The sequence below is a fragment of the Rhizophagus irregularis genome, chromosome 3, assembly GCF_026210795.1.
Source record: "Rhizophagus irregularis chromosome 3, complete sequence".
Lineage (NCBI taxonomy): Eukaryota > Fungi > Glomeromycota > Glomeromycetes > Glomerales > Glomeraceae > Rhizophagus > Rhizophagus irregularis.
The window spans coordinates 4,047,348-4,333,658 of NC_089431.1; the positions used below are offsets into that span (position 1 = coordinate 4,047,348).

Consider the following 286,311-nt stretch of genomic DNA (forward strand, 5'->3'; position numbering starts at 1 on the left):
ACAGCAAAGTCTGTCATAATTATAAATATGCCCTAGTTTCCGCTAATCTTACAACTTCCCAAAATTTCCCAACCAAAATCATTTTTTTTATATTAAATATTTTTTTTATTATCATTATTTTCATAATGGCAAATAATTTTACTAGAAAGGCAAATGATTTTACTAGAACCATAGTAAACTATCCTAAAATTCGATTCAAAGACCTAGGCTCTCTTTCATACAAAAATAAAGACACAAACGAATTTAAAATTAAAAGCAATATAATTGCACGTTTTAAAAAGGATGAGGAAAAAGATGTATCCCGTTTATTTCTTGTAGATAAGAATGGAAGGAATTTAAGTGATTCAATAGTGTTAGATTCAGAAAATAACCAAATTAAAGGTAATATTTATCCAGCTGAAACCGGTCCCGTTTCATATAAGATTAACTGGGCTCAAGACTACAGAGTTTTTCTCCAAATTAGTAAAAACAATACATTTATCATGAGAGTGAGAGCAATGAATCCGAAATGGCAAGTTGTTTCAATGTAAGAGTTTCACTCTTACGATTGGTTATTTACCAATTCAAAAATACATTTTACTAACCAAAAATTATTTATTTGTTTAAATATTTTTCTTTTTTGAGAAAATAAATATGAACTAAAATATATTTATTTTCTAATATGATATTAGGTGTATTTATCTTTGGTAATTTCAGCTTATAAATGTAAAAAGGAAAAAGAAACTGTAGCTGTTGGATATTTAAATGAATCATCCGACCAAATTAACCATAAAGAATGGAAAATGAATATGATGTCGAACTTCCAAATTTATAATAAGGTTTTTTATTTATTGTATGTATTATTCAATAAATATAAATATAACTATTTTTAAATGTTAAATGTATTTCCTTTTTTTGCTTTTTTAATTATTAAAGGATATTTAATTGTTAAGTTCTTTATCATTTTCATCTAGTAATACTTTTTTTTTTAGAAAAAGCAATAAATATTTTTTTAAGAAATTCATAAATTTATTTTATAATATTTGTATTTTATGGTGTAGAATTGCAAATATAAATATTGTGCTGCAACATCTGATATAATAGTAATTGAATATTATTTTTATTTTATTTATTAATTATTATTGATGCTTTTATAGATTATGCGTATAACATATACCCAGACCTAAGCATTTATTCTGTAGACTGATATTTTTTATGAATATCGTACATGGGACTAGTAGTGCTTCGATCCGGATGAAATCCGTTATTCAGATTGAATAACAATTTAATCCGGATGAAAACTGTTATTAAACGAAAATCCGGATAAAAAAAATTACTTCAAAAAATCCAATCCTACCATTAAATGCGCAACGTCAAGCACTATCTTACATGCCTTAAATTGTTAAATTCTGTTCATTGGTTTCGTTCGGAAATATTTTAAGTTATCCGAAAACTGGCAATCCGGATGGATCTGACGAAATCCGGTTCAAACTGCGGATTTCATCCGGATTTTTGATTTAATCCGGATCAATCCGGATCAATCCGTACATGGATCAAAGCACTACATGGGACTCTATCATAATCTAAATCCGCCCGTCAATATTTTTATTTTTTCTAAAAAAAATTTTTTATTTGAATTGCATGTTCAGAATTATATATGTTCCAAACTATAAAAAATAGGACTGTAAGTAACGAAGGGTATGCGGCCCAGTAAATAGTTTTTGCATAAATTTATACCAAACGGGCTCATTGGCTCGAAGCTCAAATTTATGCGAAAAATAATCCAAATTTAAGCCGATCTAGAGCCAATTATATATGGATGAGCCATTTGGTACAAAAACTATTTACTGGGCGGATGTGCATACTCCTCGGCCTTCTCTGATTACCTGCCTTCTCACTCTTCTCCTACACAAGAACATCACAACCTTCCTATCTCTCATCTTATATTTATGGATGATTCTACTTTAATTGCCTCCTCTAAAGCTGGCATTGAGGATCGTTTATCTATAACTTATTATATATATATATATATAGGTTTCGGGCTTCCAACTTCTCTGGTATGGAATTCTAAATGGTAAGCTAGTTTTCTTTGGATAGGTTTGAATAAACTTTAAGGGACGTACTAACATTTCTTTTTGTTGTTTTGTAGTTTTATGGTATAACATTTTAGAGGATAAGTATTTTTTTTTTGAAAGGGAGCTCACCATTAGCTTTAGGAAACAAACTAATGTTCCTTTTTTAATTTTTATGATTCTGCTAATTGGTATATCAATTTTTTTAGGGAAAGGTTTCGCTTGAACGTATTTTTAGGTTCTGGGTTTGGATTTAGATTCCGGGCTTTGAACTAGTATCCAGCGTATCCTGAAAAAATGTCTCTAAGGGCGTGTCAAATAAGATTTTTGTTTTTAAGTTCCTTAGGATACTTATGAAAATTGAAAAACGGAGGGATTTGACATACTATGCACTCACGTGGTCTTTTCACTGGCATTATGCCATTAAATGCGGCGTTTTAGCATTAAGAGTGACAAAGTACTATTTGACGAATAATTTATATTATAATAATTTTATTTATATTAATAATGCAAAACCAAATTAAATTTCATAGTAAACATCAGGAAATTTTTTTTATGTAAAAAATATGCAATATTTTGTGCATGAAAAAATTGATTTGCACACTCTGAAATTGCATATTTAATATATATAATGTATTTTCCATACAATATATTGTAAAAAAATGGGTTAATTTTTATATAAATTTGTACAAAGAATTATACATATAATATTGTTAATTATATTGCATAAATTTTAGAAATTTAACTATTTGTGCAATATTGAATACCCTGAAAAATTTGTGATGAAGTTATTATAAAAAAAATATAGTATTTGTACCAATTGCACTTTTTTAGAACTCAGTTGATGATCTATATATTTTAAGATATATAGTATTAGTTTAATAAATAGAAATTTTAAATTTGAAAATTTTAACATATCTTACCTAAGCTGATCAAGTTCATCTGTTGCAATAAACTCAGTCCTTGGTTCCGCTTTAAGAATTAATTTATCCTTCCAAAACAGTCTATAACTACAATCCCATTCTAGGTTAAAAGAATCAACATCTCCAGGACTTATAATTCTTAAAAAACTCGTTAACAAAGGTGAACCAAAATTCATTGAATCTGTGTGTTTTGGAATTTCAAGATATTCATGATTATTATTTATAAAGGATAGAAATGCAGAGGAACTACAATGTTGTCTGAGCTCTATGTGAATATTTTTATTGAATTTAATATAAACTTTCTTATCATCTAAGAAATCGCGGATATATGAACTTTGAAATCGGTACTGATGAAACTGATGCTTTTTAATAATGCTATTACGAATTTTTGCAAAAAACATTTTGATTCTGATCAGTTATAAAAAAGTAAGATTTGGAATGCAAAAAAGTAATAATATAGTTTTTTCAAAATAAATGAGTTAATAATAATGACTCAAAAATGACAATTGTGACTTTAGATTAGATAAAGAAAAAAATTTTTAATCAAATCAATTATCTTACATTATTAGAATGTTTTATTATTTCCTAAAACCAAGAAATACAATCTATAAAATTTCTTTATTATTATAAAACCTGTTTATGTGTTGTATTTATATTGGTTACTAACTAAATACCATCACTAAGTTTTTTATGCGCAGTATATGCACAAAAAAATTACAAAATGTGCACGATTTTGTGTTTATGATAATCGAATTGTGCATCCTCAAAACGCGCTTTAACGAAATAAAAAATTGTAAAATTTTGTTTACAATGTATTTTACATTTTTAAACATTATATTATACATTTATTGTACGATTTTAAGTATTATGTTATATTACTACACATACATTTTTAGAGGATATTACCCTATAAAAAATAAGTGTCCGGAAATTGTCCAGAAATTGTCCGGAAATTGACCTGAAATATTTTTTCATAAAATTTGGCACAAAAAGATGATCAACAGGTGACCATCATTATAATTGCTTTTAACTTAAAGTTTTATATCATAGATATATAGTATTTTTGCCTGCTCAGCAAATTTAATTAGTATGACAAAGAAGGTTATGAATGTCAGTCTTGTGCTTTTTGCATTTTTCTACAAAATTAATTTATCCTTTTTTTGGAAGTAGCGTCCAGAATTTGTCCAGAATTTTTTCATGTCCGGAATTTGTCCAGCTCAAATTATCTGAATTTTTACTATGTCCGGAATTTGTCCAGGTTTATCCGTCCGGAATTTGTCCAAAATTTTATACTGGACAAATTCTGGATATATTCTGGACAAAGTCCGGATATGTCAAAATTTTAGGTATCAAATTTGTAGCAGAAAATAGACATTTTCCGGACAATTTCTGGACATGCCAGATTTATTCTGGACAATTTCCGGACATTTTCGTAGACATTTTCTGGACATTTATTTTTTATAGGGTTACATTGTATTTTTACGTATAATAGCATACATATTACTAACTATTACAAGATATGAATATAATAGGATTGTTGTTGACAACAAAGTCTGTCATGGTTATAAATATGCCCTAGTTTCCGCTAATACAACTTCCCATAAATTAAAACTTCCCAACCAAAATCATTTCTTTATATTAAATATTTTTTTATTATCATTATTTTCATAATGGCAAATAATTTTACTAGAAAGGCTGATTTTACTAGAACCATCATAATAAACGTTCCTAAAGTTCAATTCAAAGACCTAGGTTTTTTTTCATACAAAAATAAAGACACAAACGAATTTAAAATTAGAAGAAATATAATTGCACGTTTTAAAAAGTATGAGGAAAAGATGTATCCCGTTTATTTCTTGTAGATAATAATGGAAGGAATTTAAGTAATTCAATAGTGTTAGACTCAGAAAATAACCAAATTAAAGGTAATAGTATTTATCCAGCTGAAACCGGTCCCGTTTCATATAAGATTAACTGGGCTCAAGACTATAGAGTTCTTTTCATAATTAATAGACACAATTCACTATTCATGAGAGTGAGAGCAATGAATCCGAAACGGCAAGCTGTTTCAAGGTAAGACTTATTAAAGTTTCACTCGTACGATTGGTTATTTACCAATTCAAAAATACATTTTACAATCAAAAATTATTTATTTGTTGAAATATTTTTCTTTTTTGAGAAAAAAAAATTATTTTTTATGAACTAAAATATATTTATTTTCTAATATGATATTAGGAGTACTCTTTTGTAATTTCAGCTTATACATGTAGAAAAAAGGAAAAGAAGCAGTAGCTGTTGGATATTTAAATGAATCATCCGACCAAACTAACGTTATAAAGAATGGAAAATGAATATGATGTCGAACTTCCAAATTTATAATAAGGTTTTTTATTATTCAATAAATATAAATATATCTATTTTTAAATGTTAAATGTATTTCCTTTTTTTGCTCTTTTTACTATTAAAGGATATTTAATTATTAAGTTCTTTATCATTTTATCTAGTAATACTTTTTTTTTTAGAAAAAGAAATTATAATATTTGTATTTATGGTGTAGAATTGCAAATATAAATATTGTGCTGCAACATCTGATGTAGTAATTGAATATTATTTTTATTTTATTTATTAATTATTATTGAAGCTTTTATAGATTATGCGTATAACATATAATAAATAAATAAAATTCAAATATATTGAAAGAAATCTAAAATGCCCGACCCAGACCTAAGCATTTATTCTGTAGACTGATATTTTTTATGAATATCGTACATGTGACTGTATAATCTAAATCCGCCCGTCAGTATTTTTATTTTTTCAAAAAAATTTTTTATTTGAATTATTTGAATTGAATTATATACTGTATGTTCCAAACTATAAAAAATAGGACTGTAAGTAACGAAGGGTATGCGGATGTGCATACTAACTTATTATTATATATATATATAAATTTCGGGCTTCCAGCTTCTGGTATGGAATTCTGAATGGTAAGCTAGTTTTATTTGGATAGGTTTGAATAAACTTTAAGAGACGTACTAACATTTCTTTTTATTGTTTTGTAGTTTTCTGGTATAACATTTTAGAAGATAAGTTTTTTTTTTTTGGAAAGGGAGCTCACCATTAGCTTTAGGAAACAAACTAATGTTCCTTTTTTAATTTTTATGATTCTGCTAATTGGTATATCAATTTTTTTAGGGAAAGGTTTCGCTTGAACGTATTTTTAGGTTCTGGGTTTGGATTTAGATTCCGGGCTTTGAACTATCCAGCGTATCCTGAAAAATGTCTCTAAGGGCGTGTCGAATAAGATTTTTGTTTTTAAGTTCCTTAGGATACTTATGAAAATTGAAAAACGGAGGGATTTGACATACTATGCACTCACGTGGTCTTTTCACTGGCATTATGCCATTAAATGCGGCGTTTTAGCATTAAGAGTGACAAAGTATTTGACGAATAATTTATATTAAAATAATTTTATTTATATTAATAATGAAAGACCAAATTAAATTTCATAGTAAACATCAGGAAATTTTTTTATATGTAAAAAATATGCAATATTTTGTGTATATTTAATATATATAATGTATTTTCCATACAATATATTGTAAAAAAATGGGTTAATTTTTATATAAATTTGTACAAAGAATTATACATATAATATTGTTAATTATATTGCATAAATTTTAGAAATTTAACTATTTGTGCAATATTGAATACCCTGAAAAATTTGTGATGAAGTTATGATAAAAAAAATATAGTATTTGTACCAATTGCACTTTTTTAGAACTCAGTTGATGATATATTTTAAGATATATAGTATTAGTTTAATAAATAGAAATTTTAAATTTGAAAATTTTAACATATCTTACCTAAGCTGATCAAGTTCATCTGTTGCAATAAACTCAGTCCTTGGTTCCGCTTTAAGAATTAATTTATCCTTCCAAAACAGTCTATAACTACAATCCCATTCTAGGTCAAAAGAATCAACATCTCCAAAATTTACAGATTCAATGAATTCTGGTTCACCTTTGTTAACGAGTTGTTTAAGAATTATGTGTTTTGGAATTTCAAGATATTCATGATTATTATTTATAAAGGATAGTAATGCAGAGGAACTACAATGTTGTCTGAGCTCTATGCCTCTATGTGAATATTTTTATTGAATTTAATATAAACTTTCTTATCATCTAAGAAATCGCGGATATAAGAACTTTGAAATCGGTACTGATGAAACTGATGCTTTTTAATAATGCTATTACGAATTTTTGCAAAAAACATTTTGATTCTGATCAGTTATAAAAAAGTAAAATTTAGAATGCAAAAAAGTAATAATATAGTTTTTTAAATAAATGGGCTAATAATAATGACTCAAAATGACTTAAAAAAAATGACAATTTTAGAAAAATCAATTATGTAATTAATTGTGGCTTTAAATTAGATAAAGAAAAAATTTTTTAAATCAAATCATTATCTTACATAATTAGAATATTTTAGTTTTATTATTTCCTAAACCAAGAAATAAACAAACCATAAAATTTCTATATTATTATCAAACCTATCATTGGTTTGTTGTAAGTATTTTTATGGATGTTTATGTGTTGTATTTATATGAGTTAACTAAACTATACAATATCTATATTATCGGGTATCCGGGCTATTCGCCGAAGTCCATTTCACCGAAACCCATTTCGCCGAAGCCATTTCGCCGAAGGGATATTTCACCGAAGGGATATTTCGGCAAAAGGGCGTTTCCCCGAAATATTTATACTAAATACATAAAGAAGTGTTCCTAGAAAAATTTGAATTAGCTGATTTTTATTAAATTTATCTCGTTCGGCTTGTTTATAATATATTGCAGTAATAACCTTTTTTTTACTTACTTTTTCGTGAATAAATATTTTCAGGAAAATAAAAGTTATTTAATTCTTATCAATTAATATCAATTACTTGAATGTTAGTTAAAAATATCCTGGAAAAAAAAATTTCGTTGCGCGATGAATATTTTTGTTTAATGTTAATCGCTACCATTTCGGCGAAATGGATCGGAATTCGTCGAAATGGACGATTCGGTGAAATGGATTCGATAAAATGCACTTTCGGCAAAACGTCCTTTCGGCGAAACGTCCCTTCGGTGAAATATCCCTTCGGTGAAATAGCTTCGCCGAAATGTATTGTAACCATATTATCGTACAGCTAATGCGATTTATTAATAAATAGTAAATATTTTCTTTTATATTTTTTACATATTAAACTATTAAACTTTATCATTTATTGTTTATAATTTACAAAATATAAAGCTATAAATATGTATTATATTAGCAATAATCCTTTAAATTATTTAAAATTTTTTTCTTTTTTACGTAACAATATACAAATTTTAGATATACAAATGTCCGAATGGATATATATTGTTCATTAAATGTCATTATGATACTTATGATACTCAACGTCCCGTCGATGATTACAGATGATGATGTTAGCTTGTTACTGTTATACGATTAAATGCAACAGTTCTTTATATTAATCGATTGTATAAATAAATGAATCAATAGATGTGTATGGCGGTTTGTTGCGTTGACTCAGGGCTATTAACAATGTCTCTTGGGTAATTATAGTATAAAGGTTAATTATATACAAGTGAGTACAATCTCTCCAGCAGATAGAGCTCCTGATGAAAAGTTGTGAGTATAAGCACAAGTGGGTTTATACATGAACTAATTGAACTATACAAGATTCACAATTTAGACATTGTTCAATAAATCTAAGAGAATTTTAAATGTTAATATTAATTCTTAATTTAAATCAACATAAAGAATAATTATATGTTTATTGAAAGAACCCGATTACATAAATGATAATTATTTATAAAAGAGAATAATGATTAAGAGGATTAAAAAAAAGAAAATTTCTTAGTAATTTTGAAATACTTCTAATTCTTCTACAGAAAATTTACTATTACTATTTCTGATCGGTCTATCATAGGAAGCTTTTGTACAAACACTATTATTAAATAGTTTACTTCCGCGTAAAATAAGATCCCCTTCTTCAAATGATAGGCCACAACTACTATGATGAGATATGGTAAAATTTGTATTCCTTACACGACTCAAAATATGATTCTCGACACTTTTATTATCGAAAGAGAATATGAAACTATCGTAAGTAGCGACATAGATACCACCAGTTTTCCATTCAATTGGATTACTATATCCTTCAAGAATTTCGTTACTATTCCTTACTTTAATAATAGTTACGGTGCGAGCTTGATTATTGCAGGCTTTACGAAATTTATTGCTATTAAATGCGTTAAGAGATCCATGAAAAATTAATTTAAATTCATATGAAGCATTTTAAAGATCTAGTAATCCATTAATCCATCTCAAGATTGTTCTAATGTAATAATGTTTGAAACAATATTTGTAATATTAGCTAACCTACTGTAAATATCTGTGGCTCAATATTTGGAATATTACTTGTACTTGTCGACTGAAAATCTTTTCAAATGCCTGAGCTTCGGGTTCAATCTCTTTAGTCTTCTCCGGTTCTGATTGATCAATTTGTTTATGATCGTGATCCAAAAAAAGTTTTACTAAATGTCTCAGATAGAATTTCTCTATAAGGAACTACATTGTCTAAAAATTCTTTTAAACTAAAATTATCGAACTTAATTAAAGAAATACATTGTTGTAAAGTATTTTTAATGTACTAAAATCATTCTCAGTAAAGCTTTCAGGATCAGAAGGAAGTCCTGGATTTTGATCGAGCCCCCATTTAAGAACATGATTCCAAATTTGAACTTCATTCATTTTAAGATTATGATTATTTTGAATAAGAGAAACCAAAATATTTTCCGGAATCGAAGAAAAATTATTTGAATTGAATACTATCTTATCTGGTTTATTTGTTATAAGATCGTTACAATAATTTTGAAGTACTGATAAAGAATTATTATTTTCTAAACTTGTTTGAAATCTATCTATAATAACTAAAAAAATTTGTCTGACGTTTGGATTAGTCTCCGTATAAATAATTTGAATTGTGTAACTTGAAATCCCATGCCATATAGTTAAAACCCGTGACATGACATGCCTCCGCCTGGATCTATTTATGGTCAAAAAACTATTCGATCCGTTCGCATTCCAATCAACTACATGTAATCCAATTTCAGTTAATAAAATTTTACCTTAATCGGAATTTTTTTTAAAATTTTTTTTATTTTTTTTCGATCTTTTTTTTTTAATGAAACGTACAAAACTAAATCATTTCAGTGGGTCTGAACCGAGTCACAAAAAGAAAGTAATGAAACATTACCTTAAAAAAGATTGAAAAAATTTTTTACCCAATTAAGGTTAATCGATTAATTAATCGATTAATTAAATCGGTTAAAAATGCAGAAACAGATACTGTATTTATTTTTTTATTAGTTATATAGATTTATGTAAAAAATATAAAAAAATTTAAATTGATTTATTTAAACAAAACTTTATTAAAAGTGGCTATTTAACATGGATGATAACTAACTAAATGATGATTTTTATGAATATCAATCGTGACTATAGGAATGTTGAAAGTATTGAAGAATTTTTATCTGTGTCGCCAAAGCTTGCATCTCCTACAATTTCTAAAAGGTCGTCATTTTTTGAATCAACAACTAGTAGTCACTAGTCAGCAGCAGCAAACAAAAAATCAAAAGGTATTGCTTAAACATCGCCTTGGCGATCATCGCCTTTACCACTCCTTTACCAGAATTAGGATGGCATTTTGGGCGGAGTTACATTCATATTCTTAATTATTCTGCCCAAGTTCCATCCTAATGCTGGTAAAGGCAGGAGATGTATAGTATTTTTTTATTAAATATTTTACAAAATTTCTCTGTTTTTATTTTTATTTTTAACGATATTTATAAATATTTTTTGTAATTATTTCGGACATTAATTATGTTATGTGATAGTACGCAAAATGTTAATGGCAGGTTAAAATTGTAAAATTTATTATATATTAATCGGCTAATTAACCAATTAATTAACCGATTAATTAATCGATTATTATTCGATTATGGTAGCTGGTTAATCGATTATTAATCGGTTAAGGTTTTTTCGGTCTTCCAACCTCTATTCCGAACTACTTAATTGCCGATCCGTCTAAAATCGGCACTATTTTTCGGGGGGTATCAGGTAATTAATGGTTAAATTTAAGCAAAAATCGCACAATTGTGAGAAAACTACATAATACTAGAGAAAGGAATAGCTCATTATATATAATAAAAATCAAATGATATATGTAAAAAAACCCAAGGAAAAATAATATGCTAAAATAATTATACCTTTATTATTGAAAAAACAACTTTACATTTTACGCGCGTCAGATTCCACTTTTACATGAATTTTGATAACTTTTTATTATATTATTATATTTAAATATCAACAAATGGCTTATAGTAATTATCAACCAACTCCAAATTACTTCCAAATTACTAAAAAAAAAAAGATACTTATTAATTATTTAATTGTCAATTCGTTTAAGATTGACTTTTTTAGCATTATATGTTCGGGCGAAATTTAACGAAATTGCATATCTGGCAATACTGTAATTGAATATTAAATAATAATATTTTTACAAAATCATCAGTGTTACAAAAAAAGGAGTTATATAATCAACAAAAAGAAAACGCAGGGGCCAATATGTGACGTGGGAAGGAAAATTGAGTGGGTTAACACAAAATCGTCTAATGCAGTACAATAAAATGTCTTTCACTAACGCTACGGACAATTAATGATCTAACTATATTAATCATAATCATTTTGATTTGATGAAATATTGTAATTGAAAAATGAGCAGAAATTGAATCATTTTCATAACTATGATATATTCGATAAGAACTTAAATATTATCCAATAGTTAACAGATATTTTTTGAAAGAATACTTATTTATTAAATTACTAATAGGTTTAATTATTGATTATTAATAGCTCAAATAGATTATTAGAGTGGCTTAGTTAAACGTACTACTATTTCAGTAATTAATTATCATTATTGTTAAAAAATTAAAATGGCTTCGTGATGGCTGATCTTGATTTGGGTTTTAAATGAAAATTTTATTTTAATTCATATATGATAATAAATTATTAATTTAATTTGGTAATTATGATAAATAAAAACATCTAATGCATCATCTTATGAAGAAGAACAATTTAAAAAAATTTTATTTTTCTATTGTCAAAATTTTTTTTTTTCATTGTCAAAAAAATCATTTCATTGACAAAAAAAGTTTTCGTAAGAAATTTTTCTCAAATTGATTTATTAAAATATAAATCTTAATATTTAGCAATGTTTACAGTAGTAACAATATGTATATACATATATGTTTATTCATCTCAAATGCAAAATACTGTACAATAATTCCAACGCACCATGATAATCATTTTCATATTTGCAAATTTGAACCAAGTTAAATAATAACAACTTGAAAAAACAGATAAAACTTTGATTAAATTCTTTCAATCATAAAGAATATAAAATGGTCCATGATTTAATCATATCTGGAAATGTGTACCTAGATAGGTAGAGTAACGTACAGTAAAAACATAACATTACTAATTTACGTTACTCCTTTATAATGTAAAGCATAAAACGCAAGGTAAATAACATACATTAGTTCTCTTGATATAAGTCACAGAACTGAACGTGAGTTGGAATAAGCGAAAATAATCATATTTATATGCCTAAAAAAATTTATAATTTTTTGATTTATTGATATACTATAAAATATGTATTTAACAGATATATTTATTCATTTTAATTTACGTTATAATTTATTGGAAAGTTAATATGCAGCCAGTCAATCATTTTCTTTTTTTTTTAAAATTCAGATCGAGAAACTTTAAATTTTTTGGTACGTCGCATAATCAACTAAGTGATCGGACTAATAAATCCTATCAAAAATAACCAAAAAATTTCTTTCGATTGGTTTACAATAATATTGTATTACATAATATTATTTGTTGTACAAAATATTTAACGAAACAAATTGCACTAACGACTAAAAATTTTAAAGTCGTAATGTAAAATAACAAACTAGTTTTCATAAAATTTTTTCACAAAATAAAAAAAAAATTACGTATTGGACATAAAATAAAAAATGTTAAACCTTAATTTATTGCATATAGATTATTAAATATGCGATTATTAATTTCCTGTACTTTTATAATTTTAATAAAATATTCGAATATGCAAGTAATCTTTAATACATAAAAGTTTTTTTTTTTTTGTCATTTTACCATTCGATAAAATTTATTTTCATTTATAACTAACAACTATTATGTATAATAACAAACTGATTATAAAATACAAATTTAAGGATCATTGTACTGTACAAAGAAAATTAACTTGAATAATATTTTGTTTAAAGATTTATTTTTTTTTAAAAAAAAAAAGAATTTATTTTTTGAAATGTTTTTCGTTAATTTTGTTGCTCAAAGCCACACACATTATTGGGAATTCAAAAATTCTAAAATTCGAAAATTGGGTTCAAAAAAAAAACAAATCATGTTGTATTTTAAAACTCCCATATTTAGATATTTTAAAAAATTTTTTTTTTCTCTTTATAGAATAAAAAAATTCGTACTAATTTTATTTGGCATGCTAAACTTTAACACGTGCTCACGGCTGCAGTACAAATTTTCTGGTTATAGGCTTTTTTTAAAAAAACTTATCCATTTTCGAATTAGCGTGATCGGGCGATTTAACCAATCAAACCGATTTATTAATTACTGCTTTTTTATACTACGAAAAAAAACACCATAACAGATAATTATTTTTTTTTTTTTAAAAAAAAAGCAAGAACCATAGACCTATTTTATTTTATCCAAAAATGCTTCTAGAACATTTTATCCTAAAGCATAAGGTAAAAAATATTTTTTTTGTTCCATTTTATTTCTAACTTTTTTTTGGGATGCCTATCAATGTCGCAAATTCTTTTAATATAAGTTTTATTTATTTTTTTTTTTAAAAAAAAAATAATAATTTTAGACAAATATTTTATCCTACAACCAAAACATTTGTTGAATCGTACAATGATTCTATGCTTTGTGTATATCACTGCGGCTGCGAGCACGTGTTGAGAAAAACAGTACTGCGATTAGAAAATTATGAAATAAAAAAAAAGGTAGTACGAATTTTTTGGAGAAAAAAAAACTTAAAAATATTTATTATGTACCAAAATAACAAATCATGTTACACTTTAAAACTTTCATATTGGGATATTTCACCCCAATTTTCGAATTTTAGAATCTTTGAATTCCCAATAAATAATATGTGTGGCTTTGAGATGCAGCAAAAAATAAATAAATAGTAAATAAATAATTTTTTTTAAAAAAAAAATATTATTCAAGTTACTTTTAATTTTCTTTATTTATTCTATTTATTATATATTAACTGTTAAATGATTATATTTACGTAAAAGTCATTAAGTTACAAATAAAAATAAATTTAATCAAATGGAGAAAAAAAACTTTTATGTATGATTATGCAGTTTCATTTTTTGTATATTCGAATTTTAAATTTTTGACTTTAAATTCTTTAAATTAGAAATTAATAATTGCATAATAACAAACTATGTGCAATTTAAAATTTTTTATTTTATGTCCAAATACGTAATTTTTTTCGATCACTTGATTTATGCGACGTACCAAAAAATTTAAAGTTTCTAGAAAATGATTGACTGGCTGCATATTAACTTTCCAATAAATTATAACGTAAATTAAAATGAATAAATATAACTGCTAAATACATATTTCATGATAGTATATCAATAAATCAAAAAACTATTAAATTTTTTTTAAGCAAATAAAAATTTATACGCACGTTATTTTATCATCTAGGTACAATTGCCAGATATGATTAAATTATGGACTATTTTTGTATACTTTATGATTAAAGAATTTAATCAAAGTTCTATCTGTTTTCAAGTCATGAAACACTCCCTAAACTTTGTTCATTATTAAATTTACAAATATGAAAATGATTATCATGACGTGTCGGAATTATTATTTTACATTTGAGATGAATAATAAGCGTATATTGTATTCTGCTGTAAGTATTGCTGAAAACTACCACAAAAGTATTGGACTTAACCCGCCTAGTGACATCATCTTGACTCCCCTTATTGTAAAATATATTGTCATGTTAGTACCACATAGTGAATCAAGAACGACATTTAAACATCATTTTAGAAATCAGCTCGAAGAAAAAAATTTTATTGCTTATTATTTTTTTTGTTATCATATACAAAACAATAAATTTCCTTGATTCAACTCATTATTAAACCTACAGTCCTACAGATTATTTCTCGTCATAAGATGATGCATTAGATGTTTTTTTTTTATCTAACGAATACATTCTTTATTGATTAGATGCTTTTATTTATCATAATCACCGAATTAAATTGAATGGATATGCGGTAAAAACTATTATTATATAGACTAAAATAAAATTTTCATTCAAAGTCAGAATCAAGATCAGCAATCATGAAGCCATTTACACTCTTCTGATTTTTTAACAATAATGATAATAATTATATATATATATTTTTTAATTTCGAAATTGGAAATTCAATCACTAAGCCACTTACATGTGAGAAATCCATTGTTAATTTTACAAACGAGTAAGTATCTGTTAATAAATAAAGTTTTATTATTGAATTAAATACTCTGTCATAATTATAAATATGCCCTAGTTTCCGCTAATCTTGCAATTACAACTTCCCTTCATACTTTTTTTTTTATAGGTATCATAATGTCAACAACCTTGAAAACGTTAGCTAATTTAACTCATAAATTACGATTTAGAGGTTCAATTTCATATAAAAATAAGAAACAAAATGAAATTATCAGGAAATTAGTCATTACTAATAACCTCAAAGCAACTTTTAGAAAAGATAAAGGGAATGTATCCCATTTATTTTTTGTTAACAGAAAGGAAGAAAATATAAAATTACATGATCTAGTAGTGATTAATTCAACGAATGGTACCTTAGTTAAAGGTAATCATTATCCAACTAAGACGGGTCCTTATTCATATAAGATCAACCAGGCTCTAGACTACAGAGTTTACCTTCAAAATAATCACATTTTAAGTCTATCAAGCCAAAACCGGCAAGTAGTTTTTTCAATGTAAGACTTATTAAAGATTCACTCATACGATTGGTTATTTATTAATTCAAAAATACATTTTACTAATTAAAACTATATTTATTTATTAAAAGGCCGGTTGATGTCGATAAAAAAAAATAGGCGGTTAATAAATATTAATCCTAAGTAAAATCATTAACAAGAGTTTGCATATGCAGAATATATCAAGAAATATTGTTCATTGTTTTTTTTTTAAAAAAAATGATATTGTCCAAAAAAAATATATAAGGTACTTGACATTTTAAGATAAGATGATTCCTTTTTTTATCTTAAATAGGTATATAATTTTCTTTTGTTATCATTTTTTGTATTTTTTTTATTTTCTATCATTTTTCTTAAAAAAATATCTCTTGGTCTTTTATTCGATTTTATTTACTGAATTGTTTGTTTACATTTAAATAAACCGGATTAAACTACATATATATTATATACTATACGCCTTTTGTCTAAATAATGATAACAAATAATATATTTAATATATAGACTTTTATAAAAATTGTAATTAATATAAACTAAGATTTAATGTAAAATTATAAAATAATCTATTCAGCTTAATTACTAAAATTTAGATAGTAATAATTATGTAATCAATACTTTGTAATAATAATGAAAAATTGTAGGCCATAATTTCAGCCAGAATTACGAATCATATGACCTTTTAAAATTTTTAATCTTACCGTGAAAATCAAAAAGAAATACAGTAGATATATTACATCTCACGTGATTATTCTTAAGGACAACGATCGTCAGAAGTCACATGTATAAAATAAATACCTCCGAAGCGATGAAAATTTTTCATACATACGTTTTTTTATTTTAGGTATATTTATGGAAGAAAACTTACTTTGGAATAACATGATATTTCTGATATCTTCAAATTTTGGTTACTACGAATTAAGCCTTCAGGAATTGAACAACTATTTACAATCCTTTGTGATAAAAACAATGTTGAATAGAACAAAATTTTAACTTTCTTGGAGTAATAATCTTATATTAAAGAAACCAGAAGATTTATTCAAATCGCTTAATTTCTCTTTAATTTCAGATAATGTTTTGATTTCACTTGTTCAAAATGATAGTCTTCAGATGAGAGAAATTCAGGTCTGGGAACATGTACTTTTGCTCAAAATCCAGAACTTCCTTCTGATCTTATAAATTTTTCAATAATGATTTTAATTTATTAAAAAATACGTTGTAACAATGTATTTCCTTTGTTAGTTTTATAATTTAACTTCTCAAGAGTTTTCTGATAAAGTATTACCTTATAAAAAAATTTTACCAAAAGAATTATACATGGATTTATTAAAAACCTTCTTTAAGCATACATCCTTATAGGCGTTATAGCAAATCAAAACCTCGTAATAATATCTATATTGATACAAAAGTAATTGATTCAAAAATTATCACAATTCAACATTTTGAATTAATTTTAAAATAGATTGATAAATTAAATATTACGGACAATTTAGCTTTTTCAGATGAATTTAAATTAATGCTTCGTGGATCTCGTGATGGGTTTGCGACTAGTAAATTTTATGAAATTTATGATAACCAACCTCGTATTATAACAATTGTTAAAGTAAAAGACAGTGACAAAATTCTTGGAGGATACAATCCAAATAGATAGAGTGCTGTTATTAGTGGTTATGGTAAAACCAGAGAGAGTTTTCTATTCTCCTTTAAAAATTGTGTTAGTATTGATAATTATATTTTAAGTCGTGTAAAGAATGAAAATAATGCTATATGGAATAGTTGCTATTACGGTCCATATTTTGGCAGTTATGACTTTGCTTTATATGGAAACGATTTTTATAATGAAAGTTATTGTAGAAAAAGTGCTTATGAAGACCCAATCAGAAAAACTGAAGATACGTTTTCTATTGAAGAATATAAAGTATTTCAAATTATAAAAAATTAGGGTGTATGTTATATATACAGATGATGATGTTAGCTTGTTACTGTGTACAATTAAATGCAACAGTTCTTTATATTAATCGATTGTATAAATAAATGCATTCTTCACGCAAATATCAATAACAATTTAAACATTATTCAATAATCTAAGAGAATTTAAAATATTAATATTAAATTCTTAATTTATATCAGCATAAAGAATAATTATACGTTTATTGAAAGAACCCGTTTACATAATATAAAAGAGAATAATGATTAAGAGGATTAAAAAAAAGAAAATTTCTTAGTAATTTGAAATACTTCTAATTCTTCTACAGAAAATTTACTATTACTATTTCTGATCGGTCTATCATAGGAAGCTTTTGTACAAACACTATTATTAAATAGTTTATTTCCGCGCAAAATAAGATCCCCTTCTCCAAATGATGGGCCGCGATTACTATTATGAGATATGGCAAAGTTTGTATTCCTTACACGACTCAAAATATGATTCTCGACCCTTTTATTTTTATCAAAAGAGAATATAAAACTATCGTAAGCAGCGGCATGGGTACAACCAGATTTCCATTCAATTGGATTGTATCCTCCAAGAATTTCGTTACTGTCCTTCACTTTTATAATAGTTACAGTGCAAGGTATTCTATCACAGAATTCATGAAATTTCTTGCATTTGAATCCATTAAGAGAACTACGAAAAATTAATTTAAATTCATATGAAGCATTAAGATCTAATCCATTAATCCATCTCAAGATTAATCCAGCATGTTCTAATGTAATAATGTTTGAAACAATATTTGTAATATTGGCTGAATTAAATATCTGCTGTGGTTCAATATTCGGAATATTATTTGCACTTGTCGACTGAGTTTCAATCCTTTCAAACGTCTGAGCTTCGGGTTCAATCTCTTTAATCTCCTCCGGTTCTGGTTGATCAGTTGGTTTATGGTCGTGATCCAAAAAAAGTTTTATTAAATCAATAAATAATGCCTCGGGTAGAATTTCTCTATAAGGAAATACATTTTCTAAAAATTCTTTTGAACTAAAATTATCGAACTTAATTAAAGGAATACATTGTTGTAAAGTATTTTTTAATGTATTAAAATCATCCTCAGAAAAGCTTTCAGGATCAGAAGGAAGTCCTGGATTTTGATCGAGTCCCCATTTAAGAACATGATTCCAAATTTGAACTTCATTCGTTTTAAGATTATTATTTTGAATAAGAGAAATCAAAATATTTTCCGGAATCGAAGAAAAATTATTTGAATTGAATATCTTATCTGGTTTATTTGTTATAAGATCGTTACAATAATTTTGAAGTTCTAATAAGGAATTATTTTCTAAACTTGTTTGAAATATCAAGCTAAAATTTTTTACTATCCAAGATGTATGTTTTCGAATTAAAAAGGATTGTAAATGATTTACTAATTCTTGAAGGTCAAATTCGCTGGCAGCAACCAAGGTTTTAAAGAAAACTGAAAAATCATATTCTTCAGAAAAAAGTTTTCCACCATAAATATATCTAAAAGAAATTATTTTTTTAAAAAAAAAAATTTTTTAGTAATTGTTATAATTTAAAAAATTTAAAATACTTATTTCATTATTTTGAATTCTTATTACCTTAAAATTAATTGAAAAATTTCAGGTAAAACATCTGATAATTTAATATGTGTCAAGGATCCATCACTTTTATTTTTATCAGATAAAATTTTACGAAAATAAGGAGAACGATAACTTAATATATTCATATGAGCACGAAATATTTTTACGTATGGGTCACCACCAACTTCAATTGTTATATTATAAAATTCATCGTCATCTAAAAGTTCAAGCAAATTTTGTGATAATTTTGGTAAAAATTTATTATCATCCATTATTATCTTTTTTTTTTTTAAAGGAAAAAAAAAAATTTATTGTTGGTAATTTATATTTTGTCTTGTGTGACGTGAAACGGATCATCTTACCGCACCGCCCTCGGCTATATGTTTATGGTAACGCAGGTGACATATTATGCAGGTGACAAATAGAGATCAGACACTCAGTCGCTGAGATAAATATCATAAACAGCGCGAACGGGCAGTCACGTGAACGGTGACGGTTAGACATCAAACCTTTCCGAGGGTGGTGTGGTAAGATGATTCCGTGAAACGTAATAGCACATGTAACTACGGATCACGGATATTCAGATTGTACTAAATACGGTTAATCAATTTTTACAATTTGAATCATCTAACCATTTTTAAGAAAAGTTATACTTTTATGGTTGTAAATATTTTTTTTCAAATGATGATGCACATTATTTTATATTGTAGTAAAGTGGGTTGCAATAAAAGGTTGATTAAATACAAATTGAGATTAAAGCATTAATATAAATAATATAAATTATGTTAACTTGTCCATAGCATTTAATATTTTTTGGAAAAAAAAAAAAAAAATATTTCGAAATTAAAAATTTTTCGTCTGGTTTTCGTTATTTAAATCAAAGATTGTGAAAAGTTAAATCTATTTACAGTAAATAAATTTTACAGTACCTAAAAAAAATACTAATTATTATGTATTATCTAAAATAATATTGTAAAATATTGGATAATTTAATATATACTCAAGTTTCATCGAAAGTGAGAAGAATAATAATATAACCTTACGGACACGGAAAGCTTTCGCATAATACAAAAAAAAATAGTTTTAATAATAATAAATTTATAATTTCCTAAATTATATTTGTTAATTTTACACTGAAGTTATATAAGTGATTTGATTATAATTTTACAAACTCCAATTACATATTTTATATGTGCGTATATTATTGAAACCGAGGCAAAAACCTAAATATCCACGTGACTGCCATTATTTTTTTTTTAATATAATAATGACCTATTTGAATTATTGAACTTTATCAAAGTGTATAAAAATATGATTTTTATTTTTTTAGTAAGACTCTTTTTATTATAATCTAATTGTGATTTATTTATTTAAATAGAATGTTGTAGACATGAACCCCGAGATTAATCGAATAATTTCAGAACTTAATGATGTTAATATAACTATTTTTAAATCAATTTTTTTTTTAACAAATTTTGTTTTTTTAACGAATTTTATTTTTTTTAATAAATTTTGTTTTTTCTAAAAAAAAATTTTTTATTTGTAAGTGCCATGTTCCGAACTATATAATATGTTCCAAACTATAAAAATAAAACTGAAACTGAAGGAACGAGGGGTATGCAACTTCTCCAGACAGAACTTTTTATGATGGGATGTGCCGATGTGCATACTAACTTATTATAAAATATATACAAGTTTCGGACTTCCAGCTTCTCTGGTATAGAATTCTGAATGGTAAGCTAGTTTTCTTTGGATAGGTTAGAATAAACTTTAAGAGACGTACTAACATTTCTTTTTATTGTTTCGTAGTTTTCTGGTATAACATTTAGAGGATAGGGTTTTTGGAAGAGAGCTCGCCATTAGCTTTAGGAAACAAACTTTTGTTTCCTTTTTTTTAATTTTTTATGATTCTGCTTTTGACACATTTATAATGTGGTATATCAATTTTTTAGGGGAAGCTTTCGCTTTGAACAACGTATTATTTTTTTATTCGAGAAAACATTTTACTAATATTTACTTTTTACTTTTTGTAGGTTCTGGTTTGGATTTCTGGTAGTAAGTTATGATACTTCTATCCTTCTTTTTAGAAAATGTTCATTAACGTTAATATTTGAGAATCAGTCTTCCGGGCTTTGATCTACCCAGCGTACTTAGCCTAAAAAACGCATTGTTATTAAGTTCCTTAGGATACTTATGAAAATTGAAACGGAGGGGTTTGATACCAGTGAGGGAAAAAAGTCACTCATGTAATTTTTAGTGACATTCTAACTACCCAAAATATTGTACTCACGTGATCTATTTGCTGGCATTATGCCGTTAAATGTGGAGTTTTTGCATTAAGAGTGACAAAGTATTTGACGAATAATATGTGACAAATTATATTATAATAATTTTATTTATATTAATGAAAGACCAATCTTATACTAATTAAATTTCATAGTAAAGTTATTATAAAAAAAATATAGTATTTGTACCAATTGCACTTTTTAGAACTCAGTTGTTGATCTAAATATTATAAGATATATATTAATTTAATAAATAGAAATTTATGTTTTCAAAAATTTGAAAAATTTAACATATTTTACCTAATTTGGTCAAGTTCATCTGTTTCAGTAAACTTCGCAAGCCCTGGGTCCATTTTAAGAATTAATTCATCCTTCCAAAGCAGTCTATAACTATTAAACCAAAATAGGAGAAAAGAATCAACACCTTCATAAATTTCAGATTTAATGAGTTCTGGTTCTTCACTGTTAATGAGTTGTTTAAGAATTATGTGTTTTGGAATCTCAAGATATTCATGATTCTCATTTATAAAGGATAATAATGTAAAGGAACTACAATGTTTTCTGAGCTCTATGTTAATATTTTTATTGAATTTAATATGAAATTTCTTATCATCTAAGAAATCGTGGTAATAAGAACTTTGAAATCGGTATTGATGGAACTGATGCTTTTTAATAATGCTATTACGAATTTTTGCAAAAAACATTTTGATTCTGATCAGTTATGAAAAAGTAAGATTTGGAATGCAAAAAAGTAACAATATAGTTTTTTTAAATAAATGGGCTAATAATAATGACTCGAAAATGACTTAAAAAAAATGATAATTTTAGAAAAATCCAATAAATTATGTAATTAATTGTGGCTTTAAATTAGATAAAGAAAAAATTTTTTTAACCAAATCAATTAATCCTAAAATTTTCTTACATAATTAGAATATTTTATTATTTCCTAAAACCAAGAAATAAACAAACCATAAAATTTTTTATTTATTATAGATGTTTATGTGCTGTATTTATATTGGTTAACTAAATACCGTACAATATCATATTATCGTACAGCTAATGCAGGGCATGCGTCGCTGTATTTATTACATTTTCTTTTATATTCTTATTACCAGAAATTAATTCCACTTGGTAATTATTATATATAGTAGTATTAGTGTATTACATATTAAAAACTATTAAACTTTATCATATACAAATCTATAAGTATACATTATATCAGCAATAATCCTTTAAATATATTTGAATTTTTTTTCTTTTTTACGTAACAGGTAACAATATACAAATTTTAATGTCCAAAAATGGGTATAGTATGTTCATTAAATGTCATTATGATACTTATGATACTCATTTTCAACATCCCGTCGATGATTACAAATTATGTTAGCTTGTTACTGTATACAATTAAAAGCAAAAGTTCTTTATATTAATCGATTTGTATAAATAAATGAATCAATATAGATGTGTATGACGGTTTGCTTATGAGATATCAAGTGCATTCTTCACACAAATATTAATAACAATTTAGACATTATTCAATAATCTAAGAGAATTTAAAATGTTAATATTAAATTCTTAATTTAAATCAACATAAAGAATAACTATATGTTTATTGAAAGAACCCGTTTACATAAATAATAATGATTAAAATGATCAAACAAAGGAAAATTTCTTAGTAATTTGAAATACTTCAAATTCTTCTACAGAAAATTTATCATCACTATTTCTGATCGGTTTATCATATGAAGCTTTTTTGCAAATACTATTTTTAAAACCATCTTTTCCACGCAAAATAAGATCACTCTCTCCAAATGATGGACCGCGACTAGCGTGGTTAGATATGGCAAAATTTGTATCCCTTACACGACTCAAAACATTATGATTCTCGACACTTTTATTTTTATCAAAAGAGAATATAAAACTATCGTAAGCAGCTGTATATTTACCACCAGTTTTCCATTCAATTGGATTATATCCTCCAAGAATTTCGTTACTGCCCCTCACTTTAATAATAGTTACAGTGCGAGCTTGATTTTCGCAGGCTTTACGAAATTTATTGCTATTGTATGCGTTATGAGATCCATGAAAAATTAATTTAAATTCATATGAAGCATTAAGATCTAATCCATTAATCCATCTCAAGATTAATCTAGCATGTTCTAATGTAATAATGTTTGAAACAATATTTGTAATATTGGCTGACCCAAATATCCGTGGTTTAATATTCGGAATATTACTTGTACTTGTCGACTGAGTTTCAATCTTTTCAAATGTCTGAACTTCGGGTTCAATCTCTTTAGTCTCCTCCGGTTCTGGTTGATCAGTTGGTTTATGATCGTGATCCAAAAAAAGTTTTATTAAATCAATAAATAATGCCTCGGGTAGAATTTCTCTATAAGGAAATACATTATCTAAAAATTCTTTTGAACTAAAATTATCGAACTTAATTAAAGGAATACATTGTTGTAAAGTATTTTTTAATGTATTAAAATCATCCTCAGAAAAGCTTTCAGGATCAGAAGGAAGTCCTGGATTTTGATCGAGTCCCCATTTAAGAACATGATTCCAAATTTGAACTTCATTCGTTTTAAGATTATTATTTTGAATAAGAGAAATCAAAATATTTTCCGGAATCGAAGAAAAATTATTTGAATTGAATATCTTATCTGGTTTATTTGTTATAAGATCGTTACAATAATTTTGAAGTTCTAATAAGGAATTATTTTCTAAACTTGTTTGAAATAACAAGCTAAAATTTTTTACTATCCAAGATGTATGTTTTCGAATTAAAAAGGATTGTAAATGATTTACCAATTCTTGAAGGTCAAATTCGCTAGCAGCAACCAAGGTTTTAAAGAAAACTGAAAAATTAGTATATTCATCAGAAAAAAGTTTTCCACCATAAATATACCTAAAAAAAAATTATTTTTTTCAGTAATTGTTATAATTTAAAATACTATTTATTTCATTATTTTGAATTCTTTATTACCTTAAAATTATTTGAAAAATTTCAGGTAAAACATCTGATAATTTAATATGTGTCAAAGTTCCATGACTTTTATTTTTATCAGATAAAATTTTACGAAAATAAGGAGAACGATAATTTAATATATTCATATGAGCACGAAATATTTTTACGTATGGGTCACTACCAACTTCAATTGTTACATCATAAAATTCATCGTCATCTAAAAGTTCAAGCAAATTTTGTGATAATTTTGGTAAAAATTTATTATCATCCATTATACCGTATAAACGGATGATACTTTTTGTTTTTCTTTTTAAAAAAAAAAGAACGAATGCTTTGAATTAAACTTAATTTGTTATTATTTATATTCACATGCCAGTCACATGCGCAGATATGTTATTTATTGGCGTCATGCCGATCGATTATTCGATTACACAATTGCGGCCATTAAGAAATCAGCTTACTTTTTAAATAACGCTTATAATTTTATTTATTTATTATAAATAATAAAATATTGACATAATATATTATAATATATAGTATACAGTAAATGTTTAAAAATATAAAAATATATGAATTATTCAAATATCAAAAAATAATATTTTTTGTTTAAAATGATATTATAAAATTATTAAATTTAAGTTAATTTTATAATTTCAAATACTTCATATTCTTCTATAGAAAATTCTTTTTCAGTTTCTCTGATTGGTTTTTCATAAGAAGTTTGTTTACAATAACTTTGATCATAAAAATCTTTTCCCCACATAACGAGGTCCTCACAAAAGTATGCGGCGGTAGAAGGAGTATTAAGTGTAGGGCATTTTTTATCTATTACCCGACTTAAAATGTAATTAATATTATTTTTATCACATTTAAAAGAGAATATAAAATTATTTTTGATATCCTCATCATCATCATCATCGTCGTCATAATAATAATAATCATCATCATCCTCGTCAGGGTCCCATTTAATCGGATTATATCCTCCAAGGATTTCATTTGTATCCTTTACTTTCATAATTGTTACGGTACGGGGCTGGTCGTCACAGATTTCATGAAATTTATTAGTCGAAAATCCATCGCGAGTTCCACGAAGAATTAATTTGAATTCATATGTAGAATTTTGGTTATTGGAAATATCTTTTCTATCAATCCATTTTGAAATTAAATCAGCTTGCTGGGGTGTAATAATGTTTGAGTCAACCTCTATACAAGTTTTTGATGTACTTTTACGGGTTACCGATTTATAATCACTTGACTCAATATCATTACAAGTTACTGATTTATCATCTGATCCAATACTTTTACAAGTTTCTGGGTCATTACTTAACTCAATTTGGTTACAATTTTCTGAATTTCCATTTGATCCACTTGATTCAATATTTTTGTAGGTTTCTGACTCACTGTTTGACTCAATTTGATTACAAGTTTTTGTCGACTCTATATTTTTGTAGTTTTCTGATTTACTACCACTCGATTCAATATTTTTACATGGTTCCGATTTACCATATGGCTCATTATTATAACAAGTTTCTGATTTAACATAGGTATTTAACAAATTCGTTAATAAATCTTCGGGAAGAATATTTCTATAAGGAAAAACATTATCCATAAACTCTTTAGAAGATAAGCTACAGAACCCAATAAAAGGAATAAATTGTTGTAACGTGTCTTTTAAAGTAACAAAATGGTCCTTTGAAAAGTCTGCAGGATTACAAGGTAGTCCAGGATTTCGAGAAAATCCCCATTTAAGCACATAATTCCATATTTGCATTTGACTCATTTTAAGATTACTATTTTGTATCATTGAAATCAATATTTTTTCTGGAATTGAAGAAAGATCTAACATGTTAAATATCTTATCTGAATCGAATAAACTGGCGCATAACCTTTGTAGTTCTAGGAACGAATCACTTTCAAAACTCGTTCGGCATATTAAATCAAAATTATTTTTTATCCAACTCTCAGTATTTTCAATCAGAAAGAATTGTATATGGGAGATTAATTCCTGTAGATCTAATTTATCGGCAGTAATCAAAATATCAACAATACTTGAAATATCAAATTCCTTTAAAGAAAGAGTTCCTCCATAAATATATCTAAGATAAAAAAAATAAATATTTATAAACATATAAATCTCAATAATAATAATTTATATAATATTTCTTACCTTAAAATTATTTGAAACGTATCAGCTTGAATAGTTGGAATTGAAATGCGTGCAAAATTCTCGTCGTCTTTCTTTTTATTTTTTGATAACAATCTTCTCAAATAGGGAGAACGATAATTTAATATAACCATATGAGCACGGAATGTTTTTGGTTCCCCTAAATTACTTCCAGCTTCAACGTTAACATCACAATATTCATTGTCATTCAAAATTTCAAGTAAACTTTGGGATAATTTTGTTAATAAATTATTATTATCCATCATTATTAAAATTCGGATTTTAGTAAAATTGTAATATTTTTTTTTTTTGGTTTGGAATGCTTGTTGTTCTAACGATGACCTTATGTGTATATATATAAGAAACTAGGTTATTGCGAATAATTGTAGTAATATTTAGTTGATATGAATGTTAATCATTTTTAATTGTTGAATGATTTTAGGCGTTAAAGAAAATTGTTATTGTTAACATTAAATCTTTGTAATTGTTGTTGATCATAATAAAAAAAATATATTTTTTGACTGCGGAACATGAAAGATAGTTGCTAAAAATAGTTTAAATAAAATCAAATGACCTTCTCTTAATATCTCATAATAACACAAATACGTAAGTTCAATTAATATTGGTTGACAAAAGATTTAATCTTAACCATACATGGTTAACGAGATTTATCAACATTCTAAGAATTTCTATACAAGTTGATAGTATAATTAAAAGTTTATAAAAGGTTCTATTACCAAAATCTGCGGACAAAGAGATTTTGAAATTCATTAAATAAATTTATCATGTGGTAATACATGTTCCATGTCATTTCTACTTTATAATTTTTTCTATTTTACTTTATTTTATTATTTTATATTAAAAAGTAATTATTGGTACTAAATCCTTTTATTAGTTTTATCATCACCAAATCACAATAATGTAATCCGTTGCATAAAAGTAAAATAATGAATTCTTTTTTTAATTTGAGATATTTTGTACTCTTTACAAAATATAATTGATAACCTGATTTTATTAACAGTGCTATAAATAAAAAAATCGGATACTCTCCAATAATTTCGTTACTTTCTTATACATTAATAAATAGTTATTGTTCAGTCGATTAGGAATATGCGGGATTTTACTTCCTAATGATCTCAGTTATTGATTGGATGGGGATTGGGGGATACCGGTCTTCGATTTTTCCCCATCCAATAACTATTTATTATGATGCGAATTCCCATATACAGTAAGCAAAATGCTTTATTCAAAAAGATACTTAGTAGCCATAAAAGAATACGTTTTGTGAAGTATAAGTCTGGAAAAAAAATATAAAACCAAAATTTACGATTTTATTAGTTGACGACCACGTGAGTGGACGGAGAAACACTCGTGACCACAAATTATTCAGAAATATATTTTCCTTCGCTTCTCTTCAGACAATTATTTTACACCCATTTGCTAATTATTAGTGCACGTGTTTACATTACATGTTCGATTGCGTATCATCTGAAAAAATTTTTTTGTCATTTTTTCATTACAATTTTTTTTAACAATAGAATTGGAATTTGTTCCATAAATTAAAGTACCTTTTTAATTAATTCATCAAATATCAATGACGAAGTTCCAAAATTTCTGAATATAAATCAATATTTGATTTAATTCTATTTGTAAATTGTATTAAAAAATTCTACTCGTATATTAGAATTTCCGTACAACTTTTCCACCATTCAAAATACTCTGGCACATGACTTTATAATATGATATCATTTAGTACATACGATATACTATAAATATATTTACAGCAAATAACTTCAGTTTATTTTTATTAATTTTGTTAAAAGTACATTATAGGTAAAATTATAGATATTTGTATATACTCGCTATACGCAACTTAGCCCATGATTACTAAAGAAAATAAGCTTTTACCAGTACAATTAAAAAGAAAATAAATATTAAATAAATAAATAATGAAATCTGCCATTACTTCAAATTCATAATAAATTATTTAATAATACAAATTCTGATCTGCGACAGGATACGAATCTTCTACAGCGCTAATAATAGAATTCATTTCAGTCATTTGACCATAAGTTGCATATGCACATCCGTAGGCATCAAATGATTGATCTGGTGAATTGTTCGGATTTCCGACAACAACTGCAATACAGTAATCTGTAGGGAAATTTACTGGCGTCGGAACTTGTACATTTACATTAATCTGTTGTCCACTCGTATCTTGAAAATTTTGAATATAAAGGGGAACTAGGGGAGCTTGGTTAGTATCAGAAAACATAATTACAAGTTGAGTATTTGAGGTAATATCATTATTTAGTGTTCCGGAGATGCTAAAGCTACCAAAGCTTCCAGCAGCGAGAGGGTCAGGTGCAATTGTTACATTAAGTGGAAGTAGTGTTGACGTTTCCGGACATTGATTAAATATAGTAGCTCTTGTATTCACCGTAAAAAGCGTAGTCAATAAAATAATTACAAAAATAAAACTTTGGTTCATGATTCTTTGTGAAGATGACTTAATAAATATTTAAAAGTTTTTTTTTTTAATTGTTGGATAGAATATACTTAATTATCGGATAACAGTTATTTGCCTTTTTATAAGAAAAAAAAAATCCCCCAAAATTCATATTTCTTTTTTAATAAAAAATCGGGATGACCAATTCCTAATTCAATCAGTAAAAGAAAATTTGCGTAAATTTTAAATTAATTAAATTAGTTTGATCATCAACAAATGATCATGTTGTGTCATGATTTTCACGGCTTCCGATAAATGATTATCCTTTAAAATAGCACAAAATTATAACATTAATTCTTACAACATGCGACTTTATAATTCTGTCTAGTTCTTGCTTTTCAATTTCAAAAATGGAAAGTTGTATATTTGAATGTATAATATCCAGTTTTATATTAATTCTAATATGGGTACCATACATCCATGCATCGAAAAAAAATCTAATAAAAGTAAATTCTATATTCATATTCTGAGTCTAATAAAATAATTACCAATTAATATTAAAGCTTAAGATTATTTTAATAACGATATTTATTACATTATTCGAATTTATGAATTTTTTTAACGGGAAAATGAAGAAATACTGTAAATGATAAAACAGATCACGTGTACTACGGGAGTAGTATCAGTAGTACCGCTGTGAAATAATGAAATTTCTAGGAACAATCCAATTTAACGGAATTTGACAAGTTACTAACATTAAATATTCAAATTTCTAGGAAAACACGGGGAAAAATAATTAGCAATACATGTGACTTTTGGACTTCTGACGATCGTTATACCTAAGAGTAATCACGTGAGTGTAATATGTATTTTAAACAGAATTAATTCTGTATTTATAGTATTTTTAATTAAATTTGTCCAATATTTATTTAATATCAAAATTCAAAAGAGGAAAAAAAAAAGAAAAAATGAAATAGAAATAAATATAAAATAAATTTAATAATTTGACAAATCACAATCCGAAAATCCGTCTTCATTTTTTAATTCTTCAGTTAATTCATTTACTTGAAAATTAAAATTGATTTCAGGATTTACATCATTAAGTTCTGAAATTACTTGATTAATCTCAGGTCTTTCATCCGGTTCATTTTTCCAACATTCTATTTAAATAAATAAATCAAAATTAGATTACAATAAAAAAGAGTCTTAAAAAAAATAAAAAATTATAGCCATATTTTTGTACTTACTTTGATAAAGTTCAATAAATTTAACATTTGTGTTTGGAATAGATTTTTCTCGTACACCGTTAAGAATGGCTAAAGTGATAGCAATATAATCTTTTCTCGTTTCAAAATTGAAAGGTGACGAACAACTCGTTAATTGCCAGAATAATACTCCTAGACTATATATGTCTGATTTTTTAGTTAAATTATACGGAATTTCTGGATCAAGTATTTGTGGATCCATATAAGGAATTACGCCGTATGCTTTAGTATCGCAAGCTGATCCTTGTAAACATGAGCGTCCAAAATCAGTTATTTTTATTGTGTGCTGATGTACTAAGATATTATTGGGATGCTAAATAAAGAAATATTTAATATTTATATAAAAATAATTATAAAATAAGTGTCCGCTCGAAAAGTGGTTGATAAATAACTATAAGACTTACAAGATCTCGATGTATAATTTCATTATCATGTAAACATAAGACTCCACTCGCAATTTCTTTAGCAAATTTCAATTGACTTTCCCATTTAATAGTTGTAGCATTTTCCATTAAATATTTTCCTAATGTTCCACTATCCGCATATTCAAGAACAAGCGAATAATTCGTTTCATCTAAAAGAATAAGAAGGTACGTAAGCGCAAATAGCATTATGATATATTTATACATTTTTTTGCATAATTATTTACCTTTTATAATTCCACAGAATTTAATTATATTTGGATGAAAATCAACCATTTTCATTAAATTAATCTAGAAAATGAATAAAGAATTTTGAGTTTGCAAATTTTATAAAATAATAAAAAAATTTGTAATTTGTGCAAACCTCATTTATAATTTCTTTTTCCGTAGAAATCTTGTCAAATTTCTTAATCGCAAATTTTGATTGAGTGTTTTTCCAATACGCAGCATGAACCGAAGCAAACTCTCCAGAACAAATCACAGGAAGAACCTTAAAGTCATGTGATTCATAATTACGACATTCTTCGAGACGCAGCTGTAACAAGGAAGTTTTAATTGTCAAACAAAAAGATACTATTTCTGTACATACTTTTTTCTTTACACAGCACTATTCTTAAATAAGGAAAGGAATAAAGAATATGCTGTGTAAAAAAAAAAACCATTCTAAATTTTCCAAATTTAGATTTCTTGTGTAACTTGTTCGTGGCTTTTTTGACGGAATTTTTAAAATAACCAGGATTTTGATTAATCAGAACGATATCGTAGTATAAGCACACAACGAAATAGGTTTAAAAAGAGAGAAAGGAATTTAAGAAGTTTATTGCTTTTATTTTGGTTTGTTTAGGAAGCTAGAATTTTTTTATTAGTTATTTCGAGAATAATAAGACGCAAAATGCCCTCTTTTCTTTTTACGACTGTTTTTCTTTGTGTTTCGGCTAATAACTGATGCTATTTTGAGTTTTTTATTAGTAGGAGGTGTCTTTAGAGTTTCTCACTTTCTTCTGATTTTTGGAGAAATTCCGTCCTTAGGAGAGAGGAAACCCTTGGGAGAAAGAAAGTGAATATACCAAAATCAAAAGCAGCATGTAGATGAATGTTTATTAGAAATTGGGCTGAAAAATCAGGTTTTTTTTCTATTAGGCGTATGACCAAAAATATCATATCACCTGACTTCAGATTCAGCCAAGGATCACGGGACAAAGATTAATTGTTTTACGAAAACATCAACCAAATATTGATCAACTCCAAATTGATATTCGTTGGATAAGTAAATAGCAGTAATAGCTATTTCACTAGATATCATTGATTATCATGGTGGAACGTATATAATTTTGTTTAATTTAAAATCGAATAGATTTTAGCAACGTTGATATTACAGCTTTAAGAATTGTAATAGAATTTTTTTATTATAATTTGTTTTCCTGTCCCGAGTTTTACGATAATTCTTAAATGCCTAGACCGATCTATAACTTATGAAATGATATATTGCCCTATAAAAAATAAATGTCCAGAAAATGTCTACGAAAATGTCCGGAAATTGTCCAGAATAAATCTGGCATGTCCAGAAATTGTCCGGAAAATGTCTATTTTCTGCTACAAATTTGATACCTAAAATTTTGACATATCCGGACTTTGTCCAGAATATATCCAGAATTTGTCCAGTATAAAATTTTGGACAAATTCCGGACGGATAAACCTGGACAAATTCCGGACATAGTAAAAATTCAGATAATTTGAGCTGGACAAATTCCGGACATGAAAAAATTCTGGACAAATTCTGGACGCTACTTCCAAAAAAAGGATAAATTAATTTTGTAGAAAAATGCAAAAAGCACAAGACTGACATTCATAACCTTCTTTGTCATACTAATTAAATTTGCTGAGCAGGCAAAAATACTATATATCTATGATATAAAACTTTAAGTTAAAAGCAATTATAATGATGGTCACCTGTTGATCATCTTTTTGTGCCAAATTTTATGAAAAAATATTTCAGGTCAATTTCCGGACAAATTCTGGACAAAATGAGTGTCCGGAAACGAGTGTGTTTTCGGAACAATTTCTGGACATGGTACCTGGCATTTTCTGGACATTTTCCGGACAATTATTTAGACAAATTTTCCGGACAATTTCTGGACAATTTCCGGACACTTATTTTTTATAGGGATTAAAGACCAACTTTTTAATGATTATTGCTGTAAGAATTTTTGTTACCGTTCTATTATTACATAATTGGTTTTAACTATCATATAAATGTCATAATTTTGAGTTGTCTTGCAAAGAAATTTCATATTCTCCTTTAATAACTAATATAAATATACTGGTTAGTTGTATGATATTCGAATATTTTATCCGCTGGTTCATAAGAAGTAATATCAGTATAACAATTTTAAAGTTCTCAAAATTCATAGATATGATCCAAATCAAGAATTTAGTTCCGTCCAGCTTTGTTTGTTTAAATCAAAGAAAATTGTAAATGATTAATCAATTAAGTTATGATATCTGCAATATCATAATTCTTCACGATAAATAAACCGTTTACTTCAAACAACTTTTACATAATGGTCCAATAGTACGTAATATTTATTTATCACCAATTATTAAACATCATTATAATTTAATTAAAAAACTAGTAAGTTTTACAGGAACTTTACTAATATACTTTACAGTCGTTACATCTTACGAAAAAAAAAATTCCAAGTTTTGCAAAAATTAAGTTAACTAATTAAATATTATAATTTGAACATGTTTTTCCTTAACTTACACTAATTGTAGTGCGTGTTTTAGGTAACGTTATTTAGTACAAATTCAATTTTGATGGCGATGCCGGACAAAATAGTCGTATAAAGATGAACGAATAAATATATAATTTTCTGTTATTGAGCTTATAATATTAAGATATAAAATGCTATGAAACAATTTCACAATTAAAAGGAGAAAATCAATTCACTTTATTCATTTTTCGAAATTTTGAAAAAACTTAACATACAAAGAAGTAATAAAAATACATTTATAATTAATAAATATTAAATACTAATTATTTTTGTAATTTGGAATACTTCAATTTCTTCTACAGAAAAATTGTCTCCAGTTTCTCTGATTGGTTTTTCATAATCACGTTTTACACAATAACTACTACCAAAAAAATTGTTTCCATACAAAACAAGGTCATCATTACCAAAGTATGGACCATAATTATACTCATTCCATATAGCATAATTTCCATTCACTACACGACTTAAAATATAATTTTCAATACTATCACTATTTTCAAAGGAGAATATAAAACTATCTCTAGTGCTGCCATAACCTCTAGCAGATTTCCATTCAATTGGATTATATCCTCCAAGAATTTTGTCACTATCTTTCACTTTAACGATCGTTATAGTACGAGATTGATTATCACAGATTTCATGAAATTTATTAGCGGAAAACCCATCACGAGATCCACGAAGCATCAATTTGAATTCATACAAAGCAATTAAATCGTCTGTGATATCTAATCTATCAATCCATTTTGAAATTAATTCAACATGTTGAAATGTAATAATTTTTGAATCGATTGTTTCAAAATTATTACGGGGTTTTGATTTACCACTTAGTTTGCTATTAGGATGTAAGTTTAAAAAAGATTTCAATAAATCCATGTATAATTCTTTTGGTAAAATTTTTTTAAAAGGTAATACTTTATCAGAAAACTCTTGAGAAGTTAAATTATAAAATCTAACAAAAGGAATACATTGTTGTAACGTATTTTTTAATAAATTAAAATCATTTTTTGAAAAATTTGTAAGATGAGAAGGAAGTTCGGGATTTTGAGCAAATCCCCATTTAAGTACATGTTCCCAAACCTGAATTTCTTTCATCTGAAGATTATCATTTTGAACAAGCGAAATCAAAACTTTTTCCGGAATTAAAGAGAAATTAAGAGATTTGAATAACTCTACTGGTTTCTTTGATATAAGATTATTACAATATTTTTGAAGTTCCAAGAAAGAATCATTTTCAAAACTTGTTTGATATACCAGATTAAAATTTTGTTCTATCCAGCTTGTTTTGTTTTTAACCAAGAAGGATTGCAAATAGTTGTTCAATTCCTGAAGGCTTAATTCGTTAGCAGTAACCAAAATTTTGAAGATATCAGAAATGTCATATTCTTCCAAAGTAAGTTTTCCTCCATAAATATACCTACGTATGTATGAAAAATTTTAATCGCTCGGTTTACGGTATTTATCTTATAATTTAATTTTTTTCTTACCTTAAAATTATCTGAAAAATTTCAGGTGAAATATTAGGTAATTTGATATGTACCAAAGTTCCATCATTTTTCTTTTTATTTGTTGATAAAATTCTTCGTAAATAAGGAGAACGATAATTTAATATAACCATATGAGCTTTAAATATTTTTACGTTAGGGTCATTACCAACTTCAATAGTAATATCATAATATTCCTCGTCATCCAAAATCTCAAGCAAATGTTGTGATAATTTTGGTAAAAACTCCATTATAAGTGAATTTATTAGAAAAAAAAAAATTTTTTTTTTAATCCTAATTTGTAAAATGTTCAGCCATTATATATTATTTATGGGATCGTCAATTAGTGCGACTAAAAAAATATAAAATTGGAAATAATTCATATTTTCCTGAACAAATATTTTTCTTTTTTTTTACTCAAATCACAATCATTTTTGATGATTATCAATCAATAAATACAAAACAAGGTCAGAATTACCAAATGTTGGATCGCAACTCTGATGATACCATATAGCTCTATTTTCATCCACTACACGACTTAAAACATAATTTTCAGTGATATCACTGCTTTCAAAGGAGAATATAAAAATATGTTTGGTGCTACTATAACCACCACTAACGTATTTCTATTCAATCGGGGCGTATCCTCCAAGAATTTTGTCACTACCTTTCAATTTTACAATTGTTATAGTACGAGGTTGGTTATCACAAATTTCATGAAATTTATTAACGGCAAACCCATCACGAGATCCACGAAGCATCAATTTGAATTCATACAAGGAGGTAAATCGTCTGTGATATCTAATTTACCAATCCATCTTGAAATTAATTCAACATGTTGAAATGTAATAATTTTAGAATCGATTGTTTCAAAATTATTACGAGGTTTAGATTTACCACTTAGTTTGCTATTAGGATGTAAATTTAAAAAGATTTCAATAAATCCATGTATAATTCTTTTGGTAAAATTTTTTAAAAGGTAATACTTTATCAGAAAATTCTTTGGAAGTTACATATAAAATCTAACAAAAGGAATACACTTTTGCAACGTATTTTTTAATAAATTGAAATCATTTTTTGATACTAAATTTGTAGAATCAGAAGCCGAGGAAGTTCGGGATTTTGAGCAAATCCCCATTTAAGTACATGTTCCCAAACATAAGATTATCATTTTGAACAATCGAAATCAAAACTTTTTCCGGAATTAAAGAGAAATTAAGCGATTTGAATATCTTACCTGGTTTCTTTGATATAAGATTACTATTACAGCATGTTTGAAGTTCCAAGAAAGAATCATTTTCAAAACTTGTTTAATATACTAGGTTAAAATTTTGTTCTATCCAACTTGCATTGTTTTTAACCAAAAAGGATTGTAAATAGTTGTTCAATTCTTGAAGGCTTAATTCGTTAGCAGTAACAAAAATTTTGAAGATATCGGAAAATCATATCTTCTAAAGTAAGTTTTCCCCATAAATATATCTAAGATAAAAACGTACGTATGAATAATTTTAATCGCTCGGTTTACGGTATTTATCTTTTAATTTAATTTTTTTCTTACCTTAAAATTATCTGAAAAATTTCAGGTGATATATAGGTAATTTGATATGTAATAAAGTTCCATCATTTTCCTTTTTAAAATTCTTCATGAATAAGGAGAACGATAATTTAATATAACCATATGAGGTTTAAATATTTTTACGTTAGGGTCATTACCAACTAACTTCAATAGTAATATCATAATATTCGTCGTCATCCAAAATCTCAAGAAGATTTTGTGATAATTTTGGTAAAAACTCCATTATAATTTATAAGTGAATTTATTAGAAAAAAATATTTTTTTTTAATCAAATATTCAGCCATTCAGTATATATTATTTGCGGGATCGCTATCTAGTGCACGTGCCAATTACAACTTGGCAGGTTATTAAACTCATAAATTTAGAAAAGCTAATATATATTTTTTTAACTTCAGTTACACATAGTGTGCACGTTTTAGGTAACGCTTAATTGATAGCAGGGAAAATAGTTGTTTGGAGATGAAATGAATTTTCTTTTTTACTCTTCTATGATGCTTACCAACCAATGAATACATTCAATCCACTTAGAATATACGTAATTGAAACATAAAAAAAATGAATCAGCTTCACAATTAAAGAAATGTAATTGGATTCATTTTATTATTTCTCGACATTTTGAAAGGACTTAAATACAAAATATACAAAAGTAACTAAATACATATATAAAATATAACACTAATTTTTTATAATTTGAAATATTTCATATTCTTCAACAGAAAACGTATCTTCAGTTTTTCTGATTTTTTTTTCATAAGTACCTTTTCTACAATAACTTTCATTATAAAAATCGTTTCCATACAAAGCAAAGTCATAACTGCCAAAATATGGACCGTAATAGCAACCATTCCATATGGCGCAATTTTCATTCGCTACACGACTTAAAATATAATTATCAATACTATCACAATTTTCAAAGGAGAATATAAAACTCTCTTTGGTTTTACTATAACCATTAATAACATCACTCCATCCAACTGGATTGTATCCTCCAAGAATTTTGTCACTGTCTTTCACTTTAACAATTATTATAATACGAGGTTGGTTATCGCAGATTTCATGAAATTTACTAGCCGCAAACCCATCACGAGATCCACGAAGCATTAATTTAAATTCATATGAAGAAGCTAAATAGTCCGTAATATTTAATTTATCAATCCATTTTGAAATTAATTCAAAATGTTGAATTGTGATAATTTTTGAATCAATTACTTTTGTATCAATATCGATATTATTACGAGGTTTTGATTTGCTACTTGGTCTACTATAAGGATGTATGCTTAAAAAGGTTTTTAATAAATCCATGTATAATTCCTTTGGTAAAATTTTTTTATAAGGTAATACTTTGTCAGAAAACTCTTGAGAAGTTAAATTATAAAATCTGACAAAAGGAATACATTGTTGTAACGTATTTTTTAATAAATTAAAATCATTTTTTGAAAAATTTGTAGGATCAGAAGGAAGTTCGGGATTTTGAGCAAATCCCCATTTAATTACTTGTTCCCAAACCTGAATTTCTCTCATCTGAAGATTATCATTTTGAACAAGTGAAATCAAAACTTTTTCTGGAATTAAAGAGAAATTAAGCGATTCGAATAAATCTACTGGTTTCTTTGATATAAGATTATTACAATATGCTTGAAGCTCCGAGAAAGAGTCATTTTCAAAACTTGTTTGATATACTAGGTTAAAATTTTGTTCTATCCAGCTTGCATTGTTTTTAATCAAAAAAGATTGTAAATAGTTGTTCAATTCCTGAAGGCTTAATTCGTTAGCAGTAACCAAAATTTTGAAGATATCGGAAATATCATGTCCTTCCAAAGTAAGTTTTCCTCCATAAATATATCTAAAATAAAAAAAACGTATATGTATGAAAAATTTTCATCGCTCGGCTTACGGTATTTATTTTATCGTTATAAATTTTAAATTAATTTTCTTACCTTAAAATTATCTGAAAAATTTCAGGTGAAATATTAGGTAATTTGATATGTACCAAAGTTCCATCATTTGTCTTTTTATTTGTTGACAAAATTCTTTGCAGATAAGGAGAACGATAACTTATTATAACCATATGGGCTTTAAATATTTTTACGTTAGGGTCATTACCAACTTCAATATTAATATCATAATATTCATCGTCATCTAAAATTTCAAGCAAATTTTGTGATAATTTTGGTAAAAATTCCATTATAAATGATTTTTAATATTAAATAAAAAAAAAGAAAAAATTTTTTTTTTCTGATTTGTGAAATGGTTCAACCTTATATATTATTTGCGGGATCGTCAATTAGTGCACGTGCCTATTACGACTTGGAAAAAAAAATGCGAAAACGAAAACTCATAGTTAAATACATAAATTGGGAAAACTTCATATTTTTCCTGAACAGATATTTTTTTTCTCAATATCATAATCATCCGTCTTTGATGATTACCAACCAATAAATTAAGATACCTGTAAAAAAAGTCGATCCGTTTTTATATCCCATTTTTTCTCCGTAAAAGGTTCCGGAATTAATAACCTTATATCACGGAATTTATTGAATTATTTACATATTCCGTAAATGGATCCGTGAAAGGCTCATTTTACGGAGTTTTTACAGAAATAACGAATAAAATTTTTTATAGGGATAATTATGCTATTGATCAGTATTTTATTTTGCAAGGTCGTTGAAATGTAGATCTTATTGCTTATTTATTACGATTTACGACTTTGAAAACGAATTTTATAAAAACTGACGATTAGTTCATAAATTTGTGCACATTTTAAATAACGTTAGTATGTTTGAAGACGAAACGAATTTTTTTTAGCTTCTTCTGTGATGATTATCAATCAATGAATACAATCCACTTTAATTAAAAATATAAAGACTTAACAATTAAAAAAAAAGAGGTTCGCTTATTTATTTCTCAAAATTTTGAAAGAACTTAATACATACAAAGAAGGCGCAAAAAATATATATAATATTCAATAATAATTTTTTATAATTTGAAATACTTCATATTCTTCTACAGCAAATACTTCTCCAGTTTCTTTGATTGGTTTTTCATAATCACTTTTTTTACAATAACTTCCATTATAATAATCGTTCCCATACAGGACAAGATCACTACTACCAAAATATGGACCATAATTATGACCACTCCATATAGCATTATTTTCATTCTTTACACGACTTAAAATATGATTTTCAATACAATCGTTATTTTTAAAGGAAAATAAAAAACTATCTTTAGCGTTGCTATAACCACCAGCAGATTTCCATTCAATTGGATTATATCCTCCAAGAATTTTGTCGCTGCCTTTCACTTTAATAATTGTTATAGTACGAGGTTGGTTATCACAAATTTCATGAAATTTACTAACGGAAAACCCATCACGAGATCCACGAAGCATTAATTTGAATTCATATGAAGAAGATAACTTGTCTGTAATATCTAATTTGTCAGTCCATTTTGAAATTAATTCAAAATGTTGAATTGTAATAATTTCTGAATCGATATAATTACGAAGTTTTGATTTGCCACTTGGCCTACTATTAGGATGTAAATTTAAAAAAGTTTTCAATAAATCTATGTATAATTCCTTTGGTAAAAGTTTCTTATAAGGTAATACTTTAGCTGAAAATTCTTTAGAAGTTAAATTATAAAATCTAATAAGAGGAATACATTGTTGTAACGTATTTTTTAATATATTAAACTCATTTTTTGAAAAGTTTGTAGGATCAGGAGGAAGATCGGGATTTTGAGCAAATCCCCATTTAAGCAACTGCTCCCAAACCTGAATTTCTCTCATCCGAAGATCATCATTTTGAATAATTGAAATCAAAACTTTTTCTGGAATTAAGGAGAAATTAAGCGATTTGAATATCTTATCTGGTTTCTTTGATATAAGATTATTACAATAATTTTGAAGTTCCATGAAAGAATCATTTTCAAAACTTGTTTGATACACCAGGTTAAAATTTTGTTCTATCCAGCTTGCATTATTTTTAATCAAAAAGGATTGTAAATAGTTGTTCAATTCCTGAAGACTCAGTTCGTTAGCAGTAATCAAAATTTTGAAGACATAAGAAGTATCATATTCTTCCACAGGAAGTTTTCCTCCATAAATATACCTAAGATAAAAAAACGTATGTATGAAAAATTTTTATCGTTCAACTTAATTTATCTTACATATAATTAATCTTTTCTTATTTTCTTACCTTAAGATTATCTGAAAAATTTCGGGCGAAATATTGGGTAATTTGACATGCATCAAAGTTCCATCATTTTTTTTTTTATTTGTTGACATAATTTTTCGCAAATAAGGAGAACGATAATTTATTATAACCATATGGGCTTTAAATATTTTTACGTTAGGGTCATTGCCAACTTCGATATTGATGTCATAATATTCTTCGTCATCTAAAATTTCGAGTAAATTTTGTGATAATTTCGGATAAAACTTCATTATACTGATTTTATAGTACTTATAATACAAATAAAAAAGAATAAAAAAAAAGAAGAAAAATTTTTTTTTTTTAATCCTAATTTGTGAAATGTCAATCTTATATAAATTCGCAAAGATCGTCGAACCTGCAGATCTTAGTATATTACTATTAGAAAAAAAGTACGTTAACAAATCTTGGATTCACGCAGTTGGCGCAGCGTACTTCTAAATTTCGGTTGAAAGTATTTTTATAAGATCACATATAACTTTATAGGTTGCGCACAAAGTTTTATGGATAACGTGCGCTTTGTGCGTACTATGTGCGTATAAATTTCCAACATTGCTGACAATTAAACACATAAATTTGTAATAATTCCATATTTTTTTTCTTAATTCTTAACTTACACTGGGTTTGCGCGTCTCACTATCGGTAATATTATTAGTTAATGGCGGTAAAATAGTCGTAATGTTTAATTTGTGATTTATCAGTAAATCATAAAATTTTGATTATTAAAGGCGACGATAATTAGTAACTTAGAATCTACCATTTCAGCAGATAGTAATCTTTTTCTATCGAAACAGACATGAAGTCATTACCATTAAATGCGACATTATGAGACGAACCTTACGAGCTATTTTACCCTTCCATGCAATAACTGACGACGACTCGGCGTGTTATCCTTAAATTTTTAAAATCATTGAATCACGTTTTTTTTTGGAAGGAGAATAGTTAAATAACATATTTCATATTACATATAATCAATATTTTATATTTTGTATTGCCGGAACCGCAGATTCAGACTATAAATTATCTATCTTTGCCAGATTTTTACTCATTTTATGGTGATTATGAATTAACAATTATAATTTGATTACTTTCGCTTAGAATATAGTTAAAACTCATTTATTTGTTAATTAAAATATTAAAAGAGATTATAGAATTATCTATTCGATATTAATTATTCATTCATTGCAAATTTGAAATACTTCATATTCTTCTACGGAAAATACTACTCCAGTTTCTCTGATGTCTTTTTCATAAGTGTATTTTATACAGTAACTCCCATCATAAGAATTGTTTCCACATAAAACAAGGTCGGAATTACCAAAATATGGACCATAATTAGGACCATTCCATATAGCATTATTTTCATTCTTCACACGACTTAAAATATGATCTTCAATACTATCACTATTTTTAAAGGAGAATATAAAACTATCTTTAGCGTTGCTATAACCACCAGCAGATTTCCATTCAATTGGATTATATCCTCCAAGAATTTTGTCACTACCTTTCACTTTAACAATTGCTACAGTGCGAGGTTGGTTATCACATATTTCATGAAATTTACTACCGGAAAACCCATCACGAGATCCACGAAGCATTAATTTGAATTCATATGAAGAAGCTAAATCGTCTGTAACATCTAATTTATCAATCCATTTTGAAATTAATTCAAAATGTTGAATTGTAATAATTTCTGAATCAACATAATTACGAGGTTTTGATTTGCCACTTGCCCTGCTATTAGGATGTAAATCTAGAAAAGTTTTCAATAAATCACTATATAATTCCTTTGATAAAATTTTTTTGTAAGGTAATACTCTATCTGAAAATTCTTTGGAAGTTAAATTATAAAATCTAATAAGAGGAATACATTGTTGTAACGTATTTTTTAATATATTAAAATCATTTTTTGAAAAATTTGTAGGATCAGGAGGAAGGTCGGGATTTTGAGCAAATCCCCAATTAAGTACATGTTCCCAAACCTGAATTTCTTTCATCTGAAGTTCATCATTTTGAAGAACTGCAATCAAAACTTTTTCTGGAATTGAAGGAAAATCATGCGATTTGAATATCTTATCTGGTTTCTTTGATATAAGATTATTACAATATTTTTTAAGTTCCATGAAAGAGTCATTTTCAATACTTGTTTGATATACTAGGTCAAAATTTTGTTCTATCCAGGTTGCATTGTTTTTAACCAAAAAGGATTGTAAATAGTAGTTTAATTCTTGAAGGCTTAATTCGTTAGCAGTAACCAAAACTTTGAAGATATCAGAAATATCATATTCTTCCACAGGAAGTTTTCCTCCATAAATATATCTAAGATAAAAAAACGTATGTATTACTCGCTCAACTTATTTATCTATAATTTAATCTTTTCTCTTACCTTAAGATTATCTGAAAAATTTCGGGTGAAATATTAGGTAATTTGATATGCGTCAAAGTTCTATCATTGTTTTCCTTATTTGTTGACAAAATTCTTCGCAAATAAGGAGAACGATAACTTAATATAACCATATGGGCTTTAAATATTTTTATGTTGGGGTCATTACCAACTTCAATAGTGATGTCATAATATTCTTTATCGTCTAAAATTTCGAGTAAATTTTGTGATAATTTCGGTAAAAACTCCATTATAACTGATTTTATTATATTAACAAAAAAAGAAAAAAAAATTGAATGTTAACCTTATAATTTATAAATATTTGCAAGATCGTCGAACCTGTACAACTTGGAAAAAAAAACCGGTAAAAATATTAAAATATGATATGTAATTTACCGGTTTGTTACACGTATCTATTTCGGTTTATTTACTAAATTTTTTCTTTAGGAGTTTCTCTTGTTTTGTTTTTTTTAAGGAAAACGAAATGGAGCAGTAGGTAGGTGAGATGGAGGTATTTTTTTTGTAGAGATCGTTAGAAGTGTTTCTAACGTTCTTGTTTGTCTTTTTTTAGGGAAAGCGAAACGGAATAAAGGCCCATTTCGGTAAGGATAGTGAGGAGGGTTTTTTGTAAAGAGCGTTAGAAATTGTTTCTAGTGTTCTTATTTTTTTTTTTTTTTTTTTTTTAGGAAAAATTTAATGGAACTTTGGAAATAAAGGACCATTTCAGTAGGTAAGGTTAGGTGAAAGTATTTTTTTGTAAAGAATATTAAAAACATTTCTAACGTCCTTGTTTACTTTTAATTGGGGAAAATGAAACAGAACCATTGGAAATAAAGGCCCATTTTGGTAAGTAAAGTGATAGTGAGGGATTTTTGTTGTAAAGAACGTTAAAACGTTTCTAACGTTCTAACGTTCTTGGTTTCTTTTTTTAGGCCATTTCGGTAAGGTGAGGAGATAGGATATTTTTTTTGTGAAGAACACTAGAATGTTAACGTTTCTTTTTTATGTAAGAATGACTCTTCCTTGAACTTGCATTTAGAATTTGGCATATTGTAATTTATTATTAATGTGTTTTTGTTAAATGACATGTATTAACTCTCTTTTCTTTTATTTTTAACTATATTTCGTCCCCGTATTTGATCTTTGGTATGTATTTGATTTTTGGGTACATCACGTTCTTGATCTTTGAATGTAACATGATCTTTATCTTTGGAGTATTGTGGTTTTGACCTTTGGTGTATATCTGATATTATTTTCTTAATTTTTTTGATGTGCATTGTGTTCTTATTCTTTGGGTATATTATGTATTCTCGATCTTTGTCGTATTATATTCTTGATCTTTGGATGCATCACATTCCTGATATTTGGTATGTCTTTATCTTTAAGTAATTATAATAAAATGTCATAAACAGTGAATGGTTGCTTTAGGGTGGCTTTACACTAATCCTAATCTCTGTTCTTACTATTCAAATAGAGCAGCATTACGCAATGTGTACTATTGTATGGTTTCACTATCTTAAAATAAAAATAAAATGATTTATTTTAACAAGAATGTATTTATAAATTTTCAATAAGTAAGATCCATACGTTGTAAGACCATATAAGAGATGAACAAGTAAAGAAAAAAAAGCTATTTAAATGTATATTGCAAGAAAAAATCAAAATTAAAATAAAAAAACTAGAGACAAGATCCGTCATCCGTTTGAATTTTGTGATTTAAAGTTACAAATGAATGTTTGAAAAAAAAAATTTTGAATAAATATTCTTTGAGAATTGATGTTTTTAGCGTAAAATTTATTTCGATTTATATATAGCAATAGATTCGCTATATACAAATTATACTTTGGATATCGGTTATCCGAATATCCATTGGATATATATATATATATATATATATATAATATATATATATCTAAATCAATTACCGTATTTTGCGGGTCACATTACCCCCCTATGCACAGTACCCTACAAAAAAGAACTCCCATTTTCTACCGATTTTATTATTTAAAATAATTTAATAAATACCTAGGTATTAAGCATGATAAATACCCAATTATTATATAAGTTTTGTACATATCTACTAATAATAAAAACTCACGCAATGGTGGGGGTATAAGGTCAAAACCCCTGAAATCTGTATCATACCCGGGGTACTGTGGCCCTACTACAAATAAATTTTATAATTCTTTGTCATTATAGATAGTCATTGGCTCCATTTAATCTGCGGGTCACTATCTATAAGTCTGAACGATCTTTAAAATTATTAATATCCACTCAAACAACGGATCCAACCTCTAACAAAAACACATGATGTTCTATGATTTTGCCAAGAGATCAGAATTATTCCATTATCATAATAAAAGAATAAAACGGAATTTTTATGAATTTTAATAATTCTATTCAGGCGCCAATCATTATTGCAGATTTTATTGACTTTATCCATCAAAAAATTATTTCCGATTTGCCGTGTTATTAGCACTGCAGCACAATCTAGGTAAGCCCGCATTAAGATGTGAGCGGGCTAAAATTATCAAATATTTCTTACTATAATTAGTAAAATTGACAAAATTTGTCGCGTGTTTTATCCGAAGGACGATGATGATAGAGTCATGCCAAGCCTTAATGCACAATACCATTTATTCTTCCTACAAAAAAAAATCATAAAAATTACATAATATACTGTACAATCCTAATTTCCGTAAATTTGAAATATTTTTTCTTTTAAAACTCTCTCTCTCTTTATTATAAATCGTTATGATAGTTTTATTTTTGTACTTTCACATGTCTACTTCGTTGTGTAGTTTTTTACTAACATCTTAAAAGCTTTTAGTTTAACTAAACATATCATTCAAACATAATAACAACGATCATCAGTACATCCTGTCATTTTTTTTATTTTTCGAATCCTTATGAAATCTGTAAAATTTGAAATATTTCATAATCTTCTACGGAAAATATTTCATTATCTCTGACTCTTCTAGTTTCTCTGATTGGTTTTTCATAATCTCTTTTTTTACAATAACCTTTATCATAAAAACGATTTCCAAACAAGAAAAGGTCCGAATGACCAAATGATGGACCATAATTACAACCATTCCAAATACCGTTCCATATAGCGTTAAATACATCCTCTACACGACTTAAAGCATAATCTTCAATACTATCACTATTTTCAAAGGAGAATATAAAACTATTCTTAGTGGCGCTATAACCACTAACAGAACTCCATTCAACTGGATTATATCCTCCAAGAATTTTGTCACTATCTTTCACTTTAACGATCGTTATAGTACGAGGTTTATTATCACAGATTTCATGAAATTTATTAGCGGCAAACCCATCACGAGATCCACGAAGCATTAATTTGAATTCATATGAAGAAGCTAAATTGTCTGTAATATCCAATTTATCAATCCATTTTGAAATTAATTCAATATGTTGAATTGTAATAATTTTTGAATCGATTAATTCCGGATAATTATCGATATTATTATGAGGCTTTGGCTTTATACCACTTGGTCTGCTATCAGGATGCAAATTTAAAAAAGTTTTCAATAAATCCATATACAATTCCTTTGGTAAAATCTTCTTGTATGGTAATACTTTATCGGAAAATTCTTTAGAAGTTAAATTATAGAATCTAATAAGAGGAATACATTGTTGTAACGTATTTTTTAATATATTAAACTCATTTTTTGAAAAGTTTGTAGGATCAGAAGGAAGTTCGGGATTTTGAGAAAATTCCCATTTAAGTACATGTTCCCAAACCTGAATTTCGCTCATCCGGGAATTATCATTTCGAACAAGTGAAATTAAAACTTTTTCTGGAATTAAAGAGAAATTAAGCGATTTGAATATCTTATCTGGTTTCTTTAATATAAGATTATTACAATATGTTTGAAGCTCCAAGAAAGAATCATTTTCAAAACTTGTTTGATATACCAGATTAAAATTTTGTTCTATCCAGCTTGCTTTGTTTTTAACCAAGAAGGATTGTAAATAGTTGTTCAATTCCCGAAGGCTTAGTTCGCTAGCAGTAACCAAGATATCAGAAATATCATATTCTTCCAAAGTAAGTTCTCCTCCATAAATATACCTAAGATAAAAAAACGTATGTTATGAAAAATTTTTATCGCTCAACTTATTAATTATTATCTTATATAATTTAATCTTTTTTTACCCTTAAAATTATCTGAAAAATTTCAGGTGAAATATTGGGTAATTTGATATGTACCAAAGTTTCATCATTTTTCTTTTTATTTGTTGATAAAATTCTTCGCAAATAAGGAGAACGATAATTCAATATAACCATATGAGCTCTAAATATTTTCACGTTAGGATCATTACCAACTTCAATAGTAATATCATCGTCATCTAAAATTTCAAGTAAATTTTGTGATAATTTTGGATAAAACTTCATTATACTGATTTTTTAATAAAGGCAAAAAAAAGTTACATGTAAAAATTTTTTTTCTAATTTGTGAAGTGTTAACTTATATATTATTTGCGAGATCGTCGAACCTGTGCTCTCAACGCTCCTTTCGCTATCGATTCTCAATCTAATCAAGATATAAGCCATGTGTCTCCCCCAGTCCCCCTGCGAGATCATGAAGATCGAACCAATTAAATTTGATCTCAGCTGACTGCGGTATATCCTAGTTCCTACTTCGTCAATTTATCATGTTGGTCTCCTTTTTCTCTCTCTTCCTATCTAACAAATGATCGTTACCGTATTTCTCCTTTTTGCGTGTGTTCTACAATTTTCCAGCAAGTTCTATTTTGTCTTTTACTTTTCACCGCCGATAATGCTATGTAATGATATTTCATTTACAAATCATTCACCTGATTTTATGTTATCACTCTCATTTTTCATAATAATTCTTCCGTTCTCTTCCTCTTGTATTAAATTTTACCTTCACTTCTCTCTTTCCTTACTCACGACTAAAGGTACTAATTTAGCATACCCGTTTTGTGAGCGCGATTTATAATTTCACGTGTCGTTGTGATAGATAAATTTATATTTATCTCAGCTATCTAGTTTTTTTTTGGTGCCTGATTTCTGAACAGGATAGATTATTTTAATTTTATGCCTGTGTTATTGTTTATGAATCTTTTTATGTACCTATTTTTTCGTCGTATTTCTTTGTATATGTAACACATTTTGATATTAATAAAGTTACAGCATGATAGAGCTGATTTAGAGATGATTAACATACAAATTTGGGAATACTTCCATATTTTTCTTTTTTTCTTAACTTACACCAGGTTTGCGCGTTTTACAATCAGTAACATTAAATTAGTTAGTTGATGATGACTAAATTAGTTGTATGTGAATGAATATTACTTTTCTTCTGATGGAAATTGAATCTACCATTCCAGTGCGATAACTCGCCTTCTATTGATCACAAAAACCCTGTAAAAAATCTGATCCGTGTTTTATCTTTCCATGTTTTTTCCGTGAATGTATCATTTTCATGGAATTTATAGCCTTAAATCATGGAAATTTTCATCTCGCTAACACGGATATCCGTGAATGTATCATTTTCACGGAATTTTTACGGAAGACACGGAGAAATAATGGAAATATTCGGATAAAAATTTTTTATAGGGAAACATGAAATTATTACCATTAGATATGCCGTGAATTTTTTTTTTTGTTAGTAACGCACATTTCTTAATACAAATTACACTACAATAAAGCAAATACAAAGTCACGAAAAAAATTCGAATTATCTACTAACGCTAGTTTAATATACTAGCTGTAGCTAAAGCTACTAATATGAATTTCCAATGAAAAAAATAATAAAAACAAATGGAGAGGATAGTGAAGAGCCTTCTTATGCGGTATGAAGTTTAGCGTTACCGTGTACACTAGATATGCTATGATGAGACAAATTCTGAGCTAAATTTCATCCTTTCACGATCAATGGACGGATGGACGGCAAGTTGTATTTTAATAATCTAAAATTATTAATCACGTTTTTTTTTTAAGTTTAACTTTTCAGCTTTTAGGAAGGAGTCTATAAATTCTTAAAAAATAAAAATTTACTCGACTTATACATTTTAATTATCTGTACTTTGAACTGCCGGAACTGCACATGGGTGGGCTAGGTTAATAATAAAACTATATAATAACTTTTACCAGATTTTAAAAAGCAAAAACAACTCATTTTATTTATTTCTTTAACGTTTTAAAAGAAGTTACAAAACTATCTATATAATATTAATCAATTCTTTGTGATTTGAAATACTTCATAATCTTCTACAGAAAATAATTCTGAAGTTTCCCAGATTAGACTTTTATAAACACCTTTTCTACAATAACTCGCACAAAAATTGTTACCTTCCAAAATAAGGTCATAATTACCAAATGATGGACCGTAATAATGATTATTCCATATAGCATGATTTTCATCCGCTACACGACTTAAAACATAATTTTCATTACTATTTATACTATTTTCAAAGGAGAATATAAAACTCTCATTAGTATTACTATAACCACCAATAGCGGAATTCCATCCAATTGGATTGTATCCTCCAAGAATTTTGTTAATTCCTTTCACTTTAACAACTGTTATAGTACGAGGTTGGTTAACACAAACTTCATGAAATTTATTATTAGATAACCCATCACGAGAACCACTAATCATTAATTTGAAATCGTATGAAGAAGTTAATTTGTCTGTAATTTCTAATTTATCAATCCATTTTAAAATTAATTCAACGTGTCGATTTGTAATTATTTTTGAACCAATATTATTACGAGGTTTTGATTTACCACTTGGATTGCTATTTGGATGTAAATTTAAAAAAGTTTTTAATAAATCCATATATAATTCCTTTGGTAAAATTTTCCTATAAGGTAATACTTTATCAGAAAATTCTTTAGAAGTTAAATTATAGAATCTAATAAAAGGAATACATTGTTGTAATGTATTTTTTAATATATTAAAATCATTTTTTGAAAACTTCGAATAATCAGCAGGAAGTTCAGGATTTTGAGCAAGTCCCCATTTAAGCACGTATTCCCAAACCTGAGTTTCTTTCATTTGAAGATTATCACTTTTGACAAGTGAGATCAAACCTTCTTCTGGAATTGAAGGAAAGCCTAATGAATTAAATATTTTATCCGGTTCTTTGAACATTAGATCATTACAATGATTTTGAAGTTCCGAAAAAGAATCATCTTCAAAACTTGTTCGATATACAAGATTAAAATTTTGTTCCACCCAGTTTGAATTATTTTCAATCAAAATAGATTGTAAGTGATTGATTAATCCTCGAAGTTTAAGTTCACTAGCAGCAACTAGAACGTTAATAATATCTGCTGAATCATTGCATTCTCCAAAAGAAAGTTTTCCCCCATAAATATACCTAAAACAAAATAAAAAATTTATGTGTGAAAAAATTTTACCAATTGCATTATATAATCTATAATTCAAGACTACTTACCTTAAAATTATTTGAAAAATTTCGGGCGAAATATTAGGTAATTTGATATGTTCATCGGATTTCGATTTCTTTTTATCAGTTGATAAAATTTCACGAAAATAAGGAGAACGATAATTTAAAATGAGCGTATGAGCTCGAAACTTTCTTATGTGAGGGTCATTACCAACTTCAATAATAATATCATAATGTTGGTTTTCATCTAAAATTTCGAGTAAATTTTCAGATAATTCTGGTAAAAATTTATTATCAACCATTATAACTGAATTTTCACAATTCAAAAAAAAAAAAAATTTTTTTTAATGAGCGAAAATGTCGACTAATTTGTATAAGGTCAACCCTATATATACGTAATATTTTGTAGATCATTATTGTGATGTTTTAATTGTTGCGGATTTATGATTCTTGAAAAATGATTCGAAATCAAATTATCAAATTTAATAATGATCTCCGGTAAATTTCCCTCATAAAGTAATTTAATTGACAAGTCCGATACGCCCGAGTCGCCCGATACGCCTTCAATATGACATTATTTTCACGTGACGTTAATTATGCATAAAAAAATCAATCATCCCGATTTAGGGTTGTTTAATTGGTAAATTTTAAAGGTTTGTATTAACCATTTTCGGTATAAAGAAAACTTTGTAATACTTAAATAGAGGATAAATCTTATATAGTTAAAAACCCACTTCTATTTTATAATTTAAAAAACTAAAATGAAGATTTATTGTTCGTATGAAGTTTAAAACCTTTGCGTCTATCGATATGAAATGAAGAATATTATTTGCTCACATTTTCGTTTAGAAAAAACGCGATATTTAATTTATATAATATACGTTTTATTTTTGCATGTATGGACGTTTCTAATTTTCAAAGGTACAAGATTTATAAATTTTCGAGAATCATTTTTGGCATTTTATTATTATATATAGATAATTCATAGCGATAATAGTGTAATTAGTGCAATTTAAATACTTAGGCAACTTATTTATGAGTATGATTTTACATTAATAAAATCTTCGTCACATTCGTTTTCATTGTCAAAGTACTCTCATTTACCATCATTCTCCACTGCAACGAAAGATTATTTAAATCGGTTAAGAGAACACCTTCATTTTTATGCAGTAGCAGAAATTCGGTTTTTAATGACAAAAAATGATGTGACGTGGACATTGGGGATGAAATAAAATTGAATCGTGTAACGGAAATAGGTTCAAAGGAATAATATTAAGTTTAATAAATATGAATCCAATTTTCAGTTTCTTTTTCCGCCATTTAAACTAATTATTCTATTGTTTTTAGTGGTGATTTATTTAGCCGATTATTTGAAAACAATGAAAATAAAAATAAAATATTATAGGGTTTATTCTACCCTTTAAAGCAGATTTGTTTTCCGAAAAATTATGGAAATTTTTAACTTTTTTTTTTCTTATTACAAATACTTACTTATAATTACAAGACACGGTATTTTACACTAAGCAAAAGTTGTATTTCGAAAATAACTAATATTTATTTATAAGATATAATAATATATTTTACAAAAAAAAAATACTTTTAAAAGAAATTCCACACTTTTCGATATATAAAAATTGATTTGATATATATATATATAAGTCAAAGATTATTAACCCTAGTGATATACTCTATATTTTATTAAAAGAGAAATTAATTATATGCATTGTTTAGAATGAAAAGACAAAATAAATTATTTACCGTTAATATGAGGTTGATTAAAATTTACGTTAAATATCAAGTTCAAATTCTTTCGTAAGGTAATCTAAGGAAAATATAAATTTCATTAATTTATATATTAAAATAATTTCATTTCACAATTTTATAATACCATTATTATTATTATCTTTAACTACTAAGCTTTCTTCGAACTTTCTTGTATCTTTAAAAGAAATAATGATAATTAATAATAATAGCAATAGATATTTAATAATAAAAATAAAAATAATAAAATGTATCTATATAATTAAAAAAGTTAAATAACCAATAAAAAAAAGGTAAACTTTAATATAAAAAATTTCTAACCTAATTCTAAATTAATGGATCGACTCTTTAAAGACATTGCGGAATAAATCATGTTACTTAAAGGCCTACTCTTATAAATGGCACCTGGATTATTTTTTACAAGTTCAATATCTGATGATTCTATAATTTTGGTTGGAATTTTTTTATTGGAATTTATTTCTTCATTTCTCCACATTTCTCGAATTTTTGAAAATGTAATATCAGCTGATGGTCTTTTCTCGGGATCGGAATGCCAACATTCTTTCATTAATTCAATATAACCTTCGGGTGCATTTGTTACAATTGGTGGGCGTAAACCATCGCATATGTCAAAAATAAGACATGTATCGTGATCTTCATCCCAAAAAGGTTTTCTACCTGTCATAAATTCCCACATAAGCATTCCATAACTGTATATATCTGAAGCTTCAGTATATTTTTGTCCTTGAAAAATCTCATGAGCCATATAAGGAATAATACCATAACTTTCATTATCATCTCCAGATTCAGTTACAGATTTACTAATTCCTAAATCACCTATATATGTGTGGTAATGATCGTTACAACCTTTTTTTAAAAGAATATTTCCACTATGCAAATCTCTGTGAATGATTTTGCATCCGTGCATGCCTCGAAGTCCGAATATTATTTGTCGTAAGATAGACAACTTACTTTTCCAGCAGATTTTGTAATAATCATTCTTAAGACAAGTTGACAAATCACCACAATCATAATATGGCATAATCATTATTAAATCTTTGGTAACATAATCTTGGGTGATTCCGAAATATTCACCAATATAAAGTATTGAAGAAAGCTTATAAAATATTTTGAGCTAATTAAAAAAAACTTGAACTCAGTTTATTTATCCTACATGAACATTTATTAATCAATATAAAAAACAAGGTTCAATTACCGTACCTCATTCAATTCCTTGGATGTAATGTTTTTAGAATTTTTAAGTTTTTTGAGAACTACTGTTTCATCACGCCGACGAACAATATTATCAATATTACTAGTATGCCAATCAGTCGAACCACCAACCCAAGTTGCTTTATAAACTTTGCTAAATCCTCCCTCAGCAATAAATTCTATAATTTTGAATTGATCGTAGGGAACGAACTTCAAATTTCTATATGAACAATTTGTTTGTGTGTATGTGATAAAATCGTCTATAACTGTGTTTCCACTTTGTTGAGGTTTAATTATAATTCTTGTTTTGTAACACACGTGACAGATCTGATGATTTTCATCTATTCTTCTTCTATTACATTGATTACATTTCTTATATAACTTTCTTATGTTAACTGTAGTTCGTATTGGTTGACTTAAAGGTATATTAAGTGCAATTTTACGTTTATATTTTGTCGATTTACTCGATTGTTCCATCATACATTAATTTATTTTGAAAAAAGTCAATTTGTTAGTTTGAGACATTTAAGAATTATGTTCAATTTATAAATGATAAAATTATATGAATTCTGTGCCGCAATTCCTTATAGAAACTTCTAATCGGAAATTGATAACTAATCTAGAACTGTATCTTGGAATAAATTCTTTCAAAGAATTCTTTCTATAAAAGTACATGCGATTGCACGATAATTTGATAAGATCATCAATGTAAATTTACGACGACGACAAAAAAACCTCATGACATTTTTGTAACACTACAAAAAAATAAGGTTACAAAAAAACTTTTTTTTATAGACAAACAAAATCGTATTAAGATATATGAAATTATCAAATTTATTAATTAATCCTTTATTAGTTAAAAAGATAAAACAAAAAAATATTGGCTTACATAATTTCCATGGAATTTCCATAGAATTCCGTAAATCTATCTATGAATAATAAACTGGTCATTGTAAAAATATTTAAATGATAATGATAATTACGATTAAATGATGGATTGATTATGCTTATAATAAATTATTTATATAAGTTTATTTTATGAAGAGAAATATTATTATTTAATACGTGATATTGATAAAAGCCAAAAGAGGTCGCGATATTTTTACTTGATAAAAAAAATTAGTGGAATAATAAATGATTACAAGACAAACTGGATATATTAGCCTAAATAATTGATACATACAAAATTTATTAATTAAGTTACAAGCAATTGACTATCTACATAAAAAAAAGCTTTATAATTTATTGTATCAGAACATTTATTTATTTAAATGCCCAAAACCTGCCCATTTTATTACTGTTAATAATCGTTCTTGGAAGTTAAGTTCAACTTCTAAGATATGATTGATTCCATAATTTCCATTGTTATCATACTTTTTTAATCTTTTTAATCTTATCAGTGTTTTGAAATTGAAGTCACGTGATCACTCCTTCACTCCTTCCAAAACTATATACGCCATAAAGACTATGAAATTACTAAAATAAATCCGTATCAATATTTTGATAATTTAACTATATTTGTTACGTAGCATATGTTATCTGTTATTGACACAATAAAAAGATTGCGCCTAGAACAATTGATATTGTTTCGGTTAGTTCATTTACCACTTTTCATTCAATGGCTATTATTTTCTCAAAAAACAAACACAACCTACTGATGAAAATCAGAATGAAGAATCATCATTCCGAAGCGCCAAAAAAAAAAAAGGAATTAAAATTCCGTCAAAAGCAGGTTTGAGTTTTTAATTTCTCAAACAGGAGAAAACTTTTAGAACTGCTGCTAACATATAAAAGTAAACAAATTTTTGTGATACCGAGACTTCCATTCTCAAGTAAGACGAAAGCAAAGGAAAATTTAATCCATAACAACCAATGAATATCCGACTTTTTGACCCATAAAATTTTTGGGTTTTTTCGGTCAAACGTGTTTCACCAATGGAATGGTTTTATTTTGCATATGACCGAAAAATGCAACCGAGTAATCCACATTATTTATGTAGTTGTAATTATATTTAGAAAATTATCTATTTTGGGAAATCGGAAACCATTAAAGCATTTAATAGTAAAAAAATATTGGTTAAAGTGGTACAGAAAAATATCGAACACTGAAAAGAGTAAAATCGAAAAAGAAAGGAAGCAAGTATAGCTTGTTCAAAAAGAAAATTGGAAGGAAGAAAGAAAGGAAGAAAATTAGGGGGTGTATGACCATACAACAAATAATCCTATCGCTCGTCAATTATGTTTGCGAGATGCAGCTGTCATAATAATTCCTACTACGCAAAAAAAAATTTTTGTTTTAAAAGCTTTTTCCTCGGTAAAATTAGATTCTACAATTACAATTAAGTTTTAATGTGCCGACGTTCCTAATTTTAAGATTAATATATTAAATGAGAGTTAAATTGAATAAAAATGTAATGGTTAAATATTTTATCTGATTTTTTGGATATAAGATTATACACTAATTTTGTATTACTTAGTATAATATTATTAATATAACAATTTGATATAGATTTATTATCAATTCATTCCTTAAGCATATCAGTAGTACAATAAAAAATTTTGTAACAAAATCACAATAATAAAATCTTTATTGTTCGTTCATGATGACGTAATTATGGTGATTCCGTTTTTGATCAAAGATTTTGATTAAGGAAGTTAAAAATATTACCATGAAACTGTTAACTGCTCAATATTAAGTTCTTTTGTGTTTAGCCAATCAAAAAAATGATATTTTATATTATACTATCTTAAGATTTAGAAGTTTATTTTGGTATATTCAATCTATAAGGAAGCGAATGCACTTGTTTATCTATGGGACTATGGGGAGGATAGTGTCTGTTAAGCATTTCCGACCTCCTTATATCATTAAAACTTATCATATAGGCGGTTATAATATTTGCTATAAGGTCAGTGGCACGGTATCTTACAAAATTTCCACCCACGTGACTCCTTTAAACAATAAAAAAAATATATTTTTGAGTGTAGAATATTGTTACAAAGCTATAGTTAATTTTTTTATTTACAATAGACGCGATTTTTTGTAGATGTTGCAATATTAATTTGAATATTTTAGCTAAATGAAGCAAGGTTTGAGCGCTTTTAACGAGTATGTATAATTGTATATTATCTTTGTGAAAATATTGCCATTTTTAAAGAAATTACTGGGTTGTATTCTTTTTTTTTTATTTTTAATGCAATAGTATGATAAACAACATTGATTACGTTAATTGATTGTGATAATAGAAAAGCAATAATAGTTATAATACTGTAAGACCAAACCAATTTTGATAACAATTTCGAATCAAAAATAAAGTATTTATAAATAAAATAAAGTAACCTATAAATATAATAATAATAATCTATTTTCAAAAAAACAACTTGCTTATAATAAATTTTATTAATAAATAACTTATTAATTAGTCATCTTAAAAAAGAAAAAATAAATAATTTTGTAACATTCTCTAAAATATTTAAACTTCCAAAGTCACAAACATATTTTGATATGATTAATAATCGAATTGTATGAAATTTTTAGAAGATTAAAATTATGCGTAGCACTTATAAAATTTTATTGGCAAAATTTTCATATAATACTTTTTCATACATATAATCATTTATTAAAAAACAAAGTATCGCCCCACCCTTGAGACAACTGCAACGAATAATTTATAAAAACTATAAATAAGAAAATTAATAGAAAATTGAATTTCGTAATTTATACGGTTGATTCGTGTTAAATTAAAATATTAATGGTAGTAAAAATTTGAAATTTTACAAATGTGAATTATTAATGTTTTTTTTTTATTAAAAAAAAAAATTTATATAGGGCATTGTCATGTCATATATTTTGTGTAACGTACAGTATATACAAGTTAGGATGATAATATAATCAATGAACTTATTTTTGTAATATAAAAAAAATCACTTGAAACATAAAGAACATATTATTAAATCGACTCGTTTATTAACCAAAAAATAACAAAACGTTTTCTTTTTTTGCCATATTACTAAAACTATTATAGTCCTTTTATTTCTCAATATCACGTTATTCACGTCCATTTTTAATTCAAAATTCAGAACCCTCTTACTATTGATAAATGAACCATACCCTAAATAAAACGCGAAAATATCCCTAAAAAAAAAAATCAGATAACCTTTGTAAATAAAGAAAATTCATAAAAAGCATATCATGATATCATACGTGCATATGGGTTACTCAAAATTCCTGTGTACGCGTTTTCTCACATTTAATATGATTCGAGATTTCCTATGAATACTTCTACAAATCTAAAAATTCCCATGTGTTCATAATTATTATAATCTTAGAATTCAATTTCTAGTTATAGAACTGGTTTATAAAAAATATTATTACATTGTAAAGATTTTCATCAAATCAAGTAAAAGAAGACAGAAACGAGAAAGATTACTTTCAAAGCTAAACAAATTTATTTAATTGTTTTATTATCTTAAATTCTCGTACTATCTTAAAATTAATTTCATCAAAATTTTTGTGACATACTAAATTATGCGTTTATTAATGCTAAATGTCACATAATACAGTCAGACCTACATAATTGCACACCCCTTGGGACCATATGCATAATTTTCAAAATAGTGCATTTAAAGAGGGTGTGCATTTATAGAGGTAAAATAATTAGAGATCATATAAGCTTGGGACCGAATCAGAGGGTGCATTTAGAGAGGGTATACATAGTGGGTGCAATTATGGAGAGTGCAATTATAGAGGTCTGACTGTAAATGTTAAATAAACGGTACATTTTGTTGAAATAGGCGCAGATTTATCCGCTTCGGCTTGCCATAAAACCAGAGGCTCGTATAAATATATGTAAATAAAATTTAATAAATCATTGAATGGCATCACAGATTGTGTAATAAAACTTTAATAAATCGTTAATAAATTGTATAGTCTTCATAACGACGTCATAACCACATTGTAGACGCGTATAGAATACATATTAATTATGTTATAACAACATTTTACAAAAAACTTACCTCTAAATTTCAAATAATGCCATTCTTAGAAAAAGAAAAGAACATAGTATGCTAAAAAATCCGATATCAGGACATTTCACCGAAGCCATTTCGCCGAAGGGATGTTTCGCCAAAGGGACGTTTCGCCGAAGCCATTTCACAGAATTCCATTTCGCCGAATGGACATTTCACCGAAACATTATTTATTGCATTTGTTTATTTTATTGTTTTTATACTAAATATCATACAATTATTTACACCTATTAAGCCACTTTCGGTCATCAATTAGCAAATCATTAAAGTGATATTAGAAGAAAAGACACTTAAAATAAAGAGAATTTTTTATTTAAACGTTTATTTAATTTTATTTCTATCGCAAAAATAGATGACGTGGCAAAAGAATGTAAAATAGAAACTAAAGAATAAAGATATTAAAGTACTCAATCAAGAATCGATGATATTATTCAACGTCTAAGTTTTATTTTATACACTTGTCATTTGTATATTCGGGTGTAAATCAGAATATTTATAAAGGTTCCTGATGTAATTTAATAAATAAATAAATAAATAAAAAATTCATTGCGCGATTAATATTTTTATAAAAGTGATAATTTCTATCATTTCTATCATATTCTGCGAAATGGCTTCGGCGAAATGTACCGTAACCAATGTTGGTTGACAGCTGACGCGCTTCATCTGTATCGCAAAATCAAGTCTTCCATAGTAAACACTTTTTTTTTTTTATTAATGAAATCATTTTTATTTTATAAATAACTTATTTATCACAATTTAAAATTATATCTATTATGAAAATTTTATACCTAATCGATTATATGTAATAAACTTTACTTGAAAAATATAATAGAAATGTACTAACAATATAATCTATTATAACGCAATAAAAAAACTATCTAGTAAAACAATATAATATAAAATAATATAACACAATAAAAATAATAAAAATAATTAATCATATAAAAATTAATGAAAACGTTACAAGAAACGTATTAATCAACATGTTGCTGCGGTCGTACGGTTTGTGAAGAATATTATCAGTATCGCGACATTTTTATTATGAAGGACGCGTAAACCAGTATAAAAAATTTTTACGCGACGACAATTAACTATGTTGATTATATTGTGATGGAAAAACCTTTTTGTATCTTGTACAATACTTTCATGATATATATGGGTTTATTGATATTTCTATTACATAATTCATAAAAACAAATTTGTACAACAAAAAAACATATAAAACGACCTTACTTTCCCCCTCTTTTCATTATTTTATTGAAATTGTTAAACTCGTTATTTAATTATGGACAACAGAGAAAAGGGTATGATATTTAATATCTTTTGTTGTTCGCTGTCCCTTATATGGCATGCAGTCCCCTTCCCCTCACTCTTTCTACCGAAAGTGGGGTTTCTTTGTTAAAGGACTACTGGCTCCAAAAGAAGAGTTGGTTACGTATCTACCTTTATGACAAACAAAGAAACTTGTCCATGAGTGGGGTGCCTTCATAACCTGTGTATGACACAGCCTAGGACCGATGATATCTCCTATCAAATAGTTCAGTCAGTAGAACAGTCTTTACCCAAATCTCAATATGCGTTGTATGATAACAACGAAGGGTTTGTATTGGTTAATATCTTGTATTGTTTAATATGCATGCAATTAAATCTCTTTTTTTTTGTAATAGCTTTTATATTGTTAAAATGCATACGCCTGGAGTACAACAAAAGGAGCAAGTGCAAATTGATGTCTCCTACGATGACCGAACTATTACCATTATTGCGGAAAGTTCATATTTGAAGATAATGATTTCACAGTAATTGAAACTAATCTTCAAACAAAATTTAAAGTCGATATTGTCTTTCCAAGGATGTAAGTTATAACATTTAATTTTACACTTTCTGGTTATTGAATCAATTTTTATTTAATATTCGTGCTTTCAATACGGATCATCCTATTAGGGTTAATGTTGAGCATGTCGTTACAACGGCCATGTTTAATATTAAGCCCAATAAAAGAAAACTACAAATAATTTAAATAATTTAAAAATGCAATTTTCATATTTTAATTCATTCTTTATTAAAATATAAATAAATATCTATGATATTTTTTTAAAATATACATAATAAAATAAAGTTATTCTTTAGCAAATCCTATATATTATTTGCCGCATTTCAAATTTCGGATCAGCAAGCTATTTTTAAAAAATGCTGAGCAAGCTATTATTCTGTGTCAGATAACCATAATTCATTTTTCTTAAAGAAAAAAGAAAAAAGTCTCGGAGCTGTAGGAAAGGAGATTATTATAAATACAATGTATAATTCAGTTAATATAAATTATAGTTAACGTAAATTTTAATGTATTATAGTTTTAGATTAGGTACATTGTTATATGCATTTGTATTTTAACAAGTGTATATCGCCAAGTCAATTTATTATGTTCTTGATGTTTAACAAATAAATAAATAAATAAATAATAATAATAATAAAGTAAAAGTGTCCCGGAGCTCGTGAGCTGACTCATAGCTCGAGCAAGCTCGAACAATATGTCTGACTCGCGAGCTGGACCGGCTCGTGCGGAGCACTAAATAAGAGGTAAAAAAGTTATTAGAAATTTATAAAAAATTCTTGGATAATATCGGGAAATGTAGAAACCATTTGATAATTGATATAATCTTCAAATAAAGATGTACTTGGACGCAAATAATTCCTTTACTTTATAACTAAGTCAATCATACAAATCACTTTATATAATGAGAATTAATAATAAAGTCTTAAAACATTAAAATTTCCACTGATTATTGGAATAACGTTAATAAGTTCAATAAATTATATTTAGTTTCTTAAATATATATGATAAAGAGAAATATTGAAAAAAAGATACAAAAAAAATTTAATACATGTTTTAAATAAAAAAAAAAGCCGAAATATAAATATACTATGATATAATTTAAGCTACAAATAATAAATAAATTTGTCATAATACTTGATAATATTTAATCAATTGTTAATAGTGACAATATTCATGTTTAAAAGAAAAATTACTTCTATAAATTTTGGGTATCAATATCGAAATCATTTTCCTTGGAAATATATTCTACATTTGAATTAAAAGAAATTAGGTTTAAAGATTTTTCATTTACAGTATATATAAAAGTATGTTTACGCACCATTATTATTAAAATTTATATCAATATCTAAGTTGATCTCTTCTGTAAAGTAATCTAAATACATATAAACAAATTTATTATTAAATTAAATCACGAATTTGATATATTTTTATGAAAACATAATTACCTTCATTTTCATACAATTTTTCTTTTTTAATACTTCGACCTAAATAATTAGTAAACAATGACTTAAACTAAAGTTTTAATTAAAGTTGCTTGTCGAAATTAGTGAATTTCGTCATGTCGAAATTGTTGAAATTATTTTTACCATTTCGGCAATGACCTTTTTATTTTCGGCAAGCAACTTTAGTTTTAATCAATTAAATTGACTAATTTCATACCTTCATCATTATTTTCAATTAAATTATCCTCAAACTTCCTTTTTAATTTTTCTAAACTAATAGATTGACTTCTTGAACTCCTTAAAGACATTGCAGAATTAATCATGCTACTTAAAGGTCTACTTTTATAAATGGCACCCGGATTATTTGTTGTTGCAGGTCCAATATCTAACGATTCAATAATTCCAGTTGGATTGTTTTTCTGGAAATTTTCTGTTTCATTTAGATGCATATTTCGAATTTTTTCATGTAAATCAGCAGCTACTGGTCTTTTCTCCGGATCAGAATGCCAGCATTCTTTCATTAATTCAATATATCCATCAGGTGCATTTGTGACAATTGGTGGTCGTAAACCATCACAAATATCAATAATAAGATATGTATCATGATTTCGATCCCAAAAAGGTCTTCTACCTGTCATAATCTCCCACATAATCATTCCAAAACTATATATATCTGAAGCTTTTGTATATTTTTGTCCTTGAAAAATCTCTGGTGCCATATAAGGAATAATACCATAATTTTCATTATCATCTGTAGATTCAGTTGCAGATTTACTTATTCCCAGATCACCTATTATTGTATCTTCAATAATAAAATAATTGCTTTGATCATTAAAAAAGATATTTCCACTATGAAAATCCCTGTGGATAATTTTTAATTTATGCATTTGTTTAAGTCCATATGCTATATCCTTTAATTTCGATAGCTTCGTATACCAGCTAATATTAAAAAAATCTTTAGTCATGTAATGTATCAAATCACCTGAATCATAATACGGCATGATAATCATGATATCTTGAGAATTAGGATCTTGAGTAACTCCAAAATATCTGCCAATAAAAATTCCATAACTTTTTTTATAAATATCATAAAATACCTTGAGCTAAAATGAAAATAGTTTATTAATTTATTAATATCATTAATGGATTAAAACAGCATATTATGTACTGTACCTCATTCAACTCCTTAGATGTGATGTTTTTAGAATCATTAATTTTTTTGAGGACAACTGTATAATTTTTGAAACGAAAACCTTCTTTGTTATTATAAGTATTAACTGGGCCATCAATCCAAGTAGCTTTATAAATTTTACTAAAACCTCCTTCGGCAATAAATTTTATATTTATGAATTGTTCATAAGGGACATATTCCATTTTCCCACGTTTATTAACAAGATTAATCTGTGTATATCTGATAAAATCATCAATAATTCGATTTCCACTTGAGCCGTATTTATATGCCACCTTTACATTGTAACAAACGTGACAAATCTGATGACTTTCATCTAAAGGTTTCCTTCTTTTATTACATTCGGGACATTTACTTTTTTTGTATTTTGATTTAACAATGGATTGCGTTGGTTGAATTAAAGATGTATTATTCGATAATGAAAAGTCAATTTTATTTTTATAGTTTGTTGGTTGTTCCATATTTTTTTTTTATAAAAAAAAATTAGCTTTTAATTTGAGTTAAGTAAAACTGCTGTCTAATATATACATTTTTAAATTTAATAATTAAACAAGGAATTCTTTTTTTCGGATTCTGTGCACATTTTCTAGAAGTTTTTAATGGAAATACAACTTTCTAGAAATGTTTGTGAGAAATCTGTGATATGCAGAGAATTCTATAGTCATACATGTGTGGTACAGCTGTTTAACGTTATATTTTTAGAAGTATTCTGCAGTAAGTTAATCATTGTAAACACGTGAAACATATGGCAATTTGGGATTATGAAAATAAAAAACGTGCTTCACATAATATTAATTCATAATAGGAACAAGTTATGACGTAATTAAAGATTGAGAAAGCTAAAAACGTCCATTTAAAAGTAAGTCAAGGACTTATTCTGATTTTTCCAAGTTATTGATAAAAGATTAACAAGCAACGAAACAGGAATAAAAACTTGAAGGTACTACAAAAAGCACATATATTGTTTTAATAAAAATGAGAATTGTTGTTAAATGATTCGATTATTATGTTTTACTAGAATTTATTTTTGTACTTAAATTTTGATAAAATTATTTGTTAATTTATTTTGATCGAATGTGATAAATTATCAAACTAAAGTATAATTATTTTTTTAAAATAAAAAAAAAAAATTTTTTTATTTCAATTTAACGATTTTATATCAAGTATTAAATTAAATAAATTAAATAGAGAGAATTTATTGGAAATAAAAGGTCAACCCAAATTAGAAATTCTTCATTTATTACTAAATGTTTTATAGATCGTTATAGTTAATAAAATTACTGTTTCCACGCCTTACTAGTGGAATTCTTTTTCTAAACTTTTAAATGAACTTTATATTGAAGATAGAAATTTAGAAAGTAAAAATATTATACGTTAAAATATTTATAGTGAGCGAGTAGAAAAAGTTTTACTGATTAAAATCAAAAGATAAGAGCAGGATTTTTAAATAAAGAATTTAGTTAGTTTAAATTATATGCAAATATTATATAAATGAGTAGTAATAAATAACTTATAATGACTTTTACCAATATTTTTTACATTTAGCATTATTGTTAATTAACTTTACATTCATCAATATATTAAGAATTATTGAATATTAAATAAACTATTTGTACATGGTTATAAATTAGTTGATATTTCACTAAATTGGTTACGGATATTTTTTCGTGTAATAACTGGTTTTATGTTTAACATTTACTAGATATTTATTCTACGTTTTATTATTATTTTTTTAAAAAAAATGATTCATATGCAATAAAGAATTTTTTTGGTACCATAATTCACTTTTCAAATAATAATAGCACATAGGAAATTTATGACAAAATTATCACATCAATTACATTTTCTTCGTGATTTAAGTCTATAACAGTGACAACGTGTTCAAGTTCTGTACAAGATAACGAAAGATAAGTAAAATTTTATTAATGGAATAAAATTTTTACGCTTATAATAAAAAAAAAATTTAAATTTTATTTGAATTAATACGAATTCATTAATTTATTTTAAAATCACTTGAACCCGCTAATGATTACATTTTTATCATTATACACCTTTGTTTTTGTTTATCTGAACTTTAAATAACTTAAATGCCATAACATTATTTTTTTAAAATTATGAATATGTTAGGAAAAAAAACAACAATAATAATAATAACATGAAAAGGGATTAAAAAGTGAACTAAATTTTAATTCAAAAATTTACGTGCTTATTTCGTTAAAAAAGGTAATTACGTCAGTGTTTCCGTTTATTTTGCAAATTCAGCCAATAATTTCCTTCGAGAACATACTATGAAGAATATCGGTATCACTAGATTAATTTCTCCAGATCCCATTCTTCGTCGTCGTCGTCATCACTATTATAACTACGGGTAATAGTTGGAAGTGTAGAATAATCTATAAAATGGTATTTAATTAATAAATATGATGAAAAAAATCAAATAATTATAACTTAAATTTACCTGAGATAATTTCATGAATATTATCGTTAAAAGAAAATTTTTTAATTTGAAATACTTCATAATCTTCTATAGAAAATTTATCAGCAGATTGTCTGATTTGTTTTTCATAAGATAATTTTTTACAATAATTAGCATAATTTTCAAAAGAATGTTCATAACCTCCATATATTACAAGATCTCCGTTACCAAATGATGGACCGTAACGAGAATAATAATTAATAGCTTGCTTTTCATTTTGTACTCGACTTAAAATATAATCATCTTTATTAATAAAAGAGAATATAAAACTATCTTTAGAATGACCAAAGCAAAATTCAGTTTTCCATTCAATTGGATTATAACCTCCAAGAATTTCTTTGCTATCTTTCACTTTAATAACTGTTATAGTACGAAATTTATTATCACAAATTTCATGAAAATTTTCTGAAGTAAAACCATCACGAGATCCACGTAAAATTAAGTTGAATTCATATAAATTTTTCATCCTATCCGTAATTTCTAATTTATCAATCCATTTTGATATTAATTCAATATGTTTAATTGTAATAATTTTTGAATCAAAATTATTTAAACAATATCTTTTAATTCTTTTAAAATCTGTTGGTTTATAATCATTATTCAAAAAATATTTTAATAAATCTATATATAATTCCTCTGGTAAAACTTCTCTATAAGGAAGTACATTATCCAAAAATTCTTTTGGTGATAAATTAGTGAATTTAATAAAAGAAACACAATCTTTTAAGGTATCCTTTAATACATTGAAATCTTCCTTTGAAAATTTTGTTATATCTGAAGGAATTTCTGAATTACGAGAAATTCCCCATTTAATAATATGTTTCCAAATTTTAACTACACTTATTTTAAAATTTTCATGTCGAATAAGAGATATTAAGTATTTTTCTGAAATCGATGATAAATTTAATAATTTGAACGTTTTATCTGGATTTTTGGATAATAATTTAACACAATATTTTTGAAGTTCAGGAAATGAATCATTCTCAAAACTTGTTTTAAATACCAAATTAAAATTTTGTTCCATCCAGTTTACATTACTATTAATCAAAAAGGATTGTAATAGGGGAACTAATTCTTGAAGACCTAATTCATTTACTGCAATCAAAACTTTAATGACATTTGAAGTATCATTATTTTCCAATGCAAGTTTTCCGCCATAAATATATCTAAAAAAAAAAAGTTTGCAAAAAATTAAAAAATGTTTCTTTCATAAAATTTTTCCTAATAAAATAATTAATTTACCTTAAGATTATTTCAAAAATTTCAGGTAAAATATTTGGTAATTTAATATGCGTCAAATTTTCATCTTCACTTTTTCTTTTATTGGCTAACAAAATTCTTCGTAAATAAGGAGAACGACAACTTAAAATAACCATATGAGCACGAAATATTTTTACGTCAGGGTCATTTCCGACTTCAATTGCAATATCATAATATTCATCATTATCAAGAGTATTAAGTAAACTTTGGGATAATAAACTTGATAAATTTGATAAAAATTCAAAAGAAGGCATTTTTTTTAAAAGATTAATTTTTTTTTTTGAAAAAAAAAAAATTTTCGCATGTACAACATTTTTTTTTGGCCAATAAGTTTGGTCATCAATTATTATGTAAACATCATAAGATCATCGTGTAACAACTGTAACATGTAGTGCATGTAGATCATGTGAATTTCTGATCATCATATTCATCATATAAATTTAGTTAACAATCGCCAACATCGTTATTAAAAATTTATCGTTGAATATTCATATTGGTGAATGTTAAATTAAATACGAAGCTACTAAATTTTTAAGATTGTAGTTCTTTAATTATGGAAATATGTATATTAATCCCATTTCTTTTCTAATAATAATATTTTCTATTTTTAAAATCATTCATTATCAGTTATGATAGGAAAGTAAAAAATTGCAAAATTATATTCATTTTAGAATTTCAGTTGGACGTGATTACAATACAGCGCTTAATAGTAAGGGTTTTATTTTTTTATATTTAATTATATGAAATTTGAAATGAACAAAACGAACAGCACATTTTATTTTATATTTTGAATTGACCATAAGGGATAAACTCCATTTTCCTTTTTTTGATACATAATTAATTTGTGTAAATTTTATAAATAATTTTGTTTCCACTTGGTTTAAAATTTTTTTTTTTTTTGATTTGTAACACAGGCGACAAATCTGTTGATTTTTAATTGTTTTTCTTTTATTACATTCGTTACATTTCTTATATGTTTTGTTTTTCTGTTTAACTGCGGTTTGCATTGGTTGACTTAAAGACATATTATCTGATATTAAAACGTTACCTTTTTTATAACCTTCATGTTACATAATTTTTTTGAAATAAAAATTAGATTATTTTTAGACATTTGTGTCATTCATTTTATAAATATATTTTCAGTAAGTAAAAACTGTATAAATTCTATATAATTCCTCATAGAAGTTTCTAATGAAAAAAGTTAATGCCTCATCTAAAAATGTCCTTTGAAAAATGAATTTTTGACAGAATTCCTTCAAAGAATGCTCACATGTACTCCCATTATACAATATGTAGTACAAAGATAATGTGCGTGTGGCGTAATACGGTTTCGAATATTAACAATATATGAAATTCTTTTTATAAACGAGCAATTATTGTTCGTTTAAAGATGTTGCATGTGAAATATCAAATTTTTAATTAACCTTTATTAAGATGATAATTTCAGCTTTACGCCATGTTTGTCGCTTGTTTTAGTAAAAGTGATAAAGTGAAGTTGTTTATGAAAACTGCGTTAAATAATTTCTGTAGATCTCTTCTACGTAGAATTCTTGGAATTCTATGGAGATTATGCATTATATTAATCCGTATATAAGAGCTCCTTGCTTTATTAATTTTATCATAAAAAAAGTATATATGACGTAAATAAAATAAAAATATTGCAATTGTCTACATAGTAATTATTATTTTACCTTTTACAGTAATATTCAAAAGTTAACTAATTTCATTGTGTAAACGAACTTCATTAATATTATTAATTTATTTTGAGTTTGTTTATAATGAGCGGCTGTGTAAAAATCACGATTGGCTGCAACAAGTTTTTTTTCTTTGTCGTTTTTAGAAAGATTACAATCACCATTAAACTTTTATTATTTCTATTATTTCTTTTGGCGTTTTTGGCTGATCATGTTCTTGATACTTTCAGTTAACATTAAATGAGTTAAATAAATAAAAATCCAATGATTTTATATTTTTTTTGGATATAAAATCATCTTAAAATTCGTTTGATAAGTTCACTCAGTTTACATTATTTTCGATAAAAGTGAGTTGTAAATTCTAAAGGATTAAATTCACTGGTCAAAACCAAGATTTTACGATATACTGTATATCTTTAATTATTTATAAATAAAAATTAATTGCAATTAAAACTCTTATACTTCTTGATTATACAATAAAATACTAGTTACATAACAAGTTTTACAGTATCTGTAACATTTATCTATGACTAATATTTAACTATTAAGAATCTCTACCCTTTATAGTACAGTAGAATAAAATAAAGTGAACAAGTTTACAAAAAAAAAATCTATAAAATCTATATCTGATATACAGTAAAAAATAAAAATTCAAGGATTATTAAAATCGATATCAAGTTCAAATTTCAGAGTGACATAATCTATATTCAATTAAAAAATAAATGTTTATGACGTATAAAAGCATTGCTAAGATATTATTAAAAGCACAAATAAACTATTTACCTTTATCATGAGGTTTATTAGATTGATTAAAATTCACATTAATATCAAATTCAATTTCGTTCGTAAGATATTCTAAAGAAACATAAATTATAAATTTTAGTTAAAATTATAAATGGAATTCGTTAATTAATAATAATTATTTACCATTAATTACATTTTCACATAATTTTTCCTTTTTAATACATTGACCTATAAAGTTTTGATTTATTAGAAGTTTGTATAGTTAATTACAAAATAAAACAATAAAATTTAATATTAATAATACCATCGTCATTATTATCTGTAACTAGATCTTCAAACTTTCTTTTACCTTTTAAAGAAATAATAATTATTAATAGTAATATAAATAAACAAAATTAAATAATTTATAATAAAAGTAAATATTAAAGTATCATAAATTGTTTACCAGATCCTAAATTAATAGACAGACTTCTCGAACTCCTTAAAGACATTGCAGAATTAATCATACCACTTAAAGGTCTACTCTTATAAATGGCATCTGGATTATTTTTTGGTACAGGTCCAATATCTGATGATTCTATAATTTTAGTTGGTTCGCTATAAAAGTGATGCTTTAGCATATATTCATTATCTGCCGATTTATTAATTCTTTCACATACATCGGTAGCTGTTGGTCTTTTCTGGATTAAAATCCCAACATTCTTTCATTAATTTAATATACCCTTTAGGTGCATTTGTAACAATTGGTGGTCTTAATCCATCAAAGATTTCGATAATTAACTCTGCATCATGATTTCGATCCCAAAAAGGTCTTCTACCTGTCATAAACTCCCACATAATCATTCCGAAACTACATATATCTGAAGCTTTTGAATATTTTTGTCCTTGAAAAATCTCTGGTGCCATATAAGGAATAATACCATAATTCTCATTATTATCTGTAGATTCAGTTGCAGATCTACTTATCCCCAAATCACCTATATACGCAAAATTATATTCAAAAAAGATATTTCCACTATGTAAATCTCTGTGAATAAGATCTAAATTATGAAGATTTTTAAGTCCTACTATTAAGCTACTTAAATTATCCAACTTTATTTCCCAATCAATACGATAAAAGTCACTACTTAAGTAGCGTATCAAATCGCCTGATTTATAATAGGTCATAATAATCATAATGTCTTTGGTAATAGGATCTTGAGTAATTCCAAAGTATCGAGCAATATTATATTTTTCTAGCACATTGCGATTTGAATAAATCTGATAAAATACCTTGAGCTAAATAAAAATAATTAATTTAATATATTCATTATTCATTATGTTTTAGATTTAAAATATCACATGTACTATACTATACCTCATTCAGTTCCTTAGATGTAATGTTTTTAGAATTATTAAGTTTTTTGAGAACAACAGTATAATTGTTATTTCGAAAAATATTCCAACCATCGGGTTCATTCTCATACCAATTATTAATCGGACCATTAACCCAAGTAGCTTTATAAATTTTACTAAATCCTCCACTAGCAATGAATTCTATATTTTTGAATTGATCATAAGGAACAAACTCCATTTTACCCGCCATACCATTACTATCACTTTGAGTATACCTAATAAAATCGTCAATATCTTTGTTTCCACTTTTTTTAGGCTTAAGTATTGTCTTTATATTGTAACAAATGTAACAAAGTTGGTGACTTTCATCTAAAATTCTTCTTTTCTTATTACATTCACTACATTTCTTATATTTATATAGCTTTTTTTTGTTAACTTTGGTTTGTTTTTGCTGACTTGAGGACATGTTGTCTGATAATAAAGATTCAATTTTATGTTTATAATTTAGATTTTTTTTTTTTTTTTGAAAAAAAAATTGGATTATTTTTATTTTTTGAGGCACTTAAGAATGATGTCCCATTTATAAATGTATTTTGAGTAATGAATTCTACACATAATTTCTCGTAGAATTTTCTAACGGAAAAAGGTAGTAACTATCATAATCACATAATTCTCATAGAATTTTCTAGCAGAAAAAATTTTAATGACTAACCTGAAACGTGTATTAAAGAATTCTCTCATGCACAAGGTTTGTCCTTAATAATATTTTGTAATGAGTTTTTTTTTCGTGAAACAATTGTTTGTTCATTTAAAGAAGTTGCAGTAAAAATATCAATTTTTCTTAGAGTAACTAACGCCATGCTTATCACTCGTTATAGTTAAAGTGTTAAGGTGAAGTTATCATTCTTGCTTTAATGTGTCTTATAACATGTGATTTCTTCTGATAATTGTAGATCTCTTCTATATGGAAACTATGGAAACTCAGAAAAATCCACTACACCTTGGGAAATCTTGGAAAGGATGAGTTCGATAAAAAACTTCTTGTTAGACAAATTTTACTAGAAAAGTATGTATAAAATAAAATACAATAATATAATAATAATACCTTAATAATCATTGTATATGTAATTACATTTGGAACTGCGTGTAGTGTTTGGATCCGAAGCGGTTTTATCCGGTTTTTATCCGGTATCCGTTTCGGTTAATTCAGGATGGAACTATCAGAATTACCAATTTTTTGATTCATAATATATTAAATATTCTGGTCGAAATTATAGTCTATTCAGAGCTGAGATTTAAAATCTTTTTTCGGCAATAATCTCATTTAAAATATTTAAGATTTTATCCGGATCAAAACACTAACTGCGTGTGTCTTATAGCGATTTCTCCTGATAATTTGTAGATCACTTCTATATGGAAATTCATTCTGAGTTCAGTCCTTGTTAAATATTAAGTAATTTATCAAAAATTTTTGTACAGATCAACCTTATTTCGTAAAAAATTTGATCGACCATGGGCGTAATTATTTCAGATAATACGGCATTAAGGCGGCGAAATGATGAAATATATTGCATCAAATTTCTGTTCGATGATTCATATGAAAATAATATTACACTGGTATGCCGAATTGGGTGTAATGTGCCGTAATATTTGGCTTGAACCTAGTAACTCAATAAGCACGAATAAATAACAGATGATTACAACTATTATATTAAAATATTCTGCGTAAAAAAAAAGCTATTATTATGTTTTTTTTCTTTTTTTGATAAACCAGGTTTAACTCTTTTTTTGAGTGACTTTATCACAAATTTATTTGCACGGTATAACTGATATACTTCTTATATTATATAGACTGAACATAATCCATTTAATTTTTTTTATCATTTATTATTATTGAAAATACCTAATGATTTCTATAAAATTTTAGTATCGATAAAAGAAAGTACTAATAATAATTCTTTCTAAACCGAAATTTTTTTTTATTATTTTTAAATGAATTCAAAAAAATAAATAATGTTGATGATAAAAAATTCTCTCCTTGCCTTTTTCTTGATAAATAAAAAAATGAAAATTATGCCAACTTCGATACTTGTTAAAAGTTTACGAAAAAAAAAAATATTTCAGAATTTTTAAGATAAAAATTTTTTAAAAATAAAATGTTCATTTGCTACTATTAATAAAATGTATTAATAATAAATACATTTATTTACAAAAAATAAATTGATGATTAAAAATTTCTTAATATTACATGATTACAATTCCCTTTTGATTAAAAACTGGATATAGTAAAATTTTTTATTCATTTATTCAATTTGTTAATAAATTTTTTAAAAATATACTTCTTTTATGGATCTTAAAAATATTAAAAAATTAAATCACTAAATTTTTCTTCAATTATAGACTTTTAATTTCAATTTTATTATTAAAGTCATAAACGTTCTTAAAAAAGGGATTTTCTCAAAATAATCTAAAACGTCTCCCTATCAATTTATTAGATTTAAAATTATTCGATTTCGAAAGAATCTAAAGAATCTATGAATAAATTATTAATTAAAAATTTATTCATTCTTAATTGACTAGAATTTAATATCGTCGTATTTTAATTCATTATTAACAATTTGTTGCAAGAAAGTATAGAATATTTCAAAAAATAAATAAATGAACAAATGATAAACATAAAATTGACTTTTTACTATCGAATAATATAACTACGGTTAAATTCTAGAATTTCCGGCTCCTCTAATAAAGGAACTTGCAGTCGGCTCGTGCTACTTAAAAGAAACTAATATAATACTTTGAATGCGTACTTTCTTGTCAAATTGATATCTATTAATGGCCTATTATAGGATATTCTCTTTGCTTACACTTGGATTAGGGACGCAATTTTAGTTTTATCAGTTAGATAGCTCAATCCCATAGAGTACCTCTTGATTGACACCCACTAAGAATGCATCTCTTTGGTCAAAAAAGAAAGACATAAAAAATGCGAATGTAATAAAATAAGAAAATCTTTTTGAAGGTCATCAGATTTGTCATACGTGTTATAAATCAAAAACAGTTTTTAAATCAAGTGGAAACAATGTTATTAAGGTTATTGATGATTTTATTAAATATACAAAGACTAATCAAAATTATTGTTATTTAAATAATTTTAAAGCTAGTACGTTCAATAATGCCAAAACCATTTTATAATTACTTTTTTTTTACTTTCATACTTCACATTTAATTTCCTTACCTTCCATTTCTAATCGACTGTTCTTTTTTTTTAAAAAAAAAATAAATAAATAAAATATCTAATGACATACGAATAATATAGTACCTTATCATTGCTAGCCTTTTTTGAAAAGCTAGATTTAGTAATGGCAAGTTTATGTTGTCGGTTGTCCTATATTTTTATGTTGACAAATAAAACATTTAATTTTACATATAATAATTATTATTATTTTCATGATTTTTTATTAATTAATAAAATTATCAGTGTAGAAGAAAGAATAATAAACGAAAAACTTTAATAGTAATATCTTAGTATCGGCATCATCTAAAATCTTAAGTAAATTTTGCGATAATTTTAGTAAAAACTCTAAATAAAAACATTTTTGTGAAATTTCAACTTTATATGAATGGATATTAGTACGACTTGAAAATAAAATTTGTTTTACAAAAAGCCAAAGTTGATGATTGGCCTTTATGAATTGGTAAAAATAATAAAATAAAGAATGTAGTTTAATGTTGCTAAAGCACTAGTTATAAATGTAATAATAAATGTAATTACTAGATAAAATCATAAAACTAGTATTATTTTCAAAGTAATATTAAATTTATTACAAAATAATCAATATGCAAATATATTACAGAATAGAATAGTAATTTCGTATTATTTATGTTTCAGTTATTTTATTGAATAATATTTGTAATATATTTCAAAATAATCTATCTAATTAAAAAAATTTTGTCATATTTAGATTACCCTGTAAAAATAATTTGAATTGTGTAACATTGAAAAGTGTGATATTCTTGCGTTCGATCTATTTCGTATTTATCATATAATAATTAACTGACTACGATAACCAATCTTTAAACTAATACATTTCGGATTTTTTATTATGATGGATTAATACTAACAAAAAAAAGAAAAAGTATAATTTTTCTTATTAATTGCATTTATTTGCGGTCATTTCCGCTCTCTTAGTTACCACGAACCATTTCTATAATAATAATTTTTTTTTATTTTTCAGTTTTTACCGTAAAAACCGAAACTACCTTTTTAGTCTTTTCTTTTATTAATTTTTTTATCCCTCTTTTTATCATTATTGTTTCTTTTGATTAACTTAACCATTTTTTTTTAGGAGATTTTTTTTTAATCGGAATTTATCAAAATTTTTGGAATTTTTTTTTAACCCAAAAAAATATAGTTTATTCTTTTTTTTGGTTTGGGTCAATACTATAGAACTATGTCCTACGGCTTTTCGATGTTTTAGTGAGATTTTTTAGTCAATGATATTGTTTCTGACTAATAAATTCGTGTGAAAATTTTTTTTTAGTGTGAACTTTTTTTTTGTTTATTGAGATTTTTTTTTCGATTTAGTGAGAACTTTTTAGATTGATTTTTTCAATATTATTTCCGACTAATAAATTTGTGAAAATTTTTTAGTGAGATTGTTTTTAATTATACAGATATTTTGTAATTAAATCTATAATAAATTTTTTGATAAATCTATATAACTAAAAAAAACTTTATAACTAAAAAAATTTGTCTGACGTCTGGATTAGTCTCTGCATAAATAATTTGAATTGTGTAACTTGAAATCCCATGCCATATAATTAAAACCCGTGACATGCCTATACCTGATCTATTTATCCGTGTACATTCAATTTTTTTTTTAAATTTGAAGAAAAAAAAAAACTCTTTCCCCTTTCCATTTTTTCACATAGAAATCCGCAGTTAAATACTGTTTTTTCATTTACACCCCTTTTACGTTTTTAACGTTCGAGAAGAAAGAAGACCACTGGGTGGCTTCTTATGGAAAGGTTCTTCTCCTTATCACCCGACCTTTGAAAGAAGTTTTTATTATATTCTCACCTCATTTTTATATAAAATATATTAAAATATGGTTTTTACTTCTCATAAACCTATCCCCTTGGGAAAATTTTCTTTCAACGTCTCATTCCATAAATTTCACGTGACTAGACCCAAACGGGCTGGATGTAACAAGATTTACGAAATCAGAAGATCAAAAAGTTTCTTTTTTGAGTTAGTTGATCCCTCAACAAACACCAATGATATTCATCTTAAAATACACACAAATGATTATCACATGAATTCTACCCCTATTAGCTACTCTTCCACCTGTAGCTTTCCTAATCTGAAATTTCAGATTAGTAAGATGTTACAACATTTTTTTTCCCATCAAAAAGTTATTCCACGTTCCATCCAAAAGAAATATTTTAATCTTATTCGTTCAAATTTACTCGATAGATATTTTCTTGTCAAATCACGTGCTGATAAAGTCGCACAAAGAAATTCCCGAACAAAAACTTTCTTTAATTTTTCTTATAAACGTTATCGTTTTTATTTCGGTATTTTTACACCATGTAATTTTCTCACCAGTGATAATTCTGGAACTAACCACACACAGATGTGTTGTGTCCCTTCCCCTTTCATTATGTCTTATAATAGACGCGCTTGCATCTCCCATCATAAAAATTTAGACATTTTTCAGAACATCAAAAAACCCCTTCCGTTATCAACTAATAACGTAAATAATAAATGGCTTCACGCAACCCTTACTTATAAACAATGGCATCAAAATGTCAGAAAACACGTTTACTCAAATCGCCTAGGAATTTCCTACGATGTTTCATACTTAGCTAATGGACGCAATGTCCTTCGTACGAACAAGAACTTTCGTATGTACCGTAAACGATTCGACAATTTTCTTTCACATCACTCCGACAGTAGTAAAAGGAGTAAAAGACAAAAATCCCGTTTTCAACGGGCATGTAGATCAGTTTTCCACGATCGTGGTAATAACGATAAATTCAACAGATATGCGGATACTCTTAAAGAAAAGCTTCACCGAGCTAAACATCAGTGTTTCCTATTTTTACCTTCACAATATATCAAAAAATCTGTACATCATTTAAAATATTATAAAAGACCATCCCCCCGAGATGAGAAACATTACAATTTTCCTATACCCGTTGGTTTAACCGAACCTTTAGATGCTAAGGCCGTTCTCGCCGAGGATCTTGAACCACCCCCTCGACCATATCCAGGGAACGATTCAATTAGTACTTCAAATTCTCACCTATCTGCCACCACCTCACAACCCATTCTCCTCAAAGAAGAGAATACTTGGCATGATAAGTTGGGCATCTGGATTCCTAACGACCTCTTCCCTTATGTTACTGAAGAACCTGTTTATATTTCTAATAGACAGGCCAAAATTAAAGGTCAACAATATGAACCAGGATGTATATACTGGTTAAATGGTATTAGAAAACGTAAAGAAGCTCACGAATTAGCTGTACGATTACAAAAAGAACGAGAAGCTTGGGATGTTAACCGCCTTGCTCATGAAGAAGAACTCGCAAATAGAGCTAAGCTCTGGTGCACCTCCTCAAACCGTGTAGAATATCGTGAAAACATGTGTAAAGATCTCACTGAATTTCAAGATCACTTTCACAAGAAAATTACCAAATTGACTGAACGCCGTTCCGTTCTACATAACAGACTTACACAAAAAAAAAATGTTTACAAAACTAACAAACAATTGCTCCAACTAGAGCAAGAATTGGGTCTATTCAATATCGAATATTTTTCAGTCATGGATGACCGCGAGTCCCATTACCGTTACAAAGGACACACTTCAGATGACGCTAAACAACTCGAACTCAGACCACACAAACGTCTCCCTATCCCAAATACAGATAGGCACATTACTGAGGTCAAAAAATTGAGACTAGATATACTGTCTCCAGAAGACTCTAAAGTCTTCGTTTTCCCTTAACTCCTTTCGTATACAACTATCAGCTTATAAATTTTTTATATATATTTTTTTTAGTGGCACGCTGATAGTTATAGACTTACACTCCTTCGCCACTTAATTATCATAAACTAGTATTTTATTACATCTTTTTTTTTTTGGGTAACCCCCACGTACAAATTTTATACCAATGTACAACAACTAGAATAGTGTGAACCATTCCACCTATTACAGTATTTACAGGTGGCGGTCTTGAATGACCGAAAGAAAAATACGGATCTCTTCTTTGTTCTTAGATTAGATTGTGCTAAAGCCTTTTCTTTGGTCCATTGGGATGTGATGTCGTGTTAGGGACTCCTCCGGGTTTGTTAAAGGTACCAGAGTGGCGCTGTCCTCGGGCGGTTTGATTATAGCTTAGTATTAGATAGCGTTCGACTTTTGTTTTATCTTTTGTTCTTGTCTATCTTTCTGTAATCTTGTTCACGTGGTTTATAAAAATAAAAAATAAAATAAAATAATTTTTTTTTTAAATTTTTCGTTTTTTTATTTTCACACTAAAAAAAATTTTTCTCCCTTTCTTTCGGTTTAGTTTTTTTTTCAAACCGAAAAATTTGTTTTTTCTTATTCTTTTCCCGTTTAGGTTTAATTTTTTTTCCCAAACTGAAAAATACCAGAATTTTTTTCTGTTCTTCAGATTCCTTTTTTTTCGCAAATTTCCCTTTTTTTTGAACTGATTTCTTTCTTTATCCTTTTTCTCTCCCCCAAATTTATTTTTAAATTTTTTTTTTCCGTCTTTCAATTTTTTTTAAAAAAATCAATAACAACAATGTAGAAAGATGATTAAGATTTTCAATTAAATTGAACGCTGGATAAATAGTTTGATTTTCAAGTTTAATTAATTAAAGAAATTGTTGATTTGATAATAGCTAAATAATCACCAGATTTTTGAATAATAATTTTAATTCAAATAGTTTAGTTAAATTAATAATTTATCGAATAAAATGAGTATCAAAAGAATAATAATAAAATGAAATGAACAGATCTCTAATACATTTAATTGTTCAAATATTTTTCCTAAGTTGATTATAAGTTTAAAATTGACGTAATATAAAATAATAAGAATTAATTAATTAATTAATAAAATATTTGTAGTATTTTCATAATATTAAAATTTTTTCAAAAATACTTCTAAAAAATTAATCAATTTTTATTGATAATTATTTTTTCACAATTTCTAATTAATCCGAATTTCACTCTAGTAGTACACTCAAACATAAAATCATTAATATAAATAGCTACATTATTCTAAAAATAATTTATTATTTATATCATTCTAATATTATAAATATAATTTAATACATATTTTTTGTTACCTAATTGTTACCATATTAAATTCCTAATTATAAACAAAAAACTTCTTTAATTTACTTAGTATTACATTACAATACTAAATCTTTCTATTTAAAAAACTCATTGGTCCCGGTGCGAAGCAACGGGTGACAACTAGTATATATATATATATATATATTAAAACCATAAAACAGGTCAGATTTATATATGTGAATCGGTGACATGCAAATAGAGACCACGTAAAATAAATATGATGAAAAGCGTTTACCTTAACAGAAACAATTATCTTGAAAAATTGCTTGCAGTAAAAAACATATTTCTTGTGTATAGTACAAACTAAATATATATATTAGTACTTAATACTTAAAAAAATTTAATGTGAAAAAATAATGATTGCACTTTATTAAATATAACGGTAACTCTACATATTCGCATTCAAAATAAAATAAAAAGTAAATAATAATCTATATAATATAATAAAAAAATTCATGTCGATCTTCTAACGTTTAGATTAGCCTGTATAAATCATCTTTGAATTGTGTAATGCATGATTCATCTGCGCCTAACAGTACTACTAATTATATACTAGCAGTTACCCGTTGCTTCGCACTGGGACTAATGAGTTTGTTTAAATAGGCCAAGAACAATTTGGTATTACAGTCAAACCTTTATATAATGATATGTCGGGACATATATGAAATTTTTAGAAAATATCATTATATCAATGGTATACCGATATTTATATGTCCTCACATATAGTGGGAAAATAAAATTTTATCGGTATATCAAGTTTTTAATAGTATATCGATATATCGAATATCGGTATATCGAGGTTAGACTGTATAATGTAATACTAAGTAAATTAAAAATGGTTACAGTTTTTTGATTAGTAGAATGATATAAATTATATTTAGAATGATATAATTATAGTGCATTAGAGTAATTAGTAAATATCTGACATGAATACTTATGAAAAGAGTACATAGTTATAATAAGTATTTGTAATCAATAAATGGGCTAATTAATTTTTTTAATTTCAGTAATAAAATAGCAATGATTAGCAATTTGTATTAATGCTATAATTTACTGATTAATGAATTTTAACCATAATAATATAGATCAAATATTTCAGGAGCAGACAGACCACCCATTACACAATTCAAATTATTTATACAAGATAATCTAAATGTTACAGAATTTTTTTAATTATATAGATGAACAGTATTTATGTATTTATGATATTAATTTAACTTACTTTAATATGTGCTATATAATGAAAAAATTATATGATATATCATATGAAACAGAGATCAAAAATACAGATAAATAAACATTATATCATTATACAATTTTAAAATTTTTTATATGACTAATCTAAATATGACCCATTTTTTTTAAATAATAGATAAAAGGGTTTAAAATTTGAATGCACCTGCACCCACTCACGTGACATGATTTTAAAATTTTATTGGTGATAATCAATCTATTTTTTATTTTTTACTTTGTTTAGGAACGTTTTTTAATTACTCTTTTTTTGTAGGAATACCCTGAAGATGAAATGGACCCCTAAAAATAAAAGGTGTGTTTTTTTCAATTTTTTTTCCCATTCATTTCGTTCAAGAACAACGTTCCTAACATTCTTTCGTAATTTTTTTTTTATAGGAACACTCCCTGGAGACTCTTAAAGACAAAAGGTAAAATTCTTTTTCATTTATATTTGTTAATTTCGTTTAAGAACATTCCTAACATTCTTCAATAATTTTTTTTTATAGGAACACCTCCTGGTGACTCTTGGAGATGAAAGGTAAGTTTTCTTTTTTTGTTTCTTTTATTAATTTCATTTAAGAACATTTCCTAACATTCTTTGAATAATTTTTTTTATAGGAACGCCCCTGGTGACTCTTGGAGGCGAAAAGTAAGTTTCTTTTCGTTTCTTTTGTTAATTTCATTCAACTAAGGATGTTCCTAACATTCTTTCAATAATTTTTTTTGTAGGAACGTCCCCTAGATGAAAGATAAGTTTTCTTTTTTCGTCTCTTTTGTTAATTCCATTTAAGAATGTTTCTAATGTTCTTTCAATAATTTTTTTTTATAGGAACGCCCCTGGTGACTCTTGGAGACGAAAAGTAAGTTTCTTTTGTTTCTTTTGTTAATTTCATTCAAGGACGTTCCTAACGTTCTTTCAATAATTTTTTTTGTAGGAACATCCCCTAGATGAAAGATAAGTTTTATTTTTTCGTCTCTTTTGTTAATTCCGTTTAAGAATGTTTCCAATATTCTTTCAATAATTTTTTTTATAGAAATGTCTCCTGGAAACTCTTGGAGACGAAAAGTAAATTTCTTTTCATTTCTTTTGTTAATTTCATTCAAGAATGTTCTATTAATGTTCTTTTAATAATTTTTTTATAGGAATGCCTCCCAGAGACTCTTGGAGACAAAAGATTTTTTGTTTTCTTTTGCTAATTTTGTTTAAGAATGTTTCCTAACATTCTTTTGATGGTTTTATAGGAACACCACCTGGAGATGAAATGGACTCCTGGAAACAATTAATAAATTTTAACAACAGAAAAAGGTAATAGAAAACAATAAGACTTATATAGTTATATCAGTTTATTAACTGTTTCAAAAAAAAACTTTAAAAAAGCCTTTTCATTTAAAAAAATTAAATAATGAATAAGATTATTTGATGAATAAATAAACGATAACACTGATCAGCCAATCAAATTTAAAATACAATAAATCACGTGATAGGGTGCAGTGTGCGTTCAAGGTATTATTTTTATTTTTATTTTAAGATGATTTGATCAGCAAATGCTAATTACTAAAGTATAAAAAAAATAATTTTAGTTCCCTATTACTGGCGTTTTGCTAATACTAATTAGTATTAATCTCACTTTTTTAATCAATTAATATTTATCTCATTTGTTATTTTTTCAGTACAATTATTATTATTTGGTTAAATTGAAGTTTACAGATTTTTGCGAGATTATATATTTTTTTTTAGTTGATTTAAAATTTTTCTTATACTTTTTTTCATTATAACATATAGAAAAAATTTTTGTAAATATATTTATTCAAAATAATCTTATTTAATGAAGCAAATATTAAAATTTAAGCCTCACATTTTCGATTTTAAAGAAAAAATCACTGTATTTATTTTTAATGAAGTGATACAAATAAAAAAACAATAACAATAAATAAAAAAGTTAAGTAAATTACAATGATCAAGAAGAAAGATGCTAATAAAAATGAAGTAACAATGGAGTAATGGAAAGTAATAGAAGAAGAAAGGGAGTAAAAAAGAGTAATGAGAAATGATAGGAAACAAAAAGGAAAAATAGGACATGATGGATGATGAAAAAGAGTGATGAGAGATGAAAAGAAGTAATGGGAAGATAAAGAGGAGTGATGAGAGACGAAAAGGAGACGAAGAGAGTGATTGGAGACAAAAAGGAGTGATGGGAAACGAAGAGGAGTGGTGAGAGATGAAAAGGAGCGATGAGAGACAAAAAGAAATGATAGGAAGTAAACAGGAGGAAAAAAGAAATAATGGAAAATGAAAAGATGTAATAGAAAATAATGGGAGACGAATAATGAGAAGTAATATGAGGTGAAAAATAATGAGACTTTACTTTGAATCAATGTCAATTTCCAGTATGTGTTACATTCTCAATAACAATTAATAAATCACAAGGGCAAACTCTGAGCAGGGTTGGTGTTTACCTACCTGAACCTGTCTTTACACATGAGCAATTATATGTTAAGGTTTTTATAGATAATGGTGAGAACTGCAAGACAAGAAACATTGAATACTGTGAAATATTTCATTCTATAAATAGATTTCACATTTAAAAATAACATTTTGTATGTATAACAATATTTCATATGTAATATTTTATATATAACATTCATACACAATTCACTTTTATTAGTATAAATATGTAAATTATATAAATTTATTAGATTATTTTTATCATACTGTAAATAATATTATTAAAATACTAAGCCTATTTCTAAAATATAGCCATACCATTGTTACTTTTCTTGACAAGTTTTATCCCCGGCGCAGCGCGACGGGTTACACCTAATAATATAATAAAAAAATACATGTCGATCTTCTAACGTTTAGATTAAGTCTGTATAAATAATCTTGAATTGTGTAGCATGATTCAGTGCCTGATTTAAACTTAAAAGTTAAGGCCATTTATTTGATCGGCAAACAACTAGATTTTTTTAACTTAGCTAATTTTTATCGGTTAAACAAAATTTTATTGCGAAGATATTTTTAAAAAATTTTTTTTTGCAAACATATTTATTCAAAATAATCTTATTAAATGAAATTTTTTAAAATTTAAGTCCCACATTTTCGATTTTAAAGAAAAAAATCACTGTATTTATTTTTAATAAAGTGATACAATAAAAAAAACAATAACAATAAATAAAAAAGATAAGTAAATGAATTAATCAAAAAGAAAGATACTAATAAAAAAAATGAAATAACAATGGAGTAATGGAAAGTAATAGAAGAAAGGGAGTAAAAAAGAGTAATGAGAAGTGATAGGAAACAAAAAGGAAAAATAGGACATGATGGATGATGAAAAAGAGTGATGGCAGACGAAAAGGAGTGATGGGAAGATGAAGAGGAGTGATGGGAGACGAAAAGGAGTGATGAGGGACGAAGAGGAGTGATGTTGATGAAGAGGAGTGATGGGAGACGAAAAGGAATGATGAAAGATAAAGAGGAGTGATGAGAGACGAAAAGAAGTAATGGAAATGAAAAGAAGTGATTGAGAGACAAAAAAAATGATGGGAAGTAAATAGGAAAGAAAATGAAATAATGGAAAATGAAGATGTAATAGAAAATAATGGGAGACAAATAATGAGAAGTAGTATAAAGTGAAAAATGATGAGAGACAAAAATAAAAAAGTGATCATGAGGAAACAAAGTAAAAAATAAACCATAAAGTAAACAAAAAATGAAGTTAGTAAGAAATGAAATATAAGATAAAAACGAAATAAAAAAAATAAAAAAAATAAAAAAAATACCTTTATTAATTGTAGAACTGAAAGAACTAAAATATCTGAAAAAAAATAAAATAAATTAGTGAAAAACGAAATATAAAACAGAAACAAAATAAAAAATAAAAAAATGAGTAAGAAACGAAATGTAAAGTGAAAAACAACTGAACCTTACTGGAAGAACTAAAGGACCTAAAAATGATGAAATAGAATTAAATATGTAAATTATATAAATTATATAAATTTATTAGTCTAACCTTACCATATTGTAAATATTTATTATCAAAAAATACTAAGAAGTTTTATCCCCGGCGCAGCGCGACGGGTTACAACTAGTTTATAATAAAAAAAAATAAATAGTAGTGCAAAATCCACATTGTCGAATAAATATAAAGTAAAATAAACAACCGAAAAATTTAATATGCTAGTAAAAGTTATGCAATCTAAATAAAATTTAGTACAAAGTAATTTCAGGCAAATATTAAGTTGTTTGTAAAATTTGAACACATATTATTATGCCAATTGAAGTTAATATTATAGTAATGTGAAAAAAAAGAATAAATAATGATCGATAAAAAATGATCGTCATTCCGCGAATACACATGCTGCGAGTACTGATACTGCTTCTTCTTCTGAAATTCCTATTATTGCTGTGTTGATTGAAGATACGCCTGTCATATTAATCATAAAAAAAGATTTAATAGTCTTCAGAAATATATGATCTGTGATATCTAAAAGTTTTCACTCACCTTCAACTTGAGCTGCTACCCCCATCTCGTTTGCTATCATTTCTATAGTGACCACTAGAGTGAGAAACAAAAATAAAATATTATATATATATATATACCTATTTAACTATATCTAAAAGCAAATTTTTTTGGTAAAATTCAAAATTGTTGACGCACCTATTGGTTGTCCTCCAACTCTAACTACGAATATAACGAATCATAATTTAGTCTTAAATCACAGTACATTTGAATTACATATTCTAAACATCATAGTAAAATAATTTTTTTACCTCCGTATCTAAGCGCATTCGCTATTTTGTCTGATAACCTATACACTGCATTCGAAGATAATTTATCCATACTTCTAAAAATGGCTTGCTCAATTTTTACTGGATCGAACGCTTTAAGAGCATCAGTGAGTCCTATGTCTTTAAACCGCCAACCAGAGTTCCTTCCTGTCCTAAAAGTTTTCAAGGCATTTCCGTACAATTGTTTTAAGCCAGAAAATGTCTCAGCACCTACCACATACTGTGGAATCTGTATTTCCATATAAGGGCCGATTACATCCCAATCTCTCTGATACATGAGAATGTCTTTAAAAATTTTCGGAATTGAATAAGATTCTGCTGTGGTTAAGAAACCCAGGGTTAATGTGAGAACTAGCATAAGGGTAAATACACGCATGACTGATGGTGTTCTAGATAACAAAATAGATAGTATTTCTGTCACAATTCGCAAATAAACAGAGAGACTAAAGTAAAGAAGTTAACTTTGCATTTCAAAAATTTCAAAATTAGAGATTATTTTATACATATCCTCAAGAAATTAACCATGGGAATCTATATCAAATTAAGTTCTAAGTATCATACTCAATAAAAAGTAAATGAGTTAGCGAAGGGCATCATACACATGCAACACACGCGCAAAAATTAAAGAAAAGAAAATAAAATGAAAAAAAAAAATTATATACAAAATGAGCTTTTCATTTCAATTTCTATTAAATTATCACAACCAATTCATGACAGCTGATCCGGTATGGAAGAATTTATTTAAAAAGAATTTATTTTAAAACAACCCTTTCTAAATATCCCGTACCGTATTGTAATGATAGGTCGATCATTGATCGATCAAGTATCCGAATACGTCTTTTTCTGTTTCTTCGAATGGTAAAATTGTCAGGAGATCGATCAATTAAGGTAAATAACCGGTCAAGACATCTGTACCCAGAAAAGATCGATAGGAGAAAAATGAAACCGTATCGAGAAATTCATCCAGAAATTCGAACCTATGGATGTGTCCGCTTTCAATGAAGTTAATAAAACTTGTTCGTCAGGTTACCTGATATTTCGCAAGAAAAAAATAAAAAAGCTGATCCTACGAAGTAAGTCAAAGAAGGCGTAAAATGGGCTTGGACGGATAAAGAAGTAGATGACGCCAATGAATGGGGAGTCAAGCCGGAGCAATAACTATGGGACAAGTATAGAAGAGAGAGAAAAAGTTAGCTCAAGTAAGGGTAAGGATAGTAATAAGTAGGGTTAGCGGAATTTCTAGATAAATACGCAGTGTAATTAGTTAGTTATTTGTATGATGTTAGGCTAGGTTTAGATAGTTTCGTAGCAGTATAAAAGTAAAATCTTGGGAAAATTTTATCATAAACCTATTCCCGTTACGGCACGATTTCCCGACATTCATTATCCCGACGATAAGTATCCAAAAAGACAAAATCCCGACATGACATTTTCCTGAATTCAATTTATGAAAATATTAGCTTTGGTTTTGGGTATATAGTATTTAACAGTAATACATTATAAACCGCAATTTTAAAATTTTTTAAATTAGTTTTATTGATAATAAAATATTGTTAATAGCTGCTTTATTAATTGAATTTTAATTTTATTAAAGGTATAAATTAAGCAGTCCCTTTTTTACTATGAGGTGCTTAATTTTGGGTACTTTTAGATAAATTATTAAATTGTCTTCTATTAGCACGAATTGTCAATATAAAAATAATTTAATGATCGTCCAATGATTGTCTAACATTACATGAATTAAATATGGACATCATCACGAAACTAATCTCATTTTTAAAACTCTAGTTCACACAAAATGCCGTCACAAAAACGTAAAAAGGCAAAAGCTGTTAAACTAAAAAAATGTTGTTAAATATAATAAAACTGTCAAATATAGTCGTAATTCATATACAATTGAGCAAAAGAGACAGGTCGTTACCTATGCTCTGAAAAATGGAAGAAATGAAGCGGCAAGGCACTTTGGTCTCGATAGTGGTATGGTTTGTCATTGGGTAGAAGCAAGTATGAGCTGGGTAACTGAACTGAATCAAAACAGCAAGCGAGTTGGTTCTGGGTAAACTGCTTTTTACCTTAAAGCTGAAAAAAAACTATATGATTGGATTATTGAGCAAAGAAAGCAGGGATTAGGTGTTACCTATACAATTGCATGAGTTAAAATGATGGAAATTTTGAAAGAACCTGATATAATAAGCCTCTATAAAGATTTGGCAAAAGATTTTAAGACATCAAATCGTTGGATGTTTGCATTTATGAGAAGATTTGAACTTTCTCAGCGACAACGTACTAAAATCTCACAAAAACTTCCTTTACAAACTAATGAATTATTAAGAAAATTTCATCAATTTATTATCCAGCTTAGAACAGAAAAATCCTTTGAGTTATCCAACATTTTCAATATGGATGAAACCCCTGTTTGGTTTGATATGGTGGGGAACTTTACTATTGATCAAACAGGGGAAAAGACAATCTATATCCGCGGAACTGGCAATGGAAAAAACTGATTCACAGTTGTTTTAACATGTGCCGCGTGTATGATTTTATTATTTTTAATGATTTTTGTAAAGTTTATATTTAAAATTACCAATTTTTACTTTTTTTATTATAGATGGATCAAAGTTCCCACCAATTTACATCTTTAAAGGAAAGAAATTACCAAATAATGAATGTGATCTAATTCCGTCTAGTGTCATTGTTTGGTTTCAACAAAATAGATGGATGGATACCAATCTGATGATAGAATACGTTAATTATATCAATAAGTTAAAAACTAGTAACAATGAATCAATGATGATGGTATATGATTCTTTTAGAGGGCATTTAGAAGAAACAGTTAAAAAAAAATTTTGTGAAAGTGGCATTGATTTAGCGATTATTCCGGGTGGTTTAACCAGTATTTGCCAACCTCTAGATTTTGCTATTAATAAACCATTTAAGAACAATCTCCGTAAAGAATGGCATCTTTGGATGGCAAATGGTGGTGCTGGTGAAACTGCTGCTAGAAATTTGCGATGTGCTAGGTTAAGTGATGTTTGTGGATGGGTAAAGAGATCATGGGAACAAATTTCAAATGAAATGATTATCCAATCCTTTAAAACATGTAAAATATCAAATTCTTTAGATGAAGATATTGATGATTTTGATGAAATTATTCAAAACTCTGATAAAGAAAATGAAGAGGGGCTTGAAATAGAAATGTGCGATCTACAAGCTAGGTAATTTTAAATACCTAATTCTAATTGTTCTTATCTATTATATTAACTGCAACTTTTTATTATATTTTACAGATATAAAGATATAACTTTAGAAGATGATCCTTCTTTTGAAATTGAACTAAATCATGCTATGTATGGCAATAGCAAATTCATTAATTTTGATGAAAATCAGTGGCTTGGAATTTAAATAATAATGTGTAGCATCGAATTGTCTTTTATTGTAAATTCAAAATTTTATTAATAAATTCATTGCAATTTAGTAGAATTTAATAAATATTAATCTAATTATACAAAATTTAATGATAAAAGTTAACATTAAATTTATACTGCTTATTTTCGGGTACTATACAAAATGGGGGTGCTTATTTTTGGGTACTGCTTAATTTTGGAACAGTACGGTAAGACAGATATTGCATAAATAAAATTTTCTGATTTTTTTTTAAATGATACCAATAGATCATTATAGACCTTACAGAAATTTTTTTAAATTTTTTTTTCTAATAATAGGTATAATACATATTGTATAAATAAAATTTTTCTTAACAAAATCTTTCAGAATTTTTTTTTTAAAATTTTTTTCTAATTGTAACAATAGATCGATATACATAAGACAGAACCATATGTTTTGTCACAAGGTATTTGGAAAATATTAGAACTATTCAGATTTCCACAATATCTAAGATGGATTTTCCATGTGGATTTTATGTGAAAAAAATTTTCTGATGTTCTAAAAACATGCCAAGCTTCCCATGGAAATGATCTCTTGTTAAAGAAAAAAATCTTTATAAAATAAAATTCACCAATACTGCAATACATTTTTTATTATAAAAATTTACTAATAAAAAAAAAATATTTTACCAATAAAATTTTTTGTTAAAATTTTCAAAACTCTTCAGACAAAAAAAATCTTATTAAAACTTCTAATAAAATTTTTTATAAAAAAAAAATCTTTTATATTTAAAAAAAAAATTTTTTTTAACAAAATTCTTTACCAAAAGATTCTCTAATAAAAATTTTTACATAAAAAAAATAAATATTTTGCTTATTTTAGCAAACTGTTTATACTTTAAGAAAATTAAAAAATACTATATAAATATTAAAATTAAAAATTGAATAAAAAAAATAAAATTAAAAAATCTAAATTAAAATGCTATAGTAAAATATATAAAAGGTTATATATGCAAATTTTTATTATAACATTTTATTTTATAATCTTAAATTCTTTTAATTTCTTATTAAAGAAAAATCTTTATAAAAATAAAATTCACCAACACATTTTTTATTATAAAAATTTACTAATAAAAAAATATTTTACCAATAGAATTTTTTGTGATAAAAATCTCATTAAAACTTTAATAAAATTTTTTATATGAAAAAAATCTTATATTAAAAAAAAAATTTTCCAATAAAATTCTTTACCAAAAAATTTTTTTATAAAAGTTTATATATAAAAATAAATGCTTTGCCTATCTTAACAAACTATTTACATTTTAAAAAAAATTAAAAAAACTATATAAATATTAAAATTAAAAATTGGATAAAAAAAAAAATAAAATTAAAAAAGTCTAAAATTAAAGATCAAAAATAACTCTAGTAAAATATATAAAAGGTTATATATGCAAAATTTTATTATAATATTTCTATTTTCAAATTCTTTTAAAGAAAAAAATCTTTATAAATAAAATTCACCAACACATTTTTTATTATAAAACTTTACTAATAAAAAAATATTTTACCAATAAAATTTTCTATAAAAAACTTTCAAAACTTTTCAAATAAAAAATCCCATTAATATTTCTAATAAAATTTTCCAACAAAATTCTTTACCAAAAAATTCTCTAATAAAAGTTTCTATATAAAAAAAAATAAATGCTTTGTTTATCTTAGCAAACTAATTGCATTTTAAAAAAATTAAAAAATAAGAAATATTAAAATTAAAATTGAATAAAAAAATAAATTACGAAATCTAAAATTAAAGATTAAAAATAAAATTAATAAAATATATATATAAAAGGTTATACAGTCAAACCTTGATATAGCGAATCCTTGATATAGTGAATTTTTCAGACAACTATAATAAATTTCCCCTCGCTATAATGAATTAACCAATTAAATCTCTTAAAATCTTCACTATAGTCTTATAGCGAAGTTGAGGTCTGGACCCTAGGGTTCGTTATAACAAGGGTTGACTGTATATGCAAAATTTTATTATAACATTTTATTTTATACCTCAAATTCTTTAATTTCTTATTAAAAGAAAAAAATCTTTATAAAATTTTTTTATTATAAAACTTTACTATTAAAAAAAATATTTTATCAATAAATTTTCTGTTAAAAACTTTCAAAACAAAAAAAATCCCATTAAAACTTCTAATAAAATTTTTTATAAAAAAAAAAATCTTTTATTAAAAAAAAAAATTTTTTCAACAAAATTCTTTACCTACCTTAGCAAACTGTTTGTACTTTAGCATTAAATACTTTGCCTATCGGTAAACTGCTTGCACTTTAGTGTTAAATGCTTTGCCCACCTTAGTAAACTGTTCGCACTTTAATGTTAAATTCTTTGCCTTTTGGCAAATTGTTTGCACTTTATAGCATTAAATGCTTTGCCTACCTTAGAAAACTGTTCACACTTTAATATTAAATGCTTTGCCTATTGGCAAACTGTTTGCACTTTAGAATTAAATGCTTTGCCTACCTTAGCAAATTGTTTGCACTTTAACATTAAATGCTTTGCCTATTGGCAAACTGTTTGCACTTTATAACATTAAGTGCTTTACCCACCTTAGCAAACTGTTTGCACTTTAACATTAAATGCTTTGCCTATTGGCAAACTGTTTGCACTTTAGTGTTAAATGCTTTGCCCAACTTAGTAAACTGTTTGCACTTTAACATTAAATGCTTTGCCTATTGGCAAACTGTTTGCACTTTAATGTTAAATCTTTGCCCATCTTAGCAAACTATTCACACTTTAATGTTAAATACTTTGCCTATTGGCAAACTTTGTGTAACATAATTTTAAAGTTAAACTGTTTGACGATATTGGCAAAAGAATTTGACTGTAAGGTCAAATAGTTTGACGATAACAGCAAATCATTTGAACTTCGCAGTTAATCTTGACCGTCAAACAGTTTCAGTTAACTCTCAACGTCAAACTTCTGTCCAGCCTGGCATTCCATAGATTTTTATCATAGGTGATGATTTTTATCACGTACATGATGATGACTCATCATGCTTTTGTCAAGCCATATAAAGTGAGATTTCTGATAATTGTAGATCTCTTCTATATGGAAATCTCAATGTGTAGTGGATTTTTCTGAATTAGGATAAAAGGCTCCTAGTTAAATAAGTAATTTATCAAAAAATTTTTGTACAAATCAACCTTATTTCGAAAAAATTTGATCGAGCATACATTTGGCGAATAAATCACAGATGAGGCGCAGCGATTACAACTATTATATTATTATATTAAAATATTCTGCGTAAAAAAAAGCTATTTTATTTATTTTATTATCTTTTTGATTAAATCAGGTTTAACTCTTTTTAAGAGGATGTAACTTTGTCGCTTTGAGTGACTTTATCGCAAATTTAATTGCACGGTATAACTGATATACTTCTCATATACATAATCCATTTAATTTTTTTATTATTGGAAATACCTAATGTTTTTTATAAAATTTTAATATCAATAAAAGAAAGTACTAATAATGATCCTTTCTAAACCGAATTTTTTTTTATTATTTTTGAAATGAATTCAAAAAAATAATTATTTTTGATAATAAAAAATTGCGTATTATCTCTCCTTCCTCTTTCTTTAATTTTATTAATAATTAAAAAAATGAAAAATTATGACAACTTTGATATTTGCTAAAGTTTACGAAAAAAAAATATTTCAAAATTTTTAGGATAAAAATTTTTTAAAAAATAATATGTTCTAAATACATTAATTTACAAAAATAAATTGGATTAAAAATTTCTAAATATCACATGATTAATAAAATTTTTTATTCATTTATTCAATTTGTTAATAAATTTGCAATTATAGACTTTTAATTTCAATTATTATTAAAGTTTAAAATAGGGATTTCCTCAAAATAATCTAAAACGTCTCTCTATCAATTTATTAGATTTAAAAATTATTCGATTTCGAAAGAATCTAAAGAATCTATGAATAAATTATTAATTAATATTTTACTCATTATCTTATTGCTTACTTACATAATATATTGTTAATTTTGTTTAGTTGATTGTTTTAATATCTGATATCATTGTGTTAGATTTGTGAAACTTTTATTAAATTTACGTTGTACAGCGCATTAAATATCGAAATTTCTTTTGAAAATGAATTCTAGCCATTTTAAGTATTAAAATAATCAAATTTTTGATAAAATGATGTAAACATCCATGTTGGATTAGTTGCTGGAAACATTAGAATCTTCTCTTTGCCTACACTTGGATTAGGGACGCAATTTTAGTTTTATCAGTTGGATAGCTCAATCCCATAGAATACCACTTGATTGACACCCACTAACAATGCGTCTTTGTGGTCAAAAAAGAAAGACATAAAAAAAATGCAACTGTAATAAAATAAGAAAACCTTTTGAAGGTCATCAGATTCGTCATACGTGTTATAAATCAAAAACAGTTTTTAAATCAAGTGGTTTTTTTTTAGGGGATTTTTTTTTTTAATCGGAATTTATCAAAATTTTTAGTTAACCCAAAAAAATATAGTTTATTCTTTTTTTTTGGTTTGGATCAAGACTATAGAACTAGTATGTCCTACGGCTTTTTCGATGTTTTAGTGAGATTTTTTTTAGTCAATGAAATTTTTTTTTTAGTGAGAATTTTTTGAACTTTTTTTTGTTTATTGAGATTTCTTTTTCGATTTAGTGAGAACTTTTTTGTTTATGAGATTGATTTTTTCAATATTATTTCCGACTAATAAATTTGTGAAAATTTTTTAATGAGATTGTTTTTAATTATACAGATATTTTGTAATTAAATCTATAATAAATTTTTTGATAAATCTATATAACTAAAAAAAACTATATAACTAAAAAAATTTGTCTGACGTTTGGATTAGTCTCTGCATAAATAATTTGAATTGTGTAACTTGAAATCCCATGCCATATAATTAAAACCCGGGACATGCCTCTACCTGATCTATTTATCCGTGTACATTCCAATTTCAGTTAATGAAATTTTACCTTAATCGGAATTTTTTTTTTTAAATTTTTCGTTTTTTTATTTTCACACTAAAAAAAATTTTTCTCCCTTTCTTCTTTCGGTTTAGTTTTTTTTTCAAACCGAAAAATTTGTTTTTGAAAAATACCAGAATTTTTTTCGGTACATTTTTTTTCAGTTTTCTTTTTTTTCGAAAATTTCCCTTTTTTTGAACTGATTTCTTTCTTTATCCTTTTTCTTTCCCCCAAATTTATTTTTAATTTTTTTTTTCCGTCTTTCAATTTTTTTTAAAAAAATCAATAACATGTAGAAAGATGATTAAGATTTTCAATTAAATTGAACGCTGGATAAATAGTTTGATTTTCAAGTTTAATTAATTAAAGAAATTGTTGATTTGATAATAGCTAAATAATCACCAGATTTTTGAATAAAAATTTTAATTCAAATAGTTTAATTAAATTAATAATTTATCGAATAAAATGAGTATCAAAAGAATAATAATAAAATGAAATGAACAGATCTCTAATACATTTAATTGTTCAAATATTTTTCCTAAGTTGATTATAAGTTTAAAATTGACGTAATATAAAATAATAAGAATTAATTAATTAATTAATAAAATATTTGTAGTATTTTCATAATATTAAAATTTTTTCAAAAATACTTCTAAAAAATTAATCAATTTTTATTGATAATTATTTTTTCACAATTTCTAATTAATCCGAATTTCACTCTACACTCAAACATAAAATCATCAATATAAATAGCTAAATTATTCTAAAAATACTAATTTATTATTTATATCATTCTAATATTATAAATATAATTTAATACATATTTTTTGTTACCTAATTGTTACCATATTAAATTCATAATTATAAACAAAAAACTTCTTTAATTTACTTAGTATTTTACATTATAATACTAAATCTTTCTATTTAAAAAACACATTGGCCCCGGTGCGAAGCAACGGGTGACAACTAGTATATATATATATATATATTAAAACCATAAAACAGGTCAGATTTATATATGTGAATCGGTGACATGCAAATAGAGCTCACGTAAAATAAATATGATGAAAAGCGTTTACCTTAAAAGAAACAATTATCTTAAAAAATTGCTTGCGGTAAAAAACATATTTCTTGTGTATAGTACAAACTAAATATATATATTAGTACTTAATACTTAAAAATTTAATGTGAAAAAATAATGATTGCACTTTATTAAATATTACGGTAACAAAAGAAAAAGTACATATTCGCATTCAAAATAAAATAAAAATAAATAATAATTTATAATATAAAAAAATAAATAGTAGTGCAAAAGCCACATTGTCGAATAAATATAAAGTAAAATAAACAACCGAAAAATTTAATATGCTAGTAAAAGTTATGCAATCTGAATAAAATTAGTACAAAGTAATTTCAGGCAAATATTAAGTTGTTTGTAAAATTTGAACACATATTATTATGCCAATTGAAGTTAATATTATAGTAATGTGAAAAAAAAGAATAAATAATGATCGATAAAAATTGATCGTCATTCCGCGATTACAAATGCTGCGAGTACTGATACTGCTTCTTCTTCTGAAATTCCTATTATTGCTGTGTCGATTGCAGATACGCCTGTCATATTAATCATAAAAAAAGATTTAATAGTCTTCAGAAATATATGATCTGTGATATCTAAAAGTTTTCACTCACCTTCAACTTGAGCTGTTACCCCCATCTCGTATGCTATCATTTCTATAGTAACCTCTAGAGTGAGAAGAAAAAATAAAAAATTATATATATATATATACCTATTTAACTATATCTAAAAGCAAATTTTTTTGGTAAAATTCAAAATTGATGACGCACCTACTGGTTTTCCTCCAACTCTAACTACGAATATAACGAATCATAATTTAGTCTTAAATCACAGTACATTTGAATTACAAATTCTAAACATCATAGTAAAATAATATTTTTACCTCCGTATCTAAGCGCATTATCTATTTTGTCTGATAACCTATACACTGCATTCGTAGACAATTTATCCAAATTTCTAAAAACGGCTTGCTCAATTTTTGCTATATCGAACGTTCTAAGAGCATCAGCGAGACCTATGTTTTTAAACCGCCAACCATAGCTCATTCCTGTCCTAAAAGTTTTCAAGGCATTTCCGTACAATTGTTTTAAGCCAGAAAATGTCTCAGCACCTTTCACATACTGTGGAATCTGTTTTTCCATAAAAGGGCCGATTTTATCCCATTGTCTCTGATACATGAGAACGTTTTTAAAAATTTTCGGAATTGCATAAGATTCTGCTGTGGTTAAGAAACCCAGGGTTAATGTGAGAACTAGCATAAGGGTAAAGACACGCATGACTGATGGTGTTCTAGATAACAAAATAGATAGTATTTCTGTCACAATTCGCAAATAAACAGAGGTATTCAAAGAGTCTAAAGTAAGGAAGTTAACTTTGCATTTCAAAAATTTCAAAATTAGAGATTATTTTATACATATCCTCAAGAAATTAACCATGGGAATCTATATCAAATTAAGTTCTAAGTATCATACTCAATGAAAAGTAAATGAGTTAGCGAAGGGCATCATACACATGCAACACACGCGCAAAAATTAAAGAAAAGAAAATAAAATGAAAAAAAAAAATTATACACAAAATGAGCTTTTCTTTTCAATTTCTATTAAATTATCACAACCAATTCATGACAGCTGATCTGGCATGGAAGAATTTATTTAAAAAGAATTTATTTTAAAACAACCCTTTCTAAATATCCCGTACCGTATTGTAATGATAGGTCGATCATTGATCGATCAAGTATCCGAATACGTCTTTTTCTGTTTCTTCGAATGGTAAAATTGTCAGGAGATCGATCAATTAAGGTAAATAACCGGTCAAAACATCTGTACCCAGAAAAGATCGATAGGAGAAAAATGAAACCGTATCGAGAAATTCATCCAGAAATTCGAACCTATTGATGTGTCCGCTTTCAATGAAGTTAATAAAACTTGTTCGTCAGGTTACCTGATATTTCGCAAGAAAAAAATAAAAAAGCTGATCCTACGAAGTAAGTCAAAGAAAGCGTAAAATGGGCTTGGACGGATAAAGAAGTAGATGACGCCAATGAATGGGGAGTCAAGCCGGAGCAATAACTATGGGACAAGTATAGAAGAGAGAGAAAAAGTTAGCTCAAGTAAGGGTAAGGATAGTGATAAGTAGGGTTAGCGGAATTTCTAGATAAATACGCAGTGTAATTAGTTAGTTATTTGTATGATGTTAGGTTAAGTTTAGATAGTTTCGTAGCAGTATAAAAGTTAAAATCTTGGGAAAATTTTATCATAAACCTATTCCGGTTACGGCCCGATTTCCCGACATTCATTATCCCGACGATAAATATCCAAAAAGACAAAATCCCGACATGACATTTTCCTGAATTCAATTTATGAAAATGTTAGCTTTGGTTGGGTATATAGTATTTAACAATAATACATTATAAACCGCAAATTTAAAAATTTTTTAAATTAGTTTTATTGATAATAAAATATTGTTAATAGCTGCTTTATTAATTGAATTTTAATTTTATTAAAGGTATAAACTAATAAAAATAAAAATAAATTACATAATTTTAGTTTAATATGTTTAATATGTGAAATCGTAATTGTGTTTAAAAAAAAAACAATTGTTTCAATTAAGATAAAATACGTGATAAAATTGACTTTAATAAAAAAATTAAGAAAGTATTACGCAAAAAGTAAATTAAATAAATATAATAAAATAAAATAAAAATTCATTTTTATTTTTATTTTTTTTTTTTGCAGTTAAATCAAGTATTTTTGTGAATCATTTTTCGTAATTTGATTTCGGGAAAATGTCATGATTTTGTCTTCGGGATATTTATCGTCGGGATAATGTCATGTCGGGAAAATATATTATTCGGGAAAATGTCCATTCGGGATTTGTCTGAAAAAGTTACGTCGCAAGGAAAATGAATGTCGGGAAATCGTTCCGTAATTCTTTTCGGTCTTTTCGGTTATTGCTTTTTCCTTTTCGGACCTCTAATTAACGATCCAGTATGGAACTAATGGAAGAAAGTATATTTTAAAATTAAAAACCAGTATGGTATATTTTAAAAAGAATTTATTTAAAAATTCTTATTTTAAAAGTAAAAAAGAGTTTTCAAAAATCATTCTTTTTTACTCTAAAAATCTAAAAATCACAAGTTTCACAAAATCTTTTGTTTCATATTTCACATGTTCACATATTTTAAAATGAAGATAGAGAAAAAGTATATCCGATAATGAAAAGGACTCGCCTTTTTTCGAAAATGCATGAACATATTCAAACATGCTCCTGCCAAGAGTTTTTTTTTTGCATGAAATTTAATAAGAGAGTTTTCAAAACTCATTCTTTCTTAAGCTAAACTGTAAATCATTTTTCATATTTCACATGTTCTTTGAAACGATGATAGTGGAAGGTGAAAAGTATTCATTATTTTAAATTATTAAGAAAGAATTTTACGAAGTTGATCGATTTTTAATGATCGGTCTTAAAAAAAAATATATAAATAAATGTATAATTGTAAGCCCATATTTTTATAACCTAATAAACCCAATAATAACATAAAGATGATGAAGTCAAATAAATACTTTGTTTTCGTAATATCCTTATCTCTTATGTTTAACGTAGCTTCCGCTCTACAAGTAACCTATGATTGTAACAACGATACTTCTGCTAAGCTTACAAATGCTCAATGGAGTTTTGATTCTAACAATTTGCCAGTTATTACCACCACCTTCCAAGGACCAGATCCTGTCCAGGCCATCGATAGTTTCAAAATTTCCCCTCCGAATGATTTCAGTTTAGAACATGCCTATTATATATACGTCGTTGATCCTATCTTCATGAACGGTTATGGTAGTGATATGTTTAATGGTACAAAGAGTACGTATGTTGGAAGCAATCCACATACCATGCAAATACCTTATAATCCTCGCAACCTTCCACCATCTGGAACAATGGTCATGATCTCATCAACAGTCTATCACGGCTGTCATCGCGATAATGAAGATAGTGAAATATCGTGCAAAATATGTGTGTGGGGACTATTTCGTTATGTTCCATAATTATTTCAATGTGCATTTTTCTTAGAAATGATTTTGACTAATAAGTTATAAGTGTACTACGTGCTAAACATTAATATTGAATCAATAACATGTTTAATTTATTAAAGTAATATAGTTAAATTTTTATAACAAATGTATTTTCGCATTTTTTATTTTTATTTTTATTTTTATTATAAAATAATAAAATAATAGCATTATTATTTTTTTTTGAAATTCTATTATTATATTCAATAAACCTAAGAGAAATTTCGAGAAAGAATTTTTCATTGAAAATTTAACTTCTCTAGTGTTACACGACATGATATTTAAAAAGTGATTTTTTAACTTTAAAATCCACCTAAGGTTTTCACTCCAAAGATAATCTAGGATATATAGTTTTAATTTATGTATACAATGTTTTTCATTATAGTAGAACATATAAATATAAATTTAAATTTAAAAACGATGTCAAAAAGCTAAAAAAAAAAAATTTACATTTTAATTGACATAAAGGGGACGGCTGGAAAACACTAGTTGGATCAGCGTTATCGTATAATACATATATTACGTAATTTATTTATTTATTTTATGTGACATATATTACGTAATATCGTCTTATTATAGCACCCCAGGTAAGATATCCTGATCACATGTATGTAGACCATTTCCCTTTATGAAAATCTTATTAAAAAAAACGGGTATTACAGAATAAAAAAAGGATTTATTAAAAAAAATTTTTTTTTTAAGTACGTTCAAATTCACATTCTTAAAATTTTATTTTCATAAATTTTCTATCGTTTTGCTTCAAAGATGAATTCTGTGTGTGATGAAAGTTAATTATGTGAAATTCTGTGATTTGGCCAGAATTATGCAAGGTCGAACATCGATTCACAAAATTTGGCCAAACTTAATGTCGGCCAGCATTATGATGATTGCATATCGCGAAAATTATGTGAAATTCTGGGAAACACAGAAAATCATCGTCCCTGGCCCCCTAAAATATTACGTAATATATGTCGGCCCTTATCATAATTCATAAATGATTGATATTTTGTGTGACATGCGTTATCCATAATACATTAATACAAGTATTACAAAATTTCCCCCGTTATACCAGATTTTCATATCACGTTAACGAATTTTCTTATAACGTTATAAAAGTGAGTAGACTACTGCGTTATTTTTATGATTATCTATCTTTAATCTAACACAGCCACTACTACTTTTCTTATAAGGTTAAGCAGATAGTGGCTGAAACAGCAAAGAATTTTTACATTTTACTCGATAATTCAATAAAAGACCTTTATGCTTTAGGGAAATTCAAAAAAATTCACAAACTCGAAAAATTAAAAATCCAGAAACAATAAAACCAAAAGGTATGATTTGTTTCAAATAAATATTTTAACAATTTTTATTTTTAATTGATAATCAAGGATACGTTTCAAAAAAAAAAGAATCAAAAAATGGGATTGAAACTACTAGGCCTTCTAAAAGGACTGCATTAACATATTAACATCTCGTCAATAAAATACATCTCAGGATAATGAAGAAGAAAAGGAAAATACAACTTTTTTTAAAAAAAAATTCCAAATTTTATTTGTTAATCAGTAAAAGAAAACGATCCAATAAATTTGTTACATTCAAATATTTTACTATTTATATATTAATTAAAAAAAAAACAATTTAGGTAAAGAAGATAATTTATTGATATGCCACCTTCTTCTTCAGGTTTGTTACTTTTTTTGAGAAAAATTAAATATATAAAAAATACAAATACTAATGCTAAATTTAATTGGTAGCAAAAGTCCTTTTTATTCGCTATTCTCTTCCATAAAGAATTCGCCTTTTATTAAATAAAATCGCAAAACAAAATGGGAAAAATCGTTAAATAATTAAAATAAATTGAATTAACAAATTTAATTTTTATAACAGGTAACCCTACACAAGAAGATCGCAAGTTATTTTGTGAAATTCACTATTATGAAACAAGAAGAAAATAATTTTTAATATATTACTTTATTCTTTATTAAAAATAATTCGGCCTGTTCTTAGTTATAAGGGGATAGTTTGGGGAAATCTGATTTATTAGATAAGAATGGTTGTATTTAAAAAAATTTTCTTAAGTGAATAAATAAAAAAATAATTTTTTCTTTGTTTAAAGTATCGTGTGGACCAATTCTGAGGGGTACAGGTCAAGAATCTGTAGGTAATAGGCTATATCAGGGTACAGGTTAGCGATGCTCTAAGCTAAACTTTGAGATCGTATTTATTTATTTATTTATTTTATGTGAAGACGGACAGACTATTAACAGGACATATACGTAACCGTGCTATCCTACTTCTAGCTATCATCCCCCCGAGGACGGACCCGAACTTCTTTAAATCCAACGAACCAGGATGATCCCCTCCCCTACCAGAAAGGAACCAATGAACCGAAAGAAAGAAAATGATAAAGGACACTAACAAAATATTAAGAAGTTGTGGCAATCTACACATTATAAATAGCAAAACAATCATAAAATGATCCGTATTTTTCTTTCAACCCATAGGGTCGCCACCTGTAAATACTGTCATAGGTGGAATGGTTCACACTATTCTAAATTGTTTGGGTGTATAAAAAGTAAACGTAATTGGTACATAATAGTACTACATATAAAAAGAAACTAAAAAGATGTAGAAAAATCTACTTGTAAAAAAAAAAAATTTGGTTAAAATAACCGTAAAAAAAACTAAAACTTAATCCGTGAAGGACCTGCAACTGCAGTAGTATCGACTGAAACTTCGGACGGACGATTCCGTTTGTGACGATCTTCATCTATATGAAAAAAATTGTTAGCAACTGACGCTGTATTGCGTTTCTTAGGACGATGTTCCAACTCTTTGGTGTCATCTGACGTGACTTCTTTCTTCTTTAATAGTTCTTTAATGAGCTTGTCTTTGGCTTTCCTTGATGATTGATTAAAGTTAACCCCGCTATTATAATATAGTTCAAAGGATTCCATCTCCGCATCGAGTTCTTCATGTCTAACGACATCTTTACCTTTCAGGTTTTTGGTAGTGAGATAATTCATTCTCTCATGAAAGTGTCTGGTTTTGCCTGTCAGCATATTACTAACACGTCTTCGGCGTGATAAGGTATGAACACTGGTGCCATGAAATCGGGCTTCAGCTTTGATCGCTTGTTCTTTTTGAAGTAATTCTCTTGTTTCTCTCTCGCGTTCTTGTGCCGATTGAAGCAAATAATTACGTTTTTGGCTAGTTGTAGCTGAAGAAAGCCTGCGATGAAGGTTGCTCATATATGTGAACCATGAACGAGACCCAGGCGTTATGTAATCTCCTGTATCCGTATAAAGAGGATCTTTAGGGATGATGTCCCTGTATTTATGAGGAATAAACATATCTGGATAAGGATCATATTCTCGAACCCAAGGTTGGTTACTAAGGGGTGTTATAGAAGTAAGACGGTTGAATCCTTTAATAGTGGATCGACCAGCGCGGGAATCGTCGCGATTTGCTGTCTTGTAGTAGTGAGGCGTGCAAAAACCATAGTCCTCAGAGACTAAACTGTGATTATATATTAAATGTTTCACTGGTTTGTTGACGTATTAAGATTTTAGATACAAAAAACGGTATCGTTGCGCTGCACGTAACCTATGCCTATTAAGGTCAGGAATATTTTGCTCTTTAGTTTTAAAAACTCGTCTACATGCTCGAAGGAATCGGGTTTCCTGCTTTTCTTTAACTTTGAGATATTTCGATTGCTTGAGTTGAAAATCAGTAAGACGTTTTCTATACATATGTTTATTACCGTTGTAGCCATAGATACTGGAGTAATCGCATAATATGGAGGAATAATATGGAATAAAAGATCAAACGATAGAAAGTCACATGATGGGATAAAATTAACCGGAAAGGATAAACTTTTAGGAGAAGGAATGATCTACATGATGTAATGTTTATTAAATGATTAACGGAGAACCAATAGATCAAGTGGGGAGTTGATTGATGTGGCTTAGCAACCAGTTTATCAAGTTCAACAATAGGAACAATTAGGAGGAGTAATCATAAGCCACAAATGGTAAATCATATAAAAAGGAAGGATAGCGAATTAAAGGAACAAAAAAAAATAGGAACATGTAAAATATTGATGAACTGCAGCCGCAGTAGAAGAATAGCTGACGAGACGCAGTAGAAAAGATAGCACAGCCACAAAAGATGAATCTTTACGATATAATATTTGAAAGATTATTTTATTTTAAAGAAAAGATAGCACAGCCACAAAAGATGGATCTTTACAATATAATATTTGAAAGATTATTTTATTTTAAAGAAAAGATAGCACAGCCACAAAAGATGGATCTTTACGATATAATATTTGAAAGATTATTTTATTTTAAAGAAAAGATAGCACAGCCACAAAAGATGGATCTCTACGACATAATATTCGAAAGATTATTTTATTTTAAAGAAAAGATAGCACAGCCACAAAAGATGGATTATATCTTTACGACATAATATTTGAAAGATTAATTTGAAGAAAAGATAGCGTATTAAAATAGTATAACATATTAGAAAAGATAATATATAAATAGCATATAAGATAGCGCATAAAAGATAACATATAAAATATTAGAAAGAAATAAGAAGTAAGAAAAGAAAGAATAAGAAAGTTGGTTTAAATAGGAGCGGAATGGGAGGTGAATTCCACAGTCGTTAGATACGATGTAAAACTTTAAGTAAATTAGTTAATTGTGAATTTTATGAAGAATAAATAAAATACCCTTTATATGAAAATTAATTGTTTCAATTGTTTTTGTTACTATTTTCTTATGATGAAAAAGTAATTTTGTTTAATTAATTGTTAGTAAAGCGTAATGTTATTTTAAAGGTAATAGGTTCGCCCTAAACTTTACTGTAATGTTCGCTTAATTAATTTTAATTGGACAAATTCATGGTGAATTTAATGTCATAACAAGAATTATGAAATGAATAAAATATAAACTTTTGTAAAGAGAACTATCGTATTTTGAAAGAAGATAATGGATGAAATATCGTGGCGAGAGCTATCGCAATTTGAAAGTTAAGTAGTAATAGAACTAAACCAAGCAAGAATGTTAATGTTTCGCTGAGAGCACATATAACAGAAGCAGGGAACTTTGTTTACCGCCGGGTGGCAGACGGGGGTGACACCGTATTCTAAAACAGATTGAACATCTCTAGCGTGTATCGCTTCTTGATATGATATACCTAGTCTATTTGAAAAGACTGATTTTTTCGTGCGACCTTTCCATCGATCGTAGATTAAATTGGCATGAAAAGCTTTACTATTAACTATGCCATCAGGATTGGAGACAGGATCTTTTGATTTGTGATGTAGTATATCACTAAAAAATTGTCGTTGATGCATAACACACGCTCGTCTATGTTTCGACATGACAAAAGGAACAGGTATATTACATATATGCGGGGTCGAAGAGAATCCAGGGTGAATAAAACTTTGTTGACAGGGGGTATATATCCCAAAATGAAAACGATATCGTTTATAAGTAAAATAGAAAAAAGTTTTCGTAATACGATTTCGTTCAGTATTACTATGATCATGTGAATAGACCATCATATGTCGAGCCAATAATTTATCTCGTATGTAGTTAAAATATTTTTGCTGAATACGGCGTGGCAACACTCTTTGTGAGGAAAAAAAGTGTGTGAGCATACAACTCATTTGGTATTTAGCGTTCGGAATTGTACTTGTGTTATTATAACTAATCGGTTTAGTGTTCATGTGGTAATCATTTGTGTGTATCTTGAGATGAATATCATTGGTGTTCTGAGGATGATCATCTAACTCAAAAAAGAAACTTCTTGAACGTCGGATTTCATAAATCCTGTTATATCCGGATCGTCGTGGAAGAGTCACGTGAAATTTGGAAAAAGAGATCTTCAAAGGATTATTTTTCCCAGGCGAAGAGGATTTTTCTATAGTACGAATAGGCCTTAATAAACGTGGACGTTTTTTCCTTTTTTTCTTTTCAATAGGTAATATCACCGGAGGAGAAGATATCGTATCCTTTAAGGGTGTAGGAGGTGTAACAGGAGCTCGTGAGGGTATTGGAGTAATGAGAGGGAGGTTAGAGAAGTCATTCTTATTCTCATAACCGGAGTAAATATCTCTGAAGTCCGCGGCGTCTGCTCGCGGAAAGCCTGACATATCTTGGGTGTTGTATGTAGGAACCAAAACCTTGGATACGACCAAGGCGCCCGGTTGGGCCTCTATCCCCTTGGCGTTTCAAATAGAAACTAAAAAAAACGAACTTTGCAAAATTACTGCGGAAAACTAACAAAATAAAAAAAAGGGGAAAGAGTTTTTTTTTTTTAACTTTGAGATCGTGACCTCATGTGGCCTATTCCGATATATTATCTAATGATAGCACGTGATTTAAAACAGATGTTTTAAAACAATTTAAATCAGTTGAAACATTGATTGGCATAACCTTTTTTGTAATTTTAAACAACCTTTAGTTTTTTTAAAATTATTTCTCGTGGAAGACCATCATCAGATGACGTCCGTGAGCACTTTGAAAAAGTTACAGAAGTTGATGGACGTGGTCGAAAAAACACCTCGTCAAAAGTGTAATTATTGCGGAAATGACATTATTGATTTAATTGATCAATTAAAAGATTATTTGATGAAAAATGTACAAAAATGTATTACGTAATAAAGTGCTTAATGTTTTAAAACATTCTCCCTAATAGTAGCAGTAAAATCTTAGGATAGGTACAATTAATCAATTATATTAGGTTAGAAATAGCCCATTACTAATGGGCCATTAGTAATATAGTTAAATTTTTTCCATCATTGACGGAAATGACCTTGAGTTGATCTACGTGACGTATGTTACAACAGAATTATTAATAGTGAAAAAATTGAACTGTAAACTAAACAGTTAAATTTTTTTTTATATAACTAATATTTTTTTAATAAAGTTTAAACATAATCGCATATAGTAAAGTTTTGATGAAATTTTTTTCAATAATATTTAATGAATTATATTGTCTATTTGATATATTGATTTCTTTCTTTATTTTTTATAGCACGTGGAAAGTATTTGTTGGTATCAAAAAAGGCAAAATTTCATTATCATGTCAATACTATGTCGATGCTGGCTATTGGGCATTGGCAAAATAGTAATTCATTTGAAACGTATATTATATTTAATGCTAATAATAATAAATAACAAAAATTACTCATAATATATATCATAATCAAACATATAACTAATTTTCTTCAGTTACAATGTACACGTTTTAGGCAATGTTAGTATAAATTTAAATTGATAGTGGGAAAAATAGTTTTACCAACCAATGAATACAAATACAATTTTTATCAAAAATATAAGCAATGAATCAGCTTCACAATTAAAAAAAAGTGAAAACTTATTACATTTATTATTAAAGTATTAATTCTTTATAATATGATACACTTCAATCTCTTCTACAGAAAATACTTCCTCAGTTTCCCTAATCTCTTTTTCATAAGAATGCTTTCTACAATGACTCATATCATAAAAATCGTTTCCATATAAAATAAGGTCAGAGTTACCAAATGATGGTCCGAAACTATAACTTCTCCATTCACCATTCCATATAGCTTTATTTTCATTCTTTACACGGCTTAAAATATGATTTTCAATACTATTACTATTATCAAAGGAGAATATAAAACTATCTTTAGTACTGCTATAATCACCAGCAGATTTCCATTCAACTGGATTATACCCTCCAAGGATTTTATCACTACCTTTCACTTTAACAATTGTTACAGTACGAGGTTGATTATCACAGATTTCATGAAATTTATTAACAGAAAACCCATCACGAGATCCACAAAGCATTAATTTGAATTCGTATGAAGCTGATCTATCAATCCATTTTGAAATTAATTCAACATGTTGAATTGTAATAATTTTTGAATCGATGTATTTACGAGGTATTGATTTGCCACTTGGTCTGCTATAAGGATGTAAATTTAAAAAAATTTTCAATAAATCTACGCATAATTCCTTTGGTAAAATTTTCTTATAAGGTAACACTTTATCAGAAAATTCTTTAGAAGTAAAATTACAAAATCTAATAAAAGGAATACATTGTCGCAACGTATTTTTTAATGTATTAAAATCATCTTTTAAAAAATTTGTAGGATCAGAGGGAAGTTCAGGATTTTGAGCAAATCCCCATTTAAGCACATGTTCCCAAACCTGGATTTCACTCATCTGAAGTTCATCATTTTGAATAATTAAAATCAAAACTTTTTCCGGAATTAAAGAGAAGTTAAGCGATTTGAGTATCTTATCTGGTTTCTTTATTATAAAATCGTTACAATACCTTTGAAGTTCTAAGAAAGAATCATTTTTAAAACTCGTCTGATACACCAGGTTAAAATTTTGTTCTATCCAACTTGCATTGTTTTCAACCAAAAAAGATTGTAAATAGTTGTTCAATTCCTGAAGACTTAATTCGTTAGCAGTAACCAAAATTTTAAAGATATCAGAAATATCATCATATTCTTCCAAAGTAAGTTTTCCTCCATAAATATACCTAAGATAAAAAACGTACGTATGAATAATTTTAATCGCTCGGTTTTACGGTATTTATCATAATAATTTTTTAAATTTTTTTCTTACCTTAAAATTATCTGAAAAATTTCAGGTGAAATATTAGGTAATTTTATATGTACCAAAGTTCCATCATTATTTTTTTTATTTGTTGACAAAATTCTTCGCAAATAAGGAGAACGATAATTTAATATAACCATATGAGCTTTAAATATTTTTACGTTAGGGTCATTACCAACTTCAATAGTAATATCATAATATTCGTCATCATCTAAAATTTCAAGTAAATTTTGTGATAATTTTGGTAAAAATTTATTACCAGCCATTATAAGTGTTATAATCGGTTTTACAATAAAAAAAAAAAAATTTTTAATGAGAGGGTGATGTTGAATTAATCTTTAATTTAACCTTATATTCGTGATGTGCTGCCTCAGCCACAAATTTGCAGATCATCCAGTGACTGATTCATGCAAAATAGTAAATAATGGAAATACGCAAAGCTTCCAACAGGATTACGGTAATTTTATTTAATAAAAGAATCAAAGATTGTTAAGATTTGGCATTTATTAAAAATATGTATCACTTAATACAAATGCTTTTACAGATTTATCCATATTTTACCCAGATAAATCCGGTGATTATAACATGCCCACTGTATATTTGTAAAACATAAATAAATGTAATTTTTTAAAAAACAATTTTTTTATAATAAACATCGGGTATATTATCATATTTATATTTTTATAAATATATCCAAAACTTTCATATTAAAATATCACCAAGGTTTATATTTATATGATCGTAAATCAAAAGTTAGAAAAGAACAATTTTTTCATTTATATCTAATAAAAAAAAATTACTTGTTTAGTTTTAATAAAAAAAAGATGATTTTATTATGAAAATAAAAAATCAAGCGTGTTTCATTTTTAATAAAAAAAATGATATTTTTTACTTGTATAATAAAAAAATTACTTATTTTAGTTATTTTTCATTTTAATAGATTTTTTTTACGAAAAAATCAAGTGTACTTTATTTTTTATTACCATTTTCAAAATGGTGTATGCAGTTATATTTGAATAAGAAAAAAAAGAAAACTGAATACCGATCAAATATTGGTATTTGACACAACAAACTTCCCACATCATTTTGAAAAATTGTTATAAATAATAAAAAAATTGATTCTTATTTAATAAAAAAACAACTTTTATTTTTGTTTATAAGCCTTTTTTCCGTTTTCAATAAAATAAAATGACTTTTATTTTATACCCACAAAGAAAGAAGTAAATGATATAATTTAGTAAATTAAATTTTTAAGATATTGAAAATCTAAGAAAAGAAACAATGGATAAATATTTTTTACACTTAGTTTTCGTGGTTTTTTTTTAATTTTAATTCTAATAGTAAGTAATAACAAATGAATAAGTTTGATCGTTCGATTTTTGATCGTGTTTCAAGTAGATAATTATTGGCTAACAGGATCGTGTAACTCGATCAGTGACCCGATTTTCCCGAACTACAGAAAAGTAGAATTTTTTGATCGTATTTTAAAATAGGCAAAGCACAACAAAAATTTTTACGACAACGATCAGTGTACTCAATTTTGATTTTGATCATATGTTCGGATTGGCTAACGGAATTTGCGATCAAAAATCCGAATGATCAAAATTGAACTGGCCTACTACGTGACTACGTGTCAAAGCAAGAAATATTCTGATTTTAAATAATCAATAAAAGAAAAACAAGTATAAATTACATTTTACAAAATAGCGACAATAGACGTATTTTTAGTCCTGTTTTAATTTTACGTTAAGGTGTACAAATTATTGAACATTAGGAATTATGAGGATAATAATAATATTATTATTATCTCTAGTTGAAATGTCATATTAAAATATTACATTAGTTTAAATTCCTTTTTTTTTTATTTCATGCTCCTAAACTCTTACCCGAATACCAGGGCCCCGAGCTATATATATAGAGGTAAGGTGCAGCCAAAAAAAAATTACTATTAGCTCTACGCATTTTTTCAGGGCCGGAATTATGATAATGCCAGTCAGCGTCTAAAAAAGGAAATAAATTCCGGCCGGCATTATTTATAAAAGGAATGATCTACATGATTATTTTTGGTCAATTCTACGCAAACCCTTACCCTACCTTTTTATGTATAGCTCGGGGTCCTCGAATAACCCGATCATCATGTCCAAAAATTTTATAATTTTCCTTAAAATACATATCTCGTTCTAAATAACGTATAGTAACTTCTGACCAAATTAAACTTCTTGTTACATAACACAATATTACATACTATTCTTTAATATACTATGCATTTAGAAATATTTGACATAACATTTATCAAAAACACTTATCTAACATTTAACTATTAATCAATTTCTACCCTTTTTAATATAAAATGAAGTAAAAATATTTTACGAAAAAATTCTATAAATAAAATTCAAGGTTTATAAATATCGATATCAAATTCAAGTTCAAGGGTGACGTAATCTACAGTCTAACCTCGATATACCGATATTCGATATACCGATATACTATTAAAAACTTGATATACCGATAAAATTTTATTTTCCGACTATATGTGAGGACATATAAATATCGGTATAACTTTGATATAACGATATTTCCTAAAAATTTCATATATGTCCCGACATATCGTTATATGAAGGTTTGACTGTATATTCAATTAAAAATAAATAAATAAATAAATATTATAACATATAATACCTAGATAATATTAAAAGTACTAATAAGTTATTTACCTTTATTAAAATTCATATTAATATTAATCAAATTCAATTTCTTTCGTAAGAAAGTATAAATTTTAATTTAATTAAAATTATAAAATGTTAATATAATAAAATAAAAATTAGTTAACTAATTATTATTTACCATTAATTTCATTTCCACATAATTTTTTCCTTTTAATAATTTGACCTATAAAGTTTTGATTTATTAAAAGTTTTCTTAGTTAATTTACAAATCAAATAATAAAATTTAATAACATAATACCATTGTCATCATTAACTTTAACTAAGTCTTCAAATTTTCTTTTATCTTTGAAAGAAATAATAATTATTAATAATAATATACAGTAAATGAAACAAATTAAAATAGCTTAAAATAGTAAATCTTAGTTTTACCAGTTCTAAATTTATAGACTGACTTTTTGAACTCCTTAAAGCAAGACATTACAGAATGAATCATTTTACTTAAAGGTCTACTCTTATAAATGGCACCTGGGTTATTCATTGTTACGGGCCCAATATCTGATGATTTTATAATCTTAGTTGGAATATTATTATTACAATTTTTCTCTTCATTTTTCCACATTTCTATAATTTTATCATAAATATCAGTGGTTGTTTGTCTTTTCTCTGGATCAAAATGCCAGCATTCTTTCATTAATTCAACATATCCTTCAGGCGCATTTGTGACAATCGGTGGTCGTAAACCATCGCATATATCAATAATAAGATACGTATCATGACTTCGATCCCAAAAAGGTCTTCTACCTGTCATAAATTCCCACATAATCATTTCATAACTGTATATCTCTGAAGCTTCAGTATATTTATATCCTTGAAAAACCTCTGGTGCCATATAGGGAATAATACCATAATTCTCATTATTATCTCCAGATTCAGTTGCAGATTTACTTATACCTAAGTCACCTATACATACATGATAACTTCCGGAATGTTTATTAAAAAAGATATTTCCATTACTAAAGCAATGTATCAAATCACCTAATTCATAATATGGCATAATAATCATGATATCATTGGTAATATTTACAAATACAACTAACATTTGAAGAAAGTTGATAAAATATCTTGAGCTAATAACAAAATAAATACATTAATTTATTTATTTTATATAAACGTTTTGCTAATCAGTATTAAATAAAGTACTACTATACCTCATTTAACTCTTTAGTTGTAATATTTTTGGAATTAACAAGTTTTTTGAGAACAACTGTATCATTCTTCAAACGAGTAATATTATCGATATTACGACTAATACTATACAAATGAATTGGACCATCAATCCAAGTTGCTTTATAAATTTTACTAAATCCTCCCTCAGCAATAAATTCTATATTTTTGAATTGATCATAAGGAACAAACTCCATTTTCCCTTCACTTTTGGTAAGATTAATTTGTGTATATTTGATAAAATCATCAATAACCTTGTTTCCACTTGATTTAAAAACTGATTTTAATTTGTAACACAGACGACAAAACTGATGATCTTCCCCAAAAGGTATTCTTCTTCTATTACATCCGTTACATTTCTTGTATGTTTCACCTTGTTTTGATTTAACTGGTATGGTTTGTGTTGGCTGACTTAAATGCATATTGTCTGATATTAAAAAATCAATTTTATGTCTATAATTTGTTGATTTTTTTTGAAAAAGATTATTTTTGAATGTTGTCCTATTTATAAAAAAATATTTTCAGCAATAATATTGTATTAAAACATATAATTCTTCATAGAAGTTCATAAATCGAAAAAAGTTAATACTAATATAACTAATCCAAAAATGTATCCTTGAAAATGAAAGATGAACTTAGTAATATTAAACAATATGAAATTTCATTCATTTGTTTCATTCATTTGAAGACGTTGCATGATTTCCAGTAATTGGAACGTCGATCAATTTCTGCAAAATCGAACAACGAACACATTCCGAACACGGCAATAAATGAAAAAATTTTTTTCCTTTATAAACTAAATATATAAACTTTAGTAATATAGTTGCATAAAAATATATTAAATTATATATTATCTACATATGCATTCACCTGAATTTGTTGTGTTCGGTGTGTTCGGTGTAAAATATATATTCAACATTTCAGGTTACTAACATTTCTGAAAACAGCAACAATCAATTTTTAAGATAAAAAATAAATCGGCTATTGAATATTAAATAAACACGTACGGTAATCATTAGTATCATCCGGACCCATGTCTTCTTCCGTCATTACATGAATCCGAGCTAATTTCACATCGGATCCAATGAAAATTAGTATAGCCGTCAATGACGTAACACAATATACACAATATGGCGCAACTTGAGATAACGTAACTAATCAAATGTCTGCAGCCCTAAACTTAATTAATATTGGACTGGATTTTAATTTGGTCTTTGGCCGAAAAAAGTTTCATTGCAAGGTTCCATTTTATTATTATTTTAATTTTTAAATTTGACATATTTAAAATTTTCATATAATCATGTAAAAATAGAATTTTCTATTGATTGAAAAAATTATTTGAAAAATGGATACTGAAAAGATTATAATAAAAAGAAATATATTTCCACATTAGGTATTGACATAATTAATAATTTAGTAAAGCAACACGACAAACAATTTAAAAATAGAGAATTCTAGAGCATTTGTAGAATTCTAAGAATGTTTTATTGATTTATAGAATTTACAATCGAAATTCTATAATGAAATTTTGTAAATAAATAAAGTTTCAATTTTGCTTGGAAAAATGTTTATTTATTTGGATCAATATTGTTTACGTTGTACAATAAAGAATGTTTTCTTGTTATACTTAAAGATTTAACAAATATGGTATTCGTCTACTTTACTTTAAGCTATTGCACAAAATCCTACATAGTCGTCATATTATTTGAATAATAAATGTCAATTTATATAATTTGCATTTAATTGATTCTCATATGTTATAATAATCATTCAGAAAAAAATAAAAAAAAATTGGCAAAGAATACATACAGTATCGATCCAAATAATATTCATGTAGGACATCATTAAAACGTATGGATTTACAAAAGTTCCTGAATTATGGGATTATATATTCAGTTAGTTATGAGATATGCGCCAGGAGGAGATTTACATAAGTATTTGCAGAAGAATTTTAAAAATATTAGAATCAAAAAATACATATTTTAAATCAAGTCTCATATGGGTACTTATATTTTATATTTACTGATTATACTCTTTAAATTAGGTTATTAATTTTTTATATTTTTTAGGTAAAAAATTTATGCATCGAGATTTCCATAGTGGAAACATATTATATGATTTAGGTAGTCGTGATAGATGGAATTTTAATCGACTATTCATTATTGAATGGAAAATTAGAGATTTAGGATTATCACAAGCTGTAAATAATAGATCATCAAATAATGAAATATATGGAGTAATACCTTATATTGCACCAGAAATCTTTAAAGAGTCTAAATTTTCTCAGAAAGCTGATATTTATGGGAACTTACTACGGGTAGTAAACCTTTTGCTAATGTTAAACATGATATTCATCCTAGATGTAAGATTATTGATGGAAAACGACCTAAAATTACAAGATGATACACCAGAATGTTATGCCACCTTAATGAAAAGTTGTTGGGATCCTGATCCCAAAAAAAGGCCTTCTATAAAAAATATTTATAATACTTTAATTATGTATTTGGCTATTTGCTCTCAATTTAAAATATAAAAAATAAAAAAAAATTATTTTATTAAGTGTCAATAGTACATAATTATTTATATTTTATATTGCGTGATTGTTTAAAAAAACCTTTTACATTAATGATCACCTTCGGTCTTGAACCCAAAGGTCTACAGTCCTCCGGCAAAAGAATCGAATAAATTATTTAGCAAGTTTGAAATTATTTCGGTAAACATTCAGATGGCATTATTTTTCTTGTATTTTTATATAAATGTTGTTGTTTTAAGTTTATCGATGAACTAATATCATATTTTATGAATTTTTCTTTATTAAATAAAGACTCGTAGTCAATTTATATGAATACATGTCGAGAAAAATAGAGAAACTATTAAATAATCTAAATTAATCATGGCAAAGATCACTATTATGATAATTGTAGACTAACGTTATTTTTATACACCCTATGTTAAAGATTGTACAAAAAGTATACAAGGATGTGAAAGTAGTATTGAAAAATAAAAACAATATTACCATCTAATAATTTAACGATTTTTTAAAATACTGTAACTGTTTTTAATGATAAAAATGTTTTGAAAAATAAGAGTTTAGAATCGTAGCTAATTTGTGTAAGCTCATCTTTTTTTTTTAAAAAAAAAAAAAAATATCTCGTTTTGTGAACAAATTCCGATTTTTACCAGAGCGAAAGCGGACTACTTTTGGAATTTGTGTACTGTTGATCGTCACGTGGGTCATACTCTGATTGGACAGTTTATAACTGGCGGAATACCAATTAGTAGCCAGGTGATAAAATACGACAGGCAGTCTGACTTTTAACAGATTATCTAAAAACGCGTGATATTTTCGATAACTACAATAACTATTGATTAATCATTGACGCGTTTTGTAAATAATTATGTAATTATAACGCCAACGCCAACTTTCATAAGCTTAACCAATCAGAATTTGAGGATAATACAATATATATATCCTATCTATGCGAAAATTAAAAATTTCAAGCCTTTTTTATTTATTTGCTGGCAATATAAAAAAAATGGCTTATCAACGTACTATTCTTCCGCTTCATTACAACCCAGGCCTTTCACCATGCAGCAGGACTGTATGGTTTCTTACTGGGTTTCTTTTTGGTTCTTTGGTTGTGTTGGCCTTTGGAAGGCCATCACTTTTTTATGATTTCTTTAATTTTCTTTTTACTTTTTTTCATTTAGTTTTAGATTTTCACAAATCAGAAACTGGACAACAAATAGTTATTTATATCAAAAAACTATATAATAACTATTCAGTCTTCTGCTCTATAGGAAACTTGAAAGAACTAATGGAAAGGGGAAATCACATGGTACCTTCCCTTTTCATTTGGATTTTTCAAGAATATCCTGAGTCAGCTGGACATGTTTTCAGAAGGTTTAATCTGATTGCACTTAATGTGATATATAATAAAATATCAGATTACCTTTTGGATTGTGTATGTACTAATTTTAATATTTATATTTAAAATTAACTAATCTATTAAATTCATCATATTTACTTTTATAGGCAGCTGATTTTCTACTTCCTAACTGGATCTTCCTCAAAGACTGGATGAAGGGTATGGCTAAAAAGGTATTGATTTATGTATATACTAAATTTATTATTCCTCGCATTTTTTCTTCTAGGTTACCAAGTATTTTTAGAAAGCATAGATTAACTCCTGAGGACATGGTCTGAATGTATCCTTTTCTTTAATAGAGCAGAATTGTCCAGTTTCTGATTATTATTTTTTTATTTTATTTTGCCTATTATTCATTTGATACCTGGCTTATGATTGGGGCAGCATCCAGGAAATATTTAATTTTTAATGTTAAGGAATGTATTATTTATTATTGTATTTCGAAGGATTAGGGGTTGGACACTTCAAATTTTGATTTTTGGAAGTGACAGAGTATGGCGAGTGTAGGGGCCATATTCAATAGTTTTGAATTAATAAACACAAGTAATTTTGCAATGTATGAATTAAAATTATTTCAGTTTTCTAAGTGTATTTAAAATGTTCAATTATTTTTGAGTGATCAAAAAAAAAAACTCATATATTGATTTGAATTATAAAGTTGAAATATACAATATAATTGAAGGTAAAGAAATTGCACAAATAAGTACCAATGTGTAATGAGCATCTATGACATTAAAGGTATGAAGCTTAAATTTTTTTTTGTAAATCCTATTTAAAGTGATAATAACTAAATACAGTACATAATGTTATACCATCAAGACATTCAATTTATACATTTGTTATAATGACTTCTGAATGAAAACAATACATTTATTCTTTAGAAGACATGAAATTTTTCATATACAGCAGTATTATGGGAGGATCTCACAATAGAATTACGTGACTTTGATTGATCGATGGGAGCAGTAGTGTATTCTTGCAAGATTTGGCTTTATTCCGCTAAGCTGATGATTTTACGACCTAACCTCAGAAAATTATTCGTTTTCATTCCCCACTCTTTCATCTTCTCCAAAATCCCGATTCCATGTTCTCTGCCCAATGTATTCAGAGCCTCTGATCTTGATGGCTTCCTATTCCATATCGCTAGAAGTTGTTGTAGAAATCCCTTCCAGTTCCATTAGCTTGTCCTTTACCTCTTTTAGACCTTTGGGTGCATCGTTGGATGCTTTATATCATACATACTTTATTTTTTCGTCCGCGTAATGACTTCAACGATGTCCTCTGGCGCAATGTTATCTCGTTTATGTTTTATAAAATGTATATTTGTACTTTAACTCATATTATAACGAAATTATAAGAGCCTAACGATATTACTGAATACATTTGGTTATCCGCAATAGCAAAGTGTGCTAATGTTTTTCCTCTATCAACTTCATTTTTATTGATTTTAATTTAACAATCTTTTTGCCAGATTTCAATTTCCACTTCAAGTAAATATAATAATCTTTGTAATTACGTTTTAAATTTTTTATGAATTTTTTTTTAATAATGAAAATAATTTTCGGATAGACAATTATTATTATCTTTTTCTAGACATTACATGACTAGGATTCCATAAACATGGAGATTTTCTCGATTTGTCGGGTGATATTACTTATTACTATATTACATGTTGCCTTTTACTTATCTTATTTACCTTCTACTGCTGTTGTGCAGTGTTGCATACAGACATTCCTATCTAATTAAATATTAATAACTGACTGAAGTGTGTTTAACAAGCTTCGTTTAAAATTAAATTACGGTATTATGACAAACTGATCAATGAACGAATATTTTTCAGCTAGTTTAGCATTATTTTATTATAAAACACATTCGGAAGCTATGATGAAACTCAAATTAAAAATTATAATATTAAAAATACAATAGCCTTTTTGCTAAATAAATTACGTTTATCAACTGAATAAAGTTGCCGATTTTTGTCGTATCCCACATAATTTTCTAATTTAATTTTCATTATAAAGCGAATATAAAATTGGAAATAAAGATCATGCTTAAATTTGAAAAAAAAAATACATAATATTTTATAATAGAAAATCATGTTAAAAAAAAAATTATTATCGAAGCTTTACTTCAGTAATTTTACCTGAACGCATAAATTTCTCGGCTATCAGCGGGTCATTATAAAAAAATTAATTAACGGCTATATAGATAAGATTTATTTATTGTTTAATTTGTTTTAATTACATTTTTTTTTTCCGGAAATGTGATATTTATTTAAAACTTTTGACGAACAAACTGCGCGTTCTGTGTGCGTACTGCACGTTTTGAAGTGCTTGTAACAAGTAACATTTGATTTAATAATTAAATTGTACTACATCCGAATTTCATAGATTTATTTTATTCTTCGGCACGAAAGTTAATTAGTTTTATAGATAAATATATGACTTTAATAGCAAATATATATATAAATTTATAGAAAGAAAAAGGTTTTTTTTTTCCATAATTTTTACTTAAAAATAAAAATTTAATAAGAAAACTTAAAATAATAACGAATATCCTGGCTATATTCTATGTAATATGGTGCCGCTTTGTTGCTAAGAAGTAGAAATTGGTCCAATTTTAATATAAAATAAATTTAAAAATTATTACTTTTTTTTAATCCAATTACTTTATTTTATATAAAATCTAAAAATAATCGTGATCCGTACAAAATCCCGAAAGAATGGCATAATGCTGTGCGGTTCGGGATTTTCGGGAATGTAATAAATACACTGGATTCCTTAATGTACAGTGGGGGTGTACATTATTAATGTACGAACTGGCCGAAGTTAACGTTAACGCTATCACGTGCAAGTGCATAACTCCTAAACTCGGGCCAGTTTGTACGTTAATATTGTACACCCTTTTTTACGCCTTGCCAACTTCACATAAAATAAATAAAATAAAATAAATAATATTGTACACCCTCACTGTACGTTAAGGAACCTCATAAATACACTACCATAGTACTACCATAGGACCCCGGATAATTATAATAGAGGTCACATCCGCAGTACTAATTAAAAATCTAATGAAATATACATAAATTTTGCCGTTTTGATATACATTTTTATCATATGACCTTATTTTGTACTACAAATATCCTTTTTTATCATATGACATCAATTTACTAAAAAATAGGTCAAAATTTTATTTTATATTAAAATTATACAGCATTATCATCAATTGACTCTGTAGAAATAATCAAGTGTAATTTATCTATAGCTGAATTAAAAAATTATAGATTATCATTTCTTTTTTTCCTACGATCAAAAATCCCATATTTTCAGTGAAATTTTCGCAATTTCCCAAAAATTCATTAATTCTAAAATCATAGCTAGTCTAAATTGTAACGCTAAGGTTTAATAAACAACCCCCATTAGAAAAGACAGCTGCGGAAGTTAAATGTGAATATTGCAAATGAAGGATCTTTTCAGCAGTATTATCAATTCTGGCTAACGGTGAAAGAGTCTCATAAGGAGTATCAAAAGTAATAGAAAAGATATCAGATATATTAATATTTGAAACATGAACAGAATGAATATTAGGAGGTAGAATTGTAGAAAGTATTAATGTTTAAAAGTTTCTCGAGATATTTCATTTTGTATTGATATATAATGACATTAAAGACAAAAATTAAAACACGAAAACGCGTGTCTTAAGTCTTAACATTTTAAAAATAATTAATGGTAAATCATATTGAATCTCTGGTAAATTTATCTGACATGAAAAGCAAATAAATTTAATAAATTTAAATAATTATATTACATTGTGATAAAAAAATGAACTTTTTGAATATAAATTTATTACGTTATCATTATGATAAAATTATCTCAAGCAAAATTTGCTATTTATATTAAATTTGATGTAACACTACTGCATATTATATTCCCCACTATATTCCCCCTAAAATATACGCTTTATTAGAAAAATTACATGTGACCTTAAAATTTTACAAAAATTATATACTTATTTTACTGTGACCTAATTCAGAAGTATTCTATTTTTGCATGTGACTTTTACTTAAAATACCCGCTTTTGCATATGACCTTTTCATTAAAAATACAATAAAATATACTTTTTTTGTATATGACCTTTATTATAATTATCCGGGGTCCTACTACCATAGTACCATGTGGAAAAATTCAATCCACGTGATGCAGGCTACGCCACAGAGGCGCAGAAAATCAATCATCTGCATTCGGTAAAAAAATGGCTCATTTTTAGAATATTGCTATCTCGGAATTAATTTTTCTGCTAACCTTCTTTTGGTTAAAGTAGTTCCTATACAGTATATATACAGTGTATAACTTATTTTATATAACTATAATCATGTGATCTAAGTTATCGAATCATTTATTTCAATTAATCGTTGTTTATAATCTGAATCAACGTGGCTATAAATCTATAATAATTTATAAAATAAATTGTCAGATACAGTCAAACCTTTATATAACGATATGTCGGGACATATATGAAATTTTTAGAAAATATCGTTATATCGATATTTATATGTCCTCACATATAGTGGGAAAATAAAATTTTATCGGTATAACAAGTTTTTAATAATATATCGGTATATCGAATATCGGTATATCGAGGTTAGACTGTACTTGGATCACCGGGATAAAAGTGTTACTAATATAACTACGCATTTTTGGATAATATAAGTTATAAAATTTTCTGCTATTTTGCACCAAGTGTAAAGTAAATTTTTTATAATTTTCATTATTTTAAATTTCATAACTTACAATCGAATAAAAAAAAATTTTATAAATTTTACATTTTACAACGTAAAAGATTTAATTAGATTTAATTTCCAATATATAAATTTTCTTGATACCACACATTATTTTTTCATTTTCTAAATTTCACTTAACCCTCTTTTCGATAATAATTCCACTAGAACTTGGGTATGCAGTTGGACCGTACATCCTTCTTCCTTCAATTTTACCACTCTTTGTACAAATATTATATTTTAAGATAATGTTATGCAAAAAAAATTTGATTTCGTTTATAGCAAAATGTCTTCCAGGACATCTAAATAATTTAATGATAATTAGATTAATTTTAAAATATTTAAATATTTGCAAAAAATAAAAAAAAATTAATTATCTATTATAAACTTACGCGTGTTTACCACCTCCAAATAACATAAAATTTTTACCAATTTTTGACGCAGGAACATTTGTATCTACATGTCTAAATGGTTCAAATGATTTCGGATTTGGACCTTGTAACAATTCATCTTGATAAATATCATCAACATAAATCTTAACTGTATGATCTTTTGGTAATTGTAAACCATTAGAGAAAGTATAATCTTTTAATACAGAATGATCAAGTGCTAATATGTGACCAGTTAATCTTAAAGATTCTCTAATAAAACTATCTAATTTCTTCATATTGTCAAGAGCTTCAAATGGAAGCAAACCATTCTCATCAGCTTCTTTATGTACTTCCAATTGTTCTTCATATAATTCTTGCATATATTGAGGACGAGAAGCTAAATCCATTAAAGCATTTGCACAACCGTTTGATGTCGTATGAATTGAAGCGAAAAGAAATAAAAGTAATTTATCAGCTAATGATAGATAATTAACATTATTAAGATCATCAATATCTTCTTGTTCTATAATATCTTGAAGTAAATCATCAGGACGCTTCCAAGAATCACCATATTTTGCTTTCTCTTGCAAACGTTTACAAACTTGATTTTTAATATATTTAATTAATATATTTCTATGTTTAATTGCTGGATTATATAATCCTGAACTCACGAGAATGCGGTTAAGGAGTCCCGGATAAAAAAAATTAAGAAATGGTGGAATTTTTATTAATGCCGATAAATCACTTGTAAATTCTGCAAATGTTGTTACAACTTCTTCATTTTTCGATTCCTCCTATAAAAAAAAAAAAAAAGTAAATATTTAATAAAAAAAAATTAAAATAATAAATATAAACAAGTATAGAACGTATATATACTTACTTCACCAATAAAAACATTTGCAACAGGAGTAGAAATAATTTTAATTATTAAAAAATACATATTATCAAAAACTTTTGGATCATCATGAACATTACTATCAATATATTTTTGAGTGGCAGAATGAAGACATTTTTGCATACGTTCAGAATAAAAATTTAATTTACAAAAAATATGTTCTTTAAGCAATTTTGGCATATTTAACATATTTACTAAACCCATATGTTTAAGTAATAAGTCATACGGAATTATTTCGAAAAATGCTTTCCCAAAATTAAACGCATCATCCCTTGATAATATCTCTTGCGAATATTCTTTTCCTATTAAAGTACATATAATATTTTATTGGTCAATGAACATTAAAATTATTTATATACAGTATATATATTTATAAATGTATTACCGACGATTGTTCTCACTTGACCCCATACATATATACTAAAGATACCACCATACTAATTAATACGAAAATGTAAATTGTTAATAGATTTGACGCAAAAAAAAAAGAAAACAAAAAATTTTTACTATTTTATTTACCTCCTTTTTGCATTGTTTAAGGAATTCTTCGGAATTAAACGTATAACTATAAGTATGACCGATAATTGGAATGTTATAACGAACAAGAGGTGGCATATTCTAAGAGAATATAAAAAAAATAAAATAAAAAAAAAACTCTATATAAAAAAAAAATTAATAATGAATTTAATTTTCTTACGAATTTTGGTTTGCGAACACGCTTTAAAATATAAAATGATACCAATAGAATGGATCCTAGAATGATCGTTTGATACATTTTTTTTGATATGGAAGAAATAAAAGTAAAATGGAAATATCGAAAATTTTAGACTTTTGAAGGGAGTCGATAACTTTTTGCGTGAGGGAAATAAATACGCATTTTTATATCTACTTTTGAACTTACCAAATTAAGTTAGTAAAATATTCTTTGTCATTATTCTTAAAATTAGATAATCATAATCGATTTGCTAACTCAAAAAAATATGGCGGACATGTGAATTAAAACTCTAATTCGACCAAAGTAAAAACCTTTACAATACGTACAACATGCAGATTATAAATCGTTTGAAATATCATTAATAATTTTTAATGAAAATATTAGTCATAATAAACAAATGTTCGGATACCATATCAGACATTCTTTTGTAATGGTTAAATCAATTTTATCTTAAACTTAGGTTTTAATAAACTATCATTTAAACTTTATTATAGCTTTTAACAACTAGCTAAAACTAAAATAATTTTAACATCTGGTTCGGCATCAAAAATGAATTTTGGGGCCGTCGACGATCAGAATCCTGACAAATAATATTTCGCGTTACACGCAAAATTTATTTTAAAAGTTAATATACTTTGCGAAAATTAATGATTTTATTTTAAAAATTAATACTTTTATTATTGATATTTTTAAAATTTAATAATTCTTAATGTTAATGATTCTTAATATAAATAATAAATATGAACAAAAATGTATGGTATTTTTTTATAAATTGGGTTATCACTTCTTTAATTTATTATACCATATTTCTGGTGGTATCGGGACATTTCGCTGAGCCGAAAAATAATCTTTATTCATAATGCCCCTATTTTTCGGCAGAGCTTCCTTGGCGAAATATCCTGTAACTATTTCTGGTTGAAGTAAATTGGCGTTACTTGCGTTACGATAACAAAATTTCGTATCACGGTATAATACGAACCAATTTTTGTGATTGATATCATTTATAAAATTAAAGTTTCTTTCTGATTATAAATTAGATTAACTTTACAGTTATTTGCACCCATTTTTAGTAATTAATTTCGCTTACTGAATTTTTTATCGAATCCCGTATCCCGAATATCATGAGAATCGGATATCCCGACCATCAATTTTTTTTTTCCGGATCATATTTTTTCCAATGCACTGATCTGCATTATGATTGTTACAGTGAATCGTGACACGCTTTTTCCTCCTGAGAGTCAAAGCAAATTAAAAATTTTATTAAAATAAAAAATTAAAATAGAAAATACCTTCATTATTAAGTAATAAATGATTAATAATGTATTACTAAATTTAAATGTTACACTATTATATCCAGTATCATAATCACTTTTTTATATGAAGTTGAGATATTTGATCTGCTTTTTCAAAAATAATTTTAATTTCTTTTCCCTTATGACGACCTGACGACCGAATTTTTCTTTTTCTTGATATAAACCACCAATAGAATAATACCAAATTTTTAAAATGTTCACTAATTCTTTAGCTGTTTATTTTTCACTTGAATTAGTATTCATACTTTCTTATAAAATTCAGGATCGATCAAAGGAGTTTTATGTGAAGAAACGTAAATCTATACTTAGGTGATACAATATTACATTTGCATATTTTTATAATCGTATTAAATTCAGCCGACAAGAATAATAAATCGAAAAAATAACCACGACCTGTCCCCTGTTTCACATGTATTTGAATGAATCGTTCTTGTATACCTAATATTGAACAAAAATGAACTAAAGGTCACGATTAAATTATCACCACGTACATGATGAAAAAATCTTGGGTGATTTGCTCGATCGGAAATAATTAGTTTTCACATTGACAGGCTAAAAGCTTACCGCAATATACTCATAATTTTCACCGACTAACCAAAGTAAGATATTAAACTAATAGACGGCCGATATGGTGTTATACAAATAGGTTTAATAGATTCAACCCCGTGCTTTCTTTGTCAATAAGGATTATATTTGTAATGAATAAAATTTGGACGACCTCGAGCAATACAATAACGCGTCTCTTCAGGGCGAGAATTTCCAGAATTACATAATGCTGCTTGGCATTATCCAAAAAAGGAAAGATCTATTTTTTCAAACTCTCCCACATATGACTCCATCTGATAAGTGAAATTACACACCATTTGTCATTTGTCATTTGAATCATTTGTCTGTCATTTGCCAAATAAGGTAGTACAGTGATGTTTATGTAAAAAAATTTGTTTCTAAAATGTGACACGCTTTGTATACCTTAGAAGTACTTGTCAGACAAATATTTAACTAATGAACTTTCAAAGCTGGTGTATCAACTTTCTTGAAATACGATTGGTCAGAACACGCAAAACAACATACATATTTTGATAGAAATCCAGAAATAATCGAAAATATTGTACGTTCATATAGTACATATACTGGGGGCTTTATTAGAGAGCGTGACAGTAATAGAGGTCCCAACGCACCCTCGCTTCTTATGACGGTGATGACAAGATAGTGTCGTTTGAAATTTGGGAAGCATCGAAGTTATTGTGTTGCCATTTATTTGATACTTCAGAAATGATAAATAATAAACCACCACTCTCTCTTTATCCCATTTGTTATGAAGATCACGATGAATTGGAGGTTCTCCTTATTGGTTCTAAGCCTTCATTCATCACATTCGAGAAAACTGGGGATAAAGATATTGAAGTGGGAATGGATGACGAAAATAAAATCGTAACATTATTGTTTCACAATGCAAGTAGCAGATTGGCGAAAACATTACCAGAGAACGAGAGAGACAAACTTGCAGAAGAAGCGAGGTTGAGATCATTGGAAAATGCAAAATGGGATCGTTTATTATTAAACAAGCAAGATTAATATCAACAATTTATTCAACAACATCATCATGCCAACATTATGCCAAAGAAGATGCCATAATGGAAGATTTATTAATTACAAATTTCAAGAATACGAATCTTATAAATTGACTGAAAAAGCAATATACAAATAATAAGCTAGGTGAATAAATCTAAATAGGTTTAATAACAAAGCTTTAATATAGTTAATAAAAATAATTAATTTGCGTTGTGATTTATCCAATTGTATATCTAGCAAACATAATGCAATTTTTCATACAAAATATCATTTGAACGTAATATTAAATTTCATTAAACTGATACTTAAAATTAAATTAAACTAAAATTATTTCAAACGAAATTATTTTAGCGACTTGTTAATACTAAAAATAAATTTTAACAATCAATATAGAATAAAAAAAAATACTTCGCCATTTACTTTATAGAGAAGTGGCTTTTTGGGATCGCACGTTGCCACACAAGTTATCGATAATAACCCACTTGAATCTGGATCACTTGTAATATAATCTTTTCCAAAATATATATTATTTAATATTTGTGCACCTTTGTAAAGATTATTATTATAATTCCTATTCTCTATATAATTTTTGTTATAACTTCTTCTTTATCCTTTTTCGTAATACCTAACTTTTATTAAAAGATTATTTCTATTATCTCAAATCGCTTTTATTCTTTCTTTAAAACTGTTTGTAATAAAAATACTCCATAGTTATTATATTTTACTAATACCAAGACGAATAAAAAATTCCATGATTTCTAAAGGAAAAACTCCTTTAATTAAATCTATAAAAGTTAAAGTGTTATCACGATATTCTAATTTAAACCACATCAATTTTTTAATTTTAATTATGAATGTAATATCAAAGAATCGGAAATTGTTTTATAATTTCTGTATATAAAATTTTTGCAACATTATTGATAATATCTGAAAAAATTCGCTTATTTTTTTCCAATCTTTATAAATATTACAAGAACTTTTCTTCCTTTATTCGATCATGGGTATTTCTTCGAATAATCTTTGTATTTTTATACGTTTTGCTCAACTAGAACGACAAGAAGTTTGTAAGATGTTTTCGTAATTTTTTTATATATTCAAATGTTTACATTCCAGACCACTTCCAATTTTCTATATTTACTATTTCTTCGTAAATTTAAAAATTTTAAACGGTAGTTTTATTATTCTTATATTCTTGGTTAAAAAAAAAATATATATATTTTATTGATAAATAAATATGCATTAAGTATTAAATGATTTATATAATTCTTTTAAATTCATATTTGATATCAAGAAAATGGAAATTCATAACTTTGCTTCAACTGGTTTAATTATTGGTTATTAAAATCATCCAGTTACAAATTACAATAAATTACTTCGAATAACTCGCATCGAACAGGTCAGGTGATATCAATCCGATCCGAAATATTAAAAAAATCAGTCTAAAAACGAAAAAATTGATTTTTTAATTAAGTTATGACTGATTTTTATTTAAATAATAAAAAAAATCATTATTTTTTTTTTTAAATTATAAAAATCATTATTTTTTTTATTAAAAACGAAATAAATAATAAAAAAAACGTTTTCTTACGAAAAAAACTTATTTTTATTAATAAAAAAAATCGTTCTTTTCTTTTAAAAAACAACTGATTTTTTTATTAATTCGTCATTTTTATAATATCAATTGTGCGATGATTTAATTCAAAATACTTATTTATCATCGACTTTAGGCATTCCCTCAAGAATTACTCATTTGTTAGATTTGACTGTCATTTTTTTTTTTAAATAAAAAACACAAATGTAATTTATCAAAACTGTTTATTTATGTTAGAAAAAATATGGTTTGACTTTGAAAGAATTTTCTTATGATATTTAAATTTGGCTAGCAGGGTCTAGGATGGTCAATATCTAATAACTATCAACCACCCTCAATTATTAGGGTCAGGAGAAATACTCGTCGTAGGTGTAAAAAAATTACCATGGTTGTCCCGTAATTTCTATAGAGAAAAATAAAAATGATAAACCTAATTCGGTTGACCTTAACTGACAAAGTATAATCAGTTGGTTTAATATACAATTTCTACTATGTGACGAAATAAATAAGACGAATATATGTAATGTAAAATTTAATGGTATTTCTCACTGAAATTAAAAAAGTAAACAATTAAAATTGAAATTACAGTATATGGGAACTTTCTTGAAGACCTCGATCCCAAAAATAAGTTTGAGATGAGATTAACTGCGACATCAAGTCAACGAAAAACAAGTGACATTTTCACTGATGCTGGTAATTAATGAAATAATAAACACGTGCATGCGTTAAACTAATTATCATAATAATAAATTTTAATCTTCTTTATATCATAAAGTAACAGCACTTTTGAGTCTATTATAGAGCTATTAAATGGTTATATGCTCGCAATCAAAAAATACTTAACGTATTTCTGAATATTTTATTAAAAAAGTAATAATTACTCTACTAAAATAATAGTCTTAAATAACCAAAAAAAGACAAAAATCAAAACTAGAAACTAGAACAGGAAGACGTCCTATAATATATAAATAATAAATTTCGCACGAAAGGTATAATTTTTTCACCGATAGTCATTTTCTTGTTAATACAAATGATATTAGCTGCTTTATGACCAATCACGAGATATTTTAAGACTTTAAAGGAGCCTCCTAATAGTGTATCACAACCAATAATGTATAATATTTCACCTGCAAGCCCGGAAACATAACAACTGCCAATAATCATTAAACCACCAATGGGAATTGCCGCAAAACCTGTCATATACACAATTGTTCCTGGTACCGCCATCGATGCCAACTTTATTCCCCATTCTGCAAATTTCCAAATTTTTTTCTCGTTTTCCTTCGCTGGTTTCAATATTAATTGATTTGTTTCCATAATCAAGGTTCCTTCGTTTTTACCTTGGTGACTAATATTCCCTCTGTACAAGTTATTTTTATGATTTATATATTAATAGGAACACAAGTAAGGGAAATCAGCTTATTTTGAAAAAAAAAACAAAAGCTATTCAAATTCACAAGTGCGCATGAAGTGAATATTTATTCGAACTTTCATAATATGAGATGTGACCGACATTTTTAATTTGTTGATTAACAATCATATTACTAAACATCATAACCATGTTGAACATATGAAAATGATTTTCCACATTTGTCATATGTCATACACTTTACATATTTTTTTCGTAATTATCAAGAGCTTGTGGCGGTATATTGTACCTTTCTATGTAGGTGTAAATTAAATTCTAATATCGATTATACCTATTAATTTTGTACTATTTCGCTGGTTGTATCCCATAATCACGTGCTAATATATGAGCGAGAACGCTGAAACTGATAAAAATAAACACAAACCGTACGTTTTTCACAATCACAAAATCAATCAACATAAGTTCTTGTAACACAAAAAATAATTAGATAAACAATAATAAGAAAAAAATATTTGAAATTATGTATAGACTTGATAAAATTGGATGTTTAAATGATAATTATTTATGACAAATAAAATTGTTAATGTTAATTAATAGATAATTATATAACAAAAAAAAACCCTCAAAATGAAAATAATTCATGCGTGCTACATAATTCATTGCGGCGGATTTATGAAATTTGGCAAAAACCCTGCTGCGCCCTCGGGAATTAAAATTGACTTACAGAAACATTCCTAAAAAATGTCAAATGTGACGCACCTTTAACACTGGAAAAATTGGTTAGGTAACGGAATAATTGGTTAGACGCAAGATTTGGGGTACAAAAAATTTTTTTAGGGCTCATTTTTGACTGTTCACTAATAAATTTGGGAAATTTGGTGACTAAAAGACTGTCAAATATTTATTTAATTTGACATGACGGACAAATTTAGGGTATTTCATAAATCCGCCGTGATGTATCCTGCTACTATTTCCCTTTCCTTTACCTTACTCCTCTTGATGAGGTTTTTACCTCAAAAGCAGAATTTTGAGAAAAAATTTTTTTACCAATAACCAATCAGAGTATAATTTGATTTCTTTCCGAATAGAATCATGTAATAAAATTCAGCGGCGGGCAAGATCAGTTGTTCAAGATCAGTTGTTTCTGGCAGGATCAGTTATTTCATGTGCAGACATACTGATTCGTGATATCGTTTAGGTCATATGTGCTTTGACCACATTTACTGCTTTAATCATGTTAGAGACTGCGGCATTACATCATTATGTAATTATGTAACATTTTTACTTTGTTTACATCATGCTTTTTTATTTTTTCATGTTAAAAATCATTAAGGAGTTCTTATATCCAGATCCACGCAGTACATAATCTTAATCTCTGTAGAATTTTTCTAGAACTGCATCTAGAAAAGAATGAGAAAATTTTTTTACTTTGTTCGTTGGAATTACAACTGAATTTGTACTTACGCCACATTATAATTGTCCTACGTATTGTACATGAGAGTACATATGAGCATTCTTTGAAGGAATTCTTTCATTTTCCAAGATACATTTTTTAAATTAGTTATTAACTTTTTGGGTTAAAAACTTCCACGAAGAATTATTTGTAAAATTTATATAAATTTATTATTGAAAATAAATTTATAAATTGGACTACATTCTCAAATGCCTCAAAATAAACCTAATTTTTTTCAAAACAAATTAATATATGATGGAACAATTAACAAATTATAAACATAAAATTGACTTTTTACTATCAGATAATATGCATTTATGTCAACCAGCACAAACCACGGTTAAACAAAATAGAAAAACATATAAAAAATGTAATGAATGTTATAAAAGAAAACCATTTGCTGATTATCAGATTTGTCGCATGTGTTACAAATCAAAAATAGCTTTTAAATCAAGTGGAAATAAGGTTATTGATAATTTTATCAAATATACACAAATCAATTATTCATCCCGAGATGGAAAAATGGAGTTTGTTCCCTATAATCAATTCAAAAATATAGAATTTATTGCTGAAGGAGGATTTAGTAAAATTTATAAAGCTACTTGGGTTGATGGTCCAATCAAAGGTTGGTATATACGTGATGGTGCGAATATTTCTCGTAATAATAATTATACTGTTGTTCTCAAAAAACTTCACAATTCTGAAAACTTTACACCAAAGGAACTAAATGAGGTACAGTACATGTAATATTTTAAATATTCAATATAACAATGATGTTAAATTAAGGATTTTTTATTTAGCTCAAGGTATTTTATCAGATTTATTCAAATAGAGAAACTTCTAATGAATTCATTTGCCAATATTTTGGAATTACTCAAGATCCTATTACCAAGGATATTATGATTATTATGCCATATTATGACTTAGGTGACTTGATACGCTACATAAGTAATGATTTTTATAATATTTGTTGGGATACAAAGTTGTTTAAATTACGTCGTATAATATATGCACTTAATAATATCCATAATTCAGATATTATTCACAGAGATTTACATAGTGGAAATATCTTTATAAGTGGAAGGTTTGCATATATAGGTGATCTGGGAATAAGTAAATCTGCAACTGAATCTACAGATAATAATGAGAATTATGGTATTATTCCTTATATGGCACCAGAGATTTTTCAAGGACAAAAATATACAAAAGCTTCAGATATATATAGTTTTGGAATGATTATGTGGGAGCTTATGACAGGTAGAAGACCTTTTTGGGATCGAAATCATAATACATATCTTATTATTGATATTTGTGATGGTTTACGACCACCAATTGTCACAAATGCACCTGAAGAATATATTGAATTAATGAAAGAATGCTGGCATTCTGATCCGGAGAAAAGGCCAACAGCCATTTATATATTTAAAAAACTTCTTAATATGTCGGGTTTGATAATTGAAATTGTAAAATCATCAGATATTGGTCCTGTAACAACTAATCATTCAGGTGCTGTTTATAGGAGTAGACCTTTAAATAAAATGATTCATTCCGCAATGTCTTTAAGGAGTTCAAGAAGTCTGCTGTCTACAAATTTAGAAACTGGTAAACAATTATAATATTATTTATTATAAATTATTTAATTTTGTTTATTTATGTTATTATTAATAATCATTATTTCTTTTAAAGGTAAAAGAAAGTTTGAAGATCTAGTTACAAAAAATGATGACGATGGTATTATGGATAATAAAATTTATGGTTTTATTCTGTAATTAACTAAACAAACTTCCAATAAATCAAAAACTTTATAGGTCAATGTATCAAAAAGAAAAATTTATGTGAAAATGAAATTAATGGTAAATAATTATTATTAATTAACGAATTTATTAGTATTTTTTAAAATTTACACTTTTATATGTTTCTCTAGAATATCTTACGAACGAAATTGAATTTGATGTTAATGTGAATTTTAATCAATCCCATAAACCTCATAATAAAGGTAAATAGTGTAAATAGTTTATTGGTGTTTTTAATAATATCTTAGTAATGAATGCTTTTATATGTTATAACCATTTATTTTTTAATTGAATATAGATTACATCACTCTGGAATTTGAACTTGATATCGATTTTAATAATCCTTGAATTTTATTTTTTTCTGTATATCAGATATAAATTTATAGATTTTTTATTTTATACTATAGAGGGTAGAAATTATTAATAGTTAAATATTAGTCATAGATAAATGTTATGCAAGTCTTTTAAAAACTTGTTGTCACCTGATCACCACGTTTGAGGTGCAGAAGAAACATTGATCAGGAGGGAAAGGGGAAAACGAAAGGGAAAGGAAAAACGAGAGGAAAGAGGAAAATGAGAGTGAGAGGGAAAACAATAAACCACTTTTTACAATAGACGATTATTTTAATAGAATAATTAATTATATACGTTAAAGTAAATATATTATAATTACAAAGAATGAAAAAGCAATAACTATTTAAGCCCAATATGATTATTATAAATATAAAAATCCAGAATATGCATATCAATGATATCAATGTCACTTTTTGTTTCTTATTCTGGTAAACCCGAATCTAGAAGAAAAGAAATTGCTACATTTAGATAAAGAACAAAACAAAATATGTGTAAGTACCAGATTTGAACTCCCATACAGTTCCATCTTCTAGTACGCCCATAAAATTTCACAAGGCTTCTCTGATACTGCTTTGAAAAAAATCCTCCATAAATACTAATATGCCATTCAGCAGAGAATCCCATTTGAATACATGCTCATAGCAATCCAAAAACGTAAACCAGAGTAAGATTTTCCAATAATAATTATACGATTGAAACCGCATAGTGCACTTCCATTAAGTAACTACAGTCTACGTCTACGGATACCATTATTTGATCATCACTGTGTATTTTTATACCGTCTGATTCATTTGCGGTCATTTCGGCTACCAAGGGTGGATTATTGCAAGATGTGTCGAATCTATTATTGTCTGATAATGAAGGCATGGAGGAATTATTTCTCCAATTAGGTGAGTACAATGTAGCATGACGTCAGGAGTTTTCTTCCCTCAAGGGTACCACTTCTGCACAATGGCCCCAGGAATTTGCGCAATCTTCCATTTTTTCCTTGGTTTTGACATTTAAAAATAATGTCCTCATCATTTTATCTCTCCTATTCGCTGCTCGTTTGATAATTTGGTATTTCAATTTTCTCTCTTCTTTCGTACAGTACTTCCCATCTCTCCACGAAGTGATATCAAAAAGTAATTCTTGATGCTCCCTCTCCGGATGGAAAATGTGAGATTTATCGTGGACGGACGAGCTAATGAATTCTTCTCCGTTTCCATAATCTTGTCTACAAGACCGACAGCATTTTCTCCAAGTACGCAGTTTGACTTTCGAGTTTTTTATTCAGAGGATTTACCATGTAATTGCATTTTTACTTTTTTGGAGGTCGACTTATACTGTACTTCCAAGGCAGGCTATTCCGCTATTACATCCCACACACTGATGATAAGAATCGGGTGGAGTCACCATTTTGCCCAAATGGCTATAAGACATTACAATTTGTATAAAATATGTTTTGTTAAATCACGAACGATACCTCTTTCAATTCAAGGATTCTTTTTATTATTTTCCAGGGCAGCCAATGATAATTTCACTACCCCATTTATATTTTTTTCACGTAAAAATTCACCTGTAAGGAACTATGAAATCCGGTATTGTATCTTTCATCCATGATTCGTGTAGTTTGTCTAACCAGGCGTAAGGAATAGAGAAATTAATAACAAAAAAATAATAAGTAAATACCAATTATTTCTAAGCCTAACTAATCTAAAACTACCCTAGCGTTACCCCGCAATTTTTTACGCAATGTCACGCGCGATCAAAATTAATTTTGTGATACAGCATATAGATTTAAAACATAAACTCTTTTTTAAAAGTAATCAAACTAAATTTTCCAATACGACTTATATTTAATAATTATCTCAATTAACTCGTCATTTATATACAGTACATTTTGTTTTACCAAGGGAATGATCTTTTAGATAAAACATCAACATTAATAAATTTCGCAGTACAGTATCTTTAATACACGAAAATTTATTCTTTATATTATAATACGGTAACAGTTGCACCATAATTTTTAACTTTTCATAAATTCATAAAAAATAATATCTCTTTATTAACCATAACCATAAGAGCCGCAGAAAATTTATTTAATTTGAATGATTCCCGGACCACAAATTATAACCGAGACGAAATTATGAAACTGCTCAGGAATTCAGCATACCATTCTCCCGAGCTGTCGGAAACTTGATCAACCATTCGAATAAAAAGAATAATACTTATATAAAATAAATAAGTAACATTATTCAATTACAATTTGAAATATCTCATATTCTTCTACAGAAAATTTACCTCCAATTTCTCTGATCGATTTTTCATAAGATTTTTGTTTAAAGTAACTAGTTTTATAAGAATTAAAATCCTCACCCCTCAAAATAAGATCATTACTACCAATTACCAAATGATGGTCCATTATTAATATAGCACTATATTCATCAAAAACATAACTTAAAATATAATTTCCAATATTATCACTATTATCATTATCATTTTTAAAAGAGAATATAAAACTATTAGCAGTGCTATAATTATAATTGAGTTCCCAAATTGTTGGATTATACCCTCCAAGAATTTCATTACTATTTTTAACCTTAATAATTGTTACGGTATTAGATTGATTATCACAAATTTCATGAAATTTAATAGGTGTAAACCCATCACGAGATCCACGAAGCATTAAATTGAATTCGTATGAAATTATCTTATTTGTATTATCTGTATTATCTGTAATATTTGTAATATTTGTAATATTTAATTCATCAATCCACTTTGAGATTAATTCAGCATGTTGATGCGTAATAATTTTAGAATCAATATTTTTAAATTCATTTCTCTAGTTACATGTGGTCTTGGTTTACTATTAGGATGTAAACTTAAATGATTTATTAATAAATCCTTATATAATTCTTTCGATAAAATTTTTTTATAAGGTAATACTTTATCTAAAAATTCCTTGGAACTTAAATTATAAAATCTTATAAAAGGAATATATTGTTGTAAAGTATTTTATAATATATTGAAATCATCTTTTGAGAAATTTGTAGGATCAGAAGGAATTCCTGGATTTTGTGCATGTCCCCATTTAAGTACGTGTTCCCATACATGAACTTCACCCATTTGAAAATTATCATTTTGAATAAGTGTGATCAAAATTTTTTCCGAAATTAAAGAGAAATCCATTGAATTAAATATTTTATCCGGTTCTTTAGATATTAAATCGGTACAAAATTTTTGAAGTTCTAAAAACGAATCATTTTCAAATAATGTTTGATATATCATGTTAAAATTTTGTCCCAACCAATTTGCATATTTTTCAATCAAAAAAGATTGTAAATAATTAACTAATTCTTGAAGACTTAATTCATTAGCAGCAACTAAGATTTTAATGATATCATTAGCATCATGTTCCTCTAATGGAAGTCTTCCTCCATAAATATACCTTAAAAATCGAAATCGGTGAAAAAAAAAATTTTTTAAAAAAAAAATTTAATTATTAAATAACATCATAAATTATTAAAAATTCTTTCCCACCTTAAAATTGTTTGAAAAATATCGGGTAAAATATTTGGTAATTTAATATGTACCAAATTTTCATCATTATTCTTTAAAATTCTTCGTAAATGAGGTGAATGATGATTTAAAATAACTTTATGAGCTTGAAAGATTTTTACGTTAGGATCATTACCAACTTCAATGGTAATATCACAGTATTCGTTGTCATTCAAACTTTCGAGATAATTCTGAGATAATTTTGGCAAAAATAATTTTGGTAAAAATTTATTGTTTATTATAATTATTTTCTTCTCTTTCTCTTTTTTTTTTTCTGGGAAAAAGGAAAATTATAATTTGATCAAAGGTAAATTGGCAATAAATCAGGAAATCATAGTTGCACAACATTGTAAATCCGGATTATAAGCCCAATTAGATTTGATAAAACAATGAAAGATTAATGGTAATTTGTCATTATTATAGCATTGTATTGTGGCAAAGGTTACCTGTTTCTCTGTTGTAAAAAATCAAACACATAGTGTTCCACATTGTGGTAAATCCGTAAATATAAACGTGAAAATTTATATCGTGATATTATCCGATTTGGACCGCCATCTAAGCCATCTAAGATAGGACGAGATGAATTATTAGATAGAAATGCAGTAGCCGTATTTTCTGATCGTTAACGATCATGATGTTTCGTTCGTAAATATTTGTTATCATTTGATGTAATGTTGAAAATTGAACAATTCAATTGAAAATAAAATGTCAAAATAACCAAATAATTTCGTTTCTCGCCCCTCAAATGCAAGCAGTTCATTAGATAATTTTTGTTTTTTTTTAAAAAAAAAATACAAATTAAGAAATATACATAACAACGAAATGATCCTGAATTTCTACGTGTAAATACAAGAAAACTATATAACATAAACACACTAAATTAATTATCAATTTTTGATTACCAAGAAAACTTCGTATTCTTCTATAAAAAAATCACCATCAGTTTCTCTGATCGATTCCTTATAAGAATTTTTTATACAACTACTACTTCTATATAAATTATTTAATGATAAAATAATGTCCCCATTACCAAATGATGGTCCATAATTAGGATTATTAAATATGGCGAAATTTCCATCTTTTATACGACTTAAAATATGATCTTCAAGGTTATCATTATTCTTAAAAGAAAATAAAAAGCTATTATTAGTGACACCATAACTATTAATATTAGAATTCCACGTTATTGGATTATATCCTCCAAGAATTTCATCACTATCTTTTACTTTAATAATTGATACCGTATAAAATCTATTAACACAAATTTCATGAAATTTTTTTGGTGAAAATCCATCACGAGATCCACGAAGTATTAATTTGAATTCATATGTAGAATTCAATTTATCAGTAATTTGTAACCCATTGATCCATTTTGAGATTAATTCAGTATGTTGAAGCGTAATAATTTTTGAATCAATATTTTTACGAAGTTTTGATTTACCGATTGGCTTGTTATCAGGATGCACACTTAAATGATTTCTTAATAAATCCTTATACAAATCTTTTGGTAAAATTTTTTTGTAAGGTAACACTTTTTCCAAAAATTCTTTAGAAGTAAAATTATAAAATTTAATAAGAGGAATACATTGTCGTAAAGTATCCTTTAAAATATAGAAATCATTTTTTGATAAGTTTGTAGGATCAGTTGATAGTTCCTGATTTTGAGCATGACCCCATTTAAGTGCATGTTCCCATACTTGAACTTCGTTCATCTGAAGATTTTCATTTTGAATAAGCGAGATCAAAATATTTTCTGGTATCGAAGTGAAACTTAATGAATTAAATATCCTATCCGGTTCTTTGGACATTAAATCATTACAGTATTTTTGAAGTTCCAAAAAAGAATCATTTTCAAAACTCGTTCGATATATCAAGGTAAAATTTTGTTCCATCCCATTTGTATAGTTTTCAATAAGAGAAGATTGTAAATAACTAACTAATTCTTGAATATTAAGTTTGTTCGCAGCAACCAATATTTTAATGATATCTAAAATATCATATTCTTCCAAAGGAAGTTTCCCCCATAAAGATACCTGAATTTCAAAAATCTTTTAAAAATAAATTCTTATATAAATTCACATATAGTACGTCCTCTTACCTCAAGATTATGTGAAAAATTTCTGGTAAAATATTTGGTAATTTAATATGGACCAAAATTCCATCATTTTTCTTATTAACTGACAAAATTTTTCGTAAATAAGGTTTAAAATTACCATATGAGCTTTAAATATTTTTACGTCAGGGTCATCACCAACTTCAATAGTAATATCATAATATTCGTCATCATCTAATATTTCAAGTAAGTCTTGTAATAATTTTGGTAAGAATTTATTATCAACCATTATATTGAGGAGATTGTTGTTTTGAAGAAAAAAGAAAAACAAACGTGATCGTGTATGGTAGGGTAGTATGGTAATTGTCAACCTTATAAATCTTTTTTTCTGAATCGGGAAATCAAGATCGCACATCGTTGTAATGAAGTTGATATCTTAATTAAAGAAAATTTAATATTATGGGTCAGTCGGTATAGAACTTTCTGCAAATTCGCTTTAATAATCATTATCCCTTTGTTTTTTTTTTTAAAAAAAAAAAAAGATTCAATGCAATTCGTTCGATGGAAATGAATGAATGATCTGAATGATACGGGAGGTTGGATCACGTGATAAAGGAATTTAAGTATAAATAGTACGCCACACAAACTCCCCTAAAAAAACCAAAAAAAAGTTTAAACCACAACTATAAACGAAACATGATAATGGATTTAAAGGATTATGAGTTTTTGCCTCAATTATCTCAAAATTTACTTGAAAGTTTGGACGAAGACGAATATTATGATATAACTATTGAAGTTGGTAAAGATCCCTACGTAAAAATTTTTCGTGCTCATATGGTTATTTTAAATCGTCGTTCTCCTTATTTGCGAAGAATTTTATCAACTAATAAAAAGTACAATGATGGAAACTTGGTACATATTAAATTACCAAATATTTTACCAGAAATTTTTCATATAATTTTAAGGTGAAAGGAGAATTAAAACTATAAAATAATTTAATTAATATTTTACAATATTTTTTTTTTAATATTAAGTAAAAAACTTTTTTTTCTTTTTTTTTATTTTAGGTATATTTATGGGGGGAGGCTTTCTTTAAAGGAATATGATACTGCAGATATCATCAAAATCTTGGTGGCGGCTGTTCAACTTAACCTTAAGGAATTAATAATCTATTTACAATCATTTTTAATTAAAAACAAATCCGATTGGATGGAGAAAAATTTTAACCTTATATATAGGACGAGTTTTGAAAATGAATCTCTCTTGGAACTTCAAAATTACTGTAATAAACTTATTTCAAAGGAACCAGAAAGGATGTTTGAATCACAAAATTTTTCTTCAATTCCAGAAAAAGTTTTGGTCTCGCTTATTCAAAATGAAAATCTTCGAATGAGTGAAATTGAAATTTGGGAACATGTTCTTAATTGGGGACTTGCACAAAATCCGGAACTTCCATCTGATCCTGCAAATTTTTCGAAGGATGATTTTAGTTTATTGAAAAATACCTTAAAATCGTATATTCCTTTTATTAGATTTTACGATTTAACCTGTAAGGAATTTTCGAAAAAAGTATTACCTTATAAGAAAATTTTACCAAAGGAATTATATAAGGATTTATTGGATACATTTTTAGATTTACATCCTGATAGTAAACCTGATAAATCAAACCCTCGTAATTCTAATAGTTCAAAACATATTGATTCTAAAGTTATTACATCACAACATGCTGAATTAATATCGAAATGGATTGATAGATTAGAAATTACGGATAAACTGACTTCTTCATATGGATTCAAATTAATTCTTCGTGGATCTCGTGATGGGTTTACGTCTCGTAAATTTCACGAGGTGTGTGATGATCAAACTAATATTGTAGTAATTGTTAAAGTGAAGCAAAGTAATGAAATTCTTGGAGGGTATAATCCAGCCACGTGGAAATCTGGTTACCGTTTTAGCACTACTAGAAATAGTTTCATATTCTCCTTTAAGAATAATGATGGTATTGAAAATTTTATTTTAAGTCGTGTAATGGATGAAGAGTATGCCATACTTAATAACCCTACCTGCGGTCCTTCGTTTGGTAATGGTGACCTTATTTTGTCAGGCGAAGAGAGTTCTTCTGGTTATTGTGAAAGTTATTGTGAAAAAAGTTCTTATGAGAGGCTTATTAGGGAAACCGAAAGTGAATTTTCTGTAGAAGAATATGAAATATTTCAAATTGTAAAATACTAAGTATCGGTATTAACAGTTAAAAAATTTATTTAATTTACTTAATTTACTCTTATTATTTGTAGTATAATTATATTTTATTTTATTAAATTTTTTTTCTTTTTTTTTTAAAACAATAAAAAAATATGTAAAAAAATTTTTAAGAATTATTGCCGTTTTCAGAAATGTTGACAATCTGAAATTTTGACCATTTTATACCGAACACACCGAACACACCGAACACACCGTGAACACATACAAAAAATTATGCAAACTTGAAGTATTCATGCATAACTTTATATAAAAACTATTTTTGTCACTTTTTAGATATGAATAAAATTGAAAATATGAAAATTTGTACCGAACACACACCGAACACAAACGAACACACCAAACACACCGAACATTGGCAAATACAAGCAAATACAAGTGAATACATATATGCAAATAATATAATTTTTATACATTTTTTTATGCACACTACCTAAAAATATATTACTAAAGTTTTAATTTTGCTTTTTTTAAAGGAAAATTTGTTTTTTTTTAATTTTAATTGCTGTGTTCGGTGTGTGTTCGGTGTGTTCGATTTATAGAAATGATCGACATTCTAATGTCAACATTTCTGAAAACGGCAATAATCGGTTACAGAATATATATATTTTTTGTTTATGACTAGAAAGAAAGTTTTATAAATTAAATCATCGAATTCATCTTTAAAAGCGAAGAACTCATAAACAGTGATGAATTTCTATGAATAAGTAATAATTTTATCGCTAATAAATATTCCTTTTGATCTTCAACGCTAAAGCAATATTTGATTGGTCTACTTGATAAGAGAAAGACGCATTGGGACACATGTACTGGTAATTAAACAATGTGGAGAATTGTAAATCCTCAAAAATATGGGTAGTACATTTTTAGAAATTACATGAATGAAAAAATTGGCGTATATTATTTATTTAATCACGGAGTAACCAAGTGTGATTTTCTTTGTATTATATTGTTATATTTCGTCATTGAATTTTTTCATCACTATATTATATGTTTTGACAATTATTACTTTATATTTGTGATATTTTATTAAATATTTTAATGGTTTTGATGATGATTGAAAATTTAATTCTATTTATATATACATATACTATATATTTTTTTCGGGAAAATATATCATTAATTCATTGTATTATTTACTTACAACTTTTAAAAAATTATTATTTAAATCAACCAAAAAAGGGTAACTGGACAATTCAATAAATAATCACGCCAGCCGGCTGAAAAAAGCCACGAATGAATTCAATAAACATTCCAAAATGGGAATCTATTATGATTGCATTTATACCAAAAAAAGATTATCATTTAAGTTAAATTCCTATGAATGGAAAATTTCATAGAGTAAAAAATCTTTGTCTCTGGAGTCCGGATATGCAGTACACACAAACAATGATTAAAGACTTCCTTTTGTTAAAAATCGCTAGGTTTTACAAATTAAAAGTAAAAGAATCCTATACGATCTAACCATACCCCTTTGTGTTAAAAGTATTACATCTTACGATTTGAAAGTAAAATATAAGTTATAAATATAAAGAATATGATTATCCCGAACATTTCAGTTTAATTTAATTCTTTACCAAAAATTTAATTCTTTACCAAAAAAAAAAAGATCTAAAAAAAAACAAAAAATATTTTGAGATGGCAAATTTAGATGAAAATAATCAAGGTGAAAGTATGGAATTATTAGGCGTGATTTATGGTATAGGAATGAACGTTAATAATATAATAGGAGTTGGTTTGTATATTTATATTTACTGATTTTAAAAAAGGAATATCAATACTAGATTTAAAAAAATGATTTTAAAATATATATGCAGGCATTTTTACAACTCCCGGAATTGTTTGGAAACAGGTAAAAACGCCTCATGTCGTTATATTATTATGGCTAGCCGGTGGGATTGTAAGTCTATTTGGTTCCCTTATTTATACCGAGGTAAACAACATTGTCTATATATAAATGAATTTTTTTTTAAAAAAAAAATTATGTCGATTTAACTGTTCTCTGGTTTAAAAAAAAAAAGTATGGAGCCCTACATAGAGATAATGGTGGAGAAAAAATTTATTTGGAAAAAGCATATCCATCACCACCATTAATGGCAAGCTACCTTTTTAGCTTCATGTTCATATTGTGAGTATAATAATTATTTTCGTAAAAAAAATTTATAAACTCTCCATATAATTAATTTATCATGGTATTATTTAGCGTGATTCGACCCGTGATTATATGCGCAGTATTACAGTCTGCTGCGCAATATACATGGTATATGTTTGTTGGAACCTCTCCATTGGATGGAGATGACAAAATAGATCCACTCTTAAATGGTTGGCAAAACAAATTTAAACCTTACTGGTATTTATTTTAAATTTATATACAATCTGTAAATTCTTTTTATTTTCATTATTTAAAATCCTTAAATAATTTCTCTTATTCATAGGATATTGAAATTGATAGCAATTTTTTTTTTGTTATTAATAACAGGATATCATTTGTTAAATAGAAAATTGGCAAATAAGATAAATCATGGTCTTGCAATAACTAAAATGATCGTGATATTGGTAATTGCATTGGGTGGAATATCAAAGTATCATAATAACGAAAATTGGAAGAAACCTTTAGATGATAATTCGATCAATACAGCCGTTAATTCTTATCCTATTGCAATTATTCAAATTTTATTTAGTTATAACGGATGGAACACTCTAAATTATTCTTTAGATGAATTTAGAAATCCTGAAGTAAAATTAAAACTTAGCAATATTTCTAGTATTGTAATTGTAACGATATTATGTAAGTTTTTTTTTAAAAGTATTTTTTTTTTGAACAAAACGTTGTATCTTTTATCTAATCACTTACTTTTATCAGATTTATTGGCAAATGTTGCATTTATTACTGCTTTACCATCTGATGTTATAACAAAAACCGAACATTTTAATGAGACAATTACAGCAGATTTCTTTAAAAGTATTTTTTTTGACAGTAATGTTGCTGCAAGGGTATTATCACTTTTTGTTGTTCTTTCTGCTGTTGGTACTGCTGCAACAAGTGTTTGGAGGTATTTAGTGTAAATTTTTCATTTTTAAAAATTTTTTTTTTTTAAAAAAAAAACATATTAAAAAATTTTTTTTTGATTAGTGGATCAAGAGTTATTGTGTCAGCGGCGAAATCAAATTTTTTTCCAATCTTTTCACCACAATTAGTAAAGTGGAGAGAAAGGGAGATAAATCAGCAAGGGCAAAGAGGGGAAAATATGCGATATACTGAATATACGCCAGTTAACGCGTTATTAGCGCAACTTGTATGGTGTATATTCATTATATTAATCGTTGGTGGATCAATACAAGTTGATAGTTTCGTGCTATTCACTTCAATAGCAACTTTTTCTGTCTGGATATTTTACATTGTTACAAGCTTGGGTTTAGTTGTAAGCATAATTCAAATTCATTTTTTTTTTTATTATTTAACATTTATTGTTATTTTTTATTCATTTTTTTTTTAAAAAAAAAATTTTTAGAAAACACGAAAAAGATATCCTGGTAACCCTCCATTCAAAGTACCACGTTCAATAATTCATTTGTTTATAGTTTCGGGATTTCTATTTATTGCATTATCATTTGTCCCTGATAAAGAATCAATACATCCGTATATAGTTCAAATATCATTTATCTTGGTTAGTTGTATATTTTTATTTATTGGATTTATTTGTTATTTCGGATTATTTCGACAGCAACAGCAACCGATACAACCGCAACAGATACAACTACAACCGATACAACCGCAACAGATACAACCGCAACAGATACAACAGCAACAGATACAACCGCAACAGATACAACCGCAACAGATACAACCGCAACAGACACAGCAACAACAGATACAACAGCAACAGATACAACAGCAACAGACACAACAATAAATACAACGGCAATAATTGTAGCATCATAGTCGACAAAATGTAGAAGAATTATAATTTATCAATCAATGGCATTATGAGTATATTATATATATTTATAGTATTTTCATTTTAGTAGTAATATATATCTATATTATATAGATTCACTGTAATTATAATAAAAATCAAATCATCATTATATACATATTATTTAATTTATAAACGACAGCTTTTGGTGTGTTAATAATCAAGATCAAAATATTAAGATCTGACCAGTAAAAGTTTAATTGAGTGTATGGAAAGGCAAATTAGTTAATTTGACGCACATTCGAAAAGGTGTGAAAGATTTGGAGTAATAAAATCCACAAATAAGGCTGGTCAAAAGGTTTATTTAACACGTGATTTAGGGCGGAATTAGAAAAAATTCTTTGATTTAGGCCAAAACTTGATGTATACTTTAATTCCAGCTCAAATTAACTACCATACTCCGAGATTGAGTACGTATTTCTATGAATTAATTATATTATCAGGAACTAAGGAGTTTGAATATAAATTTTTGCTTGAGCATCGGGCTATTATGGCTTTCGATTCATTACTCTCCAAATTGATCATTAAAATAAGATTTAATTTTGAGATAAGTCGAAAAAAAAAGTAGGGATTTTATATATAACACACATTCTCAAAATAACTATTACATATTTTAAAAAAAGCGGTACTGCAGATTCTTGTGACAAGTTTTTTTTAATATAATACAATTATTCTGATTTAATCGCTGTTACGCACGTTACGCTGAGGCGATCGATTTTTGGAAGGTTTTTATTTTTAACGCGGTACAAAATTTTACACATAATTAATTTTTTATTAAAATTTTCATGTGGATATCCAAATTTTACGGCTAATATTAAGGTAAATATCAACTAAATTTGATACACTAATTGTATTGCCTATATTGCCTTATTTCTTTTGTTTTTTTTAACCCTATATTATCTGTATTATCTGTCCAAAAATGTTCTAAACCGATAAAAAAAAAAAGTAAAATCAGCCCAAAACTTAACCAAAAAAAGGTTCACTTAAGTGTTAAAGTTTTTTTTAACCGGTTCTTAAAAATTGCCATTTTTAAACCAGTTTTCAAACTTGTTAATCTGAAATAAATTTTTTGTTACTCAAATGATAAAATCAAAAAAAAAAAAAAGACAAAAAAAAATTCTTTGTCAAAGTAATGTATCAGTAGTGTATCGTTATAACTTTTCCTTAAAAAAAAAAAATTATTATTATTATTATTTAATTTCGAAATTAATTAATATTATTGAGGATCAAATAAATCATTTTTTACATTTTTTTAGTAATATATTATAATATATTATGTATTAAACAATTAGAAATTTCTTTGTGTGCTGATCATTCCATTTTTCTATTTTGTTATTCATATTAAGATATATATATATTATATATAATATATTTACAAAAAAAACATTTGCTTTTGTTGTAAATCAAATCTATATCAGAAAATCAAAAAAAAAAAAAAATCATTTTTTAGTACGGGTACTCCTTTTGATTATGACCTGCCGAAATACAAAATATCTTGTTTTATTGGTAAGGTGATACATGGATTTTAATGAATATTTAATAAAATTAAATAATAATAATATATAAATAATATAAATAACAAACAATAACCAAGTCACAAAAAAAAATGGGAGCCACAAACAAAAAACAAAAAAAATAGAGTTAAATATTATTCATGAGAAAAAAATAGATTTATGATAAGTTCAATTGTTTATTCGAATTTTTTTTTTCGGTTAGTCAAGATTAAATAATAACATAATAATGATTAAAGTTCAATTTTAATAATTTTTATATAAGATATTGTCAATATTTTTTATTATTATTATCTTTTTTTTTTATTAAATCTATTTAAGAGATCGGCAGCCCGTCATACAATCACATGCGCTTTTAATATTTCGTATCCGAAACATAGAATGAAAGTATGAAAAAAGGAAGTATCACCGAAACATTTTTTAAGTGTCATTTTTAAAGAATTCGGGGAATATAATAAAATTGTAAAAATTGTAAGGAAATACAAGGAACAAATTAATTTAGGTTTTGTAATTATTTTACTTTTTTGTTATTATGATTATTATGATTTTTTAGTAATAAATTAAAAAAAAAAATTTTCTTTCAATTATTGGTCTGCAATATAATAACGTAGTTTTGCTAATCGGTAAAAGCGATGGTGGTACCAAAAAAAAAGAAAATTATTGTTAACAAAGAAAAAATACTATAATAGTATAATGGATTTTTCGCGTAATGATGTCCAAGAAATAGTTAATTGGCAAGTGATTTGTCGTGATCGCGTTTATTTTTTAACACCGTCTAAAAATTGTAATTTTTAATTGAATAGATCAAAGTATGATAATAACATAAATAACGCACATATACCAATATATTATTCATCAAAAAATACCAATTTAATATAATAATAAAATAATTAATAAAAGATTAATAATAGTAATAATAATAATTATTTCTCAATAATCTCCCACCAAATAATATTTTTTAAAAAAGATCCTAAATATCCCAAATATCTATAATTATTTGATTCTAATAAGTAATTTCAAATGAATTCTATCAAAAATTTAACACACCTCAAAACCAAAAGATTCGTAAAACGGGTGATAAAAATCAGAAACTTCTTCTCGTATGATGCCTATATATTCTCGCCCATTTTGTATCAAAAATTGATCAAAATCTTGATTAAAATTTTCTATAACATATTTAAATTTGAAGTTTCTATAATCACTATTTTCATAATATCTAATTCTATTTAAAGCAAATTGTAAAATTATTCGTAAATTATCATTTCGAATCATTTGATCATTATAAAAATATAATTCACATAATTTGTTATAGCCCATATTTTCTAATAATTTCAATAAAAAGTATGTGATGAATTCTTCTTCAACACAACAGAGATTTAAACCTAATTTCTTCAAAGAACTAGGTAATGAATTAGCGAACGCCACGATATAGTTATCATTTAGCATTGGCGGTAATTTCAATTTCAATTTAAGATGTTCTAACTCTCCCAACACCTCCAATAACCTGATAAACAACCAAAAATCTTTAATCGGTAATTCACACGATAAATGTGTTAAATTATGACAATTTTTTCCTAATGTTGTAATGATCGAAGTATTTATTCTACCTAAATTCAATGTTCGTAGATTTGTTTTGGTCATTATGAGTATTTTCTTAAGACCAAAAGCAACTATATCATCACTAACTGAGAATCCATTTTTTTGTTGTTGATGTTGTTGTTGATGCTCATCGTATATACAATTAATATATTCATTATCTACGCCTACACAATCTTCAACACAATAAATGTTTTTAATGTTCAATTGATTGAATCCAAACTTTTCAAATATGGGTACTCCCCTCATTTTAATATCACAAGATCCCCAATTAACATCCATCATATACTCCTCCCCTTCTTTTCTTTCAAAGATCAACGACTCCAAATTGGTGCAATTTCGTAATTGTTTGATTATACTTGCGAAATTTTTTAATTTCCCTTCAATTGTCAAATATTTTAAATTGGTTTCCTGAGATTTAATGATTTCTCCGAATTCAAATAAATTCTCAGTAATTAAAGATTCGTTAAAAGATAAACCTTCTATTTTAAACTGATGAGCAATAAAATCGGAAATATTTTTAATGAACCGTGTGGTAAATGATATGATATTATTAGATGAAATATTAATTTTAACGAATCTAATTGAAGAAGTGTAACGAGATAAAGCAATGAATAAATCATTAAGGTTGTCCTCATCACTTTGAATACTAGGATACCTTCCTCCAACAAAATGGGTAACTTCTAAATTTATTAAACGAGATATAGAATAAACAAATTCTTTATGTTTAATAAAAAATACTCTATCATGAGAGTTTAACTTAAAATATTTCAAGGATTTCAATCGTTTCATCGACGCAAATAATAAGTTACCAACAAGATAACTTGTATAAATAAATTTATCTTGATAATTTACTCGATAATTATATGGGTCAATTAATATTAACCACCTCTCGATTAATGATTGAAATGTTTGTGAATTAAAACTTTTCAATAATTCTGGATAATAAAAATATGTCGCTTCCGGTGATTCCAAAGGAATTCCCGTATGTAATAAATATGATTTATCTTCATCCACTAAAGAACTGATGTATGTATTTATAATAAGAGGTGATTTTGGACTATCTAAATTTATGTGTTCAAAAGGTTTACCCCATAATAATGGGGTCGCCAAATGACAAAAAAATCGGTTTACGAATATACAACTGTGTAATGTTTTTCTATCATTTCTAAGTTGATAAAAAATTTCATCGTAACACTCGACGGGTATTGGACTATTTACGTTAAACTCGCTAAAGTCCATTTTTTCGAAAAAAAATTTATTTAACTCGCGAAAAAAAAGAAAAAAAAAAATAGAGAAAAAGAGTTTATTTGTTTAGTAAAAATTTATTTGTTTAGTAAAAAAATTGAACAAAATGACAAAATGAACGTGAAGTTTGTTTATTTATATATGGGTGTATATTTTAAAAAAGATCAACAAATATATATATACATTTTATTGCATTTTTCACATATTTCACATAAACAAAAAAGTCACTACAAATTTGAAACTCTGAAACTCTTATCGATCATAACAAAAAAAATTTCCCACAATTGAATTATAAATATTTACAATAATATAAATAATTCACGAGGCGTAGTAACAATTTTGTTGCGGTAATAAGTTCTCCCGCAAATTTTTCAAAAAAAAAAAGTCTTACAAAAAAAAACAGCTTTTACATATCTGGAAACAAAAGACAAAATGTCAAACGTAATGCTTGTCCACCCATGACTTACTGACCGCAGTAATAATAATGAGTTTTTTTTATCGATTCTTCGAACAAAAAAGAAGTATGATAGAATTTCAAATATTTATTTATTTTATTTTATGTACTGTACAGTAAAAGAATGTGACTTTATAATAAACTCTAAAAAGGGATAGACCGGATAGTTCCTTTTTTAGGGGCTTAACTTTTTTTGGATCGTCAATCGTCATTTTCAGGCATCCCTTCCCATTCCTGAATTAGTTCTTGTTGTTTAAAGATCCGATCTTTCGCATAATTTGCCTCAAGTTTCATAACTTTCATGGCTTAGTTGGCTTGGTTTAATCTAAACGTATTTAACGATAATAATTGGTATTAAAAAAAAAAATTTTTTTATATTATAAAATATAAAACGTTTCCGTCTTATCTATTTCACAATGTTTACTTAAACAGCATTAAAAGTAGCGAAAGATTACCATATATATAATTTATTTATTTTTTTAAAAAAAAAAATTATTTCTCCTTTCAAACTTTAAAATTGTAATGGCAATAATACATGCACTCTGTACATAGAGCAACCATAAACGTGCATGAATCTTATGAAAGATCTAAATTTTATTCTGTATTACATAGAATACATACTAGATAGCAGCCCTTGTGAAACCCGCCAATTTTTAAAAAACCTGGAAACCTTGATGGGGAAAAAAAATAAGTACAGAGAAAGAAAAGTATAAAGAAAGCACGGCAGGAGAAATGGAGAATCTTGATATGCATAATATATTTTACAGTAAAGTCTATCAAGAATAATACCTCATGTCTATCAAGAATGATACTTTTGCCACGAGTAGACTTGGGCAGCAGGGCAAGTCATCACAAAAACAGTAAATATTTTAACAAATTATCCATTTTAAAAGTTTGGTAAGGTAAACAACTGGCTAATACTAATCTAAGATATCAGTTTCTTGTAAAAAAAAAAATAATGTAAATAATATTTGTCAAATAAAAATTATATCATTTCTTTTTATACGCGATGCATCGTCACTTTCCTTTTTGTCGCCACCCCCCTTAAAATGGCGATAAATAAATTAATAGTATGGTGCGTGGCACCTATACTCTTCAAAAATATTGCATAGTTCCTAATTGTATCTAGTTTTTCAATTTATATTTTATTAAAAGATTAAACCAATTTTTATATAATTTAAGTTGTTCTCTTTTAAAAATTGGTTCACATTTTAGATTAGCTTAATTATTAAAAAAGTTATTGGGAGTCAAAAATAAGGCATGTTATTATAAATTAAGCAAATTCGGACTAACTTTGCAGGGGTAATTACAAGGGTAATTTTATAGATTGACCAATAAAATAAGAGATCTTTTATCACGTGATAACAATGTTCAAAAATTTTTTTTAAAAAAAACGAAAAATGCCACCTTTGTCCAAAAATCAAAAGAGCGGTCACATACAATAAATGGCCAATATGATGTTAAAGAATAGTATAAAAATAATCATAAATTAATGCTAGTTAATAATAATAACGCAAAAAAACATTATGATAGAATAATTACAATGAAATTGCTGATGTATCCAATTCTCTTTACAATAATCCAATATTTCAGGTTTGGGTGATGATGGTAATGATGCATTAGTTAGTGATTTCTTTAATAAAACTGAGGATTAGAACAATGATAATGATAGTGAATGGGATAATTCAGAAGATGTAGAAGATGAAACAAAAGAATTTGATTTAGTATGGCAAGATGATAATTAATTAGAAAAAATAAAACAAGAACCATATAAGGTAGGCAAAATACCAAAATCAACCTGATGGCTATTATAATAAATATGGTCCAAATGGTTCATTAACTAAAGCAACAGCTGATACAAAAAAAATTACAAATTTCTTTAAAGAAAAGTGATGCTCAGGATACTGATCAATCATTTAATTTAAACACATTAGAAGATGCTTCAAATGGTTTGGAAAGTGATATCATTAATCCATATACTTATCAAATGACTGAAAAAATAAGAAAAATTAAAAAAATAATTAGAAAAATAACACAGTCAGTTAACAATTACAGAATACAATTATAAAAAAGCAATATTTGAATATTTTATCCTGTTAAACAGTAATAATGGGTGTAGATAGGATTCCACTTACTTATAAGATAAGTCACCCCCAAGCCTAAGGTAAAAATCATATATAAAATTCTTTGCAGATCCTACTATAAAAGAAAATTTTATGTTACATTGTTATGATTTTGTTCCTTTTTAGCTAATTAACCAATAGAATTTAAGAAAAAAGTAAGGTAAAAACTATTAGTAAAAGGCCAATTTTCTACGGTGACCTTTATTATAAGTAAGCGGAATCCTGTGTAGATAAATAGATATCAGTTTAAGGGTTGCACAAAAAATCTTTATTAATGGTGGTATATAGAAAGCATGAAAAATTTGAAACTTTACAAGATATTAGTTAATAAACAATGACCTTTTAGCATCTAGAGGACGTAGAAAATATCAAAAAACAGTTAGAGTGATTGATAATGAAGATGTTGCAGAAAGATGTCATGTTTGGATCTGAAAATAAAACTTTAATACTACATCTGTTGCTTTTAAAAATTTTATTGAATATGAATTATTTTCTGCTATTGGAATTGCTAAAAAGAAGACCATTTATAATATAAGGATTGCAATAAGATGTAAGTGATTTTATTTTTATTTTTTTTTTTAATCGCAGTGCATTTGCAGTTTTATTAAAAAAGAAAAATAATAAGAATATGTATATAAAGTATGATTCTAAAAGCTACTCTAATATAATTAAACTACAAATCACTCATCATATATATAGTACCCTACATGTGTACGTTCAAGTGATTATTAGATTCAGTAGGTAAATAACATTTATAATGCGTCATCTTAACCAAATAGTTCTATCTTTAAAGTTAGGTGATCACAAGACCAATGTAAGTGATTTTAAAAATAATATGCAATTATTATATATAATATTAATTTTAATAATTATATCTATTATAAAAAAAAGGGTTTAAAGTTCTTAGTTATTTATTTCAGCAATATTATCATAAGTGGGATACCACATATAATACAGTCAAATTTCAATATACTGAACTCATGATTTGGAAGTAAAAGTTTGGTATATAGTAGAGTTTGGTAAAGCCAATTTTTATTATATACTAAACCCCTAAGTTTTTTCAGTAAAAGTTCAGTATATAAAGAAAATCACATGATTAATATCACAATTTTGGCTAAAATTAAAGATGACTTAATTTAGGCAAAAATTAAGTGGTTCTAATTCTGGCCAAAATTAATTAATTTCAGGCAAAATTGGAAAATCATGTGATTGAGTTCAGTATATCAAAATTTTTTTACTATGTTTTATAATACGTGATGAATTAATAAAAGTTCAGTATATGTTATACAAAGTTTATATAATGTTCAGTATATCAAGATATTTTTAAATATTATGAAACTGGTTTTTAAAAAAAAGTTCAGTAAGTCGAGAGTTTATTACATCATGGGTTCGTTATATCAAGATCAGACTGTATAAATTATATTATATGTAGTATCTCACTTACCTTAGATTATAGTATCATATGTAATCTAAATATTACATATAATATGAATACCACATATAATCTAAATATCACATGTAATTTAAATATCACATATAATCTGAATATCACATATGATCTTACATATGATCTAAATGATGTGATCTAATTACCATATATAATCTAAATAATATGGTTTAAATACCACATATAATCTAACATTTTATTATTTTTTATATTGCTTTTATGTTCTAACTATGTCTTTAAGTCTTTCTTGATATTCATATTTTTATGCTAATATACTTTTTATTACCACAATATAATCTAATTACCACACATATATAATCTAAATATCACGGTTTTCTTTTTATTTCTGAATTGTTTATATACTAAATTCTATAACTAGGAAACGGGAACCGTTGTAAGTCCAGAACGAAAAACTAAAATTTGCCGATTTCATTGGGTGACGATCACATGGCGGACAGAGAAACTCACGTGATCGATTTTTTTTCATAGTGCGTAGACATATATTGTCCTTCGCTTCGCTCTGGACAATAAAGTTGTTGACCTTTTGTAGTTGTTTAGATACCTAATTTTATGTTGAGATGCTGACTTCTTGCACCTAATTGGGTGCTGGATTCTATATTGGAGTACTTACTCTTTGTGAGCATAGCAGACATGCTCATATCACCTTACTGATTATTTACTGATTACTAGATTCTGCAAAATATCTGATTCGATTTGAATCCGTGAATTAGATCTGAATCAGATCTGGATCAAATCATTAATTTATAATCCATAAATCTGATTAGACCAAAAAATAATGATCCGATTTGAATTGGATTAGATCTGAATCAGATCTGAATCACATTTTGAATCATTTGAATCAAGCAATAATAGCTATCCGAAAATTTTTTTTAATCCAAGAAAAATGTTTTATTTAACAATTTAACAGAAATAACATTTTTTCTTTAGAACTCTTAAAAAAACCAATTTTTTTTTAAAAAAAATCTCACTAACTCTTTAAAAAAGAGTTTCTGTAAAAAATGAGAAGGAACGTCACGAGTCTAATGATAACAAATTGGCAACCAATCAGATGCTAATAGCCTTTCTTATTGGACTCTGACCATTTTTATGAATGCCAATTGTGGTCAATTAATGGCGCAAATCAAGATAAAATCGGAATGCAATATTGGCATTAAATGGGAGAACTAATTTATATATATCAGAATTTACCAATAATATTAAATTGTTAAAATCAATTGCATTTAATAAGTAAATTTATATAAATATAGTGCTCCGAAAAAAATCTGATCTGATCTGGGATCCGCAGATTTGATCCAAGTCAGATCAGTTTGGTTTTCAAAATTTTGATCCGTAAATCAGATCAGATTTAAAAAAAATCTGATCTGATCAAATTCAGATCAGATCAGATCAAACACAAGAAAATCTGATCTGATCTGAACAGATTTCGGATCAGATTTTTTTTTTAAATTAAAATTTTTTTTAAAAAAAAAATTCATTTTTTTAAAAACCCTTTCCTGGACAAATGGACGCCAGACGACCAAGATTTAAAAGAACGAACTAGGTAAGTTCATTTCTTTTTTTTTATTATTTTTACTTGAGGGAACTTAATTAACGGTTTTCTTCTTTTTTATTAGGAAGCCTAGATGAACGAAGCCTAACGACCAGGATTTAAAAAAAAAGAACGAACCTATGGTGAGTTCGTTCTTTTTTTTAAGGTTTTTTTTTATTTTTTATTTAAGGGAACGTAATTAACGTTTTCTTTCTTTTTTTTAGGAAACCTGGACGTAAACAAAGTCGTTAACGACCAGGATTTAAAAAAAGAATGAACTATGGTAAGTTCGTTTCTTTTTTTAAGTTTTTTTTTTTAATTTACTTAAGGAAACATAATTAACGTTCTCTTTCTTTTTTTTTAGGAAACCTGGATGTGGACGAAGCCATTAATGACTAGGATTTAAAAAAAGAATGAACTATGGTAAGTTCATTTCTTTTTTTAAGTTTTTTTTTTATTTTTACTTAAGAGAACGTAATTAACGTTCCCTTTCTTTTTTTTTTAGGAAACCTGGACGAACGAAGTCGTTAAGATGTTAACAACCAGGATTTAAAAAAAAGAACGAACTATGGTAAGTTCGTTTCTTTTTTTAAGTTTTTTTTTAATTTACTTAAGGGAACGTAATTAACGTTCCCTTTCTTTTTTTTTTAGAAAACCTGGACGTGGACGAAGTCGTTAATGACTAGGATTTAAAAAAAGAATGAACTATGGTAAGTTCATTTCTTTTTTTAAGTTTTTTTTTTAATTTACTTAAGGGAACGTAATTAACGTTCCCTTTTTTTTTTAGGAAACCTGGACGTGAATGAAGCCATTAATGACCAGGATTTAAAAAAAGAACGAACTATGGTAAGTTCATTTCTTTTTAAGTTTTTTTTTTATTTTTACTTAAGGAAACGTAATTAACGTTCCCTTTCTTTTTTTAGGAAACCTGGACGAACGAAGTCGTTAAGACGTTAACGACCAGGATTTAAAAAAAAGAACGAACTATAGTAAGTTCGTTTCTTTTTTTTAGGTTTTTTTTTTATTTTTACTTAAGGGAACGTAATTAACGTTCCCTTTCTTTTATTTTTAGGAAACCTGGACACGAGACAAAGCTAAACGACCAGGATTTAAAAGAACGAACTATGGTAAGTTCATTTTTTTATTTTTATTTTTATTTTTTTTACTTTAAGAAACGTAATTAACGTTTCCTTTCCTTTTTTTAGTACAAGGACCAGATCTGAACCAGATTCGGATCAGATTCAAATCGGATTCAAATGGATCCGAACCAGATTCGGATCAAATTGAACTAGATCTGATCAGATTCGGATCAGATCAGATCTATTAAAATAAAAATCAAATTAGATCAGATTTAAGTTAAATCCAGTCTGAACCGATCTGTTAAGAGCACTATATAAATATATTGCTCAAATTTATTTACATTATAAAAACAATTAAAATACTAATTTAATATATTAAATGTCCTATAATATATAATACATAAAGTATTACTCTCGAAACTTATTATCTAATCCAAGAGAACCTACAAAAAGAAGTAAAATAAAACGTTAATAATGTTTCTTAAAAAAAATTAAAGTTTCAAAATTTCAAAGTTGAAACTTATCGATCAAAAGCCCAAAAGAAACTGATATCTAAAAAAAAAATAAAATTAAGCCAATTTAATTTTACCAATCCAAAAGGCAGTATTAAAGCCGATACCTAAAAAAAGAAATAAAAAAATGTTAGAAAAAGTTATTTTTTTAAAAAAAACAAAGTTTCAAAAAAACAAAAATTTTGAAATTTACCCGATCTAAGTGAAGAGTCTCACCGATACCTAAAAAAAGAATAAAAAAAAAATATTAGAAAAAAGTTTTTTAAAGTTTTGAAAGAACAAGAACGAAACTTTAAAACTTAGAAACTTATCCAATCCAAGTGAAGGGTCTCGCCGATACCTAAAAAAGAAATGAAAAAAAATATTAGAAAAAAAATTTTTAGTTTCGAAAGAACAAGAACGAAACTTTTGAAACTTACTAATCCAAAGTGAAGGGTCTTGCTGATACCTAAAAAAAGAAATAAAAAAACATTAGAAAAAGTTTTTTTTTTAAAAAAAATAAAGTTTCAAAAAAATGAAAATTTCGAAACTTACCGATCCAAAAAAAGATTCAAAAGAAGAACGAAACTTACCTATTCAAAAGAAAGGTTGAAGCCGATACATCATACATACCTAAGAAAAAAAGAAAAAAAATTAAATTTATTATTTTAAAAAAAACAAATAAGTTTCAAAGTAAAACCTTCAAAACTTACTGAATCTAAACTAAAAAATGTTTCAAAATAAATGAAATGAACGAAACTTATCAATTCAATTCAAAGAAAGCCGATATCTAAAATGGAAGTGTTTTTTTAAAAAAGGAAAAAAAGTAACTTTTAAAAGCTCAAAAAGATTATCTTTAGACACAAACCATAATTGACTAGGCTGATCTGCCAATTGATTTATTTTGCTGATTTTGCCATTAGTCAAAAATTTTGACAATTCTTTTTTTTAAAAATTCATTAAAAGATGGGTATGTTTAATTGTTTTAAAAAAAAAATTGTGCACTTATCCCTTTTTTTATAAATTCATTTAAAAAGGGGCAGATTTTTAGATGTTAGAAAAAAAAATTTTTATTTCATTAATTTCATTATAAAGGATGTCCCTTTTTCTTTTTTAAAAATTCATTAGAGAGTGAAGTAATTATATTTAAGAAAATTTTTTTTTTTTACTAGCACTTTTCCCTTTTTTATAAATTCATTTAAATGGGCCAATTTTTATATAGAAAAAAAATTTTATTTCATTATAAAAGAATGAATTTTTTAAAAATGTTAAAAAAGAAATTTTTTTTTATCACTGATTTACCCTCTTTATAACATTATTAATACACTATGGAAGTCGGTGATGATGATAATGGTAATGAACAAGATTTTGAAAATGAAGTTTTACTGACAGTGGAAAGTTTTAAAGGTAGTATTGTCTAGATCTATTTTACAAAAGATCCTGATTTTAAAGAAAATAAGAAGGCCACCTGCAAACATTGTTCTAAAGTTTATGTGTATTTTGGGGGCAACACATCAAATTTAAAGAAACATTTAAAAAAACATAATATACAAATGAATTAAAATCATGGACAAGACATTAGAGAAATGTTTAGCTCTTCTAAGGTATATGTCTTTACTTTATTTCTTGTAAAGTTTTTCAAATTTGAATTTCCATTATTAATAATAGTTATTAATTAGTGGGTTTATAATAATGATACAATGAGAGGAAAACTTGTCCAATAGGTTATAATGAATTAACAACCCTTTAGCGTTGTTGAAGAACTAAGTTTTATTGAGTTTATGCATTCATTCCATCCCAGTGCCTTGGTATCCTTAGTAGACACGATCAAGAGAAACATTTACAATCTTTACAAAGTAAATGTTAAAAAGATTAAAGATATTTTGCAAATGGTGCCAGAAAAGATATTATTTACAACCGATATCTGGACTTCCCTCTCAACCAAATCTTTCCTGTCCTTAACTGCCCATTTCATTGATAAAGAATGAAAGTTATGAAGTGTGATAGTTGACTTTATACAAATGTATAGATCTCACACTGGCAAAAATATTAAAAATACATTCATATTAGGATTAGAAAATTTGTCAATTGAAGATAAGGTAATTACTTATTCTTAAATTTATTCTTAAATTTAAGTTAGAATAAATATATTTAATTTGTTTATAAATTTTATAGCTATTTGGAATTACTCTTGATAATGCCTCAAATAATCAAGTATTTATTAATGAATTAAGTAAATGGGCAGATCAAAATCATATCATTTTTAACAGTGAAAACTACTTTAGATGCTTTGTGCATACAATTAATATAGGTGTACAAGAATTTTTAAAATATTTAGATCAAGAACTAGGTTTAAGTCAGGTTAGAATTTTTTTATTTTACTTAATTTTGGTTTATTAATTAATAATTTAATTTATTCATTTATAGCTCAGGCAACTTCTTAATAAAATTTGTGCATCTACTCAACGGTGTGAAAAATTAAGCCTTGCATGTAAGAATAATAGTATTGATGATTTAAAACCTATAATAGATGTGCCAACAAGGTGGAATTTGATGTGTGAAATGATTTCAAGAGCTTTATTAATAAAACCTGTAAGCTTTTTTACGTACTATATTTACTGTAATTTTGTATTATTACTTATTACTTTTCAAATTAATTATTTATTGGGCTCTTGATATTACTGCAATATCTGATCATGATCTCAAAAGCTATACACTTACAGAAGAACAATGGAATGGACTTAGAAAAATAGTGGATTTTCTTGAACTATTTAAAGAAGTAACAGCAGTAATTTCAGGAAGTACATATTCAACACTTTTTATGATGATTCTATTATTCAATTTTTTAATTAATCATGTAGAAGATATTATTGGAGATGAGAATGAAAAAGTTAATGATGAAAATGATGATGAAAATGATGATGAGAATATACGAATTGAAAAATCAATAAAAAAAGCTGCTAAATATTGCAAAGATAAATTATTGAAATACTATGTCAAGACAAATAACGTGTATTCAATAGCAGTTATCTTAGATCTGAGATTAAAAATACAATATTTTAAAGATGAAGAGTGGGATGATGATTTAATAAATGAAATTAATCAAAAGTATGTACTTTTAAAGTTTTTGATATATTTATTTAATAATTATATTAATCATTAATTTTTTATTTAGTTTTGTGAATATTTTTAATTCTAATTATGCCACTACCTCCTTAAATTCCAACATTTCCTTCACCTCAAAAGAAAAATCAGTAATATCACGTGTATTTAAACGTCACTATGGAAAATGTAGATAAATTTAAAACATATATTGCTTTACCAACTGTTTCTGGTAAAACTTTGGATCCTCTCAAATGGTCGCGAATTAATGAAACTCAATATCTACAACTTAGTAAGATGGCCCATGATTATTTAGCTATACCTGCTACAAGTGTACCATCAGAGCAGTGTTTTTCAATTTCAAAAAATTTAATTACAAACAATAGAAACTGTTTAATAGGAAAAACAATAAGAATAAGTATATATTTGAAATCCTAGAATTATTTATTGAATAATGAATAAATAATTATTTATTTTTAAAATTATATTATTTTTTTTATTTTATTTTATTTTTTTCTTAGTATTATAAATATAAGTATCATGTCAATAAAGTAACTAATCTAATATCTATCTATATAACTAAAAAAGATTAAGTGAAATATAATTAATGACTATAGAGAGGTTGGCTAAATACACTTTTTTGAATAATAGTGTAGTTAGCCGAAATATTCACAGATAACTGTAACATTTTGAATTGCTGTTTCGTATTCTTTATAAGACCCGCTTGATCAACAAATCATGTTGTACATATTGTATATCTAATAGAATTTTTTTTTTTTTTTTTTTTTGATTATTAAATTACCGATTTATTTTTTTTTCAAATATTTATTTTTTTCATCATTTTTTTTTTAAACCTATTTTTAAATTTTTTTCCTTTTCTTTACCATTCTTTTTTTTCTTTTCCTCTTTCTTTTTGATTTGGTTTTTTTTTCACCAAGAATTTTTTTGGTTTTTTTTCATTCTTTTCCCGTTTATTTTTCCAAACTAAAATTTTTTTTTTTTATAAATAATTCTATTGTTTTAGTCTTTTAAGACCGATTTTTTTTATACTATTTTTTTTTCGGTCTTTATTTTTAGACCATATTATTAAAAATTTTTTTTCAGTCTTTTTGAACCTTATTTTTCAGAATTTTTTTTGGTACCTATTTTTTTTATGAATTCCTTTTTTTTCAAAAATTTCCTTTTTTTAAACCAATTTCTTTTTTTATCCTTTTTTTTCCCCTAATTTTATTTTTGTTTTTTTTTCAAATTTTCTTTATTGTTATTTTTTTGGGGTTTTTTTCGAATTTTTTAAAACCTTTTTTTTGAGTTGGTTTTTTTTCCAATTTGAAAATTCTTTTTTCACTTTTCTTTTTTTGGATTAGCTTTTAACTTTTTTTCCAATCTGAAAAATTTTTCTTTTTTTGGTTTGGCTTTTTTTTTGTTTTTTCCTGAACCATATTTTAAACCATTTAGATTTGGATCAGTGATCAGATTGATGCTGCAGCACCACAGTAATTCTTCTTAATAAGAATATTTTCTCTAATTATTTTTTAGGTTCAATAATAGACTGACATATAATTTACTTATTTATTTATTTTTTGTAATAATAGATCTGACAATAGATCGGAATAATTAATTTTCTAAAAAATTTTTTTTTTCATAACAATAGATTGTTATAATTGATTTTTGGAGGATTTTTTTTTACTTTAATTTTAAAATATATTATTAATACTTTAAAACTAAAATGTTTGCCATGAACCCTTTTTTTAATTAAAAATATAAAATTGAATCAGATTCAAATTGGATTTAGATTAGATTCAGATTAGATTCAGATTAGATTCAGATTAGATTTAATTTGATTTGGATCAAATCCAATTTTTTTAAAATAAATCAGATTGGATCAAATCTTACTATCTAAATCTGATCTGATCTGATCTGTGCGGAACCCTACTAGTACCTGAATATTTCATAGCGTTACTGAGTTTCTTGAAGTATTTGAGGTTTCCTTGCGGGATGGTACCACATCTAAAAACACTGTGCGCCTATCATCATTCTCCATTCTGAAAACATTTTCATTAGTTAGGACGATGGTAGACATAAAGTTCTTGTACTATATTGGTGTCTTGTGTTTTCATGGATTTCCATTATGCCACCTATTACCTTATCCTTCAAAGAGCGATACAGATTATTTCACTGGTTTTTTTCTGTGGGTATTTCCTCGAGAAGGAGAAGGACCTTGCCTTGTAACTGCGCATTGAAACTACTAAGAATCGTCTGAGGATCGCTGGTCTTATAAATGAGTTGAGTGTCTAGGATACTGCGTTAGATGAAATCTGTTATAATACTCTTATCCCAATCCTGTCCTGATTTCAGGTAAAGAATTGAGTACATCTTCCTTTCAGCAGATATACTGGCCAACCATTTGATGATATATTTGGTGAGATTCCAATCACCTGAACACCAGATATCCTGAATATGGGAGAAGATAAACTTAACTGCAAGATGGATCTTAGATTCAAAGGTGGATATTGGACGCAAGATGTGGAGAAATCCTGGAAAGATATTCAAATAGAGTTGGCCTGTTGAGGATCTGAAGATTCGCTGTTTATGAGGATCACAGATTGCAATTAAGGTTGCCTGCCTAAACCTCTCCAAAATTTTACGATTAGCTTTTCCAAGATTTTACTATAGTTTTATTATAGTTTTGGCAAGGTTTTGGCAGTTTCGGCATTTATAATAAGTTTTGTCAGGTTTTGCTTTTTTCCAGAATTTCGCCAACTTTTTAATAAGACTTTCATATAGTTTTGGCAAAGTTTCGCTATTTCAGCATTTCGCCAACTTGCCAAAACCTTCTAGTTTCTCCAGCAACCTTAGTTGCAATACATACATCGGTATTCTCATACATAAACCACTTGTAGATGTTGAATTCAGTCTTTTAAGAGGGACTTTGTTCAGGTTGTATGTAGAATGCCTTAGTGATTGGATGGATAAGTTTACCAATATTTTTGTCAATAATATGTTTCAAACTTTTACTATCTGGGTCCTACCAGAAAACCCCATGAGGATCTGCATAGGAAATAAAATAACTGTAAAGATACCTCTTGACTTGATTGAGATCACTCATACTCTTTGCAGCGATAATAAGCCATTTAAGCTCATTGATACTGAAGGCTTTCTTTTATTCGTCCAAACTTGAAAATAACTTGAACTTGAGTAGTTATTTTTTGTTCTATCAAATCGAGATCTAATTTGTAGTTACTTAATCTTCAATTGCTGAATATTTTTCCAAAGATCTGCACTCCTACCTGGCTATTTCTCTGCGGCTCAACAGACTTTCTAGGGACCATTGCGTGTCAGAATGATATGTTTACTTGAGTATGTTAGAGGTTTGGATTACCGCCCCTATTGGTCACTTGCTCACTACGTTCGCTCTATATAGAGATAATCAACCTGCTAACCAAGAGTGTAAACTTACCTGCTGACCTACCTGCTGACCTACCTGTTTACTCAGTTTGCTATCTCACTGCTTCCAATAGGAAAATGAACGGAATCCTGAAAGTGTTTCAGATTGTTTCAGAATTTTTGATCTGAGGGGTAAAAATAAAAATATTTTCTGAAAAGTATTCCTGCCTACTTTTACCAAAATTGCCGAAACATCTGAAACATTGAAATACCCCCTATGATTCTCTCTTATTTTCCTCTCTTTTTCCTTATTTTATCGTTTTTTAGTATATTATTATATTTTAGATCTAGTTTCAGATTGTTTCAGATATATGGAGTATTCCTGAGCCCCATAGGGGTCAAATAGGTACTGTGAGACCATGAAGCCAAGATGGGTAGAGCCTGTGACACATACATCCAGCCCGATGATAATAGAATGCCAATTGTTCAGCCAGAATTAATGTTAATTCTAGCTAAAATGATTTATAAATTCATATTATTAGAAATTTTATTATATATAAAATTGTGATACCCATTAAATTTTTTCTATATTCATTAAGAATAATAAATATATATTTAATTGTTTCAAAAAAAAATAAAGTTTATAGGATAAATAATTCTCATTCAGTTATTTTAAACAAAAATATTTTTATATTAGTTTTTAATTTAGGCCAGTTTATAAATTTAAGCCTGCATTATATTAGTATTAAACTGGCCAAATTCCTTTAAATTTATTCAAAACATAGTAAAATAACCAAAATTAAAACTTATATATCTTATGTTACAGTAATTCAATTTGAAAAAACTCTTTGTTACATAAAAGTATACTGTTTAAACTACAATATTACAGAAAGTTTTTTTAAAAAATATTGATTAAATTTTTTTTTCTATTTATTTGAAATCATATAATAAAAAGTGGTGGCTTTAGACTGTGTGCACCATATAATAAAAACTCAAATAAAAATTAAAGTACAAATTTATATTATTTGTTTGTTTCATCTTCTATTTCTGGCGATTCTTTCATTCCCATTGGTTCTGATTCTTCCACTCCCATTGGTTTCGATTTTTCTATTCCCATTGATTCCAATTCTTTCACTCCCATTGGTTCTAATTCTTCTATTCCCATTGGTTCTGAATTTTCTATTACTTCTATTTCGTTCATTTCTGCTAACATTTCTATATTTTCTGCCATTATTAGATTTTCTTCTGTTTAAATCAGTGTTTCTGGCTTAAAAAAGTCAGTGTTAGCTAACATATTCTGCTCTATATAGGTCCAATTTGAAGTACCTCATGGATAACAAGAGACAATATTATATATCTCATCATTATAATTTCACGTTTGTATTAATTGTGAAAATTGAAGAGAGAAAGCGTTGTTAACCGATTTGGTACGTTGAATAGATTAACTATGATTTGCAGTCAGGGAGATTAAGTACGTTTAACTATGACTGAAATCCAATCAAACAAGACACGCTTAAAACAGGGAGTTCATTTATTGTGTAAAAGGTTATACTTTATTATAGAACTTTATAATTACAAGAATAAGAACTAAAGGAACTAATTCGAACTGAAGGAACTAAACTTATAACGAAGGAAAATACCAACGTTATTTATATAAAAGTTACTACATATAAAGATATAATAAATATAATAGATATAATAAATATAAGAAATATAACTAATATAATAAATATAACTAATATAATAAATATAATAAATAAATTAAATATAATAAATAAAATAATTATATCGATTATATTAAATATAATTAATATAATAAATATAATAGAAATAATAGGCTAAATAGGCTGCGGCTAGGTCGGCTTGGCACAGTTGGACACAGTAGATCCTAATTTTCCACATGATCTTCTGGCGTAGTAAATTGTAACTCTACACGTAACTAGGGGTAACAGCATGTTGGTCCAAATATTTTATAATAAATCTATTAACTATTATTAAAAAAATTAATTCTATTACGAAAAAAATAAAACAAATAAAAAATAAAAAATAAAAAATACGATAAATAAGTTATTAAACCTCTTCAGATCTTCAAGATGGATTATAAATATTAATTTGTCTTTTCCATTTGGTTGTTTGATCAAGGTGCAATCAATGGTACTAGTTAATATATATTCATAATATTAATATACAGTACAACAAGTAATAGTAATTTAAAGATTTATAAATTTTTTATTGATAATTTATTATTTGTTGATGTTAAAGACATAAAAATACTGTTATTTGATTTATGATATAATAAATCTAAAAACTTTAATTAATTTTTATAATTACTTAATGGCAAGTAATTATTATTTATAGTTTTTTAAAGTTTTAGGCAAATTTACTACACAATTTTTTTTTAATAATTTAACTATTAACAATTTTTGTCTATATATAACCTAAATCGGCCTTCTAAACCTTCTTTTTAAGCTTAATAAAAGTTGTAAAGTGAGGTGAAATACATAATATATATAAAATTCAAACTTTTAAAATATATAAATGAAAAACACTATATGATTAACTCTGTAAAATTTTATAAATTTTGCCAATTTTTACAAATGTAAAAATTCATCTATAAGATATCTATTCCAAAAAATGATTTATATGAAAAAATAATGTTTTTAATATAAATTTTATAATGTTTTCTATGTAAAAATAAAAAAAAAATCTAGGTTAATTTATACATGAAGTCAAAATTAAAGCCTAAAAGTAGAAATATTTCGACTTGGGAAGGTCAAAAGTTGAAATTAAAGTTGAAATGATCGAAATTACATCATAGTCATGTGATTTTTATAATTATAATTTAATATAAAATTTTAAATGTAAATAATTCTGTCAATATTGATGTTACAAATATGAAATATATATCATTGGAATCCTCTCGATGAGCTGAATCCAACCGCATAAAGGTCATAAAAATCGAATCACTGGATGTGGAGTTCGTTAACTTTGAATTTTAATATTATTGTTTACTATAAAATCATATGACTATAACGTAATTTTGACCATTTCAACTTTGGAGAGGCTCAAGTTGAAATCATTTCGACCATTTCGACCATTTTGGAGGTCAAAATTAACCAATTTCGGTTTCATGTATAGGTTAATTATTGCAATGTCACATATATAATAATTAAACAATGTTAAAATTGCATACAAATTTACACACAATTTTTTTTTAATAATTTAACTATTAGCAACTTTTTGTCTATATGTAAAGCTTAAATTGGCCTTTTAAACCTTTTTTTCAAGATTAATAAAAGTTGTAGAGTAAAGTGAAATATATAATATATATAAATTCAGACTTTAGAATATATAGATGAGAAACACAATGTGATTAACTCTGTAAAATTTCATAAATTTTGCCAATTTTTATAAATGTAAAAATTCATCTATAAGATAACTATTCCAAAAAATGATTTATATGAAAAAATAATGTTTTTTAAAAAAACCTATCTTTGATCGTAAAATTGAGAGAAATAAAAAGAATATAGTGAAAGAAATAGAGTGAAAGAAAAAAATAAAAGAAATAGAGCAAAGAGTTAAAACAAAAGAAATGGAGTAATAATGAAATGGCAAACATAAAGAAAAGGATAAAAGAAAGTTAGTAAAAATAAAACATAGAGAACAAAAGAAACCAAAATTGGAAAATGAAAAAATACCTTAATTGCGAAACTGGACCAGATAGATTTCCAGAGTTGTTTAGCTATTCTTAAAAACTTTAATAATATTCTCAAATTAAAAAAAACTAAAAATAAATGAAAAAAAATGAAATGATACCTTGCAACATTAAAATCCAAGAGAATGTTCAAAGCAGCAAAGCCACTTCTAAAAAAAAATAAAAAAAAATTGCATTATACGTTGATATTACAATTGTTATGCATGGTGAATTTTACCATTTTAACAAAAAATTTAAATATTTAAATATTATGGTAAAATTCACCATTTGGTAAATTTATTATCTGGTAAATTTAACCACCAGTTATTGTTAAATTAATTCTAAATATTAATTAAAATATTGCAAAAAATATGTTTTTTTACTTTTTTTTTTGTAAGTTATAATAATATTATTTGGATTTTAACTTAAATTTATTAAATAATTTTACTTAAGCAATAAAAATAATTTTTTAATTAAAGTAAAAAAATTATGCTTTAAAAATTTCTATATATTTTAATAATAAAAAATATAATAATATTTTTATAAATGCATTTAAATTATCAGAAATTTAAGGTAAAATTCATAATTTTAACTATATTATTCAAAGTTTTAATAGTAATTGTCCAGAGTGTAGTGAAGAACTATATAATTTTATGAAGGTCAATGACAATTAGTATTACATGGCGATTTCTGGTTGTTTGTACACGTCATTTCTGATTGGTCTGCATAGAATATGTATTGAAATTTCATGTTACATCAAAAATTAACAAGTTATGATTACCTTTTTTTTTTAGATTTTGGCTAGTAAGTATATTTTTCTTTTAAATAACTTTCTTATTGTTTTCTTGGGGTTTCTGGATTTCTTATACATATCAGACTAAAGCTCTGAATGGGTCGGTTCAGTTCAGTTTTAGTAAGGAACCAGAACCGGCCTGACATTCAGTTCCAGTTTTGGTTCAGTTCTTTGGATTTAAGCCCGACCTGAAACTAGAACCGAATTTTTAACCTGAATCGAACTGAAATTATGGTTCGGTTCTTAATTAGATAATCAAAAGATTATCGATTTTTTTTTGTAAAAAAAAAAATATTCATCCGCTTCTTTAAAGTGCATTTCTTCACGAAGAATTTTTTTTTTAGTTTATTGTTTTTTTTCGTTCCTTTTTGCGTTCCGTTTTGCTAAATTCGTACATTTCTTTTCTTTTAGGTCTCAGTTCTTGCAACTCTTCACGGAAAGAAGGTGTTACTTTTTTTTGGTTTTTTTTGGTTTCCGTTTCTAATTTCGTACACCTCTCTTCTTTCTTCGTTTAGATTTTCCGTTCCTTGAGGTTTTCCTTGCGAAAGGTTCCAGTTCCTTGGAAAGGCAAGTTTTTTTTTCTTTTTTTTTGGATCCCTTTTCTAATTTTGTACGCCTCTCCTCTTTCTTCATTTAGGTTTTCCGTTCCTTGCGGTTCTTCTTACGAGGGCTTCGGTGGCAAGTATTTCTTTTCTTTTTATTTCTTTTTTTTTTAGATTCCTTTTCTAATTTCGTACGCCTCTCCTATTTTTTCATTTAGATTTCCATTCCTTGCAGTTCTCCTTGCGAAGGGTTTCAGTTTCTCATTGCATTTCACAGAAATGTAAGTGTATTTTTTCTTTTTTTCTTTTTTCTTTTTTTTTGGGGTTTCTTTTTCTAATTTCGTACGCATCTCCTCTTTTTTTGTTTAGGTTTCCATTCATCATGTAAAGGCTGGTGTGTATTTTTGTATTTCATTATTTCAGTTTTTTTTTTTTTGTTTCTGTTATCCTTTGTTAATTTTATCCTTCCTCTCTTTTTTTTTAGGATTTCAGTTCCTTACGATTCCATTGGAAGGTAAATAGTTAGAGTATTTCTATCGCGTCTCTTTTTTTGTTTCTTTCATTCTTCTTTACTAATTCCATCTTTCTCTAAGTTTTCAATTCTTGCGGTTCTTCGTAGAAGTCTATCAAATGGAGCTGTTGCAGTACGACTTACCGCACCAGTTATCATACCAGCGAGAAGATATTTTAGATCAGTTGGTGGTATTATTACTTCACCATCCATATTATCACCTGTATTATCGCCTGTATTATCGCCTGTATTATCATCTGTATTGTCACCTGTATTATCACCTGTATTGTCACCTGGGCTATGACTTTGTAGTATTCGAAATTTCTGGACCGCAGACATGGTTTGATTTGGTCTACAACACCAAAGGCGGCTTTTCTTTAGTTTTATTTCAAGGATCTTTAGTTCCTTTCACCAATTCTTATAGATTTTCATTCTTTGCAGGTAAGATATTTTTCTTTCTTTTTTTTTTTTTGTTTATTCATTATCCTTTGCTAATTTCGTCCTTCTCTTCCTTCAGGCTTTTGCTTCTTTTGCGGCTCTTCATGAGAAGGTGGGTATTTATGATATAATTTTTTTGTCTTCTTCTTTATCCTTTGCTAATTTCGTCCTTCTTTTCTTTTCCTTTAGGTTCTTTGCGATTCTTTGAGGATACAGGTGTTTATTTTTTTTATTTTCTGTATTTTTTGTTTTCTTAAATTTAGGATTTTGATTCTTTGTACTCTTCAGAGAATGTATGTTTATCATTTTTTTCTTTTTTCGTATTCTTTTTTTGTTCTCTTGCTAATTTCGTCATTCTCTTTTTTTTTCTTTTTTAGATCTTGATTTTTTTGCACTTTAAAAGAAGCAATGAATTAATTTAACAAAGGAAATAAAGGAAATATACGAAATGAAACAAAAAATAAAAAAAATTGAACCACCTACTTTTCTGTAATCTTCATTTCTAATGATCTTTATGGATTCACGGGTAAGGTAGTTTCTTTTTAATTTTCTTTAATTTATTATTTATTTATTTTTTTCTCTGTCCGCCATATCACTAATATTAACAATTACTTTATAATATTTTTTTAATTCCCTATCAAAAAACTGTCATGTCACATGTTCATGCGCCAATATAAATGAACTACCCAATATTATTTTTAACGTCCAAATTCTTTTTTTTGATATATAAATGGCAAAAAAATTAGCATAAAAGTGGCCATTAACTATATTAACTATGTTGCTGAAGCATAGGACTGTGCAACTGAAATTTTGCCTAGCATATTTTTAATTTTTTTTTTATTTTATAGTTTTTTTTTAATTAAAATTAGAAATAGCTGTGCGTGTGACATGTAAGGATCGTATTCTTTATCTTCTTATATAAAACATTCAATTATACAAAATGTACGAAAATTAATTTCTAACAATAAAAAAAATTTTTTTTTGATTGATATTGCCGATTTTGATTGATGTTGCCAAAACATTGCGCCAATCAATTTTTTTTGCCAAAACATTGCACCAATCAATTTTTTTGATTGATATTGCCGATTATTCTGATTGATTATTACCGATTAAATATTGTGATTGATATTGTCATATTGCCGATTGATATTGCCCAATTTTTTTAGTAAATATTTCTATTTAAATGGTGTATAATATATATTTAAAAAAAAGATTTTGAGAAAAAAAAAAAGAAAAATTATTTTTACATTAAATAATAAAATTTCTTTGATCCATCTTTCACCCCTCTTCTTTTCAAATACTTCAGATGAGTAATATTGATATAGATTCTGAAAGTTTATCTGATAATGGTATATCACGTGATGCAACACCTCATGTTAGCGAACCAGAAGATATTCCACAGTAGAGTAGTAGAAACTATAAATCTGTAGTTCATGATTATTTTACTTTAAATAATACATAAAATTGATATGATTGCAAGCATTGTAATAAAAATTATAAAATAGCTAAAGATGGTTCAACATCTAGTTTATGGAAGCATATTAAAACTAAACATAATGATATATATTCAGAAATAAGTCAATTAACCAGTGCATTAAATAAACTTGAAATCTCAGAGCCATTGGTATATAGTATTTTATTTTTAATTTATTATTTTATATTTTATAATATATCTGATATTAATTAAACCAATTATATTATAGATATTTACACAGGAATCTTTTCGTAATGATTTAGTTTATTGGATTATTAGTGATGAACAGCCTTTTACCATAGTTCAAAATTTATTATTTCAAAAAATGATAATACGTCTTAATTCTGAAGTTAAAATACCTTCAGCTGATACAATTCATAATGATATTATAAAAATTTTTAAAGATGAAAAAGAATTTATAAAAAAAAAATTACAGGTTTGTTATGTATTTAAATATATTAAATTATTACAAATATTTTATTTAATATATTATTTTATAAATTTATAGGAAATACCAAGCAAAGTTTCTATTACACTAGATGCATGGACGTCAAAGAATCAAATTTCTTTTTTAGGAATAACTATTCACTGGATTACAAATGATTGGAAACTTGAAAACACTACTCTTGATTTTTCTCATATAGAAGGACCACACTCAGGAGAGAATCTTGCATCCAAATTGTTTGAAGTTTTGAAGGAATTTGAACTTTTACAAAAAGTAAATATTGCTAAATACTTTATTTAATAAATTTTTTAATTTTAATTTTTTTTGAAATACATTAGATATTAGGTATTAGTACCGACAATACGTCTAATATGAATAAGATGTTTAGTAAATTTGAAAGTATTTGTGAATATGAAGGAATTGAATTTATTGCTAAAAATCAACGTATTCGTTGTTTAGCTCATATAATTAATTTAGCAGTACAAAATATACTTAAAACATTAAAGGAAGAAGCTCCTGAAAATGAAAATGAAATTTTACAAGAAAATACTTCTACTATTACATTAGGAGTTATTGCAAAAGTAAGTTATATAATTTATAATTAATTTTACTTATAATAAATTATTAATTATTAATAATTATATTAATGAATTTATTACATTTTTATTAATAGCTTCGAACATTAATAATAAAAATTAGAGCATCTTCTCAAAAAAAAGAAAAATTTAAAAGACAATGTATTGCTTTAAATATAAAGCCATTAGAATTAATCCCTGATGTCAAGACAAGATGGAATTCTACACATAATATGATAGAAAGGGCTATTATTTTACGTGAGGTAAAAATATTTTATAGTATATAAAAAATATATTATATATATTAATACTTATTAGTATTTATTTATTAGCCACTATATAATTTTGCTGTAACAGATAAAGAACTTTTATCTTATGTATTAAATGATATAGAATGGAAGAAAATAAAAGAAATATAAGGTTTATTAACAGTAAATATATAATTTATATAATTGCTATTAAATTTTTTACATTATATTAATTTTTAATTAATTTTTAGTGTTTTGAAAAAGCAACCTTAGAGATGAGTTCATCATATTTTCCAACACTTGGCCAGACTGTGCCAATATATAATTATTTAATTGATAAGATTGAAGATTTTCTTGATAAAGAAACTGATACAAAATCAGAAGATGTTGTTAATGCCACAAATAATGCCAAAAATAAGTTACAACAATATTATCTGAGTTCAGATGGACTTGTTTATATAATTGCAACTAGTATGTAATATATATATTTAGTTAATAATTGCTTGTTTACTGTAAAATTATTAATTAAATTATTTATTTAATAGTAATTGATCCACGACATAAACTCCAATATTATACTGATAATGAATTTGAAGAAGACTATATTATTGCATATAAAAATCAAATTAAAGAATTATGGGTAACCAAATATAAACCAGAAAATAATGAAAATGATAATCAAAATATTAATCAAAATTCTCTTGCAGCTCATATGTTTAAGAAGCGAAAAACTTCTTATTCTGATGAGCTTGAAGCATATCTTAATGAGCCACTAGCAAATTTTGACATGGATATTTTAGCATTTTGGAAGGTAAATAACAAATACATGATATTATTTATTATATCAGTTATTTGGAAGTTTATTAAATTTTTAATTTTTTTATAGGTTCATGAAAATAAATTTCCGAATTTGTCAAAAATGGCTAGAGATTTTTTAGCAATTCCTGGTATATTTAACTTTAATTATTTAATAATAATTTACAATATAATCATTAATTTGCTATTTTAAATAGGTACAAGTGTTCCAGTTGAACGAGTATTTTCCGGTGGTACAGATCTCATTACACAAAGTCGATGCAGCTTAGATCCAGAAACAATTCGAAAACTTATGTGTTTAAAAGCATGGATAAAATATAAAAATTCGAATTAGCTTAGTATTTAAAAAATGTATTTTTATGGTAAATTATTAGCATTTATCGTATAGTTGTATCTTGGTAAATTATTAATTATTTTTTATATACTATATAAGCTTATGCGGCAACTTATAATTGTAAATTAAGAAAAATTCATCCAAATTTTTCTTATGATCACATGATGCTTAATTTTGAAAAGATTTTTTTAAAATAATAAATATACTGTGGCAACAACTTCGCAACTTAATTGTAAATTTCATTTTTATTTTATTTTAGTTTTATTTTTTTTATTTTAATTCCCTACTTTTGTGGATTTCGCCTAAGTCTAATTTAAAACTATTAATCTAACTAATCTATTAACCTTTTAAACTACACTATAGATTCAAACAATAATACACGTAAAATAAAAGAAAAAATATTAATTTATCCTCCCTCAGTTTACCTTCTTCATTAATCGTATTATCTTATCCTTTACATATACCTAAGACTGTTCTTGTGACTCTCTCCTCCGATTCCGTATTAATACTTTGTTGCATAGGAGTTGGATTTTCTGATCTCAAATCATTTATAACTTCCACTACTTTTCTACTGATACGTCATCTGCCTTAAAACTTCCCTTTATCTCTATCTTCCCCCAAATTATTCTGCGTTACGAAATTTTCTTGCTCGCAAAGAACAGAATACCTGAAGAAAAAAAGATGAAATTAGCAAAAGAATATGAAAGAAACGGAAAAAACAACAAAAAACTTTTCTAAACATATACCTTTTCGCGAAAAGCAACAAGAACCAAAAACCTAAAGAAGAGAAGAACAAAATTAGCAAGGAATGAAGGATGAAAGAAGCAAAAAGAACGATTCTAACCATTGCCCGCCCATAAAAAACTGCAAAGAACCGAATACCTACTAAATAAAAAGTGGACGAAATTAGCAAAGGAGAATGAACGAAAAAAAATAAAAAAAAAGATATACAACACCTGCCTTTTACGAAGAGCCGCAAGGAACCAAGAACCTAAAGGAAGAATGAAAAAGAGAAACACCAGTCTTAAATAATAATAAAAAAAAAATTTCTTTTTCGTCTAATTTCGTACGTCCCTTTCCTTCAGGTTTCAGTTCTTGTGAAAAGGCAGGTTTTTTTACTTTTTGATTCTTTTTTAGTTTTCTTTCCGCTATTTTTGCTGATTTTGTTTTCTCTTCTTTTTTTTTAGATTTTTGGTAAGTTTCTGACATTACTGTGAAGAACCACAAAGACTGAGACCTAAAAAGAAGAAAAGAACGTACATTAGCAAGGGAACAAGCAATAAAACAAAAAAAAAAGTGTTAAAGCCTACCTTTCTGTGCATAGATAACCAAAGAACCAAAACTTAAAGACACACTCTTCAATTCTTTACATTCGCTCAAAAAATCTTCTTCGCTTAGGTTCTGTTCAAAACAACTATATTTCTGTGAAGAACTGCAAAGAAACTGAGACCTAAAAGAAGAAAAGAACGTACATTAGCAAAGGAGAACAAGAAATAAAACAAAAAAAAAATATTTAAGCCTACCGTGCTTTAAGAACCAAAGCTTCATGTCAGTTTCTGGCGGTGAAGTTATGAGTTAATTGTAGCTAACAACTGTTCGCGTGAAAATAAAAATGTGAATAAAAATATGACTTTTAGTAAAAATGTAAAGTGAAAAACAACTGAACCTTAATTGCACTAATTACAATCGGCTAGTCTCTGGCGGTGAGAACTTCCTTTGTGTCTTTGGATACTTAGAAGAAGCCGTAGCTTCGTGTCGGCTACCTAGGAAGGACGGAATTGGTAAAAGGAAGTAAAAAAAGCCTTTCTTTCGGCTTTTCGTTCACTAAAGGGAAAGAGTAGAGAATATAAATTTTTTTTTTTAAAAAAAAAAAAATTTTCATTGGTTCCACCGGTTCCCAGTTTGGTTCACGAGTCGGATTATTAAATAAATCGAACCGGAACCAGAACTGAACCGGAAATTTCAGATTAAAATTTTTTAGAACCAAAACGGATTTTCGGTTCAGTTCCAGTTTGGTTTTCAGATAGAACCGGAATCGTTCGGAGCTTTATATCAGACTGGTGAGTTGTTTTTTATTTGTTTTGCTTTAAAGAAACATTTTTAACATTTTATTTTTATTTTTTTTTATCTAGAAATGCAGGTTTTTTGTATATATATGCGAGACTTTTAAAGGTAAATTGTGACTTGTGAGGGCTTTTCTTATTTGTTTAACTTTAAAGAAACATTTCTAACGTTTCATTTTTTATTTTTATTTTTTTAGGGATGCCAGATTTTTTGTACAAATTGAATTTTTAAAGATATTTGGATTTTTGTACAAAATCTTTCACTCTGGACTTACAATGGTTTCCATTTCCTAGTAATTATTAATATATATTAAATAAAAAATAGTTGGAATTTCGTGATTATGATGTTTAAACTATACTTTAATTTGTTATATTTTAAATTCCATATTATATATTATTATATGTAACTTATTTCTAAATTTTAATAATTAATTTTTTTATTAGGAAATTTTACTTTGTATATATTTTTTATTTTTTTTTACTTTAATAAAACTGCAAATGCGCTGCGGAAAAAAAAAAAAAAAATAATCAATTTTTTCTACTTTTTATACAAATTTCAATTTAAATATTTAACTAAATCATATAATGATCTATAAGATAACTTTATATTGGAAAAAACTACATCATTTATGATCTGCAATCTTTATATTTTTCTATTTCTTTCATCAAATATTTAATTATTTAATTTATATAATATAACTACCTTCAATTATTTATTATTTATTTGCAATTAAAGAATTTATATAAAAAAAATACAAGCAATTTGCAATTTTATAATTTTATAAAAAACATTGTTAATAGCAAGATTTTACCCAAACTATAAAAATTATTTCCTGAATGTTTGCTATATTTACTAATATTAATTTCATTATACTCGGTTTAGAATTGAATTTAGATTTAAATAATATGATAAATTACAAAAAAAAGTCAAAAGCAGTAATATAATATTATAACATAAAAATAATTCTAAAATTTAATAATTTAATATTAAAATGATTTAGAATCAAGTTTATTAGTTACATATTTATTAATTTACCTAAAGATAGATATTTTATATAGGTCTAACAAATTCTTAATTAACAAATCAAACCGGTCATATGGTGAATTGTTATATAATATACCAAACTAGTTTTCTGTTTTAGATAATTTGGGCCAAAATTGTAGTGCTGGCAGAAATTATATTTTCGATAATCCTGGCCAACACTATAAATTCGGTGTATAGTCACATGACTGTTCGTTATAGAAAATATGATTGGGAACTTTGCAGGACCTCATAAAAAAAAAATATCGCAAAAATAAGCCCCTTCCAAACTTTTCATTTTGTTCACTTAAAAAAAAGGGTGTTTATTGATTTTATGGAACAATTTAAATTTTATATTTATCAGTAATAAGTTAATAATATCACGCGTGGTATATTCATAATCTCTTGATTCCTCAAAAATATTCTTTTATTAAATCCGAATATTTGAATAAACAAATAAAGTAATAATTTCTTTATTTAATAATGATAAAAATTGACATTAATTTCTATAAGTTAATATGGTGTAAAAATAATAGTTATTTGTTTATATAGCCACTTTAAACATATGCCGAAAAACCAATATTCATTTCAAGATCACAGTGGCAAAGGAATGCAAAATTGAATTTATACGTCGACTTTTCATCTGTAAACTATTCTTTCGTAATATCTTCATCCGTAGTATAGTCTTCATCTTTAGAAATATAGCCTTTCGCGTTTATGTGTTTAATTAGTTTATTCTTATATGTTACTGACTTATAATCGTCCACTTTGTAATTTTTGTCAATCATATGTAGATTCTGTTTTGATACTCGTCTATTGTCAGCAAAATCAATATTATTTGTTATTCATCTATTGTCAGTCAAATAAACCAAACCCCATATCTTCGTCATCTGTATTAGACTCTTCTTTTTCTTCTAATTTCGTTTTACGAGGTTTTGATTTACCAATTGGCTTACTATCAGGATTCAAATTTAAAAATGTTATTAATAAATCCTTATATAATTCCTTTGGTAAAATTTTCTTATAAGGTAATACTTTATCAGAAAATTCTTTTGAAGTTAAATTATAGAATCTTATAAAAGGAATACAATGTTGTAACGTATTCTTTAAAGAATTAAAATCATCTTTTGAATAAGTGGAATGATCTGATGAAAGACCAGGATTTTGAGCAAGACCCCATTTAAGAGTATGATCCCATATTTGAACTTCATCCATTTGAAGATTATCACATTGAATAATTGAACTTAAAAGATTTTCCGGAATTTTAGAGAAATCTAATGATTCAAATATTTTATCTGGATCTTCAGAAATTAAATTAGTACAATATTTCTGAAGTTCTAAGAAAGAATTATTTTCAAAACTTGTTTGGTATATTAAATTAAAATTTTGTTCCATCCAATTCGTTTTGTTTGTAATCAAAAAGGATTGTAAACGAGTGACCAATTCTTGAAGACTTAATTCATTGGCGGCGATCAAGATTTTAATAATATCTAAAGTATCATATTCTTCCAAAGATAATTTCCCTCCATATAAATACCTAAAATCATTCAACGATTAAAAATAAATAAATAAATAAATAAATAAAATATATCTAATAATAAGAACGTAAATTTAATTTGTTTATTTCTCTCACCTTAAAATTATTTGAAAAATATCTGGTGAAATATTTGGTAATTTAATTTGTACCAAAGTTCCATCATTCTTTTTTTTATTAGTTGATAAAATTCTACGTAAATAAGTAGAACGATAATTTAAAATTACCATATGAGCTCGGAATATTTTTACGTAAGGGTCATTACCAACTTCAATAGTAATATCACAATATTCATCATCATCTAAAATTTCAAGTAAATTTTGTGATAATTTTTGTAAAAGTTCGTTGTCAGCCATTTTTTTAAAAATAATTTTCAGTAAAAAAAGAAAATGCAGCAAAAAAAATTAACGTATGATATCTTTTTATATAAACATGAATGTTACTCAAAGTTGTTTGTTTATGTAACATTGAGATTCGCGCAGTTGGGCGCAGCGTACATCGTTTTAAAATTTCAGCGCATGTGATTTTTTAAAGTAGATAAGCCAAGCGCGACTGCTTACTATTATTACTATTATTTTATTTTATATATAATAGATAAGAGCGCATATGACTTCATAGTAGGTTGCTTATAAATAATGTGCGACGCCTAATTTCTCGGGTAAAACATTTCCTGTACCACGTATAATTTGTCACCTCGTTGTTTACTTAGAGCTCCAATCATTTTGTCACGTGACTTTATTGTCCGGAGCGTAGCGAAGGACTTTCCACTTATAAAGAACTAACGATTTTGGATTAACCCATGAAATTTTCCTTCTGTTCATCCGCTGACGTCACCTCACTAATTATCTGCTTTTTCCTTTCTTGATTATGTATCACTTTTTACTTGTTTCACTGATGATGTTTTTTTAATAAAAAAAGATTCTGGGTAAATAAGCGCGACGAACTTTAACGGTTTTCGTTTTCCTAGTATAATAACGAAAAAAATAAATTAGAATTGATTTTATTCAAAATTTCGAATATTAATTTATAATTCAATTATCTGTAACGCAACTATAATGCGATTATCAAACAAAAGATTAATTTAAGCTGAAAATTAATATAAGTAATTTCAAGGGAAGAGAGAAAGCTCCATCCTGGCCAGCACTATAAATTTGGCCTGGTTTAGTACAAGTATATAGTCACATGACTGTTCGTTATACTTGTAAAGAATATAATAGTATTACATAGGGGCTGTTCGAGATGCGTTTTATTATTAAAGTTCGTTATATCCAGTGAAGTTATTTATAAAAATCGATTCTGGAAATTCCGATTCGGTTTCGTTATAACCAGTGACCAGTGGCGACTGTATTTAATTGAGTTTAACTATATTAATTCTCTTAATTATGCTAAGCAAATATATGTGAAATAAACACTCTTTGAACTCATTACAATAAGAATCTTATTAAAAAAAAAATATCGCAAAAATAAGCCCCCCTGGCAAAAAAAGGGTTTACAGAATAATTTAAATCTTATATTTATCAGTAACAATTAATAATATCACGCATGGAATATTCATGATCTCTTGATTCTTCAAGAATATTCCTTTATTAAATCCTAAATATTTGAATAAAAACAAATAAAGTAATAATTTCTTTATTTTAATAATGATAAAAATTGACATTTACTTCTATAAATTAATATGGTGTAAAATAATAGTTATTTGTTTATATAACTACTTCCGAGAAACCAATATTCATTTCAAAATCACAGTTACCAAAGGAATGTAATTTATACGTTGACTTTTATCTTTTCCTATTAAATTCATTGTAGTTATACTTTCTAGTTCTTCTCGTATGAATCGTACCTGTCCGCTGTAGTTCTTCTCGTTTGGAACTCATCACCTGATGAATCGTACCTGTCCGCTGTAGTTCTTCTCGTTTGGATAGAATCATCACCTGATGAATCGTACTTGTCCGCTGTAGTTCTTCTCGTTTGGATAGAATCATCACCTGATGAATCGTACTTGTCCGCTGTAGTTCTTCTCGTTTGGATAGAATCATCACCTGATGAATCGTACTTGTCCGCTGTAGTTCTTCTCGTTTGGATAGAATCATCACCTGATGAATCGTACCTGTCCGCTGTAGTTCTTCTCGTTTGGATAGAATCATCACCTGATGAATCGTGCCTGTCCGCTGTAGTTCTTCTCGTTGGGAACTTATTATCTGGTGTATCGCTCATGATCGCTAATTTCGTTTTGCTATAAAGTTTTTTAGTCATACGAGGTTTTGATTTATCAATTGGCTTGCTATCAGGATTCAAATTTAAAAATGTTGCCAATAAATCCTTATATAATTCCTTTGGAAAAATTTTCTTATAAGGTAATACTTTATCATAAAATTCTTTTGAAGTTAAATTATAGAATCTTATAAAAGGAATACAATGTTGTAATGTATTCTTTAAAGAATTAAGATCATCTTTTGAATAAGTGGAATGATCTGAAGAAAGACCAGGATTTTGAGCAAGACCCCATTTAAGAACATGATCCCATATTTGAATTTCATCCATTTGAAGATTATCACATTGAATAATTGAGATTAAAAGATTTTCCGGAATTTTAGAGAAATCTAATGATTCAAGTATTTTATCTGGATCTTCAGAAATTAAATTAGTACAATATTTCTGAAGTTCTAAGAAAGAATTATTTTCAAAACTTGTTTGATATATTAAATTAAAATTTTGTTCCATCCAATCCATTTTGTTTGTAATCAAAAAGGATTGTAAACGAGTGACCAATTCTTGAAGACTTAATTCATTGGCGGCGACCAAAATTTTAACAATATCTAAAGTATCATATTCTTCCAAAGATAATTTCCCTCCATATAAATACCTGAAATCATTTAACGATTAATTAAATAAATAAATAAAATATATTATTAATAAGAACGTATAATTTATAATAAATAAAAAATTAATTTGTTTAATTATTTCTCTCACCTTAAAATTATTTGAAAAATTTCAGGTGAAATATTTGGTAATTTAATTTGTACCAAAGTTCCATCATTCTTTTTTTTATTAGTTGATAAAATTCTACGTAAATAAGTAGAACGATAATTTAAAATTACCATATGAGCTCGGAATATTTTTACGTAAGGGTCATTACCAACTTCAATAGTAATATCACAATATTCATCATCATCTAAAATTTCAAGTAAATTTTGTGATAATTTTTGTAAAAATTCGTTGTCAGCCATTTTTTTTTTAAAAAAAAAATTTCAGTAAAAAAAGAAATGTATGGCTTTTATATAAACATGAATGTTACTCAAAGTTGATTATGTAACATTGACGCCGATTCGCGAAGTTGGCGCAGCGTTCATCGGTTTAAATTTGAATAATGGTGCTTACTGCTTAGTGCTTACTATTATTTTATCTATATATAACAGATAAGAGCGCATATCGATATGGCTTCATGGGTTGCGCGCAAAACTTTATAAATAACGTGCGACGCTTAATTTCTCAGTTAAAACATGATTTCCTGTACCACATATAATTTGTCACTCATTGTGCTCCAATCATTTTGTCACGTGACTCTATATAATAGCTTCACGAAAGAAATAAATTAAAATTGATTTTATTATTGCAATATTTCGAATATTAATTTATAATTCAACTATCTGTAATGCGACTATAATGCGATTATCAAACAAAAAAGATTAATTCTCAGTGCGACGGGGCATAATAATATGTATTAATATTTTTCTCTTAAAGTTTATAATGCATTTTAAACACATGTTTCACCTTTTTTATAATCAACATTTACAATCTATATATTGTAATTCATATGAAAAAAAAAAAACTCTCTCCCCTTTCCGTTTTTTTTGTTAAAAAACCGCAGTAATATACCTTTTTTTTCACAAATACTTATATTTTTTGTAAGGAGCGAGGACCACTCGGTGGCCTCTACGGAAAGGTCTCCTCTTATTACCCTTGACCTCTGAGAGATATGGATACAGAAGATATACCTGTTCCACTTCAGTCTGTTCATAACGACCAGACTATTTTACCTTTACCTTTTCCCTTAAAAACGTTTAATAATACGTCCAATACTCATGAAAATACTTTCCTTGTCTCTGTGAAAAAATTTCACGTGATGACAAAACACTGAACCGGTTATAACAAGATTTATGAATTTAGGCGCCCAAAAAGTTTCTTTTTTGAGCTTGCTGATCCTTTCTCGGACACCAATAATCTTCATTTGTTTTTACACACCAATGATTATCACATGGATTCTACGCCTATTCGATACACATCCACAAGCCATTTGCCTAACACAAAATATCAAATTAGTAAAATGCTCACACACTTTTTTACCTTACAAAAAGTTTTACCCTGACGTATTCAACAAAAGTATTTTGGATTGATTCGCCGGAAATTATTGGAACGAATTGACTTCATCAAGTCATGTGCATCTAAAAGAACTTTGAAGAACACCATTATACGCACTTTCTTCTCATTCTCTTATAAGCGCTATCGCTTCCATTTTGGCATTTACATTCCTTGCAAACACGCTTACTCATCTGGTTCGTTACACTTTCTCACCTGGTGTCATAGCCCGAGCCCTTTCGTTATGTCTTTAAATAGACGCACTTGTGGTACTCATCAATCTGAATTCTCGAGAAAAGAAATCAATCATCACCTGAAACCTGTGCCTAATTGGAACCCAGGATTTACAAATTCAAAATCTTCACATGCAAACTTTTTATACGACCTTTGGCAACATCGATGGAAAAATGAAATCTTTTCCAACCGTCTTGGCATTCAATACAATGTCTGTTTTGCAGCCAACAGTAGTAATTTCGTGCGAAAGCACCCAGGCGCCTACATTTATAGGAAACACCTTATGAATTTCAAATTCAACCCTAGCAGTAATCCCGCAACAAAACGCAAACAGGAAACCCGTTTCAAGAGACATTGTGCACGGGTGTTTAAAAACATCAACCCTACATCCCGCACTATGAAAGAGGATAAACTCGCAGCAGGGAGACGTTTTCGCTTCTTGTTTCATGAATCTCAACACATTTATTCACCTGTTCATCATCTGAAATTCAAACGTTCTTCAAAGGAGAAATTATTACCCGATCCTGATGATTATACATTTAATATACCTTACCATTCACTGGAAAATTCCAGTATTACGCCTACAGTTCGTTCACAACCTTTGACATCGTATAGGCCTTCTGGTGCCAACACAATCCCCACTATTTGGACGCACAAGAAATCGCGACTCTCGGTGATTTCTTACCACCACTCGGTAAACCCGCCCCTCTTTACTACGGTCATAATCCCGTAGACCCAACCAAGTTGAACAGTAGTTATTACTTACAATATAACCCTAATCAACCTGATTTACCTCCAAGTATTGAAATACGTATAGCTAACCGCTTAGATTTAGACTCATCTGACGCTAACGGTATGGGTACTACACTTAAACATTTTTATCGTCAAGCATTATCAACTCGACAAATCACGGTCTGGACTAAACAGTACCATAAATATATGAAACAACCTCCACCACCTCCAATGCCTTCCAAGAAGAAACAGAAGCACAAGTGGAAGAAATGGATGGAAAAGCATCAGGACTATGATGACTTTATGAGTAAACCGTACACTTATAAACCCTTTACTCCGGACAAATACCATACAGATCTCTTTGGTCTCGTTTCATACACATCAGACGAGACTAAAACGGTGGAATACCACCCTAATAAGAGGGATATTACGACCAATCCTTCTGTTCTGTCTACATCACATGACAATAAACGACCAAGACCAGCGAATAGTTACCTACCCGACTCCCTATTTACTAGTCTTAATTCTAATTAAATTAGTTTCTTTTTCTATATATGTATATTTTTCTTGTAATGAGTCTTATAACATTTTTCCTACTTTATACTTTACATTCTACATTTTGGCGTCTAATTTACCCTACGTCACCATGTATATATGTAAACATATCAAACAATTTAAAATAGTGTGAACCACTCCACTTATGACAGTATTGACAAGTGGCAGCCTTAGGGCTGAAAGCAAAATACGGATTTTATTAATGTTTCTTGTTTTTTTTTTCTTGGAATTTTGGTAAGATTGTTTTAAATTTAATTTTTTTAGTTCTGCTTTTTCATTCGATAGTACCTTTTAGACACCCGGTTATGCCTGATTGTTCTATTGAATAGTGGGCAAGACGACCCCTTCGGGCTCCTCCCGAGAGGTTGGGTTTAACATTAGCTTAGAATTTATTGTTCTTTTAGATCATGTTTATTCCTATTTAGCGTTCGACCCCAGTCGTGTCTGTATTTTAAAAATAAAAATAAAAATAAAAGTAATTCATATGAAGTTTTTCTCGATAGAATCTATAGATAGAATTGAAGATACGTAAATCAAAATCTGTGTTAACGTTTGTAGGTGGATTTTCAAATGATGTGCACATTCAATTTCTACTAGTTTGTGAACGTGAATATAACGATTTTTTTAAATTCTTATATTTTTTTATTTTCAAATATATATATATAAAGTTACATATCTACATATTTTAACGTAAAAATAATAAAAAAAAAATGGTCATTAATTTTGTTCTCTTTTATAAAGAATCTCATAATGTGCAGGACGATATAATAAAATTAAAGGTTTTAAATTATTATTATACACGATATCAGGATAAAATTCACGAAAATTAACACGTTCCATCGTATCAGATCCATTAATATAACCAATTTCAACTGGAACTTTTAATGCTTTAACTAATGCAATAACATGAAGATGATCAGCTTCTTGATCCATTGCTTCTACAAAGTTAGTACAAAATTGATCCATATCAATTTCAAATTCTAAAAAAGGTTCATAATCATCACGATATAATTTTAAATAAGCCGCAGTAATTAAACGTAAAAAGTATACAATATAACAAGAAATTTCTTCAGCTTGAAACGTTACTAATAACATATCTTCGTCAATTTCATCATCCATAATATTTTTAATTTGTTGTTCAATAATATTATAGGCATCTTCATAAATAATTGAACTATATCCGGCTGAAATAAGAAGTGTATTTGTTGCAGCCAAAGTATTAAGTGCAGATTGACAAAGAGCTTTATTTTTTGAATTTAAAAGTTGTTCAAACCATGCAAACATAAATGCTAAATAATTATAATAATTATGATATTGATTAATTACATGGAAATTCACGGAAATTCACGGTAACAAGTGAATACATTACCTCTATAAAAACTGTTACCATCACTTCGACAACGTCTTATTTTATTGTATTGTTCTGCCAAGTTCTAACATTATTAATTATAAAGAATTAATTCTCATTATCATATAATGTTGATACGCAAAAAGATGATGACAAACCATAATTCTTTGCAGATAAATTTCGCCACTCTCCTCATATTCATGATATAACAATTGAATATCCTCTGTTGTACAAACAGGAGGTGTTTCAATTAGATCACTTTCCCAAATCAGTTGTGAACTAATATCAGTTTCCTGTGTGGCATTTAAGGTATTAGTAGAATTGGAAGTAACTTGCGCAGTATTTGAGGTAGTAGACTGAGAGGTAACCACGGATTCTCGTGTAGTATTTGAAGTAGTAGATTGGGAGGTAACTTCGGGTTCTCGTCTAGTATTTAAGGAGGTAGATTGGGAAGCAATTCTTGCTCTCATTGCAGAATTTAAAGGAATAACAATTTTTGTATTGATAGGGATTGTCTTGTTTATCCGTGGTTTTGATTGTTTACTACCATCCAGAAAATATTTCAATAATTCTTTGTATAATTCTTTAGGTATAATCTTCTGATAAGGTAACACTTTATTTGTAAATTCATTAGAAGATAAATTATAAAATCTCACACAAGGAATACATTGTTGTAAAGTATTCTTTAAAGTAATAAAATTATCTTTCGTACAATTGGAAGGATCCGAAGGAAGTCCAGGATTTTGAGCGAGACCCCATTTAAGAACATAATCCCATACTTGAACTTCACTAATTTTAAGATTATTATTTTGAATGATAGAAATCAAAGATTTTTCTGGTATTGATACAAAATTAGGTGAATTTAAGATCTTTTCCGGTTCGTTAGAAATTAAATCATTACAAAATTTTTGAAGAACTGATAATGAATCATTTTCAAAACTTGTTTGATATATGATATTAAAATTTTGTTCCATCCAATTTTTTTTATTTTCAATCAAAAAAGATTGTAAAAAATCAATTAATTCTTCAAGATTAAAATCGTTAGCAGCTTTCAAAATTTTAATAATATCTGAAGTATCAAATTCATCCAAAGAAAGATTTCCTCCATAAATATATCTAAATATAAAAAAAAATTAAATAAAAAAAAAATCATTTATAAAAAAAAATGAAATCTATTAATTTTTAAACGTAATTAAATTATTCATTCTTACTTTAAAATTATTTGAAAAATATCCGGTAAAATATTTGGTAATTTAATTTGTGTCAAAGTTCCATCATTCTTCTTTTCATTATTTGTTGATAAAACATTTTGAAAATAAGGGGAACGACAATTTAAAATTACCATATGAGAATGAAAAATTTTTACGTCAGAATTTTTTCCAACTTCAATTATAATATCATGATATTTATTATTATTCACATTTTCAAGTAAATTTTGTGATAATTTAGGTAAAAATTTATCATTCATTATGATCGTAAATTCGTAATTATAAAAAAAAAGATTTATATTTAACAATGAAAACGACGGGACGTTTTTTTATAAAAAAAAAAAAAAAAAAATTTAACTTTTTTAAACTTTTAGCTTCTTATGATCTTTACGATACCGAATTTAGTTTATCAGTGAAGAATATTCTTATTATACTTTTGCATTGCAGTACATCTTATGCAATGTTTTATAAGGTTCTATGGCGCGAGCAAATTGTCAATGATCTGCGTGAAAATTTTCATTATGCGTAAAAAAGTATTATATGATCGAAATGTCAAAGAATTTAAATAAGTCGTCATTTAGTTCTTTAATAAGAAGTTATGGCTTTTTTTCCTTAATAATAATTGATAAGATTTTTTTACTTGATTATCAATTGATTTTCACAAGGAAAAATTTCGTTAAAAATTGAGGTAAAAAAAATTCGGAGAATCGGTGCTGCATTTTTACGCGTATACTAACGCTAATTGGATACATATTAAATCTTATTTCTTTATATCATAAATAAATTTATATAATTATTAAATAGAAGCCTTATAAAAATTGACAATAAAATAAAAGCCTTATAAAAAAAAAATTTTTTTTTTATAGTAGTATTTATTAATCCAAGAATAAATTAAAAATTTATTTGTCAAAACGGAAGTTTATTTTTACCATCCACTAGAATTTATGCAAAAATCCTATTTTAAGTTAAATAAATGAATTTAATATGAATTTATTATTTTCTAAATAAAACTAACTATTAAAAAAATAACCTAATAAATATGAAAGTTAAAAAATAGTTACGTTAATATTTCAACCTTAAAATTAGAAATAAGTGATTTTTCTCTTTTATGACATATTTTTTTAATATAATAGGACAAATGTTATAACCACGTTTTCTGTAGGATTTTTTTTTATTTAAATCATACTTTTAGAACATCATTTTTACAATTTTTTATTTTTTTGTTTTAAAAAAATTAAAATAATAATACTGTAATAGTAAATTAGTTATAATTTTTATAACAAAATAAAATTAACATAAGAAAAAAGATATAAAGAATGAAAATGTATATAACAACATAGTATTGAAACTTAAACTTTCAATGTTTAATCTCGAGAAGAACATAGAAGATAGTGATAAAATATTACCGCTATTGCCAAGTAAAAATTTTGCTATGGCGATTTGGTACTCCTTTTAATAACATTACTAGCTAATTATGTCGGATAAATGGAAATAATATAAATCTGACGATAACACTTGTACATTAAAGATACGACCTTGTGAAAGGATAAGATCATTCTGACTAGATGTCACGATCGTCTACGAGAAATATTGACGAAGATCTTAATTTGATAATATTAAAGAACATTATATTAGACGAGCCAGTCGAGCCATATTTCTATTCTAGAGCACTATCATGATTAAGAAAAGAGAAACTAACTATCGACAAAAGCAAGGATTACTCAAAAGTGATTTGTAGGTTTACAAAAAAAAGTTTTATTGAAATTAATATCCTTCTTTTCATTAATGACAACACGAATAGTACATACCCAAAGCAAATATTCTACCGACAATAATGAAACTATAGATATTTATTGACAATTCTTACATTAGAACTGATAATCTGATAACAGATGTTTTTGCGCAAATGATCCCTTTAGGAAGTTTTCTAGTAAATACTGGGTCTCATCAAGAAAAAAAATTATTTTATTAAAATAGCATCATATAGAGAAAGCTTAATTAGATTGATAATTTTATAATCGAATCAACTTATACTAAAATCCACAGAACAAAAATCTTAGGAATTTAGATAAACAAATTTATTATATATATATATAGACACTGAAACTATCAACTACAGACGCCTATATATATATATACACATATATATAACTTATATAATTATTTAAGGAGATAAAGAGTTTTTAAACCCAATTTAAATAATTAAACAAGGACTCAGCATTATGAAGAGAAAGAATAATTATATTTTAATTGTTTAACTAGTTATTTATAGGTTTATATACTTGATTTGATCACAATCCATATTTTTATATTCAAAATTCAATATGGTTTACATCTAAAAATTAATTCTAAAGTCCTACAAATATTTTTTTACTATAGAAAGGTTGTTGGAATTGTCAAATACATGGAAAAGAAAGTATATGAAGTATAAAGCACAGATAAATTTCTATATAATATACTTGCCTAAAACTACAGACCACCCCTTCGAGAAATATTAATTTCACATCACGTGATAAAAATACCATAGTAATGTACTAATAATAAAACAACTAATAATATATAGAATAGAATTAAAATAGATAAGATAGAATTATAAAAACAAAAAATCATAAATATTAAATGCTTTTTTTCTAAAAAATAATAAAATAATAAATATCGCTATTTGATAATGTTTTTTAAAAAATTTAAAAGTCCAGTGGCAAAATTAACATTTTTACATTAGTTAAAACATATAAATTTTTAGAATAAATTAGAACATAATATCGAGCCTGATAATATTTATCATGATGATGACGAAAAGATTGATAATACAATCAGTTTAATTGATCATTAAAATGCTGGATCGTTAATTTTTATATTATATTAGCAATTAATATAGCAGTAATAAAGAGAATATAGATAAGAATAATATGAGATGCTTAAAAAAATTAATTCAAAGATACTAGACTAAAACAGGAATTTGCTACAAATACATACAGTATTTGTTATTTATTGTTATGATCTCAAAGAGTGGGAATTCAAAGCTTTTCATAAACTTCTCATAAAAAAATGGTTATAATTTCTATGTCAAAAATATATATATTATTGCTTTATTGCTTAAATTTATTATATAATCTTGACCAATTACGGTTTTCATTAAATTATAGTAAGAAAATAGATGCCTATATATAGATATTTAATTACATTTTAATAATTTAAATGTGTATTTAAAAATTACAATTCATTCAGTAAAAAAAATGCATTAATACTTATGGCAGTATTATATAGAAAAATATTTAATATTTTAGATATGATCATAATACACTTTCTTTAATCAACTTTGGATCATGAGGATATAATTCCAAAGTTAATGCTATTTACAGCAAGAATTATATTACTATCCGAGAATGATGCCATTTTCAAGCACGAAAAAGAGCATGATGATCGATTACCTATGTTGACTAGTTCGTAAAACTTGTGGTTTTCTATAACAAATAGTGACCTTCCAGACATCAACAATGCATGATCTGGTTCGTTGTAAAAGATAGAGTTGATATGTCAAACAATTACATAAAATCACTGGAGATTGCAACAAGAAGGGCGAATTGACGAACATCCGAACATCACAAACGCCAACTTATGAATTCAAGGAGAGATCAAGTATGAAATTTATTATTTAACTGCAAGCAATTAATTAACTATTATTAACTTTATTAATTCTTTTTTATAGAAAATTGGAAAGCGTAGAAATGGATTACAGATATGATAAGAGCCGATGATAAGTTATTAACAAAATGTTGCCCCAAAAATATTACGTTGGACACATTTATGAAAAACTGCGAAAAAGCATGAAAGGGTTGGCATATTTCAAAAATTTAACAAAAAAAAAAATTCTTTCAACTATGGTACCAAACTTACAAAAGAAAAATTTTAATTAAAAATATGAAAGAATGTTTAATATACTTTATAGTTATTACAGCTGATTTTGAAAAACACAGCATAATATAATATAGGATTTTCAGTATATAGATCTAGCGTTATTCCCGTCGTCGACGACACCGTCATCGACACCATCATTAAATAATTTTTATTTGTCTATTTTTTTTTATTTTTATATTTATTATTCTATTTTTATGTTTTTACACTATATTATTCTATTTTTTTTTTATTTTATTCTCCATTTCACCGAATCGAATATCTAAAACGAAAAAAAAATATTAAATTAAATAAATTAAAATTAAAATATTATAAAATTTTTTCTATTTTATAAAATTTATAAGTCCCATAATTTTAAATATTTAATAGAAATTATTTTAATTTTTTTTAAAAAGATTCTATTAAGCATAATTGTGTTTTACTGCCATAATTATTTACGTACAACTTCAAGGAACGGAGGAAGGTAAAGTAAAATGGATAAGAACAAAAGCAGTAGAGTCTAAACTCTAAAGGGATAAGAAGAAAAATGGCGGATAAATGTAAAAAAGACAGGAGGTAGCATGGGATAACGAGATGAAAATGAAAAAAAATAGTTAAGTAAAAATAAAAGTTACGAGATAAAGGTAACGCTTCGAAATTTTTTTAAAATTAAGAGAAAAATTTAAATCCCAACGGGCAAGTAAAAAATGATACTGAGGGATGAAATCTTCGTGAAATTGTACTAAAGACGTTATTTTTATAGTTATATTATAGGACCGGCGCAGTGTATTCTTTCTGGGGAATCGGATATTAACATATAATTTGGATCTTGTCTTATATTCATTATTTTTACATAATGTTCAGGAGAAATCGATGTAGGTTGACATCGAATAAAATTTTTTTCAATAATCAAACTTGTTATGTCCTTTTATTATTATTTTTTTTTTCATTATTATTATTTTAATTATATTTATTATAATATAACATAAGTGAACGATATGATAATCGATGATACGTTATTGCCAATATCAATTAGAATATTCCGGAGTATATAATAAAGTAATTATTGATGCTTTAACATTTGAAACTATCAAACTATCTAATTATAGATGGATAAAATACTGTATGTGTTAAACTATGTAAACTATATAAAACCTATAAAACCAGCTTTTTGTGATCGAAAACGAATATATACACAATTGCGAGAAATAAAAGATTTTTAAAATAAATAAGCGCATCATAAATTTTTCTAACTTGAGGGTATCGAAGAAATATATGTAATGATAAGAAAAAAAAATCGATAATTTATAAATAAATCGGTCAACACTTCCTTTATAATTGATACGTTCGTTAATATTAAAGATTAAAAGATTGAACAGGAATCTTCTGAAATTTGGTATACTTCATAATCTTCTACAGAAAATGTATCTCCAGTTCCCCTGATAGATTTTTCATAAGAACCTCTTTTACAACAACCACTATAAGAATTATTTCCAGATAAAACGAGGTCACCGTTACCAAATGATGGACCGTAAGAAGAGTTATTAAGTATAGCGGACCGTTCGTTCTTCACACGACTTAAAATACAATCATCATTTTTAAAAGAGAATATAAAACTATTACTAGCAGTACCATAACTACTTTTTGATTTCCATACAACCGGATTATACCCTCCAATAATCTCATTACCGCCTTTTACTTTAACAATTGTTAGAGTGCGAGCTTTATTATCACAGATTTTGTGAAATTTTTCGGGTGAAAATCCATCACGAGATCCACTAATTAATAATTTGAACTCATATGAAGAAGTTAATTCATCAGTAATTTCTAAATTGTCAATCCATTTTGTGATTATTTCAGCATGCTTAAATGTAATGATATTTGAATCTATACCTCCAAACGATTCATTAGATTTGGACATACGACGTTCCGGATTAGTCTTTTTATGCTCTGCAGCCATTTGAGTTATCTCCCTAGTAGTCTCCTCGGTCGGCACAGGTTCTAATTGAGCTACCTCCTCAGTCATCTCAGATTCTAATTGAGTTATCACTTCAGTCATCTCAGATTCTAATTTAGCTATCCTCTCAGTATCTTCAGTCATCTCAGTTATCTTAGTCTCTTGAGTCACAAAATCCTCTTGAAGCTCATCAGACATCTGAGATTCTAATTTAATGTCTTGAAATTCATCGTAGCGAGATTTTGGCCTATCATTTGGTTTATTGTTATGACTCAAAAAATATTTAACCAAGTCCTTATATAATTCTTTTGGTAAAACTCTCTTAAAAGGTAATACTTTTTTCGAAAATTCATCAGAAGTTAAATTATGGAATCTAATAAAAGGAATACACTCCTGTAAGGTATTCTTTAATATATCAAATTCGTCTTTTGATAAATCTAAAGGATCAGAGGAAAGTTCTGGATTTTGAGCAAATCCCCATCTAAGTAAATGTTCCCATACTTGAATTTCATTCATTTGAAGATTATTATTTTGAATAATTGAGACCAAAAGTTTTTCTGGAATTGAAAAGAAATTTAATGAATTAAATATTTTTTCTGGTTCGTTAGACGCTAAATTTGTACAAAAGGTTTGAAGGTTTAATAAACAATCATATTCAAAACTAGTTTGATATACGATATTAAAATTTTGTTCCATCCAATTTTTTTCATTTTCGATTAAATAATATTGTAAATAATTAATCAACTCTTCAAGATTAAGTTCACTAGCAACTTTCAAAATATTGATAATTTCTGATGCATCATATCCTTCCAAAGGAAATATTCCTCCATAAATATACCTAAAATAAAAAAAAAATTCGTTTGTAAAAAATATATATATATATTACATACTGTAAAAAAAATATATATATATAACATACTATAAATATAAATATATATATATATAATAAATTATTTTATCTATTTATAATTTAAATATTTTCTTACCTTAAAACTATTTGAAAAATTTCTGGTAAAATATTTGGTAAATTAATTTTTACCAAAGTTTCAGGATTTTTCTTTTCATTTGTTAATAAAATATTTTGAAAATAAGTGGAACGACAATTTAAAATGACCATATGGGCATGAAAAAATTTTACGTAAGGGTCACTTCCAACTTCAATTATAATATCATAAAATTTATCATCATTCAAATTTTTAAGTAAATTTTTTGATAAAGTTGATAAAAATTTATTATCATTCATTTTTTCCTGTTAATTGTAATTTTTAGTTTTTGATTTTTTTTTTTTAATTTAATTCTAGTTTCATGAGAGAATTTGGAAAATGATTTTTTGATCATTTTAACTTTATATATATTGATGGTCTGGCGTGATACCGGTTTGAATACGTTTTATTTATTCGTACTACATCGTTATTGTTATCCATTAACAGTCAAGTAACTCATTCAGTGTATGAAATTCACGCATTTTGCGCAGTGCGCAACAAATAGTCACGTGCAATTTGCGCGATTTTGCGCATATCCGCAAATATTTTCAAATATATTTTTGCGCAAAATTATTTAGAATTTGATTATAAAATAAATAAATAAATAAAATATTTATTTAATTAAACAGAATTAAGCAATATTAATTAAATTTTAAGTTATTAACAACTACTTAAGTACCTAAATGACCTAATTGACCTAGTCGCCCAATAATTGTAAGCCGCCTCAAAATCAAAAGGGTGGACCATTAATTAAAATATTTAAATGATAATAAAATGTTTCCAAGCCTCTTTATAGCAAGATTAAATACCTTATTAGTTTAGTGTCATTTATGCCATATTAAAGCAATAAAAAAAAAAATTATGATTTTGTGAATTGTGATACAAGAAATTTGCGTACTTTGTACTTTGTGGAATTTACGCACAATTTTGAAAATTCGGGTTGCGCAATGCGCAGATAAAAATCACGTGAAATTTGCAGAATTTAAAAGTGGTTTGCGCTCCGCAAATTCCCCAAATAGATTTCATACACTGTATAAATAAATAAATAAATCACTGCAGATTTTGTATACCGATCTTTCAAGTTCAAGTATTGTACAATCAACTCTGGCCAAATGCCAGCCTATCCCACAAATTTAACATTGCATTTATATAAAATGAGAATTTATGGTAATTGGCGGCTTTTAAAAAGTATACCAATACAAAATTTCAATAAGGCAACGCAAAGTTATAAAATTGGTTTTCATATCACAATTTGCCTTTTTTTTTGAGCCCGATCACTTAACCAACAAGAATCTTATCAATAAATAAACGCTACTAAAATTATTGTTAACAACTTTCATAGTGTTTTTGCTGTGGTGAAAAAATTGCGTAAGATGCATTCTGTACTGTATTGACTTCCATTATTAAACAACTAGCCGAAGCATTCTAATCACATGATCGTCAATTATATTACCATGTTGCAAAAGTATGGCATCATCTTGACCCTCTTATAGAAGATAATTCTGTATCTCGATCGAAAATACCTGCACCTGTTTCTAGTTCAGTGATACATGCAGTTGAAAATTATGATCCATTGCCGTCAAGTATTCATGTTCGTCCGGAACTTTTACCGTACATTCCTCAACGCCCGATATATTCAAAGACGGTGCCACCTATTATCCGCCGGGTTCACTTGGATGGTTCACTTACCTAAATAAGAAAGCCAAATCGGCCAGTCAAAAGACAATACAACACATAAATAAATCGACAAATCATTTACGATAGATGGCTCACGAAAGAGAACAATGCAACGAAGCATCATACTACGGGACGAGTGTGTAGCACTTCGATACCCGCAAAGCATTAACGCGAGACTTAACTTTCTACCAAGATGGTTATCATGAGCATATGTTATATCCTCCTTTTCCAGACGTCATCGTTTGACAAAAAACCGCACGTACGAGTACGTTTAGAAGAAGAATACGCGAAATTTTTGCTAGACTACCTCACAACAGTTGGAGCACATCTATGGCACTACAGTGATCTCCGTTCAGATACATCTGATGATACTAAAGAACTTGAACAACGCCCTAACAAAAAGAAACACTGATCTTAACAAGAATTTGGATTCCTACAGATCGTTACATCAAGAGAAGAAATCGTGTCTGATGACAGAATTACTCGAATGATTCCCTGGCCTCTGGACTGTCTAACACCAAATGTTAGTTTTTTTTATTTTTTTTTAGAGTCATTATCCTTTTATACAAGTAGATTTCCATTTCTACATCTATTTACATCTCAAACAACTTAGAATAGTGTGGACTACTCCACCTTTGAAGTATTAGCAGGTGGTAACTTATTAGTTGAAAGTAAAATACAGATCATTTTTAATTATTTTTTTTCGTTTCCTCGGATGGCAGCGTATGTCTTCCATCCCGCAGTCTTTTTATATCGGGTGGCCCGATTCGTTTGGTATTATAGCTCAATTTTTAATAGTCAGTATAGTCGAACTCCTATCCGTGAAATAGATTGACTAGAATAGCCGCTCTTCTTAAAGTAAAATAAATAAAATAAATAACATCGCGTGGTCAAGAACGATACATTCAGGTGGCTACCGTATTACACCTGATTCTAAAATTATTGGCCATACAGGTGACGGACATTGCAGTCTTTGTATGGAAAGCCGTCATGGTCAAATGTGCGTAGTAATATAGTAGCGTGTATATGTTGTTTTACGGCGGGATACTCCTGAAAATAACAGGATACAGGGTCACCTGCTATAGCAAACGGCAGGTGCTTGCTATAAAATGGCCCATAAAATCAATGTAAAGTGATATTTATAATAAAAAATTTTTAACATTATGACAAACTTTGGAAATTTTCTAATGAAATTTTATTAGTCTATAAATCTGTTTATAACCGCTACAGTTTTTTAATATTTAAATTTTATGAATAAAAAAATTAAAGAAGTCGCTGTATAAATTAACTGCAAAAAAATAGCAGGTACCCGTCATAAGTTACAGCGGGTTACGCTATATTTAGTGACGGTCTTTTGACCAGTATGGCTTGCCATAGGGTCTTGAGTGTACTTGAAAGTCCTTCACTGCGCTTCGTTCAATAAAGTCAATAATTTACATGTAATGGAAACTAATGTTGGATAGCTATCCTACTACTGTGCTGTAATATTCAGAATAAATGTATTTCAGAAGATTCTTTGAATCGTTGGTTTAATGTTTATGGTTAAATCTTGATAGCTTATTATTCCCAAAGTTAGTGAGCGTCATGGCCAAAATTATCCTACATTATGTTGGCCGTATTAAACTATGGAAATTCAAGCTTGGTTTTATAGTACTTTGCTCGATCAAAATACCTTATTCATTTATACTTTGCTCGATCAAAATGCCTTATTCATCTATTGAATTATGAATTAATAAATTCTATTGAGTATAACTGTTGCAGTAAAGCGGATTACGTGAACTGAAAAAACGAGTTTATCCGGTCTAAAGATACTATATTTTATAGGGAAAAAGAAAATTTTTTTGTTATAAATTTTATTGCTTATATTTTATTATGTTTTCCAGCTGAAATCATCAAGTTCTTATCCAAAATTAATTTTTTAGAAAGAAAACGAATAATTAATTTTATTCGTCCAAGTTATTAATTTCGCTTAAAACTATAATTAGTATTTCCTCCTAAAATTTCGACTTATTTTTGAAACACAGTTAGATACTGTACATTGTAATATACACAGCAAATATTTTATTGTAATCAAGCTTTTATTAATAATATATGATATGTTATATATACTAAGCAAAATATCTAAATTAAAACAATATTTTGTTTTAAGATTCAACTATGGATACAGCTAATCCAAGGTATGGATCAGGTTTGGGTGCAGGAAAAGCTCTTTTTCTAATATGAAATCCTTCAATTGGTTTAAAAACAAAATTTCTAATCAATATTCCTAACAATATTTTAAATTCAGTTAAAGCTACTTTACTACCTATACAATTTCTTGGACCATTATAGAAAGGTAAATAATTTAAGTTTGATATATTATTCACTAATGAAGGATCCAACCATCTTTTTGGATCAAAATCATCGGCTGTTGGACCCCAAATTTCAGGTAATTTATGAATTGTTGAAATTGACAATGATATTTCGGTATTCTATAAATAAATAATAATAATAATAATAAAAAATAATTAATTTTAAAAAAGAAATCTTTTAATGAAAATTAAAAATAATCGACATCGTACCTTTGGAATGAAATAATTCCCCAAAACTTCATCTTTAAGGTTAATTCGTCTAATATTTGATGCTAAAGCGAAAAATCACTAAGTTAGGATAAAAAGCGATTTGTTAAAAACGGGTCTGGTACGAAATCCCGACAGGTACGAAATCCCGAACTCTAATGCTGGTCAAACAACCACGTGACTCTGCATAATTCTGCATAACGCGGGCCATTTGTCGGGATTTCGTGATTTTGACCCGTCAGGATTTTGTACGGATCCCGTTAAAGGGTTAAAAACTATCATTATTAAATTTTATACCTGGAGCATTTAATCTTAAAGATTCTTTAACTATACAATTTAAATATTCCAAAGAATTAATCTCATCATATGTAGGATTGAATTTTGATTTATCAGGAAAGGCTTTAACCAACTCTTCACGCAACGTCTTGTTCATGTGGATGTTGTGCAAGTGAATACAAAGCCCAGCAAGTTGATATGCTTGTTGTTTCGTGTCCTGCAAATAAAAATGTCATGATCTAAATATTCAAAAGAAAAAAAAGAAAAGAGAAAAATGAATAAAAAATCAATTAAACAAACTAATAATTGAAAAATAACCGAAAATTTTTTTAATTACCTGATATTTTAGTTCATCATCAGTCATTTTTTCTTCAGCGGGTAGTTTATTATTGATATTGATTAACAAAGATAATAAATCCTTTCCTTTTAATTCTCCATTTTTAGCCTCGTTATATCTTTCTTCAACCAACCTCTTTGATACACGGTCAATAGTTGCGCACGCATTCTTAAATCTTTTATTTGCTTCTAGTGGAATCTCTCTTACCGATGGAACATAATTCGATAAGAGATTAAGAACAATGCGTAAAGTAGTTACTGGGTTATTAAAAATAGAATCATAAGCTATTGCTAATTCATTTTGGGACGTTAATGAATTAAATTCATAATTAAATCCTAAAATAGTATATATATAAAAATGTAAATTTTATTATTGTAAACGAGGTAAATGATATAATATCAATATAGAAAACAAAATTTTTTCTCTTACCTACTAAGCCAATAACATCCAAAGTAGCTTTTGAGATGTAAGGAGTAAGGTTAATGTTAGTTTCTCCTGAGTTTAACTTCTCTTCTATCAAACCTTTTAAGGTAGAACCTATACGAACAAATGATGGTACCATTTCCTAAATCACAAATAAAAATATTATATTAACTTAATTCATTAAAATTTCCATTATGAAGTATAATTACTTTGACGTTACTATACGTAAAAGCTGGATTCGACAATTTTCTTTGTCTCTTATGGTCATCGCCTTCTGCATATATGAGACCTCTACCAATAAGTGAAATACCAGACGCATTAAGAGGCTTAATAAAATCATATGCTTTATTTAATGTAATTTCTTGAACTAATTTTGTATCTGCGATAAGAAGAATTGGATTATTAAATAATCCATGATATTTTATAACGTTTCCATATTTTTTAATCCATCTAAGTTGTGGTACACCGGACTATATAAAAAAAAATATATTACTTGTTTAAAATATGAATTAAGACTGCCGGATTAATAATATTTAGCAATATTTTACCTCTTCTGTCATAAGTGTTTTGAGATTTCCGTAAAGTGAACTTTCAGATGGTGGACCAGGAAATTTTCTCAAAGGAGAAATATAAAATGGCCAAATAAATATTTTATAAGTAATCCATCCTATAATTCCTAACACAAAATAGCTAATTAAAGAAATGAAATTAATCGAAAACATTTTTTCTTTGTTAATAATAAATTATAACAAATTAGTAGACGGAGCGAGAGATTTTGTAAATTTGTCGTTTATTTAAATCTGAATTAATCGTGATAAGAATGATCGACAAAATATGAAACTCCTAGTTGGACATGAATACTAATATGAACAACAAAATGATGCGGATAATTTCTCCCCGATATTGTGACACAGCACGTAGCATTATTTATTTATTTTGCGAATTATAGATTATTTATTATTTATTCTTATTATATAATAATTAATAATCGTATTAAATTATTAACATGCATTTTGCTGAACCCAATTCCAAATTTGTTTATTATTAGCTAAAGCGATAATTTTATTATACAATAGTCGCGCTTCACTAATTCGAGTATAGTATGTACTGTATACCATGAATTTCAAGAACGAATTGTTTTGCTTTAAAAAAAAAGATGAATAAGTCCATATAGTATGTATAGTATGCAGCAATTAAAATTTTTCATTGTGCTGTAATTAGAATGTTATTACGATGACTAGGGCGAAATCAAGAATAAAGTTGAATTTTTTCGATAAATATAATTCATATAAAAAATTGTGCCTTTTAATAATGTCGTTGTACAATGAAATTATTAATTTATAAAAACATTTATATTAACATTTGGAATATATAAGAAGTAAGATATTTTTATTTTCTCTTGAGTACTTAAGAAATAGAACGATTTAACAATTATATCGTAAGACGGATTTTCATAGACGATGGTCAAACCAAAATATACAAAAAAAGAAATGTAATATTAAAAATGTAATAAAGAAGAAACCTCATTAGATTTGTCATGTTTGTTGAATGTAAGATTTATGCCAAGAAATTGGCTAATTTAGGGGTATCAATGAGATAGTCATAACTGGTTAAGAACTTAATCACCTGATTGACCGTTTTGATCTGATCATCAATCTGATTAAAAAAATGCATCGAATTAAGGAAGAATTTATTTTTTTTTCTAAATACATAAAAAAAAATAAATAATTAAACTACTGTTTTTTTTAAAAAAAAAATTGTAGTGTAGCACTTTTTTGGCTAACCATTTAATTTAACTATGGAATAATTTTTATTTATTATATATTCTTATACTGTTATGGGATCACACTGTACTTTTTTTATATTTATTGAACAGCTTTATTATTGATGATATATATAATAAATGAATACTGTTTAAATCATTATTTTTATACAATAAAACCTTAAATAGACTATAAATTAACTCGTGACTGATTTAATAGTGTAAATATTATACTAATCCATGAATTTTAATGCGTAGTCAATCACGTGACTGAGGCTCCTGCACAGTACAGTTGAAATACTTACGGATATGTTTAATTGGAATTCAAATACGGAAATACCACAATCTCATCATTCTAAACGCAGCTAAATAATTTATATAGTTTTTCTTATAAATTTCGGTTGTGATTGTATTTAATCTATTACAATCAATTACAGATATAATATCTTTAAGACATTTTGTTTTTCGGCATTGTATCTATTAAACTAAAATGATTTATTAACATTGTCAATATCTTTATCATAAAAATTTTATTTTCCTTTACCATATTAATGTGTATAGTTCATTTTTCAATGTTGACGCGACCACATCACTGTTATAAATTAAATTTTAAAGTAACTAATAATGTTATCATATACAATATTTGGGAAAAAGTAAAATATAATAGAATTACAGTATTATCATTTTTTTTTTTGATTTTAATCGTAAAATTTGAAAATCCAAAAATTATGAAGAGTTTACTTAACAGCGCCACAATCTAAGATGTATAGCAACGACGAATGTGCAAGTTGGTGAGGTTCTTTTGAATCCTTATATAGTAAAAGTACAATAAAATACTTTTGTATACTAATTGTCTAACTAGTAGTTTATACTTTATTCAGTACTCGTTCCAACGAGAATATATTAGTAGTTCGTATTTAAAGTAGTTGTGCTGATTTCAACATTTGTTCACGACATTGGGTCTCGAATAACAACATTAAAAAAAAATTCCCTTAAATTCGAAGAGTGTTTACAGCGTATATAAACGTTAAATTATGTAGCGTGTATACGTTATTTTTTACGGCGGGTTACCCCTGTTCTGTCAGGTTACATGCAATTTCAAGGGTAGCCTGTCGCAAAAAACAGCTTTTAATACGTTATATTTCATAGCGTTGTATACGTTATATGTTATGAAGGGTACCCGTCATAAGAAACGGCAGGTACCCGCTATTAATTACAGCAGATGTTCGCTAATGTCTGTTATGAAAAAACAAGTCAACTAATAATTAAGATCTGAGTTTTCATTTAATAAATATGGAAAAAAATTCAAAGATTCGGGCAAAATTAATTATAATATTTTCTATATAAGTCAAAATTACCTCAAAAAAATTAGGGGACCGCTGAAAAAAGTGGCGGGTAGCCGATTACTTTGGTAGATACTCGCCGTTTACTTTGGCAGGTACCCGTTGTTTACTACGGCAGGTACCTGTTATAAGAAGCGACGGGTCAACCTTGTAATTAACGGGTTGAACCGTCAGTACAAGGGTAACCCGCCGCAATATTAGCAGCTAACCCGCCGCTATTAATTGCGTATACCCGCTGTAAAGTATGGCGGACTGCGGCTTACCAATGCTCAAGTGGCCCAAGCGGCCAATTATATCATTGGAGCCAACACGTGACTTAGAGTAACTGCTGATTGGATATGACTCCATGGCGTCATCACTTGGAGCAGGCGATCGTAACATATTTCTGTGGAAACGTGATCGGTGTGACATCATGAAGCACTATTATTTAAAAAAATAGAACCAAAAGTGATGTTGTCGCATTGTTGGAAAATGTAAATTATCGTATACTATTCATGAATATTTTTTTTTTCTTTTTTTCATATGTAAAATGTTTGTTCACAAAATTATCTTTAAAAACTATTTTTAAAAAAAATCACCAGAAAAATGAGTCCACGGTTACATTGCAAACTAAAATGAATGTTCGGTGAGTAATCACTGTATAAGACTGATAATTAGATTCCATAAAATGAAGATTCATGAACACAATACAATAAACAGAAAACTTATTTTGGAAAAAATGAAGACGACGATAGCGTCGCCGAATTGGATTCATATACTCCAGCGTAATTTTAAGAAACGGACTACTTTTTACCTTAACGGCCTATTATTGTTCCTGCTATCAAAATTCATGTAAAGAAATATCCCATCATGGGATGAAAATACATTGTCGTCATCATATCATTTGTTCCATTTTTTTTTGGTTTTGGTTAACTCGAACGCGTGTCAAAAGAAAAGAAATTAAACTTTTTATTTATAAAGCGACAATTCTTTTACATGGTAACTAATTAAACTTAAAATTACAGTTTTTTTACGTAGACAATAAAATACCATTTTCTAATCGATAAACTTTTTCATAATTAAAGCAATAAAATTTGGTAACTAGTTAGTTGATACAAAATATAATTTTCAGTTTCATATTCCAGAAAATCTGATTTTTGAAATTTAAATTTTTTTTTTATATATTTATAAAACCATATCTGGTATAATTCATTTATTTAATATACTCTAATTATAACTTTTCGTATTATAAAGTCAAAAAAACAATTAACTTGTTTATACTATATAAGGGTTTTGAAGATATACCCGACCCGACCAAAGTGAGAAAGTCTTGACTCTAAACCCGACCCGAGTATAGTTCGACCGGATATCCCGGGTCTAAAACCGAATTTTCAAAGGAAAAAAAAATGAGCAACCACCATTTTTTCGGCACTATAATGGAACCTTAATGAATTATTATAGATTTAATAGATTTGTAATATTATGAAGTATTTGTTCAATAACTCGGGTCAACCGGGTCGGGTCATGCGGGTCGCCGGGTCATAAAATTATTGAACTCGACCCGAGCTTTTAAGTCGGGTCGGGTCACATGACCCGGGTCGACCCGTTCCGTTAGGAGCACTAGGTTAAATCAAAGGCAAATTTCGATATGAGAACCAATTTTTTAACTTTCATTTTACTATAATGCATGAAAATGAATTAGTAATAAAAAATTAGGTTAAGGCATTAGTTGTAATTGTAATAAATTACTTAAAATTAATTCATTTATGGTTTAATATAACCGAACATTACTATATATTTATATATTAAACAATCCAGTTATTTACAGTACTGCGTATTAAGTAAAAAAAAATTGGGTTTAAACATTATAATTTTAAGAACGTTGATATCAAGATCAATTTCTTTAGTGACGTATCCTTATATTGAAAACAAAAATTAGATAAAAATATTATAATGTTGATTTATATTTGTTTACCTTTATCACGAGGTTGATTAGAGCTCATATTAATATCTAATTCAATTTCTTTTGTAAAGTAATCTATAAAATCATAAAAATCAATTAAATTATGAAATAAAATATGTTGATTGTTAAAATGTAATTTTATTTACCACTATTTTCAGATTCAAGAAATTTTCTTCTTTTAATACTTTGGTCTAAATAATTATGAATGTGAATTAAATAGTAGAAAATATTAACAATTTATTGAATTAATTTCCGTACCATTGTCATTACTGTCTTCAACTGAATCATCTTCAAACTTTCTTTTATCTTTAAAATAATTTTAATAATAAGTAAGAACATAAAAAAACAATTAAACAAAAACTGAATAATTACCAATATTTTTCTGATAATAATAAAATGGATCTAAAATTACTTAAAAATGAATAATTGTTTAAAATTTTTCTTGCAACAAAAATGCGTTGTAATTAATAAAATTTGTTACCAATACCCTATAAAAAATAAGTGTCCGGAAATTGTCCAGAAATTGTCCGGAAAATTTGTCTAAATAATTGTCCAGAAAATGTCCAGAAAATGCCAGGTACCATGTCCGGAAATTGTTCCGAAAACACACTCGTTTCCGGACACTCATTTTGTCCAGAATTTGTCCGGAAATTGACCTGAAATATTTTTTCATAAAATTTGGCACAAAAAGATGATCAACAGGTGACCATCATTATAATTGCTTTTAACTTAAAGTTTTATATCATAGATATATACTATTTTTGCCTGCTCAGCAAATTTAATTAGTATGACAAAGAAGGTTATGAATGTCAGTCTTGTGCTTTTTGCATTTTTTTACAAAATTAATTTATCCTTTTTTGGAAGTAGCGTCCAGAATTTGTCCAGTTCAAATTATCTGAATTTTTACTATGTCCGGAATTTGTCCAGGTTTATCTGTCCGGAATTTGTCCAAAATTTTATACTGGACAAATTCTGGATATATTCTGGACAAAGTCCGGATATGTCAAAATTTTAGGTATCAAATTTGTAGCAAAAAAATAGACATTTTCCGGACAATTTCTGGACATGCCAGATTTATTCTGGACAATTTCCGGACATTTTCGTAGACATTTTCCGGACATTTATTTTTTATAGGGATAGATTGACTCCTTGAACTCCTTAAAGACATTGCAGATTGAATCATGCAACTTAAAGGTCTACAGTCTACTCTTATAAATGGCATCTGGATTATTTATTGTTACAGGTCCAATGTCTGATGATTCTATAATTTTAGTTTGATTGGGATTATTTTCATTAACCCACATTTTATCAATTTCCCCAAATATGTTATCAACTGTTGGCCTTTTTGCTGGATCAGAATGCCAGCATCCCTTCATTAATTCAATATATCCTTCAGGTGCATTTGTAACAATTGGTGGTCGTAAACCATCACATATTTTAATTATAAGTTCTATATCATGAATTTCTTCCCAAAAAGGTCTTCTACCTGTCATAAATTCCCACATAATCATTCCAAAACTATATATATCTGAAGCTTCAGTATATTTTTGTTCTTGAAAAATCTCTGGTGCCATATAAGGAATAATACCATATTTCTCATTATCATTATTTGATTCAGTTGCAGATCTACTTATTCCCAGGTCACCTATGTACGCAAAATTTTTATCAAAAAAGATATTTCCACTATGTAAATCTCTGTGAATAATTTTTGCTCTATGTATTTCTATAAGTCCATATATTATATAAAATAATCTACTCAGTTTTGTCCACCAATTAATATTATAAAAGTTATTACTTAAATAATGTATCAAATCACCTGAACTATAATATGGCATGATAATTATCATATCTTTAGTAATAGGATCTTGAGTAATTCCAAAATATTTACTAACGCTATGATTATTACCGTTTGATAAAATCTGATAATATACCTTAAACTAAATAAATAAAAATTTAATTTATCATCATTACATTGAAAATTAGAAATATTGCCATGGACTATACCTCGTTCAGTTCCTTGGATGTAATGTTTTTAGAATTATTAAGTTTTTTGAGAACAACTGTATAATTATTATTACGAACAATTGTATTATTACAACTAGTGTAGTACAAATCAATTGGACCATCAACCCAAATAGCTTTATAAATTTTACTAAATCCTCCTTCGGCAATAAATTCTATATTTTTGAATTGATCATGGGGAACAAACTCCAATATCCAACGTTTTGAACCTGTAACAAAATTAACTCGTGTATTTCTTATAAAGTCATCAATGACTTTGTTCCTACTTAAATTAGGTTTGAATATTTCATAACATAATTGACAAGTTTCATAATTTTCGTCTATAATTTTTCCTTTCTTACATTCTTTACATTTTATCTCTCCCTTACTAAATATAGCAGTTCGTGCTGGCCGATTTAAGGACATATTGTCTGACATCATAAGCATATTTATATTAATTGTTCTGTTATTTCAAAAAATATATAATTTATTTGTAGCGTTCAAGAAAACCTTCTAGTATATAATATTAAAGTAAGGAGTTCAAAATCCTAAAAAATTATAGTAAACAATTAATCTAGAAGTTCATCATGGAAAGATTCTTGACAAGAATTCTATGAAAGAATAAAAGAATTCTGTAGTTGCAATGATCAACTCGTCTTCCGTGATACAGGTTACAATGATATGCTGCGTACTATTTTAAAATATCTCCATTAAAGGTAGGAGGACAAATTTCCAAAAATTCCATTGTCCTATATATACTTTTAAAATACATTATAGAGTATGGTACGGTATGGTACGATTGATAAATTTCTTTTTTCTTCAAAGGTGGCTAAATGTAGGGTTCAATGACCGCGGTTCGAGCTCCAAAACATGCCAAATATAAAAGTCAAAAATGGTATTATAAAACCATCATTCCGTCTTTAATTAAATTTGTACCAATTTTATTTAGGAAATTGGAAATCTTACGTGATAAAAATTATCAACATAATTACTACGGATGTGAAAAAAAAATATAATCCTTATTTTTATATTATAAAATTTTTATTATTTTTTTTAAAATTATCATGAGAATATAATACTCAAATAACTAAGTTGATAAAGGATTTGAATATTTAAATTTTAATTATATTTTTTCACCTAAGTACCATTAAATAGCGTACAAGATCTAAAAAGTGTAACTAAATTTCATAATTTTGATTAATCTTTAGGAGATATCATAGAATCTAATTAAGGGAATAAATCTGTAAATAATCGTTTTAAAGGGTCATAAGTCATCTTAACTTCACTGAGATGCGTCTCTACTACAATAATGTTCTTGTGCCAATCCCCATTTAACTAAATGTTCCCATTTTCCAGATCTCAATTCATCAATATCCAAGTTTTCACGTTTTAAATATAATTTCCAATAATTGAGTGGGTAGTTGAGTGAATTTTTTATTAGAATTGAATAAAATTTTCGGTTCAGGACAGATTGCTTCTAAATAAAATTCTTGTAAATCAACAAGAGATTGGTGATGAAAAATAATTTGAAAAGAGTCCCGATCTTTTTTTTTTTTAATATTTGATGATGTTTAATATTTAGTTAATTTTTTCAAATTTAATTCATCTGAGGCTATTGTAGTATTCATTACGTTTCATTTTTGATATAAACGTGGCCTATATAAAGGTACAGTACCTAAAAATAAATAAATAAACGAATGATTTTTTTTTATCAGAAAATTTTCTTCTCTGATAATAATAAAATTACTTACTTAAGAGAATTACGTTAAAAGCTTGAGGCGTTTCTACATCAAAGATATTTCAGTGCATATGGAATTCCTTAAAATCAGGTTCCTCTTCAACGTGAATGATAACATTTATTCAGTTTTAAGTAATTGTTCGAGCGCTTTGGTTCGTATATAATTATAAATTTTTTGTATTTTATTAAAGAAAAGAGAGAGATTTAATGCAAGGATATTATTTTAAGTCTTTTATATTTCATTTTTCTTTTCACAAAAGCTCCATTAACTCTCATATAAGCATATTTTTACGGGACGGAAATAATTTCCGATTTTCAATTTCTTTCATAACGGTATAATGCAAATTTTAACTATTTACAATAATCTATATGATAAATTTCTTTGGATTTGGGTGTGAGCAGCATTATTGTTGCAATCATGGTTATGTTGTTGCTTAAGATCAATAACCTTCTTTGATTTACAAATTCTTCCATGATGACATTCAAAAGACCTTCTTACAATGATTGATTCATCAGTTTTATCTTTTTCTATTCGTCCTTTTATGATTACAAATCCATTTGATTTTGCATACTGATCAAGAAAACGTTCTGCAAGGTCATAATTATTATTAATAAAATCTTGCCGCTTTATTAGTGACAAAATCTAGGAAAATTGAGTCTAACTTTTCCAAAATTGAATTTATAAATAAATTTTATTAATTTGTTAAACAGTTATACTAAAAAAAATACAGTTATGAACTTTGAAAAAGATTTTAAATGTAATATTTTCTTTTTTGTTGCCTTACTTCCTTACCAAACTTACGTATTTTGTATCTTCATCTTCTTAAGTTGCGTATTTGAGTAGTGTACCTGGGCAATCACAAGTTTATGAGGAAAAATTAAAACATAAAAGGATTAGTATGGTGGCAAAACATATAAACCCTATGAGAAAGTACTATCACGCAAGAGAGCAAAGTGCATAGAGGTACCTCATACGGTCACAAGCTATAGCTGTACATTAAAGATCTAAATCTAATAATTACAAATGAAATATTTGCTCTAAAAAACTATAAAATCTCATACAATCACTCTAAAAAAACTATAAATGAATAAAAATAAATCTAAATCTAATACATAAATAATAAAATATTTTCACTAGAAACAATAAATAAATGAAATCTACAATAAAAACTATAATAATAAATAAGTCTAAATACAATAAATGAATGAAATCTATAGTAAACAATATATAAAAATAACTACTGAACACTTGCCACATTGTTCATCACTAAAACAACTATAGAACCTCAGTTTCTCTCAGGCTACAGCTGGTCATTAGCGAAATATAATTTCGCCTAGTAAAAAGAGCCATGTACACGTGAATTCCTTTCTCTTGTAAGAACATAAATGATACTTACCACAATGACCAAATCAAAATTACAAGACACTGTGAGTTAAGCCCGCCCTAAGCTTTAGATCATAAGTCTTCCCCGAAGTGAGACAGAAGGACGTATTAATACGACAAAACAAAACAAAAGTTAAAGTTAAAATAAATAAAATAAGAATTTTATTAGGAACTTTTTAAAAGAGAGAAGGAATAAATACTGCGAAGTGGAATGAAAAATATAAGTTTATTGGCAAAAGTGAAGAAAAGGAACGAAAGAGTAAGAGAATAAATGTGCGAGTTTAAAATTTCTGGAGTGGCTTTTTATATAAATTTGTTAGTCAGAATGCAAAAATGATGTCATAATCAAACTAAATTGTGTCATGAAATAAAAGAGATGACTCATAATTAATAGTCTGGTTAATCTGATAATATTTTAGCTGATCAAGGTCCGCTTATAAGATTTTTAGTCGTGCTGTAGGTCACCGCGTGTCAGTATATATATTAAATATATATAAATAACGCCAGGGTGGTTACAAAAAAAAAATTTGTAAATCTTGAGACGCGATTTGTTATTCGCTGATGTCCCATAAATGGTTGGCTTATTTAGGTAATTTTATAAAATAAATAATTATTTAAACACATAGTTCCATATTGAAATAATGTTATCAGGTTTGGCGTTCCAGAATTGTCAAAATTCAAATAAGGATTCATTTACTTTTACGCTTAATAAAGAATTGAGTTTGCATCACTTTAATCATCTTGATTTTCTTATCAATTCTCAATCTTATTATCGTAACTGCTTGATAGCTCTTCAAGGAACTTATCGAAAGAACCTATTACAAGCGCGCCTAATGCTCAAGAACTCGGTGAACCTTCAACTCACTTATCATAAGGTGGTGTGTCTTCCTTTGTAACATGTTCTAATTGCTCTTGATGTCTTACATCTCAACATCTAAAAGTTTATCTCCATCAACCGCACTAATACATCATGATTTGCTATTGCTCACAGTCTTCTATAAGCTTTCTGCTCCGTCTTCTTTGATTTGTAATAACTAGGCATGATAATCTGATGAGCCGTTGAAGATCTATATATATTGTAGCCCGACTTGCATTAAAGTTAATTTCGAATTTTCATTTCCATTGCTTGTGTTAATAATCAAAGAATCGTCTAATTAATAAGTTTCATAACTAAGTTTCATCATCGTCTGTGGTTTAAGTATATTTTATCGGAAATATCAAAAGACTTGTTTTAGGTTAGATTTATATTATAAATAAAATCAACAAAATTTATATTCGTTTTAAATGATATATAAATTTTAAATAAGGGTTTTCATCAAAAAAAAAAGAAAATATATTAATTGAACGAGTTACCAACAATTGACTAATTAGACTATACGTTATACGAACTACTGAGAGTAGCTCATCGTAAAAGATTTATAATTAACTATAAATTTCGCAATCAAATAAGTACGGTGAGCTTTTTAAATTTCGATACTATTTTATCAAATAATTCAGATGAAAATTTTACCTTAGATGATATTGACAATATGTTTATAACTGAAATATTATGTTGTCTAATATTCACAATTGGAACGATAATATATATTTAAGAAGTATGTTGTAATTTTATTATTTATCGAAAAAAAAAATTAACGGCATGTTATACTGTAAATATTTACAAGATGATTTAAAATAACATACGTTAATTACGTTATGTTCCAAAATTTCAAATCGAAAAATCATTTAAATAAACATTTATAATAATTCGTTAACAATGTAAGAGGCCCTTATTCCGTATTTTTTATTCCATGTTATTTCTGTAAATGTATCGTATTCACGGAATTTATAGCCTCGAAACATGGAAATTATTCAAGTTGCTTAGATTTTTAGTTATTTTACCATAAATGTATCATATTTACGGAGTTTTTACAGAAATTATGGATAAAATTTTATTTATGAATTACTTGAAATGTATTTTGAAAAATATTTTTCTTTACGTAAAGCCAAGTGATTCGGTCACGTGACCAATGCACGGTATGATAATTTTTTTTTGAAAATCGCATCTCTAATACGAGGGTCCATTTTTTTTTATAAAAACCGATCTCCCACAATTTTTCCAGTAAGCGTGTGGATTCGGTTAAAAATATCCTACCGAAAATCACTTTCGGATAGGCCGATTTGAGTAGTATTTAATCGGCAATATAGCGTCAAAGAAAATCGTTCTTATTCGCGTAAACTCTTATACATAATTGTTATGTGACACCATGGTGGCTTAACAATCGCATGATAATTTCATTGATGTTAAAAATAAAATGGCTCAATTGGGGCATCTGCAGTTTTGTCTTTTTTTATTAATAAAGATACCCACTGATGAATCTAATCAGTAAAAAGCATGATCGTTGCCATAAGTACAAGTTTATATGGAGATATTAAATCTATTGGTGAACTTGGAAACAAAATTTTATTCGTATAATCTAAAAATCTGAAACTAACTTAACTAAGTACTCCTTTTGTACTCCATACGATAAAATTTATTTTATTTTATACAAAGGCAAACGCCAAGACTGATTAAAAAGGAAGTGGCCTTTTCATTTATAATTTATTAATATCATAATAACTCCGAAATTTTTCTAAATATACGTTATAATAAAGAATGCTCACATGTAATATTAAACAGACGATTTTCTTTGTCTTAGGATCTTATTTATTGAGAATTATCGACTATCATGTCATTTATGCTTGTTTGTGTTTTGATTTCATGTGAAAGCATTAATTCTTGGCTGAAACTTAATCAGATAGAGGTTTACTCCATGGAAACAACATTAACTTCGTATCTTTATTGTTTGAGTTTATTATAAGGATCTTGGTTGTACAACTATTTCGTACAACCCGATGATTATACACATGACCCCAAAATATTTCTATTGCTATTTAGGGTAATCCGAATGTTAATGTCCTACATGTACCTTATACTCATATCCGCCATAAAACGCAAAAATTAGTTAATGTTTTTTTAAAAAAAAATTTTAAAGGCTTTTCGTGAATTCACCACTCATTATAGATTAGATTCATCAGTATCATTGACGAGTACCTAATAAGAAGACAAAACTGCAGATAACCCTTTTTTCCTCATCATAATCGCAATTTAGCCATTTTATTGTTTAACATCAATGAATTATCATGCGATCGTAAACCGCTATGGCATCACATGGCATAAAAATTATATATTGAGTTACGTAACTTACGTTTTACGTAAAAAAAATATTTTACGAAATACATTTCAAGTAATTCATAAATCAACAATCGCACTCTTTTTTACATAAAATTAATAGGGAGTAAAAATTTACGCCCATGTTTATTTGTTTTTACGAATATTTTATTAGTGCATTATTTATATAAATAACGAGTCCTCAATCCATATTTTCAATCTTTTTATTTTCTAAATAAACAATTTAATAGAAATTTCAAATTATTAAATTTTATCGAAAAATAAGTACGCTGTAGTTATATTTGTACAGACTTTTTACATTTTCAAAATATTATCGTTTCTTTCGAGAAACTTACTCGTTAAGTTTTTATATATACGATTTCGTAATACAATTTTTTTTAAGTTTTAAATATGAACTCAAATTATTCAAATGATCAATTTTTTTGTTCTGATAATAACCTCTATCCTACAATTGGTTCACGTATGAATATTCCTCATGTGGATGTGCAGAATGCTAACATCCATTTACCAAACCAATATTACGGCAATCCAGGAGTCTCGGTAAATTCTTCTATCGTACAAGACAATTCTGTCATTACTCAACTCGTTCATCCTATTAAATTTATTTATCGGCCATCCAATGACTTTTATATTTATCACATCAAATGTAGAGAAATCTCTATTCAATTATTAAATGATTTTAGTAGTAACGTATCTAACATTAATTTCAATCAAAATGAATATATCTTTTATTATCAACAACAAAGCGATAATAGAATTTATCAAGTGGTCTGCGAAATAATTTCTCCATCTTTTATTGTTAATCTTTTAAATAAAACTATTTATGGAATTGAAATTGAACAAAATATTGGGGAAGAATTGACCTTCAAATTTGATCAAAAGGAAAATCTCAAATTTTATTTAACACAATATTTAAATCGTTTTTTATTAAATTAATTTATACATAGTATTTTAAAATTAAATTATTTTATATTTTTATTATGATTATTTTAGCCCAAACATTAAGTTTAAAAATAGGTAAAAATAAGATTAATACTTTATCGCATTATCTATAAGTTTTTCTTATTTTATATGTATAAGTAGAAATTATTTTATATTATGATTATTAATTTATGGAATAAAAATGTTATGATGATTACTGATGGAATTTTATTATGAAATATCAAAATATAGGATAGTTATTAAGCATTTTATATGCCACTTTAACGTTAAGGACTTAAGGGTCAATTCGGTAGTTTATTTAAGTTTACTCAACGTCCAACTTTATCTAATAAACCAACGTTATTTATGAGATCACACTGTACAGTTTTTACATTTATTAATTGATATATATAATAAATGAATTCCGACTTATCTACATATAAATCATTGCAAATGATTTAATATATACAAAAAACCAAGTCATTAAAATCATTAAATAAACTCATGGATGATTTTATTGTTGATCGTGAGAGTCTATAACTATATATAATAAAACACTTATCGTATAGGCCTTTAAGCTTGCTTTTTTCGATTTCAGCAATTTGAACGGCCAGATTGTGGCACTTACGTAGTATATAAAATATATGAAATACTTTGCCAGAGCTGGTTTCCTACGAAAAAAAAAAGAAAAAATTAAGTAAAATAAAATAATAAAAGTATATCTATTTATTTGGCCATTTTATTTGAATTTTTGATCTTCTCACTTTTATTGCTTGTTGAATTAAAATATTTATTAACAGTCCGTCGCTTTAGATTTCTGTAAAAAAGCATAATTAATGAAATATTATTGTGACTTCAACAAGAAAGGATTTTTGAGGGGGAGCTGAAAAATTTCATTGATAGTCTACAATAGTAGTCATTATTATGAATCATATATTTAAATTGAATAAAAAACGCAAATTACTATGAATTTTATGAATTAAAAGTCCATAATAAATTTTATGAAATGAAATTTTATCTTCTAATAATAAACTATTTTAATTTTTTAATTTGACTATGGCAGATTTACAATTTCGTCGAATTAGACATGAATCACCTCAAATTCGTAGGTAATGATATTTTCATACACATATATCATTCTATTTTTGTATTTATGATTAGTTTATAAAAGAAATCACATACTATAAGTTTTGTAACGCATAATAACTTTTTGTTTAGCCTAATAGCCTACTTTCTTGTAGCATTTTGAAAATGCGATTAATTTCAGCTGGGATTAAACAGAAAATTTGGCTAGAATTAAAGTTTATACCGGACCTTAGAGCTTGGATAGTAATCATAGTAATAGTACTCGTGTAACTCAAGTTAGCTTGAGTCAAACTCGTACTATTTTTTGACTCTCAACTCGGGTGCACGTGATCTGTAATGGCGCCACCATCCTACTTTTTCGCCGAATCTGATCGTACCATATAAATGCAAATTTTTAATTAAAAACTTTTTTTAATTTATATTTTGATATTATGTTTATTTAAATTATGTCTCTTTTTGTTCGATCAAAAGTTATATTCATTAAGAATCATTAATCCGGAATACATTATTCCTAAATTCTAAAAATCCATTTTTTTTTTATTTAAGAACTTTTATTTAAAAAAATATTAGTGTTCAATAGAAAACTTCCTTTACTTCTATCAAAAATATAATCTTCCTAAAACGGAATTCTCCACATTATTTCAATTACTCTTTATCTAATAAAACGAAAAAAAAATATTTATTTAAAAAACCTTTACTATTTCAATCGTTCCCTTTATTATAAAAAATAAATCTTGATAAAGAAAAAATATCATTATACCAAATTATCTCTTTATTAACAAAACAAAATAGAAAACAATCTTTGTTCTATCGATTTTCCGAGTTTAATAATACTCTATTAAAGATGTATGTACATAATTAAATAAAAATACACTCCCTTAATCATAGATTTCGGAATATGTCAAAGATACCACATTAAAAAACTCGTTTTGCTAGTAAAATAAAATCAGAATGTTGTGTTTCTCCACTTTCACTTTCACTTTTCTGAATATATGAACGTGACCAAAGTCACGCGTACATGTGATTTTTAACGATGTTACAATACGGTGACGCAATGAATAAATATTTCTTTGATCTCTTTTAGAAATAAAATAAAATAAATAAATATTTCTCCTTTGATTAGTGACTTCAGAATCTATATCAAAAATTTACATTTGCATACTGTAACACTTTGAATATCCACAGTTTATAAATAAGATTTCACCCTCATATACTATGCCCCTTGGATATTTGGATGTAAAATTTTCAATTTAACTTGGCGTCAAATGAATTGTTACTTTCCTTAAAAGATTTATTGAGCAATTATACAATATATATATGTGTGTATATACGTAAAATATTTTTATTTTGCTTTTCTAACAAGAATGGAATAACTTCCAACATAAATCATTTTTGATGTAAAAAAAAATTGATTTATTGATAATATAATATATTTCCATTATTGATGTCAAATAAAATACACTTTCTATAAACATTTTGATAATTTTAAAGCTAGATATCAAAATCATATTCCTGGGTAATATATTCTGGAAATATGAATTAAGAACGTTAGATTAGAATCTAATATTAAAAATTATTATAATATATAGTTACTTGCCATTATTATTTAAAGAGTTTATATCAATATCTAATTCGATTTCTTTTGTAAAATAATCTAAAGAAAAAATATACGTAAATTTTAATAAATCAAGTTATAAAATTGGTATATTATCAAAAAAAAAAAATTATTACCATCATTTTCATTTTCAAATAATTTTTTTCTTTTAATACTTTGACCTAAATATATTTTGGTTAATAAATATTGACATCCTAAATCTTATTACAAATTACATTGATATCATACCATCATCATTATTATCTTCAAACTTTCATTTGACTTTTTCTAAGTTAATAGATCGACTTCTTAAACTCCTTAAAGACATTGCAGAATTAATCATGGCACTTAAAGGTCTACTCTTATAAATGGCACCAGGATTATTTTTTTGAACAGGTCCAATATCTGATGATTCTATAATTTTAGTTGGACTATTGAGACCTTCTTTCCGATACATTTCACAAATTCTACTATATATATCATCAGCTGTTGGTCTTTTATCCGGATTAGAATCCCAACATTCTATCATTAATTCAGTAAATCCTTCGGGTGCATATGTGACAATTGGTGGTCGTAAACCATCAATTATATCAATAATTAGATATGTATCATGATTTCGATCCCAAAAAGGTCTTCTACCTGTCATAAACTCCCACATAATCATTCCAAAACTATATATATCTGAAGCTTTAGTATATTTTTGTCCTTGAAAAATCTCTGGTGCCATATAAGGAATAATACCATAATTCTCATTATTATCTGTAGATTCAGTTGCTGATTTACTTATTCCCAAATCGCCTATATGTGGATAAATAGGGTTTTCAAAAAAAATATTTCCACTATGCAAATCTCTGTGAATAATATCTAAATTGTGAATATTAATAAGTCCATTTGCGATATTTTTTAAATTGATCAGCTTACTAGCCCAATTAATGTTATAAAAATTATTACTTATATAACGTATTAAATCACCTTTACTATAATATGGCATAATAATCATAAAATCTTGTGTAATTAAGTCTTGAGTAATACCAAAATAATTACTAATATAATTATTTTTGGTCAGATAATGAGATACCTTTTCGCTGTTAAGTCTCCATTTTGTATAATAATTATAAAATATCTTAAGCTAGGACAAAAAAGGCTATGTTATTAATTATCTAGTACGATTTATTGAATCATATTATTTTATGTTACCTCATTTAGCTCCTTAGACGTGATGTTTTTAGAATTATTTAGTTTTTTGAGAACAACTGTAAAACTAAGATTACTAATAGTGTTTTTCCGATAAAAGCCAATTAATCCATCAATCCAAGTTGCTTTATAAATCTTGCTAAATCCTCCCTCAGCAATGAATTCTATATCTTTGAATTCATCATAGGGAACAAATTTCAGTTTTCCTTCTTTTTTGACAAGATTAATTTGTGTATATCTGATGAAATCATCAACAATTTTGTTTCCACTTGGTTTAAATGTTATTTTCATATTGTAGCAAATGCGACAAATCTGGTGACTTTCATCTAAAGGTCTCCTTCTTTTATTACATTCATTACATTTTTCATATATCTTTCTTTTAACTTTTGGTTTAAGAATAGTCTCAGTCTGCTGACTTAGATATGTGTCATTTGAAATTAAAAAGTCAATTTTATATTTATAATTTGTTAATTGGTTCATAATTGTTTAATATCTATTAATTTATTTGTTTATTTTTTTGAATATACTGTATTAAAACTTATGAGAACCGGCTCCTATATATATATACTTTTTTGTAATAAAAATAGGTTATTTATTAAACAATGAATTCTTTACAAAACTAAAAAAATTCTATGTATAATTCCCGATAGAAGTTTCTAATGTTTGAAACAAAATGGATCCTACATTGTTAAAAAAATTGATTTTTTTAATGCTTAATATGACTAAAATTAATTTCTATAAGGCATTTCGATTTTTATTCGTACCCTATAAAAACGAAATGTGTTGAATTTGTTTTATATTTGTGCTCATGTGTAATAAATATCTAAAAAAGCACCATTTTATCCCGATTTATGTCTTATTATAAAAAAACAAAAATTAAATAAAATGGTGCTTTTTTAGACATTTATTACACATGAGCACGAGTTTAAAATAAATTTAACACATTTTGTTTTTATAGGGTACGTTCCATTGCAGAATTCTTAGAACTATCACAACGTGATTTGCATTGTGCAACGCAAAGTTTCACAAATCTACACAATATTAACATATCAAAAAATGAAAAATTGAGCAATAAAATATTAATACTAAGCAAATTCTTCCATAAAATACTTAATCTAAAGGATCTTTAGGGGTCGAATAATTTAAAATTTAGTTAAATAAATAGGAATGTTTATATTTGAGAAAATTTTTATTAAGGACCATATGATTAATGATTTTCAAATTTAAAAATTTTGTGATTTTTTAACCTAGTGATATTTTTGAAATTTGAAAAGGATAAATTGATAAATAATTAAAAATTTTATTACATCCAATTTAGCCTTTTCTTTTAATCAAAAAGGAATTGTAGATGTAATATCTAATGAATAACTAGTAATGTTTTAATCGTCAATTACACTTTACGCCTGAAGATTTTTTTTTTAAAAAAAAAATTAAACGTATTTTATACATGAAATAAAATAAAGATACATTAAAATTCTAAATATATTTAAAATTCTTTTTTATAACATAAAAATTTTATAATATTTTAGTTGGAGAATTATTCTTATAAATTAATTGCATCAAGTCCTTAATTATTTCTTTTAATTTAATCGATAAAATTTAAGTAGGAATGATAATGCAATTTACTCTATCATCAAAATATTTAATTTCTATCATTTTTTCAAATTATAAAATTTTTTTTTTCGATTTATAAATTAATTGATTTATGTTCAGTTTATCAAAAATATTATACTGTGAAAAAAAAAATTCAAATTATTGTTAATATTTGAAAATACTGTAATATAACATAATATTGTTGTACATAAAGAGAGAAAATTGGATTTCTATTTACTAGCACTAATAATATCGATTTTACTTTTTTTAAATACTAACTTTATTCTAAGACAGTATTTTACTGGGATTTTCCCGTATGAATATCGAAAATTTTCAAAGATTTATAGAACAAATGTTACGCCAAAGGAATCGTTAATAGTAAATGGAATATGTTAATGTGGTATTGGAAATACCAATACGTTTTATCCAAAGCGAAGCGAAGGACTATATATGTTTATGAACGTTAATCACATATTTCACATATTGAATCACTTGGCGAAGTCCGTTTGTCCGCACGCGTCAGTCGCGTCACGTCACTGTAATTTGTGCTACATCGATAAACAAAAAAAAATATGAAAATAGATGTTATAATACAAAATTTTATCGCTCCGGACCCATAACGGTTTCCGTTTCCTAGTTTATTTAAATTCGTAGTAATATCAGAATCACTATAATGAAACGAAAAGGAACAAATGAAGAGAGATATTAAATTGATTATGTGATTCTGATGCAGACGGACCATTTTCTAAGTTCTATGAAAATTTTCAGTCATGTGAGTAGTATAAGACTAGTGTAAGCAAATCACATTGTAACTTAATCACGTGTAATAAATTAACCATTGCGCCCATCTTTACTATGCAAGTCGTTAGCTTCTTCACTGTAAAATAAATTAATGAATTGATTTATTAATATATATAAGGTACGGTTGTTATATTTAACCCACAATACTTTCCTATTTTTATTTTAAAAAAAATTTGGATGATTATAAATATTATGTTATTGCAATTAAAGTCAGTAATAATCCTTACACAAAAAATATTCAATTTTCATCAAAGCTTCTTCTTACATTACATTTATTACATTCTTTGCCATTTTTCTATTGAATTTTAAGTTTTTATTCCGCCGGTTCTTATAAAATATATCTCTCATTAAAATTCATTAAAATTTTTTTAAGAAATAAAATAATTCATTCGTTTGTAGTTTCAAGAAATTTTCTAGCATTCAGATATGTGCTGTATATATCAATGTATTTTTTATGGGAAATCTAGGTGCTACATTAGGAGCAAAATAGATTAAATGTAGAATTTGTTTGATAAATGTGAACTTGATCAGTACTTGATTTATATATAAAATGATTTATATGTATATAAATGGTTCCAATCCCATAAGTTATGTGCCATTCTACAATCTTACCGTGTGATTATCTGTTATATCTGAATGTCTTAATCATTTCAACAATAGACTTTGTGAAATAAATTAAATTATTGTTTCTATTATTATTGTTATTACACTATTTATCTCCTACTAGTAATCGAGATCTTTTTTGCTTGACGAAAAAAAATACTAGTATTGTCGAAATTTATAGTAATACAGAAAAATATCATTATGTAAATATAATTTAAATTTAATTACTTTGTAATATATTTTGAAAAAAAGAAAAAATTTCGTATGTAAATCGTCAAATATATGTACTATCTGGAATTTTTCACGTAATATTTAATCTTAAAATATTGAATTAACTGAATTTAACTCTTAGAAATAATCTTTATTGTTCTTATTTTAAAATGATATTAAAATGAATGAAAATTAAAATTTTGTTCTCTATTTGCTTAAGACTTAAGATTAACTTTTTTTAAATTTTCTTTTTATTATATATATAATGTATACTCTCCTAATTGCACGCTCATAAATTCAATAAATTCCAAGTTTGCAACGCCATGTTCTATATAGGAAGCATTCATCATTTAGATTTCTTAAGGAATAATTTACAATTTAATTTAGCGTCAAATGAATTGTTACTTTCCTTAACATCATTTATTAAATGACGATAAATATGTATATGTAAGAATAAAATAAGTTAATTTTGTTTTTCTAACAAAGCGGAACACTCGTTCCAATTAAAGGTTGGAACCGGGATTACAATCCCAGGGTGCGAGTAGTAGAGCGGAAGCTACACTAAACATAAGAGATAAGAATATTACGAAAACAAAGTATTTATTCGACTTCATCATCTTTATGTTATTATTGGGTTTATTAGGTTATAAAAATTTAGGCTTAGTCCGAAAAGTCTTAATCGGTTAACAACCGGTAACCAACCCTTTAACCGATTAATTAACCGGTTAAAACTCAATCCTAGTCAGCATTCAGGATTAGCATCAAATATATTTTTAATCCCGGACAAAATTAGGCCAGAACCAAAACTCTAACTAATCATATCAGTTCGAAACGAAACTCTGGAAATTCAGGCCGAAATTATCTGGCCAGCACTATGAATTTCGGCCCGCATTATGAATTTTATAACACAAAAAATTCCACGTGTGGCTTTCTTACCTTTATCCGCCGAAATCCCGTGATTTATAATTCTGGCCGGCACTGTAAATTTGGCCAGAAGTACAAAATGTTTTCATTTTAACCGCCGCCGGCGGTTACAAATGTCTTAACCGGTTAACCGTTTTAACAATGTAAATCATTTTTCATATAAAAAAAAACTAGACTTTGATAAAAAAAAATTAATTTATTGATAATATAATATATTTCCATTATTGATGATAAATAAAATACACTTTCTATAAACGTTTTAAAATTAGATATCAAAATTATATTCATTGGTAATATATTCTGTAAACATGAATTAAGAAAATTAGGTTAGAATTTAATATTAAAAAATTATTATAGTATATAATTATTTACCATTATTATTTAAAGGTTTTATATCAATATCTAATTCGATTTCGTTTGTAAAATAATCTAAAGAAAAAATATACGTAAATTTTTAATAAATCAAGTTATGAAATTGGTATATTATCACAAAAAAAAAAAAAATTATTACCATTATTTTCATTTTCAAATAATTTTTTTCTTTTAATACTTTGACCTAAATAAATTTTAGTTAAATAAATATTGACATCCTAAAATCTTTAGTATTATAAATTACATTGATATCATACCTTCATCATTATTATCTTCAAAATTTCTTTTGACTTTTTCTAAGTTAACAGATTGACTTCTTAAACTTCTTAAAGACATTGCAGAATTAATCATGCCACTTAAAGGCCTACTCTTATAAATAGCACCTAAGTGATTAGTTGTTACAGGTCCAATATCTGATGATTCTATAATTTCAGTTGGATTATTATATTCATAGAAACTTTTCCGTTCATTTTCATACATTTCACCAATTCTAATATATATATCATCGGCTGTTGGTCTTTTATCCGGATTAGAATCCCAACATTCTTTCATTAATTCAATAAATCCTTCGGGTGCATTTGTGACAATTGGTGGTCGTAAACCATCACTTATTTCAATAATTAGATATATATCATGATTTCGATCCCAAAAAGGTCTTCTACCTGTCATAAACTCCCACATAATCATTCCAAAACTATATATATCTGAATCTTTAATATATTTTTTTCCTTGAAAAATCTCTGGTGCCATATAAGGAATAATACCATAATTCTCATTGTTATCTGTCGATTCAGTTGCAGATTTACTTATTCCTAGATCACCTATATATGCACAAGAATCAAAAAAAATATTTCCACTATGCAAATCTCTGTGAATAATATCTAATCTGTGTATATTAACAAGTCCAATTGCGATTGTTACTAAATTACTCAGCTTATCAAACCATTTAATGTTATAAAAATTATTACTTATATAACGTATTAAATCACCTTTACTATAATATGGCATAATAATCATAAAATCTTGTGTCTTTAAGTCTTGAGTAATACCAAAATATTCACTAATATAATTATGCCGAGTTTTATAAGTGTCTTGAGATATCTTATCTCTTTTATACTTAACCCGATATTTTTCAAACTGTGTTTTCCATTTTGTATAATAATTATAAAAAATCTTAAGCTAGAACAAAAAAGGTTATGTTATTAATTATCTACAATTTATTAAACCAAATTATTTTAAAATATTGTACTATTTTACCTCATTTAGCTCCTTAGACGTGATATTTTTAGAATTATTTAGTTTTTTGAGAACAACTGTACGATTAAACCAAGTTGCTTTATATATTTTGCTAAATCCTCCCTCAGCAATAAATTCTATATTTTTGAATTGATTATAGGGAACAAACTTCAATTTTCCTTCACTTCTGGCAAGATTAACTTGTGTATATCTAATGAAATCATCAATAATTTTGTTTCCACTCGGTATAAATCTTTTCTTCATTTTGTAACAAACGTGACAAATCTGGTGACTTTTGTCTAAAGGTTTCCTTCTTTTATTGCATTCATTGCATTCAATTTTTACGCACTTTGATTTGACTATGGTTTGCGTTGATTGAAATGAAGATGTGTCATTTGATATCAAAAAATCAATTTTATATTTATAATTTGTTAATTGGTTCATAATTATTTATCTATAATGTGTTTGTTTACTTTTGAATATATTAAAAGAAGCGGCTTCTATATATATACATTTTTGTAGTAAAAATGGTTTATTATTGAATAATGAATTCTTTACAAAATTAAAAAAATTCTATGTATAATTCCCGAATAGTAGAAGATTCTAATGTTTGAAACAAAATGGATCCTACATTGTTTAATTAATTGATTTTTTTAATGCTTAATATGACTAAATCGATTTTATTTGTAATACATATCTGAAATTTCAATGACCGATGCTATTTTATAATTCTGGCCAAATTTTTAGTGCCGGCCAGAATCATATTTCACGTGACATCGGACAAAAGTTTAGCCACTCGATTTGATGAAATTTTGTTTACATTAATGTTATACAAATTTATAATGGCGACTTTCAAGTTTCAACTAGAGTTTCATTTTGGAATAATCCGAAATTGCCGAGTTTTGGAAACATGTATAATTTGTACTGTACGTTCCATCGCAGAATTCTTAGAATTTTCACAATATGACTTACATTGTGCAACTCACAATATTAACGATCTTTACGAGAAAAATATAATTAAGCAATAAAATATTGATACTTAGCAAATTCTTTCATAAAGTAAGAAAACACTTAATCAAAGGTTCTTTGGAGGTCGAATAATTTAGAATTTAGTAAATAAACAGAGATATTTAATAGAGATTTTTATTAAAATATTTTAAAAGACCATATCAATTAATTTCAAAATTTGAAAATTTTTATTAAAGTCTAGAAAAAGAAAATTTAGTGATTTAATCTAGTAATATTTTTTGAAATTTAAAAAAGGAATAATTTTTTCAAAACTAATTGATAAATTGATAAAATGATTAAAAATTTTGTTACATCAAATGTAGCTTTGTCTTTTAATCAAAAAGGAATTGTAGATGAGTAATATCTAATGAACAACTAGTAATTTTTTAATCGTCAATTACTTTTTTTTAAAAAAATAAAACGTACAGTATTTTATACATGAAATAAAATAAAGATATATTAAAATTCTAAATATATTTAAAATTCTCTTTTATAACATAATATTTCAGGTAAAAAATTATTCTTATAAATTAATGCGTCAAGTTTCATTATTTTTCTTTTTTATTTAATCGATAAAATTCAAGGAGTAATGATAATATAAATTATTTTATCAAAATTACTTAATTTCTAATATTTTTTAAAATTAAAAAAAAAAAATTATTTTGGTTTATAAATTAATTGGTTTATGCCGTGCAAAAAAAACCAAAAAAAAAAAATTAAAATTGTTGTCATTATACATTTATACTTTGTGTACATAACACTTCGGTAAACAAATATATTTTCGACGTTCCCGTATGAATGTAGAAAATTTTCAAAATTTTAAAGAGTAAATTGTACAGTATGTTATTGCGATCACCGAACGCTCTTATAGTTTGAGTAAAATAGTAGTTATCAAATATTAGCCGATTTACAAGATGATTTACCCAAATTGACATGATGCGCTGTCTTTATATAAATTTCAATAACGGACTATATAAAACGTTGTCTAAATGATTAGTTTAGTCGTTGCGTAAAAATTTTATAAAATAAATAATCTATATTCAATTATTGATTGATAAATTCCGGAAAAATTCGGCGGAAATCACATTAAATCATTAAATCATTTAAAAAAGTTTAATACTATATCTGGTAATATCTATTGTATTGTTTATTTGATCAAATGACCCCATTTTAAGTTATTCCGTAGGAATTTTTAAAAAAGCATGTGCAAGCATGCGTTTTTTATGATCTGTATCACATAAATATTTAAGATGATTACTAATAACTAACTTTTACAGGCATATGTTAAATGTTAAACAAACATCCAACCTAAATATAAAGAAAATATTCCTTTTTTGTTAAAATTAACTCACAATTTCCGCCCTTTTACTAATTTAACCGGTAATATACCGTACAACGCGCTTATTTTCGTTCGGCGAGATAACCACGTGATAAAACCACCATCAAGACTCGACTATGAAACGTAATGTTTGTCGCTTTGCAGTTATTCGTGTATTTTATTTTTTATTATACAAAACTTAGGAAATATTTAATTTTGACTTGGTTATTTTATTAACATTTTTTTATAATTTTTAATTTTTATAATTTTTTATAATTTTTCTTTTTCTATTTTTTTTTTAAAAAAAAAGGTATACGAAAATAAATATATTGAAAATAAAAATAGATTTAAAAAATATTTAAACTTTTTCTTTTATAGTAACTTATTTTCTTTTATAATTTGAAATACTTCATATTCTTCTATGGAAAATCTATCCCCTGATTCTCTTATTGGAACTTCATAAGAAGATTTTTTACAATAATTATCATCATAATAATTTAAACCTGATAATGTAAGATCACCATCACCAAATGAAGGACCATGAATAAACCAATTATTTATAGCTTGCTTTTCATTTTTTACTCGACTTAAAATATGATTATCAATATTATCTTTATCCTTAAAAGAAAATATGAAATTATCTTTAGCGATATCTAACATTGAATCAGAATCCCAAGTAATTTGATTATACCCTCCAAGAATTTCATTATGATATTTCACTTTAATAATTGATACTGTATGAGGTAAACAATCACAAATCTCATGAAATTTTTTAGGTGAAAATCCATCACGAGATCCACGTATTAATAATTTAAAATCGTAAGTATTATTTGTTATTAACTTATCCGTAATATCATATCTATCTATCCAACTTGATATTAATTCTGCATGTTGTGATGTGATTATTTTTGAATCAATACTTTTAATATTCTTTGAATTGATTTCTTTTGGTATATAAGATTTTGTTCCTTCACTTTTATTATTATTATTATTACTATTATTGGGATCTAAATAATATTTAATTAAATTTTTATGTAATTCTTTTGGTAAAACTTTCTTATAAGGTAATACTTTAACCAAGAATTCTTTAGAACTTAAATTATAGAATTTAATGAAAGGAATGAATTTCTCCAAGGTATCTCTTAAAATGTTAAAATCTTCTTTTGAAAACTTTGTAGGATCTGAAGGAAGTTCGGGATTTTGTGCAAGTCCCCATTTAAGAACATGATCCCAAACTTCAATTTCGTTCATTGTAAGATTATCATTTTGAATTAAATTGATTAATAATTTTTCAGGAATTGAAAAGAAATTTGGTGTATGAAATATCTTATCTGGATCTTTAGATATTGAATCTGTACAATATCTTTGTAATTCCAAGAAAGTTTCGTTCTTAAAACTTGTTTGATATACGAGATTAAAATTTTTTTCAACCCATGTTGATTTTTTTTTAATTAAATAAGATTGTATATAAGTGATTAATTCTCTAAGACTAAGTTCACCGGCAGCGACCAAGATTCTAACGACATCTGTAGTATCAAATTTTTCCAAAGATATTTTTCCACCATAAATATACCTAAAATAAAATAATTTAACGGTTAAAAATTTTTAATTAAATTAATTTTTAAAATTTCTTTATTTTTTTTTTTATTTACCCCAAAATTATTTCAAAAATATTAGGTGAAATATTCGGTAATTTAATATGTACTAAACTTTCATCATTCTCCTTTTTATTGGTTGACAAGATTCTTCGGAGATAAGGGGATCGATAACTTAATATGACCATATGAGCACGAAAGATTTTTATATAGGGGTCATTTCCAACTTCGATAATAATATCGTTATATTGATCATCATCTAAAATTTCAAGTAAATTTTGTGATAATTTTAATAAAAATTTATTTTCTACCATTATTGTAATCAAAACAAGTTTTATCGTTGTTATTATTTATTTATTTATTTATTTTTTAAAAAAAAAGAAAAGAAAAATTAAAAAATAAAATTTCCGAAAAAAAAAAATTTTTAAATGTTTCGACTTTATATAAATAAACAGGTAAATGGGAAATCAGCTGAACAAGTTTATGTATTACAAATTTTTTTTTTTTGAACCAATGTAATTTGTTTGTACATCTTTTAAACAAACACCGGTTTTTCGGAAGATTAACGAAAATTTTTGCGCAGCATAAAATTTTTTGATAACCTAATTATGGTAATGAAATAATGAATTTTAATTTATTCAAAAAGAGTAACTTTCGAAAGTAATAAATGATAGTGACACAAATATTAACGCATTCTTTACTCCGGAATAAAATTTTCATTTGTTTCAAGTATTTATGACGTTACTTTACTTATTTATTTGTTTGTCGTACAACATAATTATTCTTTCTCTCCCCCTATTAATTATATTTGTTCACGGAGTCCTATATTAGGAGAGAAAATAGATTAAATGCAGAATTTGTTTGATAAATGTGAACTTGATTTATGTATAAAAAAGGTTCCAGACCCATAATTTATGCGCTATGATCCTATAACGTAAATAAAAGTTTTAACTTAATGAATAATTTTAATCATTTTAAGTAAATTATTATCTGAATGTCTTAATCATTTTGACTCATGATAATAAATCATTATAATACTATTAATTATTATTTTTATTTTCATTACATTGTTTAATCTTCTAATTGAGCATTATCTTTTTTTGCTCGACGAAAATAATAAATATATAACGTTATTATTTAGTATTGCCGAAATTTATGGTAATTCAGAAAAAATAAATTATGTAATTGTAATTTAATTACTTACGTTACGTTTTAAAAAAAGAAAAAAATTTCGTATGTAAATCATCAAATATATGATGTACAGTATCTGGAATTTATGATTCTTCGGGATGAATTTAATCTTAAAAAATCGAATTAGCCAAATTTAACCTTAGAAATAATCATATTAAAATGAATGAAATTTAAAACTTCGTCTCGACTTATTTTAATTCTTTATAAATTTCCTTTTATATAACATATCAGATATGTTGTAGGTGGAAACGGAATTCCGAATCCACATATGTGGATACGGGATGTTGGCCAGAATTAAAGCATAGTGCCGGACTAGGATTTCGTAATGCTGGCCAAGATCCGATTTCCACCGATATTCAGAAACCACATACAACATATATCTATATACTATCTGATTGCACGCTCAGGTCAATAAGTTTCAAGTTTGTAGCATCCCTAAATGTAGGAAGTATTCAAAAGATAATTTAGATTCGTAAGGAATAATAATTTACAATTTAATAATTTTAATTTAGCGTCAAATGAATCTTTACTTTCCAAAACAACATTTATTAAATGACGATAATAAATTTATATATAAATATGAAATACTTTTTTATTTTGTTTTCCCGTCAAGGCGAATACTTGGATGAGTAACTTCCAATGCAAATCGTTTTTCATATAAAAAAAAAATTTGATTATATATATTACCATTATTGATGATAAATAATATACACTTTCCATAAACTTTTTGATAATTTTAGATATCAAAACCATATTCCTTGGTAATATATTCTGTAAACATGAATTAAGAAAATTAAGTTAGAATTTAATATTAAAAATTATTATAGTATATAATTATTTACCATGATTATTTTTTAAAGATTCTATATCAATATCTAATTCGATTTCTTTTGTAAAAAATTTAAGTAAATTTTATTTAATCAAGTTTTGAAATTTGATATATTGTAAAAAAAAAAAAAATTATTACCATTATTTTTATTTTCGAATAATTTTTTTCTTTTAATACTTTGACCTAAATAAATTTTAGTTGATAAATTTGATATCCTAAAATCTTTAGTATTATAAATTACATTGATATCATACCATCATCATTATTATCTTCAAACTTTCTTTTGACTTTTTCTAAGTTAATTAAAGACATTGCAGAATTAATCATGCCATTTAAAGGTCTACTCTTATAAATAGCACCTAAATGAATAGTTGTTACAGGTCCAATGTCTGATGATTCTATAATTTTAGTTGGATTATTGAGACCTTCCTTCCAATACATTTTATCAATTCTACTATATATATCATTGGCTGTTGGTCTTTTATTCGGATTAGAATCCCAACATTCTTTCATTAGTAATTCAATATACCCTTCGGGAGCATTTGTCACAATTGGTGGTCTTAATTCATCAAAGATTTCAATAATTAGCTTTGTATCATGATTTCGATCCCAAAAAGGTCTTCTACCTGTCATAAACTCCCACATAATCATTCCAAAACTATATATATCTGAAGCTTTAGTATATTTTTGTCCTCGAAAAATCTCCGGTGCCATATAAGGAATAATACCATAATTCTCATTATTATTTATAGATTCAGTTGCAGATTTACTTATTCCCAGATCACCTATATATGCATTATAAATATCTTCAAAAAAGATATTTCCACTGTGTAAATCTCTGTGAATAATTTCTAAACTATGGATATTAAAAAGTCCATTTGCGATTTGTTTTAAATTACCCAGCTTTTCAATCCAATTAATTTTATAAAAATCATTACTTATATAACATATTAAGTCACCTTCTCTATAATATGGCATAATAATCATAAAATCTTGTGTATTTAAGTCTTGAGTAATACCAAAATAATTACTAATATAACTATAGTCCTGAGTTTCTTGGTAAGATATCTTTTTGCTTCTACGCTTAGCCCAATTATTATCAAACTGTGTTTTCCATTTTGTATAATAATTATAAAATATCTTAAGCTAGGACAAAAAAGACTATGTTATTAATTATCTACAATTTATTAAACCAAATTATTTTAAAATATCATTGTATGTTACCTCATTTAGCTCCTTAGACGTGATATTTTTAGAATTATTTAGTTTTTTGAGAACAACTGTATAGTTAGGTTGATGAAACATGTTTTTCCGATTAACACACAAATCAATTGGGCCATTAATCCAAGTTGCTTTGTAAATTTTACTAAATCCTCCCTCAGCAATAAATTCAATATTTTTGAATTGATCATAGGGAACAAACTCCATTTTTCCTTCCACTTTGATAAGATTAACTTGTGTATATTTGATAAAATTGTCAATAATTTTGTTTCCACTCGGTTTAAATAATTTCTTCATTTTATAACAAACGTGACAAATCTGGTGACTTTTGTCTAAAGGTTTCCTTCTTTTATTACATTCTTTACATTTCTCTTTTTTATACTTTGAATTAACTACTATGGTCTGCGTTGACTGAAATGAAGATGTATCATTTGATATCAAAAAGTCAATTTTATATTTATAATTTGTTAATTGGTTCATAATTATTTTGTTTATTTTTATTGAATATATTATTAAAAATAAACAGCTTTTACATGTATATCTGATATATATACTTTTTTGTAATAAATAGTTTATTTGTTAAACAATCAGTGAATTCTTTTATTGCGGCTAAAAAAATTCTATGTATTAATTCCCGATAGAAGTTTCTAATGTTTGAAAACAATATAAATCTTGCATTATTATGAAATTGCTTTTTTTAATGCTTAATATGGTTAAAATTAATTTCTATCAGACGTTTCGATTTTTATTGTACGTTCCGATCGTTCTGTTGCAGAATTCTTGGGACTATCACAATGAAACTTGCATTGTGCAACGTTAAAGTTTCACAAACCTACACAATATTAACTGTCTTGAATACGAAAAAAAATCAATAAAAATATTGATACTATATAAATTCTTCAAGAAATACTTAATCCAAAGATTCTTTGGAGGTCGAATAATTTAGAATTTAATAAATAAACAGAGATGTTTTATTATATATATATATATATATATATATTGAGGAAAATCCCTATTTAAGATCATATATGATTAATGATTTTCAAATTTGAAGATTTTTATTGAAAATCTGGAAGAAAATTTAGTAATTTAATTTGATAATATTTTATGAGCTTTGTAAAGCAGGCAAAATACGCATACTATATGGTCTTTAAAAGTGTTACAATAGGTAAATAAAGGTTTGCACCAAAAATGTAAAAAAAAAATCGAAAACAATAGAGAATTAGAAAATTTGGCAAATATCGCCAAAACGGGGAGCGACAACGAGTATGATTTTATTAAATTATTAGGGAGTATTATAAAAAGTCTGTTGAGCGTATTAGTGCAATGATGATGTGTATACATTACGGATTAACGGAGTTACGCCTGAAGGATAAAACAAGATAGCTTTAGCGAGCAAGGAAATAAACATATGATAGAAGTAAAAAAGCCAGTCTGTGTAACCCTTATACTGCAAAATATGTATTTTGGCAAATCAACTAACAATTCAGCAAGTTTTTCTGTATAAATTATAACAAAGTTTATATACTTCTTTCGCTAAATGTAATTATCTTTATATGTAATTACAAATTTTCAAATAAAAACAAAGATTAATTGCAAATTACATTTACTTTTATGTGTAATATAAGCATTATGTGGGGAAAATCAGATCTCAGTTCTTCCAAATTTGTAAAAAATAATTTGAAGTATATTCGCACTATATTAGAAATTGTATAGATTAGTTTAATTATTTTTAATGGTTCCTTTCTATTTAATAAAGTAAGCTTTACCTATACTTACGCGTGTTTAAAATTGAATGTACATTATCAACTTATCAACCTTGTTTATCACAGTCTTTCTCAGTAAGATTATTAAGGCGGCCTTTAATGAAATGGACCTCTTTAATTAGTTCAATGTTTTGATTTACAATATGATCTAGTTTCTAGATTTGAATGAAAATACTAAATTAGTGGTTTTACACTTATGAGATAATGATAATTAAAACTTCTTTTACCTACTGAATTGATTGGGACTAACGATCTGTCGATCGAACTATTAACGAGTTTCCAGTTGCCGAGCACAGCAGCTCCGCCAAATGTAACGAGACCAGCGCTATTGCAAAAGGTTTTAAGTTTGTCAGAAGATAAAAATTCATGAGCCTTAGATGTAACTAATTTTTATATAGTAAAATTATGTTATTTATGTCCTTAACAAACTTACTAAAACATATTTTATTATTATTCTTACCATTATTATTATTGGAATATCTCCTGATGACAGTTTTCAACAAATTTACAAGTCTAAACATTATGTAATATTTATAAAATTTAAAAGATAGCTAAATATTATTTTGAAATTTACGTAAAATAAAGGTTCTAAATTTTTTTTTTTAAAAAAAATAGTTATATATATACCTATTTAGATAGACTCTTTGATGATGTGATGATGTAATCATTTTCCCCATGTACTGATAAATTACCTCATTTCATTCATTTGACTTATTTGACTAATATGGCTTGGTGCGATGATCTACTTCGGAAAAAATAAATCACAGTAATGTGATGTAAGATTTACTTTAAGCCATCGTCCTATTTTCTCCGAGCATCAAAATTATTTCAGCTATATATAATATGGACTCGTTTTAAAAAGAAACCAACCTATCGCAGTTTGAAAGAAGGGACGAGACACTTCTCAATTAAGGTATGAATGAATATACTTTTTTCGATCGTAGTTGTGCACGCTAGATGGCCTTCCTTATCAGAAATCAACTGCGGATTACAGAATTTATAGTCATTGTCGGAACGTGATGAAATAAGCTAATTGTGACCCCTAGGTCACGAACTCATAGTTGGACAACTTTTCTACTGCGTAATAATTTCTGATATTTTATGATTCGAGCTCTGCTCCTATAGGAAATACTCTCTACGAAAGAACCAGTATGTATCATCCCATTATTTTTTCACACTCTTTCGTTAGTTTGGAAATGCCTGGCGAAAAAAATTCTGAAATTGTCTATTGAATAGATTAGTTAGTAATTTTATAAGTCTTTAGAGGAGCGTACTAGGGGCTTTAACTATTACGTGAATGTTTTCTTCAGGAATTCCTTCGGGGTTCGTCCAATATTTTACGGTTTATACATTGCAATTAATTCGTCTTCGCTCGAAGAGAAATTCCCTCCATTGAGTCATTTCTATGTATCAGGGTATTTACTTTCCGTAATTTAAGGTAGCTTGGTCCAAAATGAAAGTCATGATCTTTTTCTTTTTTTTATTAATCGTTTTAGTTCACTTAACGTTTCGTCTGTGTTGATTTTAATTGAGAAAATATTGTCAACGTTTGGAGTTTTCCGTATTTCTGAACATTAGTAAACCCATCGTGGTCCAACCATATAAACATGAATTCAATAACACGTGCACACGGGCACAATAACATCATTAATTTCGTTATTCCACGTTGATTTTGCCAATATTTAGTGTTAGTAAAAAAACTCGATCACTTAACTTCCAATCTAGTCTAGGCATTCAGGAAGGTTTGACCAGAGCTCACTAGTTCTGGTATCACCAAAGGGGAATCCAAGAAATTTGAATTTATAGATAATGCATTATAGCAGTATTATAGCTTGCAATAATGACTACTAGTAATAAATTGCAAGTATTTATGTAAGACAAATTTTCTTATTAATTAATCCTCTTTTTTGTATATACCACTCTTAGACTAGGTTATAGTGCCACTCTATAATCTACTGTACTCCAGCTATTTTATTAAGTCATTGCCATGTGACACTCTGAATAATGTTTAGAGTATCACGTGTTATTCGCAGGACTATTTAATTGTTTTCTGCTTTTTTAGAAACATTAAATTACTGTGGATTATCAACAAAGTGAACTATATCCTCGACTAAGACTAGTCAAATATTCGATGATATTGATAGCTGTTAATGATGATATAATTATATTGTATTTTTGTTGTCGCTCATTACCCTCTTCATCATTTACGAAAAATAGTGTTGTTAATAACCATCAAAATCTATACGTAAAATAAAATAATAATATATCCTAAATTATTGAACTAATCCTAATCATTACATCATAATTACATAATTATTAATCAAGGGGTTGATGTAATCTACACGAAAATGCTGGATCGGTGAATCCTATTGTTGTCAACTGGGTTGTAAATATTATTTCGATTTGAAGTTTCGATTTAATTAAAAATTTTGATTTATTTGATTTATTTCAATTTCTGTCAGAATTAAGGTTCAATTCAGTGGAATTAAGTGTTTATTTCTGTCTTGTAATCGATAAAATTCAAGGAGGAACGATAACTCATAATATAAATTATCGTCAAAATATTTAATTTTCTGATATTCTTCAAAATTCTAAAAAATTAATTGGTTTATGTTTAATTTATAAAAATATTTATGCCGTACAAAAAACAAAAAAATTCAGATTGTTATTATACTTAATGATCGAAAATCGAAAATACATTGTTTACGTAATATTTAATACTGTATTGTCATAAAGAGGGAAAATTGGATTCCAACATTAAATACTGTAATATCGATTTTTAATTTTTCATACTTTTTTTTAAATACAAACTCTACTTTAGAAATACTAATAATACCATTATTTTAAATTATACAAAATTTAAATTTATACATATAATTCAAATACCTTTCGTTAAATTGTCCTTCCCTTAAACTATTTTTTGCTTTATAGAAATTCTTCAGAAATCATCAAAACTAGAACTTAGCTTTTCTTTCAATTGCTTTGGTAAGTTTTGGCTTATATACCAAATGCAATGTACGTGGAAAGACTGAAAAGTGTTTGGAAATTGTATTGTTACTGCGGCATTAACCGCAGGATCACCATCAGTTACAAAACCTTTGGTGACACCACCAGTTGCTTCTTTTACACATTAAAAAACCCATTCATAGGAAGTTGTGTTTCATCATCAACAATTGCTTGTGCTACAATTCGTGTCTTTAAATTATTGTCTGAAGTAACAAAGAGAGATAATGGGTGATTATACAGGTTGGTTTTTGTAAGTATTATCATGCATTATCACGTCATGATACAAAATCTGTTGCCCGGGACTCATCCAAAAAAAGATGGGTTAATGAAGGATCAAATTTCATTGAAATTATCCATCATGGATCCTCAGGTTTTTATCATTTTAAAAGCCTTTTTAATAACATTCTTGCATCATCTTCACCTGGTATTGATTTACTGATGGCATCATAAAGATTCGGTCAGTATATTCTCGTCTTAAATTTTTCTCGAATAATCCGATATTGTTGTATTTACTTTAGCAATAACCGACAGTTAGAAACCGAATTTCTTCAAGGAACTCTTCTGATAATTTTCGTAATGTTGGAACAAATTGACTTGCTGATGGATGACATTCATGTCCGATATGTTGGTCATTGAATTTTGTGACTTCAAGATAACCCTTGCTCTTTTTAACCCATATATTAACTTTCCATGGACATTCTACTCAACAAGATGATACACTTGTTACTACATGAAATGTTTTATCGACGTAAAGCTTTGAGGTGTCACTCTTGTCGGTATTTTCTACTTCTATTATGTTTTCGTTGCATACGTCATCGGATATACTGTCATGTGATCATCATGTGCCACTCCGAAATTGATCGATGTTGCAAATGTTTAACATGATTAATATGCCGAACATGATTAACATGTCGAACCTAATTAACATGTTGGTTATGATCAACGTATTGAACATGTTAGTCATATTATACATAGTAGATATGTTAAATTTATTAGTATATGTATAATTTATTATAAATATAGGTCAATTTTCTTGTAGTAAAGTAAGGGAATAAATAAAGTTTTATTTTAAAGTTATAAATTGATAAGTTTTTATCAAGTGAAATCCTTTATTCGTGTTTGGAAGTATATGCCGACGTACAGCGCTATACAACACGTCTGATCGGATAATTTTGATATATTGTTTAATACATTGTCTAATTATAACACTAATAAACCTTCTGCTACCTAACCACATAAATTGCTTAATATTTTTAAGCGTAAAGAACTGATACAACAATACTATTCAAGAAAAAAAAATCCCACAGGTCTTATTTTTTTCATTAAGACAATTTTATGAAAAAGGCAAATTTATTAGTTATTACTCGCCTGTTAGTATCAGAAAAATCATCTCCAATAAAGTCTCGAACTCTGCATTTTGAATGGTTTCTTTCATATTTTGGTATAAATCGTAGTATTTTGTAGGGTGCTTAATTGTATTTATTTAATGAAAATAAAACAAAAGGAATGATTCGAAAACTGGGATACACTATATTATATATAACGTTGAGCTCTATGGAAAAAAAAAGCTTTCGCCAAGAAACTAGTGTATTATGAAATGTATGACAATCTTGTAATACGTATACGTATGATAATTGCGTGATAAAATGTATGATAAGACGTGATATTTACAAACTGTCACTTATTACAAGTAATAGTATATCGTAGAGCACTGACTAAACTACCCCAAATTTTGTAAGAAAGCCGGGTATTTTATATAGTTAATTTTTTTTTGAACTGGAAAATAGCCAATTTTACTTGTATTTATTGTATTTATCAAAATTTTATATTTATTTGTTTATAAATGAATTTTTTTTATTTAGATTTTTATATCTTTATCATTACAACCATTAAATTCATCCCAAACCAAAAAAAATCAATACATAATACCCCCTACCCGGGTATTTTGCAAATTTGGGAGTGGATTTGTTGATATTTACAAATTTAAGAATTTATTACGCGTGATACACTTTGTATTACATCAATTTTACTATCGCAAACTACATTTTGCCAAAATTTATCTTGTAAAAATCTTCATTGTACGAAAATCAGATTCGTTTTAATGCATATAAAGGATTATTTTGTTTATGCGAGTTATTCAGTATGAAAAGAACTTTTTCATATGTTAAAATCGGTACCATACTGAAGATTTGTTGTATTGTGAAATTCATTATATCAAAATTCGGCTATAAAAAGAGTTGACTATTTACATTTTACTGTTTCCTGTATCATTAAAACTTCCTTTATTTAATATACTTTAAATGATTTTCACTAAACTATTTTATTTGATGAGTTAATAAATTGTAATTTTAGAACAGCAGTTATACCAACTTAGCTTTTATTTTAATTAAAACTTAGATCGGTTTATAATATGTATTAATTTATAACAAAGATAAAAAAAAATATAAAACTAACTCCCCAACTTACATGCCAAAGACTATAGCAAGTAGCGAATTCAACCCTTTTATGTTCTTCATAAATGTTTTTCAAAGAGTAAGAATGATTGAGAAGTAAATTCAATGACTATCAATTTGAAATACTTCACATTCTTTTACATCGAAATGAATTTCACTTATTTGAAGATTATCATTTTGAATAATTGAGATCAAAAGTTTTTCTGGAAATTGAAGAGAAATTTGGTGATTTGAATATCTTAATTGGCTCTTTAGATATTAAACTAATACAATATTTTTGAAGTTCTGAGAATGAATCATTTTCAAACTTATTTGATAAACGAAATTAAAATTATTCTCCATACAGTTTTCTTTGTTTTTGATCAAAAAAAATTGTAAATATAAAACTAATTCATGAAGACTAAGTTCACTAGCGGCAACTAGGACCTTAATTACATCCGAATTATCATAATCAATTAAAGAGAGTTTCCACCATAAATATACCTAAAATAAAAAAATTATACATTATTAATAAATCAATAAAAAGAATAACCTGAATATCATTTGTTTACCTTAAAATTATTTGATGAAATATTTGATAATTTGATATGTGCCAAAGTTCCATCATTTTTCTTTTCATTAGTTGACAAAATTCTACGCAAGTAAGGAGATCGATAATGTAAAAATAACCATACCAATTTCAATAATAATATCATAATATTATTCATCATTTAATATTTCAAGTAAATTTTGTGATAATTTTGGTAAAGTTTCATTATCCTCCATGTTTTATAATTTTGGCGTTAAAAGAAGGAAAGAAAAAGAATTAATTCAAATTTGTAAATGTTCGGCCTTATAATTTGTATTTGTACGACATTATTTTTAAATAATGTAGCTATGATTTGACGTTTGAGTGAATCGATTATTGCCGTTTTCAGAAATGTTGACAATCTGAAATTTTGACCATTTTATACCGAACACACCGAACACACCGAACACACCGTGAACACATACAAAAAATTATGCAAACTTGAAGTATTCATGCATAACTTTATATAAAAACTATTTTTGTCACTTTTTAGATATGAATAAAATTGAAAATATGAAAATTTGTACCGAACACACACCGAACACAAACGAACACACCAAACACACCGAACATTGGCAAATACAAGCAAATACAAGTGAATACATATATGCAAATAATATAATTTTTATACATTTTTTTATGCACACTACCTAAAAATATATTACTAAAGTTTTAATTTTGCTTTTTTTAAAGGAAAATTTGTTTTTTTTTTAATTTTAATTGCTGTGTTCGGTGTGTGTTCGGTGTGTTCGATTTATAGAAATGATCGACATTCTAATGTCAACATTTCTGAAAACGGCAATAAATGTTATTATTAGAATTTGTTCATTTCATATATTATTATTCTTTTGATACTCATTTTACTCGAATAAATCATTAATTTAACTAAACCATTTGAATTAAAATCTTTATTCAAAAATCTGGTATGGATTTGGTTATAATAGTCTATTATTAAATCAACAATTTCTTTAATTATAATAATTAATTATAAAATATTGTAAAAATATCAATTTTTTTTGATTTTTATGAATTTGAAAATCAAACTATTTATCCAGCGTTCAATTTAATTGAAAAAAAAAAATCTTAATTATCTTTCTATCAACGTCAGTCAATTTTCCTACATGTTATATTGATTTTTTTTAAAAAAATAATAATTTTGTAAATATATTTAATATAATATTTTATTTCTTTATTTAATGATAAAAAAAAAATTGAAAGAAAAAAGAAAAAAATTAAAAAAAAAATTTGAGGGAAAGAAAAAGGATATAGAAAGAAACCGGTTTAAAAAAATGGAAATTTCCGAAAAAAAAGGAATCTGAAAAAAAAAAAAAAGTACTGAAAAAAATTCCTGAAAAAAAAGGACAATAATTCGGTCCAAAAAAGAGTGAAAATTTTTTTTTTAAAAAAAATAACAATACGGTCTAAAAAAAAAGATCAATATAAAAAAAAATCGGTCTTAAAAAGATCGAAACAATGGGATTATTTAAAAAATAATTTTTCAGTTTGGGGAAAAAATTAAACCTAAACGGGGAAAAAACATTTTTCATCGAATAGTTTTTAACCATAAATAAATTAGGCAGAGGCATGTCACGGGGTTTAATTATATGGCATGGGATTTCAAGTTACACAATTCAAATTAACCCAAACGTCAGACAAATTTTTTTATACAATTTTCCTGTAAAATTATTAATATCAAGTTAACAACCTTTTTTAAACAGTTTGTATTTCGAAATCATTAATTAGCTATCACGTTTTCAGTTTTTTCTGCAATTACAGATTTACAGTATAACGAAACATTAATATTTATTTAAGTAAAATTTGATAAAAATAAATCTAAAAAAGAATGTTAAAGAAGAATTTATAGAAATTCTTAAATTCGACATTAAAAAATTTTTAAAATATAATTTGTTGAATTAATTATTCGTCAGTAACGATCTTCCTTATTAAATTCAGTTATTTATAGTACGAAACAACAAGGATTGGGATGAAGGATAAAAGGAAGAATAATTTTGAATTATGAATAACCTGATTATTTATTTCTTGACGGATTTAATTAAAAGGTTGTAATGATGACTTTGAACAATTAGACAATTGAACTATTGGACTTTGATAAAGTCCAAATCCAAATTTTATTGGATAAATTGTCACTTTTATATTATTATTAATTATTCTAAATAAACATATATAAAAATTTATTTCGAAGATTTAGAAGAATCAAAAATAATTAACAAATTGTTTTTATTTACAAAATTATTAAGCTTGAAATAAAATTGTTGGATTAATAATATTAATGAATTAACTCAAAAGTACTGGATTATAAGAATCCAATTGGACTTGGAATGGACTATCTCCAATTAGTCCAAGTCCAATAGTCCAAATTTTTCAATTGGACTCCCATAACTGGTTTAACTCAAGTGGTAAATGGAATTGTAAAATTCTCTAAAATAATTTTTAACAGATGATAAAAGGACAGATAAAAAAGATTTAAATTATAATTTTGATCGCTTAAATAATTCAATATGTTGAGAACAAACGTTATTAGAGCATTCCCTATAAAAAAGAAACTTCCTATAATGTCCGGAAAGCGCCGGACGTACGGAATACATGAAAACTTTTTTTTTTAAGAAAAAAAAAATATTTTTGTTGTGGACTATTTAAATTAACTGAGTTGTAAATATTTTTCTCTTGTAACAATTGATTAATAGGCGCAATACGAATTTTTCCCAAAAAAAAGTTCATTATATCGGGCGTTCACTGTTAATAAAGATTAGATAAAATAATATTATTTAAATTGTTATTACATGAATAGAAATGAGACAAGAACACACATGCCTGTGAGGATTTTTCAAGAGTGGATTAACCGCTAAAGGAATGTGGCTTTGATATTCAAATGAAATCATGACATCAGACTTAACGCCTTTTAGCAGATCATTTTCGTTTTAAATAATTGTACAAATCTAATCTCATATCTGAAGCACTTTAGCAATTACATATTTAATGTCATCCTTAGTTATAGTTGAAAGTGAAAAGGTTTTAATCCTTCCTATCATAGCCCTACCCACATTGATGCTGTCTTTCAAAGCCAGAGAAAAAAATGCCAAGACTTTGATGTTACCAATGGTAACGGTTTTTGCCAAGAAAAATTCACATGAATTAACTGACACAAAATGTATCCCTGATTTATTGATATAAAAAATCAATTACAGGATTCGGTAATACATGAACTTGTTTTACTATCTATATACTAACACAATATCCCAACATTAACTCTAATCCGACTCAACATCGGTATTCTGGATAAAATGTTTGTCAGTTATGCATAGAACATGTAGAGTCAGAAGTAAATTAACAATGTTAAAACTCACCGAAAAGTCTATGTTCTCCGCCTAATAAGGTCCCCGAAATTTCTGATATTAACTTTGCGAGCTCCGAGTCACTTCCGAGTCGCTTCCTTGCAAATGCACAACCACAACCGAAAATATATTTCGTTCATACCTTAATTTCTTTCAAACTGCGATAGGTCGGTTGGTTCATGCTCGGAGAAAATAGTACGACGGCTTGGAGAAAAAAAGCTCCCACTGATTTGTCAAATACGGTCAATCGTATGACCACTCGTACGACATGAAAATCACGTAACTTTTTTTAATAAATACTCATTTACTTGAGTCATTTGATTAATTTTGATTAATTTAAATAATTTACAATCTGAGTATTAATTATTATTTGCTGTCACTACAAGAGTCTATAACGATGTATTCAGAATGATACACCTGACCTAGTAATTTAATGATGTATCATGTATCAATAAGCCGATTTTGATCAAATTAAGGATCAATTTTTTTGATTCAAATTAAAGGATCAACTTTTTTGATTTCAAAACAAGGAACAAATTCTCTTCTTTTTCTTTTATCGGATCTTTTTTTATCTCCCAAGAAACTCTCTCAAACTTCTTTTATATTCGTTTCTAATGTCTTCCTTCATTAATAATCAAATACGATGCAAAAAATATATACTTATATTTACGTTTATATTTATGTTTTTGACGTTGCATCTCTTTTTCTATTTTTATTCCTCGAAATCATTTACAAACTCTTCACCTCCCCTCCACATCTCCGAAACGTCTTTTTTGTCTATTTTTCTTTCCTCTGCGGTGGGCATTTTGGCATCTATTCTTCTCTTTTTTGTATCAGGAGATGTCCTATACGCTTGTTGTCGTAGCTTGTATAATGAGAATCTTTTAAACAAAACCGTGGAAAAGGGCACTCAACCTAAAATTGATATCTCAAATGATGAATTCGTTTCTCGACCTCAAGTTGTAGAACGGATTAAAGAAATTCTTCAACCACATAAAAATCATTCGTATTATCATTTGATCTGTGGTGAACACGGGACAGGAAAAACTACATTAGCCAGGATCGCTTCAAGTGAGGTTGGGTGTGGCGTTATATATGTTGATATCCCCGCGGATTTAAGTGGATTAGATAAGGCCTTTGGAAAAGCAATTAATTTCGCATCTGAGAAAATTTCTATTACTGGACAATGGTTGCGTAAAATCAAATCGGATGGTAAGTTTCCATCATTACTTTATTGTTAATAATAACCATTTTGATTCCTATTTTCTTTGTAGTAGATACACCTAAGATTTCTGAATGTGCAAAAGCTTTGAAAACCTTCAGACACGCTAGCGAAGTGTACAAAGCCAAGCATGATAAGCCAATGGTTATTGTTTACGACAATGTTAGTTACTTGGTTCATAAAAATCCAAAAATCCTCGACATTCTCCAGGATGACGCGAAGCACAGTGCTGATGATCGAAAATACATCGCTGTATTTGTCTGCAGTGAAGGGAGTGTACCCCAGAGAATGGAATGTAAGTACTGACATGATTTTTTTGTGTTCTTGAAAAAATAGTATTATTTACAGATCATAAATCTTATTTTAGCTCGCAGTGCCTGGTCACGCGCAAAAACGCCTGTAATGGAAATTGGTGACCTTAGCAAGGAAGAATCGATGGAATATTTGATTAAGAAGCGCAAGATAAAGGAAGTAGATGTGAAAAAATTATTTGATTTAGTTGGGGGTCGTATCATAGAGCTAAAGACTGTGGCGGATGACTTCTTGAAAGGACAAGAATTCGAAGGTAGTATCATCATTTTCAAATTTACACAATTTTGTTCTGGATCAATTGCTTAATAATTTCTTTTGCAGTCGTTAAAAAACAAGTCTTAAACAAAGTTGAAAAAACATTTCGATCTGCAGAACTCCTTCCGAATGGTCTATATTACGAAGTGGGAAAAAGTATTATCGGTGATTTGTTGAATTCTAATAACAAATCTAATGAGCTTAGCTTTTTAGATTTTAATAAATATTTTGATAAGACTGAGAAATTAAATGAAGTGTTAGGAAGCAATATATTTTCATATCATCCCGAAAAAAACGTTGTGACCTTCCAATCTCAATCAGTAAAATGTTATGTTCATGAAAATGCTGACATATTCTCCGTGCCTGGTTCACATATTAAAATTATAGAAGTTAACTAGAAATTTTCAAAATGACATATGTACAAATAATGTAATTAATGCATAATGCAATAAAAAAAAAATTTCAAATTGAGTAATATTTTATTAATAATTTTTAGAAGCAAATGAAATATGTGATGTTATCAAAGAGGGAGAGAGTACGCGGATCCTAGGCCATTTAATGCGAGTTCCAGCATCAACTTCCACAACTAATTTATTTCTATCACTATTGCTAACTATGAGAATCTCACTCCCACACTCTTTTATTATACTAGATTTTTGAAATAAATTTTCCCGCACATATCTACAAAGTTTCCGTCTATCTATATCACTGTTGGAACAGACTATATAAAAGATTATTTCCCGTGAAGAAAACTTCCCCGAGATTAAGTAATTTCGAATCTACAAGCATAAATTCGTGAGATTAGAGATTAGCAACTGAGGTAAAAAAATATTTCCGATTCACACTTACCATTACTATTAATTTTCGCAACGTTCCATTCTGTCTGAAATTTATTAATGCATTCAGTTTGACCTTAATAAATTTTAGTTAATAAACATTGACATCCTAAAATTCTTATTATTCTTATTACAAATTACAAACTATTTAATTGATAACATACCATCATCATTATTATATTCAAACTTTCGTTTAAATTTTTCTAAGTTAACAGATTGACTTCTTAAACTCCATAAAGACATTGCAGAATTAATCATACCACTTAAAGGTCTACTTCTTTGCTGAAACCTCGGATTTAGTGACTTTAACACTTCTGTCATGTGACTATCATGTGACTATAGAGTCGATCGCTAGTGGCATTTTTTTCGTTTCGACTGTCCAGTTTCTACCTCACTACTTTATATTTTCTACATGGAGGTAATATGAAACTTTAATTATTTTTTAATTTTGATAAATACGTTTTTATTTTTGAAAAATACAATTATTTTTTTAGAAAAATTATGGAATTATATAGATTCTAGCTTTTCACTTCATATCTTCTATATAGCGACAATAAATCATTTATTAATTTTAATGAATATATTCGAAAATAAAATAAAATGTATTAGTATTATTAAAATGTATATGTATATTATTATAATAATATTTAAATAAATATAGTATTATTAAAATGTATTAATTAAAATGTATAGTATTATTACGAATCAGTCAAATCATTGTAAAATTTAGACATTATGAAATGCATTATAATAAATATATAATAAAAATTCTATAAATTTAAATAATAAATTTAAATATAAGATATATCGATATAATAAAAATTCTATAAATTTAATTAATAAATATAAATAAATTGTGTAATTAAACATAGGATATATCGATATAATAAAAATTCTATAATTGTAATTAAACATAAGATATATCGATACATATAGTTGGGGCTTCATAAACCTCGTAGCCGCGCTTATTTAAGGCAATGTATTACTAGACCTACGCTAAAGATAACTTTAGCAAGGCTTTCTTTGTGAATTAAAAGAAATTTCATACACCCTGCCAGCTGGTGAGCAAGCTTATGAAGTAACCCACATTAACACCCCACATTAACACCAATAAACAAAACTTCGTACAAATATTTAACGAAATTCCTAACTCTAAGTAAATTGCAAGTATTCTAAAAAGAAGAAAAAAATAAAGAACAATTAGTAAACATTCGTTAAAGGAAACAAATTAAAATAGAAAAAATAAATACTTTCGTTCATAATCACATGATATCAATCGATGATCATGATTTGCACCTTACGACTCGTACAGACGATCCCGGAAAAATTACAGCCGAATATAAGGAATATGATCGCTAAGAGACCTGAATTTTAAAAAAATAATTCAACTATCTAGATTCATCTAAAGAGCAAATATTCGCCGGAAATCATCCAAATTTTTAAGTTTCTTACTCTTATCATTAGTTTTTTTTAAAAAAGAGACGAAAAGAACGATAAAATATAATTGTTTCAATTAAGAACGTAAAAGATATAAGAGATATGTAAAATAAATGTATGAAATATATAATATTATGCAGCTCATAAAGAATAAATGAATTACAGTCTGCCCTCGATATAACGAATTTGGTGTCCGGGCCGATCAGGCCTTCGTAATACAAAAATTCGGTAACACTATAACGAAATATTCGGTATATCATAGCGAATAATCGGTATGCCACTATAACGAATTTTCATTATATTATACCGAATATTCATTAAAAATTTATTATTATTTATTTTAAGAGATAACTATAAATAATAAATTACGCGATTTTTAAATTTTTAACAACATTTTATTATACTGAATTATTTATGAAAATGTAACAAAAATTGAGCCTCTTAATTACACGAATAAATTTACTCAATTATATTAATATAACTATCAAGATTAGTCTGTTTTGCAGAAATAAACCGTTGTTTTAAAGCTTCTTTTTTTAGCTTTTTAACAAATTTCAACTCTTCTTTTTTTGTATCAAAACCGTCTTCCTGTTGCTCCAAATATAAAATCACCTTATCATAAAATTCAATAGCTTCATTATGAGTAATGGTTGGTAAAGGAATCTCCTCTACTTCCTCTTCTTGATTATTATTGGGAAGAACGGTTTTCAAAATTTCTTCATTGGATATCATTTCCGTTGTAATTTCTTCCCTATCACATTGAATAAATTCTTCAGCAGTAAAAGGTTTTTCAAAATCAAGTTTATCAATCAACATTTGAATCTCTTCCAATTCCTTAATATGTGTAAGATAAATTTGAGTATCGGCATGGTCATTGGAGTCATGGTCATCATGGACATGATCATCATGCTCACGATCATCATCTCTAACTTCGTCTCCATCATCATCTTTAGGCAGGATATCCGCTTTTAGCCAACAGTTTTCAATGGTAGTTTTTGTAACACTATCCCATGCACGTGCAACATATTTGATGCATTTTTTAATATTAATTTCAACGGGTTCAGTGCCATATTCATTAAAATTATCATATGATTTGACTCGATTGTGTAAATATAGCTTTCGATATTGTGCCTAAAATAAACAACGAATTTTTAAAATTTCAAGTATAAAACATTACTACATTCTGAATTGAATGTTCATTAATTGAAGCTTACCTTGAAGCTATTTATAATACCTTGATCACATGGTTGGAGGTGTGCAGTAGTGTTTGGAGGAAGAAATTCAAGCGTGATATTTGTAAGGCGTGTGGTTTCAAATAGGGCATGAGTTGGAGCATTGTCGACTAAAAGAAGAATATTTCGACCTTGTGTTCTCATTCGAGCATCAAGTTTTTTAAGATATTGGTTCCAGATCGAAACTTGCATCCAACTTTTTGGATTCCAGTGATAATCTACTGGAAGAGTTTTCTTATTGATGTTTTTGAGGGCTCGAGGGTTTTCATATTTGTGTATGAATAATGGACATAATTTTTCACTCCCAGTTGCATTGCAAGTAAGCAAAACAGTTACACGATCTTTTGACTGTTTTGTTCCAGAAATTGGGGCATTAGAAATTGTACGACTAGGTCGCATTTTCCAAAAAAGACCTGTCTCATCACAATTAAAGATGTCTTCAGGGGCATAATTCTTTAAAACTCTACGAATTTCTTCATGCATTGTATCAAGTTCTTGAACAGGTGCACTTGCTGCTTCTCCATGCATGTTGTATTGCCTAAGATTGTGCCGCTTTTTGAAATTGTCAACCCAACCATTTGACCCTTTGAATTTATCTTCTCCACACAAAAAAGCAAGCTCTAAGGCCTTGCTTGAAAGAATATCATCATTGATGATAAGACTGGCTTGAAGTGCACTTTCTACCCAAAGAGTTAAAGCCTCTTCAATGATAGGAAAAGGAATCTTTTTTTCGCGTCGTAATCCAGCTTGATGTGAATCAAGATCTACAACAAGCCAACGGTCTTTTTCCTTTAAAATATCACTGATCATTCCTTCACTAACCTCATATTCGTTGGCTAGTTCTTTTTGTTTTAAGGAGGGAGTAGAAATTTTTTTCAAACAAATTTCTTTCTTTTGTGCTGCTGTAAGAGATTTACGTTTTCTGGGGATTCCATTAAGTTGTTTATTACCAGGTTTTACAGATTTGGCTTTTGGCATTTTTAAAAAATATCCAGAGTAACAATGAAGTGTAAAATAAAATATGAAGTATGAAAGTATCCATTATAAATTAATTTTATGATGTGTGGTTACTACATTGAGAAAATATTTCATGATAAATAGTCCTTTATAGTAAGATTCATTTCGCAAAAATTCTTCGGTATATTCATAAAAATTCAAAAAATTCGTTATAAAAAATAATTCTTCGGTATATTCATAAAAAAATCAGAAAAAATCCGTTATAAAAAAAATCCGTTATAAAAAGGATCATTTTATATAAGCATGTTCACACACTTTATTTCGTTAAACGTTGTACAAAATTTAATTAGTAAAGTTCGGTTTGACAAGGTTTTTTTCATATGTCAAAATCTGTACCACGCTAAAGATCCGCTATATCGTGTTATTCGTTATATCAAAATTCGCTATAAAAAGGGCAGACTGTAATTAATTAATTAAAATATATTCTATTCTAATGAAAGCTTTAAAGCAATATTTTTACCAGATCTACTTGGTACTTTACAATCCATTGTAATATTATCAAGTTCCTTAATAGCTTTGACATCGTATTTAGTATAATGTACTCTAAATGCCTCTCTAACGAATAAAACAAGTCGGTCCATAGTATCATATTTTTTAAGCTTAGCCTTGTTGGTGCCCTTTAGATATCTGTGTAGTATCTGCTCAACAACTTCGGAGGTCATGAATTCCTCAATTTCTGATCTTACTGGCATAGTTGTTTGTCCTTCCCTTATTCGTATGTCTTTGAATTCACGTACTTTTGTACCGATTTTTTTATTGAACTTGCTGCGGAAATCTGTTAGAACCCGTTTAGAATGGCAAATGACCTCTTCAGCATTATTACTATAGAGATCATAATTAAATATTGTTTTTACAAGGCTTTCAATAGCTTCATCTGTAGGTGCTCTGCATCTGAGAAAAAGACATTTAATCTTCTCGTGCCAAAGTCGAGCAAGTGACTTTTCTTCGTCTGTTGGTATAACTGCAGTCGGCTTTGCCATCGGAAAGGTGGGCATATTATTTACAAGAGGTGAATCTAACGTTGTATTCATGGCATTTAACATCTGATTCGCCATTACCAATATATCCGGTCTTTCCGTTATTAACCACTGACAAACTTCGAAAACATTTTTCATCCCCTTTAAAGCTTCGGGTTTGCCTAAAGGTGTATTTATATAAATTGTTAAAATTTAATATTCGTAATAAACAACTAGTAATTAAGAACATAATCACCTTTTTTTGAATCACGTGATGTTACGAGTTGTCAGGTTTTTCGTCTTTCGCCATAGTCCTCATCTGAACTTTTGGAAGATTCACCGCTATCTTCTATATTATCACCATCACCGTCACTTTCTGAGACTTCAAGTAAATCGGTGATGTTGTTCTGACATCGTTGGCGTTTATTTTTAGAACTTGTAGGTAAAACCCGTTTTTTATTTATCGATCGACTTGATTCTATTTCACGACTGTCTTCATAAATCTTTGTGGAGTTATCAATGATTGCGCTACAATCTAATTTAAAAGGCTTGTCCTTGAGTTGCGGTTGTTCTGAAACACTAAAATCATCGGGTGCATCATCATAGAGCGCTGATTCTGGTTCATCTTCAGAAATAGTAATAACATTAAGACTTGATTTCGATGATTGTGCTTCGTGTGCTTCACTACGACCTAATTATGATATACATTAAACCAGTATTTGAAAAATTGCTAATAAAATAATAGTTAATTTCAAAAATTCATTGCCAGCTTCGGTTTCATGTTCTTGGATTTGAATATCACGTTCAATTGCTCGTTTTTTGTTACTTCGAACACGATCACCTGGTTAAAATAGATGCAAATTAGAAAATGAGAGAAATCGCCAAAATAAGAAAAAATACGTATAAAATCGTTACCTGCATTGGAAGATTCAATAGACTGATTTTTACTTCCACGACCACGACCACGACCACGACCACGTCCACGACCTTGTCCACCGCCATCTTTCCTACCCCCTGATTATATTAAAATAAATAAAAAATTGCAATAATATTATAATATATCTAAAAAAATGCTTACTCGTAGCTTCCGTTTCATTTTGCACAGTATTTTTTTGAGATTTTCGCGATCTTGTCATTTTTAAATTATAAATTTAAATAAATATTCGAAAGAAATTCTTAAAATAAAAAGTATTGTAGTCACGAAATTTGAAATATTTTTTTTTTTATTGATAGATAAAAATAAAGTTTATTAGTTATATGGGAAAAAATATAAAAAGCCTATTTAAGCTATAAGGAAAGGTCAAAAAGTTTATTTAAACGAATAATTTAAACTTTAGTATATTTAAGCTTATATAAAGAAAAGTCTAAAGTCTAAACTCTATATATCAATAAATAAGCTTTGACGTGCATATGTCAACAATTAAACTTTTATACATATAAATCTAACAATAAACTTCGATAATATATACAAGAAAGAATTTTCCAATTTTTTCATGATATGAATGATTAATAAAAAGCCTTCGCCCTTTTCACATTGATTGATTCTTCGCCCTACGCTCCTATTGTACTAACACTGATTAATTACTTCGCCTTTTTACCCTTGCGTAATGCTGATTAATTACTTCTCCTTTTCGCCATTGCACTCCTATTGTAACACTGATTAATTACTTCGCCTTTTGCCATTCACTCCTATTGTGACACTGATTAATTACTTCGCCTTTTCGCCCTTGCGCTTCTATTGTAACACTGATTGATTAAAATAAAGAGTTCGCCCTTACGCTATGCCCACTTTTACGCTTTTATTGTAATAGCACTGTTTTACTGATTGATTAAATAAGGCCTTCTCCCTTACGCAATTATATATGTATGAATTAAAATATTATTAATCAAAATTAGAAAAGTTTCATATCTTTTTATGAAATCGAAAAAAAACATTCTTTTTATTTTATTTTATTTTTATTTAAATTCACTATCAAATGTAAAAATTATCAAGACTATCTTTATTGAATCAAAAATAACGAAAGTTTTCTTCGAACATACATATATATATTATAACGATAGTTAACTATAAACTATTTAACGTTGTATATAGCGAAACCTCATATAATTACTTCTTTTTTAAACTTTGTATAATTGAAAATGCGTAAAAGTCGTCTTTCAATAACTAAGCCATTCTCTTTGCGCGAAAGTATAAACTTTTCCGGACGTAATATTCTTCAAAGACATAGACATCTTGGTTCGTGTAAGTGTCCAAGTTTAGTCAATATTATCTGCAAATTATGGCTAAAATTATGTTTTACAAATTCTGACCAACATTATGATTCTGATAATATTATTCTATTATGCTTATTATACTTCTAATGTTTTTTATACTGGTTTTTAATGCAGATAATAAGGAAGGTAGTGAAGCTGAATTGCAAGATAAAATGGAGGTTGAAAGTGATAATTACCACAATGATGATGATGTTAGCATCGAAGAAGACAATGATCACTACAGCGAACACTACAGCGAAGCCGATAACTACATTGGCGAAGAAGACAATGATAACTATAGTGAGGAAGCTGATGACTATAGTGAGAAAACTGATGACTATGGTGAGGAAACTGATGATAACTATATTGAAGAAGAGGATGATAACTATGGTGAAGAAGATGATAACAATAACGAAAACGTTTATTACGATGATAGCGATAATATTATTGATAATAACGATAATGTAAGTAGTAATCTTTTACTAGGATTTGAAGTTGTGGGCGGCTCAATAAGTTCAATTCCGTTCTTACGAAATGAACTATTATTAAACTTTCCATCTCTAGTTATTGTAACTGATGCTGTTAGTAATTTATAATAATATTGACCCTTTTCTATTTGTAAAAAAGTATGAAGAAAAAATAGTCGATTCATCAATAGACAGTGACCAAATGTCGAAAATAAATGGAAGTTTTGCACCCTACTTTGAAAATTTGACTTCTGCATTGTTGTTTTGTTGGGTGCAAAAACACAATATCTGTAAGTTTATTTAAATTTGCTATAACGAACGTTATTTAACGATCTACTCTAAAATAAATTTACATCAATTTATAGCAACAAACGCGTATAATGATTTGGTAGAAATATTACAACATCAAAAGTTTGAAGTAAAAGACGTTGTAAAGAATATAAGAAGGTTTCGGCAATGGAGAAATCAGTTACCATTGATGCCAATAAGAACACGCTCCATTAAAATAAATCCAAAGAAAACGCCGTCTACTTCTAAAGGAACAAAGCTTTGTTACTATTTATCGATCCGTGATATCATTCAGAATATATTAAATAATCCGTCACTATACGACAAGTTATACTTCGGACCGGGTGTAGAAGCTGAAGAAAAAAAGGAATATTGGCATGGAGACCTCTGGGCTGAATCACCATTGTTTGGCCAAGAAAAAATAACTATCAATAGAGGTACTTTTGATTTACTTGATTTATTGCTATTATTAATGTTGTTAACATTGTAGTTCATCTTATATTTCTTTGTACTTAGAAATTTATTGTCCAAACGAATTTATTATATATAAAGAAAATGGCAAACGAAGATTTGGACAAATACGATCGATAGTATCCATTAATGACGAACTTCGGATAAAAATACAACGGATTTGTACTTATTATGAATTACCAAATAATTTTCATAGTAATGTTCGATCTATTACAAGTGAATCACAATTGTGGCTGATAGATCAGCATTTGGAAGAGGGTAGTATTATCGCAAATACCTATGAGATCATTGAAAAAGTTGATATTACAATTGTTCGTGGTTCAACTATTATCGCTAACGGCCTTTTTATTAAAGAAATATTATACAAAAATAATGGCCATTGGAAATTACGGGATGTAGCATTAGATTATATGCATCCATGCGAGTATTCTGCTCTAAATTCACCACCATCACCGTATAACAATCTCCGAATTTTAAAGATATTTATTGATATCTATTATGACGATTTTGGAATGTACAGGAACACTTATCATTCATTAGGAGGAGTTTATATTCAGCTGGGGAATATGCCATTTGAAATGAGAAAACATCTTCGTAATCATTTCATCTTGGGCTTTGTTCCTTTTGGCGGTTGCTTCGAAGATTTCATTCGTCCTTTTATTAAAGATATGAAACAATTGGAAGAAGGAATTTTGATGAATGTCCAAGGAAGGGATTGTTGGATCGTAGCCGGTCTTGGATGCGTAACCACAGATCTTCCTCAAGGCAATGACCTAACCGGTGTAAAACGACATGGTGCAATAAGGGGATGTAGAACATGCCTTGCAAAAGAAAATGCAACAGACACTACATTGGATATCGCTAGTATTTCCCGTTATCATCACATCACTAACATCCAATTCAAAAATATTTTCACAGCCACAACTCTAGAAAACCGAAATAATATTGCAAAGGAATATGGTTTGCGAACCAGTTTGCCAATTCTTGATCAGCTTCAACGGGAACGTCACCTTCAGTCACCGCAGGATATTTACCATATAATAGCTGGCAAGACGTTAAAACTACTTAAATTAACGACCGCTATGCTATCTCTAGAAGGTGAACTAATTTTTATTGAAGAATGGAAATCATTTGAATACCCCAAACAATGGTCAAAGCTTCTGAACCCTATTAGTCATCTCGAAAGCTTTATGATGTCGGACCGTGTTCGATTGGAAATGGTAATGCCATTTATATTGAATAGATCATTGACTATTAATAGTTTGAAGCAACAAGAAATGGACAAATTACAGAGACGAACAAAACTGAATCACAATCAAGTGATTAATACAATCGTTAAATGCTGGGCAATTGTAGCAAAGTGCTCTCGGTTAGCATTTAAATTTTCATTAACAATTGATGACTATATAGAACTTGAAAGGTATTTGAAAAAAGAACGAGAAGCTTTGGTTGAGGTAAAGTACAGTTTATATTAATTAATTATATTGATATCGTCAAATTTCAAACGAAATTATCAGCCCAAAGTGAGACCACAGAAGTGACTGTGTTGTAAATCTCAAGAGTTGTATCAGGGTTTCGAACTAAAAAATAACTTTTTTTGCGTTTGATTTCATTCTACTAACTAAATTATACCAAATGCAGTTATTTGATGACTTCGTGGGCCTCCCTAACCTTCACGCCAGTTGTCATTTATTGCGGCATGCAAGAACTTTTGGGACTCTTGTAAATACCACGGTTGGAACGAAGGAGATGGTCCATCGTATCTTAAAAAATAAAGTCCCGCATACCAATTGCAAGAACATTGAATTTGACTTAGTAAAACATTATACGACTTTGCAAGCCATTCAGCATCTTGCAGATGGTAGAATCGACCCTCGAAACTTACGACATAGCGTTGAATTCATAAATATATCTCAAGACTTTAGTCACTTATTCAGAGATTGGTTTATTATAGAAAGTTCAGAGGCAGATAACGAGAAATTAGAAGGTAATAACATATTTATTATAAATAGTTAAAATGATTACTTGCTAACATTTTTAATAGTTTGTTCACAGTCTAGTCAGTTTCGTAATATAATTCTAAGAAAGCCAGTGTCAGTTCGCAACACAAATATTAGAATCGATACAGTATCATTTAGAACTGACCTAGTTCTTGCATACGAAAGTTTCAGATACCACGCATCACTAATCAACAAGAAATGTAATTTTTATGAAGGCGCCTCTTATATTCAAGATATACATAATACCGAGAATCGGTGCCATTTGAACACAGGTGATATAGTAACGATCCAAGTGGCCGATTATGGCGAAAGTTTCGCAGTCATAAGAGCTATCTTCAAACACAAGAGCAATGACGGATATTTGTATCCGTTCATTTATGTCGATTGGTTCGAAGATACTCACAAAATTCATGACAAATTGGGTTGTCCGATCTATATTCTTCGGCATGACGATTTTTATCACAATATTTTTCCGTTAACGGTCGTAGAAAATGTTCAAAAGGTGCATTTTGTACACGATTGTAATTCGAGATGCAAGGATAATCATAATTTGGAAAATAAGTGTTATTTAAGAAATGATTTCTTTTTTAAAGCTATTTAAATATACTCATGTAATATAATATATTTTTTTTTGTTCATTTCATTTCTATCATTTCTTTAATACACTAATTTACTTTTCTTATCTTTTCTTACTTCAGGTAGCATCCTTTTAAAGGTAAAAGAAATACGTCCTCTTATTCTTTCTTATTTTATTTATTTCCGTTTTATGAATCTCCCTTGATCGTCGGTTGGAATCTTCACAAAATTCAGATTCGTTTGAAAAGTCAAAGTATTCGAAACAAACAAAGAAACCAATTAACAAAAATTTTATCTGATTAATTACTGTAATAATAATCCAATGATTTCTCTTTATTAATTTAGATTTATTTCGATTTATTTTACTTTCAGTGATCGTTATTAACGTTTCACTTCTCATTTTGTAAATTTTTTTTTTTTTAACGACCAGAGCCCGCTAGGCCACTTACAAGATTTGGAAATATAAAATGAGACAAAAAAAACATATAAAAAAATAGGAATATAAGGAAACAAACTGTAAATTTACATTTGAGACCAGAATCTTTTTTCTCAAAACTGAACTTCGGTACGTAAATTAAATTACCTGAATCCTACAAATACTTATCTCCTTTCGCAAACTTATGAAACTTACATCTATTATTAGTTTTTCCTGGACTTCAATTCGTCCTTTTCTCTTTCCGTCTTCATCGCGCTTCAACCGTGCTTCGGAGTCATTGTTGAGTTTGTTGAATTCAATGACATAATTCGAATGTTATCCCTTGAAAACGGAATAATATTTTCTTACTTTTTTCATACGCTATTGTATGTTCTTCCATCAACAATTCCGTTATTCTATCTCTATTACATTGACACCTCGGTAAAAACGTTCACCTTCACCAAATTTCACCATTTTGTACGATATTGCAGAATAAATCACCATATCTAGTGGTACTCCGTAGATTCTGTGTCGGCAAACCTCGTTAATAATATCCACTACTTCTTCCAGCATCAGAGACTTTGGCATGGCTGGGTCCATCTTCATTGGTGATGTGATTGGCGTGATTGGCGGAAAAATAGTCCTAGAGCTAACTTCTGCTGAACTTGACGTTGCCCTCAGATCCATAGTTTTTATCCTCCTCTTTTGTTTTTCTCTCTTTATCTTGTGTATATAGGGTTAGATTGTATGATGGAAGTCTACGGTGAAAGACAGGACAGAACGTGACCGGTAGCAACTAATACGAACATTAACTCCAGAAAAAGAATAAGGTGGCATTGTGAAATGGAATGGATGCAGGGATAGAAAGGAAATACACATCGATTTCACAAAGATAATCAAATTCGGAAAAGAATGGAAGATGATATCATATTTCCGCAAGTATTAGAGAATTACGTTAAGAGGCTTGAGAACATTTCGTACGTTCAAGGAGATCTATAAAGCTCCACAATTTCCGTCACATAAGAAAGATCCATTCGTAAACTTTTATCGTAATCTTCTGAAAATGTGATCGTTGCATGAATCGTTTGGTATATACGTTGTTTGCGGGATGAAACTTTATGTACTACTCCTAACTTCTCTACTATTTCTTCGTACACAATGTCGTAGAAAATGCATCACATGCAAACTGATCGGCAATCCGGGTTCCTCAATCACACAGTCCCGGCACGGTTCGATTTATTATTTGGTATGGCGTTATTTTTCACCCATGATAAATTTTTCTAACATTAAGACAACTATATTGAGAGTACATATATCACCGCTAACATCTATCTCCTAAACACCTCATATTTGCCATTCATTACTAATCCACTCACTATTAACTTCAACTAGTGCATCAGATCTTCCTACGATCAGTACCGTTTGATGAAAGGGTAGGTCATCTCCGTCAGCCGGCTAGGATATCATCCTTTATTTCCCGGGTCTCGTTTATAGAACTTAGCGCGATTAAGGTCATTTTTGCTGTGCCATATTTGACGATTTTTTGGGACTTATGTATACAGAGGACGCACATTTACTATGAATTTACTATATATTTATTATGTATTTACTATGAATTTACTGTATATTTATTTTGTATTTACTATGAATTTATTATGTATCTACTATGAATTTACTATATGTTTACTGCAATTTGCTACATATTTATTATAAAGTTAATACAAATTTTCTATAAATTTACTACACGTTTAATGCAAATCATACATACGATTACTTTAAATCATTTATACAGATTCTTGCTAACATTTATATAGTTTCTTTGTATTAGCAATACTATTTCTATACTACGACTATAATTTACTATATATTTTCTATATTAAATACATACAATTGCGTTAGAATTAACATAGAGTAGCCGTACGCCTACTACATTAAGTGGCGGCAGCATGGCTACTACATAGCCACGATTTCATGGGTTTCTGTAAAGTTCTATAAATAGCACCTGGATTATTTGTTGTTATAGGTCCAATATCTGATGATTCTATAATTTTAGTTGGATATTTATTAACATAACTTTTCCTTTCATTTTCACACATTTTTTTAATTCTAGTATATACATCAGTAGCTGTTGATCTTTTATCTGGATCAGAATTCCAGCATTCTTTCATCAATTCAATAAATCCTTCGGGTGCATTTGTGACAATTGGTGGTCATAAACCATCACTTATATCAATAATAAGCTCTGTATCATGATTTTGATCCCAAAAAGGTCTTCTACCTGTCATAAACTCCCACATAATCATTCCAAAACTATATATATCTGAAGCTTTAATATATTTTTTTCCTTGAAAAATCTCTGGTGCCATATAAGAAGGTTGTAATGATGACTTTTTGATGAACAATTAAACAATTGGACAATTGAACTATTGGACTTTGATAAAGTCCAAATCCAAATTTTATTGGATAAATTGTCACTTTTATATTATCATATATAACAATTTATTTCGAAGATTTAGAAGAATCAAAAATAATTACTATTTACAAAAATTATTAAGCTTGAAATAAAATTGTTGGATTAATAATATTAATGAATTAACTCAAAAGTACTGGGACTATAAGAGTCTAATTGGACTTGGAATGGACTATCTCCAATTAGTCCAAGTCCAATAGTCCAAATTTTTTCAATTGGACTCCCATAACTGGTTTAACTCAAGTGGTAAATGGAACTGTAATTTAATGCAACAGATGATAAAAGGACAAATAAAAAAGATATAAATTATAATTTTGATCGTTTAAATAATTCAATATGTTGAGAACAAACGTTATTAGAGCATTCCCCATAAAAAAGAAACTTCCTATAATGTCTGGCAAGCGCCGGACGTACGGAATACATGACAACTTTTTTTTTTAAGAAAAAAGAAAAAATTTTTTTTGTGGACTATTTAAATTAACTGAGTTGTAAATATTTTTCTCTTGTAACAATTGATGAATAGGCGCAAATACGAATTTTTCCAAAAAAAAGTTCATTATATCGGGCGTTTACTGTTAATAAAGATTAGATAAAATAATATTATTTAAATTGTTATTACATGAATAGAAATGAGACAAGAACACACATGCCTGTGAGGTTTTTCAAGAGTGGATTAACCGCTAAAGGAATGTGGCTTTGATATTCAAATGAATCATGACATCAGCAGATCATTTTCGTTTTAAATAATTGTACAAATCTAATCTCATATCTGAAAAATAATATTTAAAGCGGCAGTGTTCTACAAAAGGTAGATGTAAATAATGTGTGAGTAAAATTGGTCGTCGAATCACTTGAGATTTTGATAGGAGTTCTAACTTGCCCAATATTCTCCTATACGTAGACTATAAACTAATTAAAATTTATTTATTATTTATTATTAGGCTGCTATTGCTGTGGAAATACTGGAAAAACGCATGGAGATAGTTGTCACTGTATCGTGAGGTTTGGTGAAGGCGCCATAAGAAATAAAGAAGCTTGCGGAAAAATGCGGAAAATGCTACGCTCATTGCAATTGTGGTAAGTAATAATTCTCAAATTTCTCACATTTTATAAGTCATTGTTATTATCATCAAAATCTCGGAAGTGGTTCAAATGACCTGAATTATGGCACATTTACATTTTTTAAAAAAAAACTATTATAACGTGTTACGGTAACGTAATTTTACTTTGACCTACTATCATCATTAATACTTATTGTTCAATACTAACTTGGTTATTAAAATCTTGAGACACTTTTACTTACGCCAAAATAAATATTGTCTGATTCAGTGATTATACTTTTTTTTATATAACAACAGATAGAAAAAATTTTATGAATAAAAATATATGATTAATATAAAATTTTCCCCACCGAATTTAAAATCTTATAGAATTTATGAAATTTATAAATTATTATATTTTCTATAAATAAAAGGAACATGACGATGTGTAAATCTATTAAAGAATAAAAAAAAGATTGGATAAACTATTTTAGATTCTTTAAATAAGTTAATAATATCTTTAATTTTTTCACATTTAATTATTACGGTTTTCAAATTAGTGGATACGAATAAAATAAAAAATGAAATTTTATAATCTCGTGCCTCGTGGAAATAAGAAAATTCTCTTGTATTTTTTTTTCTTTTTTTGGACGGAAGAGGTACAATTACCACTATCACCTAAAAATCTAATTTTGGGATGAAAAACTCGTTTTCTTTATTTAAATAAAGAATATTTACGTTACATAATATTTATGATATTTCAAAAAAAAAAAAATTACGAACTTGTCAAAGAATTGATTGGCTACTAAAAATCAATTTTAATGATTTTAATGTCTGAAATTTTTTTTATTAATTCCATATTGATTATTTTGTTCAAAAAGATTTTACTCGATATATTCAAAAAATTTCTTTATTTATCGATACTGATTATGGGCAAAGGATGATAATACCAAATTTTATGTCATATTATTTTCAATTTGTATTATTAGTAATACTATATTTAACATTATAAAACTTATTAGTTATTACTGCACTTAATCTCATAAATATCTTGTACATGTGACAATTATCTTTTTTTATACCGTCTGTGATTTTCATTATTTAATTCTTCATTTAACATATCATTCGAGGATTTAAAATTATTGTATTGTATCAGACAATGCAATTATTATTAATACTTTATCAATTACAAAAAAATTATGAAGGAAATAAAAAAAATTATTGGCGTAACAATACGTTATACGTGTGATAAACGATAAATGTTATTCGAGATTTTATCAAGCTCTGCTAATTGGGCAAGAAATTTCTCATTCTAGCCTTCATTCCACTTTTATTTATACGATAAATATATATTCTTTGTTACACACGAATTACACGAGATTTTAACCATATTTATTTGAGTCCATAATTTAGTATATAATATTATGTTGCACACTTTCAGAGAATACAATGGCGAACATTTACGCATTTGGATTAATACTTTTCTTTTCGCTAACGTTAAAATTTATAAAAAATGGATGACAAAAACTTTTACCAAAATTATCTCAAAATTTACTTGAAATTTTAAATGATGAAGAATATTATGCGATATTACTATTGAAGTTGGTAATGACCTTTACGTAAAAGTCTTCCGTGCTCACATGGTTATTTTATATTATCGTTCCCTTTACTTGCGAAGAATTCTATCAACGAATAAAAAGAAAGTGATGGAACTTTGTCTCGTATTAAATTACCAAATATTTTTACCAGAAATTTTTAAATAATTTTAAGGTATTATAATTTTTTTAAAGACGGTTAAATAAATTTTATTTTAATAACATTTAATTTAAGAAGATTTCTTTAGTATTTACAGGTATATATACGGTGGAAAACTTTCTTTCCTAATTAAAGTTTTAGTTGCTGCTAGCGTACTTAATCTTCAAGAATTAATCATATATCTACAATTCTATTTGATCGAAAGTAAAACAAATTGGATGGACAAAATTTTAATTTGATATATCAAACAATCTTTGAGAATGATTCCTTCTTGGAACTTCAAAATTATTGTACCGATTTAATTTCTAAAGGAGTCAGATAAGATATTTAATTCTATAAATTTTCTTCAATCCCAGAAAAACTTTTAGTTACAAACTTACAATTATTCAAAGTGATAATCGTCAAATGAGTGAAATTCAAATTTGGGAATATGTTCTTAAATGGGGTCTTGCTCAAAATTCCGACCTTCCCTCTGACCCTATAAACTTTCAAAAGATGATTTCAAAAGTTTAAAGAATACCTTACAAGGATGTATTCCATTTATTAATTTTACAATTTAACTTCTAAAGAATTTTAGAAAATGTATTATTAACTTATGAAAAATATTTCCCAAAGATTTATATAAAGATTTATTAAGAGCTTTTTTAAGTCTTTCAGATCCTAATAGCAAATCAGTTGATAAATCGGAATATGGTATAATTAAAGAAAATACGAGAACTATTGATTCAAAAATTATAACTTATCAACATATTGAATTAATCTTAAAATGGATCGATAGATTAGAAATCACGGATAAGTTGGCTTCTTCGTATGAATTTAAATTATTCTTTCGCGCATCTCGTGACGGACATTCACAAGATAAATTTCATCAAATTTGCAATAATAAACCTTGCACAGTAAAATGTGTTAGAGTGAAAGACAGTGACGAAATTCTTGGAGTAATGTATGGAAATCAGATGGTTGTTTAGGCACTAATGAAGATAATTTTATTATATTTTAAGTCGTGTAACGAATGGGAATTACGCCATAATAAATAATTCTTATTTCGGTGGTGGTGGTGATCTTACTTTATGGGTTACAATAGTAATTGGAAAAAGTTAACATTTGTGGTAGTAAAAAAAAAAAGTATTATGAAAAACCGATTAGAATTACTGAAGGCTTCTTTGATATAGAAGAAAGTGAAGTGTTTTAAATTGTGTAGGGAAAATTAATAGCGATGAGTTTTAATAAAGCTTATAAAACTATGTTCTATTAGATATATTTGTTATATTCTAATTATTCTAATCAATTGATTACATGTATATTTCAATTATTTATTTATTAGAATAATCTTATTAAATTAAAAAAGAATAACAGAAACAATAACTTACTTTTTCCTATTTACCAAAAAATCGTACTATTTAGAATTTAAATAAAGCTGAAAAAGAAAAAAAATAAATAAAATATATTCACACCATAAACACCATAATATAAATTCTCGTGATTGAATATTTTCGAAAATTATTTAATATGTTTAAATATAATCTCATTAATCTCATTCCAATTTTTTGAATACTGAACAAACTAATGAATATCATTTAACGTAAAGGATAATCTTGAAATTTTTTTGTATGTTATTCTTTTCAATTTTAATTACAGTAATATGAATCGGTCATGAAAGATTAAATGAGTTTCAATTTCAATGAATAAAATCTGGAGGTCCAAAACATTTTAAACATTTTTTTTCCATAACAGATAAGGTTACGCTGATTAACTAAAATTTATCAATTATCATTGATGGAGTATTAGAAGAGATTGTTCAAGCACACTAGCAGCACTAATGGCTCATACTCTTTGTTCTAAAAATTATCAATAAAAATTATTGTAAAACTAAAACAGGAATGACCGAAACTTGTCATCTTCTGCTTATATGACAAATACGACAATTTTGCTGCCCTTGATTTTCTCTCAGAGATTTCAAAAATCTCATATCTAATATTAAGTTCAAGTACATCTTCGTGAGTATAGACTTCCACATCCAAATGTTCAAGTAAGTCCATATGGATTGTAAGATTGTCATATAAAAATCACACAATATGAAGCTCTTATTGACCAAAAAGAAAAAAATTTATTGTTGGGTCAGAGAAATTAAAGATAATCATCTTTTTCATATTCATACAATAAATGATGTTCCAAAAAAAAAACAAATACATTTTATGGTGCAGTCTGAAGTATTATATTTTTATTAAATTGATGGTAAAAATAATATCATAATTTACACATAAAAATCTTTAGTAAAATGCTAAACATTTGACCTAATTGATCTTATAGAACCGGCTGATAAATGTCTATTTCTATTAAAATCTATAATTTCATCATGCCGATGACACCATCTTATTAACATATGAAATGATCTTAAAATTAGTTTATTCATTATAACTAATCCACCAGATATAAGTACAAGTGATGGAATAAGATCATACGTCACAACACTATTAAAGTATAATATCTGTATAATCAATTGTGGTATATCTTCAGCAAAAATATTTATGAAACTACCCCAAAGTATAATATTTCTTGATCTTTGTGACAATGGGGCTGAAAATACTTTGAGACCAAATAAATTTGATGTCAAAGTATTTATTGCTAGTACATCAATGGCTGAAAATATTGTACAAATTGACAATAGTGTTGGAAGCTCTGAAAACCAAGTATAGAACATTGGATTTGTGGCTACTTCAGACAAAAAAATATTTATAGCCAATAAGAAATTGACTACATGTGGTACAATGAGGAACACCATACTAAATAATAATAAATAAGAAAATTATTAATTAATTAAATTAATTTTTAAAATAATAAAATTAACATAACATTAAACAAAATTTCTTACTTTGGAATCACTAAATGTGGAGTATTATTAACCCTTAATAATGTGAATGTTAAATCCACAGCAAAATCCTGCACTATTAATGCAATCTCAAATATGGCCATGTTCCTTCCTTCAGGGTTCTTCCGACGTGCCAAAAAATATAATATTATTAATATTATTATACTTATTAAATATATTATAATCAGTGGCAAAAATTTTCCAAAATAACCTGTAAAATAATAGAATTAAAAATTTAATGAAATATTAATTATTTACAAATATCAAATATATTTAATGAACAACACTTACTGGTCATTGTAAAGGATGCACTTTCATCAATTAATGAAGTATATTCATTATTAGAAAGTGCAGTAAATCCTTTTCTTTTAATCAAAGTGCCCAAATTATCAAAGATTGTTTTGGAACTTGGTTCCATGGCACTTTTAGCTTCATTTATAGTAAATGATAACAACACTTGTTTGGGGAAAGTGGAGTCATTTTGCCATTTACCATTTGTTGTTATCCTTTGTTCATCTACTGGGATTATTTTGGAAAATGCTTGAATGATATTATTGAAAAACTCCGACTGATTTGTTTGAAGAAATTTTGAACTCCCTTCTTCATTCAATCGAAGTAACCCTGTAATTGACTCTGAATGTTTTCCTGTCTTAAATGGTTCTAAATATAATAAAAAAATATAAATATTTCTATTTGACCAGTAAGAAATTAAAAAATTAAAAATTAAAAAAATATGTATATTACTTGTTGAAAACATCCAAACTTTCTCATTAGTTCCTATTAAAGGTTCATTTCTTTCTTGAGAAATGACAAAATTATTATCAATCACCACATGATAAGAAGAATTTTGCTGATTAAAAGTACTACTAAAAATTGGAATGTGTACAGTGTGGTTATCACTTCCAACAGTACATAGTTTGGAATCTCCTGAGATTGTTTGTCGCAATAGATTTGGTTCGTATAGGTCACCATTTAGTTGAAATATCGAAATATTTGCAGTTGACAATCTCACTGGAATGCTATATTTAATTGTAATTTCATTGATTGAAGAATCAATGAATTCATGGATAGCTGGTTTTGTTGACTCAATTGCAGGATTATCATATTCAGCTCCTATAAATTAAAAAATTTTTTTATTAAAAAAAAAAATAAAAATAAAAAGTAAAAAATAAATTAAAAACTTACCATAATTATTTAATCTTAGTAAAGGTTTCAATAAAATTTCTAATTTATTACCAGTTTGTTCCTTTATTCCTAATAAAGTACCATTTCTTGTGAACATATTATAATGAACAAACTCTGGGCCAAAAGATCCCCCTGATTTATAATTTCCATTATTATCTAAAATATAAAAGTTCTTTGCAGTTGTATTTGTATAATATTTTTCCACAAGAAATCCTCCATAAATTAAACTTATCAAATCAAAATCGTCTGCATTACTTATTACTTTAGGGACTGCACCAAATTGTACAAAGGATCCAGTTGTTAAAAATTCTAACTGATAATAATTCACTTCAGTCCTTGATTGATCCTTATTTGTAATTGTATTATTTAATGATACAATACATATATATCCTCCATCATTGTTGTAAAAACATGATTTAAATGCTATACTATTTAATTTTGTAGTAGTTTGATAGACAAGAGAAGGTGTTGTAGGTGAATATGTTCCCTCTCTTAAAAATGAAATATAAATTTTCCAGTATTGAATATTTGGATCATTTGATATCGATGATCCCATTTCATTATATTTTAGAATATATGCATATCCAAACCCTCCATCAATTAATTTAAAATTAAAACTATTTACAAAAGTATATGATAATAGGTTTGGTACACTAAACTCGCCACTTCCAAGTTCCACCACTTTTCCTGTTGTAATATCTCTAAAGTAAAGATGAAAAAGTTAATCAAATGAACAATGAAATATTTAAAAAGTATTTACTTGTAAAAATACTTACGGGGCACTAAGCCAATGCCATGCTGCTATTCCTCTTTTACCATGATCTTCAATACGAATAAAACCTTTTTCTGATATTACACTACTTATAATATGATCATTAACACTTCCCAAATAGATTTCACTAAAAAAATAAAAAAATTATTATTGACCTTTATAAATGAGAATATTCCAACATCTAAACTTACCTTTTAATCTCACTGTCATAATTAATTATCAAGCCATACTTTCCCTTAACACCATTGTTGGATCTAACATAAATTATCATTATATAATTATAACTTAAGGGCATAAAAATCATATTAACAGGGCAAACTGCTTCTGGAGGAAAAGTATAATTAAGGTCTATATATGTTATTCGTCCTGTTCTTTCTATCACTCGTAAATGAAAATAAGGTAACATGCATGATGGATCTTCTTTAACTTCAAAGGCCATCCAAATCATCAAAATACCTTCTGAAAGTGCATGAGTACTATATCGTTTTAGACCTTCTATAGGTTCTTCATAAGTGTACCATATATCTTGTGGTGATGTATTTTGGGGTGGTGTATTTAGAGATGATATATTTTGAGATAAAATACCTCGAGATAATACATTTTGAGATGAAACATAAAAGCAACAGATGGAGGTTAAATATATAAAGATGATCAACATCTTTGCTAAATTGAACATTTTTAACATTTTTATTAGAGACTTGGTGGGAAAATGTGTATGAAAATGTGGAAATAAATTAAGAGATTTGATTATTAGAGACTTGTGGGAAAATGTGTATGAAAAATATGGAAATAAATTTAGAGACTTGAAAAATTTTAAATTTTTACTCAGAGGGATTACAGAACATTTATATATGTTATTTGTCATTGTAATCTTGATTTATTATCAACTACTATTAATAACTTTTCTTTTAATCAAATGTTTAAAATGTGCTTCAAAAAAATATATATTAATTATACTACCAAATTTGTATTTCAAAAACGATCTGCATTGTTTTATACATGTGTAAAAAAATGTGCAACAAATATGCCGAAAAATTTCTGACACTAAAAATATTGTCCAACAAAAACAAGTGTTTGAAAGGAGTTACTAGTGAAACATCCATTACATGCCTAATTTATGATGAACATAATTGTATGAAAATGATAATGATCATTCATCAAAATTTAAATTTAAGATTATATAAAAAAAATGTGTAACATTAGCTTGGATCATACAATTAGATACATAATTAATTTTTATTTTACATACTAGCAATAGCCCATTTGCTTCACACTGAGATCAATGAACTTGAAACATATAGTAAATTATGCACACGAATAATATTCTGGAGACAAGCTATATAATGAACAAAATATTAAATTTATTAAATTTATCATAGTTTTAAGTGATAAAATTATGATATCACTACTGGCAGAAAAGCCGACAATTTTTGACATGTATTATTACTCCTTTTCTATCACTCTGCTATGTTTTATCTTTCTATGATTACTGGATACAAATTGGCGCAATAAATAAATGAATTATTCCTTTTATGTCTTAATATAGCGTAAAACAATGATAGAGAAGCGGTAACACAGCATAAAAAATGTATTGTTAAGAGCATCATTATATTAAATTTTAACATGAGACATTCCTATTGTTTAATTTTCATGATCAACATGATCAACATTCATTAATGGTTAAACCCAATCTATTTTAAGAATAACAATCTGTAATAAATTACGGAGGCATGCTACACGTTACAGTAATACAACTTAAAATTAACTTATTACAGGGTAATCTAAATATATAATAATTTACTAGAGACAATTTATTACCCCTATAAAAATTTATTCCGTGTTTTTTATTCCATGTTATTTCCGTAAATGTATCATATTCACGAAATTTATAGTCTCAAACATCGAAAATAATCCAAGTTCCCGTAAATGTATCATATTCACGGAGTTTTCCAGAAATTACGTTTTACATAATCAATGTACTTATGAATAATAGTTCATCGATTTTAATTATTAATACTATAAATATTTTATAAATTTTTTTATACTACTAGTACTATTAAATTCTTTTTAGACAGTAATAATAAAGTAATAGAAGTAATAGGAATAAAATAATATAATTACTTTAATTTTTAATAATTTTTTTTTTTTTTTTTTTTTTTTAAAATAGTAACGCGTTTTATTAATTATTTAGAATTGCGAACAATTACATAATTAAATATAAAAACACTTAGAGCAGTACAATAAAAATAAATTGTAAAACCCTATAACTAAGTGATTTTCGAACATAAGATTATTTAAAATTCTATCCGTACTAAGTTACTAATAATATTATGTAAATATTTGCTAAACTAATAAAAAGGTAATTTCGTAGTCGTGTCCCATGATCTGTTTATATCTAACCCGTCTGTAATTTTTCCTATCATTTTGCCTAACGTTACTATTCCAATTCTATTTTTTAATATATTTTTTTCTTTTTTATCTGTTTTATCTTTTGTTTTTTCGTTTTTAATATTTTCTATATCTATATTTCTTTCTATACTACTACTATCTGACGCTGGTTTATTTAATCTCAATTCCCATTTTCTTATACCATCTTTTTCTTCTAATCTTTTGACTTCTTCGCATCGTAGTATCCATAATCTGTTTTTTATTTCATCGTATATAAAATTCCACAAGTCTTTTATTACTCTTTGTTCTTCCTTAATTTTTGACAAATAGTTGAAATTATTGTTGAAAATTCCTCTCAATAATTCCCATTTTCTGCTTTTACCTATAAGTATCAATGAAGGACTTTCGATTAAAGTTAGAAAATTACATAAGTGATTCCTAAGTATCTTTATATCATCATATTTATTGTTAGCTTCTAGAAGAACTTCGTATTTATATGGTGATTCTTGAATTATTTCGTCGATTGAGTAATCATTGCTTTCACAGATCCAAACATGTTCCCAATCTTCTTCATATTTCTTGCATCTAATACATCTCGATGATTCTATTTTGTTAGTATTTCTATTAAAGAGTGTCTTATATGATGGCAATTCTTTCAAGATATTTTTAATTCTATATGACCGTTCATTCGTGTCTTTATCACCACATTGCCTGTTTGAAAAATTGGTCCTATTACTTATAAATTCCAAAGTCGTGACCCAATCAAATTCTTTTTTTGTAATTATAAACAAATAAATCATCAAGTTTTTCGCTATTTAGTATCTCATTTTTCCAAATAGCATTTGTAATTTTCTTTCTCCAAGCTCTATAACCTCCTGATATTATTCGATTATTCCATATCACGTTAAATTCATTTATTATTAACGCTTCGTCGATTAATTCAAAATCATCAATTCTCGTGTCGTCAAAAATTTTAAAATCTAAAAATTCTCTCGATGTTTTGCGTATTTCTTTCAAGCAATTGGTTGTAACTTCGTTCGCGTCTAACATATCGATTTCGTTGTTTTCTAAAAAATCTTCTATAAAAAGCAACTCTAAATAATATTCGCTATCGATTTTACGTCTATTACTACACTTGTTATTGAAGTCATAAATTAAATTCTTGACTCTATCATTTATTTCGAGAATTAATTCGCTATTTTCTGCTATAATTAATAACCCTAGAATAATACTTCTTAAAATAATTTTGTATTCGTTGTCGTAAATACTTTCATGTTTTGCAATTATTTGTAGTTCGTTGTTATTATTGTTTACGTTTTCACTTCTTATTTTCCATATTATGTTATAATAATATTTTCTTTTACCTTTATCGTCAATTTTTGTTTTGTTTTTTTTCACTTCTATTATTAAGAAAAATCTGTCTTTCCCAAAATCTGATTCTTTTCGTTCGAATATACTATTCTTGATTATATTAATAAACTCTTCACTCGCTTTTATCGTATTGTCAATCATTTCAATTCTTTTATTGTACAATGTATCTTTCTTTTCTTCGTTTATAGTATTTCTTAACCAAATATTCTTTGTTAAGATGTTATTTAGTGTTTCATATGGTCTTATAAAATCTTCTTCTTTTCTTTTTTCTATTTTTCTGCTAATCTCGTTTTCAATATATATTAAGCATTCCCCATTATCTTTTTTTTTACTTACGTTTCGATGACATCCTTCGCATCCTATCAAATTTGGCGAGTTATTTAGATCATCTTTGTTTCCTATCGTTATTAAATGTCTTCCTAATCTTTTGTATTTTTTACTAAATGATTTTTTCTTGTCTTCTACAAATATAAGAGATTCATCTGTCTCGCACCAAGTAATTATTTGATTTTTATTCGTCTTCTCATTTTCATCAAAATAATTGATGTTAATTTTTCTCTTTTGTGTGATACTTATATACTCATTTTTGATTTTCCTTGTTGTACCTTCTTTATCTTCTAATAATTTTGTTTCTATATTCTTGAACCATTGCGGTATTCTTCCTTGTGTGTTCAAATTTCTTTCTTTAATCAAATGTTTCCATTTTAGAAGTGTAATACCATCCGCTTCTAAAATATCTTCTATAAACATTACATCTTTTGTTTTTCTAGAAGACGCGCTTATATTTATATATTTTTCATCCAAAATATCTATTAAATCTATAGTTCCTCCTTTTATTCTGTGGTTTTCTTGATTTCTAATAATTTCGTGATTACAAATTTTAATATTTTCGATGTTTAATATTTTTACTGCGTCTAATATCCAATTGTTTTTCCTATTACTTATGATTGATAATTCGCCTGGACATTTTGAAGTCCAAATTTTATTTTGTTCTTGAATAATTTTTATCTTGAATATTGATTTAAGCTTTTCGTTGCCGTTTGCTTGGTATAATAGATTTTTGCATAGCATTTCTATTTGAAGGTCATAAATATGTTTCAGACCTAATAATTCTTTATCGTATAATATAAAATTGCTTGTAGATTTCGCTAATCCAGCTCTTTTTTTGATGATCATATTAATTCTTGTCATCAATTTGTTGCATTCGGCTTTTTTTAGGACTATAGCTGCCAGTTGATATTCGATCCTTGGCATAATCACAATATTCCATACAGCGATTATCTGTTTTTCGTTTAATTTTTTCCAATTGAATATATTGCAAGCGCTATCTATAATCGAAATTATTTTCTTTTTATATATGTCTCTTTTATTATCATGTCGAAAGAAGATTCCTAAGTATCTATTTCCATCTACGTCATTTACTTTTTCGATTTTATTTCCTTCTATAGTTAAATCTTCGGTTTTGTTGTTTATTTTTATAAGTTCATATTTCGATACATTAGCTTTGATATCGTTAATCTGAAAAAATTCATGACATATATTAATTAATCTTTCCAATTGACTTTTGTTACTGCTTATTAACGTTGTATCATCCATAAATGCTGTCACGTTAATTGAAATATCTAATATTTCTTTTTCATCATTCTCTCTATTAATTATTCTTTCTTCATGAAAATTGTATCCCGTTTCATCTTTAATTTCATTTAATCTACTTAATAGAGTGTCGTAGAAGATTCTCCATAGGATCGGCGACCAGACCTCTCCCTGGTCTATTCCGTCCTCGACGTGGTAGCTATCTGTTAACTCATTATTAACAAGAATTTTGTTAGATCTATTTAATGAAATATCCATTACTAGATTAATAAAACTATTTGGCAATTTGATTCTTTCTAAACTCTTTTTTAGCATTGTCGTGTTGACTGAATCATATGCCTTCGATATGTCCATTAATAATATCCAAGCTTCCTTATTGTAATTATTAGCGTCCTCAATTATAGCTTGAATAATTTTTATCGGTTCTAACGTGCTTTCGTTCTTCAACGCCGCGAAGTTCGTATTCATCAATATTTGTTCTCTTGTTAAAATATCAGTTAATCTATTCACCAGAACTTTAAACCAAATTTTCCTAGCTGTTTCTAGTAATACTATTGGTCTAGTCAAACTCAGGTCTTGATTCCAGTCGGACCTTGTAGTTTTATTTATTGGGTAAATTATGCCTTTTTTCCAGTCATCTATCGCATTCTCTTCAAGCATGCTATCGTTGATTATTTCTAATAAGAGTTTTTCGTCAAAGTCTTACTTTTTTTCCAAAAATCGTAAGATATACCACTTTGTCCTGGCGCTTTGTTTGATTTCAGATTGTTTAAAACTGATTCTAGTTCTTCCATTCTTATAGGTATCATTAAATTTTCATATATATCTTCGTCCACGTCTTCTTTAGGGCTATATATATCTCTCCATTCATGGTTAAATTCTATTTCGTCTAAATCTATTTCTCTTTTCCTTGTCCATTCTTTATAATGATTTAGGACTCTTGTTTTTATTTCTTTTTGATCTTTTTCGATTGTAATTTTACCTTTTTCTCTTACTATTAAGCTTGACATATTAATTTTTCCTTTTTTCCTTTCTAGAATCTTATTTATCATTTTACCTATATCTTCTTCTAAGTATAACTCTCTTTTTCTTATGTTAACTTCTATTTTTTTTTCGGTTATTTGTCCATATAATTTGTCCATTATCTTCTTTCTGTTCTTTTCTCTATCTTTTAGTTCTTTTCTGAATTCGTGATTTCTTAGTTTGTCTATGTTTAAATTATAATCGTTTCTTTTCTCGAATCTATCATGAGTTTTTATTAATTTGGCTATTTTTATTGCAATATAATTGCCTGTATCAGTTGTTCCCCAATTTTCAATCTCTAGATTTTCCTCAAATTCTTTAAAACTATATTTATATTGATCTGCACTTCTATCTCTCCATAATTTTGTAACTACTTTATCTACTGCTTTTATTATACTATGTTCTATATTACTTATCTTTTCTAAATGTTCGTATTCGTCTATCCATTTTTCCAGTATTTCTTCGTTCGTTCTTTCTATGTCGCTAATTGATTCTTTCTCCTTTCTATCATTTCTTTCTCTTTTTATTTCTGTTATTCTTATCTTCTTTTCCTTATTAACTATCTCCACTATTTTGTTCCACATTTGATCTCTATTTGAAATTTGTGTCGTATTTTGATCTAGGTCTTCTAATCGTTGTTCTACTTCCTCCGCTATAATGTTCCAATCTTTTTGATCTAGTTTTATATGTTTTATTTCTTTTCGTATGTTTCTAAGTTTTTTAATTTTGCTTTTCTCTAATTTTTCTTTGATCTTTATTTTGATCGTTAGCGCTCTGTGGTCTGTTTTGAAATCTGCTATGTCTAATATTTCATGACTTATAATTTCTTCGAGAACGCCTTCGCTTAAGAAAATGAAATCTATTCTGGACGAATATTCTCCACTCCTCCAGGTATCTAGCACATCTTTCTCTGTCGTCAGACATTCGTGAATATCTTGTAAGCCATGTTGTTTGATTGTTGTGGTAATTGGTTTTTCTCTTTTCTTTTTTCTGTCGTTAGCTGATTCATTGAAATCTCCTAGTATTATCATTTCGTAATCTAAATTCGTTGCCTCGTTCATCCATTTCGCTAGTTTTGTTTCAATTATTTTAGTTGCTGGTTTGTCATTGTTAGGGTTGTATATTCCTATTATTCTAATGTTCTTTTGGCTTCCTCTAAATAAAATGTCTACTTTTATCGCGTGTCCATTTATTTTTTCTATTGCGTATCTCCTGTCATTGATTTCTTTTTTTAACAATATTAAAATTCCGTTTTTTGTATTTTCATTGTTGTAGCTGCTATTGATACATTCGTATGCATTCCAGTCCATGTATATGTGTTTGCCTTTCGATTCTTTAAGCTTCGTTTCGCTGATTATCGCTATATCCCATTGTTCTTTGCCCAAGAATTTTCTTATCTCACCCTGTTTAACGTTATCATTCATTCCTCTTACGTTTATACAACCTATTTTTAAATTGTTATTTTTATCTTTTATATTTTCTTTTTGTTTTTGATTTTCGTTGATTTCTCTTTTTTTATTTTTTTTCTCTTTTAAAAATTTTATTTTTCTATTTGTGTTTGAAGCATCTGATCCGTCTCCTTCATCTCCTTTTTCTCCTGTCTCTTCTTCTATTAGTGTGTTTTGATGTGGTTGGCAATCAATAGCGTCTAGCCATTCGACGCCTATCATTGAATCTACTTCCTTCGTTCCAATCTCTGTCGTAGCTTCTGCTACTGTTGTTATTGTATCCAGTATGTTTTCCTGTATTACGTCCGTTGTTATCATGGTCGTAATATTGTTGGTAATATTTTCCTTGTTGGTATCCTCTATATTCAAGTCTTTCAATTTTTCCAATATGATTATCATTGAATCGTCTTCTTGGGTTTGTGTTTCTTCCTCTATAGTTGGGGCCATTGTATCTGTTGTTATCGTTGTTGTCCTCGTATTGTGATTCGAAATTGAATTTTCCGTCGTTATTATATCTGCCGCTTTCTTGTCTGAACGGTCTGTTTTGATTTTCATTTCTATGACTTCTGTGTTCGTTCGTGTTTTTATTGTTGTCATTATTGAAGTAGCATTTGTTTGCATTGTGATTATTTTTCTTGCAGATATAACATCTTGCTCTGTTATCGAAACTTCTGTTGTAATTTTGTCCTTGGTATCTACTGTTAAATCTTCCTTGTTGGCGAAAATTACTTCCTTGTTGGCGAAAATTGCTTTGTTGTCTTCCTCCTGATTCTGCCCGAAAAAACCAAGTAAAAATTTGGTCTTTAATTTTTATTTTCCTTCCTATCGCTGCTTTTCTTTCTTCTTCGTTGTTAAAATAAACATTCATTTGGTATGATCTTTTGTTTTTGTTATTCGATTTGTACCAATATCTTGCACCTGTTTGTCTTAGTATTTTGGCCACTTCGAGTTCATCAATTTCATTTGGTATGTCTAGCACGCTTGCACTTATTTTCCCTCTTTGTCTGATCACGTGGTTTTTATAGTTAATCGGTTCTATTTTTATCATTCTGTTCTTCAAGAGAATTCCCCATGTGTTCATCAGTTCCTCTTCTGTACATCTTATTTCCATAACTAGTTTGAGATTGATTTTCCCGTATTGTTTTCCTTGTTGTGATATTTTTTGCATTTTACCTAACTTCCTTTCTACAGCTTCTATTACTTCGTTTATGTCCATTTTTTCATCGATTCCTGTTACCGATATCGTGATTGTTTTATATAGTTTGTTGAGCCATTCTAAGTCTCTGAAATTCCCTAGAGTGCCCTTTACTCTTCCGTCCTCCAAAAAATTATTTTTGGCTGTTTCTGTGAAAAAACCTACGTAGGTATATTCATTACCGTTTTTCATCATTCTTCCTAATGTGTTCATGTGATATTCTAGTAGTTTGTTGTTATTTATATATTCGATTATCGATTGGTCTGTTTGTGCGTCCCTGATTTGTGTGGTCAGGAGTCCCGCGAAATATTTCAGATCGTCGGCTGTTTTGGGTTTGTGCATTGATTCTTTACTTATTCTGGAATTTGCTCCCATGTCGTGATCGGCGGTAAACGCCATCGTAATTGATTGGTGCCTTGAATATTGAGAGTTTCCATTTTTGATCGTCTCCTGCATTTGTGAGTTTCTATTGGTGTTATGGGGTGTGTCGTTTGTTGATAGGTGTGAGCTTTTGTTGTAAATATTATATCTCCTTGTCATACTTTGGTTGAAATCTGAAGTGTCACTGGTTGTGTCGCTGTTCGTTTCCCACAGTTGGCCTTCGTTGGAGTCATCGCTCGCTTCTAAATCTTTTTCTATCATGTCTTTACATTTGTTGTATTTATCCAATTTTTCTTTGTCTTCTTGGTCGACCGAACCTAATTCCGTTACTATTTGGTGTTTTTTCATTGTCGAGTTCTTGAAATAATATTCTTCTTTTAGCTTCCAATTTTCTTCCATCATTCTTATCTGTTCGTTCATTTCTATATGTTTTTGTTCAAGCATTTCGTTGTTGACGTTTTTGTATTCCTCCATATATCTTGTGAACTCTTGGTTGCGTATGTTGTTGTGTTCGTCTATGCATATCGTAATAATACCTCTAATAAAGCAACCTAAGGTTACGTCTTCTGCCCCTAAAAATTCTGCTAAGTCTTTGTCCGTTTGAGTTATTTCCATTCCTGCGTTTGTTAGTATTGTATTTCGCTCTTCGACGCTTTTTTGGGCGTATCCTTCTAAGGCTATAAATTTTTCTCTTGACGGTGTTATACCCATTTTACCGTTGTTTGTGTGTTGCTGCGGAATTCTATGTAAATCGGTTTATGCAGGAGAGAGTCCTTAATTTTTAATAATAATAGAATCATTAACAGCAATAAATATATAGCTGATAGTATATATGTTGTGAGATGATGCCGGCCTACATTATCAGCCCAATATTGCCCAATATTTTAATGCCTTAAGTGTGTTGGCCAGCATTATTAGGCCAGCCGTCATCTGATGACGTCAGCTGTTAGTTGACGCAAATCGGCATCTGACGCCATATATCGCACGATCTCGCTTTCATGGTTCTAAACTTGTGAAGGAAAATGAAAATGAGAAAAAAGAATAGTACTATATATCCTTTGGGGTTTTCATTTTGACAAAATCAATGATTGACATTCACGTGAGTACAAACCTTACGACTGCGGTAATCGGCATGTACAGTATAGAAATTTCTGCCAAGGGAAAATTTTCTGAATATTTTAAAATTCAAAAACTCCATCAATTCACATGTACACAGTAAGATTGGCTTGAGAAACTTTTCTTTTGTGCTTAATTTTATTGAACACACGTTCCTTGAGATATAAGACATCTTTTTATATCGTGAAGTTGATACGGACTCTATTCACTCTTTATTCCGATTCAAAAAAATAGACGTTAATGGTCTACAAATTATTAACCAAATATAAGCTATTTATTTGCCGATCCGAACTTTATTTTATCTTTTCTTTTTTTATAGGACAACAAGAAAAAATTGTATAAAAAGGGCGAGAAAAGGAATATGAAAGGAAACGAAATAAGGAACTTTCTTTCACAAAGTATCATCAATGAATTTTTAAATGGATTATAGTCGAAGGCTTATTCATCATAAATATTATAACTACCAATGAAAGAACTACGATTCTATATCAGTTATATATATATATATTTTGATGATAAATAAAAATTGGCACCTCATAGACGAACCTTACAAGTGATCAAAATGAACGGAAAGATGAACCTTATTTATTTTAACCTAATTACATGCAGAAATTGGTTGGTCACTCACCCATAATAAATTTTAATGGTAAAGTTTTAAGTTATCAAAAAGAATTTAAAAATTTTATAATTAAATTTGCGTATATTAATGAAAGGAACATTCGCTCAATCTTTTATCCGAAAAAAAAGTTGGTTTGCGCGGATATTAAATGAATATTACGCTCGTAAATTTACAAATCAAAAGATGTTTTTCTAGCCCTATAAAAAAAGAATGTCCGGAAATTGTAGCTGAAAACGTCCGGAAAATGTTTATTTGTCTGGAATATGTCCGGAATATTGCAATATTCCGGACGTTGGAAAATTTCCATTTTCCGGAAAATGTCCAGAAAATGTCTAGGAGGGTTCAGACCCAGCGTCCAGAAAGTGTCCGGAATATTGCAATTTTCTGGACGTTTTCCGGACACACGGACATTTTCCGGATGTTTTTAGCTACAATTTCCGGACATTTTTTTTTTACAGGGTAGGTCGTTTATGAGCATAAGCAAGAATACGCGTAACAATACAAAGAGTCAAAAACCTAATAACACTACTTGATTATCAATGTAAAGTCATCATTACTTTAATACTAGCTAATAATTCTTAAATTTATATTTTAATCTCTCTTTTATACTTTAGGGACCATGAGTTTGTCTATGGCTTATTAATAATTTGTATTTCTTAGTTGAAACAAATGTTCACATATTACAGCAAATTTGTTGCTTTTAAAGTATATCAAATTTACAGTATTAACCATAGAGAAGTAAATCGTCAATACAGTACTACGTAACCTTCTTTAGAAGAATGAAAAATTAAATGCTTGATATCAAACAATTAAGAAAATAAATTTTTGCGTTGGGTTATTTACTATTATTATTGGTAAATAAATAAATCAAGTGGTCATAACCAAATTATATTATATATTATAAAATAACATTATTTATGCTTTAAAAAATCGAATTGAATGAACCAGAGAAAAAATTAATAACCATAAAATGAAATTTGTTTCGTAGATTTTACATTCAATAATTTAAAATTATTATCACAATATAACAAAATAATCAAATAATTTTTTTTAGCTAAAGTTGATTCAACATGATCATATTGTACATAATAAATGTAATGATACTAGCTTTTTTTTTAAAAAGTTATTCCATTTTACAGTATATATTATAAACGATTGATCAATTATTATTAGTGTCACTTTTATTATCCATATTCTTTTGTTGTATTGATCGTTCATTGGTCCTAAATATATTTATTATTTGAAAATGAAACAAAGAATCTATCGTTCGTTACTCATCGAAGTCACAATATTTTCAATTTCGATTAACTCAGTAATCGAAAAAATTAAAATGTCTTATATGATTTTCGAATGATAATTATTTTGATAATATTTTATCCGTATAATGATTGTTAAATAAAAGTAACAATATATTATAAAACCAATCATGAAACACACACGTTTCAAACGACTACGAAACGCCTAAATGAGAATTAGATCAAGCGAGGTTTTGTAATACTGTAATAAATAATAAAGGAACTAATTTTAGAACTCTTTTAAAAATAAATTTTATAATAGACCATATTCATTTTAAAATCAATATCGATGAATAATAGATAGTTCTCGAATTTGAATCCAATTTAGAGTATATAACGTCATAATGTGACACGAAAGCACGTCTGAAATGTGTGTCAGGTTGACGGCGCAGTGTGGCGCAGTAATTCAAAAAAATCTAAGTTGAAGATTTTCTTTTTAATGTAATGCTTTCAAATTTACACATTAGATGTATTTTCATCTGTTTTACAAAATTCACTTATAAATGGAAGGAGGATTTGGACGTAGATTTTGACTTTAGTATATAACAACTGATTTTATCGTCTTTGCCGATCATTTCCAAAATTGGATTTGTCAAAAAAAACGCTTTTTGTTAAATAACTCGAAAATGGCCTTCTAAACCGCCAGTATATACTCTAAGTAAATTTGCAGAGCGGACGAAAATACATCTAGTGCAGTAATTTAAAGGTTTTATTTTAAATAAAAAAATTGCAATTTAATTTTTTTTGGAAAAATCGCTGCGCCACACTGCGCCGTCAACCTGACACACATTTCAGATGTGCGACACGAAAGATTCAAAAAATGTTTGGATGATTATTTTTAAACATTTGATGTCTTTTTTTGGATTTATTCACTAAAAATACAATCACATATTAAATATTTCTATTTCTCGATTTTTTTGTTTTTCATAATTATCATAATAGATATTTATAACGGAAAATGTTACACGTTTCAAGTATCGTATTATTCACTTTTTTAGGTTATTACTTATTACATAAATAGGGATTAAACGTTTGAGTACATATTATCAAGAACTAGTAATTGTTGCAAAATAACCTAAAAATGTTATAGCGATAACAAAAATTAAAATGCTTAATGCATTTTTATTTCAAAAAAGGTTAAGTAATAATATACATATTACGAAAAAAACAATATTTATTTTTTAGAATAATATGAAGTGCTTTCTTTTAATGGTATCAATTATTAGTTTTATGATTTATACAACAATAATTGATATCCGTGTATATATACTGTATATGTAAAATTATTAGGGGTTAGATTTTATTTTTATTTTATTTTTATTATATAGACATCGGATCCGGGACTACCCGTAAATACTGTCAGGGGTGAAGTGGTTCATCACTATTCAAAATTGTACGGTTGATTTTGGAGGTTATAAATAACCAATAAAATTGATGTAGGCGTAAAAAAAGAGCATTACTATATATAAAAAAACATAAAGAAAGGTTCATTACAAATGTAAAGTAAAAAAAAAATCTATCTATAAAACTAATTATATAAAGTAAAACGATCCACTGGGGAACCTAAACCAGTAGGGCGTTAAGGTCCGAGTATCCATTATGTATCCGAGGCGAAATCGTCCTCGGGGCACGGAGTTTTGCGTTTTAGCGAGGAATGGAGTTCTGGGAGACGCTTGTAGTTAATTCTACCAGGTGAATATGCGTCAATATCAGTATCGTAATGAGGTTGATTAACATCAATGACTGAAGAGTAAGGTATATTGAAATCTCTGAACATTTTCGCCAACAGAGCCTTCCTCAATGTGAGTTTGGGTGGATTTTCGGGTTTTTTAATTGTCGAGTTCCTTATTAGACTCGACTAAAATTGACATTTCTTTGTGGTAAATGTCTTGGTAAAGTGTAAGATCACGTACAATGTTGAATTTTCTAGTTTTAGCACGTTCGGCTTTCTCATGATTATATTTGAGATCTCTTAATCTGTTCACGAATGCAGAAGAACCCGGTGTAAGCTCTAGCCCGGCCCTTGAGTATAAAGGACCATCGGGAACGAAAGGCAATAAGTCATCAGGTATGATCAGAATTGACAGAAACAGAGGTGTTTTTAATTGTTGATGATGGTGGAGGAGCTACATAATACGTCTTTTTGTTACTTGGTGTCTTCCACCCAGCTTTATCGTGAGCTTGTCTAAGTTGAATGGGTTTTTGCAGGAAAGCTGGAGTACCCGTTACAATGAGGTTTTCTTTTGTGAGTATATCGGCTTGTGCTTGTCTGGGACAAAAGGCAATAAATCATCGGGAATTCCTGGAATTTTTGCCCTTACAATGGGGGGAGGAGTTGATTTTTCTTTCTCAGGTGGTGAGATTAAATGAACAGGTGTACGGTAGAGATAATGTTGACCAATAGGCAGAGTAGGTTTAACACGATATTGTAAATGTTTCAATGGTTTTCTAATGGATTGTTGATCCAAAAAGAGGAAGCGGTATTTCTTTGCTTGTATTAATTTTTCTTAAAGACAGAGCTTTCTTGACCTCTTTAGAACTTGATGATGTTGATGTTGAAATCGTTTTAGTCGTGAAAATACGTCTGCAGGCACGTTGAAATCTTTCCTGCTGCTTTAGCGCTGTCTTAGGGTTCTTTGAAGGAAAAGGTCGTAAATTTTCTATGCGTTTACTATACATGTTACGATAAGCGGACGAGTACATCCTCACGTCATGTAGCCTGAAGTTGACTACTGTAGTGTAAGAGATGCCTAAGCGTTGAGAAAAGATTAATTTTTATATTTAACGCGCCAAGCGTCAAATTGATTCTGTGCGTGACCAGCTTTAGAATTATTGAAATGAGGTTTGATTTTTGATTTCTCTAATCCACGTCGCTGCCCTCGCACAGGAGAACGGTAAACCTTTAAGTATTTTGATGCGAAACGCAGGCATGCCTGTTATTTGACATGATAATAGGACTAGGAATGTTGCATCTAGAATAGGTGCTAGGATCGGAGTTATCGGATCCGGAGTATTTGCATGGTATAAATATGCCGAAGTAAAAGCGATAACTTTTGTAAGAAAATTTGAAGAAGGTCTTTGAAGAAGTATTGCGGCGGTTTTTTTGCCTGCCACGCGATTTGATGATGTCAATTCTATCCAATAATTTTGAACGAATAAAACAGAAGTATTTGGTTGTATACGTTTTTCAGATCTAAAAGTTTTATTTTTTGAGCCGATCTAATTCCAAACACCAATGATATCCATCTGAGGAAATCATAAATCCTGTTGTAACCGCTCGATTAGATCTGGTCACGTGAATTTTTTTAGTGAAACGAGAAAAGAATTTTGCACTGTTTGAGGGAAAGTATTTTTTGGAAAAAAAGAGGAAGCTGAACCGTCTGGTAAAAACTTCCGTGGAACGGTTGTAGTGTCCGTCCACATCTCTCTCAAAGGTCAGAATAGTTTAAAGTGTAAGAGGAGGCCTTTCCGTTGAGGCCACCCCGTGGTCCTCACTCCTCAAAAAAAATTTTTTTTTTTTTTGAGAGAAAATTTAACGCTTACTGCGGATTATTAGAGAGTTTCATCTATTAGGGGTTAGAATATAAATAGATTTAGGTTAACCTTTTTGTTACCAGAATCACATGACAATTTCACGGCAATCGGATTACGAATCCTTTCTTTCACGTGACAAAATCAGATTTAAAACGTAAAAAAATAATTTTTTTAGTGAAAAAATGAGATCATTGAAAAAAGATCTCCATTACAGCAATTTATTATCTCTGATATTTCTATAATTATCATTTAACGTAATGTTCATTCTCTATATTTGAGCATAATGTAATAATAAACATAAATCTAAATAAATCTTTGATTATTTAATCGTACAGCCTTAACAGCCTAATTTACAAATTTATGATATTCTTTAATATTTACATTGCATGAAATATATAGCATAAATATATCTAAAAAATACATTATTTTATGAATTTCATTCTATAGGTATTTGTTGTTCACTGATCACTATGATGTTAATTGATGCGACTCTAATGATAATATTTTTTTTTTCCTGTTATTTAGATTTTGGAATTCTTATTTCTGGTGCGATAAATATCATAAGTTTTTATAAATACTGTTATCGTTAGTTCTTTAGTTGCTTGGATATTAAGCGATGTATAACTTAGGTTTTATTAAGCAGAAGGATCGGAGGGTCTTAAGTCTTATCTAAAAATTATTACTTTTATTTAAATCCGATCAGATACGAATAAAGTATAGCTTCCCAATATGCCTATACAATCAGACGTAAATAAAGGATTTTCACTAAACCAAAAATAATTAATCAATAAAGATAAAGTTTATATACGAAAATAACAAAATTAAAGTGTATATTTTAAAGTGTAAGAAAATAAACTTTTTTGAATATCTTAACCGTCGATGATATAATAAAATCTATACTAATTATAACATATTAAATATATGCTATATACGCACTATATAAACTATATAAAATATATTAATTATATAAAATATACCAACTATATAAAATTTATTAACTATATTAGATATATATTTAGCATACTGTATTGCATATGTTGCATATCGAACATTCGCAACATAGAACCGAGGGTGTGGGGGACAACTTATTTGTTGTGTCACCATAAAAACTGTCACCCCATGAATTTATCTTTTACTATATAATTATATTATTATATCAAAAAAAATATCCCAAGCTTAAATCATTTGACACACAACGTTTCTAAAAGCCGATGTTCGAGTATAAAGTAGCATACATGAGAACTGTTTACTGCCAAAGTTTCATAGCATTTAGCGCGTTATTGGCTTTCTGGTTAGCTCAAATATGTTTAATTAAGGGTTTCTATGTAATTAATATTTTTTTCTCAGTCGGAAAATTAATAATAATAAATTTTTTAATCGTAGTATATTTTTTTTACTTTATTATAAAATTTACAATTATCCACGTTTCATTATTCTATGAAAACAATTCTTTGTTAAGTGCTTTGTCAGTAAAAGGTGACCGATTTTTCAAGTTGGAAATAATTATAGGTACCAACTTTTGTTTTTTTTTTATACGGTGTTGAAGTCTCAAATGCCCAGATTAACCACAATAATTCTGATACTAAAACCATTTTAGTGAATGAATCTTCTACTTCTTCACGCTATGCCCAAACCCGAAGCTTGATATTTATCTGTACGAGCTTGATATTTTTATCTGTTCATGCTTGTTGTTTATCTATCATGTGCTTGATGTTTATCTTGATGTTTTATCTATACATGATGCTTGATGTTTTTATCTGTTCGTGCTTGGTATTATTATCTGTCCGTGCTTGAGGTTTTATCTATGTACTTGATGTTTTTGTCCAACTGTATTTGATTTAATCAAACTATACTTGATAACCTTATCTTGTCAAAAATTAGTTTCTTTTTCAGCACTGGGTTGATATTTTGTCAATTTTGTCAATCACATGTTTTTAAGTTTAGCATAGTTTTTACACGAAGAATTCTTATTTTATTTTATTTGGCTTTTTTTTTATAAACAATTTTTGTAGAGTTTTTATTTTTAATATAGGCAAAGGCTTTTTTTGATAAGATTTTTTTTTTTTTGACATATACCTAATTTGTTGGAACAATTTTTTTTAACAGGAAAGATTTTTTTTTTTCGATAGAGAATTCATTGAGAATTTTTTTTTTGTAGAAAATTCTTTGGAGAATTTTTTTAATAGGAAAGATTTTTTTTTTGATAAAAATAATTTTGTCGGAAATTTTCTAACAAAGTGAGATTTTTTTTTTGATAGAGAATTTCGTAAAGAATTTTTTTTTTAATAGGAGGAGAGTTTTTTTCTTGATATAGAAATTCTTTTGAGAATTTTTTTAATAGGTATTAGGTAAGAATCTTTGAAATTTTTTTTTAATAGGGAAAATGTGTCACTTCAAACGAAAAATGTAGTAAGAAATTACTCTAACGCCTTCGATTAATACTGTTTGAACTGTCTAGACTCGTGAAGCGAACCTCGGATTTCATTATTAAAAAGGGGAATCAAAACATGTGATTATATTGTCATGGACTACTTAAAGTTTAAACTAGGCAATCGTGACACAGTCTCATTGTTTGTGAGATGGATTTTATACATGAAGTATGCGCAGTTTTGGTAATAACTAATAACTGTGAACATATCATTTTATATATATAGATTGCTTTTATTTTATTATTTTATGTCATAAATGAATTTTTAATTATCCGTTAACAAAATGTCCAGGAAATGTACGTTGCTATACCGAAAGAATTACACTTTACATGTTTTTTTTATGTAATTCGAAAATGAATGTACAAAAATGAGGTCATTTTTTACTGACTATATTATATTGTTATATTTACTATAAAGAAACTCAAGTGCTACCTACTTCATCTGATTATATGTAGAAAAAAATAAATTCCAATGGCGTGCGTGTTCACAGCCATATCATATACAGCGAAACGTATCAATATAGTTTAACTGTTTCTACATACAAGTTGGGATTCTATATGGACAACATATTTCCTCTTAAAAGTTTTTTTTATATCCTAGAATAATATTGTCGATAAAGTCAAATGAATCGTTCGTTCATGTTAAAAGAATTTGAATACACATAGTTAAGCTTTATTTTAAATATTCAATTGTAGCTATTTCGAATCAATAGGATCCGCATCTGGATCCGCATCTGGATCAAAGGGATATCCATTAAAGAAATTGTTTATAATTAAGTTATTTGTATTTTGTCTCGGTAATTTGGATAAATTATATGTTAAATAATTAGATGTTAAACGTCTTAGTCTTCGTAGATTTCGACGGTTAAGAACAATTTTCTTTCGAAAGAGAAAGACAACCCGGGGATAAAGTTTATTAAGTGCCAATTTATCACCAGAACTTAATCTTTCACGTTGACCTGAGTCGTGGAAAAATATTTGTTATTATACAAGGTAGTATGAATTATGAAAGGAACAGAACGGAGCCCATACAAACCTATTTTTGAATTTGTTCCTGACTTCGCCTTAACCCCCTGTTTTTCAGAGTAGTGCATTATAGATTCGAAGTCGTATGGGCCATAACACAAAACATCTGATTTCTCAAGCTTTTCATAATTTATATTACTTTTATTATCCCCTTTAACTAAAATCTTTATATGTTCATCCCGGTCTGGGCGACAATGTTCATGGTGAAAACCGAGCGCATGCATCAGTTCATGCATAGCGTGGCCTATGGGATGCGGCCAGTTCTCGGTAACCGATAATTTCTTTATATTTGCAAAATAAATAAGAGTGAGGATTAGCGACTTGAATCATAGAGTATAATAAATATAATAAATAGAATACATTCCTTTTAAATTAAGTAATTACCTGTTTACCACCTTGCTTACCAATGAAGGACCAATACCCACCTTTATCAACAATCTTGATATAGTCCTTTTGGTCGTTTCTTTCTTCGAATACTATTGAACTTACTTCTGCAATCCTTTCCATTGCTTTCATCACAGATGTTTTAAGTTCAAAAGATATATCTTTGTCAAATTTATACGGAATTGTCCTGTTATCCCAAAGCTTTCTGTTATCGCTAGTATAAACGTCAGAATATACATCTACTTCGTCAAGAACTGCACAACATTTGTTATTTTTCGGTATTATACTCATATCTAACTATTTTTTAAAATAAGAAAATTAGTAGTGGAAGCAAAAGAGAGAATTAGTTACGATAACGCGATCCAAAATAAAACCAATATTATACAAATAATCAGGATGGCTTTTCAGCTACGAAACAATTATTCCCAATGAAATAAAGTATTTACTTTACAAACGGTTCTAGAATATCCTCGTTATAGCGAAAAGTATACGACAACCTATCCCTATTACATATAAATGAATGGCGGCAAAAACATAAATTTCACAAAGAAAGAAAACGAGGTTTTGCATAAGAGATAAGTAATAAGCACTTTAATCCTTCTAGTATGCATAATGTACAGAGACTTTGTATTATCTGATGACTTACTTTCCGTATTACTGAAATTTAGATGTGTTCCTGTCTATTACGTTGGCCTTTTGCGTTATTTGTTCGAAAACTTAGTTTGATACTTGGAAAGGCAGGTCCCCTACTTTGAAACTAAAGAGAATATTCGGAAATATATTGCAGGTATATAGGTTTACTTTGAAACTAAGGAAAGTATTCGGAAATATATTGCAGGTATATAGGTTATGGTAACATGATAAGGTGAAGAATAATTGCCGTCTTAGGTCTTTTCGAGGAAGTTTTAATTAAAAGTAAAAAAAAAATGTTTTTTCCGTCTTATGATTAACATACATGTACAGATTGTACAGCATATAAAACTCTATTTGACTTGTACAAGTGAACACGTAGCACACACGCAGGGGATTGGTGTTACTATTGATAGTTTTGAGTACCCTGGATTTTTTGAACTTCAATCGCTTCATAATAGGCCAACTACCTGGATGTACTACCCTGGATGTAAACACTACTTGCTAACCAGTCATGTATTACAAAAAATAAATAAAATATGGTTTCGGAAGTTTCGCCAAAAATTTAGTTTCGGTTTCCCCCGAAACACTACAGTCAGACCTCTATGTACCGATATCCTATATACCGATAATTGCCTGTACCGATAAATTTTCTACACCGCTCTACAAGCAAAACTGCCATATTGTATGTCCTGTTTCACAATTAATAAAAAAACCTCATTGTACCGATATTATATAGTTGATGTGATACTTTAGGTTACACTGGTATTAATTCTGGCCAACACTATAAATTTGGCCGGAGTTAACGTAAAGGTTCCATCCAAATCACATGAAATTTTAATATATTAGTTTGCATAATGCTGGTCTTGGCCCGCATTATGATTACTAATAATCTGTATATGTAACGATAATTTGATATATTCCCCAAAACAATAGTATCGGTACAGACGGTACATAGAGGTCCGACTGTATTATATATTGTGCAGATTATTGCAAGATTTCGAAAGTAATTTCAAAGGTCTTTCTTTTTTCTTTAGTTGGCTAACGTTTATTTGCTCTTTTTTTTTTGTAGGCTAGCAAGTTCCGGTCTCCCATTCCAAAGGTATAACCTTCGAAAAAATAATTTTTTATTAATATTATTTAATGAACGTTAGTTCTTATTTTTGTAGGTCCAGAATGTCAAAGGTACGCTTAATACGGACTCAATTTTGAAAAAAAAAATTTGACTTATTATTATTAAATTTGTTATTTTTTATTTTTTTTTAAAAAAAAAATTGATTTTTTCTTAGTAACGCATTTCTTTATTAATTTAATTAATAAATCACAATTACAAATTAAATAGAAATACCTAAAATAATGAACTCATAGAGTATATTATCTTTACAACTAAAAATCTATCTTCTATTTACACAATGAAATTCGGTAAACCGAATCTACCGGTTCCACTAAAAATATCTGGTTTATGGTATAGTGAAAAAATTTCGATATATTGAAAATCTATTATACAGAATTTTTAAAAAAATTTTCATGCTAGTAAAACTAATATATACTATATTTTAATTGTTCATCATAGTTTTAAGTCATAGAGGTCATGAAAATGAATATAAAATATATAAGTAATATATAACTTCAGCCGGAATTAAGATTTTTGTAATTCCGGCCAAAATTAAGATTTACTTAAATTTTATTGGTTAATGATCACGTGGTCCGGGTTATCGAATCATTTTTACCTATAGCTGATTAGAAAATTGAATATCGAGCTTTTATTAGTAAACTCTGGTAACTGAAACTATTTTAATATACGTGATTTGGTTCCAGCAAAAAAGTCCGGTTTAGGCCCAAATCCGGTTTATCGAAGATCCGGTTTATTGATCTAAAGAAATATTGGCCATATTGTTAGCGTTACTTGCTTTTCTATTTCATGTAATTTTTTTTTATAATCATTGTTTTGTTATTATTATAACTTTCATCCTCACCATTCCCTTCCTTTTTCGTTAAGTCTATGCTCTTTTTCTATTTCTATAACTTTGATCAATCCAAATTTTGTCTTTAATACTATCAAAACATCTCAATAACCATGTCAAACTTTAGATCTGCCAATGAATATTTTTGATTACTCTCTGATTAGCATGATAAAATCAATCTCAAACATTTAATTTTATCATGAAGACCTTGTGCAAGTAATGCCTCTTCATATGTTACTAAATTATTTTCAAATTTTACTTTATTATTTTTTTTAAAAAACGTAAGATATATATTATATAAAACGATAAGCTGTCACAATTTTCATTTCCTATTTTTAAGACAATAGAGCTTGACATTGAATCAGCAAATATTATTTAATATTTATTTGGAATTTTATTTACATATTGAAGTGTTTTTGAAACATTATTTTACATTTTGATAAAATTTTCCTGGTACTGCCTATAGTACCCAAAGTTAGTACCCCACGCCGGGTATTTTACTAGATATAAAATTTTTACTCTCAATTAGCACTCCCTTAATTCTGGTAGCTTCCACGGCCTGGCCACGGGTATTATATAATTTTTAAATCAGGTATTTTGTATAATACCCGGGTATTATGTGCAGTGCGGTACGGTATATAAAACCTTATACAGTGACACCTCTCTAAGTGCACCCCCCTTGGGACCATAGTAAAAAAATAGTAGAATGTGCACTTAGAGAGGGTGTGCATTTATAGAGAGTAAAATATTAAGAGCTCTTATAAGTTGGGATCAGGTCCACCGTGCACTTAAAGAGAATTTATATAGTGCGTGCACTTATAGAGGGTGCACTTATAGAGGTGTCACTGTAGAAGTCAAGAATCATTGAGAAAAAAATTCGACTACGGTTCTTTTAAAAAAAATGAAAATTGAATTTTTAAAAAATTAAACTTTCATTATCCTATTCATTGCAAAATTATTCCAATTATTTTTACTTCATTTCTTTATATATTTTCCATGCCTGATTAATCAGGTCTTCTTTAAAAATTCAATTATTTCTTTTCTTTCATCTTCAGAAATTATTAAGTTTTCTTACAAACATAATACAGTCAGACCTCCATATAATCACCTAATTGGTTCAGAATCGATTATATTAGAAATTTTTAAATTTATCACTGACATATTAAAGTTCTGGCCGAATATAGTGCTGGTTGGAATTGCAAATTTCCTAATAAGGAAATTACGATTTATGAAACATTATTTATCCGAAATCATGTGATTTTGTCATTTTAGCCAAAAATTAATATACAGCCAAAATTATGTGATTGAGTGAGGTTTTATTATTAATGTGATTTGTGATTGTGAGGAGGTAATTTTATATAAAAAAAACCAAATGCTGGAGGAGGGCTTCCTAATAATGT

General features: G+C 27.1%; 72 protein-coding genes across 73 annotated transcripts, besides 3 other annotated features; 16 read left to right on the top strand and 56 right to left on the bottom strand.

The window, feature by feature from the left end:
• Positions 1-125: 125 nt before the first annotated feature.
• On the top strand, positions 126-530 carry OCT59_020994 (uncharacterized protein; the record flags this gene model as incomplete). Its single annotated transcript, XM_066149548.1, has 1 exon — positions 126-530. One exon carries the CDS (start codon positions 126-128, stop codon positions 528-530), a length of 405 nt encoding a protein of 134 aa, XP_065990442.1.
• Positions 531-2,881: 2,351 nt separating this feature from the next.
• OCT59_020995 (uncharacterized protein) lies at positions 2,882-3,375 on the bottom strand (the record flags this gene model as incomplete). Its single annotated transcript, XM_066149549.1, has 2 exons — positions 2,882-2,900; positions 2,975-3,375. 2 exons carry the CDS (start codon positions 3,373-3,375, stop codon positions 2,882-2,884), a joined length of 420 nt encoding a protein of 139 aa, XP_065990443.1.
• Positions 3,376-6,833: 3,458 nt separating this feature from the next.
• Positions 6,834-7,246, bottom strand: OCT59_020996 (uncharacterized protein; the record flags this gene model as incomplete). Its single annotated transcript, XM_066149550.1, has 2 exons — positions 6,834-7,110; positions 7,194-7,246. The coding sequence occupies 2 exons, from the start codon at positions 7,244-7,246 to the stop codon at positions 6,834-6,836; spliced, it is 330 nt and encodes a 109-aa protein (XP_065990444.1).
• Positions 7,247-8,877: 1,631 nt separating this feature from the next.
• On the bottom strand, positions 8,878-9,774 carry OCT59_020997 (uncharacterized protein; the record flags this gene model as incomplete). Its single annotated transcript, XM_066149551.1, has 3 exons — positions 8,878-9,262; positions 9,407-9,591; positions 9,649-9,774. The coding sequence occupies 3 exons, from the start codon at positions 9,772-9,774 to the stop codon at positions 8,878-8,880; spliced, it is 696 nt and encodes a 231-aa protein (XP_065990445.1).
• A 5,986-nt stretch (positions 9,775-15,760) lies between these two features.
• Positions 15,761-16,141, top strand: OCT59_020998 (uncharacterized protein; the record flags this gene model as incomplete). The annotated part of the gene is made up of 1 exon (XM_066149553.1): positions 15,761-16,141. The coding sequence occupies one exon, from the start codon at positions 15,761-15,763 to the stop codon at positions 16,139-16,141; it is 381 nt and encodes a 126-aa protein (XP_065990446.1).
• Positions 16,142-17,647: 1,506 nt separating this feature from the next.
• On the top strand, positions 17,648-18,073 carry OCT59_020999 (uncharacterized protein; the record flags this gene model as incomplete). Its single annotated transcript, XM_066149554.1, has 2 exons — positions 17,648-17,734; positions 17,882-18,073. 2 exons carry the CDS (start codon positions 17,648-17,650, stop codon positions 18,071-18,073), a joined length of 279 nt encoding a protein of 92 aa, XP_065990447.1.
• A 260-nt stretch (positions 18,074-18,333) lies between these two features.
• On the bottom strand, positions 18,334-19,940 carry OCT59_021000 (uncharacterized protein; the record flags this gene model as incomplete). The annotated part of the gene is made up of 2 exons (XM_066149555.1): positions 18,334-19,588; positions 19,687-19,940. The coding sequence occupies 2 exons, from the start codon at positions 19,938-19,940 to the stop codon at positions 18,334-18,336; spliced, it is 1,509 nt and encodes a 502-aa protein (XP_065990448.1).
• Positions 19,941-22,154: 2,214 nt separating this feature from the next.
• On the bottom strand, positions 22,155-22,657 carry OCT59_021001 (uncharacterized protein; the record flags this gene model as incomplete). Its single annotated transcript, XM_066149556.1, has 2 exons — positions 22,155-22,173; positions 22,254-22,657. The coding sequence occupies 2 exons, from the start codon at positions 22,655-22,657 to the stop codon at positions 22,155-22,157; spliced, it is 423 nt and encodes a 140-aa protein (XP_065990449.1).
• Positions 22,658-23,528: 871 nt separating this feature from the next.
• On the bottom strand, positions 23,529-25,196 carry OCT59_021002 (uncharacterized protein; the record flags this gene model as incomplete). The annotated part of the gene is made up of 2 exons (XM_066149557.1): positions 23,529-24,864; positions 24,943-25,196. 2 exons carry the CDS (start codon positions 25,194-25,196, stop codon positions 23,607-23,609), a joined length of 1,512 nt encoding a protein of 503 aa, XP_065990450.1. The 3' UTR covers positions 23,529-23,606.
• A 362-nt stretch (positions 25,197-25,558) lies between these two features.
• Positions 25,559-27,354, bottom strand: OCT59_021003 (uncharacterized protein; the record flags this gene model as incomplete). Its single annotated transcript, XM_066149558.1, has 2 exons — positions 25,559-27,020; positions 27,092-27,354. 2 exons carry the CDS (start codon positions 27,352-27,354, stop codon positions 25,559-25,561), a joined length of 1,725 nt encoding a protein of 574 aa, XP_065990451.1.
• A 1,721-nt stretch (positions 27,355-29,075) lies between these two features.
• Positions 29,076-29,579, bottom strand: OCT59_021004 (uncharacterized protein; the record flags this gene model as incomplete). Its single annotated transcript, XM_025331440.1, has 1 exon — positions 29,076-29,579. The coding sequence occupies one exon, from the start codon at positions 29,577-29,579 to the stop codon at positions 29,076-29,078; it is 504 nt and encodes a 167-aa protein (XP_025187869.1).
• Positions 29,580-30,533: 954 nt separating this feature from the next.
• On the bottom strand, positions 30,534-31,886 carry OCT59_021005 (uncharacterized protein; the record flags this gene model as incomplete). The annotated part of the gene is made up of 6 exons (XM_066149559.1): positions 30,534-30,697; positions 30,785-31,115; positions 31,207-31,376; positions 31,452-31,515; positions 31,589-31,759; positions 31,884-31,886. The coding sequence occupies 6 exons, from the start codon at positions 31,884-31,886 to the stop codon at positions 30,534-30,536; spliced, it is 903 nt and encodes a 300-aa protein (XP_065990452.1).
• A 2,364-nt stretch (positions 31,887-34,250) lies between these two features.
• On the bottom strand, positions 34,251-35,730 carry OCT59_021006 (uncharacterized protein; the record flags this gene model as incomplete). The annotated part of the gene is made up of 2 exons (XM_066149560.1): positions 34,251-35,412; positions 35,483-35,730. 2 exons carry the CDS (start codon positions 35,728-35,730, stop codon positions 34,251-34,253), a joined length of 1,410 nt encoding a protein of 469 aa, XP_065990453.1.
• Positions 35,731-37,629: 1,899 nt separating this feature from the next.
• On the bottom strand, positions 37,630-39,240 carry OCT59_021007 (uncharacterized protein; the record flags this gene model as incomplete). Its single annotated transcript, XM_066149561.1, has 2 exons — positions 37,630-38,898; positions 38,993-39,240. The coding sequence occupies 2 exons, from the start codon at positions 39,238-39,240 to the stop codon at positions 37,731-37,733; spliced, it is 1,416 nt and encodes a 471-aa protein (XP_065990454.1). The 3' UTR covers positions 37,630-37,730.
• Positions 39,241-39,931: 691 nt separating this feature from the next.
• OCT59_021008 (uncharacterized protein) lies at positions 39,932-41,502 on the bottom strand (the record flags this gene model as incomplete). Its single annotated transcript, XM_066149563.1, has 2 exons — positions 39,932-41,167; positions 41,255-41,502. 2 exons carry the CDS (start codon positions 41,500-41,502, stop codon positions 40,018-40,020), a joined length of 1,398 nt encoding a protein of 465 aa, XP_065990455.1. The 3' UTR covers positions 39,932-40,017.
• An 858-nt stretch (positions 41,503-42,360) lies between these two features.
• On the bottom strand, positions 42,361-43,929 carry OCT59_021009 (uncharacterized protein). The gene is made up of 2 exons (XM_066149564.1): positions 43,656-43,929; positions 42,361-43,588 (listed from the first exon to the last, which is right to left on the bottom strand). Exons 1-2 carry the CDS (start codon positions 43,901-43,903, stop codon positions 42,445-42,447), a joined length of 1,392 nt encoding a protein of 463 aa, XP_065990456.1. The 5' UTR covers positions 43,904-43,929; the 3' UTR covers positions 42,361-42,444.
• A 2,630-nt stretch (positions 43,930-46,559) lies between these two features.
• OCT59_021010 (uncharacterized protein) lies at positions 46,560-48,072 on the bottom strand (the record flags this gene model as incomplete). The annotated part of the gene is made up of 3 exons (XM_066149565.1): positions 46,560-47,748; positions 47,887-47,926; positions 48,000-48,072. 3 exons carry the CDS (start codon positions 48,070-48,072, stop codon positions 46,560-46,562), a joined length of 1,302 nt encoding a protein of 433 aa, XP_065990457.1.
• Positions 48,073-49,802: 1,730 nt separating this feature from the next.
• Positions 49,803-51,418, bottom strand: OCT59_021011 (uncharacterized protein). Its single transcript, XM_025313258.2, has 2 exons — positions 51,108-51,418; positions 49,803-51,029 (listed from the first exon to the last, which is right to left on the bottom strand). Exons 1-2 carry the CDS (start codon positions 51,359-51,361, stop codon positions 49,880-49,882), a joined length of 1,404 nt encoding a protein of 467 aa, XP_025187875.2. The 5' UTR covers positions 51,362-51,418; the 3' UTR covers positions 49,803-49,879.
• Positions 51,419-52,846: 1,428 nt separating this feature from the next.
• OCT59_021012 (uncharacterized protein) lies at positions 52,847-54,509 on the bottom strand (the record flags this gene model as incomplete). The annotated part of the gene is made up of 5 exons (XM_066149566.1): positions 52,847-52,881; positions 52,948-52,998; positions 53,142-53,261; positions 53,793-53,955; positions 54,042-54,509. 5 exons carry the CDS (start codon positions 54,507-54,509, stop codon positions 52,847-52,849), a joined length of 837 nt encoding a protein of 278 aa, XP_065990458.1.
• Positions 54,510-60,555: 6,046 nt separating this feature from the next.
• OCT59_021013 (uncharacterized protein) lies at positions 60,556-60,857 on the top strand (the record flags this gene model as incomplete). The annotated part of the gene is made up of 2 exons (XM_066149567.1): positions 60,556-60,656; positions 60,725-60,857. 2 exons carry the CDS (start codon positions 60,556-60,558, stop codon positions 60,855-60,857), a joined length of 234 nt encoding a protein of 77 aa, XP_065990459.1.
• Positions 60,858-62,083: 1,226 nt separating this feature from the next.
• On the bottom strand, positions 62,084-63,980 carry OCT59_021014 (uncharacterized protein; the record flags this gene model as incomplete). The annotated part of the gene is made up of 8 exons (XM_025313259.2): positions 62,084-62,133; positions 62,207-62,260; positions 62,334-62,372; positions 62,548-62,760; positions 63,064-63,132; positions 63,313-63,433; positions 63,504-63,559; positions 63,650-63,980. The coding sequence occupies 8 exons, from the start codon at positions 63,978-63,980 to the stop codon at positions 62,084-62,086; spliced, it is 933 nt and encodes a 310-aa protein (XP_025187877.2).
• A 1,846-nt stretch (positions 63,981-65,826) lies between these two features.
• OCT59_021015 (uncharacterized protein) lies at positions 65,827-67,509 on the bottom strand (the record flags this gene model as incomplete). Its single annotated transcript, XM_066149568.1, has 3 exons — positions 65,827-65,912; positions 65,978-67,161; positions 67,238-67,509. The coding sequence occupies 3 exons, from the start codon at positions 67,507-67,509 to the stop codon at positions 65,827-65,829; spliced, it is 1,542 nt and encodes a 513-aa protein (XP_065990460.1).
• A 2,091-nt stretch (positions 67,510-69,600) lies between these two features.
• Positions 69,601-71,494, bottom strand: OCT59_021016 (uncharacterized protein; the record flags this gene model as incomplete). The annotated part of the gene is made up of 7 exons (XM_066149569.1): positions 69,601-69,650; positions 69,733-69,804; positions 69,877-69,921; positions 69,998-70,042; positions 70,139-70,373; positions 70,762-70,971; positions 71,051-71,494. 7 exons carry the CDS (start codon positions 71,492-71,494, stop codon positions 69,601-69,603), a joined length of 1,101 nt encoding a protein of 366 aa, XP_065990461.1.
• A 5,443-nt stretch (positions 71,495-76,937) lies between these two features.
• Positions 76,938-78,542, top strand: OCT59_021017 (uncharacterized protein; the record flags this gene model as incomplete). Its single annotated transcript, XM_066149570.1, has 2 exons — positions 76,938-77,052; positions 77,251-78,542. 2 exons carry the CDS (start codon positions 76,938-76,940, stop codon positions 78,036-78,038), a joined length of 903 nt encoding a protein of 300 aa, XP_065990462.1. The 3' UTR covers positions 78,039-78,542.
• Positions 78,543-84,968: 6,426 nt separating this feature from the next.
• On the bottom strand, positions 84,969-85,795 carry OCT59_021018 (uncharacterized protein; the record flags this gene model as incomplete). The annotated part of the gene is made up of 4 exons (XM_066149571.1): positions 84,969-85,054; positions 85,133-85,186; positions 85,289-85,312; positions 85,402-85,795. The coding sequence occupies 4 exons, from the start codon at positions 85,793-85,795 to the stop codon at positions 84,969-84,971; spliced, it is 558 nt and encodes a 185-aa protein (XP_065990463.1).
• A 9,565-nt stretch (positions 85,796-95,360) lies between these two features.
• OCT59_021019 (uncharacterized protein) lies at positions 95,361-96,187 on the bottom strand (the record flags this gene model as incomplete). The annotated part of the gene is made up of 4 exons (XM_066149572.1): positions 95,361-95,446; positions 95,525-95,578; positions 95,681-95,704; positions 95,794-96,187. 4 exons carry the CDS (start codon positions 96,185-96,187, stop codon positions 95,361-95,363), a joined length of 558 nt encoding a protein of 185 aa, XP_065990464.1.
• A 2,265-nt stretch (positions 96,188-98,452) lies between these two features.
• On the top strand, positions 98,453-98,950 carry OCT59_021020 (uncharacterized protein; the record flags this gene model as incomplete). Its single annotated transcript, XM_025320780.2, has 1 exon — positions 98,453-98,950. One exon carries the CDS (start codon positions 98,453-98,455, stop codon positions 98,948-98,950), a length of 498 nt encoding a protein of 165 aa, XP_025170518.1.
• Positions 98,951-101,658: 2,708 nt separating this feature from the next.
• On the bottom strand, positions 101,659-102,726 carry OCT59_021021 (uncharacterized protein; the record flags this gene model as incomplete). Of its 2 annotated transcripts, XM_025327584.1 has the most annotated exons (2): positions 101,659-102,493; positions 102,581-102,726. In XM_025327584.1, the coding sequence occupies 2 exons, from the start codon at positions 102,724-102,726 to the stop codon at positions 101,659-101,661; spliced, it is 981 nt and encodes a 326-aa protein (XP_025170520.1). The 2 variants fall into 2 exon arrangements, with proteins under 2 accessions (XP_025170520.1, XP_065990465.1); XM_066149573.1 differs by lacking the exon at positions 102,581-102,726 and having other exon boundaries at positions 101,659-102,327.
• Positions 102,727-103,144: 418 nt separating this feature from the next.
• Positions 103,145-103,444, top strand: OCT59_021022 (uncharacterized protein; the record flags this gene model as incomplete). The annotated part of the gene is made up of 1 exon (XM_066149574.1): positions 103,145-103,444. The coding sequence occupies one exon, from the start codon at positions 103,145-103,147 to the stop codon at positions 103,442-103,444; it is 300 nt and encodes a 99-aa protein (XP_065990466.1).
• Positions 103,445-104,009: 565 nt separating this feature from the next.
• OCT59_021023 (uncharacterized protein) lies at positions 104,010-104,363 on the bottom strand (the record flags this gene model as incomplete). The annotated part of the gene is made up of 1 exon (XM_025327585.2): positions 104,010-104,363. The coding sequence occupies one exon, from the start codon at positions 104,361-104,363 to the stop codon at positions 104,010-104,012; it is 354 nt and encodes a 117-aa protein (XP_025170521.2).
• Positions 104,364-106,340: 1,977 nt separating this feature from the next.
• On the bottom strand, positions 106,341-107,867 carry OCT59_021024 (uncharacterized protein; the record flags this gene model as incomplete). The annotated part of the gene is made up of 3 exons (XM_066149575.1): positions 106,341-106,939; positions 107,312-107,524; positions 107,611-107,867. The coding sequence occupies 3 exons, from the start codon at positions 107,865-107,867 to the stop codon at positions 106,387-106,389; spliced, it is 1,023 nt and encodes a 340-aa protein (XP_065990467.1). The 3' UTR covers positions 106,341-106,386.
• Positions 107,868-110,437: 2,570 nt separating this feature from the next.
• Positions 110,438-110,886, bottom strand: OCT59_021025 (uncharacterized protein; the record flags this gene model as incomplete). Its single annotated transcript, XM_066149576.1, has 3 exons — positions 110,438-110,490; positions 110,566-110,610; positions 110,697-110,886. The coding sequence occupies 3 exons, from the start codon at positions 110,884-110,886 to the stop codon at positions 110,438-110,440; spliced, it is 288 nt and encodes a 95-aa protein (XP_065990468.1).
• Positions 110,887-111,334: 448 nt separating this feature from the next.
• Positions 111,335-111,913, bottom strand: OCT59_021026 (uncharacterized protein; the record flags this gene model as incomplete). Its single annotated transcript, XM_066149577.1, has 2 exons — positions 111,335-111,394; positions 111,476-111,913. 2 exons carry the CDS (start codon positions 111,911-111,913, stop codon positions 111,335-111,337), a joined length of 498 nt encoding a protein of 165 aa, XP_065990469.1.
• Positions 111,914-115,027: 3,114 nt separating this feature from the next.
• On the top strand, positions 115,028-115,698 carry OCT59_021027 (uncharacterized protein; the record flags this gene model as incomplete). The annotated part of the gene is made up of 2 exons (XM_066149579.1): positions 115,028-115,456; positions 115,528-115,698. 2 exons carry the CDS (start codon positions 115,028-115,030, stop codon positions 115,696-115,698), a joined length of 600 nt encoding a protein of 199 aa, XP_065990470.1.
• A 4,465-nt stretch (positions 115,699-120,163) lies between these two features.
• On the bottom strand, positions 120,164-122,238 carry OCT59_021028 (uncharacterized protein; the record flags this gene model as incomplete). Its single annotated transcript, XM_025332548.2, has 6 exons — positions 120,164-120,499; positions 120,590-121,362; positions 121,449-121,765; positions 121,849-121,900; positions 121,983-122,081; positions 122,161-122,238. 6 exons carry the CDS (start codon positions 122,236-122,238, stop codon positions 120,331-120,333), a joined length of 1,488 nt encoding a protein of 495 aa, XP_025170523.2. The 3' UTR covers positions 120,164-120,330.
• Positions 122,239-124,763: 2,525 nt separating this feature from the next.
• Positions 124,764-125,066, top strand: OCT59_021029 (uncharacterized protein; the record flags this gene model as incomplete). The annotated part of the gene is made up of 1 exon (XM_025327587.1): positions 124,764-125,066. The coding sequence occupies one exon, from the start codon at positions 124,764-124,766 to the stop codon at positions 125,064-125,066; it is 303 nt and encodes a 100-aa protein (XP_025170524.1).
• A 2,404-nt stretch (positions 125,067-127,470) lies between these two features.
• OCT59_021030 (uncharacterized protein) lies at positions 127,471-128,071 on the bottom strand. The gene has a single exon (XM_025333656.2). It carries the CDS (start codon positions 127,969-127,971, stop codon positions 127,585-127,587), a length of 387 nt encoding a protein of 128 aa, XP_025170525.1. The 5' UTR covers positions 127,972-128,071; the 3' UTR covers positions 127,471-127,584.
• A 1,722-nt stretch (positions 128,072-129,793) lies between these two features.
• Positions 129,794-129,815: a sequence feature (Short protein (OCT59_021031, UZO02552.1) was converted to a misc_feature.).
• A 696-nt stretch (positions 129,816-130,511) lies between these two features.
• Positions 130,512-130,560: a sequence feature (Short protein (OCT59_021031, UZO02552.1) was converted to a misc_feature.).
• A 53-nt stretch (positions 130,561-130,613) lies between these two features.
• Positions 130,614-130,617: a sequence feature (Short protein (OCT59_021031, UZO02552.1) was converted to a misc_feature.).
• Positions 130,618-132,535: 1,918 nt separating this feature from the next.
• Positions 132,536-133,045, bottom strand: OCT59_021032 (uncharacterized protein; the record flags this gene model as incomplete). The annotated part of the gene is made up of 2 exons (XM_066149580.1): positions 132,536-132,879; positions 132,955-133,045. The coding sequence occupies 2 exons, from the start codon at positions 133,043-133,045 to the stop codon at positions 132,536-132,538; spliced, it is 435 nt and encodes a 144-aa protein (XP_065990471.1).
• An 811-nt stretch (positions 133,046-133,856) lies between these two features.
• OCT59_021033 (uncharacterized protein) lies at positions 133,857-134,291 on the bottom strand (the record flags this gene model as incomplete). The annotated part of the gene is made up of 1 exon (XM_066149581.1): positions 133,857-134,291. One exon carries the CDS (start codon positions 134,289-134,291, stop codon positions 133,857-133,859), a length of 435 nt encoding a protein of 144 aa, XP_065990472.1.
• Positions 134,292-134,620: 329 nt separating this feature from the next.
• Positions 134,621-137,505, bottom strand: OCT59_021034 (uncharacterized protein; the record flags this gene model as incomplete). The annotated part of the gene is made up of 5 exons (XM_066149582.1): positions 134,621-135,053; positions 135,146-135,354; positions 136,066-137,196; positions 137,262-137,283; positions 137,342-137,505. 5 exons carry the CDS (start codon positions 137,503-137,505, stop codon positions 134,621-134,623), a joined length of 1,959 nt encoding a protein of 652 aa, XP_065990473.1.
• A 407-nt stretch (positions 137,506-137,912) lies between these two features.
• Positions 137,913-139,565, top strand: OCT59_021035 (uncharacterized protein; the record flags this gene model as incomplete). Its single annotated transcript, XM_066149583.1, has 2 exons — positions 137,913-138,181; positions 138,284-139,565. 2 exons carry the CDS (start codon positions 137,913-137,915, stop codon positions 139,446-139,448), a joined length of 1,434 nt encoding a protein of 477 aa, XP_065990474.1. The 3' UTR covers positions 139,449-139,565.
• Positions 139,566-141,113: 1,548 nt separating this feature from the next.
• OCT59_021036 (uncharacterized protein) lies at positions 141,114-143,389 on the top strand (the record flags this gene model as incomplete). The annotated part of the gene is made up of 8 exons (XM_025320782.2): positions 141,114-141,210; positions 141,293-141,408; positions 141,497-141,603; positions 141,679-141,825; positions 141,911-142,263; positions 142,339-142,528; positions 142,609-142,897; positions 142,988-143,389. The coding sequence occupies 8 exons, from the start codon at positions 141,114-141,116 to the stop codon at positions 143,387-143,389; spliced, it is 1,701 nt and encodes a 566-aa protein (XP_025170527.1).
• A 2,290-nt stretch (positions 143,390-145,679) lies between these two features.
• OCT59_021037 (uncharacterized protein) lies at positions 145,680-147,801 on the bottom strand (the record flags this gene model as incomplete). Its single annotated transcript, XM_066149585.1, has 1 exon — positions 145,680-147,801. One exon carries the CDS (start codon positions 147,799-147,801, stop codon positions 146,002-146,004), a length of 1,800 nt encoding a protein of 599 aa, XP_065990475.1. The 3' UTR covers positions 145,680-146,001.
• Positions 147,802-156,516: 8,715 nt separating this feature from the next.
• On the top strand, positions 156,517-158,249 carry OCT59_021038 (uncharacterized protein; the record flags this gene model as incomplete). Its single annotated transcript, XM_066149586.1, has 2 exons — positions 156,517-156,554; positions 158,126-158,249. 2 exons carry the CDS (start codon positions 156,517-156,519, stop codon positions 158,247-158,249), a joined length of 162 nt encoding a protein of 53 aa, XP_065990476.1.
• Positions 158,250-162,457: 4,208 nt separating this feature from the next.
• On the bottom strand, positions 162,458-162,667 carry OCT59_021039 (uncharacterized protein; the record flags this gene model as incomplete). The annotated part of the gene is made up of 1 exon (XM_066149587.1): positions 162,458-162,667. One exon carries the CDS (start codon positions 162,665-162,667, stop codon positions 162,458-162,460), a length of 210 nt encoding a protein of 69 aa, XP_065990477.1.
• A 4,357-nt stretch (positions 162,668-167,024) lies between these two features.
• On the bottom strand, positions 167,025-167,315 carry OCT59_021040 (uncharacterized protein; the record flags this gene model as incomplete). The annotated part of the gene is made up of 1 exon (XM_066149588.1): positions 167,025-167,315. One exon carries the CDS (start codon positions 167,313-167,315, stop codon positions 167,025-167,027), a length of 291 nt encoding a protein of 96 aa, XP_065990478.1.
• Positions 167,316-171,928: 4,613 nt separating this feature from the next.
• OCT59_021041 (uncharacterized protein) lies at positions 171,929-172,515 on the bottom strand (the record flags this gene model as incomplete). Its single annotated transcript, XM_066149589.1, has 5 exons — positions 171,929-171,973; positions 172,053-172,083; positions 172,151-172,188; positions 172,263-172,297; positions 172,377-172,515. 5 exons carry the CDS (start codon positions 172,513-172,515, stop codon positions 171,929-171,931), a joined length of 288 nt encoding a protein of 95 aa, XP_065990479.1.
• A 2,267-nt stretch (positions 172,516-174,782) lies between these two features.
• OCT59_021042 (uncharacterized protein) lies at positions 174,783-176,314 on the bottom strand. The gene is made up of 2 exons (XM_025311548.2): positions 176,024-176,314; positions 174,783-175,927 (listed from the first exon to the last, which is right to left on the bottom strand). Exons 1-2 carry the CDS (start codon positions 176,278-176,280, stop codon positions 175,246-175,248), a joined length of 939 nt encoding a protein of 312 aa, XP_025170531.1. The 5' UTR covers positions 176,281-176,314; the 3' UTR covers positions 174,783-175,245.
• Positions 176,315-177,524: 1,210 nt separating this feature from the next.
• Positions 177,525-179,154, bottom strand: OCT59_021043 (uncharacterized protein; the record flags this gene model as incomplete). The annotated part of the gene is made up of 3 exons (XM_025320784.2): positions 177,525-178,790; positions 178,898-178,965; positions 179,026-179,154. The coding sequence occupies 3 exons, from the start codon at positions 179,152-179,154 to the stop codon at positions 177,743-177,745; spliced, it is 1,245 nt and encodes a 414-aa protein (XP_025170532.2). The 3' UTR covers positions 177,525-177,742.
• Positions 179,155-180,527: 1,373 nt separating this feature from the next.
• Positions 180,528-181,783, top strand: OCT59_021044 (uncharacterized protein; the record flags this gene model as incomplete). The annotated part of the gene is made up of 2 exons (XM_066149590.1): positions 180,528-180,728; positions 181,133-181,783. The coding sequence occupies 2 exons, from the start codon at positions 180,528-180,530 to the stop codon at positions 181,781-181,783; spliced, it is 852 nt and encodes a 283-aa protein (XP_065990480.1).
• A 738-nt stretch (positions 181,784-182,521) lies between these two features.
• On the bottom strand, positions 182,522-184,620 carry OCT59_021045 (uncharacterized protein; the record flags this gene model as incomplete). The annotated part of the gene is made up of 4 exons (XM_025323619.2): positions 182,522-183,093; positions 183,174-183,237; positions 183,311-184,268; positions 184,364-184,620. The coding sequence occupies 4 exons, from the start codon at positions 184,618-184,620 to the stop codon at positions 182,522-182,524; spliced, it is 1,851 nt and encodes a 616-aa protein (XP_025170534.2).
• Positions 184,621-189,216: 4,596 nt separating this feature from the next.
• On the bottom strand, positions 189,217-191,534 carry OCT59_021046 (uncharacterized protein). Its single transcript, XM_025320785.2, has 2 exons — positions 191,198-191,534; positions 189,217-191,049 (listed from the first exon to the last, which is right to left on the bottom strand). The coding sequence occupies exons 1-2, from the start codon at positions 191,452-191,454 to the stop codon at positions 189,618-189,620; spliced, it is 1,689 nt and encodes a 562-aa protein (XP_025170535.1). The 5' UTR covers positions 191,455-191,534; the 3' UTR covers positions 189,217-189,617.
• A 3,481-nt stretch (positions 191,535-195,015) lies between these two features.
• OCT59_021047 (uncharacterized protein) lies at positions 195,016-197,187 on the bottom strand (the record flags this gene model as incomplete). Its single annotated transcript, XM_025333658.2, has 7 exons — positions 195,016-195,342; positions 195,433-195,494; positions 195,727-195,922; positions 196,043-196,377; positions 196,472-196,607; positions 196,675-196,935; positions 197,014-197,187. The coding sequence occupies 7 exons, from the start codon at positions 197,185-197,187 to the stop codon at positions 195,016-195,018; spliced, it is 1,491 nt and encodes a 496-aa protein (XP_025170536.1).
• A 5,521-nt stretch (positions 197,188-202,708) lies between these two features.
• Positions 202,709-203,960, bottom strand: OCT59_021048 (uncharacterized protein; the record flags this gene model as incomplete). The annotated part of the gene is made up of 3 exons (XM_066149591.1): positions 202,709-202,998; positions 203,329-203,449; positions 203,517-203,960. The coding sequence occupies 3 exons, from the start codon at positions 203,958-203,960 to the stop codon at positions 202,709-202,711; spliced, it is 855 nt and encodes a 284-aa protein (XP_065990481.1).
• Positions 203,961-210,236: 6,276 nt separating this feature from the next.
• Positions 210,237-210,782, top strand: OCT59_021049 (uncharacterized protein; the record flags this gene model as incomplete). Its single annotated transcript, XM_025327589.1, has 1 exon — positions 210,237-210,782. The coding sequence occupies one exon, from the start codon at positions 210,237-210,239 to the stop codon at positions 210,780-210,782; it is 546 nt and encodes a 181-aa protein (XP_025170538.1).
• A 2,939-nt stretch (positions 210,783-213,721) lies between these two features.
• On the bottom strand, positions 213,722-213,976 carry OCT59_021050 (uncharacterized protein; the record flags this gene model as incomplete). Its single annotated transcript, XM_025320787.2, has 1 exon — positions 213,722-213,976. One exon carries the CDS (start codon positions 213,974-213,976, stop codon positions 213,722-213,724), a length of 255 nt encoding a protein of 84 aa, XP_025170539.2.
• A 5,061-nt stretch (positions 213,977-219,037) lies between these two features.
• Positions 219,038-220,644, bottom strand: OCT59_021051 (uncharacterized protein; the record flags this gene model as incomplete). Its single annotated transcript, XM_025311549.2, has 6 exons — positions 219,038-219,072; positions 219,145-219,201; positions 219,284-219,328; positions 219,402-219,751; positions 220,088-220,323; positions 220,402-220,644. The coding sequence occupies 6 exons, from the start codon at positions 220,642-220,644 to the stop codon at positions 219,038-219,040; spliced, it is 966 nt and encodes a 321-aa protein (XP_025170540.2).
• A 2,207-nt stretch (positions 220,645-222,851) lies between these two features.
• On the bottom strand, positions 222,852-224,710 carry OCT59_021052 (uncharacterized protein). The gene is made up of 2 exons (XM_066149592.1): positions 224,359-224,710; positions 222,852-224,279 (listed from the first exon to the last, which is right to left on the bottom strand). The coding sequence occupies exons 1-2, from the start codon at positions 224,613-224,615 to the stop codon at positions 223,079-223,081; spliced, it is 1,458 nt and encodes a 485-aa protein (XP_065990482.1). The 5' UTR covers positions 224,616-224,710; the 3' UTR covers positions 222,852-223,078.
• Positions 224,711-226,228: 1,518 nt separating this feature from the next.
• On the bottom strand, positions 226,229-227,626 carry OCT59_021053 (uncharacterized protein; the record flags this gene model as incomplete). Its single annotated transcript, XM_066149593.1, has 6 exons — positions 226,229-226,263; positions 226,335-226,379; positions 226,460-226,504; positions 226,576-226,791; positions 227,221-227,467; positions 227,546-227,626. 6 exons carry the CDS (start codon positions 227,624-227,626, stop codon positions 226,229-226,231), a joined length of 669 nt encoding a protein of 222 aa, XP_065990483.1.
• A 1,729-nt stretch (positions 227,627-229,355) lies between these two features.
• On the bottom strand, positions 229,356-229,829 carry OCT59_021054 (uncharacterized protein; the record flags this gene model as incomplete). Its single annotated transcript, XM_025327590.1, has 3 exons — positions 229,356-229,463; positions 229,540-229,691; positions 229,769-229,829. The coding sequence occupies 3 exons, from the start codon at positions 229,827-229,829 to the stop codon at positions 229,356-229,358; spliced, it is 321 nt and encodes a 106-aa protein (XP_025170542.1).
• A 5,196-nt stretch (positions 229,830-235,025) lies between these two features.
• OCT59_021055 (uncharacterized protein) lies at positions 235,026-235,474 on the bottom strand (the record flags this gene model as incomplete). The annotated part of the gene is made up of 2 exons (XM_025332549.2): positions 235,026-235,250; positions 235,319-235,474. The coding sequence occupies 2 exons, from the start codon at positions 235,472-235,474 to the stop codon at positions 235,026-235,028; spliced, it is 381 nt and encodes a 126-aa protein (XP_025170543.2).
• A 3,894-nt stretch (positions 235,475-239,368) lies between these two features.
• Positions 239,369-240,875, top strand: OCT59_021056 (uncharacterized protein; the record flags this gene model as incomplete). The annotated part of the gene is made up of 4 exons (XM_066149595.1): positions 239,369-239,900; positions 239,963-240,205; positions 240,278-240,475; positions 240,544-240,875. The coding sequence occupies 4 exons, from the start codon at positions 239,369-239,371 to the stop codon at positions 240,873-240,875; spliced, it is 1,305 nt and encodes a 434-aa protein (XP_065990484.1).
• Positions 240,876-243,209: 2,334 nt separating this feature from the next.
• OCT59_021057 (uncharacterized protein) lies at positions 243,210-244,510 on the bottom strand (the record flags this gene model as incomplete). The annotated part of the gene is made up of 2 exons (XM_066149596.1): positions 243,210-243,881; positions 244,319-244,510. The coding sequence occupies 2 exons, from the start codon at positions 244,508-244,510 to the stop codon at positions 243,210-243,212; spliced, it is 864 nt and encodes a 287-aa protein (XP_065990485.1).
• Positions 244,511-245,424: 914 nt separating this feature from the next.
• Positions 245,425-247,091, bottom strand: OCT59_021058 (uncharacterized protein; the record flags this gene model as incomplete). Its single annotated transcript, XM_066149597.1, has 5 exons — positions 245,425-246,137; positions 246,296-246,646; positions 246,758-246,796; positions 246,871-246,969; positions 247,034-247,091. The coding sequence occupies 5 exons, from the start codon at positions 247,089-247,091 to the stop codon at positions 245,425-245,427; spliced, it is 1,260 nt and encodes a 419-aa protein (XP_065990486.1).
• Positions 247,092-248,094: 1,003 nt separating this feature from the next.
• OCT59_021059 (uncharacterized protein) lies at positions 248,095-250,909 on the top strand (the record flags this gene model as incomplete). The annotated part of the gene is made up of 6 exons (XM_066149598.1): positions 248,095-248,197; positions 248,344-248,777; positions 248,836-248,965; positions 249,041-249,122; positions 249,454-249,888; positions 250,147-250,909. 6 exons carry the CDS (start codon positions 248,095-248,097, stop codon positions 250,907-250,909), a joined length of 1,947 nt encoding a protein of 648 aa, XP_065990487.1.
• A 1,927-nt stretch (positions 250,910-252,836) lies between these two features.
• Positions 252,837-253,112, bottom strand: OCT59_021060 (uncharacterized protein; the record flags this gene model as incomplete). Its single annotated transcript, XM_066149599.1, has 1 exon — positions 252,837-253,112. One exon carries the CDS (start codon positions 253,110-253,112, stop codon positions 252,837-252,839), a length of 276 nt encoding a protein of 91 aa, XP_065990488.1.
• Positions 253,113-259,971: 6,859 nt separating this feature from the next.
• OCT59_021061 (uncharacterized protein) lies at positions 259,972-263,192 on the bottom strand (the record flags this gene model as incomplete). The annotated part of the gene is made up of 7 exons (XM_025320789.2): positions 259,972-260,473; positions 260,563-260,770; positions 260,851-261,219; positions 261,304-261,672; positions 261,745-262,445; positions 262,521-262,643; positions 262,708-263,192. 7 exons carry the CDS (start codon positions 263,190-263,192, stop codon positions 259,972-259,974), a joined length of 2,757 nt encoding a protein of 918 aa, XP_025170548.2.
• Positions 263,193-264,864: 1,672 nt separating this feature from the next.
• Positions 264,865-265,954, bottom strand: OCT59_021062 (uncharacterized protein; the record flags this gene model as incomplete). The annotated part of the gene is made up of 2 exons (XM_066149600.1): positions 264,865-265,673; positions 265,777-265,954. The coding sequence occupies 2 exons, from the start codon at positions 265,952-265,954 to the stop codon at positions 264,865-264,867; spliced, it is 987 nt and encodes a 328-aa protein (XP_065990489.1).
• A 4,575-nt stretch (positions 265,955-270,529) lies between these two features.
• Positions 270,530-272,626, bottom strand: OCT59_021063 (uncharacterized protein; the record flags this gene model as incomplete). Its single annotated transcript, XM_066149601.1, has 1 exon — positions 270,530-272,626. One exon carries the CDS (start codon positions 272,624-272,626, stop codon positions 270,530-270,532), a length of 2,097 nt encoding a protein of 698 aa, XP_065990490.1.
• Positions 272,627-276,542: 3,916 nt separating this feature from the next.
• Positions 276,543-276,899, bottom strand: OCT59_021064 (uncharacterized protein; the record flags this gene model as incomplete). The annotated part of the gene is made up of 2 exons (XM_066149602.1): positions 276,543-276,789; positions 276,859-276,899. 2 exons carry the CDS (start codon positions 276,897-276,899, stop codon positions 276,543-276,545), a joined length of 288 nt encoding a protein of 95 aa, XP_065990491.1.
• A 494-nt stretch (positions 276,900-277,393) lies between these two features.
• On the bottom strand, positions 277,394-277,624 carry OCT59_021065 (uncharacterized protein; the record flags this gene model as incomplete). The annotated part of the gene is made up of 1 exon (XM_025327165.2): positions 277,394-277,624. The coding sequence occupies one exon, from the start codon at positions 277,622-277,624 to the stop codon at positions 277,394-277,396; it is 231 nt and encodes a 76-aa protein (XP_025172585.2).
• A 3,928-nt stretch (positions 277,625-281,552) lies between these two features.
• Positions 281,553-282,928, bottom strand: OCT59_021066 (uncharacterized protein; the record flags this gene model as incomplete). Its single annotated transcript, XM_066149603.1, has 5 exons — positions 281,553-281,866; positions 281,944-282,253; positions 282,318-282,614; positions 282,764-282,776; positions 282,876-282,928. 5 exons carry the CDS (start codon positions 282,926-282,928, stop codon positions 281,604-281,606), a joined length of 936 nt encoding a protein of 311 aa, XP_065990492.1. The 3' UTR covers positions 281,553-281,603.
• Positions 282,929-286,311: the final 3,383 nt, after the last annotated feature.

What these genes read in the sequence shown, in the direction of transcription:
- OCT59_021030 (XM_025333656.2), bottom strand. Translation starts at nt 127,971, where the DNA reads ATGGAAACAAATCAATTAATATTGAAACCAGCGAAGGAAAACGAGAAA.
- OCT59_021042 (XM_025311548.2), bottom strand. Translation starts at nt 176,280, where the DNA reads ATGGCTGACAACGAACTTTTACAAAAATTATCACAAAATTTACTTGAA. An exon ending in ATTTTTCAAATAATTTTAAG is followed by an intron (nt 175,928 to 176,023) that starts GTGAGAGAAATA and finishes GAATGATTTTAG; the next exon opens with GTATTTATATGGAGGGAAAT.
- OCT59_021011 (XM_025313258.2), bottom strand. Translation starts at nt 51,361, where the DNA reads ATGGTTGATAATAAATTTTTACCAGAATTATCTGAAAATTTACTCGAA. An exon ending in ATTTTTCAAATAATTTTAAG is followed by an intron (nt 51,030 to 51,107) that starts GTAAGTAGTCTT and finishes ATTTTGTTTTAG; the next exon opens with GTATATTTATGGGGGAAAAC.
- OCT59_021009 (XM_066149564.1), bottom strand. Translation starts at nt 43,903, where the DNA reads ATGGAGTTTTTACCGAAATTATCACAAAATTTACTCGAAATTTTAGAC. An exon ending in ATTTTTCAGATAATCTTAAG is followed by an intron (nt 43,589 to 43,655) that starts GTAAGAGAAAAG and finishes TTTTTATCTTAG; the next exon opens with ATATATTTATGGAGGAAAAC.
- OCT59_021046 (XM_025320785.2), bottom strand. Translation starts at nt 191,454, where the DNA reads ATGAATGATAATAAATTTTTATCAACTTTATCAAAAAATTTACTTAAA. An exon ending in ATTTTTCAAATAGTTTTAAG is followed by an intron (nt 191,050 to 191,197) that starts GTAAGAAAATAT and finishes TTTTTATTTTAG; the next exon opens with GTATATTTATGGAGGAATAT.
- OCT59_021052 (XM_066149592.1), bottom strand. Translation starts at nt 224,615, where the DNA reads ATGGTAGAAAATAAATTTTTATTAAAATTATCACAAAATTTACTTGAA. An exon ending in ATTTTTGAAATAATTTTGGG is followed by an intron (nt 224,280 to 224,358) that starts GTAAATAAAAAA and finishes ATTTTATTTTAG; the next exon opens with GTATATTTATGGTGGAAAAA.